The sequence below is a fragment of the Hypomesus transpacificus genome, chromosome 15 (genome assembly GCF_021917145.1).
Source record: "Hypomesus transpacificus isolate Combined female chromosome 15, fHypTra1, whole genome shotgun sequence".
Lineage (NCBI taxonomy): Eukaryota > Metazoa > Chordata > Actinopteri > Osmeriformes > Osmeridae > Hypomesus > Hypomesus transpacificus.
Genome location: NC_061074.1, coordinates 3,424,510 through 3,712,867, shown reverse-complemented (window position 1 = coordinate 3,712,867; position 288,358 = coordinate 3,424,510). Strand labels below are relative to the sequence as shown.

At 41.9% G+C, this 288,358-nt stretch overlaps 2 protein-coding genes, 1 long non-coding RNA gene and 1 pseudogene across 5 annotated transcripts; 2 read left to right on the top strand and 2 right to left on the bottom strand.

Moving 5' to 3' along the window:
* Positions 1-55,096: 55,096 nt before the first annotated feature.
* Positions 55,097-256,801, bottom strand: LOC124477905 (annotated as a pseudogene).
* On the bottom strand, positions 71,090-72,356 carry LOC124477483. Its single transcript, XR_006957152.1, has 3 exons — positions 72,289-72,356; positions 71,571-71,700; positions 71,090-71,418 (listed from the first exon to the last, which is right to left on the bottom strand). It is a non-coding gene; the product is annotated as an uncharacterized LOC124477483 (long non-coding RNA).
* LOC124477473 (sterile alpha motif domain-containing protein 3-like) lies at positions 79,442-88,252 on the top strand. 2 transcript variants are annotated; one of them, XM_047035279.1, is made up of 8 exons: positions 79,442-79,874; positions 81,054-81,076; positions 81,170-81,209; positions 83,716-83,855; positions 84,405-85,361; positions 85,576-85,728; positions 86,067-86,153; positions 86,586-88,252. In XM_047035279.1, exons 5-8 carry the CDS (start codon positions 84,417-84,419, stop codon positions 86,889-86,891), a joined length of 1,491 nt encoding a protein of 496 aa, XP_046891235.1. In that variant the 5' UTR covers positions 79,442-79,874; positions 81,054-81,076; positions 81,170-81,209; positions 83,716-83,855; positions 84,405-84,416; the 3' UTR covers positions 86,892-88,252. The 2 variants fall into 2 exon arrangements, with proteins under 2 accessions (XP_046891235.1, XP_046891234.1); XM_047035278.1 differs by lacking the exon at positions 79,442-79,874 and having other exon boundaries at positions 80,369-81,076.
* Positions 256,802-266,661: 9,860 nt separating the features above from the next.
* ptx3a (pentraxin 3, long a) lies at positions 266,662-272,888 on the top strand. Of its 2 annotated transcripts, XM_047035281.1 has the most exons (5): positions 266,663-266,730; positions 266,865-267,004; positions 268,321-268,489; positions 268,619-269,067; positions 270,906-272,888. In XM_047035281.1, the coding sequence occupies exons 2-5, from the start codon at positions 266,866-266,868 to the stop codon at positions 271,541-271,543; spliced, it is 1,395 nt and encodes a 464-aa protein (XP_046891237.1). In that variant the 5' UTR covers positions 266,663-266,730; position 266,865; the 3' UTR covers positions 271,544-272,888. The 2 variants fall into 2 exon arrangements, with proteins under 2 accessions (XP_046891236.1, XP_046891237.1); XM_047035280.1 differs by having other exon boundaries at positions 266,662-267,004.
* The last annotated feature ends 15,470 nt before the right edge of the window (positions 272,889-288,358 follow it).

The window sequence follows — 288,358 nt, the reverse complement described above, 5'->3', positions numbered from 1 at the left end:
GCTTTGACTACCAGGTTACTAACTTTGGCTACGTAGATGTTATTCAGCAAAATAATTGGTTGTACAGGAGTCTAGGTTGCTCTCCTAACAAGGGATGCTTTTGCGATACATACTGATAAGCGAGAAGGCACATGGATGGTAATACTCCAGGACCTTGAAGTGGAACTGTCCAAAAGGGAAACAATTCTTCTGTTGATTGAGGTAACATGGAACATGCATAGCAAGAATTGGGAGTCAATCTTCGAACCCTACCCTTGAGAGCGCTGTACCATAGATTAAATGCAAAAGGATGATCCTTATTGACTGGCATATCCTCATCTGTATATTTAACCTCATCGTTCTCTTTAAAGGTTCCAGATAGATCATTAGGTGAAATTTCTGGCCATGCGGTGGGAATAGTCACTTTCCCAAATACAGTACTAGGTGGTATCCAATAAGGAGCACATCTACCTCTCCAATAAAGTGGAAGATAAGTGTAAATATTGTTATCGCAAAGCCAGATCATAAGATCAGTAACTATGTCATGCCATGGAAAAAGTGTTCCCATGAAGATCCTCTTATCTGGACAACCCTGAGTAAAACCCACACTATGCATGGTTTTAATACCCTCAGTAGAGCTGAGACAAGTTACAGGTGCCTTTATTTGTGTCGCCTTAATAACTACTGGTTGAACATTATCATATGCGTCTAAATCTCGCTGAACCAGAGGTTTAGGAGTCAATGTTTTCCAGAATGTATTACAGTAATCAACAGTGACTGTGCTGGGCTTGGAAAACATGAGTGTTTGAATCATTATCAACACTTCTTCATCTTCGAGTGATTCGTATTGTGCTTCAATTGATATCATACTTTCCGTCATAGTAACAAAGTTGACTTGCTGAACATAGAATGGTTTCCTCCCTGTTGCCATCAACGGATAATATAAGCAAATCATATCTGATTCATTCACAGGAATATGATTCTGTACTTCCACAAGAATGCTTGCAGGTGTTGGAGCGTTACGACGTACACAAACATGCTGATCAGAATTAGAATGTTCAATCAGTTCTATCCCGGCTTTGCTATCATTCCCTGAAACATTCAAATTAGTAGGGTGTTCGAGCATGACCGCATAATTGACCGTGATCAACGCTAGAAGTGAGATGATGCTCCTCACGACCATGAACTTGATTCGAGTTCTCTGTGGAGTGTCCCCCCTCTTTTTGTCTGGTCTCATGGTGCTCACTGCTCGGTAATATCGCCAATGTCACCACTTCTATATATCATGAAACAGAAAGAGAAAAACAACACCATATCCAAACTCAAGATAATGAAATATTTATGCTGAGGAGAGAAATATTACCCATCCTTTGAGGTTCTGTCTGCTTCACTCCACAAGTCCTATACTGCATCTGCTATAGGGGGTGCTTGTCGTAGTCGAGATGCATGGATCCATTGTGGTTGGCCTTTAACCTTAACAGCTGTTCTGGTCACCAAAAGAACCTGAGTCGGAGGTCCGAACCTCGGTTGATCCTGCTGAGCCAATGTTTTTAAACTGCGTACTAAAACATAATCTCCTGGTTTAAAACTATGAATACTCTGATCACCTGGAGTGGGAAGAGAATCTGTGACTTGTTGATTATTTTCAGACACAAACGACCACAACTGTTTCACATAATTTTGTTGAGTCTCCTGCAACAAGGTTAAATCATTCGCCGGTGTTTTGTCCATCAGCACACCTAGAGGAAAAGGTCTAGCCATCAAAACTTCATGAGGGGCCAAACCCGTACCCGAATTTGCCATCGCCCTGATAGATATAAGTACTTGTGGAAGGGCGTCTATCCAAGTTGTTTGTTTAGTCTGATGTAATTTTACCAATTTGTCTTTAATGGTTCTATTTGTTCTTTCCACTTGTGCTGAGCTTTGAGGGTTGTAGGGAATATGAAATGTCCAATTAATCCCTAATGCAGCGGCCAATTGTTTAGTTACTCTAGACGTGAATGGAGTGCCATTGTCAGAATCTATCCCATTTGGTATCCCAAAGCGAGGAATAACATGACTTGAAACACTTGACTACTGTTTGAGTGTTTTCTTTCCTTGTCGCAAAGGCTTCTGGACATTTTGAAAATCGATCCACTATCACTAGAAGATACGAAAATCCTCTGCACCTGGGCATGTGAGTAAAATCTATCTGTAATTGTTGGAAAGGACCTTCAGGTTTTGGCAAATTATCTCTTTTAGCTGGATTGACGTGTGGATCACAACGAGCACAGATTAAGCATCTCTTTACAAATTCTCTAATTTGTTGTTCTAGTCCTATTGTAAAGAACAGTTGTGAAATATAGTGCATGATGCTCTTATACCCTACATGAGTAACACCATGTACATAGGATATTAAGGATTCATACGCTATTTTTGGTAATCCTATTCTATCATCTACATTTTTCGATAAACCATCATTGTGCTTTACACATCCTTTCTTCTCCCAAAGTAGAACTTCAGATGGTTTCGCCTGATTCTGAAACAATATTAAATCATTAATAGTAAACGGAGGATCAGAAATTTGAATATTCAAAAAAGAATGATTCATCCATGTTGGGAAGGAATCATTTAACGCTGCATCTTTTGCATGTTTGTCTGCTAGATTATTACCTTTAGCAATATCAGAATCTGCCTTTGAATGACCCACACATTTTACAATAGCAAGGTTAGTTGGTAGCATCATAGCATCCAATAGACCTCTTACTAAATCTGCGTGTTGTATGGGTTTTCCTGCAGTAGTTACAAAACCTCTGTTTTCCCAAATTTTACTGAAGTCATGTGCCACTGAAAATGTATATTTGGAGTCTGTATATATGGTAACTGATTTATCGTTGGCATATAGACATGCTCTAGTCAAAGCAACTATCTCGGCAGCTTGAGCAGAAGACACAGGTAATCTATAGGCTTCGATACAATTTCCTAAATTATCCACTATGGAATATCCTGAAAGAATAGTTTTATCATCTGGGCGCATCTTATTTTGCTGAATCACAAAATAAGACAAAATCATTATGTTCCAAAGCTGTTTGTTGCAAGTCTGTCCTTACACTGGATGTGGAGTTAATAATATCCATGCAATCATGAGGAGCTACTTCCTCTGGTTCTGTTCCATGCAATAATGTTTTTAGATGCACAGCTGGATTTGTGTGTGTGGCCGTGGAAATAGATAAATTTTGAGTTCCTGTCAAAATGTGTTCGTAATTACTACGTCTTTGGCTTGTCATATGTTGTGTTGTGATATTTACTAAGATAATGTTTACGGGATTTGAAGTATGTAACACCATGGGATGTCCCAAAACTATAGTTTGTGCCTTCTCCACCATCAAAGCGGCGGATGCAACAGCTCTTAAACAGGGAACCACGCCCTTGACAATTAATGGCAACATTTTACCATAATAGGCTACCGGCCTGATTCCGTTTCCATGTTCCTGTCCCAATACTGCGGATACTATTTCACCATTGTCTGCAACATAGAGATGAAAAGTTAGTTTGTAGTCAGGTAATCCCAGTGCAGGAGCAGTACACAAGAGATATTTGATGTGACGGAAGGCATGTTTCATTTCCTCATTCCATTGAATGACTTCAGGAGAGTCTTTGAGTGTGGCTTTGCGCAATTCTGCATCATGGACGGCATACTCAGCTATCCAGTTCCTACAATAGTTCACCAGTCCTAAGAAAGACAACATCTCAGTCTTGTTCCTCGGTCGTACAATGTCCTTAATGCTGTTCACTCTTTCTTGTGACAAAAATCGACAGCCATCCTTTAAGATGTATCCCAGGTAGTTTACTGATTCTTGGCAGAATTGAAGTTTAGCAAGTGAGGCTCGGTGTCCACCTGCTGCCAAGTGTTTTAGCAGAGCTATCGAATCTGAGACACATTCTGTCTCATTTCTGGCTGCCACCAGAATGTCGTCCACATATTGCAATAAGGTTGAGTTACAAGGAAAGGACAACTGGGCCAGATGTCTATTTACCATGGCATTGTAGACAGCTGCTGAGTCAACATAACCCATTGGAAGGCGTGTCCAAATATACTGTTGTTGTTGAAATGTGAATGCAAATAATGGTTGGATAAACTCAACTTGTTCTAAAACAGACTTAGCTATGTGGTTTGTCTGAACACAACCAGAGAAAAGCTGATAAGCATTATTTGGGGATATGTGTACCTCGATCCCATCCTGTGAACATAAGATGGTTGCATTCAATTTACTTAATAAGTCTCTTCCCAATAATGCCATTGGAGAAGTTGCGCTAACAATGAAAGAATGTTGTAATTTATAATCATCAAAATCAATCTGTAATGGAAGTGAAACAGGGTCTATCTGAGGCTTACCACTGATGCCGACGGACTGGACAGTATTTTTACTCATAGGACAATCAATATCTGTTTTCCTTAAACAGGACATAGTGGCTCCAGTATCAACCAAAAAGGGAATTCTTTTTCCTGCAATACTCAAACTTAATTGTGGTATCTCAGAGGGTTTATCTGAAATATGAAATTGTGGGGCATTAATTATACATTTAACATTGTCCAGATCCATCGATATACAGCGTCACTTATCCCACATCAAGTTAGCAGGTGTATCTGCTGGCTGTGTGGCCTGTGGTACCATGATTGGCCTCTGGGGAGTAGCATGCCATGACTGGGAGGGGCCAATCCCATCTCGCGCAGGAGCATCTCTCTCTTCATCTTGTAGTCTCAAGAGACAATCTTTAAACCAATGACCTTGTCTGCGACAGTAGCGAAACGTGGCTTTATATACTTTAAATGGTCGTTGTCCATTCCTATTGAAGTTGGAACAACCTCCATTTGGGGTGGAATTGTTCATGTTAAAACGTACATTTCTTTGATCTTCAGAATTTTGTTGCACAACTTCAACATTGTTAGTCTCAATGAAAACACTTCTGGTGCAGACAATTTGAGTGTATAGGTCGATCTAGGATCCAATCCATTTAAGAACATACTAACAAAGAAAGTATCTTCAGTGTCGTTAATGTCTAATTTAGCGTCATCCTTACACGTTTTTTGAAAGTGATTAGCATATGCAGAAACAGTTTCGTCAGATTTACGTTTACAATTTAGTACCTGAGTTACATCACGTTCTTGGAATGCGTGTTTCTGTAAGAATTCAGACACCTCAGCAATGTGTTCTTGTTTATGCGCATGCGTCAACCATGGATGGGTACTGTCCTCCTCTTCAGGATTGTCAAATTCAACAGATAAAGTTGGACAAGCTTCTATTAATGTGTCTATCTTCACGTTTGGCATTAATGTAGTCAAAATATAATGGGAATCTTTACCACTTAAACCTGAATGCATCAAAACAGCCGTGTACCAATTTATGAATGCTTTTGGATGTATAAACGGTTTTGGGGCGTCCTGCGCAATGCGAGAAATTTCTGATAAAGACAAAGGTCGATCTAAGATTTTATCCCCGAGGGTCAATAAAGGAGCCATAAATGTACCTCGTCCACTATGCTGATGTTCTCCGGCTCTAGTCCGTAGTATGTCCAAAATCTCATATAGGCATTTCAGCAAAGCAGTATTTGTGATGCATGCCAACACACCATTTATATCTTTGGGGGAAACTGGAGAGTCTGGATCTAATTTGACATTATGCTTATTTTGATACGCCTCTACTGCTTCAACAAAAGTGTCCATCAATACACCAGTAAAACGATCAATATAAACGTCAACAGTTTTCCTCTGTTTCAAAAGGTGAAATATCTTTTTGAATTCTGCCTGTAAACTTTCTTTGGTACATCTTAATTGTTCATCCTCGATCCGTCTCGTCACCTTTAAATTTCCTATTTGCAATATCAAAAGCCCTGTTGCAGTTATCAAGCCACATGTCAATACATTGATCTCGCCATTTTTTAGCCATTTGTCCTGAGATTCCCCTTGGGAAGACATAAGTTGCAGTAGCGCGGGGACAAGTCTGTGTTTTAGGCCGTCCGACGAAGCCGGAATCTAAAAACAACCAGTCGTAAATATTGTTATCCATCTCATCGTCATAAGCAGGAGGGCTGTTGAAGTCGGATGCTTAAGGGTACAGGGAGTTAACAGCGCTTGCGGAGTTTGTGTTTGAACCAGGCTGAACAGAAGTCTCAGTTTGGGAACTATTCTGCTCCATAGCAAAGTTTGTGAATTTCCTTTGCTTCTTTTTTACTTTTCTTTATTTCTTAGCAATATTAGCCGGCCATTGTTCACCCATCAATTCCCATGCAATAAAAACCTCTCTCGCCTGTAATCCGTATCCCAATCCGAATTGCTGACAGCTAGATTATCAACAAGATATTTTCGAGCAATCTGCAACAGGTGTCTATCAAATGTGCCCTCAAGCGGTATTTGTCCGTCTGTCCATTCATACAGATTAGTCAAATAAGGTTCAACGTAAAAGAATCTGACTTCAGTGAGCATCCATTCTCTTGGGGACATTTCGGTTAAACTCTTACTTGGTACTTGCTTTAAATGTGGATTGGTCTTCAAAAGTTTAGACATAACTTTACGTTCTTTACGGGGCAAATCTCTCTCAGTCTTAAATTTAACTACTAATGGCAAATTCCTACTGGTTTGACACCCCATGTTTACATGCACATTTATAAGATAATATTGTTAATATATTAACATCCAAAGTCAAACCTTTTATGTTTCACGTTCATTTGTGTATTTAGCTTTAATCTTTAATCATCTTGTAAGAAGATATTCTCATAGTCATAAATTTAGCACTTGAATGACTGTAATTCATTATAATATGTTTTCAGTCCTTGGGGAACATTGCTCGAGTCTTACACATGAATAACGTGTCTTTCAACGCTTTACCAATCACGGGCGTATCTTCAACCATTAACCGAAGTTTTCATATCGTTCGATCCAGCAACAAGACTTGTTAAATGGACTTTACAGTACCGGGAATCCTGCCCTTAAATTACCGACCTTTCTAACCAAGGATTGGGAAAAGGGTTTTACGGTCCATACGTCACCATGACAACAAACAAACGGCCTTTCACCGCATATAACCTACGCAGATACCAAACTTTAACCAATTTTTAAAGCCAAGCGGATAAACCCTTGCTGACGGTCTATGTCCTGTATCTGTCCCGTAGTCTTTCGCTCACCAAGCAACTATTTAGGCCTTCTCATATTACAAATAATTAGCAGTCATCGAGTGAAATAAGATAGTGTCCAATCTTCTACCAATTCACTAGACTATCTCAAAGTCGTGCTTCCTGCCGTCCTCCCGTACAGAAATCACCATGTCCCCTTTAAAAATTGCCCAGGTTCGTTACTACTGTCAGCCAGTCCTCACAGGTAAGCATAAATTAACGCAACCATATAATAATGATAATCATAATCTGCTCACCTGGTCTCTGGCTAAGGATTTAACTGTTTGTGACGCCAATTGTTATGATGATATTCTGTCGGAGGATGGGCCAAGGAACGCACCACAATGAAAAAGAGTTGACTTTGTTTATTAATCGAGCTGCTCGGATCAGGTCACCACAACAGGCAAAGTGGTTGGCATGACTGACAAACATGTGTCTCAGATAGACATTATACAGTGCCCTCCAAAAGTATTGGAACAGTGAGGCCAATTCCTTTATTTTTGCTGTAGACTGAAAACATTTGGGCTTGACATCAAACGATGAATGTGAAACCAGAGATCAACGTTTCAGCTTTTATTTCCAGGTATTTACATCAGGATCTGATGCACAAATTAGAAAATATCACCTTTTTGTTCGAACCCACCCATTTGTCACGTGAGCAAAAGTATTGGAACATATGACTGACAGGTGTGTTTTGTTGCCCAGGTGTGTCCTATTACATACATTATTCAATCAATAAATACCACTGAATGTCTACACTCAGGTTCAGATTGGGTAAGATAGGTTTTGTCTATGCAGACTGTATTCAGAGGTGAAAACAACATGAAAACCGGAGCGCTGTCTTTGGGTGAAAAACAAGCAATTGTGAGTCTTAGAGAAGATGGAAAATCAATCAGAGCCATTGCAGAAACATTGGCCATAGCCAGTACAACCATTTGGAATGTCCTGAAGAAGAAGAAAACTACTGGTGTACTAAGTAACAGACGTCGAACAGGTAGACCAAGGAAAACATCAGCAGTTGATGACAGAAACATTGTGAGAGCTGTAAAGAAAGACCCTAAAACAACTGTTAGTGAGATCAGCAACAACCTCCAGATGGCAGGAGTGAAGGTATCACTATCTACTGTTCGCAGAAGACTTCATGAACAAAAGTACAAGGGCTACACCAGAAGATGCAAACCACTCATTAGCAAGAAGAATAGGAAGGCCAGGCTGGAATTTGCCAAAAAGTACAGAGATGAACCTCAAAAATTCTGGGACAAAGTTTTATGGACTGATGAGACAAAGATTAACTTTTACCAAAGTGATGGAAAGGCTAAAGTTTGGAGAAAGAAAGGAACTGCTCATGATCCCAAACACACAAGCTCATCTGTGAAACACGGTGAAGGTAATGTCATGGCTTGGGCTTGCATGGCTTCTTCTGGGACGGGCTCATTAATCTTCATTGAGGATGTAACACATGATGGCAGCAGCAAAATGAACTCGGAAGTCTACAGAAACATTTTGTCTGCCAATTTAAGGAAAGATGCAACCAAACTGATTGGCAGAGCCTTCATCATGCAGCAAGATAACGACCCAAAACACACTGCCAAAACAACAAAGGAGTTCATCAGGGGCAAGAAATGGAAGGTATTAGACTGGCCAAGTCAATCTCCAGACTTAAACCCTATAGAGCATGCATTTTACCTGCTTAAGAGGAGACTGAAGGGAGGAACCCCACAAAACAAACAACAACTGAAAGAGGCTGCAGTGAAAGCCTGGGAAAGCATCAAAAAGGAAGAATGCAAAAGTTTGGTGACGTCAATGGGTCACAGACTTGCTGCAGTTATTGAAAGCAAAGGATTTGCAACTAAATATTAAGTCTTATTCACTTAAATATGTTTTAAGTATATCTGTTCCAATACTTTTGATCACATGACAAATGGGTGGATTCAAACAAAATGTGATATTTTCTTAGTTGTGCATCAGATCCTGATGTAAATACCTGGAAATAAAAGCTGAAACGTTGATCTCTGGTCTCACGTTCATTATTTGATGTCAAGCCCAAATGTTTTCAGTCTACAGCAAAAATAAAGGAATTCGCCTCACTGTTCCAATACTTTTGGAGGGCACTGTATATGAGCTGGACCATACAAATATAGTAACCACCACAACATATCCTTAAACGGTAGACATTCCACAACTTAAGGCATAGGAAGAACAACGCACAGGTGGTGCAGCAATCACTCATCGTTTATACTATTTTCTGCATGTTGCTCTGTCCAAAGGTTAAAGTGCACATTCTCCTATCTATATGTGTATTGTCCGAGACCTGCTGCGTGACCTCTTGACCACAGCAAGAGACTCAAGCTTCTCTGTACACAGAAAATCTGCCTATCAGGCGTGGAACGCAAACATGGACATCCAGTACATTCTTGATGAGTATGGTTGCATCATGTACAAGCTCTCCTACATATCCAAGCCAGAGCGTGAGATGAGTGACTATCTCAAAACAATAGTCAAAAACATGTGCCCAGAAAATTAGACGAAACGAGATGAAATGAAAGGTGTTCTTCAGGCTTATTCCAAACACAGAGGTCAGCGCCCAGGAGTCTGTGGCCCGTACGTGCAGCCTGAAAATGATGTCTTGCTCACGCAAGGTTTTATTTCTACAAACGAGTGACAACGCACTGAGAATGAGTCTCCCGCTTAGCGCGTTGCAGAAGAAACCAGAAGGAAGTGAGAATGTGTGGATGACGGTTATACCCGTCAAATACAGAGCCAGGCCTGAAACGCCAGAGTTTGAAAACATGTGTCTTGCAGACTTTGCATCAGATTACAGGATTGTCTACGGAAAGGAAACGGAAGACGGCAAGCGTGTCAGCCTATTAAACAACATGGGAATGATCCAGAAACGCACCAGAGGGAAGCCTGCAGTCATCAGATATGCTCGCTTTTCAGAAAAAAAGGACCCTGAGAACTTCTACGGAAGATTGCTCAAACTCTACCTCCCCCATCGGTCAGAGTCATCGCTGAAAACGGAAATGTTCCCACACACCAGGAGTTTTACAAACATGCCCATGTGAGATTACCAGGAACACGCGAGATATGCGCAGTGACTGCAATTGTTCAAATAAACCAACAGAAGTTTGAACAACACAGTAAGATAGTGGAACAAGTCTTAAATGACTACATGCAGAACAGCCCTGTGGAAGATGCTTGGAACACCTTCGCCCCGGAAGCTGAGTTGGAGAAGTTGGAATGTATAGAAGAACGAAAACAAGCAGAACCACTTCACGAGAATGAACAAGATGATGTTCCGGAGTTTACACGTGAGAAGCAAACTGGGGAGATTGCATTTACTGTAAAGGCCCCACAAATGTGCCCAGATTTTGTTCACAAAATGTATCGAAACCTTAACCGGACACAAGCTGGCACATTCTACTTGGTTCATGAGTGGTGCGTTAACCGTGTGCGTGGCCTAAATCCTGACCCTTTCTTTTACTTTGTCACTGGTGGCGCAGGCACAGGAAAATCTCACCTCATAAAGTGTGTTTATGCTGAGACAACAAAAATACTCAGTAAACTGCCTAGACTATGCGAGGAAACTGACATATCCATGCCATTTACTGACTGCATTTACAGGAACTGCTGCTTTCAACATTTCAGGCAACACTTTGCATTATGTCCTGAAGTTGCCACGATGCTTAAAGCCACCGTACCAAGGACTTAGAAATATCATAGATGAAGTGAGGGCCCAGCTGTCAAACGCCGAGATCATCATTATTGACGAGGTGTCAATGATTTCAAAGCCCTTGTTTGCCTACGTCAACTGGAGATTTCAGCAAATCAAAGGCAGTAAGAAACCGTTTGGTGGCATGTCGGTACTAACTGTAGGAGACTTATCAGCTCCCCCCACTGGGAAGAAGTAAACATCTCTGTGTGTTTGAGGAAGATACAGATGACTTCTGGAAAGACTACTTTCAAATGATCACACTGATTGAGATTATGCGACAGAGAGATGATGTTGCATTCGCTGAGCTTTTGAATAGAATCAGAGTGAAGCAGAAGACGGACGCCTTAAGCAACGATGACAAAGCTCTGCTTCATCAGGCTGTGATTGACCCCGCCCGCTGCCCTAATGACGAACTACACATCTTTTCCACCAACAAAGAAGTTGATAGACATAATGCTGCAACTGTGTCTGTCCTCCATTCCAACGTCATCAACATAGATGCAGAGGACTATAGAAGAGACCCTAAAACTGGAGTGATGAAGAAGCAACACCATCCTTTAAAAGGACAAAAGGACAATCTGCTTGACATGCTACAAGCAGCTGAAGGTGCCCGATTCATGATCACCAGCAACATAGATGTGGAAGACGGGCTTGTTAACTGGACATTTGGCAAGATTGCGAGAATTGTCACCCAGACAGAGAATGGTGTTACAGCTATTAACTCGCTGGGACTTGTGCTGGACAATCCAAATGCAGGACAAAGGTATCGGGACAATTCATCAGGTGAAGCTGGAAACTTGGTGTACATAGAGAGGGTAGAGGAAAACCTGAAACAAAAAGGAGTGGTTCGCAGGCAGTTTCCCGTCAGGTTGGCTTTGCATGTACAATTCAAAGTCCAAGGAATGACAACACAATCTGCAGTGGTTTCGTTAAAACATGTCTTCCAACCCGGAATGGCTTACGTGGCTCTGAGTAGAACAATTTCACTGCAAAGACTGAAAATGACGGACTTTGATGAGAAGAAGATGTTTTGTGATCCTGCAATCACAGCATCACTGGACTCAATGACAAGAGCATCGTTGGACAGCACTATGCCACTTATCAAGTATCGACAGACCACAAACGAGGTGCAAACATTGACGATAATCCATCACAACACGGAAGGATTGCCAGCTCACATTGTCGATATCAAATCTCATCACCAGTTGACACTTGGAGACGTTTTACCGAAACTCATCTATCAGGATCTTTTGTTGCTGAAAGTCTACAGCTGGAGGGCTACAACATGTTCAAACGCAACAGACACCTCTCTTACACCAACCATCCTCATATTGCAAGTAGAAGCGGAGGTGGTGTCGCTATGTATGTCCGAAACCATTACCATGCCTGTGAAAGACAGTACCTTCAAAATGTTACTGACTTGGAGTTTTTGGTCGTCAAACTGGAGTCCCCTGTCAAAGCTTTGATTGCTGTTGTGTATAGACCACCGGATTACAATATTGGCCACTTTCTTTCAAACCTCCAAAGCCTCCTGAAATCTTTAGACGTTATGGATTGCCGGCCTATCGTACTTTGTAAAGATTTCAACAAAGATTTACTGTCCAGTGGAAAAAAGCCAATATCCAACCTTCTTCAGTCAAGAGGATATACACAACTGGTCAGAGAAGCCATCACTGAGAAGAACACACTGTTGGATCATGTTTACATCTCCAGAGCACAAGACTGTCTCCAATCAGGATTATTGCAAACTTACTACAGCTATCATGATCCTGTATATTGTATTCTAACGTCTAACATCTAGGGCAAAGAAATAACATGACTCTCCAAACACAGTCAGCGGCTCCAAAGTCTTCCAACACAGGATCTCATTAACACGACAAGAAGACGTCACGCCACAACAGCCGACCAGCCACTCAACACTCAATTTTCTAATGACATCTTGGTGATATGAGACAGGGGGCACTAATAGAGGGTGACTCCTTGTTAAGCCAAGATGTCACGCCACAAAAACCCACCAGCATCTCCAGCTTTCCAAACCACCGCAGGATCCCATCGGCACAGCAGAACTAAGCATGTCACACCACACACCAGCAAGTCCACACAGCCTTCCAAACCAATGCAGGATACCAACGGTTCAAGCAGAGGATTCACAGGATCTCACGTTCTACCTTGACCGCTGAGCGGGATTTTAAAGCCAACGGTTCAAGCAGAGGATTCACAGGATCTCACGTTCTACCTTGACTGTTGAGCGGGATTTAAAAACGGTTCAAGCCTTCAAAATCAACTCAAGATCACAGCACAGCAGCAATTTGTCACGCCATAAAAAAGGACAACTCACCATCAAATGACAACCAACCAGCACTTGTAAGCATATGGATAGTACGTCTGCAACCCTCCATCTCACGTTGTCTAATCAAGTGGGCCTGTGCGGCACTGACAGACCTAACTCTGGTGTATTTTCTAATGACATCTTGGTGATATGAGACAGGGGTCCCTAATAGAGGGTGACTCCTTGTTAAGCCAAGATGTCACGCCACAAAACCCACCAGCCATTCAACAGCCTTTCAAACCAACACAGTCTCATGGGCACAGCAGCAATATGTCACGGCATGGCAACTGACCACCAAATAACAACCAACCAGCACTTGTCATCATACGGATAATGAGCCTCCAACCCTCCACGTTGTCTGATCAAGTGGGCTTGTGCGGCACTGACAGACCAACCAGCACTTGTCATCATATGGATAGTACCAGCAAAAGCCAACAAACATGTCATTTGATGTTTTTTCTCCCACCTTAAGATTTGAATCTGCATTTGTTTAGGATGACTTTTTAGATGTTAGTCATGTCCTATAAATAAGTCTAGTCTTCACTGTACAGCACTTTGGTCAACATAAGTTGTTTTCAAATGTGCTTTATAAATAAACTTAACTTCTCTATGTTGGTAGTGTTATGATTTTATACAATCTGTTGATGTTAACTGTTATAGTTCATGTTGTTCTACCCCCCCACCCTTCCCCCAACAAAAAAAACAAACAAAAAAAAACATTTTGACAATCTGTTGTTAACTTTGTTATAGTTCATGTTGTTCTATCCTTCCCCCACCCCCCCAAAAAAATATATTTTTTTTTTACAGTTTGTTGATGTTAACTTTGTTATAATTTATGTTGTTCTATCCTCCTCCCACCCCCCACCAAAAAAAAAAGAAAATGTTTACAGTCTGTTGATGTTAACTTTGTTATAGTTCATGTTGTTCTTCTCCCCCTTTAAATAAATACATCTTTAGCTATGCATTGATGTTTGTGTTAAGTTTCATGTTTTAATGTCTGCTGTTGTGTCACCCGTTCTATTCAGTAGGTGTGGCGGGCAGCTGTGGAGCAGTGATCAGGCACCACCTCCAGATGTATAGCTTATATTCATTTAGTTACAGTTTGCTAAATGTCATAAATGTGTATACATTTTGGATCCATCTTGTACACTAGGAACAGTGAGCAGCTGCAGAGCATTGACGGATGACCAACTCCAGATCCATTTCTAATTCTCACCACTGGTCATTCTGGAAAAGTGTGTACAAGTCTCAATTATCCAGATAAATAAAAGTGCACCAGTTATCAATGTTCTTGAGATTCCATCCACATTGAATATGAGATACAGGTGCTACAAGGGCATCAATAATAACCATTTAGGACAGTATTTATAATAAAATCATGTAAATGTACCTGTAGTTGTTACAAAATAAACCTGAACTTTCAAGGATTTCAAGTCTGCTTTTTAAAATACTTGTTATTTGTTTGTTAAAATCTACCTTTTGCAGGAGACACTTAACCCCAAATCTATATGATGCTTGAAATAATTATGAAAATCAAATATCCACTTTAGATAAACTAGTTGCTGGAAATCCTAACCTAGAAAATTGGACATCAATAATGATGACATTTTATTTTTATCAATTTCACACAAATGTAATACGTTAAAACATGTTCTTTGAATAACATTCCCATATCCTTTTGGTTACTCAAGGCTATCTTTTTGTCACTTTGGATGAGTAATTTGTATATATGTTACCTATCAACTGGAAGAAATTTTGGTTATATGGTTTATTTCAAGTTTACAAAATTACATGTCAACTAATGGTTGCTATCCAGGAATTATAATCCTAGGAACCAGATAACGGGACGAGTTGACCAACAACCTACACACATTTTCTTTGCTGTCTAAAACCAATGTAAAAACACACTGAATGGTTGATATCAGTTAACACCAGGGGCCTCATGTTTAAACGTTGCGTACGCTGGTTTTCACGCACACTTTGTGATGTATAAAGATTTACTTGACGTGAGAATGTGCGGGCCGTTACGGAAACTTTTGAGCAGACGTGAGAATGTGCGGACCGTGCGCAAAGTCTTGTCTGGCTCTGCAACATGGCGAATTCTAACTGAAAAGTGCAAAGACTCACCAAACATTACAAAATAAAGTTTTCACTAGTACGTTTATGACGTTGACTATTCAAAAAATATAAAAATAAAATGTTGATCATTAATGTGGATGATCACATCAAAATGCCAAAACCCAAAACGGGAAATGCTATATAGCCTTCTGTTTATACCGCCACCACTTAATAACTTCTGTTAAACTTGAGGCTGTCAAACGAACGACAAACTCATGCTGTTACGATGCGCCACCACTCGTTTCTTCATTTAAAGTTTTATATCGGACCATTTCTTCTTAATTTCTGGGGTCTCATTTATAAAACTGTGCGTAGGATTTTTACTAAAAGTGTACGTACGCCCAAAAGCTTAAAATGGCATACGCACACTAAAATTCTGATTTATAAAACCGTGCGTACGCACACCTGTACGCGATGTTCCCTTTATAAATCACAGATTACCCACAAGTGTGCTTACGTGAATCAGCATTGTACCCCGTCCTGAACACGCCCATTTTTAACCATAAATAGTCAATGCAAAGCACCTCATGAATGCTAATCTAGTATCTCATTATGACCCTGGGATGCGATTGTTCTTTACGGTGAATCATAGCGCATTAAATTTTCTCAGACACTGTTAGCCTATTGGTGGAGCCCGAAAATTTGGTGGCCGGTAGATCACCAATAAAAAGAAACTCTGCGAGTGGCGTCAACTGTGCCAGATACCGCAAGTCGAGATAAAATTTGAAAACAAAAGCATTTTGTTATGAACATTAATCTATTAAAGTCTGGACTGATAACGAGGACGTGGAGTAGTGATTGTGTGGGAGCTTAACGACTGTATTTCCAGTTTTTGACATATGATGATATATGCACAGTATTAAAGAAATATATTTGGTTATACCTACACTGTGTTCTGCAGTTATCTAAAGGTAGGATTTGTGATGTTATCCTGTATTCCGTGCAGTCGGGAATCTCCCCCTTCTGCACTCCCGTAGTGGACAATCTGATGGTGAGACTACATACGGTCATCTGCTTCGCCAATTCCAACTGTTTTCAAAATGTGAGTAGGCCTACAGGAGGGTCAGAGTTTGCGTGGAGGACCGCACATTCTCCCGTCAAGTTTGTTATTTATAAACCACAACCTTTGCGTGGAAAGTGGCGTACGCACAATTTCAGCCCCGTTTTGTGCATACGAAAGCTTTATAAATGAGACCCCAGGAGACCATGGGTAAATTGGGCAGCCACGTCAACACACGTTGGCAACGACGCATGGATACAACGTCATAGAGACGTTCTAGCACACAAATTGGAGCTTGGATTATGAGTGAAAAATACCACCCCAAAAAATCCCAACCATTTGGCTTTGTTGAGAAAGCAATTCGAGTGGAACTGAAATCTCGAATGTTTGATTTAGGTCGTCAAAGTCTTTGAGCGAGTGCGGGTCGCCCGTGAGACCGCCTAGTCTTTTAGGCGGCAGCCATACTAGAAAGCGTCATAGTAGTATTTTCGTAGCAAATTTTAATTTAAAAATGTGTTCAATTTTACACGAAAAAACAGAGAGGGAAATTTTATGACGATATGACTATTGTGAAGTCAGCCAGGTGGTGAGATTTTAATGTAGGTTGCTGTAAAAACGTTGATTTGTTTGCTACGGGAGAGACCCATCAGCCTCCATTGACGATTGCGGCAGCAACGACAGTGTTGTCAACGAGTGTTGACACTCGTCGACAACAGTGTTGTCGATCTGCGTCTGATGAATATTTTATTAATTTCGTACCAGGGTCAATTCTACATCCAAATGGAGAGCAGTGTTTTAAAGATATGGCAATTGTGAAGACAGCCAGCGGGTCAGCATAATTTTGTTATTTGTGTAAAACTTGTAATTTGAGTGAGACCGCGTCTTGTTTTGACGTTAGCCTCTGAGTCACAGACTCGGCTCGCCCACTGGCAGTGTGTAGTAGTAGGCTACAGTACTGTCTTCAATGCCACAGCTATCATAATGGCTAAACGTTATTATGTCTCATTACACGGCTGTTCTTAATACTGTAGAATGCTCCATTCACTTGAATGGGGCTTCCCAACGTTCTGCGGTGAACAACCCAGATAGCGCACATACGTCGGGCCGACGTCGGCTTAAGATCGAAACGTCGTGTTCTATTCATAACGTCGGATAAGCATCTGCAAATGGTTGGATTTTTTCTCATCTCTGTGCTCTATTTCAAACGTCGCAGATACGTCGACTCATCGTCGGCTCATCACTGACTGTTTCAGGAAGAACGTTCCATTATGCTCATTCCGTGTTGTATTGCAAACATATCTAGAACCAGAGACTCGCGAGTCAGAGGCGTTCACTTTTTAAACCGTCATTTATCTTCTCAAAGAAGGAGCAGTCGTCGTTAGGTAAGTAATTGAAAGTAGAAAAATATCAAAACGTTTTGCGATAAGTAGCCTATGCCTACAACAATGTGTAAAGTTACTGTAATGAGATAGGTTTGAGTGAATGTTATGCTACAGAGCTAGCGCAAAGGGGCCCCAACCGGCTAGGCTAGTTCGACACTGGTCAGACATTTTACAAAAATGTACCCACTAAGTAGAGCAAAAAAAAACATACACTATACATGTTATGTCAAAGTGTTGTATTGTAATAAGTAACCTAGGCATACATACACATAGGCTAATACATTCTGGTTTAACAGTGATATGTCGGATTTTTTTTCTTCTAATTTCGGCAGTTAGCTACTGTAACCATGGCAGTCAAGACAGTCAGAGGGCGGCGCAGACCAATGGAAGACGCAGAACTGTAGGCAAAGCTGTAGCCTATATTTATGTTTCTCTGTTCCGTTGATCTCTCTTTTATGTGTTGGAGTTCTTTTAAGAGCTTGATGATATCAACATCCAGTCTGATAATAAAAGATCGTTATATTTGAATCGCAATTCCATCTGAAATACTGCCAGTGACAACGTTGTTACAGTAGCTTGTTTCAAAGGGGGTTTCTTGTTTCAGAGGGTGTTCTTAATGAATTATGCAATAGGCTCTGTGCACAATCGTACTGACGACTTCCGCTGTAGCCAAAATTCGGGGAATCAGTTTCCGGTTTACTGGAGACCATCACCTGAGTTTCCAATATGCTCAGCTTTAGTAGATGTCTCCAAGACCTGCCTAAATAAGCGTCAGTGACGTCCATCGCATCGTAAATGCTTTTCCCCCCTGCTCCAACAAGCAAACGGGACAAGGGATTCAAACTGAACATATCCAGTTATCTGCACAACTATGAGCGTAAGTAGTATAATGTGGTGTTCCGGTCGGCTAGCGTCTAAGCTATAGTTAGCAATGTGTTCATTTTAGTGTAGTATAGAAGCTTGTTTTTCTTTATTTGAAACGCTAACTGTCCGTTTTTATGTATTATCATTTGTATTTCTGCCCCTCTCTATCTATACGTTTTTCTTTGAAACATGAAACTAATATAGCCCAATAGCCCAAATTTTGGCTACAGCGGAAATTCGTCAGTACGATTGTGCATAGAGCCTATATGAGTAGGCCAGAGCCTGTTTAAGCCTCTATATTAGACATTCTCTGAATAGGCTAAATGCTTGAAAATATCACTAGTTGGGAAAACAGACCGACCTGCAACCGACGCAAGAAAGCACACCCTACAATTTCTCCAGAAATTGTACCCTCTCTAGTTTCTTTTGAAATAGTACTATCTGCTGGTGCACATGTCATGCACTAACCTACATGAGAATATCATACGTGTTTGCAGTGGACGTATAGCCCCCTCCCCCCGTTGAAATGAACGAATGACTCGAAAAAAGATTTGTTCATTTTACTGAACGAGATTCAAAGAACCAAATCAGTAAAATGAACCAAACTTCCCATCACTAATGGTGATCAGCAACCTCATAGTTGAATCAAAACTAATACATTTGGCAGACTGGTGTAAAAAACGTCATTGTAAGTTTTTCCCTTCTCGTGATATTTTCAGGCATTTAGCCTACTCATTTTGCATTCATTCATTAATAAAGCACCCCCTTTGGAGCTTATTTTCTACAACGATGTTACCACCAGTAGCTATCTCAGATGGAATCGCGATTCAAATAGTACCATCTGTTATCTGAAAATATGCCCCCAAAAACGTAAATAAGCTTGACATTTATTTAGGGGAAAATCACTCATTCATAAAAAAGTCAGTGGTAGCGATCATTGTCAGTAACCAGGCAAAATGCGACATAGCCCTGTGTGGAGAAGCTGCCCCGGTAAATTGTAGGCTACAACTACTACTAGACTGTCTTGGTAGCGATTGCGTTGGTTGAATTCGATTTAACGTTACTTCCGTTGTACGGTCTAGGCTGAAATGAATTATTTTCATGAACAAATGGAAGTTTAGGCTGTGGCAATAGAGTTCAGGTTAGTAGTCACTAGTCAGATAGGTTCACCTATTGAAAGACTTTTGATTTAACGCTAAGTAAGGGTACAGTAGTGCCGAACATGTGCCGCCGTTAGACTTCCCAGTACGGTAAACAGCTGTGGAGATGTTTTTGTTAGCTACTAGATAGGCTACAGCAATGCAGTGAGCTACACTGGTTTGAAACCACAGGTATAATTTCACCCACAAATCGTTATCTTGTAATCTAATGTCATAATAAATCCTACAACGAAAATGTATTTGTGAGGAATGTTTATTATTTAACGATTGAAAACAGATGCATCATAGACCGCTGTAGTATGTGTTGCCCGGTCAACAGAGGCTAATGTCACGATGCTAATGCTTCAGTGAAATAGTAGACTAATGTTTTCGAAAGTAGATGTAACTACTTCCTTATATCAGCTTATATTGTTTTTCATATCACAAAGTAAAATGAGTAAATGGCTATCACCCTGGCCTATTTGCTTGTGGCGTTTCTGCAGCTCCCTGTCAGTAAAGCAGTTAGCCTAGCTATCTCCCAGAAGTTAACGAGCTGCTAAACTAATGTGTTAGCTACTAGACTAGGCTACAGCAATGCAGTTAGCTACACTGGTTTGAAACCACAGGTATAATTTCACCCACAAATCGTTTACTTGTAATCTAATGTCATAATAAATCCTACAACGAAAATGTATTCGTGAGGAATGTTTATTATTTAACGATTGAAAACAGATGCATCATAGACCGCTGTAGTATGTGTTGCCCGGTCAACAGAGGCTAATGTCACGATGCTAATGCTTCAGTGAAATAGTAGACTAATGTTTTCGAAAGTAGATGTAACTACTTCCTTATATCAGCTTATATTGTTTTTCATATCACAAAGTAAAATGAGTAAATGGTTATCACCCTGGCCTATTTGCTTGTGGCGTTTCTGCAGCTCCCTTGCAGTAAAGCAGTTAGCCTAGCTATCTCCCAGAAGTTAATGAGCTGCTAAACTAATGTTCTGCTAGAGGTAGTCACGCGATATTTCGTGACGTTAGTGACGTCAGTAGCGTCAGTGACTGTGGCTAGCAAGTTAGCCACCGTTAGCTTCACTTTTGCCACAAAAACTTAATTAAAACCTAAACCGTGCAACGGAACATAAATCCCAATAGAACCAACGCAATCGCGACCAAGACGAACCTTTTGACATCGACGTTGTCTATGTAGTCCAAATATTGACTGAGCCTTAGGGGTGCGAAATCAAACAATAATAAATCAATATATATGTGAGATAACAATGGTTTGTGCTCGCCGAAGGCAGGCACACCCCAATAATAATACAAATCGATTAAAAGTCATAACCTTCCACAAAAGTATCAACAAAGATACCAACAGAGCGTTTATTCTATTTGTGTCAACGCAGGCTTCCCCACCCGATATACTGTGGACTATTCCTTCGATTGCAGCAACTGCGCAGCAAAGCACTCATATCAGTTGGTTAGTGTGAGACAGTAGAAAAGTAACGAAACTCACCGAGCGGAGCACAAAAGAGAAAGACAAAAGTGGAGGGTAAACAAGTGATTGCCAAAATGAAACTACAGAAGGAAATGTAATTTTTCTCCAATGGTATCCAATTATGCGGCAGCTAGCACAAATGCTGCTCAGTGAAGTTTGGCTAGCAACAGCAGCTAGGCTAGCTTGCTCGTAGCACAATTTACCGGGGTCAGCTTCTCCACGCAGGGCTCTAGACTGAGACCAGATTTGGCATTGTTACTTACAATGATCGCCTCCAGCAAACTTTTTTTGAATCAGCCATTTCCCCCTAAATAACTGTCAAGCTTATTTACGTTTTGGGGGCATATTTTCAGTTAACAGATGGTACTGTACTGTTTGAATTGCGATTCCATCTGAAATACTGCCGGGAACAATGTTGTTACAATAGCTTGTTTCAAAGGGGGTTCTTAATGAATTAATGCAATAGGCTAAAGGCCTATTTATACTTGACGGAGAGGGCGTTCCCCGTGTGCTTAAAAACGCAGAAGTATAAATCGGCCTTAAATGCTTGAAAATATCACGAGAAGGGAAAAAGGTGACAAAGTCAGAGGTAAGGACCGTTTTCATTGGATTGCCCAATATCTTCATTTGATCCAACTTTTCAACTGAGGCTTCTATAGCTTATCAATATTATATATATATTGATAATTATTATATGGATTGAAAAGAGTAAGAATAGGAGTTAAGGGGGCCCCATGCCTGTCTTCGCCTGGGGCCCTCAAATCACTAAATCCGCCACTGCGCTCGTGACGTCAGTAGCGTCAGTGACTGTGGCTAGCAAGGTAGCCACCGTTAGCTTCACCTTTGCCACAAAAACTTAATTAAAACCTAAACCGTGCAACGGAACATAAATCCCAATAGAACCAACGCAATCGTGACCAAGACAAACCTTTTGACATCGACTTTGTATATATAGTCCAAATATTGACTGACCCTTAGGGGTGCGAAAATAAACATTAATAATAAATAAATATATAAGTGAGATAACAATGGTTGTGCCCTTGCCGAAGACAAAGCACACCCAATTACCTTATGGCTAAAGTATAAAAAATAAAAATATAAATGAAAGTCCAAGACTTCACTTCGTTTGGCATTGGACTTCCTGATGACTAAGTGATGCTCAATGGTTTTGATTATGCAACTTCTATGCACAATAATTCTTTATGCCGTGAAGTCAAATTACTTCACACTTACTCTGGCCTCAAAGTAATACCCCCCAAAACAGGGTTAAGTTGGAGCGGTGTGAAGTTCTCTCATCAGAACACATATATTTCATAAACACACGCACACAAATGCTATCTTCTGTTGTCTTCAGGGGGTTCTTCTCTGGGTTAACTTCATGGACTGCAAGGGCTTTAGATTGAAGGGTTTCCTCAGGACTGGTTTTTGAATGGGTGTAAAATCTTAATGATCTTTTCTGGATTTTTTACGTTACGGTAAGGGGTACATCTCATTACACCTCTGAAATGAGACGCCACTTGGTTACATATATAGATGTCTCCAAAGCAAGTAGTGTTATGCACTGATATCAAACTAAATTCGCTGCTAATGGAGTTTAGTTAAAACTGTAGACATGCATGGAGTCCATTCAAGGCTAATCAGAGAAATGCGGAACTGTTGTGCAAATCAGCAATGTAGCGTTAGCGTAGCAAACTAGCGATTTAAAAAAACGTTTCAATTAAGAACATGGTTGCAAATACATATGTACAGGACTGTGTAAAGCACTAAAACAAAACAATCATAATTTTGTATCAATCATTTAAGCCGAAAATATTACATTTATGGCACTCTGGGTGATCTGTCTGCCATTGTTGCAGGTAGCGCAGTATTCACATACCCCTAGGTTTCAAGTAAGCTCCCAAAAACACTTGGTTTTAAAGGGTGTATACCCCTTCGTCTTAGCCCTACCCCTCAGTCAAAAAGAGTATTGGGACACCACTTACTCTCACAGGAAAGCACAAAACTAAGGGAGGGGTAAGGGATAGGGGTAAGACAGTGTATTGGGATTCGGCCTAAGTCTAGGGGCCCCATATCTCACTTCACCCAATATTACTCCGCACAGAGAGCAATATTTTACACCAAATCTTAATTGATGGTTATTTTTTATTTTTTTTATGTTTGATTGCATAGAAAGCTTAACCAGCTTTTTCTTTAAGTGCATTCACTGCCAAGAATTTGTTGCCTGAGTACATAGACGTAATTATCTCAAATGTCTTTCCTCCAATGCCACGTTGAAGAGGTCTGTAACAAGTCCCTCATGCCAAATGGAATCAAAAGCTTTTTTAAAGTCCTCAAAACAGGTAAAGTTTTAGCTGTTTTTCGTTTGGTGTACATTTTAAAATAGTGGTAAGGTGTAAATGTGGTCCGTGGTGCTATATTTTGGAAGGAAGCCAATTTAGTTTTTGCTCAGTGCACTGTGTTCATTAAGGAAGTTTAGAATTCTATTGTTTAAGATACTACAAAATAACTTCCTCAGATTACTGCTCACTAAAATCCCACCGTAATTGTTAGATTCACGTTTGTCTTGATGAAGAAAGTGTTTAGTCCGTCTCTTCATAAACGGAGTGACTAAGTTCAGTTCTGGATTTTAATAAGTATTATCAATCTGCAGATTGGGAGAGAAAACCAGACCTCTGACAATAAAATGACAACACAACACCAGGCTTGGTCTCAATCATGTCTCTCTCGGCTCTGAAGGCCGGAGGACCATATTTTATAGGGCACAAGAACGTAAACATAGATAGTGACAGTCAGGCAGTAATGACGTTACAACAGTCTCAGAGAAAGAGATTCACAGCTCCCAACACATGACCACTCAGACTAGAGAGTTCATAGTTGGAACTCTCCTTGTAGTCATGACAAGGAACATTTAGCCAGTACTTTTCTCCTGATCCCGAACATCTATTAACCCACACAATCTACTCTTATTAATAGCAAGCTTACGAGAACATACTAACTAGTATCCAATGACTAGTTCTATTGATTAGTGAATAATGTAGGCACACAGGAAATCGCAATTTCTTCCAGTCTCCACTCTTATAAATAAGTGTTATAATCACTTGATTTCAAATCCTAGTGTCCAGATTTTAGTATTAAATTGAATAACTTGAGTTCTCCGGTCTGCATTTCTAGAGAGCTACTTTTAAGCATTTAATTTCTAATGCGGTTGGGACCACAGGGCTGGCTTTAAGGGACTGGATCTTTGTTACCTATCCTTCCTTTCTAATCGGGAAATCAAGTGGGTTTTGGTTGTTCTTAATGGTTGCTTCTAGTTTTCTTAGTTGTTTGATTCAACAGTTGTAACTACGATGGAACGATTTTTACGATGTAAAAACATAATAGGTTTATGAGATTTGTCTGTGCAACACAGTCCTGCAAAAAAACAAAAAACATCTCACAAGCACTTTTGCAGCCACAGTGTATCACATGCAAAACACTGCAAAACATTTCTGATCATCCAGGTGACATGCCAACCATATCCATCCATTGTGCCACTCTGTTGACAAATATCAGCTACCTTATTGGTGTAGAATGATCACGTGTCGAAGTGTGCCACCAAAATCCTATTACGCTCTGAAGAAACTAGTTCTGCATAAAACAGTCGATTGATAATCGACTGGAATTTCGGCAACAAACTTTTTTTTGGTAGCTTAGCACGACTCATTCTTTTTTATGCGCTAAAGATTGTGTAGATGCCAGACTGTGGAGCGGGATGAAACAATAACAGGGTTCACCTTACGGCTTATAAGAATGATTCTGTGTTCAGAATTCCTTGGGTGCAAAGAGGCCTACCCCCAACTCTGAATTCTGGGTAAACATACAATACCCTTATCTTGGGGCTGAGGACTAAGAAGAGGGTTTTTTTGGGTTGTTTCAAAGGTCACATGACATGAAAACTTCACTTTAGGAGGTTATTTAACATTAATATGAGTTCCCCTAGCCTGCCTTTGGTCCCCCAGTGACTCCTGGCTTCTGTTCACCGACTGACTGTGCAATGCAATGCAGCAAATAATTGTTGTTTGAAAAGAGTTGACCTCCAATTCGTTTTTCCCTGGGGGATGGAAGGTGACGAGATTCTGGACTAGTTAGTGGCACGGTTTGCAGGTGGACAAGGTAAGAATTAAATTGTACATATATATAGAGTCGACTTTTGTGTTCCAAATTGAGAAACACTCCCCAGTGTAATCGTTAAAGATGCACTCTGGTCCTATATTCCAATATTAGTTGAACCAGTCAGAGACTGAGGTACGATTAGTTGAACCAGTCCGAGAGACTGAGGTACGAGTTGAACCAGTCAGTCCGAGAGACTGAAGTACGAGGTGGAACGCCCTCTCCGAGCTCTCCGAGAGACAGGCCCCCACCCCTCGCCCCACGGCTTGAAGCGGTGGATATAAGTGGTATTGCATTTCTTGTTGGACTTCAGGCTCTTCCAGTCGTTTTTATTCTATTAATAACTCCAGTCAACATTTACAAAACTATCTCCCCCAATAATTTTTGTTAGATTCTCGAAACTGGCTCATACTACTAGCTTTTTCATATAATTTTTTTTCCTGTTTTTTGCTAAATTTGAAACCAATCCGAAATGGGTAGACTAGCACATAGATATATATAAAGGCTAGATGTCTCGTCCCCGTTGCCGGCCAACAGAGTCGAACGTCCGCACATGGCAGCCATCTTGCTACAGTGAACTTGCTCACCCATAACATTGGGTTGGTGCTACATGTACTTTTTAAATAACCATAACTTGCTCAATTTTCAACCGATTTTTAAATGGTTTGGTTTTTTATCAACGTCAGAGATGTAGTTATGCCATTGCATACTTCTATTCTATATTTTGTTTTTCTTCATAATTATTCATAAGTATGCAGTGGCATAGCAAAATCTCTGATGTTGATAACAAACCAAACCGTTTAAAATTCGGATGAAAATTGCTTTTACTGTCTATTCATTGCGGCCGACAAGCGAAAAACTCATGTTAAGCATTTCAATCCTGTATTCTTTAACACGTACGTCGAAAGGCACAACTCTTCTGTGCCTTTGCACGTAAATGTTATGCAAGTAACCATCTACGTTACGTATCAAACATGGACCAATTAAAATCGAGATATTACTGGACATTTGCGCCGCTAACGTCATTACACTAGCTACGTTGTAAACGTAAATCCCCGCAAAATTCAAGTCAAAATGACGACAGCGGTACGGTGTTCATTTTAGGACATCCTCAGATCTCAGACTCAATTGTCAGACTCAAACGAAAAGGCGTCAGGTCTCAGACCAAAAGTCGTCAGACTCAGGCGAAACGGCTTCAATCTCAGAAAAACCTCTGTCATTCTCAGACAAAACGCCCTCAAACTAAACGCCGTCAGAAAAACCTCTGTCATTCTCAGACAAAAAGCCCTCAAACTAAACGCCGTCAGAAAAACCTATGTCATTCTCAGACAAAACGCTCTCAAACCAAACGCCTTAATTCTCAGACAAAACGCTCTCAAACCAAACGCTGTCAGAAAAACCTCTGTCATTCTCAGACAAAACGCTCTCAAACCAAACGTCGTCATTCTCAAACAAAACGCTCTCAAACCAAACGCCATCATTCTCAGACAAAACGCTCTCAAACCAAACGCCATCATTCTCAGACAAAACGTTTGAGGGCGTTTTGTCTGAGAATGATGGCGTTTGGTTTGAGAGCGTTTTGTCTGAGAATGACAGAGGTTTTTCTGACGGCGTTTAGTTTGAGGGCGTTTTGTCTGAGAATGACAGAGGTTTTTCTGAGATTGAAGCCGTTTCGCCTGAGTCTGACGACTTTTGGTCTGTGACTTGACGCCTTTTCGTCTGAGTCTGACAATTGAGTCTGAGATCTGAGGATGTCCTAAAATGAACACCGTACAGCGGTGTCTGACGATATTCAGAGTTGAGGAATTTCTCCAAGCTCGATTTTACTAATAGCAAGTTAATAGCAAGAAGGAGGTCTATGCCAGACTTAGATTGACTACTGCAGCAAAAGGGACAACGTGTTTTCGATTGTTTCAAACAGACTAGTATGGCAGACTTTTTCTTCTATAAATGTCACAATGTTTTTTGTGTGATGTTTTACCTCACTGTTTTAAGAGATAATATGAAAGAAATGAATACGTAAAAAGAGAGATTGACAACTAGACAAACATAAATGTACAAACATTTTCCCGATCTGACTCAATGTGGACATGCTGGACATTCTAGATTCAGCCGCTATAAAATAAGCTATTACTAATAACAAGCCTCATGTCACCAGTCCTGTTGTTACCAAATGCCGATATAATACAAAATGCCTGATTGGTTATTATTTTGTTATTTTATCTATTACAATGTACTACAATGTACTACAAATACAAATATTGTTTGTTTAACATGCAAATCAGCACGCTATTCACTGCCTGAACAAGTGCACATTAGTTATTTATTGTTTATACAAAATGTATCATTAGTAAAGCATTTGTTCACACGGTTTGGGTTTAGGGCAAGGGTTTAGGGTTTATGTTTTGGTTAGGGTTTAGCTTTACTAATGATACATTTTGTATGAACAACAAATAACTAATGGTGAACAAACCGTTAACTAATAAGTAACAAATTGGTTAATAAATTATGAATTTGGTGAGCTCATCTAAAGTGTTACCACCTTTTCCTTTAAATATTTATTTTTTGAGTTGTCTTAAATGATATAATCTACAATTTCTGTCGAACATTTCTGTAATTCAGCAATGGTGACACAAGCGGGAATCAGATCTCACACTGCCATACGGCAGCTCGACAAAAAAAATCTTGGTTGACCAAGAGCAAATCGACTAGTCGACTGAGTGGGGACAGCCCTCAAAATTATATATATTTAAATAGTCTTACCTTCAAAAACTTTTGTTAAACACACCGATTATTCTTATTTTTTCTGTAAAGTTTGCATCATGTCTCTGATTCTTATCGGACTTGCACCCCATTCTGCCACTGCAATGCCTTAGCTCACACGCTGGCGATCATCATTTTTATTTTTTTCAGATCAAATACAAACAATCCAGGCACTTAAACAGAAGTTTCCAGATCAATGAATATATCTTCTGCCTCAGTTTGAACAAGAATAAAACGTATAGACAGATATATACAATACTCGACAACAAAGATCAAGAGAATATAAATAATATCTACATAACAAACATAAGGACAAATAATATGATCAAAAAACATATACATAATATCTATACATATACACAACATAGGGTCATCTCAGATTAATTTAAAGGTATCTAACAAGGAAACCAATTTAAGAGCTTTCTTGACTTTGATCAGTTTTAGGGATTTACTTAAACTTTTAACTCATTCTTCCAATGATTCAAGATGGGTTTAGTCTTAAAGTATCTACATTTGTGTTAGAATAACTTCCCCAATAAGATCACAACATTGAGAACAAAATCCAAGTTCTTATCCTCCACAAAAACACCAAACTTGAACGTCTGTACTGTCAAGGGTGGCATTATAATATCTTTGGATTGTAGCCAGCTCCACAGATTATTCCAGAAGGACTGAACCGATTCACATTGAAAGAACACATGTTCCAAACTTTCCACTTCCTCACCACAAAATACACAAGCATCTGCTTCCAAACCAAATCTTAATGTTAAGTATTAGTTTGTTGGATCATTTAAAATCTTGAAGCATATCTCTTTTACCTTAGGGGGATGTGGATATGAGATATACCTTGTCCTCGTTTTCTTAATTCCCTCCACAGAGAGATCTTTGAGGATATATTTTCTTCTCACTGAGTCTGGATAATATTTCTTAAGAAGCATACTTCTAACAACCCTGTTATTACATTTATTATCATAAAAGTCAACACCATCAATGGAAAGCTGCTTTAACATAGGAGTAACTTTTGAGCTCCCCCACACATTCCCTGTGGTGTGGGGGGTTGGAGCTGTCAGGACCTGCTTGGTCGTCGGTCTGCCAACGTTGGACCAGGTCGTCACCCGGAATCCATGACGGCCAACAGCGAGTTTCCCGGTCCCATCCATCGTCTATAAAGGCGAACAATGGGTTTTGGTGTTTCAAAACCCATTGACACTGTATGACTATGTTTAGCTTGTGTTCTGCTCCTCTCTCCTACCAACCGTCTCTGGAGGAGGGGATCCCTCTCTGAATTGCTCCTCCCAAGGTTTCTTACATTTTTTCTCCCATTGGGAGTTTTTCTGGGAGTTTTTCCTTGTCTTCCTTGAGGGTTTAAGTTGGTAGAGGGGCAGTTCTATGGGCGTATGTGAAGCCCTCTGTGACATGCATGCGTGTAAAAAGGGCTTTACAAATAAATTTGATTTGATTTGATTCAGAATGTCTTCCCTAATTATTGATCTTAATGCGAGTGGTATGGCTCTTACAAATTTATCATAAATGTTATCAGGACACTGGAAACCAAATCAGTCAAAATTATATTTGATTTATTGATATCGAGGCAATAACATTACATAAATACACCAATTTCAGACATTTTGTATTACATTTCTCATTCCATTTCACCCTATGTAAAAATACACCTGCCCGCACACTATCCGAATCCATGTTGTTTACCTCCCTCCCAGCGCAAGTCACGCCAAAGCATGATTGCTGTAGCGGACGCATGAGGTCGACCAAAAATTGCCTCCCACAATCTAAACACATTAATTGCAACACAGTTTTAATAATTTCTCAAAGATGGCTTGAAGACCGCTTTCCAGAACCACAGTCAACTGACAATCAAGAAGAGCCTCATTGGCAACAGGTCTGTGACACACCCAATGATCATCTCCTTGCCAACCTCTCACTTCCCATTAAATCACACAACATGCTCTCTCCGGGTGACCAACAAGATTATTTTTACTAACAAACAACAATATTACAAACATCTAACTGAACGAACACAACAACTGAAATCCATTGCATCGCTGTTGTAAGCAAACTATTTTCCACAAGTCTTGGCGTTTTTTGACATGCTGCACGGCATGCTGGGTACCCAAGAGCGCTGACGCTGATGATCTAGCTGTGCTCCGACTGCGTGATATGACGAGATGCTAGTGACGCGCTAAGGTCTCGGCGTCTCCTGAAATGGAACGCGTGTTTCTGCCTTGAAGCTGCGTGCTCATTATCATCAAGACTCCATGTAATATGGCAAGATAACATCCAAGCTAACAATTTCTCCAAATCTGACTGCAGCTTTGTATACCATATGTACTGTGTTATGGTTGTTTGAGTTAAACAACTTGCTTAATAAATTCACTGGCTGTTAAATGTCAAATCCAACTATAAATTTATAAAAGAGAGTTCCAATCAAATCTGAATTATTTTTAAACCTAGAGGTTTAAAATACAACCTTTGCCTAAACAGACATGCACCAACTCAGAGAACTGAGTTTCAACATCCATTTACACATTTAGTCTCTATTTTTTACTCTACTCTTAAGGCATTACTATGTTTAACTTAATGTCTGTGCCTTTCTGTCACCAACTGTCTCTGGAGTGGGGGGTGGGGGCTTCACAGGGTGTCTACAGGTGTAAACAAGTTAAATTTAAGACTTTTTAAGACCTTTTAATACCCCTTCCAATTGAAATTAAAGACCAAATTGACGATGGAAATACAGATCAAAAGTGGAAATATACAGTAATCTTCCCAAACACTGATTTTTGTTCAATATGAACAGTATGGTAAAATAACAACAATCGGTTGAGTTTAAGTACATTGACTAAATGTGTGTAATGCGAAAGGATAATACAAAAATGTAATTGCTGTCCTAAATTATATTTTTTATTAAACAATGGTGGAGCAGAAACTAGCAATTCCATGAATCCCATGGAAAGAAAGGCAAATGTGTGAGATGAACTGATGTGGAGCACAAATCATCCAAGAAGCAGTACTTCTCTTGAGTGGTTTTTATTCAAATGACTAATCATTGGATTCAGGTCAAAAGTCTATAACTTGAACTGGTTTCATTACTTAAGACACTAAAAGTCAGCAGCTTGGCATGCTGGGACATGGAAAGGCTTAAACATTTTGACTTTCATCAAAGTAAAGAATGCAGGTTTTTCCTTTTTCATCAATATCCTCAAAAAAGCAGTCTGCAGAGCTACTGTGTCTGTGGGGTGACTGTCTGTCTCTGGAGGGCTGACAGGCAGGGGCAAGCAGGGCCTGCAGGTAGTCAGGGCAGGCCAGCTGGATGAAGCTGTCCTGGGGTCAGGGCTAAAGAGAAGCTGTCCAGCTAGAGCGGGGAAGCGAGGGATCTGTTTTTCACTCAGCATCCTCTGTTGATCTCCAGACCTGTAAAAGTGAAGAAAGGATCCATGTCAGTTGTGAAAAATGAAGCTTTTTACATCTACACTTGACATAAGCTACAGTTTTGACCGTGAAATGCAATGGCATTACTTGAACTTGAATCCAAATGTGTTGAACTGATGGAGACCCGGCCATGCAAAGTCACTCAAAACATTTGGCTCGATTCCAGGCTCTGGCAAGAGTATTTAGCTCTAAACTGGTCAATATACACATCTGACCAAAGACCAACTCGACCTTTGCCTGTAAACAGTGATTCTGACTGTCAGAGACCTTTAAATAAGCTGACCGAGTGAAACTAGCCTGGCTAGGGTAGGTCGCTTTCTCAGGAAAATGACAAACGAAATAGGCTTGTTTTGAAAGATCATATATACTGGCTATCTTCAGCAGACTCTTGTCTACAAAAAGCAGCCCTTTTACGTTTTAGGACTAGAATTTAGTGAATTACGATATCGTTTACACACTGCCAGTGAGTGAGCGAGCCGAGTCTGTCTCTGAGGCTAAGTCAAAACAATGTACCACCGGGACGCAGTCTCACTCCACTTGCAAGTTTTCCACAAATCACAAAAATAATCGGAGCATCTGGCTAAAAGCACAATTCCTACATCTCCTAAAGGCTTCCCTCCTCGAGGTTTGGTAACAAACACATTTTTGGTGTCTACTGAACTGTGAAATGGTGAACTTATGAACATGACGCGACCAAAACATGGCTGAGCCTATGCGGTCTCCCTGGCGCATAGGCTTATTACAAAGACTTTCTCGACCCAAATCAAAATTTTGAGCCGACAGGTCTGTGGGGAATCGCTTGTTCTCATAAAAGCTGCCCTCCTCTACCTTTTTGAGGAATTCGCCGAGATGCTACATGATTCACTAATTACACAGAGAGAAAAGCTAGCTACTTTTCGAGTTCGGTTTTCCGTCACTTCAAACTCACGATCTAAAGGTCTCGAAGTGCTCAAACCTTCACCATAATTCAAGAGTAGTGTACTTTCACGAACCCAATCATTGATTCTAGCTTAAAATGTGTAAAAATAGGACTTACCGAACGTGGCTGCCTCCAGCACGGCTATAAGGCAATTCCAGTTGAAAACAACAATGGCTGGCGAATTTTTTTTAATATTCGTAACGGCGAGCTGCAATTGGAAGCGAAATGAAACAGGAGCCAAAGACCAAGGGTGGGGCTTGGTCAGCACACCATTTCCAGAAAGGATGTGTGTGCGTCTCACCAAGCTCACGCGTGTCAGTAGGTTGACTACCTGTTCCTCTTTGCGCTGTATAGCACAGCATTTTCAATATGTGACGTGCGGAACAAGGGGTGAAAATGCTGTGCTACACAACGCAAAGCGGGACAGGTGGTCACCCTAGTGTCAAGGGGCAGGATGAGTCTGTGAGAATTTGGAGCGAGCGCACTGTGGAGCAAATTAATTGAATTCAATCATATATTGACATACCAAGGTGAAATTGTTTATGGTACTAGAGATTGATGTCGTCTTGAACCCTATTAGGTTTGAAAAACAATCAGTCAAAATTATATTTGATTTATTAACAAAAAAAATATTGAGGCAATTTGGACATTTACATAAATACACTTCTTTCAGCCATTTTGTATTGCATTTCTTATTCCATGTCACCCTATGTAAAGACATGTATTCTACACATCTGGAACTAATTTCAAGTCGATTGGGTCTATGCTTTATGAGTAGAAAGGTTTTGAAGGTTGTACCAAATTTGGACAGTACAGCAAAATCTATCATGGCGGACCTTATGGGTTCTTGAGGCTTTTTTGTTCCCCATGAGAAATAAGGCATGTATACCAATTTTCTGGCATTTTGGAGTAATGGGGCGCTGGGGAAATCACGTAGACTTTGGGCGTGTCTTATAGCGCCACCTATGGGCGCACGTAGGCCACTAGCCGTCTGGGAGTAATGAGTGACTTGTTGTATCATTGGGCCAAATTGGAAAAAATCGGGTCCAGGACTTTTTGAGCTATTGGGCCATTTAGCGGAGAAGTATAATAATAATAATAAGAAGAAGAATACTAACAAAAACAATAGGTTTACTCCTACTGGAGGAACCCTAATAATAAGAATAATAAGAATACTAAGAAAAACAATAGGTTTCCTCCTACCGGAGGAACCCTAATAAGAATACTAACAAAACAATAGGTTTCCTCCTACCGGAGGAACCCTAATTATGGTGAAGGTTTGAGCACTTTGAGAGCTTTAGATCGTGAGTTTGAAGTGACGGAAAACCGAATTTGAAAAGTAGCTAGCTTTTTCCCTCTGTGTAAATACTGAATCATGTAGCATCTCGGCAAATTCATCAAAAAGGTAGAGGAGGGCAGCTTTTAGGAGAACAAGCAATTCCCCACAGACTTGTCGCTCAGAATTTTGATTTGGGTCGAGAAAGTCTTTGTAATAAGCCTATGCGCCAGGGAGACCGCATAGGCTTAGGCGGCATCCATGTTTTGGTCGCGTCATGTTCATTAGTTCACCATTTCACAGTTCGGTCGACACCAAAGATATCGAGGGGGGCAGCCTTTAGGAGATGTGGGAATTGTGCTTTTAGCCAGATGCTCCGATTATTTTTGTGATTTGTGGAAAACTTGCAAGTGGAGTGAAACTGCGTCCCGGAGGTACATTGTTTTGAGTGCCTCAGTGACAGACTCGGCTCGCTCACTCACTGGCAGTGTGTAAACGATATTGTAGTTCACTCAATTTTACTCCTAAAACGTCAGGGAGGGCTGCTTTTTGTAGACAAGAGTCTGCTGAAGATAGCCAGTATATAGGATCTTTCAAAACAAGCCTATTTCATTTGTCATTTTCCTGAGAAAGCGACCTGTTAGCCAGGCTAGTTTCACTCGGTCAGCGTATTTAAAGGTCTCTGACAGTCAGAATCACTGTTTTACAGGCAAAGGTCGAGTTGGTCTTTGGTCAGATGTGTATATTGACCAGTTTAGAGCTAAATACTCTTGCCAGAGCCTGGAATCGAGCCAAATGTTTGAGTGACTTTGCATGGCCGGGTCTCCATCAGTTCAACAGATTTGGATTCAAGTTCAAGTAATGCTATTGCATTTCACGGTCAAAACTGTAGCTTATGTCAAGTGTAGATGTAAAAAGCTTCATTTTTCACAACTGACATGGATCCTTTCTTCACTTTTACAGGTCTGGAGGGTCATGCAGAGGGCTGCTCAACAGAGTTCAACAGAGGATGCTGAGAGAAAAACAGATCCCTTGCTGGACTACCCCCCTCTAGCTGGACAGCTTCTCTTCAGCCCTGACCCCAGGACAGCTTTATCGAGCTGGCTTGCCCTGACTACCTGCCTGCAGGCCCTGCTTGCCCCTGCCTGCCAGCCCTCCAGAGACAGACAGTCACCCCACAGACACAGTAGCTCTGCAGACTACTTTTTTGAGGACATTGATGAAAAAAGACAAACCAGCATTTTTTACTTTGATGAAAGTTTACATTTGTAATCCTTTCCATGTCCCAGCATGCCAAGCTGCTGACTTTTAGTGTCTTAAGTAATGAAACCAGTTCAAGTTATAGACTTTTGACCTGAATCCAATGATTAGTCATTTGAATAAAAACCACTCAAGAGAAGTACTGCTTCTTGGATGATTTGTGCTCCACATCAGTTCATCTCACACATTTGCCTTTCTTTCCATGGGATTAATGGAATTGCTAGTTGCTACATTGTGTAATAAAAAATATAATTTAGGACAGCAGTTCCATTTTTGTGTTATCCTTTCGCATTACACACATTTAGTCAATGTTCTTAAACTCAACTGATAGTTGTCATTTTACCATACTGTTCATATTGAACAGAAATGTTTGGGAAGATGACTTTATATTTCCACTTTTGATTTGTATTTCCATCATAAATGTGGTCTTTAATTTCAATTGGAAGTGGTATTGAAAGGTCTTAAAAAGTCTTAAATTTAACTTGTTTACACCTGTAGACACCCTGTGAAGCCCCCACCCCCCACTCAAGAGACAGTTAGTGACAGAGAGGCGCAGACATTAAGTTAAACATAGTTATGCCTTAAGAGTAGAGTAAAAAATAGAGACTAAATGTGTAAATGGATGTTGAAACTCAGTTCTCTGAGTGGGTGCATGTAAGTTTAGGCAAAAGTTGTCTTTTAAACCTCTAGGTTTAAAAATAATTCAGATTTGAATGGAACTCGCTCTTTTATACATTTATAGTTGGATTTGACATTAAACAGCCATTAAATTCATTAAGCAAGTTGTTTTACCCAAACAACCATAACACAGTACATACAAACAACATAACAAACAAACATAACAAAGCTGCAGTCAGATTTGGCGAAATTGTTAGTTTGGATGTTATCTTGACATATACATGGGGTCTTGATGATGATGCGCACGCAGCTTCAAGGCAGAAAGACGCGTTCCATTTCAGGAGACTCCGAGACCTTAGTGTGTCACTAGCATCTCGTCATATCACGCAGTCGGAGCACAGCTAGATCATCAACGTCAGCGCTCTTGGGTATCCAGCATGCAGTGCGGCATGTCAAAAAAACGCTGAGACTTCTGGAAAATAGTTTGGTTACAATAGCTATGCAAGGGATTTCAGTTGTTGCGTTCGTTCAGTTAGATGTTTGTAATATTGTTGTTGGTTAGTTAAAATAATCTTGTTGGTCACCCTGAGAATGCATGTTGTGTGGTTTAATCGGAAGTGAGAGTCGGCCATAGTAAGGTAATACTTGAAAAGAGATGATCATGGGTTGTGTCACAGAATGATTGCCTATGATGTACAGTTAGGTCCATAAATATTTGGACATTGACACAATTTTCATCATTGTGGCTCTGTATACCACCACAATAAATTTGAAATGAAACAATCAAGATGTGCTTTAAGTGCAGACTTTCAGCTTTAATTTCAGGGTATTTACATCCAAATCAGGTGAACGGTGTAGGAATTACAACACATTTTATATGTGGCCGCCCCCTTTTTAAGGGACCAAAAATAATTGGACAAACTAACATAATCATAAATCTAATTGTCACTTTTAATACTTGGTTGCAAATCCTTTGCAGTCAATGACAGTCTGGAGTCTGGAACCCATAGACATCACCAGACGCTGGGTTTCGTCCCTGGTGATGCTCTGCCAGGCCTCTACTGCAACTGTCTTCAGTTCCTGCTTGTTCTTGGGGCATTTTCCCTTCAGTTTTGTCTTTAGCAAGTGAAATGCATGCTCAATTGGATTTAGGTCCGGTGATTGACTTGGCCATTGCAGAACATTCCATTTCTTTGCCTTAAAAAACTCTTTGGTTGCTTTCGCAGTATGCTTCGGGTCATTGTCCATCTGCACTGTGAAGCGCCGTCCTATGAGTTCTGAAGCATTTGGCTGAATCTGAGCAGATAATATTGCCCGAAACACTTCAGAATTCATCCTACTGATTTTGTCAGCAGTCACATCATCGATAAATACAAGGGAACCAGTTCCATTGGCAGCCATACATGCCCACGCCATAACACTACCTCCACCATGCTTCACTGATGAGGTGGTATGCTTTGGATCATGAGCAGTTCCTTCCCTTCTCCATACTCTTCTCTTCCCATCATTCTGGTACAAGTTGATCTTGGTCTCATCTGTCCATAGGATGTTGTTCCAGAACTGTACAGGCTCTTTTAGATGTTTTTTGGCAAACTCTAATCTGGTCTTCCTGTCTTTGAGACTCACCAATGGTTTACATCTTGTGGTGAACCCTCTGTATTTACTCTGGTGAAGTCTTCTCTTAATTGTTGACTTTGACACAGATACGCCTACCTTCTGGAGAGTGTTCTTGATCTGGCCAACTGTTGTGAAGGGGTTTTTCTTCACCAGGGAAATAATTCTTCTGTCATCCACCACAGTTGTTTTCCGTGGTCTTCCGGGTCTTTTGGTGTTGCTGAGCTCACCAGTGCGTTTTTTCTTTTTAAGAATGTATCAAACAGTTGATTTGGCCACACCTAATGTTTTTGCTATCTCTCTGATAGGTTTGTTTAGATTTTTCAGCCTAACGATGGCTTGCTTCACTGATGGTGACAGCTCTTTGGACTTCATTTTGAGAGTTGACAGCAACAGATTCCAAACACAAATACCATACTTGAAATGAACTCTAGACCTTTTATCTGCTCCTTGTCAATTAAATAACAAACTCCCTTTATGAGGGAATAACATACACCTGGGGCCTGTACTACGAATCAAGATCAACATGCTCTGGATTACTTTCAGTTACCCGGCTATGCGAAGCCTAACAATCGCAGTCACGATAAGCGGTACTACGACGGCAGTTATCAACTCTCTAACTCAACCCAGATCTTTCCAATCTAGAGACGTGCGCGTTCACATAAAGGGGCAGTGTTTGCATCGTATGTCCAATTGCAAACATGGACAAAACAAGAGACGCATATTTCACGCAGGAGGAGCAGACAATAATCTTCAAAACTTTGTCTACTCCTCCTGCGTGAAATATTGTAATACAAGCATATCAGGAATACAGACATAGATAATACAGGCAAAATTAAACTAAGTGCTGCTGCCAAGCTAGCATTAAATTGCAGACGCTGTAAATGCGTAAGCTACATGACTTATTGAAGATGTGACCATAATTACACGTGTGCATTCAATCCACAACGTTAAACTTTTGTTGCTGTATTATTTTAGTTGCAACCCTGCAGTGGCAAACGATCGTGGGAGCAAATTGAATATAAAACCATAATTCAAAACGGTAGTAGCAGTAGCAGTAGTAACTTGCACATATTTTAAGGCCAAGGCTGAATTGCCTGAATTAGTCCCTTTTGTAGGAGGGGGGGGGGGGGGCCTGCCAAGGAGCTGTCCCTCTCCAGCAATCAGGGTCACCCCATGATGGAAGGAGTGGAAGGGGGCATTTCTTCAGACTCTGGTGGCAGCAGTTTGGAAGCCCAGGCATATGTATGTTTCAAGTAATCAAGTAATGTGACCATGTTCATTCAACAATTATTTATGAATATTGTAGGAGTGAAATGTATTGCTGTACCAAAACTTTTCAAACCAAAAAGAACAATGGATATCTGTACAAAGCTCTTCAGAAGTGATACATAAACTTCTTATCATTTCACTACTTTCATTGAATTTTGATGTTTCATTCAATTTTATAGCATTTTCCAAAAATAATAAATAGGATATTGAAAGAGAGAAGTGTTGAAAACCCCCAAAAAAGATTCAAAAGACACAACAAAAAAAGGTATAAAAAGACCAAAACGTAGAACAAAGTTTAACAAATACATCCTCGTGTGTTCTCCCTTCCCTAGGAGCACAGAAAAATATGTCAGTGTAACTAAGTTTAGTGTCATTCATTCAGTCATGTAATATCTCCAGCGTCCTTTTATACAGGGCCCTCAAATTGTCTGCTCCAACCTGAAAAAAATAAAGAACATTGTCCCTTTGCAAGGCACACTTGGAGAAACTTGAAGGTGTCCATTTGACTACTGTGTTTCAAGGTTCATTGGTTATACCTTGTGTCTTGGCCTTGAAGTGGAGGCCCTAGGCTCAGGGGGAGGAAGAAGTTCCTCTTCCTGCTGAGTTTAACACCATAGCAATTCTATAAATTGAGTCATATTTGAAATGAGCACTTTAAGGACTTGTGTCTTATGTTGAGACCACCACCATTAGTAAGTCATTACAGACACTTCAATAACAGCCACACATTCACACACACTCACCATCTGTGTTGCAAGTGGTAAATAAAACTCAAAAGTGTACCCCCAAAATGCTCTCTGAGCAGGCAGACACAGTTTCCTGATCATCTAGGACCTCCACTTGAGAAAGTAAATGGCATATTTGATCAATATTCAGCAATCACATATGGTATACATACTGGCGTGTGACTATTAGTTTCACGGTTACCTCTGTACGACACAGTGGGACGACAGTGGGTGGTGGCAGCAACACCACTGTATTTCCTGTCACTTCAGAGAACAGTTATACATTTCACTCCTACAATATTTATAAATAATTGTTGAATGAACATGGTCACATAGATTACTTGAAACATACATATGCCTGGGCTTCCAACCTGCTGCCACCAGGGTCTGAAGAAATGCCCCCTTCCACTCCTTCCATCATGAGGTGACCCTGATAGCTGGAGAGGGCCAGCTCCTCGGCAGGCGTGAAGTCCTGTGGAGGAGGGCCCCCCGCCCCAATTGCCTAATATTTCTTCCTGTTGGCTGCAAGCAATTCCATTGTTCTAGAGGCCCTTTGTAGCTATACCAATATCCTACAACAGGGACTGATTCAAGCAATTCAGCCTTTTAGATGTCGGCCTTAAAATATGTGCAAGTATTTTCTACTGCTACTTACCGTTGTGAAATATGGTTTTATTTTTTTATGATCGTTTGCCACTGCCAGGGTTGCAAATAAAATAATACAGCAACACAAGTTTAACGTTATGGAATGCACACGTGTAATTATGGGCACATCTTCAATAAGTCATGTAGCTTACGCATTTACAGCGTCTGCTATTTTCTGCCAGCTTGGCAGCAGCGACTTGAATTTTGACTGTATTATATGTTTGTATTCCTGATATGCTTGTATTACAATATTTCACGCAGGAGGAGTGACAAAGTTTGTAAGATTATTGTCTGCTCCTCCTCCATGAAATATGCGGCTCTTGTTTTGTCCATGTTTGCGATTGGACATACGGTGCAAATACTGCCCCTTTATGTGAACGCGCACGTCTCTAGATTGGAAAGATCTGGGTTGAGTTAGAAAATTGATAACCGCCGTCGTAGTCCCGCTTATCGTGATTGCGATTGATAGACTTTGCGTAGCCGGGTAACTGAAAGTAATCCAGAGCATGTTGATCTTGATTCGTAGTACAGGCCCCAGGTCTGCCGGTGAATGCATCAGACGTCAAATGACCACTCTGCTGAGTGATGACAGGTTTTTATCCCAAAACCATGGGTTTTCCCGTTATGTCCAACATTCACATTACTGGACATAATAGTCTATATAAAATACTATAATAGTCTTATTGATAAAACATTTTTGAATTTTTATGAATGATTTATTTTTGATTTTGTTGACTGTGTGTTGGTGTGGTTTTGGAATAGCACATTTCATTCAGGATAAACAGGAGGGATATGTTGGAAAAGTTAAAGATGCAACTGTTATCCTGTATAAGAATGATTCTGTGTTCATTATTCCTTGGGTGCAAAGAGGCCTACCCCCAACTCTGAATTCTGGGTAAACATACAAGACGCTTATCTTGGGGCTACTTTGAGATACTTTGAGACAAAGACTATAGGTGGAGACGCAAGGTCTAGTGACCATTTGTTTGACACTAATGTGAAGGAGATCATCAGGGTTGATGTTGTAAACACCACACACGTAAACACGCATGCACACATGCACGCCAGGTCTATGCAAGGGAGCCAATGAAAGAATAGCCATGGAACATTTGCATGCATTGTTTTACCCAATCACTGTAAAGAGTGGTTCTGTTTAGTCTCCTAATAAAGCTTTCTTAACTTGTTCACCGACTGACTGTGCAATGCTTGATATATGAATATTTCTGACAGATGCCCAGTGTTTGATCTAACAGATATAGGATTTACCCTGTTTCACTGGTTAGATATGATGCAAGACCTTCTTTATACCACATGAAGATCCGCCCCGATGTTCTGTCCTTGCGTATGTTAGTTCACCATGACTTCATTGTATCCTGGGGGACAGTGAGTGAGCAGATTATTTTGACACCATGTTTCTGTCAGCACAATTATATCAACATCTTTGATAGAGTTATTCAATTCAGGGTTTCCACGCTTCAGGTCTAAGGTTGAGGAGTGAAGACCCTGTATATTCCATCAACTTACACGAAATGCATTTCAAAACAATCAAAATGAACCTGGATAGTGAGACAAACATTAAAACACCTACAATTATTTCTATATTAACAACTAAATAGTAACTGTATATGAATTTTATGGAGGCGTACTATTTTCACAAATATTACTGCCGTATGGGTTACTACTATTTCAATTACTACTACAAACAGTATAGTTCCATGTTGTCCGGTTTCTAAAATGGGAAGGTGTACAGTACAACTTAGCTGGACAGAAGCCAGGTGCACAGGGTGTGCAGCATCTCCCTGATGTCTCCCAGCTCAGAGGTAGCAGGGGAAGGGGTTGATGCAGCAGCCTGGGCTACAGTTGCAGCATAGCTCCGCTGCCGTGGGTGTGGAAGGGGACAAGGGGCTGCAGCATAGCTCTGTTGCAGTGGGTGTGGAGGGGGACAAGGGGCTGCAGTTAACATCTGCTGCTGGTGCTGTAAAGGGGGTTGGTGGGCAGAAGTTGGGGAGGAGGAACGTGGCCTCTTCAGGTTGTGCCTAAGGTAAGGTGGTGGGTGTGTGGGGAGTAGGATGTCCAGGCTGAAATGTTGTGTCTCCTCACAGCAGTGGGGATGATCCTAGGGTGGTGGTGGGTAGGAGGAGGTCTGGGGTGGTCTCTGAATCTCATAATAATAGCTCTGAGTACGTAGGCGTGACAGTCCGTCATAAAGGTCCCAGGTGCCAATGGTTGGGTGGAAGGCCAGGTGGACATTAGGCAAAGTGGAACATCCTCTTCTGATATCCATATTAATATCATGGATTACATGAGGGGGGGGGTGTCTGTCCTAGGAAGTAGAGTGGAGACCACAATTTGGGTGTCAGGGAACTCCCTACAGGCCTGCTCCGCCATCCTTATTGCTTCGGCAGTGTCCTTTAGAAAACTGTGCAGGTTGTTTGTTCCTGTGTGAATCACCAGGCACTAAAGCCTAGTTTATACTTATGTCGCCAACACTTTTGAAATGGTCGCCGACGAAAAAAAGTGTCGCTCAGGCTACTGCATTTATACTTCGGCAAACAGTCGCCTGTGCTCAAGGTTCGCGTGACGTAAACAGAATCATTTTACCATTACATTCATAGCTATGGTTACATTGTTAACGCTTTGTAGCCTAGGTGATCAATTGAAGAAAATGGCTGCAGCTAATTTTGAGAGAGAGGGGTGAGGAATAATAGCGACATGTCAGTGGAGGAGGAATTTGATTTATTAGAGGACGAGGAATTACTAAGAATTGCTGTTAGCGAGAGAGCACAGAAGGGAGAGACGATGGTGTGTTCGTCCTCTTAACAGGAATCGAGAGAGCCAGGGAGAGTATCAGCTCGTAAAGCAGATGAGGGAAATTGACCCAGAAATGCACTTCAGATACTTCAGAATGTCAGCCAGTAGGTTTGACGATTTGGTCCATCGCATCCGTCCCTACATCCAGCGTGCCAGCACCCACTCATCACTTGTTACTGTAGCAGAGAGGTTGGCCGTCACACTCCGTATCCTGGCTAGCGGGGGCTCACAAAAGAGTGTGGCTGCTAGCTACCGACTAGGGTCGGCCACAGTCTCAAGCATCGTGTCCGAAGTTTGCCAGGCCATACACACGGCACTGAAAGATGAGTTCATCCCCTACCCATCCAGAGCTGGGTTCCAGGAGATATCAAGGGATTTCTGGCGGATGTGGAACTTCCCCAACTGCATCGGTTGCATTGACGGGAAGCATGTGCAGATCAAAGCCCCTCCATCCGCCGGCAGCGAATATTTCAATTATAAGGGAACACGTGGTGTTGATGGCAGTTTGCGATGCCCAGTACCGTATCACCATGCTGGACGTTGGAGCCTACGGAAGGCAGAGCGATGGGGGGATTTTTCAAGCCAGTCGGTTTGGGCACGGGCTTCTCCAGGGGACACTCGATCTTCCTCCGCCAGCCGATCTTCCTGGAAGTACAGTGCCCATCCCACACACCTTTTTGGGAGATGCTGCTTTCCCACTACACGCAAATCTGATGCGTCCCTATGGTAAGATTCCTGTTGTTACTGGCCTCACGTTGAAAGCACAGCACCTCGTGAGGCTCTACTGATTGTGCACCGGTAAAACTACCCTGACGGCAACAAGTAAATAATTCCCAATAAGTCGCAAGCGGAACGAAAAATTGGTTCCTCCTTTAGGCTAAATAATAGGAAATTTCCTGTCAGGAAATGTATCACTCATTTATTCAAATGATTATGCTGAACATTTACCTATTTATTGACCCTTAAACCCAAATATGGACTGAAATATTCTCTAATACATCTCTAAATACGACAGTTGCCTCTGATACCAATCATTGTGTCTCTTGTCTAATACTTCTATATGCAGGTACCAATCTTGATGAAGGAAAACAAATCTATAACTAAGAGCCAGGAGGGTGATCGAAAACAGCTTTGGAATAATGTCTGCGCAATAGAGGGTCCTAGGTCGGCCCATCGAGTTCCATACAAAGAAGGTGGTTGACGTGGTCAATGCCTGTGCGGCTCTCCACAACTACCTGTGTTACACAGACGCTGCAAACTCCTTGGCCACTAGGTATTATTATAAATTCAGGTGTAATTGCAGCAACAGGAATCAAATAGGAATCAAAGATCTTTAAAAGTCTAGCCTTGTTATACTTATATAATCCAACTCATCACCCTGTATAATGTGTGATTGTACATATTTCATCTGTCGGGTATATCCCACCAAACTTCACTGACACAGTGTCAGCAGCTCAGGAGATGCAGCCAGGGGAGTGGAGACGGGTTGTTGCCGGGGACAATAACCTCATGGATATTGGGCATCTGTCAAACGCGAGGGCATCCCAAGCTGCCGTTGCCACCAGGGATGACCTCAATATGTTTTTTCAATCACCACAGGGTCAGGTCATTTTTCACGTGACCTGCATAGGCTCTGTAGCTGGAGGAAATGAACGATTTGTTCATTTCCCGACTCGGTCTTTCTACGAGTCTTTGGATCATTTTTCACGGGACCTGCATAGGCTCTGTAGCTAGAGGAAATGAACGATTCGTTCATTTTCCGACTCGGTCTTTCTACGAGTCTTTGGATCCTTTTTTCATGTGACTCGCATTGTATTTTTTAGCAGAGGAAACAGTTTCCTTATTCCCTTTTGTGTGGCCGCTGTTTTAGTAAGACGTGAATGAATGATATTCGCTCAAGTCATCATACTGACTGGTTTTGTTATTTTCACTTTACATTTACACTTACAGTTTAGTGCAGTGTAATTGTTTGACGTGATAATTAAATGCTAGTGTGAATACATGACCAAATCATACAAACTCATGATACATTATTTTAATGAGTTTAGGAGCACTTGATGATCTTTATAAAATGGCAGAGAGGCATTATAAAGGTGCGGATATTTTCTTACTTGCTCCGCCAATCTCTCCTCTATTCCTTCCAACATAAACAGTTGTTGGAAAACAGCTGTTAGAAAACAGCTGTTGAGCGCTCGCTGAAAATTCAAAACAATGAAGTCAACGATGCGTGCCGTCTATCTGGCCAATCACACTTGAGCGACACTATGTGACGACATCAGCGCCAGTAGAAATTTCTCCTGTTAGGCGACACTTTCAAGCGAAAAGTGTCGACCGTGACACCATTTCTGTCGGCAACCTTTTCAAAAGTGTCTGCGACCTAAGTATAAATTGGGCTTAAGGGCTCTTGAGGGTCTCTTTTTTCAGCAGCTTCATTGCCAGGCAGGGGTTTGGGACACCGGCAGGGAGAGTCTGTGTCTCTGTACTTGTCATTGTGGTAACTAATGAATTGGTCTGTCAGGAGTTGGACTTGTCTGATGAAGCACCTTTCTCTCTTCTCAGCATCCTCCTTTATTTGGGCTAACGAAGTACACTGTTTTCCTGTCTGAGTGCCTCTATACTTCCTCTGAAGTCAGATGCAGAGGCCTGGTTGTCTCTCTTGAGCTGCTGGATAGTGCTGTATGGGAGATTGGACAGCCTGACCTGGGTCAGTTCTTTGAACTCAACTGGTTGGTGGAGCTGGCAGGTGTGGGAGGGGCCGAGATGGAAAAGGTGATGGGGTTCTCTACCGGGCTTTCATCTTCACTGTTAGAGGCAGGGATGTAGTGGAGGGTAAACGCACGTAAACGCCGTTTACGCACCTCTGAAATTTTGGAATAGCGTTTACGCACCTCTAAGTATTTTATGCGTGTTTACACACCTCTAAATTCCCTGCGCCTTGTATTCTGCCGTTGGAATATTCCGAACTAAATTTGGTGTAATTGTAAATGCTGTAGTCTCAATCATTTCATCTGCGCTGTATTTCTTTCAGGAGAGACCTGGGATTAGTGAAAGATATTTATTACAGAATAATAAATGTCTACAGTGTTTGGAGCTTGGACCCCGCGGGGAATTATATAAATCAACGGGCGCCTGCCCAACGCCCAGACACTGGTCCAGACACTGGTGGCGGGTGGCGACGGGGAGGTGGAGGGTTGCGCACTTGACAGCATGAACGAACTCATAGGGAGAGAATCGTATTTAAAGGCACGGATCATATGACGCCATTAATTGTAGGCAGGAGCGCTAATCAACCTAATCAACGGGGGTAGGGCATTCTTAGCGGGGGTAGTGAGTAGTGTACACTACGATTGAGCCCGAGTGCAGGGATCGGTCTTGCCAGACTGAACTTGCGCAAAGCTTCATATGGTCTGTGACCCTCCAATCAATGGCGTTGACACCAATTAGGATCCAGGAAGTATGTAAAAACATACACGTTGTGGATTAGCCTGCCTGTTTGGAATGGATTAATTAGCCATGGATATCAGGCGATTATTGAATAGACCATCGAGTGCTCCCACTCCCACAGATGCCCGAAAAGGCCAAGTACAAAGTAACGGAGGTCAAAAAAATTCGCTCTTTTATGCGCGCGTTGCATTTATTTTAATATTTGTATCGATTTTTGTCAAAGAATGAAACAGAGAAAAACGGGTGATTCTGCTGACTCATAGCTGATGCACGGGAAAGGGAGATGACAACGAGCCGGTTAAGAAAAAAGGGATTAGGTTTATTATGACTAGTTTTCGATGTATTTTGAGTAGTTTTGGGGAGATTTTGAGTAGTTTAGTTATACATTTGGACTTATTTTGGGGGAAATGAGGCGGACACGCTATCCAACATGCCGTTGACTTGTTTTTTCAACATAAAAGCAAAAAATTAAAATAAATGGACAACCGATTTTTTTGTTTCCAACGAGAGGTGAGAAAAACATTTAATGCTTTATCTTATTATATTATTCTATTCTACTTCACTGTAGTACAAATGAACAGAACATCTTGATTTTTGAATCTTTTACATGTTTTATTGACATACAGAGAATAAAGAGCCATTGCCACGGAGGTCAAAGAGAAAGTTATAAATGAGCCAAGTCTGACATCTAGTGGAGAAAAAAAGTACCTCACCCAAAATTTTGGGGGTATTTTTGGGGGGAAATATTTTGGACTCATATTTTTGGTCCAATAGAAATGAATAACAGTGCATATGGATAGACCTGCTTTCTTTGTAAATAGCTTGACTATATCTCAACTTAACCTTTTTATGTTCACATATACAACTTGTGCGTCAATTTCAAACTTTTGAAATGCTTCGTTGAGCATGTGTGTGTGTATTATAGTCAAAAAACCATCATTTTCCCACACGGAGCTTGTGTTTTTGTGTCTGTTTGGGTCCAGTATGTTGAAAAGTATGCCAAAGTGAAAAACTCAATTAGACAGTTCATGTAGGTGAGATTGTGCTGAAAAAAAAGATACCAAACATTGGTATGATAAACATTTCTTTATGTAGTATATCAAGGCCAAATCAAAGGTACTCAAAAACTGCCAAAACTAGCTCCAGACTCCTAAATGTCATTTTACTCCTAAATGTCATTTTACAACTGATAATTCTGTATATTTTATATACAAATGCATAGCCTACTTATTATTTATAAAGATGACATAGATTTAAAAGCATATTTTTTTCTGCTCATTTACAACTCAAAATACCAAGAGTGAAGAGTAGAATGAAATAGTTGTCTTCTCATTTCCCATGCAAGAGGGAATGGTGATCAGCAACCTCATAGTTGAATCAAAACGAATACATTTGGCAGACCGGTGTAAAAATGTACCTAATCTCTATGACTTAAACATCATTATACGTTTTTTCCTTCTCGTGATATTTTCAGACATTTAGCCTAATCATATTGCATTCACTCATTAATAAAGAACCCCCTTTGAAGCTTATTTTCTACAACAATGTTACCACCAGTAGCTATCTCAGATGGAATCGCGATTCAAATAGTACCATCTGCTAACTGAAAATATGCCCCCAAAAACGTAAATAAGCTTGACATTTATTTAGGGGAAATCCCTCATTCATAAAAATCTCAGAGGTAGCGATCATTGTCAGTACTGTACCAAGGCAAAATGCGATATATCCCTGAGTGGAGAAGCTGCCCCGGTAAATTGTACTACTACAGTACAGTACTGTACTAGACTGTGTTTGTCTTGGTAGCGATTGCGTTGGTTGAATTCGATTTAACGTTACTTCCGTTGTACGGTTTAGGCTTAAATGAATTATTGTCATGAACAGATTGACAAAGTTTAGGCTGTGGCAATGGAGTTCAGGTTAGTAGTCACTAGTCAGATAGTTTCACCTATTGAAAGACTTTTGATTTAAGTAGCACTAAGGGTAGTGCCGATCATGTTCCACCGTTTGACGTCCTAATGTAAACAGCTGTGGAGATGTTTTTGTTAGCTACTGGACTACTCTCTTGCGTTGCAGTGAGCTACACTGGTTTGAAACCACAGGTAATGATAATTTCACCCACAAATCCTACAACGAAAATGTATTTGTGAGGAATGTTTATTTTAACGATTGAAAACAGATGCATCATAGACCGCTGTAGTATGTGTTGCCCGGGCAACAGAGGCTTATGTCATGATGCTAATGCTTCAGTGAAATAGTAGACTATGGTTTCCTAAAGCAGATGTCCTTCCTTAATAATATCAGCTTATATTGTACATTACACATCACAATTGTGTGTCATATCTCAAAGTAAAACTAGAGAGGGTACAATTTCTGGGGAAATTGTAGGGTGTGCTTGCTTGCGTCGGTTGCAAGTGGGTCCGTTTTCCCTTATAGTGATATTTTCAAGCATTTAGCCTACTCTTATTACTTAATTCATTAAGAACACCCTTTGAAACAAGGAACCCCCTTTGAAACAAGCTACTGTAACAACGTTGTCACTGGCAGTATTTCAGATGGAATTGCGATTCAAATAGTACCGTCTGCTAACTGAAAATAAGCCCCCAAAACGTAAATAAGTTCGATATTAATTTAGGGGGACATGGCTAATTCAAAAGCAGTTTGCTAGAGGCAAGCTAGCTGCCGTTGCTATCCACACGTCAATGATTGTTTGAAAGCGCCGTAAATGAAAATGTTTCTTTTGTAAGGGATAATGTATAGAACGCCGGTCATTATCAGAAAAATAAGCCCCGACAGGGTGAAATTGTGTTCGCCCTGAAGGGGCTTATTTTCCCGATAATGACCGGCGTTCTATACATTATCCCACTTATTACACGGCTACTTGCCAACAAAAATAACTTAACACAGTGTGTCTTTGTACAATGTATTTGTTACCATTCATATTGTTGATCAGCAGAGAAATAGTTCGCCAAAGACGTTGAACTTCATAGACTTTGAACATTCTTTAGGCTTCAAATCAGCTGACGTCGCTAAGCAACAGAGTACGCTGGGGTTGAAAAGTTACCGGACTACTTGCGGAGTGCTACGAAAGACGTGAATCCGAGGCAAAAAGGCCACTTCCCTTGACAGCGGTCAAATATGCATAGCAACGGTCAAATATGAGAAAATTGTTCACCGCAGAAAGTAGGGAAGCCCCATTCAAGTGAATGGAGCATTATACAGCATTAAGAACAGCCGTGTAGTAATAAATAATAAAGTTTAGCCATAGCTGTGGCATTGAAGACAGTATTGTAGCCTACTACACACTGCCAGTGGGCGAGCCGAGTCTGTGACTCTGAGGCTAACGTCAAAACAAGACGCGGTCTCACTCAAATTCCAAGTTTTACACAAATAACAAAAATATGCTGACCCGCTGGCTGTCCTCGCAATCGCCATATCTTTAAAACACTGCTCTCCATTTTGATGTAGAATTGACCCTGGTACGAAATTAAGAAAATACTCATCAGACGCAGATCGACAACACTGTTGTCGACGTGTGTCAACACTCGTTGACAACACTGTTGTTGCTGCCGCAAACGTCAATGGAGGCTGACGGGGCTCTCATGTAGCAAACAAATCAAAGTTTCTACAGCAACCTACATTAAAATCTCACCACCTGGCTGTCTTCACAATAGTCATATCGTCATAATATTTCCCTCTCTGTTTTTTTCGTGTAAAATGTAACTATAAAATTAGCTACGAAAATACTACTATGACGCTTTCTAGCATGGCTGCCGCCTAAAAGACTAGGCGGTCTCACGGCTGACCCGCACTCGCTCAAATTACAAAGACTTTCACAACCTAAATCAAAAATCCGAGGTTGCAGTTCCACTCAAAATCGCTTTCTCAACAAAGCCAAATGGTTGGGATTTTTTTGGGGTGGTAATTTTCACTCGTAATCCAAGCTCCAATTTGCGTGCTAGAACGTCTCTATCACGTTGTATCCATGCGTCGTTGCTAACGTGTGTTGACGTGGTGACCTGTGCATGTTTTCGATGTTTCCCTGCTCCAGCACACCTGTTTCAAATGAATGGGTCGTTATCAAGCTCTGTGGTAGCCGGTTAATGACCATTCATTTGAATCAGGTGTGCTGGAGCAGGGAAACATCTAAAACAGGGGTGTCAAACATACGGCCCGCGGGCCAAAACCGGCCCGCCAGATGGTTCAATCCGCGAGACGACGTCCACATTTTTTATAAAGGAACATATATTCAAAATGTGTCCAGCAGAGGTCGCACTGCAGATCCGAACGTAAACAGCACGTGACAGCAACGCACCCAGAATAGGCGATGCAGCGGTGAAAGCTAGCTACCTTATTGCTAACGAGATAGCGTTATGATCCAAGCCATTTTCTGAGGGTGAGTTCGTGAAAACATGCATGCTGAAGGCTGTAGAAATCGTGTGCCTTGAAAAGTGACAGGCCTTTGCCAACATCAGTCTAAGGAATAATATTTTAAGACCATGAACATTGTGCAGTATAATATCAGTCAGCAGCTTCAGGACAAAATAGTTTAGTCTGGTGTAACTCTATTGCTCATGCACTGCTATCACTTTTATGGGTTTTTGAAATGTACAAATGTAATACATTTACAAGGCAGGGTGATAACGTTCTTCATAGCTCCCACTTTAGTTTGTGCATAGTGTGGTGAGTCAGTTCAGGTGGTCAGATGTGAAAATGTATCTACTGTAGGCCTACATTAAAATAAACGGTAACACTTTAGATGAGCTCACCAAATTCATAATTTATTAACCAATTTGTTACTTATTAGTTAAAGTTTTTTTCACCATTAGTTATTTGTTGTTCATACAAAATGTATCATTAGTAAAGCATCCTCATCCTTTCCTAGTTTCCTTTCTAAGTTTCCAATTTTCCTGTCCTAGTTTCCTTTCTAAGTTTCCAATTTTCATTTCCTAGTTTCCTTTCCAAGTTTCAAAGTTTCCTTTCCTAGTTTCCTTTCCTGTCCATTCCAAGTTTCCTTTCCTAGTTTCCTTTCCTGTCCATTCCAAGTTTCCTTTCCACGTTTCTTTTCCTAGTTTCCTTTCCAAGTTTCCAAGTTTCCTTACCTAGTTTCCTTTCCTGTCCATTCCAAGTTTCATTTCCAAGTTTCCTTTCATAGTTTCCTTTCCAAGTTTCCTTTCCAAGTTTCCTTTCCATACCAAGTTTCCTTTCCTTTCCAAGTTTTCTAGTTTCCTTTCCAAGTTTCCTTTCCATACCAAGTTTCCTTTCCTTTCAACGTTTCCTTTCCAAGTTTCCTTTTCAAGTTTCCAAGTTTCCCTTCCAAATGTATTTTCCTTTCCAAGTTTCCTTTCCTAGTTTCCTTTCCCAGTTTCCAAGTTTCCGTTCCAAGTTTCCTTTCCTAGTTTCCAATTTTCCTTTCCAGGTTTCCAATTTTCCTTTCCAGGTTTCCAATTTTCCTTTCCAGGTTTCCAATTTTCCTTTCCACGTTTCCTTTCCACGTTTCCAAGTTTCCTTTCCACGTTTCCAAGTTTCCTTTCCAAGTTTCCAAGGTTCCAATTTTCCTTTCCAAGTTTCCAATTTTCCTTTCCAAGTTTCCTTTCCAAGTTTCCTTTCCTAGTTTCCAAGTTTCCTTTCCTAGTTTCCTTTCCAAGTTTCCAATTTTCCTTTCCTAGTTTCCTTTCCAAGTTTCCTTTCCAAGTAAATTTTCCTTTCCTAGTTTCCTTTCTAAGTTTCCAAGTTTCCTTTCCTAGTTTACTTTTCCCAGTTTCCAAGTTTCCTTTCCAAGTTTCCTTTCCTAGTTTCCTTTCCAAGTTTCCAATTTCCTTTCCAAGTTTCCTTTCCTAGTTTCCTTTCCAAGTTTCCAATTTCCTTTCCAAGTTTCCTTTCCTAGTTTCCTTTCCAAGTTTCCAATTTCCTTTCCAAGTTTCCTTTCCAAGTTTCCTTTCCTAGTTTCCTTTCCTTGCCATTCCAAGTTTCCTTTCCAAGTTCCTTTTCTGTGTACATGTACAGCCTGAATCTCTGTAAGGTCAAGAGGTCATACATCGAGGCCTCCCACTAAGCAGAATATAGCACACAGCCCAGACAGTTAGGAGACAGTAAGGCAAAATATGTACAAACTGGGACTTGAATGTAATTAACGACCACTTCACCTGCTGAACGTTCTAGTGTATCAGTGTACTGACCACTGAAGACCCATTAAGGAAGCGAATCTGTGCATTCTATGTTAGAACATGTCCAGCAACTGTATTTAAGCTCTCTGAAGATGTTTCTCACTCATGCTCGCCAATTTGTTGTGGATTGGTGGCATGATCCGACGTCGAGCTAATACAAACCGAGTCAACCCTTTTTAGAATTGTCGTGACTCTTTCCGGCCTGCCTGCTGACAGATACATCCTTACAGTTTCCTTTCCAAGTTCCCTTCCCCCTCTCTCTCTCTCTGGTGATCTCCCAAATGACCTATTTGTGGAATGATTATTATTTTTACTCATCTTTGCCAGGGCTGCCAATAATTCCGGAGGTGGCTGTATAACTCACAGCGTGAAAGACATTCCAATGATTAAATGGTAGGTAGGAAAGTAACATGATTACTTCAAAACAACATAACAACCACCACCCCCTCACACACACACTATTACCCCCAACCCCCTAACTTCTTGTTCCAACAACATCAGAAAACTGTGAAGCAATTTTTCAGGGGAGGTTGCCGTCAGTGTGTGGCTCAAGGTCTTAACCATTCTGTTTTTGTTTTCATTATGTTCCAGCAGAACACTATGCTGGAACCTCTGTTAATGTATGAGCTGCCAAGAGTAAAGAGGACTTCTTCCAAGGCCAAGTCTCTGGCCAGACCGAGCACAAAGACCAAATACAACACTCCCCCTCAACACACACATTCCTGCCTCACCTTAGCTCCTGTCTTTCTAAGTTAATTTATTCTCTTGTTCTATAAAACCCTTTCTCTACTCTGACTAGATGTGTGTGTTTGTGTAGTGTAGTAGATGCCATTCAGACAGTGATGTGATCACAATTCCTCTTTACAAGGTTTAATGACACTGTTTGCAGCTCAGTCCAGAGGCCTGACTTAGCACACAGTCTCACTATTAATGTTGCTAACTGTGTGTTTACTATATCTTAGCTCGCTACTAGGCATCAAATTAACTGATTCACTCATCCACTTCAGATACGCTCCTCATAGCCAGTCATTCATGCTCTTGTGATTGCACTGGTATGCACTAACCAGTGGTTGGGTTGCTGGCATATATTTGGCTTTGCGTTCTGTATAGTAGCAGTGGTCTGATGTGTGTGTGTCTTGGGAGATATATGCCACGCACAGGGAGCTGGAACAGCATAGCAGAAGCAGTAATAGAGATTAAAGAATGGCAGAAATGTGGTCCTCTTCCTTAATCGTCCTTACTGAACACTATGCTGTCAACATTCATAGCAAGTTTTTACAGTCATCTTTGCATTTCCTATACAGTCATTCCATGCAATTTTTTCGGCTGTTTCCAGGTCTGAAACAAAACTCTAGATCTACCAAGCAAGCAATGGCAAATGATTAGATCAGTTAAAAAGAGATGCTTCATCACAGAGCTGGCTCTAAGTCAAGTCAGGGTCCATGGGTTTGTTGAACACTGTTTTACATTGAATCAAGCTGTTCCAAATCAACTCAGATTCTTATCACTGTTTTATTCAGAACTTGATATAAACACTTAGCCAGTATTTCTGCATTTGGGTGAGTTGACCGGGGTGGTCACCGTGGGGAACATTCTAGGATAGTGTTCTTAAGTGGGTTCTGATACATGGTCAACGCGGTCCAGTGAGAACCTACTCCATCATAGTGAGAGTGTTTGAGTATTAATCATGGTTCTGTCATCAGGAACCAAGACTGAAGCAATGCAGACACAGAGCATGATCATTATCACCATAATACAGAACACATGAGACTGGAGATTGGATTTAATTTGTTTAGGTTCAGATGTATCCACTTTCAGTGCATATTACAACATACAGACTAATACACAAACTAGTTAAAGTCAGGCTCTCATTCAACTGTCCAGGCAGTTTTAATCAGTTAGAGAAAATGAGTATTTTGTTTATAAACTTCTGATATGGAAAGTTTGGAAACTTTTTAAAACCATCTCATTGAGTCAAGACAAGATGGCAGTTGTAATACTAACACCTGGGGAAACCAGTACGGATCCATCTATCAGATGAAGAAGGGAAAAACTGCTGTGTTTGCTTAATTCTGGATTTTTCATATTTAGCTGTGGCCTGTTCCATAGCTTTCTCTCTTCCTCCTGGTGTCTGCCATTGGTAAACAACTTCCTAGGCAAATGAGGACGGATGTAAAATATCTGGTAGCTTCTTGTTACAGCACAAACAATTCTTCTCTGTGTGAGACCCTGCTATTACCATACCACTCTCTCCCCATCCATTCTCTCTCTCCTTGTCCTTTTCTCTCTATCCCCTTTTCTTCTTTTCTTCAATATGTTTGTCCTTATCTCTTCATCTCAATCCTTTCAAAAGAGCTGCACTAAACATATGCTTCAAAATACTTTATGTAAGCAGGCCCACAGGAACCCCACATAAGGACGGAAGTTTTGGGCATAAAACAACCTCCGCCTCCAAAGTTACAACATTCTACTGCTCGTCTTCTTAACTGTGTCTCTACTCAATCTGAATCTGCTCCCCTAATCAGCTTTATACCAGGCCTGTGTTTCTACTGTTCCTCCTCAACTCTACTGTGTGAGATCATGGCTCCTGTCTGTCCTTGTGTAATGATGGAGAGCCCATCTGGTCTTCTCATGCTTCTCTGATGACCATCTATGGCTCACACAGGGCTGGTTGTCCTCCAGATATAGCTCTGAAATCGGAAACTATCCTATTCAAAGGAAGCCAGGTCACTGAAAGAGTCCTAATTCATAGTCTTGGCTGATTAGCGCTGAGTCATGAAACTGGAGTCATGGAAAAGGAGGAATTATGGAGTGGAGGTGAAGTGGACAGGTCAATAGCTTTACAACTGATTACAGTGATTGACAGACCCATTCTTGTCACTTGGTTTCCGTAATGAGTGGCTATATAATGTGAGGCCATTCCTCATCTTAAATCAATTTCCCTTTTCCTGTTCTGAGGGAAGTTTAAACAAATTACATGGGAACTGAGATACCTCAATTACTAATAATCTCTGTGGGTCCCATAAGATAATAGGTTAAACACCTAGGGGCAGACAGCTTTCTGACTTTCTGATCAATGTCACTGATTAGTGATCGGTTGCTGGTAAGTTATAGTTTTTTCAACCTATGGTTGTAATGTGTATGAGTGGGTGTGTGTGTACCTGAAGCCTTGTCTGGGTTGTTGCACATGAAGCAAAGCCAAGCGGCCTCGTCCTCACTATAGCCAAACAGGTCAAAGAAACGCACTTCCTCCAGGTGGATCTGTAGACTGTCCAGGTCCTGGAGAGAGGAGAGAGGGATAAAGTGGAGAGAGATGGCGCCATTTTTCATTCCAAGATGGCGCCGGTTAGGGCAGCCGTGGTTGCTAGGTGCGCTCTGTTTTGTCTTGTTTTGCCTCTCCAACGTACGTTCACTGTGCAACAAAATGGACGAACTTCAGCTACTGATGGTGAAAAACAGAGACTTTCTTTCATCTTCGGTTTTGTGCTTCACGGAGACATGGCTGTGCGATTTGATCCCGGACACCGCCTTACATCTGGCAGGCTTTCAACTCGTGAGAGCTGATCGGGACACTGCACTCTCTGGCAAAACCAAAGGCGGTGGTATTTGTTTCTACATCAACAGTGGCTGGTGTGTAGATGTGACAGTGATTCTGCAACATTGTTCTCCGGATCTGGAATCATTTTTTATAATCTGTTAACCTTTTTACTCGCCACGAGAATTCGCGTTGCTCATTTTGGTCGGAGTTTACATGGTGCCGGGTCCACAGGTTAAAGAGGCCCAACGCACGCTCGCCGACCAGATTCTGAGTGTGGAGCGAGCAAACCCGGATTCCCTTGTTATTGTACTCGGCGACTTTAACAAAGGTAATCTCAGCCACGAACTCCCTAAATACAGACAATTCATCAAATGCCCAACCAGAGAAGAGAACACTCTGGATCACTGCTACACTACAGTCAGTAGAGCCTACCACGCCGTCCCTCGTGCAGCACTGGGCCACTCTGACCATACCATGGTCCATCTGATTCCTGCATACAGGCAGAAATTAAAGCTCTGTAAACCTGTGGGTTTACAAGGACTCCAAGGACTCTCTCCATTCAGGAGGGTGAAGTTAACAGACTTTTCAAGAGGCAGAACCCCCGCAAAGCAGCTGGGCCGGACTCTGTCTCTCCTGCCACCCTCAAGCACTGCGCTGACCAGCTGTCTCCTGTGTTTACAAACATCTTTAACACCTCCCTGGAGACATGCCATGTGCCAGCCTGTCTCAAGTCCTCCACCATCATCCCTGTGCCCAAAAAGCCAAGGCCCACAGGACTTAATGACTACAGACCCGTCGCCCTGACCTCTGTGGTAATAAAGTCTTTTGAGCGCCTTGTGCTGGCACACCTCAAATCCATCACAGACCCCTTCCTGGACCCACTGCAGTTTGCCTACAGAACCAACAGGTCGGTGGATGATGCCGTTAACATGGCCCTCCACTTCACCCTACAGCATCTGGACTCCCCAGCATCCTACGCTAGGATCCTGTTTGTGGACTTCAGCTCTGCCTTCAACACCATCATCCCCGCCCTGCTCCAGGACAAACTCTCCCAGCTGAACGTGCCCGACTCCACCTGCAGGTGGATCACAGACTTCCTGTCTGACAGGAAGCAGTGCGTTAAGTTGGGAACACAAGTCTCTGACTCCCGGTCTATCAGCACCGGATCTCCTCAGGGCTGCGTCCTTTCTCCTCTGCTCTTCTCCTTGTACACCAACAGCTGCACCTCGAGTCATCCGTCTGTCAAACTCTTAAAGTTTGCGGACGACACCACCCTTATTGGGCTCATCTCTGACGGGGACGAGTCTGACTACAGGTGGGAAGCTGACAACCTGGTGACCTGGTGTAGCCAGAACAACTTAGAGCTCAATGCTCTTAAGACAGTGGAGATGGTTGTGGACTTCAGGAAGAACACAGCCCCACTCACCCCCATTACCCTGAGTGACTCCCCAGTCAGCACTGTGGAGTCCTTCCGCTTCCTGGGCACCATCCTCTCCAAGGACCTCAAGTGGGAACTTAACATCACAGCTCCCTCACCAAAAAAGCACAACAGAGGATGTAGTTCCTACGGCAGGTGAAGAAATTCAACCTGCCAAAAGACACTGATGGTGCACTTCCACACAGCCATCATTGAGTCCATCCTCACTTCTTCTATCACCATCTGGTACGCTGCTGCCACTGCCAAGGACAAGAAAAGACTGCAGCGGACCATCCGCACTGCTGAGAAGGTGATTGGCTGCAATCTGCCTTCCCTCGAGGATCTGCACACCTCGAGGTCCCTGAGGCGAGCGAGGAAGATTGTGGCCGACCCCTCCCACCCTGGACACTCCCTGTTCCAGCTACTCCCCTTCGGCAGAAGGCTGTGGTCCATCAAGACCAAAACCTCACGCCACAAGAACAGTTTCTTCCCATCCGCTGTTGGCCTCTTTAACAAGGCCAAGGACTCACACTGACTTTAAATCACAATCTGCACAATGACACCCTGCACATTCCAATTTGAACTATTGTATCGTATTAGCTAAACTTTGCTCCTTTTGTATAGTTAGTCCACATATTTAAGTTCCAATATTCCTATATGTTTAATGTATGCACCTCCCTGCCAAAGTAAATTCCTTGTTTGTGCAAACATTCATGGCAAATAAAATCCCTTCTGATTCTGATTCTGAGAGAGTGAGAGAAAAGGTGGAGACAGAAGGAGATACGGTAGAGAGGGGAAAAGAGAGAGTGGAGAAATGGAGTGGTTGGAGAGGGAGAGCCATATAATTATTGATGAAGATGATGATAAAGAATGATGAACACTCACCAGCCGCTTCTAGACTACCAACTGCCAAACAATATCCCGGCAACCTTTCAACAACCACAACCACAGCAGAGCTGTACACTCCTCATTCCTATCCCAGCTTCCTGGTTACATTTGGCTGGGAAGAGATGTGCACATGTAACCCCAGCTATGCATGTCTGTCCATCCAGATGGATGGAAATATATGCCTCATCATACACATGTATGGACCCTCCATTACAAAAAACGCAACAGATTCTTTTAACGGCTGACATGTAAAGTCTAGATCACTCTCGGCCTGCTCCAAATAGTGTATAACACAATTCGTCATGTTACATTTACATTTAGTCATTTAGCAGACACTCTTATCCAGAGCAACTTACAGTAAGTACAGGGACATTCCCCCGAGGTAAGTAGGGTGAAGTGCCTTGCCCAAGGACACAACGTCATTTGGCACGGCCTGGAATCAAACCGGCAACCTTCTGATTCATAGCCTGATTCCCTAACTGCTCAGCCATCTGACTCCCGTTAGGACCAGGACCTACATAGGCCAGCACACTCCACTCAAAACGTAATTTTATCCTGTAGAGACACTACCTCTATTGTGACTGTACACTCAATAGATCTCACACCCTATGAACTGCACTTTGTTTCTGTGACTAACCAAACCCTGGTTAGAGGAGCTGACTTATTGCATTTTAGATTTCTTTTAATCATGCCTCACTTACAACCACAAATATTAAGTTGTTTTATTGGTGTAGTGGTAAAAATGGAGGTGGGTAAACTATGAATGGGTAAACTATGAATTGTATAATTTATTTATTTACAGGGTCGTCAAGCCCCCCCCCCCCCCTCCCCTCCGTAGACTACGGTCGCCGAAAAACTACATGCATTGACATTTCAGCTCCTTCACAGAGGCTTGAGAACCCTGTTTATTTATTCATCATTAAGTTTCATTAGGCCTATTTGGATGGAACCAGTAAAGTCAGCTTGTATCTGCATCATCGTATTTAAAAGAACGTTAATAATAGTAGGCTATAGCCGTTTGTCCCATGTCTTAATGCGATTGTGCAAACCAAAACGTTTACAAACGTGAATTGATCTTACTCTGTACTTGAGGCCTTTTGTGGGCATCTGTGGGAGTGGGAGCACTCGATGGTCTCTTAAAAAAACGCCTGATATCCATGGCTAATCAATCCATTCCGAACAGGTAGACTAAACCACAACGTGTATGTGTGTGGACATACTTCGTGGATCCTGATTGGTGTTGCCGCCGCAGACGCAACGCATTGATTGGAGGGTCACAGACCATACAGCGCAGATGAAATGATTCAGACTACAGCGTTGATATGTTAAACAATATGAAATACATTTATTTCGGATTATTCCGAACGACAGAATACGAGGCGCAGGGAACTAAGATGTGCGTAAAGGCGCATAAACGCAATTTTGAGGTGGATAAACGCAATTTCCGCAATTTTGAGGTGGATTAAACGCTATTTCCGAAATTTGGGAGGTGCGTAAACGGCGTTTACGTGCGTTTAGCCCCCACTACATCCCTGGTTATATTTCATATCAGATAGGCAGTGTTGAGAATAATGCGTTAAGTTACTGTAACGCCACTACTTTTGGCGGTAACTAGTAAAGTAACTCATTACTTTTTTCAATTAAATAACGCAGTTACATTACTGAAATTTCAATGGGCTTGTTACTCGTTACTTTTTTCTTGCATGAATTCCCCAATTTCCTGTTTTTAATCTAACTTAAACAAGTTTACGGTGACGCAGTGTATGAATTAATCACTCCGCATTTTAGAACAGCCCACACAATGGCCGACAACGGACCGTGCAAGCTTTGTGTCATGGAAATATCAACATTATTTTCCCCTTGTCCAGATCAAGGATAAAAATAGTTAGTTGTAGTTTGTGTGCAGGTGCGAGAACTTTATCCACTGCGAAGAATAGTAATTATAATCTTCACAAGCACCTAGTAAAACAACACGCTTCTACAAAGCTAATCGTGAAAAAACCCAGTGCTAGCTCCGCTGATCAAGCAGTCGGAGGCACTTCATCAAAACAGCCCAGGCTTGATTTTAAACAGAGGTATTTCCAGTCTCTAAGCCAGGCAGAACTAAACAGACTGATTGCCAGGTAGGCTATGTTGTCAAGACATGCGACCTATGTCCACAGTTGAGTCTGTTGCCTTCAGGCAACTAATGAGCAACATACAATGATATAACATTTGACAGTTGTCGTGTCCTACACTGTGCCACTGCAACACTAAAATAGTATATATCTGTCTACTATATCTATACATAACTATCTGTGTGCGTTTATTTGATAATAGAAGCGGGGAATTAAAAGTAACGCAAACGTTACTTTTCCTTGTAACTAATTACTTTTCTATGCAGTAACTAGTAAAGTAATGCAGTTACTTCTGAAATAAGTAACTAGTAACTGTAACTAATTACACATTTTCAGTAACGTTCCCAACACTGCATATAGGTAGAAAATGTAATGTTGTGAATGGAATTCAACTGTGTTTCCAGCTACATTTTGCCCACCATAACAATTATATCAATAATAGAACTCTAATCATAATGGTTGTGGATGGAATGTTTATAGTTACAATGCAAACTGGTCACATTATGCTGTCTAGAGGTGAAATTATCATTATTGTTGTTTTGGAAGCTTCCAAGCCCTCCAAGCCACGGAGCCTCCCAGAGCCCGCACAGAGGAGGAGATCTTCGGAGACCAGTGGGTGCTGGAACCTTGCCTGCCTCTGGCTGTAACCAGAGGAGACAACACTGAGGCTGCAAGGTCCAAACGTTTCCAGGTGATGAGGGCCTTGATCAGCCTGTGGGACCAGCCTATCTGGCTCTACCCCTGATTTTGGCTCTGGCCATGCCCCTGATCTTGCCTTGCATATTATCCTGTATCTGGCCGAGTCTCCAGAATGACGGCGGCCTGTCTTGTGGAGCAGTCTTTCCTCCTGGCTGCGCTGGACTCCAACTCCACACCTCTGACCCAGGACATTAAGCACCTTGCCCTGACCTCTGACCTCATGGCGTTCCTCTCCCCACCTGAAGGTCCGAGGCGAGGCCAATGGAGATCAGCGCCAAAACTCCCGCTGGGAAATCACAGACAACTGAAGAGGGTACAATTTCTGGGGAAATTGCAGGGTGTGCTTGCTTGCGTCGGATGCAGAGGGGTCCGTTTTTTATGACATTTTTACAACTGATATTTCTGTATATTTTATATAAAAAATGCCTACTTATTATTTATAAAGATTACATAGATTTAAAACAGTGGCTGCAAGGGAAGCTCAGCTTCCCCTAACATAAAAAAAAATTAATGGTCAAATATTTACTATTGTGTTAACATTTTCAAATGCGTTAGGACACATTCATATCGAAGACAAGTTTGTTCAGGATGATCTACATATATTAGCAGCTCGACTGACTTATTTCCTTCTCATACATTCCCGTAGCACCACAATGCATTTCCCTGTTGAAGCTCATCTTCCATGAAGTTTTGTTCAGTGCTTCAACTATACGGTCATTGGATAAATGCTGCGATTATGTCCCGCCCTGGATGCTCGCCGTCTATGGGGGTGAATGGAGGAGTGGGCTGGCCTGGACGCTGGGCTTCCGCATGATGATTGGAGGGTCTGTCGAAAGACTGCATCTCTGCAGTGATTTTGTACAATAAAAAGGCGAGCCCAGTCCCTTCGCGGATTTTGCAAGTGTAGTCGAAAGACAAATTGCTGCAACCTATTTCTTGGTATTTGCTTGGCGAAATTGCTAACCAATTTTCGTTTCATTCACCACATTCCTTGTTTCAGTTGAACCTAATTCACACATTTTCTCCTTCGAGCTTAATATTGTTTCGTTCGATCGTTTGTTCCTATATTCATATAGTAGGCTATGCTAGTGTGGAAGGGGTGAACTACATTTACATTTAGCAGACGCTCTTATCCAGAGCGACTTACAGTAAGTACAGGGACATTCCCCCTGAGGCAAGTAGGGTGAAGTGCCTTGCCCAAGGACACAACGTCATTTTGCATGGCAGGGAATCGATCCGGCAACCTTCTGATTACTAGCCCGACTCCCTCACCGCTCAGCCGTCTGACTCCGAAACCAGTGAACTAGCCAAATAAATTGAAACATTTTATGATGTAGGCCGAAAATGAGCTTCCCCTCTTTGAAAGACCAGCAGATTTAAAAGCATTTTTTTCTGCTCAGTTACCACTCAAAATACTAATAGTGGAGAGTAGAATGAAATAGTTGTCTTCTCATTTCCCCTGCAAGAGGGAATGGTGATCAGCAGCCTCATAGTTGAATTAAAATAAATACATTTGGCAGACCGGTGTAAAAATGGACCTAATCTCTATGACTTAAACGTTTTTTTACGTTTTTAGCCTATTGATATTGCATTCATTCATTAATAAAGAACCCCCTTTGAAGCTTATTCTAACAACGACGTTACTGGCAGTACAGTAGCTATTCAAATAGTATCATCTGCTAACTGAAAATATGCCCCCAAAAACATAAATAAGATTGACATTCGTTTAGGGGGAAATCCCTCATTCATAAAAAGCTCAGTGGTAGTGATCATTCTCAGTAACAATGCAAAATGCGATATGGTCCTGTGTGGAGAAGCTGCCTTGGTAAATTGTACTACTACCAGTACAGTACAGTACGAGACTGTGTTTGGCTTGGTAGCGATTGCAGTGGTTGAATTCGATTTAACGTTCCGTTGTAGTAAGGTAGGCTGAAATTAATTATTTTCATGAACAGATAGACAAGGTTTAGGCTGTGGCAATGGAGTTCAGGTTAGTAGTCACTAGTCAGATAGTTTCACCTATCACCAATCAACAGTGGCGGAACCAGACTTTTATATATGGGGTGGCCAAGGTTACTTCAGGGGGTCCACAGACCAAGACTGAACATGTGTGTGTAACCTCAGCCTGGCATCTAAGCAGTGTAAATTATTCATATGATTGCTGATGAGAAATATAAATTCACTTAAGCCTGAGTTCTTCAGAGTGGCCTAGTATGGTCCACTAGGGTTACTTTAATCAAATTATACATTTACTATGAATAGACTGTGTCTCTACATCTGAAATGCAACTCATTTCTTTCTTACACACACTAGTGTAGGCTACTCACAAACTGGAGAGACTTTGGTCACTCTGTTTTCATGAATACACTGTATAATCTGGGTCTAACCAGGTTAGATCCTTCTTTTACATTAAAACATTACACTTTTAGTGTAAACTCACACCTAAAATGCCACAGCCTTCAAAACAAGAACACTCATGAATCAACAACCAACATTTTAAAGTGAGGCTTAATCTGGGAAAAAACGTTTGGGAAGGCTTACATGTGTGGCCTACAAACACAGGCTAAACTTGTGACAAACATGTGACTGACTGACTTGTATGCTCCTCTGAGGTCTTGGGGTGGTGCAAGGACTGGGGTCTATTTCCACCTGATCCTGTTTGCTCAGCTTTTTGAACATCTTTTAATGTTTGAAGTGAATACTAAGCAAAAATAACATGTCGGTTTTCACATCCAATTACCCACATTTGAGCCCAATCTCAATCTTAAACATATTCCCATTATTATCTTCAATCAACTACTAGATCATGGCTAGCCCTACTCTGAAATACGTATTTCGAACAGGCATCATACAATAGCAAACAGGGTAGCTATCTGACTGCAGTGTTAATATTTTGTAACGTTAATAAATTGATAAGGCATCTCATCAAGGAATCTTAGCAGTTAAAGTACAAAAATAGTGTAGCGACCCACATCGAAAGACTTGTGTTATGTTAGGCTGTTAGTTGGTTGTTTAGCAGTATTCTTCGCGGGGTCCGACATGCCAATCAACCTGCTGTCTGCTAATCACGGGAATACCCAGAATGTTCGGATGCCTATGGAAGCAAATCGTGACCAAAATTCAAATGAAAATGCATTTCCAGAAATGCATTTTCATTTTAAGAATGTGGCTGCATTATTTGACTCATAAATCAAATTAGTATTCAATCATCCTATTTGCATTTTCATTTTCTTCTTTAAGACTGCTCATTCTTTCCCTTAATTAAAATGAAAACGAAAAAGACATTTGAAATTTAATTTTCAAAATATGCCCCAGCAAATAGATACCAAAATTCAATTTGAAATGTAAAATTTGAAAATGAAAATGCATTTCCAGAAATGCATTTTCATTTTAAGAACGTGGCTGCAAAATCGTGACCACAATTCAAATTCAAATGCATTTCCAGAATTGCATTTTCATTTTCAAGAACGTGGCTGCAAAATCGTGACCACAATTCAAATTCAAATGCATTTCCAGAAATGCATTTTCATTTTAAGAACGTGGCTGCAAAATCGTGACCACAATTCAAATTCAAATGTATTTCCAGAAATGCATTTTCATTTTAAGAATGTGGCTGCATTATTTGACTCATAAATCAAATTAGTACTGATTAGTACTGAGCGGACATTGCATTTTCATTTTCATGTTCTGCCCGCAAAGTACTGCCCATAATTCGAAAACGAAAATGCATTCTGAGCGGCGCAGTAGAGTGACGTCAGTAGCCGCTCTTCTTCAGCTCCCTGCTGACCGAGCTACCCATCTTGTTCGGTAGGGGGCGGTGTGCACATACGCATTGCATTACATGACAAATGTGCCGGGAAATTGATTGAATTGCCGGGTCTTTAGAGGACGCATCACAGATCATGGCGCTCCCTCAAATTGTGCAGACACTGATAGAATTAGCTGAGCTGGTAGAAACTAATAATATATCTGAGTCTGATGCCCGTGACCGAGTAGAACAAGTCACAGAGAGCTTGGCTGCATACTCTGCCATCACAGACGTACACATTAATGAGGTTGCCATAGTAAACCTCTCTTCAGTCCTGGAACGGCTGGATGCTGTGGAGCCTCAAATGGGACGGGGACGACCAACCATCTACATCCCGTTCGAGTCCATCGAAAACTATTTATTAAATGGTTTAAAAATAAAGGACATAGCGGAGCTGTTGTCGGCCACCAGACCATCCGTCGGAGGATGCAAAGCAACGGATTTACGGAGCTAGAAAGCTGACCAAAGTCTCTGAATTTGAATATGAAAGATCTGAAATATTTGTGTCTCGAATTTCATAAAACTGAAATATATTGCTGTTGAATATATAATATCTGAATTATTTGTATGCCAAATTTAATACAACTGAATTATTTTGATCCAAAAATAAAACATTCTAAAATTCAGATTGCAGGAATTCAGATTCTTGAAATTCAGATTGCGGAAATTCAAATTCAGATTGCGGAAATTCAGATTTTGTCTGAACCAGGCCAAAGGTGAAACAGCTTGCTTTCACAGGAAAAAGTAGACCATTTAATAAATAGTTTTCGATGGACTCGAACGGGATGTGGATGGTTGGTCGTCCCCGTCCCATTTGAGGCTCCACAGCATCCAGCCGTTCCAGGACTGCAGAGAGGTTTACTATGGCAACCTCATTAATGTGTACGTCTGTGACGGCAGAGTATGCAGCCAAGCTCTCTGTGACTTGTTCTACTCGGTCACGGGCATCAGACTCAGATATATTATTAGTTTCTACCAGCTCAGCTAATTCTATCAGTGTCTGCACAATTTGAGGGAGCGCCATGATCTGTGATGCGTCCTCTAAAGACCCGGCAATTCAATCAATTTCCCGGCACATTTGTCATGTAATGCAATGCGTATGTGCACACCGCCCCCTACCGAACAAGATGGGTAGCTCGGTCAGCAGGGAGCTGAAGAAGAGCGGCTACTGACGTCACTCTACTGCGCCGCTCAGAATGCATTTTCGTTTTCGAATTATGGGCAGTACTTTGCGGGCAGAACATGAAAATGAAAATGCAATGTCCGCTCAGTACTAATCAGTACTAATTTGATTTATGAGTCAAATAATGCAGCCACATTCTTAAAATGAAAATGCATTTCTGGAAATACATTTGAATTTGAATTGTGGTCACGATTTTGCAGCCACGTTCTTAAAATGAAAATGCATTTCTGGAAATGCATTTGAATTTGAATTGTGGTCACGATTTTGCAGCCACGTTCTTGAAAATGAAAATGCAATTCTGGAAATGCATTTGAATTTGAATTGTGGTCACGATTTTGCAGCCACGTTCTTAAAATGAAAATGCATTTCTGGAAATGCATTTTCATTTTCAAATTTTACATTTCAAATTGAATTTTGGTATCTATTTGCTGGGGCATATTTTGAAAATTAAATTTCAAATGTCTTTTTCGTTTTCATTTTAATTAAGGGAAAGAATGAGCAGTCTTAAAGAAGAAAATGAAAATGCAAATAGGATGATTGAATACTAATTTGATTTATGAGTCAAATAATGCAGCCACATTCTTAAAATGAAAATGCATTTCTGGAAATGCATTTTCATTTGAATTTTGGTCACGATTTGCTTCCATAGATGCCGGGCATCCTGGTGGTTGGAGCATCCTGGTGGTTGGAGACGGGGAATGGAGGGGGGTTGGCATTCGAAGTTAAGACCAGGGGCCTGTACTACGAATCAAGATTTGGCGTTAGCGAGGTAACTTCAGATTCAACCCAGGGGTTTTTTGTACTACGACGGTGGATCACTTGTTACCGGGGTAGATCGCCGTGGTAACACATGCTGAACGTCTAACGTGGTCGGGAGCAGGTGAAGTTGGAGATTAGAGATCAACCGGTATAAAAACCCCGCCCACTAACTCATTCTTGACGATAATGTCGTCACCGTTCATAGAAGATCTTGTGGAGCTTGGTGCGCGGATAGTCAGAGGTGCGCTCAGAAGAAACAGAACATTTAGAGACTGACAAAACCCTTTCGCATTCCCTCATGGGTATCTTTCTGAAATATATAGGTTCTTAGCAGAGGGAATTACGTATATTGCCAGGTTCTTGAGCCGTATGTTGCCAATGCACATTGACGCTGTGCACTCACAGTCCCACAGACTGTACGCATAGCGTTTCGTTTTTTCGCTATGTGTACTTTTATAGAGTGGGTGATGCAGAGAACGTGAGCAAGAACTCGGTCTGCCATGCAATTTGCAATGGATTTACTTTAATGGCTGTTGCCACCATATTCTGATTAATGAAGTGATGAAAAAGAGATATCCAAAGTGCCCTTTGTAAAAACTTTGGACTCTAATATGTTGACAAAATGAACCAAGGTTTTTCACTCAATGTTCTGATTTCCGTTCTGGAAATGTATGCAAATGATATCATATTTTACAACTTAATCATTTGCTCATTTAAACATACATTTACAGGAAACTAGTAATGAAAACAATATTTGACCTACTATTTGTTATCAACTGGAGGTTTCATGTTGATATATTATTCCTATTCACTGGGGTGTCTTCCCTCAACCCATTCTGTTGTCCTTGGGTTGCGTAATTTCTATATCAGAAATGTGTTTTGTTTTTTCCAACCAAAACCTTTCAAACCAAAAAGAACAATGGGTATCTGTACAAAGCTCTTCACAAGTGATACATAAATGATAATTTCACTACTTTCATAGAATTTTTATGTTTCATTCACTTTTATAGCATTTTTCAAAATTAGTAAATAGGAGATTGAAAGAGAGAAGTGATGAAAACCCCCAGAAAAGATTTAAAAGGCACAACAGGAAAGCCACAAAAAGGTATGAAAAGACCAACACGTAGAAAAAAGTTTAACAAATACACCCTCGTGTTCTCCCTTCCCTAGGAACACAGAAAATATGTCAGTGTAACTAAGTTTAGTGTCATTCATTCAGTAATGTACTATCTCTTCTCATATTCCAGTTTTTCTGTCTCCAGCCATGTTTTCTTTATTTATTAAAAGCCTCTTGTAATCGAGCTCCAGGGGATTTTTTTGCCTCACATTGTCTCCTCCAACCTGAAACGGATAAAGAATATTGTCCCTTTCCAAGGCACACTTGGACAAAGTTGAAGGTGTCCATTTGACTACTACAAGGTTCATTGCTAGGAGGCTCAGGGGGAGGAAGAAGTTCCTCTTCCTGCTGAGTTTTACACCATAGCAATTTAATCAATTGAGTCATATTTGAAATGAGCACTTTAAGGACTTGTGTCTTATGTTGAGATCACCACCATTAGTAAGTCATTACAGACACTTCAATAACAGCCACACATTCACACACTCTCACCATCTGTGTTGCAAGAAATGCTCTCTGAGCAGGCAGACACAGTTTCCTGATCATCTAGGACCTCCACTTGAGAAAGTAAATAGTATATTTGATCAATATTCAGCAACCACATATGGCATACATACTGGCATATGACTATTAGTTTCACTGTTACCTCTGTATGGCACAGTGGGACGACAGTGGGTGGTGGCAGCAACACCACTGTATTTCCTGTCACTGCAGAGAACAGTAATAGGCTACATTTCACTCCTACAGTATTCATAAATAATTGTTGAATGAACATAGATTACTTGAAACATACATATGCCTGGGCTTCCAACCTGCTGCCACCAGGGTCTGAAGAAATGCCCCCTTCCACTCCTTCCATCATGGGGTGACCCTGATAGCTGGAGAGGGCCAGCTCCTCAGCAGGAATGAAGTCCTGAAGGAATGAAGTCCATGAAGTCCGCCCCCCCCCCCCCCAGTTGCGTAATTTTTCTTTCTGTTGGCTGCAGGCAATTTCATTGTTCTATAGGCCTTTTGTAGCTATACAATATCCTACAAAAAGGACTAATTCAGGCATATCAGCCTTGTACTTGTTGGCCTTAAAATATGTGCAAGTATTGCCTACTGCTACTTACCGTTTTGAATTATGATTTTATATTATATATATATATTAGTAATTATATATCTTATATTGTATTTGCTCCCACGATCGTTTGCCACTGCAGGGTTGCAACTAAAATAATACAGCAACAAAAGTTTAACGTTGTGGAATGCACACAGTGTAATTATGGCCACATCTTCAATAAATCATGTAGCTTACGCATTTACAGCGTGTGCAATTTTCTGCCAGTTTGGCAGCAGCGACTTTGTTGAATTTTGCCTGTTTTATATGGCTGTATTCCTGATATGCTTGAATTACAATATTTCACGCAGGAGGAGTAGACAAAGTTTGTAAGATTATTGTCTGCTCTTCCTGCGTGAAATATGCGGCTCTTGTTTTGTCCATGTTTGCGATTGGACATACGATGCAAACACCGCCCCCGGGTAACTGAAAGTAATCCAGAGCATGTTGATCTTGATTCGTGGTACAGGGGGGTATTCCAGGTAGCGGGTTAAACAAACTCTAAGATTAACCCTAAACTCAGAGTTGAGTTAGTCTAACATGGGAAACTCCGAAAATTCGGTTCCAGAAAAGCTGATATGAGTTTGTTAACTCAACTCGGAGTACGTCAACTCAGAGTTAAGCGCGGGCATGAGAACTATTGAAAGCCAACATCAATGGAGCTCCGATTCTAGGATCCACCATGGCACACGGCGAAAAAAACGTTGCATACTCCACCAAACTTCAGATAAAAGTTGTATTTCGTGTTTATGGTTGAGCACATATTCCAGGAAAAAAGCAACACGGCTGTAGCAGTATATACAAGTGGCGTGGGAGACAATTGCTGCCGAGTCAATGCATACATTTGAAGGCAATAGCCAGTCCATAAATTGAACATTTAACCCCACTGTTTGTTAATATTACAGGAGAAAAAGTGTTCAATGTTTTATTAAATGTAAAAACATACTACGAACCGGTAACGCATTTTGCTTAGGTTATCCGCTTGTGATTGTAGCCTCGACGTCACCTTAGTTTTAATCATATTCGACATGATACTAAGTAAATATCAATTGGTGCCTATTTGGGTGTGTTTTGCCTTTGTCAAGGGCACAACCATTGTTATCTCACATATATATTATTATTATTTATTTATTTTCCCACCCCTAAAACTTTGTCAATATTTGGACTACATAGGCAACCTAGGTGTCAAAAGTTTCGTCTTGGTAGCGATTGAGTTGCTTGTATTGGGATTTACGTTCCGTTGCACAGTTTAGTAGAAATTACGTTTTTGTGGCAAAAAGTGAAGCTAACGGTGGCTACCTTGCTAGCCACAGTCACTAACGTCAGTAACGTCACGAAAAGTCGCGTGACCATCTCAAAACTCGCATGACCATCTCTAGCAGAACATTAGTTTAGCAGCTCGTTAACTTCTGGGAGATGGCTAAGCTAACTTCTTTACAGCAAGGCAGCTGCAGAAACGCCACAAGCAAACAGGCCTGGGTGATAACTATTTGCTCATTTTACTTTGTGATATGACACACAATTGTGATGGGTAATGTACAATATAAGGTAATATTATTAAGGAAGTACATCTACTTTCGGAAACGGTAGTCTACAATTTCACTGAAGCATTAGCATCATGACATTAGCCTCTGTTGCCCGGGCCACACATACTACTGCGGTCTATGATGCATCTATTTTCAATTGTTAAAATAAACATTCCTCACAAAAACTTTTTCGTTGTAGGAATTATTATGACATTAGATTACAACTAAACGATTTGTTGGTGAAATTATCATTACCTGTGATTTCAAACCACCCAGATAGCACACATACGTCGGGCCGACGTCGGGCCGATGTATACAATATACGTCGGCCCGACATCGTATGGACATCGTTTGCACATTGGCAAGACGTCGCCGAGACCTCCAGACAATGTCTGGCCGATGGATCAAAACTGCACCAACCGAACGTTCTACAGATATTTCCTCTTAGCCTACTACATTTATTTATTTAGTTCGGATCTCTCAGACAGCAAATATTTCATCCATAACCAATCTGAAATTTCACTATAGCCTATAGGATGAACATCAACTTTGATAGGAATATAACGAGACAATGGAAAACGCTTTACCAGCGAAAATGTGTGTGGGTAGCCTATTATAATGAAGAGACAGAATTCAAGTTAATAATTTAATATCAGGCCGGATTTTGATATGCCATCAAGCTCTTAAAAGAACTCCATCATAAAGAACAACGGAACAACATACAAACAAAATTAACAAGAGTGATGGGCTGCACCTCAATTCTCCCTATATATACAATGCCTCTTAGTTTTTTTCATATAGCCTAGCCTATCATAACAATATAAATATTATAATAACATAGCCTAACAAGAATAATTATATAAATAATAACAACAATAGGCCTATACCATGCTAGCTAAAAATAAGAAGCAAACGTAGCAAACGTAATTCTGCTGTGTCTGCTGCTGCTGTGTAGGCTATCCCTCCGTGGTGCCCTGGCAGTCTGGCTCACCTGCAGACAGCATATCGTGCAATATAAGAAAATATGGTTTTAATCTTAATGTGTTACCAGGTCATACAAGTTTCAATCGGCTCCTAAAGTGCGCTGCATTTGGCACCGGTCTAAATTTTAGGTCTTGATTCATCAATCGTTTTACAGCTTACAGTTCTGCGTTTTCCATCCACCTCTGCCGCCCTCCGACTCTGTCTTGACTCAACCTGAGCCAATTTTGTATGGCTTTCTCCACTTCCGCTTCGGTCATGTTTGGCAGGACTCCATTTCTAAGAACTGACACTAGAACAGAAAATATTAATCAAAAACGATCTATTCAATTTAAATAAAGTTAGGCTTTCAACAGACCCTCCAATCATCACGCGGAAGCCCAGCGTCCAGGCCAGCCCACTCCTCCATTCACCCCCAGAGACGCTGAGCGTCCAGGGCAGGACATAATCGCAGGATTTATCCAATGACCTTATAGTTTCGAAGCACTGAAAAAAACTGTTCAAAGTAGCCCCATTGAAGTTCATGGAAGCTGAGTTTCAACAGGGAAATGCACTGTGGCATTACGGGAATGTATGAGAAGGAAATCAGTCAGTCGACCTGCTAATATAGCTGATTCTGAACGAGCTCGTCTTCGATATGAACGTGTTCTAACGCATTTAAAAAGATAACACAATCGTAAATATTTGACCATGAATTTTTTTTAAATGTTAGGGGGAGCTGAGCTTCCCTTGCAGTCTTCAAGAAATGGCCACTGATAAAGCCTATGTAAGGGATTATCCGCGTATACCATTGTCACTTATGGCCAACTTTTATTTCACCCAGACCATAATAAAATAATACAAATGTGGTGCTCAGCAGCTAGTAAAGGTTTGAACTTACACGTAAAAATTTCCTTGACTGGTCTTGACTTGATGCCAGTCTTTTGTCCTCTCCCACACCAATTTAATTGGGTGGCTAGTTCAGGTGTGAAGACCCTCCCGCACACCCGCCACACTGTTCTTTTAACAGAGTTTCCCCCAGTTATGGACAGTTTTGCAATCTGTAATGAAAATAGAGCATTCAAGCTTTAAGAGTGTTACAGACCATACAAATCCTATAGTCTTCCCCGGGGCCTTCCAGCCATTTCATATATTTCATGTATTCCAACACTGGAATAACTGGTGGGCCCTGAGGACTGAGTTGAGAAAAAGGCTGAGCTACAACACATGAAGGTTGTTAAGAATGATACTGCAACACAATAAAGCTGTTATAGACCCCTTTGTATACCCCCTCAAATCATTAGAGAACATACCACACGTTTCTTAAAGTCTCTGTCATGGCCAAGTCTTTCCTCAAAGTTGTTAAGCTCCTCTAATGTGGAGATGGGCAGTGTTGGGTCGTGTACGTTGCTCTGGGGTTGTTGGTCTGGAGCTCTGTTGGCACTGAGGGACTGCACAACGGCTGTTAAATGGTCCACCTTGAGTTGAAGTTCTTTAAAAAAATTATAGGTGAACAACCCCCAGACCCCCCGCATAATGTGTCCCCCCCACTCTCAAAATGCTGCTGACGCCCATGGCTACAGTACTGTCTTCAATGCCACACATTGCCACAGCTATGGCTTTATTTTGTCTATGGCTGTTCTTTAATGCTGCAGAATGCTCCATTTACTTGAATGCTCATTTCACCGCATCCAACGGTCTGCGGTGAACAATTTTCTCATATTTGACCGTTGCTATGCACATTTGACCGCTGTCAAGGGAAGTGGCCTTTTTGCCTCGGATGGCGAACAATTTCTCTGCTGATCAACAAAACGAATGGTAACAAATACATTGTAAAAAGACAAACTGTGTTAAGTTATTTTTATTGGCAAGTAGCCGTGTAATAAGCGGGATAATGCATAGAACGCCGGTCATTATTGGGAAAATAAGCCCCTTCAGGGCGAAACAAAACCCCTCCGCTTCTCGTCGAGGTGCTGTTCGCCCTGTCGTGGCTTATTTTCCCGATAATGACCGGCGTTCTATACATTATCCCTTGCAAAAGAAACTTTCTCATTTCCGGCGCTTTCAAACAATCAGTGAAGTGTGGATAGCAACAGCAGCTAGCTTGCCTCTAGCAAACTGCTTTTGAATTAGCCATGTACCCCTAAATTAATATCAAACTTATTTACGTTTTGGGGGGCTTATTTTCAGTTAGCAGACGGTACTATTTGAATCGCAATTCCATCTGAAATACTGCCAGTAGCTTATTGTTACAGTAGCTTGTTTCAAAGGGGGTTCCTTGTTTCAAAGGGTGTTCTTAATGAATTATGCAATATGAGTAGGCTAAATGCTTGAAAATATCACTAAAAGGGAAAACGGACCCACCTGCAACCGACGCAAGTAAGCACACCCTACAATTTCCCCAGAAATTGTACCCTCTCTAGTTCAATTTGTAGTAGCAGTTTCCCCCAACAGAATGTTTTTCATCAAAAGATGATGATGATTAAGATGACGAAGAGACATTGACTGCTGCCGCAGAAATGGATGCAGAGAATTATTTATGTAGCTACTGGTAGTTCTCTCAACATCTACTTTTATTTACAGGCTTGTACAGAATTGTCAGTTACACTGACATTGTGAGAATAATTAATATTAAAAAAACGATGTGCACATTCTGATCCTGTTGAACAGAGCATGGATGCTGTACAGGGCCGTAACTACCATTGAGGACACCGAGGTCGTGTCCTCGGTATTTTTTTTCGTATTTCTGTTTATTTTTTTGCTTAAATCGTGGTATATAAACTCAAAACAAATTACACGTGAAACTGACTGCAGGACGATGATCTTGGTCTCCCACAAACCGTAACGTGATTTTATACTTGAAGAGCCGAGTAGCTCAAGAGTTTGGACATACGTGCTGCGCGTCATCAACAAAACGTACTGTCGTTATGGTAACCACCAAACACAAGTCGGACGCTGATGTTACCGCCATAGACATACCGCTACTGTTAGTGAATAGCCTATGTTAGTTACAGTCACTGGAAGAGGAGCGCAGCAAACTAAACATGTAGCTAGGTTAAGAGAAGTTTAAGTGGCAGATGACTGTGAGAAGAAAGATTCATTTTCATGTGGAAATATTTGTATTGCAGCAGCGTACTACTCAGATAAGGAAACATCAAATCAAAGTTTGGTTAACTCCGTCAGTACCGGTTGTCAATCAATTTCCACCGGTTGAATCAACATTCATTTTGCGATTGATATGTGATTGATGTGACTGATTGAAAATGAAATTCAGTGGCAATTGGGAAATATCAAACTGACTCGCTATCGCTCGGTCGATACGTTCCAGCCTCAGTTTGATACAGTATTTCCCGGCATGACCGAACGGTCGAGGTTAGTAAGTAGTTTATTATATGGCAATTTTAGATTCTTTTCATTTTGTAAACGAAAATAAATGGTACCTTTAGGCTAATTGTAGCTAGCTCTCAAGTCTTCTCACGGTGTGTTTCATGTGTTGCCAAGCAACTCATTACTTTTGATAGAAAGCGGACAACATGGTTCTGCTAAAATTGCTTTAATTTCATCACAAAATAACGACACAAGTGATTCAAAGAGTCTGGTCTTCATCATCACTTTCGATGACAAAGCTTTTCAGCATCATCTGGATAGTAAAACTCAGCAGCTGACTCTCGATATCGCTCATTTTTAAGCTGACGTCAGAGGGCAATACGGATCCGTATTGACCGGCGAGGAGGGCAATACGCGGCTGGGGTGACTACCCATTATCCAATCAGAACGCTTGTACCGTCGTTGCCATATAATAATAATTTTTAAAAAATTGTGGTAACTTGCCCTTACTTCATGAGTCCCATAAAGGTCCTTCAAAAAGCCTCAGAATGCCCCATGTTTACCTCAAAATTTCAAAAGCTCCACACCGCCCCATACTCAAAAGTCATAATGATGATGTTTTTGCTCCTTAAGACTCAATAAGAGAAAATGGCCATATTTAAATAATGTAATTAAAAAAAATTCCGGGGGAGCATGCCCCACGAGCCCGCCTAGAAGTCCTGACTCATGACCTCAGTATTTTTTGGGCCCTGCGTACGGCCCTGATGCTGTATACAGTGAGATGTTCATTTAAGCATTGGCAAGTGAATTTTTTCATGTGGAACTGTGAAATGTAGCTAATGTAATCTCATGTATACCCAGTTACAAGTAAATGAGTTGTACAAATTGCACCTCGTGAAGAAAGTGCCAAAAACTGACCAAGAGATGGTGTAGGCCTACTTAAGGTAGAAGAATAAAGGCTAATCTGCAAAAAGATTTACTGGAACACCAGTTACGGGAGGATGCATGGTCACAGGTGATGTTAATTGTAGGAACTATAACCTACATTAATATTAATTGTTGAATTTGCTGAATTTTCTATTTTGACCAAGAGATGTTGTACATGGGGCAGAAGAATAAAGGCTGATCTTGTAAGGCTATCCACCTGCCCCACCTCTCATATGGTAAAATATGGAGTTACTGGCTGGAGTCTCAACTTGATGGCTCTCACATCTTTGTAACTTACTGTAGCATTGCTAGACATGTTGATAAGTAAGATGCTGGTGTGATTGTAGTTGTTCTTGAATTGTGAAGCATTGTTCTGTGGATTCTTGATCTCCTGAGACCTTCTCCTCACCTCATGCTTTCTATCTCTGGTTTACAATAATCATGGTAGAGTAGGCATAAGAGTTAACTTAATTGATTGCATTCATTTGCAATATGATCAAATGATTATATTATTTAACCTTCATTTGACCATTCTTGCTCTGATTTAACCCAAAGAGTCAAATAACCGTAATTCCATTGGTATTGGCATTATTTGTTTAATGTTAATACACTGTTCAGTTTCCCATCTTCCTTCAAACCATAGGGGAATTAGTTTCGGTTGTTTGGCCAATATATCGACCCCCAACAATGTTGAAATAGATTTGCTGAAATAACAGTTACAGGACGGTAGCCTACATCATGTAAATTGTAGGAATCATATGAATAATGTAAATTGTAGGAACAATAGCCGATAGAAATAGGCTACTCATTGTTGGATTTCTATTTGTAGGCAATAAAGAAGACCAAATATAATTTCAATTATTTTTCTTTATTTCAGTGGCAAAAGGTATTTGGTCAATTCTGAGTGCAAATCCACGGCGATTAACACTATCGATGAAGACCCAAGGGCTGAGAATGTTGCTAAAATAAATTACAGATTGTGACAGGAAAGGGTGACGTTAACTTAGGTATTTATCAGGGAATTAAAGTACATCAAACCGCAGTCTTAAAATCGTCTCCCGGCGTATAACTAAGCGAATTAATTTTTGTTCGAGATTGCTCGGCTGAACCAGGAAATGATATGCCGTGTCTGCCAACGCTATCAGGCTAAGAAAGTGGGGGCGGATCGGTTAAAACCAGAGTTTGGCATGGATAACCTGCAATCGAGCAGGGGTGCGTTTCCCGAAAGCATCGTAAGCCTAAATTGATCGTAGAGTCCATCGTACGATGGATCTTAGTTGTACGGGCCGTTTCCCGAAACCATCGTAGCTAAAGAGGCACTTGAAAATCGTCGTAGATCAACGAGAGCTCCAGACCAGTCGTAGATCGCTAAGTGCATCGTAGCACAGAGACTCAGTGGAGACACGCGTAGGCCGACCATGAAAACTACATTAAACTCATGCTGAAAGTTACTTCCGATGGAAAATAAGATTATTTTGGTCCTCTTTTTACACCAGTTATGCTGGAACTGGGATATTTCTTAGTGAACCATACAAGTTTAACTGCCGAAAAAATATCAGAATCCGGTTTATCCTCAAGTAAATTTAGGTTACACAAAATAATTTGATTTAGTGGGTTTGGCGCATGCAATGAAGGTATTTAAAAAACAAATGTCAGTCTTATTCAAAATACTATAACATTGAAATATGGCTGTTGTAATGTGCAATAGAAACTAGAAATGCATTAACGTAACGCTTTTACGAGTACAATAACACAACAACAATTGGAATTATAGGGCTGGTAGCACGCCAAGCCCGGTGGATGAAGAGGCTGGTGGCAGAGCCGAGCCTGATGTTGGGAGATGGTGGCGCCCAGGAAATGGAAAGACTCCACAGGGTTGACTAGGAAGTCACACAGGGTGAAGGGGCTGGGAGGGAGTGAAAACTCGTACGAAAATCATAAAAGCCATTGAAGATAGCCTAAGTCCTGCACTGCAGACTTGTCCCCTCTGATATGGGGAATTGGATGTGGTCTGGGATGTGGCAAAGTAATGCAGTTGTGACAGCCTGCACAGATCTTGACACTGAGGCCTTGGCGAGCCCATGTCCATCTCCAATAACCTCCAGAAAACTGCCAATGGCATAGAACCTTAACACTGCCAGTAGTTGGGTTACAGGGGTCAGTGCAAAGGACCTCCTTGTTAGCCTATGCAGGTCTGCTTCTATGTGGTTCAGGAGCATCATGATATCATCTGACATATCTTACACTCATAATGAGTATAATTGATCAACCATCAATTAAAGTAGAGTTGATTATTCATGTCAGAAACAATGATTCCATGTTGAAGACATGGGGTATTCATTACTTATGTGTTTGTCATTTGTCACAATGTCATTTGTGGCCAATATGTGATAATTATGAGATTGCAAACATGGTCTTGGGAAGCTGTTGGCCTATGCAAGATTGTAGATATAGTCAGCACTAGGAAATAAGACAGTAAATATGTTGGATTGAGATGCTTGTATTTGTACATTGAATTGTTTAGGATGCTAGCTGGGACATGCCATGTGTGATACCATTCATATGCATTGTTTTTAACCTTGTAGTTCAATCAAGTAGTAAATATAGGACTCATATATATATGCCTATGGAAAGTGGAGTACCAAGAAGAGTTAAAAACCAAGGCACAAGTAATTTGAGATATAGTTGTTTTATGTGAGTTTGTTCTCCCTGCTCCTGCTCCTCACATGGATCTATAAGGTAAACATGTAAGGATTGGACAGGCAACACTGAATATATGATACAATACACAATTCAGCCTTTACTTAATTTAAATAAACATTGTATGCTTTAGGCTATAAGGTAACCTAAAAGTGACACTACCTTGTTGATTGGGCAGAAGAATAGGCACAGAAATGGAGGGCCTTGTGAACTTCATCTCTTCAAACAAAAGCTTCCTCACCTCAATTTGGAGACAAGCCCACTTAATTTCCAAGACCTCCTATTGGTATTTAGCATCCTGTGTCGCTGATTGCAAGGTCCTAACACCGGTGTAAAACTCAGATGCAGCATAGTTTGCACGTTCACCTTATTGTCTTTACCTTCATGTAGCATCACATTGAAAAGTACTCAAATAAGTAGCCTATAATAAATGTAAAGTTTTCTGTAACTACAGAAAATATTGTTTGTGTACCGTAATTTGTCAAATATTTTGGTTAACGTTTTAATTTTAAAGTCTTCAAGTTGCGTCAGAAGAATCACATTTCAGTACAATGGACAGCGTCTTGTTAAGTGCAACTTAAGAGATACGTACGATGGTTCTCCTTACGAGCATGTTCGGGAAACGCACGTAAGAAATAACGATGGATCGTTATTTTCATCGTAGAGAACCCTCGTAACAGCTACGATCCATCGTTATCGGGAAACGCACCCCAGGTTAGTTTCAAGGAGTAAGTTACCATGGAAACTTACCAAAAGGTTTCGTTACCTCTCTTTCTGGAACGCGGAACTCGGAGTATGCCTCTTTTCAGGGTTAAACAACTCAAAGTTTTCATTAAACCCGCTACTTGGAATACCCCCCAGGCCCCTGGTTTAGCGTCATGGTTTCACAAGAGACGTTTACTATTTACATTTAGTCATTTAGTCATTTGGCAGACGCTCTTATCCAGAGCGACTTACAGTAAGTACAGGGACATTCCCCCCGAGGCAAGTAAGGTGAAGTGCCTTGCCCAAGGACACAACATCATGTGGCGCGGCGAGGAATCGATCCGGCAACCTTCTGATTACTAGCCCGACTCCCTCACCGCTCAGCCATCTGACTCCCAGCAGTTACTATGTACTAAGTACTATTGTTTTGTGGGCTACTTTTCTTTTAATTAGCGTGGGCTAGGGCCAAACAGCTGTTTGGCTTATTGTGCCTGCACTGTAAACCCGGATTTCGCTTTTTTGTTAATCTTAACAAATATTTTCTTGTCAATATGACATGGGTGTGTGTAGAAAGTTGATATAACTTCAAATAATCAATTAACAGCGCCTCAACTACATGGAAGTTAACCAAATTGAAAATCAATGTTATGTTAGCTAGAAAGTCCTAGTTGAGTTAAAAAACCAGGCTAAAATTGGTCGTTTATGCGTCATCACGTTGTACGCTGAGAGTCACGTGGTACGACTTCACGCGTGCCTCCATGACTTTGAATCCACCTGGAACGGGAAGGCACTGCCGCCATCTTTTTGGACTCTTTTACTCGACAGAAGGTGAGTGCAAATTCTTATAAACATACATGTAATACTTCTGAAACATTTAATGTGTTTGGTATTCCGTGATACTCGTTAATTGTAAACTTAACTGAAAAAAATGCAAGCTTTACACTGAGCAGTTTTTCTTAACCACTTAACTAGCCTACTAGCTAGCCTACTTAAACATATATGTTCGACAGCACAGTAAATATCGAGTGTAATGACATTAAATTACATCGAAAGTTGTACTTTTCATTGTCACTGGTGGCAAAAAAACGAATTAAAAAATGTCAACAAGTAGGCCTAACGCTAGCGTTTTACACGAGGCGGCACCGTTAAAATGGCTGCCGGATTGTGGCCTACACACAGCGCCCTCGTCGCCTGTTAGTTCAAACACCAGAAACGACGTCTCCGCTCCAGTCAGCGATGCCAGAGCTGGGCATCGCAGACTCATGGGTTAGTAACAACCGCATCGTATTTTAATTTTTTTAATAGTCCATTTCCTAGTGGCATTTGTGAACTAAACGACGTCGGCTCTACAACTGTTTATAGCGTCGGGAGTTATTTCTCATTTTAGTGTCTGCCTACTTGCTGTGCTTGTGTGAGGAGAAGGGAGGGGAAAGAGTGGAGTGCTCTAATGCCACCTCCACTTCGCTTTCTTTAACTGTTTTAGTTAACCTACATTTAAGACAGGGGAAGAACGCTGATAGGAAGTGCGGGCAGTAGAGCACAATACATCCGACCGGTGTTGTTTATTTTTCTCTGTCTCTCCGTGTTGTATTTATTCTTGGCTGGCCGCGGACCTGTGCGCGCGCACACACGCATGACAAGGTTGAATTGGACCATAGCGTTATTCAGCGGTCTTCAATAGCTCCCAATAGATTTAAAGTATTGTAAATGGAACTTTGCCATTTACAAGACCGGTGCACGTGGCATGCTTTAAGATGCCCCTTTGAATAGAAATGAGAAAGTGCTATATTTGTTATGAATTGCCCTGGCATTTTAAGAATCATTAACAAATAAATCAATACAAATAAATCAATATCAGCTTAACTGTCTTTTACACTGAACTTTTAGACTTATTATGGAGATATGTGTACTGTTGTATGTAAATAGGAAATGGTTATTTAACTACCAAGTCACATATCTGTCCTAATTCTAATCCTAATTCTCCTTTTTTCTCCCTTCTGTTTCCAGTTTTACATGCTGAAAATGCAAATGTAGGTTTTTTATTTTGTAAATTTATTTGAGAAATATAAAATGCTTATTAAAGTAAAATATCTTTCCTAATTATCTTTTCTTTCTTTTTCCAGGTCTACATGTTTTGAATGCAAACGTAAATGCGGTGGATTTGTAAGTATTGTACTTACTTCTCAGAAAATCGTAGAAGAATAATTGAACATTATAGAGCTGTCCATGGACATTTTGGAAGAAACTGTCCATTGCCCTGTATCTACAGTGACTGTCATCTAGTTTTCCGATCACAACAATCTCTGAAAAACCACTTGAGACAACATGGAGTTTCACAGCATGGACCTATTGGACATTTAAACTTTAAAATTAACTGTCAGTTATGCAATTTCAATGATCCAGTGACTATAAAACAGTATTTCTCTCATCTTGGGAAACATCTTAAAAGCAAAGAGACTGTTACCTGCCCCTTAAATCGTTGTTCTTTCAAATCAAGTGTTTACTCTACCTTTACTTCACACAAAAGTCGTTTTCATAACAATGTCACACTGCAAGACTTGAAATCTGAGCTTGTTATTCAAACAAATGTAAATGAGGAGCACCTGGTTGATCAAGTGCAGTCAGATATCAGTGATGCTGAATTTTCTGGGGGTGAGAATATAACTGAGCAGGAGGTTAACACTGATACAGTTCAGGCAAGACTTGCATCTTTATTTCTGCGATTGCAAACAGTTTTGCATGTCTCAAAGACAGCGGTTCAGCAAATAGTTACAGAATTGAGGGATATTGGTGTTTTAGTTGGTGAGCTAAACAAAAACACTCTTGATAAAGCATTGAGGCAGCATGGTTGTACCATTGATGAAAACACTTTAAATATAGTTAAAGATACTTTGTGCCAGGCTAATCATTTTAGCTGTCTTTCTGAAGGTGGGTCTTTGGGAACTGACAAAAGAAGGCTATCATTTTTCAAAGAGAACTTCAGTGTTATTAACCCAGTTGAATTCGTTTTAGATTTGTCATCAAAACGAACATTTGTTTATGTGTCAATCTTGGGTGTTCTTCAAGTATTGTTAAATAGGGGTGATGTACTTGACAGAGTTTTAGAAGAAAGCCAAAAATCACAATCTGGCCATTATACATCATTTTCTGATGCATCATACTGTAAAGAAAATCCACTTATTTCTGGTGAAGATCTGAGTATTTCTCTGGGCTTGTATATTGATGATTTCGAAGTCTGTAATCCTTTAGGGACATCCAGAAAAAAACATAAATTGTGTGCCATCTATTGGATAATTGCTAATTTACCTGTAAGAGACAGATCATCATTATCTACTATATATCTGGCTGCCCTATGCAAAAGTCAAGATGTTAAAACATTTGGTTACAGTCCAATTGTTCAACCATTACTAAGAGATCTAAAATTGCTTGAAAATCAAGGAATTTACATCAACAGATTGGGAACTAGTGTCAGAGGCACAGTACTCTACATTTCATCAGATAATTTGGGGGCACATTCTTTTGCTGGCTTTCAAGAATCATTTAATGTTGACAAGTTTTGCAGATTTTGCCTTGCAAGTCGTAAAGATATTCAAACTTGTTCTGTAAGAAGTGGTGCATTTGTATTGAGAACAAGAGAGTCGCATAACCTAGACCTCTCTGAGCTTAAAGAAAATGTGACTTTGAAAAGTGTGAATGGGGTAAAAAGGGACTGTGTTCTAAATGAGCTACAGTACTTTCATTGCATCACAGGGTTTCCACCTGACTTTTTGCACGACCTGTTGGAAGGCATTGTACCCTTTGAGCTGTGTTTGTGTTTGAAAAAATTAATTGATAAGAAATATTTCACTGTAGATTATTTAAATACTGCCATACAGCACTTCCCTTATAAGTTCTCAGACAAAACCAATTGCCCTCAGAAGATTCCAGTAAATTTTCATTTGGTTGGAACAATAGGAGGGAATGGCCATGAGAATTGGACTCTGTTAAGGTTGTTGCCATTAATTATTGGTGATGTTGTTCCTGAAAATGATAACGCTTGGTCTGTGATTCTCGAACTGAAAGACATTGTTGAAATCTTGGTATCGTCCACTTTCACAGAAGAAAGCCTCTCTTACTTGGAAGCAAAGATCTTTGAACATAGGACACTTTTAATAGAAGTATTTCCTGATGTAAAACTCAAACCCAAACATCATTTCCTTGAACATTATCCCTGTCTAATTCGATGCTTTGGACCTGTGGTTGACTTCTGGACATTTCGCTTTGAAGCTAAACATAGCTTTTTCAAGAAAGCGGTCCGTGATCTAAATAACTTCAAGAACATTGTTTTATCCTTGGCCAACAGACACCAACTTATGTTGTCATACTTTTTTGACATGCCGTGCCTGTTCAAGCCAGCAGTGGAAGTAGAAAGAGCAACATACAGTTCCCTTGAAAATCTGTCAACCTCAGTCAGACAAGCTATTCAGCACAAATTCAGTCATCTGACCAGTGCATCACTTGCAACAACAGCCTTTATACATGGGACAAAATATGTAAAGGGAATGTATGTATCATTTGGAAGCACAAGCGGACTTCCTGATTTCTGTCAAATTCTGTACATTGTGGTAGTGGACAACAAGGCATTCTTTATTCTTCAACCTTTCTCTGCTTGGTACCTGGACCACTTCAGATGTTTTGAAGTTTGCAGCGCTGATGATCTCCAACTGGTTGTGGTCGAACCTGCAGAGCTGAACCACTACGCTCCTCTGTCAGCCTACACTGTGCAAGGAAGACACCTGATTTCTCCGAAGGCATCCCTACTGCACTGAGGTGATAATTTTGCTGATTGTCTTGTGAATACTTGTAATTGTACACTAACCCTGACCCTTGTTGTTTTTTTGTCAGTGAATATCTACTACTATCATGATCTACTACATGTCCGTACTTTGTGAGCAATAGTAAAATCCAATGGTAATACACAGCCTAGGTTCTGTAAACTGTAATGTAAACAAAGGGGCCACCATAGCTAGCAACATGCCACTTTATAGAGCCTAGGCTTTGTATTCCCACTGCATTTTTTTGCAGCAAAGAGTACGGACAGGTAGCAGATCGTGAGGAGAAATTCACTGATTATGATAAGCATTCTCCCCCGAATCGCTGACTCTACCTTAAGCTTTACTGCCAAAATATACAAAATTTGAAAACCAATTTTCAGGTATTTCATTGGGTTTAATTAAGGCATTCAATTTATAGTCTGGCAGAACAAAAATTTAACATTTTATTTCACCTTGAAGTTACTCGTATGATATCCATAGGCCAATTTATGATATCTGATCATGACACAACCATTTTTGTAACATAATTTCTATTTTTTATTAGTTGGGATTCACCATGTTGCTGCGCGTCATCCTTAGCCAAGACGACATCCGGAGGATAACAATTGACAGCATGCCAGAGACTGTTGATGGCCTTCACTTGATGCTGAAGAACAAGCTTGGATTGGAAGGTGACTTGGTGGTGCAGTTCCAAGATCCGGAGTTTGATAATGAGCTTTGCAACTTGAGTAGCATGTCAGAGCTGCCTAAGGACAAAGTGACTTTGAAAGTATACAGCAAGAATCTTGAATCTTATCATACAGACTCAACCTTAGACACGGCAAGCCTATCCACATCCTCTGAGGGAAGCCCCATCCCCTCTACCAGTCATACCCGTCAGCTGCCACAGCCATTTGACATCCCTACTTTTTCGTATGATGTGGAACTTAAGTTGAAGAAAGGAAATGAAGCCTTCCATGAAGATGGAACCCTTCTTGATGTGTCCAAAGACACAAAATCAGACATTTTGGATAAAATAGCGGAAGCCATCTATGTCCACAACGCATACCCAACACGTGAAGATTATGACTTGGTGTCACAAGCTCTCGTCGACAAACATCCCTGTCTGAGGGAACCAGGATCTGTCAGCGGTTGGTACTGTTGGAAATTTAGCTTGAAGTTCAAAATGGGAAACTTCAGACAGAAGCTACGATTGGCTGGATGCCCAGAGCTCAAGATCAACTCACGCTCTTCAGGTACACCTGGGAAAGGAAAACTTAAGAGGGCCAGAAAATCTGAAGTCAATTTCCTGCCAGACATTCCAGTGGGAAAAACACAACCTTCCCTCGAAGAGGAAAGAACCGAGATGGTCACCGAAATGAAGAAAAGGAAAATTGATTGGCAGAAAATAAAAGGATTGATGACCAGCACTTTTTCTTTACGGAGAAAAGAAATTGTGGAGGATGAGCCACCTGTGGCGGATGTCAGAGAAAGATGGCCGGCACTGTTCTCTGAACGTCAGGTAAAAGTATTTTTCTATTTCAGATGCGGTTAGGTGGATCAGATTTGAAATTGCTTAAGATTTGCTAAATAATTTATTTAAGAATGGTTAATCAGTCATGAATAATTTGGTATAAAGAATGCATCGATTTAAAACATGTTTTTCTGCAACAACAGTAAAGTAATTGAATTTACAGCCAACCGCTTGTGTTCCTTTGCTTTTTTCTGCCTACCAGATTGAAGCAGAGTTTGCTCGCCTTACGTCTGTTGACCTGAAAGACTCCCTCTTCGCTGGCCTTGACAAGTATCTACTGAGGTTCCTTGGGGTGTACAGGGCCAGGATGGGTCTGGTGGAGCTGAACAGCCTTTTGAGGACTCTGGACATTGACGTCCGTGGATAAGTCTGTTTACACAAAGCCAATTAAATCTACCTAATCCATTTTTTGTCTATCTATCTAGTCCATAACCTTCCCATGTGTTACAGATCATAGAGCAATAGTTTCAAAACCTCTTGTAGACTCACATTTTGAGCTAGAACTTTTGGCATACTTCTATAATGAAAAGTTATTTATTTCATTTTAGTCCAATAGCCATCTTTTCCGAACATATTGACTATTTCTGAACTGAAACAAGTATGAAGACTTAAGTAGAATATATAACATCACTTAGAATTATATTCTGATTTCTGGTCTAAGACATCCCATCTGTATGTTTATTATTTTTACAGGGTTCCAACCAAAGGCAAAGGGCAGTTGTTTTGATGGGGCTCCCCCACTACTTAAAAGATGGGTCCACACTGTACAAGAAAGTACAGGTATGTTTTTCAATAATAATTTACCGGACCACACCAGATAAACCAGCACCACACATTCTAGAGCGGCAGAAGTGATCATTGAGAGGGATTATTAGTGTGACTCTACTTTGTTTTATCGTAAATGTTCCATACTCTGCCTTTAATCTGTTTAAAAATGTCCCACGTGATTTTATTTGTAATGCTTCTCCCAATTCATATTACAATTAAAGAAAAGTTCCAATATATCTTGTCACAAGTGTTTGAACCATACTTAATGGATCACAAAATAAATTATCTACATTTTTTGGGAATTTATTTAAATTGGCCAATATGGCAGAATTGTGCACTCCCTAATATTGGTATCTGTTACTGCTGTTGTTATGAAACCTGAAATTCCCCATGGGTATCAGTAAAGTTTTATATTTTTTTTACATATTTGTCCACTTTGTGTAGGTCACAGATGCAGAGGAGGACTGGACAAAGGGAATGGCAGTCGGCATCCTCATGGTGGCACAGATTGATGAGCTGGTCCGTTTCGCAGTGGTCCTCGAGGAAGAGATCATCTTTCCAAGCATAAGTGATTTCCCAACTGCTGTGGCACTGCTGATGGGTCTGCTCTTTGCCCTTAACATCGACTACCCCAGGGGCCTTAGGTACACTTTTGAAGTTATTCAGAAGGTGCTTATGGACATTGGTGGAGGGCAATGCTCTGCCTTGGTTCATGGCTTAAAAAACCGACTCTTGAGGAAGAAAATGTAAGCTTAAAAAGCACAGTTTACGCAAAAGTGAACATTGTTGAGTGTTAAATGGACTCATTTAAGGTTAGGTGTTTGCGATCTGAACAAAGCAAGGTTCTGCATTGGTTCATGGTGTAAGAACTTAAGTTGTTGAAACCGTGCATGTTTAAGAGTTCAAGCAGAGTTTACTGTGTTTTGGTAACAACCAAATGTCACCGCTGTAGAAGATTTAGACACTGTCTAGATGTGGGGGACAGCAATACAGACAATTCTGGGTTGTTTACTTGCTGATAATTTTTTATGCACTTTTTGTAAATCCACATAGTTGCATGGCAACAAATTATTATTTTTTCAAGTTGACACCACCTATATATAATGTGTATTTTTGGTAGTCATTTACAACTTGAAATGCATATTTTCAGACTAGTTTTCCCCCTGCATCCCTTTTTTATGTTTTGTTGCACTATTTGTAAAAGCTAATTGTTGAATGCCAACTAATGTTATCACAATACAAATCTGTAGGAGAAATTTGGGGGAGGAAATAATTTTAGGATTGATACCTAAATTAAATTCATTAAAATAACAAGTATTTGGTGAATATGTGTGCATAATACAATTGGTAACAAAATAATATATGCAGAAAAGGGCTGTAAAAATCCTCAGCAGTACAGATTTGTTATTTTGATGAAATGTCGGTACAGTTGTAACTTGTTACTGTTTTGTATTTTTTTATATGTGAAGATTTCATCTTCAGTAAAAAAAAAAGAAAAAGGTAGGCCTACAATAAAACTGTTGGTCTGTGACTGCCAGAATCTCTGGTGTAAAGGCTCGTCATTTACTCTTGAAAAAAAATCCTTAGACGTAATGAAATGTGATGTATGCAGATAATATGTATTGAGCAATGTTTTTACAGGTTAAAAAGAAATATTATCCACTTAGAAATGTAAGTAGATCTTAATAAGAGTATTTAAGATATTGGTAAGTGCAAATAACTAGTACATCAGTTAAATTAACTTGTAAATTTATGTAAACTTGATTGAGGTTTATATTCAATAAGTTCATAAATTTAAGTACAACTCACTAGTATTGCAGTTAAATCAACTTTTAAATTTATGTCATCTTGATTGGGGTTTGTCTTCAATCAGTTCATAAATGTAAGTACATCTCACTAGTTTTGTAGTTACATCAACAAGAAAATGTATGTTACTTATACTGCTATTTAAGTTTAATCAACTAATACATTTAAGTAGTTTTGACTCAAGATGAAGTTATGTCAACTAAAGGTTTCAAGTAATATAGACTGAAGATGGAGTTGAGTCAACTAGAAATATCTATTTAAGTTAACTTATTGTCTTAGTTATCTTGACATAAAATTTCAAGGCAGCATGGACACTTGAATTTTTGAGTTGAAACAACAAGTTCGGGTTTACAGTGTGTGTACCGTGTGGTTAATAAACGTCAATTGGGGAACGTCATCTTATGCCTGGACGATTGTTACTTTCTGACCTAGTCAAGTCATTACAATAGATTTCAAATTGCTAAATGATCCTGTTGTTGTTTTAAAAGTGTGCTATATAAATGAAAATGAAAAAAACGAAATTTAATCAACTACACCACAGTAGGAACTGCGCTGTTAGCTAGGCCTAGTAAGGTAGTGCTTAGTGCCATACAAAAACAGAGACATTTCTCTTATCTGAATCTGTTATGGAACCAAATTGCCAATATGCATATTTTTCTATGGCTCTGCGGCCCAGTAACTCAACTTTCATAACGTTTTGTTCAGGAAGCCTCGACCCCAATGCTAAACCTTAAAACGATAACTGTAATATGATGCTCTTGTTTTCCGTCGCTGGCGCTGTATTCTGATACATTCTCACACATTCTGATACATTCTGTATTCTGATACATTCTCAATCTACGCTGGCGTAGTGATTTGTGATTGACTGGTGAACTGTGGAAATATCCTCAGTTGAAAAAATGCACTGCCAGCTGTCAAAAGAAACGCTTCTTTTAACAAGATAAATTAAATGTCAATCACCATCCAATTGCCAGGGATAGCGAATGACATTTTGGGGTGGCACCTGGGGTGGCCAGTCCGATATCAGGGGGGTCCAGTGCCACCCCGGCCACCCTTTTGGCTCCGCGACTCTTTTAAATATGTAATGATAATTTCACCCACAAATCGTTAACTTGCTATCTGATGTAATAATGAATCTTAGAACGAAAATGTATTTGTGAGGAAAGATTATTTGAACGATTGAAAACAGATGCTGACTGCTGCTAGTATGTGTAGCCTGGGCAACACAGGCTAATGTCATGATTCTAATGCTTCAGTGAAATAGTAGACTACTGTTTACGAAAGTATATGTACTTCCTTAATAATATCAGCTCATATTGTACATTACACATCACAATTGTGTGTCATATCACAAAGTAAAATGAGTGTAACACTGTTGAATTGTATTAATTGCTATATAAATATAAGTTAGAATAAATGAGTTTATTATATACTAAATAGCATTTAAGGTTTAAAAAGTGAATTGATTAAAATGTTAATTATTTGTTGTGTAATGTATTTGTGAAAATGTTTTGTGAATGTATTTTATTGCTGTACTGTTTAGTTACATCTGAGGTCAGCGGACAGGGAAGTGGGTGGAGTTAGATTGACGTGGGGAGAACGAGGGAGTGATGAGAAGAACGTGGTAACGGTATAGTTAAAAAACAAGAGTTTAATTAAAGTATTCACGAGTGTAGTTAACTGAGTTCGACTAGGACTCTTATTACTTTTGGATTGGGCGTAATGCTAGGACAGTTGAGTGGATAACTCAACCGTTGGAGAAGTGAAGTCTAGCTACTGGACAAGTGGCTAGTTTTCCAGCTTAGACTAAGCTACCAAGCTAGCGGCGAGCTAACGTGTCAGTAGCGAAGTTTGTGTAACCGTGTCATCCTTCATCTGTCATCTGCATCGGGTGACGCTACCATTCAACTCTTCTCGTCATCCGGATCGTCGGGTTGGTCTTCACCTGCTGCCGCCCTCCCTCCACTATGTGTGTGGCTACACACATACTCATTGAATCGCGGTACCATTTCTTTTTTCTTTCTGCCCTCCTGGTGAAGTAGCCATTTTGTTTCGGTTGCTACGAACCCAAGCGATGTTCAAGCCTGCACCGTTGATCTGGCGGTAACTGTGTTTCATACTATTCATGTTGCCGGCTATTTTATTTTCGTTTGGGCCCATGGGTTGTACAGTGTTGAAATTATATGTCGTTTGAACCTTCATAACTGCATCACGGAATTGGTTTTATAAGTAAATGATTAGTTTCTTTCAAACAGTTGTGTATTGATTTTACATATCTTGAGTTAACTAAAAAGCCCTGCTAGATTAGTTTAAGAATTCAGGTTAGCTACCTCTCAAGATAGCTTAACCTGGCTAGAGAGGCGCTACATGAGCATATAGTTATCACGCAGGCCTCTTTGCTTGTGGCGTTTCTGCAGTTGCCTTGCAGTAAAGCAGTTAGCCTAGCCATCTCCCAGAAGTTAAAGAGCTGCTAAACCAATGTGCTGCTACAGTTTTTAGTCACGCGAGTTTTAGTGACGTTAGCAGTGTCAGTGACTATAGCTAGCAAGTTAGCCACCGTTAGGCCGCGTTCACACTTGACTTATTTTTTCTGAAAAAAGCGCTGCCTTCAGTGCCTTTTGAACGCCTTTTCAGAAAAGCGCTGGGTGACGTCAAGCGCCTTTCTAACGTGAATTTTGTAACCTGAATGGGAATCATATAGTCTAGCGATACATCATTATCTGTTATTTTCCGTTGGTTACTTATCGACAGCTAGCTATTATGGCCAATAAAATGCAATTACTTGTTTTACCTTTGGCGTTTGAGGAGCCATAGCCCTAGCCATAGCCTGGTAACTAAGGTAGGTTACTAGGGAAGGTACACGCGTACCCTACTCTCCTCGTCCTTATTGGTCAGCTGTCAAAATGGCGCTTGACGTCACCCAGCGCTTTTCTGAAAAGTTGAGAAAATTGAACTCTAAAAGGCGTTGGGCAAAACGCTTTTTTATAATTTTTTTTACCTCTTTTTCCTCCACTGCCCTCTCCTCACCCAGTTGCTACGCACTAAGTATTAACACATTTATTTTTTTGACTGCTACACGTTATACATCATTAGAAAGCTACGATTCTTGTGCTTCCATTGAAATAAACCAATTCAAGATCAACTCGCAATTCAAGATCAACTCGCAACAGCAAGTACCGTCAACATCTTTGTCCGGTGACCGTTCCTTCAGCAAAGTCAAAGCAAAGAGAAAAAAGATGCTACTTTTCTACGATTACTTGGGAATGTTCCAGGTATGCAACCCATCAATACCTCATCTGTGTATAAGGTCCAAAGTATCTATAACCATGTCGAGAAGTTGTCCAAACAATGAATTATATCCACACATAGCCACGATCTTGTTGCTTCATTCTTCCTTCGCCAATTATTTTTATTTCAGTCTCTCACGCACTATCGCTCATAGGAGAAGATATGGGTCGAGTACAAACGCGGGGAAAGTCTTAAAATGGCCGCTACACTCTGCCCTTTGGATTGACATCTTGTTTCACCCAATAGGAGCTTCCATGCCCCGTTGACAGCCTTCTAAAGCCAACTAGGTCTGTGCGTCCTGCCCCCCCCCACACACACACTCGTTCTAAACCAATATCTCAAACTGCCTTCGACTGGCTCTGATATAAGCTTGTTAGCCTTGTAGTTTAGCGCTAGCTGTAGATGGCGATACCCCATTTGTTACGTTTTGGTGGAGCCTTCAAAATAAAAGTCAATTGCACAATATGGTTGACAGAATCAGTGTTCTTTGTGCGCCAATCCTGGGAATCAGATAAAGCAGTCCAATGTGTTCATGCTTCAGTTTTTGTGTTTTAGTAATACTAATATGGGATTTAGCTATTATATATGATAGTTCTAAGTACCACCTTTCATTAGAGATAACAATTATACCTTTTTATCCTAAGAATATGACCTTGTTTACAAGGGTCATTTCTGGAGTCTCCAAAAGGCCCTTTTAGAAAACGCCTGGATGTACTCTTATAAAAACGTGACAAATATGAATATATTGTGGTATTATGTTTGACTTTTGATTTGAATTAGGTAAGGCTTCAACCTGTGGTCTAATTCTGTCTTCCAGCTAATACCTTCCATCTCTAGGCCTCTTCAGGTTTTCAAAACAAAATCTAGTCGGAAATAGAAACTTTCACTTTCCTTGTGTTCAAGCTTCTATTACTGAACACCAGTAGGACTGACCGGGGTCCTGATAACAGGGGGAATAACTTCAGAGTGTCAGCTTTTTAAAGAGACCATTTACATGCATGTACTCCAAATGGTTCAAGAACAGCTTTCAATTTACTTTGGGCATGCTGTTTAGGCATTTTAGGCACATTTAACAGGTTCACAGAAAAGGTTAAAAGGCGGCCGCTTAAAAAAAAAGGTGTCATGCTTTTTCCTTTTCCTATAGGGTTGCATGTAAAAAAAATCTGAAAAAAGAAGTCAAGTGTGAACACGGCCTTAGCTTCACTTTTCGCCACAAAAACACTTAATTTCGACTTAAACCGTGCAACGGAACGTAAATACAAATACAAGCAACTCGATCACTACCAAGACTAAACTTTTGACACTTAGGTTGTCTATGTAGTCCAAATATTGACTCAGTTTTAGGGGTGGGAAAATAAATAAAAATTATAATAAATATATATGAGAGAGAACAATGGTTTGTGCTTAATTATGGAACCCATCTGGAAGAGGGTGCATGGCTGGCTGACCAGGACGACTGGTGATCCCACCAGCAGTGGTTCTTGTTAGGGTGTGAACCCAGGACGCTTCAACCTCCTCCTGGGTGAACCCCCCAGAGACTTTAACAGCTTTCTTTGATTGGAATAAAATAAAGGCTTGTGAGACCTAAACAAAGTACCTTGATTTCAATAATTCTAAGATAAAATCAGCCAAAAACAATCTTATACACATACAATATAGTAGCCCATAATAGTTTGTATATAGAACTGAAGATGTTCATAGATCTACATATATTACACATTTATTTTTTATTATCCTATTTTAGTGTGTGTGTGTCTGAGTCAAAACTCAGTATCATTATGCTCTGGGTGAGACCACCCTATAAAGGTGCCGTGTAGGGGCCTCACATACAAACCATTGAAGACCTTTTGCCTGTCACAAACACTACTGAAATACAGTTCAAGTTCAAGTCTTTTATTGTCAGATGCACAGAACAACACACAGGGTCAGACTGGGCACTGAAATTCTTAGGACAAGACAACGCAAATGTAATGCAGGGTAACTAATGGGTTAATTTTGGACATATGTTGGTCTGAACTGATTGTGGAGTTGACCTATCAGATTGAGATGGTTCGGTGGTTTGGGACAATTATATTGAGGGTCGTCCTTAGAAAAGAGCGGGGAAAACCCCACCTGCTCAAAGTAGATGCTAGTTCTTATTTTTTTCCATATCTCATGGAAACATGGCTTTGGCACATTGCTCATTGCCGATATAATGTTGGTTAGCTTAGCATAGGCATTGTGTTAAAGGTTTTAACTGGCTAAAATGGTTACGTTTAATGGGCGTCATACTCGAACGCAGTTAAGAAGAATTTAAGAAGGAATTTCTTCTGAATTGGATTTAGGAAAATATTTCTCATTCAAGAAAGTTCTCATTTAGGATTTGTTCTGAACTTCAGAACACTTTCCGACTAGAAATAGCAGTCGTAATCGGCCAGAGTTGTCTCAAATGCGATTCCTTAAAAAACCACAAGGATCAAAGGAATCGCATTTAAGAAAACTCTCCGTGTTTGAAGTGTTAATGAAGTTATGAGAAATCGTTGGTGATTGCGTTCAACTCTACAGACTATGGCAAGCCGTTTTATCATCTAACCAATGAATTCTTGATATCCAAAATTCGAATTCATGATATCCAGAATAGCATTTTGGATATCAAGAATTCATTGGTTAAATGATAAAATGGCTAGTCGTAAATACAAAAAAAAGCTTTGAATTGTATTTTTGATATGAAGAATTCGAATTTTTGATATCAAGAATTCATTGGTTAAATGATAAAACGGCTTGCCATAACAGACATCCTCTGATTAAAATAATTATAATAATTAACATTGCTTAGTGTGCACACTGTTGGATAAAGTGGAGAACAATTCCACGGGTTGCGTGCCCTTAGGAGCCCTTAAGATTTGGAACCTTCATCTTGAGGACAAACTATTTCCTTGTTTCATTTCGGACTGGTAACAGACTGATTCTAGCATCACAATTGGTGGTGATTTATTTTCTTTTGTATAACCGAATTTAGCTGGAACCAACATTTATGAATATTGTTTTTTATGTTTCTGTGTGATCCAATTTGTAATTACGGATGCTATTAGAGTCAAAGGGTGCACCCAGAAAGTAATTGCTTGCAGTTATATCTGTGGGAGATTGTTCTATCAATGCGTGTAAGACCGTAGCTTTGCATTCAAGTACAAAATAATAATACATGTTGCAACTCAGTACTACTGTTACCACTTGTTCCCATCTAATTTCTTCTGATCAATTGGCCTATTTATTAGGGTTCCTCCGGTAGGAGGAAACCTATTGTTTTTGTTAGTATTATTATTATTATTATGGTTCCTCCGGTAGGAGGGAACCTATTGTTTTTGTTAGTATTGCTATTATTAGGGTTCCTCAGGTAGGAGGAAACCTATTTAGGGTTCCTCCGGTATTGTTTTTGTTAGTATTCTTGTTATTATATTTCTACGCTCAATGGCCCAATAGCTCAAAAAGTCCTGGACCCGATTTTTTCCAATTTGACCCAATGATTCAACAGGTCACTCATTACTCCCAGACGGCTAGTGGCCCATGTACGCCTATAGGTGAAGCTATAAAACACGCCCAAAGTCTACATGATTTCCCCAGCGCCCCATTACTCCAAAATGCCTGAAAATTGGTATGCATGCCTTATTTCTCATGGGGAACAAAAAAGCCTCAAGGACCCATAAGGTCCGCCATGATAAATTTTGCTGTACAGTCCAAATTTGGTACAACCTTCAAAACCCTTCTACTCATAAACCATGGACCCAATCGATTTTAAATTAGTTACAGATGTGTAGAATACATGTCTTTACATAGGGTGACGTGGAATAAGAAATGCAATACAAAATGGCTGAAAGAAGTATTTATGTAAATATCCACATTGCCTCAATATCTTTGTGTTAATAAATCAAATATAATTTTGACTAATCGTTTTTCAAACCTAATAGGGTTCAAGACGACATCAATCTCTAGTACCATAAACAATTTCACCTTGGTATGTCAATAAATGATTGAATTCAATTGAATTGCTCCACAGTGCGCGCGCTCCAAATTCTCACTGACTCATCCTGCCCCTTGACACTAGGGTGACCACCTGTCCCGCTTTGCGTTGTGTCGCACAGCATTTTCACCCCTTGTTCCGCACGTCGCATATTGAAAATGCTGTGCTATACAGCGCAAAGAGGAACATGTGGTCAACCTACTGACACACGCGCGAGCTTGGCGAGACGCACACACATCCTTTCTGGAAATGGTGTGCTGACCAAGCCCCACCCTCACCCTCATTTCGCTTCCAATCGCAGCTCGCTGTTACGAATATAAATTATTTTTTGGCGGCCATTGTTGTTTTCAACTCAAATCACCTGAAAGCCGTGTTGGAGGCAGCCACGTTCGGTAAGTCCTATTTTTACACATTTTAAGCTAGAATCAATGATTGGGTTCGTGAAAGTACACTACTCTTGAATGATGGTGAAGGTTTGAGCACTTTGAGACCTTTAAATTGTGAGTTTGAAGTGACGGAAAACCAAACTCGAAAAGTAGCTAGCTTTTTCCCTCTGTGTAATTACTGAATCATGTAGCATCTCGGCGAATTCATCAAAAAGGTAGAGGAGGCACAAAGAGGAACAGGTGGTCAACCTACTGACACACGCTTGAGCTTGACGAGACGCACACACATCCTTTCTGGAAATGGTGTGCTGACCAAGCCCCACCCTTGGTCTTTAACTCATGTTTCATTTCGCTTCCAATCGAGCTCGCCGTTACGAATATATATATTTTTGTTGTTGTTGTTTTCAACTGGAATTGCCTGATAGACGTGTTGGAGGCAGCCACGTTCGGTAAGTCCTATTTTTACACATATTAAGCTAGAATCATTGATTGGGTTCGTGAAAGTACACTACTCTTGAACTAAAAAAGGCATTTCCTGCGGAAAATGCGTTGGAATGCTGAAATCTGAAATAATTGTTTTTAAATGGCTAAAAATACAGCTGAAAAGCTGAAATTAATTTTTAAAATGTGTGACTCACTCTAAAGAGGCAGTGTGGTAGCTGAACTGCATCATCTAACAAAGCTAAGTGCTCAATACAATGCGGGAGAATAAGTTTGAACGTTGTGCAACGTTTGTGCAATCAAAGAAAAAGTTGCATTTCAAGAGGCAGTGTGGAAGCTGAACTGCATCATCTAACAAAGCTAAGAGCTTAAATAGCCTACAATGCGGGAGAAGCTGAAAGTTGAACTGTTAAACAGAAGAAAAAGTAGGCTCGCTAGTTGTAACAAGAATATTATAGTTTTAACAGCTGAAATTAGTTCGGATAGTATTATCAGTAGCAGATGTAGCCTATCATTGAGTGCGTTTACTCGGCTTTCTTAGTAGGATTCAATGTATTGATTGAATGAAACATACAACATACAGGAAGACACGGCGACACTTTGTTGCAGAAGGATGATGGTGCAAGTTTTGTCCGTGGAGCATACAACGATTAATAAAAATAATCATGTAGACGTGTTTGACTAATCACATAACTAATTACACATGTAAACAGAGTAATCATATTATTGGCATAAACCAACATTGCTATCGGGTTTCTAATGGTCAGGTGAACGCACTAAGTGGCGTAGTAGAACAAAACAGTTCTATTAGCATGGTAGTTGATAAAAGAGATATTAGCAGCATTAGCAGAATTAGTAGTGGTAGTAGTGCCATAAGATATAGCAGTATTAGTAGTGGTAGTAGTTGTATTGTGGTGCTCTTAGTCTTTTAATGAGACGAGTTGGCTGAATAGCTTGTCTTGTGTCTCCACTAATCAGCTAATACCAATCACCTGTGCAGGGGCGTAGCAAGGACATTATTTCTGGGGGGGGGGCAGCTCTGGCCAGTCTTTTTTTGGGGTGGCTCATGATTGTCATTGAGTAATTTTTCTAAAATGATTTTTGCTCAATTTGAGACCCATCCCAAATGGGTAAACTAGCACCCCAATTATTTGCTTACGTCAAGAAAAGTTGCCTGGAAACGTGCTCGCGGATACGAAAAGGGGACGAGCACAAAAGGGAACATTAGCAAATCGCTGATTTAGCCTACCTGAGCTGAATGAAAACTTTTCCACTGAGCACTTGAATGGGGACACCATCTTGGAAGACTAAAGTAGCTGTGTATACTAATGGGCCTATGCACGCTAAACTGTTACGTCATGTCCGTCTTTCGAAAAGCCAAATAATAAGGTTCATTCATTTCCAAGCGATGAATCTCTGAGGAGACTGTGGCTGGTTAAAGTTCGTAGCGAACGTTATCAAGTGACTTCACACAGTAAGGTATGCAGCCTGCACTTTACTCCTCATGATCTATCAGAGGCAAAGTCAGAAGGTGGGAAGAGATGGCTCACGAAAGGAGCTGTTCCATTATTATTTAAATGGTACAACTTTGAAGTCCCCCCATCGAGACCCAGTGTGTGGGACCGGGTGGAAAGACAGCCGCAGCTGGAGCCCACTGTGCCGTCTCCAGAACCCATGGAGTGCGCTGTTGTCGCAGACCACGAATACTGCTCTGTCCCTGAACCTGCAAGCCTGGACATGGCAAATGTTAAAAACGAGGAACTCCAAAAAGAGATCGAGCTGTTACACAGAGAGTTGAAGGAACTGAAAATTCAGGCCACCTTCGGGTTACAGAGGGTTGCGGGATCCGACGACGACATTCGTTTCTACACAAGGTAAGTGGTATGTTTTATGACAGCAGTTAGTTGCAGTACTGTAGTTGAAACTAAACCTACAAAAAATGTTATGCTATAGTCAAAGCAACCCCTCTTTAGTAGTTATGGCAACATTTCTTGGCTGACGACTGTGATGTTTGTTGTTGCTTGTAGATAGGGCTATGAGAGCGAGTATGGTGGGGAGATAACATACACGCACACATGAAGTTAGTGAAAAAGACAAAGAGAAGGACAAGAAGTGAGAGTAGGCTATAGGAAGGCTAGAGAAAAAGGAGATGTGGATGTAGGGTAATCTCTGTAAATCTGTTTGGTATCTATTCTCTGTAAAGTCTGTACGCTTTGTCTGTGTTTTCTTCTCATAGATTTGCCAGTTACTGGCATTTTTTGATATTTTGGGGACTGATTGAGCCATCAGTGCACAAAAAGATCAGAACGTCAAGGGCCAGAGCTGATCAGCGGAGAAATGAACCAGTCTCAGTGGTCCGTCCTGCACACACGGTTTGTATTTGCATGATTAGTCGGTGCATGTAGTTCTTTAACCCTGGTAACATTCTAAATTGCCTTAACAAACATATTGTTTTATCTCAACAGTCATTACAACCCATAAACGAGCTGTTCCTCTTCCTGATGTACCTAGCGGTTGGCCTTAAAGAGAGGGACTTGGCCAACAGATTCGCAGTACACCAGTCCACCGTAAGCCGCATCTTGTCCTCATGGAAAAACTACCTCTACACACTCCTGGGCTCGGTGTGTATCTGGATGGAAAAGCTCACCTCCCTGAGGAGTTCAAAGAATTCCCGGTTACACAAGTAATTGTGGACTGCACAGAGCTCAAATACCAGACACCATCTTCTCCTCTCCTCCAGAGTGAGATGTACTCGTCGTACAAATCTCACTGCACCAAATAGCTTTTTTGACGTTCAGGCTTAGCTGATCTCCTTACTGATGACATGGTTGACAAAGGCTTTCTGATATCAGATGTGGTCAAGTGCAAGGTCTACTGCCCCCCTTTTCTGACAGAACATAGATTACATCTATGATAAGCAAAAATATAGGGAACATCCTAAATAAACAATATGTGAATGTAAACATACTAACACCATATGTGAACATCAGTTATTGAGGTAGCATCCATATGCTAAACTATTGAGTGGAGTCTGTGGGGTGCATGGGTTTGTCAACAATGCATGTGGCTTTGTGGATGCAGCGTTAGGTATGTTTGTGAGGGAGGGAAGAGACACCCCGACTATATTCTTGGGTGTCCCGACTATCCTCTGCAGAGTTGCGGTTCGAAGCGGTGTAGTTCCCAAACCAGGCCGTGATGCAGTTCCTTGGGATGCTATCTATAGTCCCTCTATGTAATGTGGTGAAGATGTGGGATGGCAACGGTTTAGTTGATGTTCAGCAGAGATGGGTTGCTTTGTGCTGACCTTACTTACTCTGCACACCTGAGAGAAGGCAATGTAGTACTATACATGGACAATTTGTACAGCAGTGAAACCCTCTTTCAACATTTTCTGTCTCTTGGAACGGGGCCTGTGCGGGCCAACATTCACATTCACCTGTAAAATTAGAAAGGGAGATGTTCAATATATAGAAAATGGTCAACAGCAGGCAGTCAAGTGGTATGACAAGAGGTGTGTTCATAACCCTATGAAACATTACAGTCATACATTACTGTCATCATTTCAATAGGTTGTTATATTGAATAAGCATAGTCTGGTTTATTCTATGTCGTCCATCAAGTACCTCTAACCTAGATTTTCCAAACGAATTACATTTGCCTAATTTTTGCAATACTTGAACTGTGGCCTGAGGAATAATAAATGTTCCATCAACAAGGAAATGAATGGCAGTAGATGGTAGCAAGAGAACACAAAACATAGCCAACAATTTAGAATGGATGTCTGCATTATTGTGTTTGCTCTAATTAGACTATAGCAAGTTACTACGAGCTAGCTAGCAAAAACATCAGATTGTGGAAATCAACAACAGGTCATGCTTTCATCTCAATATCATGCCACAGGTACGTGTATAACTTGTATAAATAATCTACTCACCAGAAAGGTTTTCCTAGAAAAGTAGAAGCCAACCATAAAGGTTTGGAAGTATCCAAACAGCATGAGCTTGCTTGATCACCTTTGGTCGAGGGGTTTAGGAGTCATTTTCCAGCCTCGCCTGTATGGCTCAACTTGGTTGACATTGTTGATACATTACAATGCTATGTTATGTTGTTTGTGTGGTCAGTTTAAAACGAGTACAAAATAATGCAGGTGCATCCAGACAGACTAACTTGCTAGGATTGTAATGCATCGTTTTATTTTCCTTACTTATTTTGTGAACATGGGATGTGCTGCCAACTCAGTAGTTTTACGAGATGGAAGCCAGCTAGAGAAAACAAAACGATGCATAGCAATCAAGTTAGACTGACTGGATGTATCTGAATTATTGTGTGTTCGTTATAATCCGACCACACAAACAACGTAACAGCCTAGTAAATTAGCGACAGCTAACTTGTTGATTTGACTCTTTACTGCAGTACGAGTTAGCTAGTTTGGCAAAAATATCACCTTGTGAAATACATCTTCCATCTCAGTATTGTGCAATATACATATGGGTGGTATAATTTGAGTCATACAAATACTTCAGTCAACAGAATCATAGCCAAAATATCTACTTTGAAGGTTTCCGCCAGTTCCCTGAAGCGGAAGAAATACGTAACGAGAAGGCGGGATAAACAAAACAACCAATGAATGGAGCAGTCGTCACTAGTACGGGGTGCAAACTAGGTCAATGGAAAATGCAAACCGAGAAATGCGGAAATTGTATAGCAATTCTTTTTTAATATGTCATAATCAATTTCTGGAACGTTGAGATTGATCCAAACTCAAGCGCGAAAAGAACTCACGCTGGGGGGACAGTCAAGAAATTTCGAACTTACGTTTTGAAAGGGTTAATTGTCAGTTTTGGCAGCTCCGTCAGGCATCTGGTATAAAATTGCGCCATTGTTTCAAAGTAGTTGGAGCGCCGGAAGTGAACCGTATTATTTGGCATTGTCGTGAACATTCTACTTACGTGCATAGAGCCTATACGGCCCCCACTGGCCCCCACGTGGCCACGCCCCTGCACCTATGTAAGAGACTGTCGCGTGTTTGTGTGGTTCCCACGGTGATGGTGCAGCTATGGCTGCTAACGCACTGAGGGCAGAGAATAGAAATAGAACAGAAATTGAGCTAAAATCCACACCTCAAACAAGTTAACCTAGACGCAAAACTATACGTCCAATCCAAAAACTAAGGATATATTCCGAGACCCAAGATGCTGCCAAAACCAGAGATGTCATTTATATGTCTGTGCGGTCAGAAATACGACTCTACCGGTAGTTTCTAAATCTTGTTCTTTTTGCCTTCTCTGACGAATTTGTCACCATATTTGCGTTGGACTTTGTCTCGCTTTCGTGGGGCTCTGAACAAATGTGTAAGTCTGTTGGATTCCACAGACAACTGTCTACGACCAGCACTATCTATTGATCCAAAAAACGAAGCATGAAGAGCGAAAATTGTGGCAATGCTGGCAAACTACAAATATTTTTTCAACAACATCCGAAGCTCCCCTCCACTCTAAGCGTTTCAGTCTGCACTCTAGGCATTCACGTACACACCCATGTAAATCTCAGAAACGGTTTGAAAAAGTCATGAAACATAATCAGTGATATTGAAAAAAGTTGAATAGATATCAAAAAGCTGAATTATAAAAAAAGTTTTGGCAACATTTAAATGTTTAAATGGTGGCTCTAGCTGAAAGATAGAGGAAGAAGAAGGATTTGGAAGTAGAAGAAGTTTGAAAGGATTTGAAAGAAAAGTCCATTGGAAACCCATGTAAAAAAATATTATTAATATTGATTTATATTAATTTAAGCATAAGAGGTACAAAGCTGAAAAGTCATAGCAGGAATGGCCTGAAACTGCTGAATTTTTTGATAACTGGACGGTTTTAATAGCTGAAGATTTGAAGGCGCTGAAAAGTGTCGCAGAAGAAATAGAAGAAGAAGAATATGAACTAGAAAAGGCATTTCCTGCTGAAAATGCGTTGGAATGCTGAAATCTGAAATGATTTTTTTAAATGGCTGAAAATACAAAAATTAGAAAATACCTGCAACCTGAAATCAATTTTAAAAATGTGTGACTCACTCTAAAGAGGCAGTGTGGTAGCTGAACTGCATCGTCTCACAAAGCTAAGTGCTTAAATACAATGCGGGAGAATAAGTTTGAACTTTGTGAAGCAATCGAAGAAAAAGTTGAATTTCAAGAGGCAGTGTGGAAGCTGAACTGCATCATCTAACAAAGCTAAGAGCTTAAATAGCCTACAATGCGGGAGAAGCTGAAAGTTGAACTGTTAAACAGAAGAAGAAGTAGGCTAGCTAGTTGTAACAAGAATATTATAGTTCTAACAGCTTAAATTAGTTGGGATAGTAATATCAGTAGCAGATGTAGCCTATAATGGAGTGCGTTTACTTGGCTTTCTTAGTAGGATTCAATGTGTTGATTGAATGAAACATACAGGAAGACACGGCAACACTTTTTGCAGAAGGATGATGGTGTAAGTTTTGTCCGTGGAGCATACAACGATTAATAAAAATAATCATGTAGACGTGTTTAAGTAATCGCATAACTAATTACTAGGGATGGGACGTATGGCACTGACGCATCGATGCTTGTGTCGCAAAACTAATACGCACAGTTTCGAGAAAGTGGTTTGGATCAAGTGTGAAATGACGATGCCATGTGATCGATGACGTTCAATGCTTCAGACGTCACAAACTGGTTCAAAGTTGTGGCGCACTTCTAAACCTTAGAAGAGGGAAAGAAACCAGTGCTTGTCGTCTTAATAGGAGGCGAACACTACATTGGCAGAAGCGCAAACAGTTATTAATAGAGTACATAGTTATTATTAGAGGACGATTAGAGAATTATCATTAGCAGACGAGAAGTAGGTTATATTAGCATAAGAGTATAGTTCAGCAGCAGAAGATAAGTAGGTTATATTAGCAGAAGAGTAGTACAGTTGAGAATTATTAGCAGAAGAGCAGAAAGTAAAAGACGATTGAGTATGGATGCTACCGGAGTAAGAGAGCGATTCCCCTGAACCCTGTTATGGTACACTGCCTTTTTATATTGCACAAGCACACCCCCACTGTCCCCACAAGTATTCCCCCGATTCACAATACATATCACAAATGTAAGGAATATGACAGCTATATCAGCAGAGTGGTTTTGTAAGCTACAACTCTGTATCAGCAGTCATTTAATACTTCCATACACTTAAGCATTCTACCGCCCTTATACTGTTTGCAGAACATTACAAAGTGTAGTGTAGACCAGTACATCACAGTAAAACATATTTATTGTATGAAAATTACACAGTTCTCAAATACACATGTATGGTTTTAATGAATGAACACAAATTAGACCATCACGTAGCCTTACAAAAATGAACGACATTGAATGATTAACGAGGCTAAGGACCGCAAGAAACTACTGGTACATCGCATTCAGTTGGTTTAAACGGCTGCTATAATTTTAGCTGATCTTTGGTTCGGAGAAATCCGGAAGAAACCACCAAAGCTTCACAAGGCATCGTTCGCCCATCCCTACTAATTACACATGTAAACGGAGCAATAATATTATTGGCATAAACCGACAATGGCTATCGGGTTTCTCATAGTCAAGTGAACGCACTCGGTGGCGTAGTAGAACAAAACAGTAGCCTACCATTAGCATAGTAGTTAGTAAAAGAGATATTAGCAGCATCGGCAGAATTAGTAGTTGTAGTGTGGCATAAGATATAGCAGTATCGGTAGTGGTAGTAGCTGGGTTGTGGTGCTCTTAGTCTTTTAATGAGACGAGTTGACTGAATAGCTTGTCTTGTCTCCACTAATCAGCTAATACCAATCACCTGTGTAAGAGACTGACGCGTGTTTGTGTGGTTGCCACGGTGATGGTGCAGCTATGACTGCTAATGTGCTGAGGGCAGAGAATAACAGAAATGTAGCTAGAATCCACACCTCAAACAAGTTAACCTAGATGCCTAACTATACGTCCAATCCAAAAAAGAAATATATTTTCCGAGACCCAAGACTCTGCCGAAACCAGAGATGTCCTTTATATGTCTGTGTGGTCAGAAATACGACTCTACCGGCAGTTTCTAAATCTGGTTGTTTTTGCCTTTTCTGACAAATTTGTCACAATATTTGCATTGGACTCTATGGGGCGAGAGTTGGACTTTGTCTCGCTTTCGTGGGGCTCTGAATAAATGTGCAAGTCTGTTGGATTCCACAGACAACTGTCTACGACCAGCATAAAATTAGCTATCTATTGATCCAAAAACGAAGCATGAAGAGCGAAAATTGTGGCAATACTGGCAAACTATAAATATTTTTTCAACGACATCTGAGGCTCCCCTCCACTCTAAGCGATTCAGTCTGCACTCTAGGCTTCCTCGTACACACCCATGTAAATCTCAGAAACGGGTTGAAAAAGTCATGAAACATAATCAGTGATATTGAAAAAAGTTGAATAGATATCAAAAAGCTGAATTATTTAAAAATAGTTTATGGTTTTGTCAACGTTTTAAAGTTTAAATGGTGGCTCTAGCTGAAAGATTGAGGAAGAAGAAGGATTTTGGAAGTTGAAGAAGTTTTAAGAAGTTTGAGAGGATTTGAAAGAACTCCATTGGAAACCCATGTTAAAAATATTATGAATAATGATTTATATTAATTCAAGCATAAGAGGTACAACGCTGAAAAGTCACAGCGCCTATGGCCTGAAACTGCTGAATTTTTTGATAGTTAAATGGTTTAATAGCAGGCTGAAGCAGCCTTCCAACAATAATTTGAATAAAGATTCAAAGAACAATACTTGGAATGCTGAAGCAGCATTCCAACAATTATGGTGAAGGTTTGAGCACTTTGAGACCTTTAGATCGTGAGTTTGAAGTGACGGAAAACCGGAAACCGGAGCTTTTTCCCTCTGTGTAATTAGTGAATCATGTAGCATCTCGGCGAATTCATCAAAAAGGTAGAGGAGAGCAGCTTTTAGGAGAACAAGTGATTCCCCACAGACCTGTTGGCTCAGAATTTTGATTTGGGTTGTGAAAGTCTTTGTAATAAGCCTATGCGCCAGGGGGCCGCACAGGCTCAGGCGGCAGCCAGGTTTTGGTCGCGTCATGTTCATAAGTTCACCATTTTACAGTTCGGTCGACACCAAAAATTTCAAGGAGGGCAGCCTTTAGGAGATGTTGGAATTGTGCTTTTAGCCAGATACTCCAATTATCTTTGTGATTTGTGGAAAACTTGCAAGTGGAGTGAGACTGCGTCCCGGGGGTACATTGTTTTGACTTAGGCCGAATCCCAATACTCGCCCTTACCCCTTCCCCTTAACTTACCCCTTCCCCTTGGCCCTCGAAAGTAAGGGGTAAGGGCTACATAGCCCTAGGAAATGGGACGCCACTTGGTTACAGATACGTCATCTAGCACGTATCGATATCTCCAAAGCAAGTAGCGTTATGCACTGATATTAAACGAAATTCGCTGCTAATGGAGTTTACTTACAACTGTAGACATGCTAGTCAAATAAATGCGGGACTGTTGTGCAATTCAGAACCGTAACATTAACGTACCAAACTAGCGATTTTTAGAAACGTTTCAATTAGGAAAATGGTTGGAAATATATATGTTCATGACTGTATATAACACAAAATAAGACTGTCATAATTTTTTTATCAATTAATTAAGCCGATAATATAACATTTATCAGACTCTCTGGATGATTTGGTCGCCATTGTTGCCGGTCGCGCAGTTTTCACATAGCCCTAGGTTTCAAGTAGGCTCCCGATCTTACTTGGTTTTAAGGGGTGTATACCCCTTAGTCTTAGCCCTTCCCCTAGCTCCAAAAGAGTATTGGGACACCACTAGCTCTCACGGGAACGCGCAAAACTAAGGGGAAGGGGTAAGGGGGAGTATTGGGATTCGGCCTTAGTCTCAGGGACAGACTCGGCTTGCTCACTGGCAGTGTGTAAACAATATTGTAGTTCACTCAATTCTACTCCTAAAACGTCAGAGAGGGCTGCTTTTTGTTGACAAGAGCCTGCTGAAGATAGCCAGTATATAGGATATTACAAAACAAGCCTATTTCATTTGTCATTTGCCTGATAAAGCGACCTACGTTATCCAGGCTAGTTTCACTCGGTCAGCCTATTTAAAGGTCTTTGACAGTCAGAATCACTGTCAAAGGTCGAGCTGGGGCCTGTTCCATAAAGGCCGCTCAAATAAGTTGGACTAAAAGTCCCAAACCAGACTTGAATTAGCTAAACATGTCAAGCGGGGCTAAAGCGGTTCCATAAAGGCCAATTTGAGCTCACGCAGTCCTACTAATTCAAGTCAGATTTAAGTAGTCAAGCTAATTGCGCGTGCACCCTAATCTTAAGCAGCCCAAGAGGTAAAACATGGATCATACAATCCACCACGGCAAAAGCGATGCACACGACCACGTGACTTCTTCCAGAAAGAACATTCCCTTTAAGCCTTGTACCATGACTGCTCCCTCTTCCACTGCTTCATCAGAATGAAACGACACGCCATGATTGACGTGTAGGCTATCAAATCATTGTTCATCGCTTAATGCATTAGGCTAAATGTTGTAGAGGTGTGAATCGACACTGATCTCCCTATTCGATTCGATTACGATAATCATGTCAGCATCACGATGCGTCAAATACATTTTTCTATTAAAGCCATATAAGATATTTGACTTGACAGATTGCATTAGGATAGTGTATATTTTAATATAGTACAGTTTTCTATATGACTTATTTCTATATTCATTATTGACAAAATGCTGTGATGACATGCCACGCTTAAAGACCGACTAACATGCACAATTCATAACGATTTCATAAAGGCAAAAGGTTAACATTGAAATCATAATAATCATAGTTTTGGATCCAACAATTATGTTTTCATCCAAAATTACAAGTAGTAAGATATAAACAATCTTCATTATTTAACAAAGTTAAATAATGTCTAACATGCTGTCTAACACAACAGACAACATTATTAGCAGTATTGAAAACAGAGTTGCATTGTACTCAATCCTCTGAGTTGCTGGCCCAGAGTTTGCAGGTGTTGTTGCTAGCAACTCAGGATAGAAACGGCTAACGTGATTCCTTAAGTTGGTAGTGTTCCCAACGTATTTAATTTTGGTTTGACAGGCTTTGGATATTGCATGCGATTTATCCAGTTCGTGCTTCCCAGCCTGCTGGTAAAATCTGAAATTAAGTTCCATATCTCCGCTTTTAAAATGCTTGGAGCGTTTGTAAGGACGATCTCACAACCACCCTCAGCCATTTAGCTGTGGCACGTATGCTAATAGCGACAAATGGCGTCAGGTAAATGAAACCCAGATGAGACTAGTAGACATAGATCTAGATGAAACGGGTTAGGCTACTAAGAATGTTATTTTTCATTTGAATGTTTATGCCGCGGCCGGAAAATTAACGAGCGACATCATTCCGTTATAATTGATTATGGTCGGCCACTGCATCGATGCAGCATCGTCGATGTCCGCATCGTGATGCATTGATTATTCGATTAATTTCAACACCTCTGCTATGTAGGCTATTTAAGTTGATTTTCTATCAATGTTGAACGTGAACTACTACGGTTACTATGGCAGCCTAAGTTGCCATAGTAACCGAGTTCGACCTACGTTGAGCAAGCTTTATGGAACCGAATGACCTAGAAATGAGTCCGATTAACTGACATAAGTCTGGCTTTTTCGGTAAACTCGCTTTATGGAACAGGCCTCAGGTCTTTTGTCAGATGAGTATATATTGACCAGTTTAGAGCTAAATACTCTCGTTAGAGCCTGTGTTTTGAGTGACTTTGCATGGGTTTCCAACACATTTGGATTCAAGTTCAAGTATTGCCACTGCATTTCACAGTCAAAACTGAAGTCTGTATCAAGTGTAGATGGAAAAAGCTTCATTTTTCACCACTGACATGGACCCTTTCTTCACTTTTACAGGTCATGCAGAGGCCTGCTCAACAGAGTGCAACAGACCATTCTGAAAGCAACAGAGAGGATGCTGAGTGTAACAGAGGATGCATCAGAGGATGCTGGAGCAACACAGACCCCTTGCTGGACTACCCCCCTCTACCTGGACAGCTTCTCTCCAGCCCTGCCCCCAAGACAGCTTCATCCAGCTGGCCTGGCCTGCCTGCCCCTGCCTTGATATCTCAAAAGATCACTGAATTACAGCTGTTTAAACTTCAGACAAATCATATAATGCTTGCCACAGGACAAATAGCTTACTTTTCTATCCAGTAACTGACCACAATGGTTCTCAACACAGAGAATAGCTCAGTAGGCTAAGACAGTGCACTGCAAGGAGCAAGGTCACAGGTTCATATCCAGCCACAGTCTTTTGGCCTGTCATAATTTTGATTATCTGTTTAGTTACATTTACATTTATTCTTTTAGCAGACGCTTTTATCCAAAGCGACTTCAAAGAGAGAGCTTACAAAAGAGCATAGGTCACTGATCACAACAACGAGATAGTCCCAAACATTGCAAGTAGCCAAAACATGAAGCATACATTGTGAAAAGCTAAACAAGTGCCAAAGGGAAGACCCATAAGAGCATGCAGTTATACAAGTTACAAATTAAACAACATGAACCACAGAAGTGCAGGACTGTACCTGTAGAAGAACAATCAACAGTAAAATATTTCACAGCAAGTATAAGACTTAACTTCGTTATATCTAACCTAAAAGGGCAACAAGTCACTCAATAAGAGTCATTGTGATCCTGGAGGAAACTAACAAGTCCAGCCAAGCATTCTTAAGTGCCGTTGTACTCCCGGAACAAGTGCGTCTTGAGCCTTTTCTTGAAGGTGGGGAGACAGTCAGTGTCCCTGATGGAGGTGGGGAGCTGGTTCCACCATTGGGGGGCCAGGCAGGAGAAGAGCTTGTGTTGGGACCGGGCAGTCTTGAGCGGTGGGACCACCAGGCCGTTGTCTGAAGAAGACCGTAGGTGACGGGTGGGGGTGTAAGGTTGCAGGAGAGACTTGATGTAGACGGGTGCAGTCCCGTTCACTGCTCGGAAGGTCAGTACCAGGGTCTTGAATCTGATACGGGCGTTGATGGGTAGCCAGTGGAGAGAGATGAGGAGCGGGGTAACATGGGAGCGTCTGGGTAGATTGTAGACCAGACGGGCCGCTGCGTTCTGAATCCTCTGAAGAGGGCGGGTTGCACATGCTGGGAGACCAGCGAGCAGCGAGTTGCAGTAGTCCAACTTGGAGAGGACCAGTGCTTGGACTAGCAGCTGGGTGGAGTGCTCAGACAGGTATCTCCTGATCTTCCGGATGTTGTAGAGGGTGAATCTACAAGACCGGGAGACTGCGGCGATGTGGGCCGTGAGGGAGAGCTCGTCATCCATGGTAACCCCAAGGTTCCTGGCAGAGGATGAGGGGGTCACCGTCGCAGATCCCAGGGTGATTGACAGATCATGGGAGATGGAGGGTTTAACCGAATGAGAAGTTCTGTTTTGGCGAGGTTCAGCTGGAGGTGGTGCTCGGTCATCCAGGCGGAGATGTCTGCGAGGCAGGCCTCAATCCTAGCTGAGATCCCCAGATCGGTCGGGGGGAACGACAGGTACAGCTGGGTGTCGTCGGCGTAGCAGTGGTAGGAGAAGCCATGGGAAGTGATGATTGGTCCAAGTGAGGTGGTGTACAGAGAGAAGAGGAGGGGTCCAAGGACGGAGCCCTGTGGGACACCGGTGGAGAGCTGGTGGGGGTCTGACAGTTTGCCTCCCCAGGAGACCTGGTAGGATCTTCCCGAGAGGTAGGATGAGATCCACTGGAGTGCAGTGGCAGTGATGCCCATCTCAGAAAGTCTGTAGAGCAGGATCTGGTGGTTAACCGTGTCAAACGCTGCAGAAAGATCCATCAGAATGATGACGGATGACCTCGAAGCCGCTCTGGCAGACTGTTGGGCAGTGGTGACTGAAAGGAGGGCAGTCTCTGTGGAGTGGCCGGTCTTGAAGCCCGATTGGTTGGGGTCAAGCAGGTTGTTCTGGGAGAGAAAGTTAGACAGTTGGTTAGATACAGCACGTTCAATTGTTTTAGAAAAGAAGGGAAGCAGTTAAACAGGATAACATCATTCTGATATACCATGTGCAATTTCACCTTGAAATGTCAACCGTTTCTTAACCTTTGTCCCAAAGCTGACCAAAGCTAATACTCAAATCACAGTCGGAGCACAGCTAGATAATCAGCGTCAGCGCCCCTTGGGTACCCAGCATGCAGTGCGGTATGTCAAATGGGCAAAGACTTGTGGAAAATAGTGTGGTTACGACAGTCGTGCGAGGGATTTCAGTTGTTGTTTGTTCAGTTAGATGTTTGTAATGTTATTGTTTATCAGTTAATATAATCTTGTTGGTCACCCTGATTGTGCATGTTGTGTATTTTAATAGGACCAGAGAGTCGGCTGCTATACAGATGTAGGCTATTTTCGGAAGGAGCTGAACATCAGCTTTGTGTTGTCGATGCCTTGAGAGAAAAAAGTAAGTGACCAGAGCTTGCCGTAAAGCAGTAGCTCTGGTCGTACGATGTGTATGACGTCAATGACATTTTCAAAGGCTTTTTAGAACTGAAAGGCGACTTTAAAACAATTTAACAGCCAGCAGTGTGTATATTATTTTGCCTCCCCTTTCGAATTCAGAATTCAAACGACTAGACAAAAAATTATATCCTGAGAAAAGTGGATTTTGAGGGGTACCGCTCCATAGACCTCCATTCATTCTACACTCGCTCGTTAGCGCCCTCACATGGAACTGCAACCAGTTCAGAACCCGGAAGTTTCCCGAGAGTGGCAGTTCTCTCTATATTAGACATTGGCTGTTTATCAATCCACGTTTTTTTCCGTTCTTGTGTTCTTGCAAACTCGTTTGACGTCATCTTTTATTGCCCAAGTACGGTTCCAATCCAAAGAACACAAGTCACCAAGAACGCCAAAAATAACCGGAAATGTTCCTGATACGCCCCTTTTATCGAGGATGCATCGGATGGTGACTTGACCACCGAGAACGCTTCTGATTTCCCAGAAGTCATTGCAAGATGTCAAGCGAGGCGGACAAACCTCACAACTGTATTTTTTTACTTTTCATATTTCAGCTAAACGGTACGTGTAAATCAGCATCTGAATTCAAATGTGACGAGAAATAGGCAGTTCAGTCGCTGAAAATGTTCTTATTTTATTGATGAAACGGCTAATTTGTAAATTTGCTCCGACTTGTCGAGAACCTAGCTCAGTGCAGTGCAGACACTAGTTAACAGGTACTGTAATTTAGCAAGGGCTACAGAAAACGTAAAATTACAGGTGGACGGACAATTTTTTAGCTTTGTTATCTAGTTTTTGTAGTTAGTCAGTGTTATCATAATGCTCCGAGACCAGGAAAACCCTAACCATCTCAATTCATTCTCCGTCCTTGCGTCCTTGCAAGACCATTGCCGCAAGGAGGCTTGCCAGAACGTTCTTCAAAAGAATGTACTTACGTTCTCAGCGTTCTTCGGATTGATAAACAGCCATTCTCTGGTATTGTCTCAAGAACACTCAGGGCCTCATGTACGTACATTCGCAAACGTAGCGTTATAAGCGCCATGGCCAACCCGCAGATTGCGCACGCCGTGAAACTTCAGTTTACGTCGTATTTACGAAACTTGCAAGTCATCAGGTAATCAGCGCCTTTCTCCGCCCACTTTACCGTACATTGCGAGCATTTAAAAGCACAATTGAATGGGCCTCCTTCTTTCTTTCTATCATGGATCAGATACCAAAACAGCGATGACTGTTAGAAATGATCCTGATGCCAATATTTGTAATGTAGCGCAGAGTTTAAAAACTACTGGATGGAATGTGAACGCTGACTCGGAAATTCAATGTAACTCTTCCAGTATCTGTACTATTGCATGGCTGCTTAATCTGTAACGTGTAATGATTTCGTGTTCACTCAACTCAAAAAGTGTGATCCTTGTGGCAAAAATCCTTTGCCCTATGTCTTCCTCTTGCTCGGGGTACGACTGCCATTTCACCAGGAGGCATATGCGCATCCTCTTTCTTCATCAACCTTGGGCACATAGTGTCGACAAAGGTGTAGAAACCAACCCAGAAAAGATCCAGACCATGGAAGTCAATGGCGGCCCCTAGAACCATATGGTAACTTGGTAAAAGTTACCATATTGTAAAAGTATAAAAAAATGGTCTGTCTACCTGTAATTTTACGTCTGTAGCCCTTGCTAACTTACAGTACCTGTTAACTAGTGTCTGCACTGCACTGAGATGCTACTAGCTAGGTTATCGACAAGTCGGAGCAAATTTACAAATTAGCCGTTTCATAAATGAAATAAGAACATTTTCAGCAACAGTACTGCCTATTTCTTGTCACATTTGAATTCAGATGCTGATTTACACGTACCGTTTAGCTGAAATATGAAAAGTAAAAAATTACAGTTGTGAGGTTTGTCCGCCTCGCTTGACATCTTGCAATGACTTCTGGGAAATCAGAAGCGTTCTCGCTGGTCAAGTCACCATCCGATGCATCCTCGATAAAAGGGGCGGATCAGGAACATTTCCGGGTATTTTTGGTGTTCTTGGTGACTTGTGTTCTTTGGATTGGAACCGTACTTGGGCAATAAAAGATGACGTCACAAGAACGGAAAAAAACGTGAATTGATAAACAGCCCATGTCTGACACATGTTAACTTGTGATACCAGCCAAATTGATGCCGCCATTTTGAATTAATGAATATAAACGTTTTTGTCCTACTCCTGATACAAAATGTATCAAATATTCACCAACTTTAACACAGATTATCTTCAGACCACTATCACATTGACATATTAAAATAGGACTGAATTACAGCTGTTTAAATTATTTGGGACAAATATGACAACCGCTTGCCACAGGAAAAATTCCTTATATTTTTACGCAGTCACTGAAATCTGATTTCCAGCACTGAGAATAGCTCACTAGGATAAATTGGTGTCCTGGCAACGTCAACATCAGAGGTTCAAATCCAGCCAAAGCTGACAAGCTTGTCATGTCTCTGATTCTCTGTTTAGCGAGACGATAAGCCACTGCAAAGAAAGCCAGGTAAACCGCAGTCACTAGATGTCGAAAGTTTCTTCTGGGTCATCTGACCTGCTTGGCCACCACATTGCTGTTTGCAGCTATATTTACAGATGTTATTCAAAGGGTCAGAGTCAAAGGGTGCACCCAGAAAGTAATTGATTGTAGTAATATCTGTGGGAGATTGTTCTATCAATGCATGTAAGACCGTTGCTTTGAATTCAAGTACAAAATAATAATACATGTTGCAACTCAGTACTACTGCTACCTTTTCTTCCCATCTCATGTCTTCTGATCAATTGGCCTATTTCTCCATTTAGTATAGTTGACAACTTTGTTACACAAAGCACCCTGGCATAACATATAAGTACACAGACCATAGATTACATATATAATAAGCTAAAATACAGTAAACCTCATAATATACAAATAATATACAATATTTATTACAGTATACAAACCTCTAATACACATGATAACCTATACTAACCTTATAAACATATACTTACCTAAGAGAAGTACAATAGTGCAACCAGTAGCTGAAAGTGACAGTGTGTAAAGGGACTAGTGAGATGTGTATCAGTGTCCATTCAGAAGCCTGATGGCCCTTGGAAAGAACCTGTTGTTCAGTCTGTGTGTGCGAGACCGAATGCTTTGGTATCGCCTGCCAGAAGGGAACGGGCTAAAACGACTGAAAGATGGGTGGTTACAGTCTCTTAGGGTTCTGCCATCTTTCCTGAGGCACAGGAAACAGGACCACACTACGTAGGGCCTTGCGGTCCCTGTCTGTGCAGCTGCCATACCACACTGTGATGCACCCAGTCAGTATGCTCTCTATAGTGCATCTGTTAAAGTGAGTGAGGATAACTGAGTCCATGCCAAACTTCTTCAGTCTCCTCAAGAAAAGAGTATCAGATTCAAGACCCTGGTACTGACCTTCCGAGCAGTGACAGGGGACTGCACCTGACTACATCAAGTCTCTCCTGCAACCTTACACCCCCACCCGCCACCTACGGTCTTCTTCAGACAACCGCCTGGTGGTCCCACCGCTCAAGACCGCCCATTCCCAACACAAGCTCTTCTCCTGTCTGGCCCCCCAGTGATGGAATCAACTCCCCACCTCCATCAGAGACACTGACTGTCTCTCCACCTACAAGAAAAGGCTTAAAACGCACTTGTTCCGGGAGTACAACGGTACTTAGGAATGGTTTGCTCAAGCCGATGTTAGTTTCCTCAAGGATCACAATGACTCTTGCTTAGAGACTTGTTGCTCTTGTGGTTAGTGGTAACTGATTTAAATTGTTGTACTCGCTTTGATATATTGTTTTTATTGTTGCTTGTTTTCTACAGGTACACTTGCACTTATAGTGGTTCATGTTGTTTAATTGTAACTTGTTTAACTACATGCTCTTATTGTTCTTCCCTTTGGTACTTACTTTGGTTGTTCACAATATGTGCTTCATGTTTTGGCTTCTCGCAATGTTTTTGGAGCGATCTTATTGTTATTATCGGTGACCTATGCACTTTGTAAAACTCTCTCTTGGAGGTCGCTTTGGATAAAACCGTCTGCTAAATGAATAAATGTAAATGTAAGAGGCGTTTCCGGGCCGCTTTGACCACCTTGTCTGTGTGAGCAGACCATGTGAGATCATTGCTGATGTTCACCCCCAGGAACCTGAAGCAGCTGACCTTCTCCACCTCAGATCCATTGATGTGTAGGGCTGCATGCTCCTTTTCCTGCCGCCTCCTATAGTCCACAATACCCTCCTTTGTCTTGCTGATGTTGAGAGAGAGGTCATTGTCCTGACACCATGATGTCGGGGTATCAACCTCTTTTCTGTAGGCTGACTCAGAGATGAGGCCCACAATGGTTGTGTCTTCAGCAAACTTAACAAGGAGGTTTGAGCTGTGCGTAGCCGCACAGTCATGAGTGAACAAGGAGAACAGGAGAGGGCTGAGCACACAGCCCTGGGGGGTGCCTGTGTTGGTGATCAGTGTGGATGAGGTGCGGTCACCGATTCTCTCCACCTGTGGCCTTCCCGTCAGGAAGTGGAAGATCCACCTGCAGAGGGAGATGTTAACTGTTGAATGCTGAGCTGTGGTCAATGAACAGCATCCTCACATACGTATTCCCTTTGTCCAGGTGGGAGAGAGCGGTGTGCATAGTCAGGGCGATGACATTGTCTGTAGACCTGACGGACCGGTATGCAAACTGCATAGGGTCCAGGGTGGGAGGCAGCGAGGAGCGGATGAATGATTTGACTAGCCGCTCGAAGCACTTCATGATGACAGAGGCCAGTGCTATCAGGCGATAGTCGTTCATGCAGGTGACCTTGGTGTTCTTGGGCACAGGGACAATGGTGGTCCTTTTGAAGCAGGTGGGGAGTACTCCCCTCTCTGAGGGAGAGGTTGAAGCAATGCCTCACCTCAGCTACAGTTAGTGTAGGCACACCACTGGCTAAGCCTTCAGGTAGCTTCACTGCAGGGGGGTCACTATCCTTCTCAAAGCGAGCGTAGAAGGCATTCAACTCATCTGGCAGTAGGACAGAGGACTGGGTCTCACGGTATCCTTTCTTTTTGTAGTCTGTAATGGCTTTAAGTCCACTCCACATGCGCTTGGGGTCAGAGCCATGGTAGCTGGACTCCACCTTGGTCCTGTAGGCCCATTTCGCTGCTTTGATGGCCTTCAGAAGGGCGTATGTGGCCTTCCTGTACTGATCAGGGTCCCCAGAGTTAAAGGCGATAGACCGGGCTCAGGGTGGCCTGGACCGCGGCATCAACCCAGGGCTTCTAATTGGGAAAAGACCGGACAACCTTCTTGGGGACGATGTCATCAATGCAGTGTTGAATGTAGCTGGAAACAGTGTCTGTGTATTCATTAATGTCCCCATCTGCTGCCTCCTTAAACATTAGCCAGTCAGTGGTATCAAAGCAGTCCTGGAGGGTCGCCACACTCTCGTCACTCCATAGGTGAAGTGACCTTGCAACCGGTCTGACCTATTTTAGCTTTTTTCTATATGCGGGGAGGAGAAGAATGGAGGTGTGATCAGCCTTTCCAAAAGAAGGGCAAGGAGGGGTTTATAGCTGCCCTTGAATGCTGGATAACAATGGTCGAGGATCTGGTCTCCGCGTGTGAAGAAGTCAATGTGCTGATAGTATTTGGGCAGGACCTTCTTCATGTTGGCTATGATTACCCTGTTAATCTGGCTCTGGCTCTGTTTATCACCAACAACTATGAAGGCTGCCTCTTAGTGCACATTTTCCAGACCATTGATAATCCCATACAGTTCATCCAAAGCAGTGGCTTTATATGCCTGGGGGGGCTGTAGACTCCACTCATGACAACCGCAGTGAACTCCCAAGGCAGATAAAAGGGTCTGATTTTTACAGTTAGCAACTCAAGGACCGGATAGCAGTGAAATGCTAGTACCACTCCATCCGTGGCTCATAGAAAGTTGATCACAACACAGACCCCTCCGCTTGCCTGAATAAACTGTCCTGTCCTGGCGGTATGTGTTGAATCCAGATGGTGTAACCGCTGTGTCGGAGATCTCCGGAGACAGCCAAGTCTCGACGAACACCAGTATACAGCAGTTCCTAATGTCCCATTGGAATTTGACACAAGCATTAAGTTCATCAATTTTGTTGTCGATGGACTGAACGTTAGCAAGTAGGATGGTTGGAAAAGGAGGTTTGAAGCACCGTTTCCGAGTTTGGACAAGAACTCTAGCACGTTAGCCTTGTTTCATCTTCCTTCGTCTTGCACGTAAACACAATGGCGGAAGAGCCCGCTGCAGTCCAAGCTCGTACATCGGAAAGTGGAATTAAAGTTCCTAAAATAATGCTTGCCAAGTGACAACCTAATATCCAGAAGTGTATGCCGGTTGTACTGAATGAGCGACAATGAAACATGGACAAAACAAATTTACGAACACTAACATAACAAACAAAATGCTCTGTACTAGATGGCCGAGCTCTCGTCAGTTCGGCCATCCTGCAGGCGCACCATACACATTCACTACTGAACACCTCTCGTATACTAGTGAAAATGGAAGCTCACACAATGACAACTGAAAATGTAACCTCTCACACACACAACTGAAAATGTAACCTTTCACACTCATAACTGAAAATGTAGCCTCTTACACACCCCACTGAGAGTGAAACCTCTCACATATAAGTGAAAATGAGACCTCTCACATTTACACACTTTCACAAAGTACAACTACTTTTTAAACAGGAAAGACATGTGCCCCCTAGTGAATTCAGGGAGTTATCAAAAACAAGTGCACAAACTATCAGGCAGTTCATGACTTCAAAAAACATGCTTTTTACAAAAATACTTTTCTATTTATTGTAAACGGTAACAATGAAGACATTAACAACCTTTTGAGAAATACTTTAAACTACATTAATTGCATTCAAAGAGAAAGACAGGGAGATTATTTTGAACAGGAGACACTTTACCGTGAGCTTGATCACCACACAAGGACATTATTAGAACTTCTTACAGAATCCCGAGCTGGTAATAACTACATTTTGCCCATGGATTGGGTTATGTTGAAGACTTTATATGGATGTTTGTACTCCATTGTTACGGGATATGAGGCAACACAGAGGAGAAATAGTGTTATTGCTAACAATGGAATGATGCCACCAACAATTTTGAATAATTTGCCTGGTCGTCCATGTTACAACGGCAAATTTCACACTGCTTATCAATGGGAATGAATTTTTCAAGGCAATTGCAAAATTGCTTTGGGATCAGCCGCCACACCCAGCACAGGCACAGGCAATACCTTGGAGTCCAGGGTTTACAGTACACCATGATGACCACCATACAATGTACAATGTGATAATCGGTTTAATAAGATTAACAAGCAACATCTCACCTACATGCTACTAGACGACATACAGATCGTGATCTCAAGGAGACAATGTTCGCTATTATGGCAGGTTTAACAAGCTTGAGTTAAAATACATTATGTAGCTGTAGTAATGTCACATTATTTAATGTCACATTACTTTCTGTACATGCAAGTCTTAAATTGCTTAAATGTATGACGCACTTGATACTTGCTGAGCAACAGCCCAAACACAGGAATACAGTAGCTAACAACGCCAGTGCTAAATAAGTATTTAGCTGCTCGGCTCCATGACGCCAGGTAAGTAGGGCTTGTGAGACTGCTCACCAAAATAATGAAGGGGAACCCTCTTGTCTAGCAGATTAAGACATGTTCGTAGGTACCTAACGAAAAATAGCCTCAACTTTCAGCTAGGGTTCTAGGTACGTAAAAGTAGCCTCAACTTTCCTAGACTTTTAGCTACAGTACTAATGGTGAGGGCCCACTAATATCACTGTCTGTCTTACTAGCACGTCGTATCTATGGGTCATTGCTAACGTGTGCTGACGTTGTGATGTTAGGCTAGCACTGAAGTGGCTATCAAACTAACTAGCATTCAAGGCAATTTTTGCCACAAACACGTTGTATTGTCCTAAACCGTGCAACGGAATGTAAATCCCTATACAAGCAATGCATCCTGACCAAGACAAACATTTTGACACCAACATTGTCTATGTAGTGCAAACATTGACGGAGTGGGAAAATAATAATAATAATAAATAAATATGATAACAATAGGTTGTGCTCTTGCCAAAGGTAAACACACCTAATAAATATATATGTGAGATAACAATAGGTTGTGCTCTTTCAAAAGGCAATCACACCCAAATAGCACAGGCTACGAGTTGAAATGGTAATTTTCCAATATTCATCAAGAAACCTCTTTACTTCTCTTTCCCTCCCTCTCTCTTTTTCTATGTCCACTGCTCTATCTATCACTGCAAAGGGAACATAGCTCTAATGTGAACAAGATGCAAGGATTCCACCCAGACCTCCTGCAACTTCTGTTCTGTAAACAGAGGGAGAGGAAAGGATGAGAGAGTTAGGAAGAGGAGGAGGGCAAGGGAGTAGACAGAAGGAGTATTTTTGGAAAATTGCTGTAACTCACACCACAGGACAAAATCACTCAAAATCCAGGTGGAAATGATTGACTCTCTCCCGCTTTGTCTCTCCTGCCTCTCTGTCTCTCCCTATTCTCCCTATCTGTTTCTCTCCTTCTCCTCCCTCTCTGTCTCCCTCTCTGTCTCTCTCTCCTCCCTCTCTATCTTTCTCCATCTGAGTGAGGCCTCTCTGTCTCTCTCCTTCTCCCAGTCTGTCTCACTCACACACAATTCACTCACCCAGTGTCTCAGTTTCTCTCAATCTTACCCTCTCTATCTTTGTCTTCCCCTCTTTGCTTCTCCCGCTATAAATCTATCTTTTCCGTGTCCTCAGTGGTACCCTCTCCCAGAGTTGGGAGTGCTCCACACAAAACACGGGAGGGAAACAAAGAGTTCCATGGATCGTTCTGAAGACTCGCTCCAGTGGCAACCACCCCCAGCAGAACGCCTGACTGAGTTGCACACACACATACACACACAGACCATTTTTTCCATTGCACTGGGAAAGCAGTACTGCTACTTGAGATGGTTGTAAGAGTAATTTAAGAGAGCAGCTTCGCTGGGCACCAAGGCCTGACTTGGCCAGACACACAGACACGTTAGGAAATAAATAATTGTCCTTCAGACACACACACTCACTTATAGAGTTGTGGGGTAGTAAACTGGTAGCATTCCATCTCAAACGCATCACAGGTGAAAGAGGTAGGGGTCTTGACATTTAAAAAATTTACAACAGGCACTGCTAGAGACAACCGCTCTCTTATGTCAGCCCATTACCACAGTTTGAGTGGTTTTACTACCGTTACCCCCTCTACCCGCTCTACTCCCTCCCCATTCTTTCCTCACCTCTTTCTCTGCTCATTTCACACCATCCTAGTCCTCTCCTTTTCTCCCCGTTTCACCCCTATTCCTGGCTTCCCCCCTCCTCTCTCTATACCTCTCCTATACCTCCTTCGCTACCCCCCCCCCCCTTACTCTCTCTTCCATTGTCTCTTTTTCTGCTACATGGCCGGATGTTGTCATTAAAAAGCAAATTCCTTATGTCCTGGACAGATGTATTTTACTTCCTTGTCAAGCTTGCCAGTCTCTGGGTCTATAAAATCCAGGCTCCCTTTCAACCCCTCCTCTCCTATCAGCAGGAACGCTATTAGCTTCCTTTCATTGCCCTATATGTGTTTTTGATTGGAGAAGAGGGGATGGAAGGAAGCTTTTTAATTGAGAGAGAGAGAGAGATGTTTATTAGTGTGCCGTGATGGGTTTGTGTCATTCGGGCTAATGTTAAAGCCTCTCAGTAAAAAGTATGCGTGCTTTAAAAATTAAGAAACACCAAAACTAACTTTTTCTACTCGCTGTGAATAAGAGTGTGTGTGTGCCTTCCTCTACAGTCACAATACTTTTTTTAGAGAGGGAATTTACCACTTTCCTTGTCCAATGTTGAGGGTGAAACATTAAGAATAACAAAGACACACCCACACACACAAATATATATGGAAATACAATCATAAATACAGATACATGAACTAATGATAAGTGTGTGAGAATACAGTTTGCTTACAGAGGTGTCCACTTAACGAACCGTGTGAAACCATCTCTTTAACAGTGTTAAACACCATTACTTTAGCTTCAACCTCAAAGGATGAAGCTGTGTCTCTTGCTTGGTGATGCAATCACAACCATCCCAAGCCTTTTCTCACACACACACGCAAGCAGGCATGCATCTCCTCCCCCCAAAAAACTAGTGTAATTAGTGTGAACCTTCTTGTCTGGGGTGGGGTGCTGCATCATGGCCATCTAGAAACTTTGAGCCCCCTTCAGCTGGGTCCTCTCCCACAGGGAGGCAAGCCTCTGCACACTCTGCTCCCTGGAAGACAGGGGAGAGCTGGACTTACTCTGGAGGACGGGGAGAGAGGGAGAGAGAAAAATAGAGAGAGAGCAAAGAGAGTTGTGAAAGTATGGTTATGGCAAATCTGAATCTATTATTCTTTTGGCTGCAAACTTGGCTTTACCATCAAAAATAACGATGTGGTATAGAGAAAGAGGGAGAGAGAGAAAGGCAGGTATGCAGATGTATTACAAATATTTATACATCTACAAATCTACTAAATACTATCCCAGCCATTCTGTGCTTAGTCAGTTCTTTCAGCCCCCTGGTTCTCCTTCAGCCCCCTGGTTCTCCTTCTATGCTATGTCAGGTCTTTTAGGCCTCTGGTTCTCCTTCTCCTCCTGGTTTCCTCCCGGTCTCTCCTTCTACTTGTCTTTACTAGCCCCTAGTCTTAGTAAGTTCCCGAAAACACTTTTTTTTGGGCTTAGCCCTACCCCTCGATCAAAAAGAGTATTGGGACACCACTTACTCACATGTGAATGTGCAAAACTAAGGGCTAGGGGTAAGGGGTAGGGGTAAGACAGAGTATTGGGATTCAGCCTTACTTCCACCTCCCCCTCTCTAAACTGCTCTCTCCTCCAGTTCTTCATAGTCTACCCCCCTGCGCTCTCTGCCTGGTCACTCCCCCTGCTCTCCCTCTGTTCTGCTTCTGGTCTCTCCCTCTGCTCTCTCCCTTTGGTGTCTCCTGCTGCTCTCTCCCCCAGCCTACCTGCAGGTGAAGCAGCTGATGTTGATCCACAGTTGAGGCTGGCGGCTGGTCAGATTAAAGCAGGACTTGCCATATAGACAGTAGTGGCCCTTCAGGGGGCAGGAGAATGACAGTTTGGCCACACAACCGCGGTTTGAGTCTACAGCACGCACGCACACACAGAAACACACAACATTTGCGTAAACATACAGTCAACAGTGAGGAACACAACATTCACATGTACATTTAGCTCAGGCAAGCTTTACTTTGAGCCTGGTTTCTATCCCCCAGCTGTATAAGTAAGCAGGTTTTAGGTAGCGCTGCTACCTTTGACACACATTACACTGTGTTCTTCCCACAGTTCAGCCAAAACTCCGGACTCCAGGATTAATGGGTCCCGAATGCCTTATGAACCCAGAATCGCAGCAACACCAATATATGTGTGTGTGCACAGTTTGTGTCTGTGGTTTAACATTTATGTGACGGTAGTGAGTGTGTATGATTTCTTTGTGTGTCTGAAAGTGTTGACCATGTCATCTTGTTTGACACTTGTCACCAAGTGCCTTTGCTGTCTTACAGTGTTAAATGTTGTTTTAGTTACTGTTGTCAAACACACACACACATACACTCTCTCACTCCATGGGTCGGAGTGGACCCGTTTGGGGACAGAGCGACACATCTGGTTGTGTGCCATCACGTGTTAGCCTGGCATGGTGTTGTCACATGCAGCGAGGGTCACCGAGTTTCAACAGACAGCATGACATCAAGCTGGGATGGCCGCCTTTCTGCCTCAGTGTCATAGCGCCTGGGGGGGTGACATCCTCCTTTGGTGGCTTTGATGAGATCATGAATGAAAGTACGGAGATTTGGAAAGTTGTGTGTGTGTGTCTGTTGACTATTGATTGTCCCAATCTCGTTGAGACCAAAGGTGGGACTCATAACATGTTCTCCTGTTGAAGCGTGTGTGTGTGTGCATTTGGCGTGATGCAGGGCTTTTCCCTATTTACCTTAGTGTCAGTGAAGCCAAAGGAGAAACTAATAACTTCCTATGCTGTCAATCTATCAACTATCTCTTCACCACATCTCCACCCCATGGCTTTCTGACCTAGCTTACTCTATATGTGTGTGTGTAAATGGACGGTGTGTATGCATCCTGTAAATGCGTGTGTGTACACAAGTGTTTGTAGCCCGGTGACTGTGTGTGTGTGTGTGTACGCCTGTCTAGTGTGTACACCTCTCTGAGGGCTTCATTTACTAACAGGATTGCGCACATTTCAGGCGTTAAATTAAGGGTAAAGACATAAAACCGTATTTACAAAGGCAGCGCACTTGAGTAAAAATGCAGATTACCGCTGGTGGGAGGGTATAAGGGTAAGTGTGTGTGGTTCACCCCTGGTCCACCGGTTCACACAGGGTCAGTGTGAACCGGTGGCTTAAGGGAGTGGTTCCCAACCCTGGTCCTCAGGGCACTACTGGCCTGCATGTTTTACAGTTTTTCTCGATTGCTTTGGCTCAATTCTTGAAACAGAAATGACATTCTCAAAGCTCCACGTGCATTTAGCAAAATAGCCTATATGGTTCAGCACAACTACATAGATCACCTTCAAAAGGTCATATCTCACCCAAAACAGTTAACTCATGCTTCGAAACCAAATCATTTTCTCATATAAATAGTCAGTGCCCTCAAAATGAAAAGTTCCTTCTCGATTGCTTTGGCTCATCTCTCGAAAAAAAATAGAACATTCTCAAACCTTTAAATACATTTGCCAAAATAACCCAGATGGTTCAGCAAAACACCATGGAACACCTGCAAAGGGTCATCTCTTTCCTAAAACAGACAACTTATCAGTCAAAACTAAATCCTTCTCTCATACAAATAGTCAGTGCCCCCAAAATGAAAAGTCCCTTTGGCATTGTGTAAACACTGCAGGTCAAAATGTTTAGATGTTTTGTCAGTATGGCAGTGGACCTTAGAAATATCCCTACATTTACATTTACATTTAGTCATTTAGCAGACGCTCTTATCCAGAGCGACTTACAGTAAGTACAGGGACATTCCCCCCGAGGCAAGTAGGGTGAAGTGCCTTGCCCAAGGACACAACATCATTTGGCATGGCGGGGAATCGATCCGGCAACCTTCTGATTACTAGCCCGACTCCCTCACCGCTCAGCCATCTGACTCCTCAAAAACTAACTTCCAATTTACATTTACATTTAGTCATTTAGCAGACGCTCTTATCCAGAGCGACTTACATTAAGTACAGGGACATTCCCCCCGAGGCAAGTAGGGTGAAGTGCCTTGCCCAAGGACACAGCGTCATTTGGCACGGCGGGGAATCGATCCGGCAACCTTCTGATTACTAGCCCGACTCCCTCACCGCTCAGCCATCTGACTCCCTCATGTGCACTGTGCTACAGTTACTGTAGTAGATGTTTTCTTTCCAGAATGCAATGTGTCTCAATCTACATCTAAATTTATTCATATAGCAGATGCTTTCATCCAAAGCGACTTCCAAGAGAGCTTTACAAGAGTGCATAGGTCACTGATCATACAGTAACAACGCGATAGCCCCAAACATTTCGGGTAGCCAAAACATGAAGCATACATTGTGAAAAACCCAAATACAGAAAGTGCCAAAGAGAAGAACCATAAGAGCATGTAGCCAAACAAGTTACAACTAAACAAAATGAACCTCAAAAGTGCAAGAGTGCACCCGTAGAAAAGCAAGCAACAATACTGTAATGTATGCTTCATGTTTTGGCTAACCACAATGTTTTTGTGGCTATCTCATTGTTTAGGATCATTGACCTATGCACTTTTGTAAAGCAGACAGCTTGGAAGTCGCTTTGGATAAAAGCGTCTGCTAAATGAATACATGTAAAATGTAAATGTGTATCAAACAGAAAAAAAGATTACAGTAATTCAAGAGTAACCTACAAGGTTTCACATCACATATTGCACTTACACTGCCATGGAAATTGTTACTGTAATTGCCATACATCATGGTTACTGTTACAGGAAATGTGTACAGCACAATATACTTTCATACAATAAGCACATCAAAACTAACATTATGTATAACCTACACTAGTAGTATGAGTAACCACAGTAAGTTTCAGGCAAGCGACCCCCTCCTAGTCAGAGTTGCAGAGGGTGCATTTCATGGCAAGAAGGAAACACATACAGTAAGAAAGTAAAGCAAAGCTGGAGTTTCACTAGTTGTCGTCCTCACTGTCTGTCTGGCCACAGATTTCATTGACATCACATCTGATGTTCTCCCTTACGATGCAACAGGGGAAGAATTGTTGTTCATGCCGCAACAATCCCCTACACTGATCTGCTGTGACATCATCACAAGCAGCATCCATTGCCTGGAGCAGGGACCTCTGGTTTTGAGCCCAATGCTCATAAACCCTCCACTTCCATGCAGAAAAAACCTCCTGGATAGGTTTAAGGAATGGGGAGTTAGGTGATATGAGCACCATTAGCATTCTTTGATGGGCAGTGAATCCTGATGAGCGGGTGACGGTGGAAGCTTACATTGTCCCACACAATGACAAATGTAAGAAAGTGGTCTCATGTAGAGGGATAAGATCAGAGTGCAGGCAGTCCAAGGACACCAAGAGTGTCTGGGTATTGTATGGGCCAAGACTGGGAATGTGGGTGACTACACCATTCTCTGAAATGGCAGCACAAACAGTGATGTTTCCCCCGAGCTGGCCTGGGACAAGCTCTAAATATTTGATGGAAGGATTTATACTCCTGGATAGCTCCTGTCAGCTAACTAAACTTACTGTGTGATTGGTGATCGGATGTGTCCCCTTGTTTAGTAAAGTTCTAGTTGCACCTGACAATGACTGTAAGCAGATGATCCAAGAGATCCATATTACAGTATATACCATTATGTTTTTCATGGTATTATGTGCCTGAAAGATTTTGACAGTGGAGTGAACTATTGTGCAGGTGATGATGTACACAAGGAAATTATGCCAATATGTTTTGCAGAGAACAACCACTTGACTGAGAAATAACAGTCAGTTTAGACCAGCAAGATATTTTCAATTGATAGTTGGCCTAATTGAAGGCAATTATACCTAACCATTTCAAAGATGTGCAAAATCATTTGAAATGTGTGCAAACTGTAGGCAATTGCACTTGTCATTTACAAGGATGTGCTAATACAATTGCAATTTGATTAAAGGAATGAACAATTCCAATCTGTTGTGAACAAGTGCCCAGCGGTTTGGAGGTTTGCACGTGTTGTTTTGAGAATGTCATTTCTGTTTCGTGAAATGAGCCAAAAACTGTAAATGTTCCCTGTTCCAACACACCTGATTCAAATAAATGGGTCGTTATCCAGCTCTGCAGAAGCCTGCTTATGACCATTCATTTGAATCAGGCGTGTTGGAGCAGGGAAACATCTAAAACATGCAAGACCATGGTCTTCACCCAAACGACCAGGGTTGGAAACCATTGGCTTAAGGCACATGAAAGAGCATGTGTGTGTGTGTGTATGTGTGTGTGAAGTCATTGGGTTGGGTTATGTTTGATGTGTATTTGTGAGTGTAAACGGTTTCTTCATATATATATTTCTTATATTATGCATTTCACCAATAACATCTTTTCTATTTCTATCAACTTTTGGGTTTTTTTCATGGGAATATCCGATTTAATAAATAAACCCCACAAGATCTTGCGGTTTGAACTACATTTTCTTCTGAGTGTGTGTGAACCGCTTTACCCGGTATTAGCACCACGTGTAAAAGTGAAAGTCCCAGCTGTTTCCATTTACAGTCAGCCCTGTAAAATTAAAAATTAAATACCAACCCAGCCTGCCACAACACACAGCATCGTCCTCTTCTTTATTAATGTGGTTAGAGATACAACACATCGTCTGACGTGGTCTATTTTCTATTACATTGTGGCCTGAAGACCAGGATGTATGTAGCGCGGGGAAGATCCTCTTTAACATGAATGGAATTTCAGTAAAGCTCTTAGCTGTCTGACCTCAGCGGGGGAGTGTGTGTGTCTGTGTTTTTGGATCAGCATTAATCATTGCCTTCTCACTGCATTGCTCATGTCAAAACATAGACCCCCTCGAAGAGCTACTAATCACACCTTAAAGCCTCAAGAAGCCCCCTACAGACTCATGTGTAAGTGTGTGTCTGTGTGTGTGCGTGTGTGTGTAAGGATGACTAGTAACACTATACTATTAATCAGACTCAGTCCACACATCTGACTGTAATCTTACTGTTGAGGTTCAACAAGATGTATTGTGCAAATACGCACATACACTAACGCATGCTGTTTAGTGCAGCTTCGCCCAGGCAGAGCATCAGTTGAATGTTGATGGGTGTGTATGTGTTAGTGACAAGAAAGGATTGGAGAGAAGAAGCTATCATTTTGTATCTTCACAACAGTATTCTGGTATGTGCATGTGTGAATGTGTGTTTGTGTGAGTGTGTGTCCGTGTGTGTCAGTGTATGTGAGTGCATGTGTGTGTCAAGTGTGTGCGTCAGTGTGTGTATGTGCATGTGTATGGTACCTTCTATGACACACTGTTCTGGGATGGGGATCTGCCGGAGCATGGGTGAGCAGAACTCCTTGATTTTCTCCATGTTATCTCTCAGGTGGACATACAGCCTGTCCACCTCCCACTTCTCCTCCTCCTTCTCCAGATCTCTCTCTTCTCCCTTCTCCTTTATTCCTCCATCCATGGGGAGAAGCATGGAGACGGGTAGAAAAATCTCATTGACTAGTTCCTCTTCAGGGGTTATGGCCTCAAGCGCTTCTGTTTGCTGATTGGCTGGGCTGTCGGATAGGAGGGCTTCTGACACCAGCTCCACTCCTTCTTCATCGTGACCGCTGTCAGAGTTAACTGAATGTGACCGCATCGCGTGCGCAGCCAGGCTTTTTGACCTAGAGTAGACCATAACAGAATCATGTAATTCACTTTCAAGTCAAGTTTAGTTAAAGAGTTTCTAAATAATCATACTAAACCAAATAAGGAAAGTTGGGGTTAATATGATGGGAACATGGCATTAACCAAATACTAATTTGCAGCTTTTAATGCAATAATCGTAATACGTCAGGGATTTGTTACGTTTGCAGAAAGGTGAAAATCTCCAGCTTTAAATTTTGTAATAACTTCCCTTAAATGTAATAAATCACTTATTTTATCAAAATGTTCAACGAGTGTATAGATGTCTTTTCCAATAATTTCACATTTTCACCCACATATTATTGTCCTTTCAATTAGCCTATTTACCTTGCCTAAATACCTACCTTGCTACCTATTTAGACTGATCAAGTGCATATACAAATGAGCAACACATCACATCCTATTCATTCCGGGGGGGGGTATTCCAGGTAGCGGGTTTAACAAACTCTGAGCCTAACCCTGAACTCTGAGTTGAGTTACTCTAAAATTGGAATTTCCGAAAACTCGGTTACAGAAAGGCTGATTTAATTTGTTAACTCAACTCAAGAGTACGTCAACTCTGAGTTAAGCGCGGGCATGAGAACTATTAAAAGCCAACATCAATGGAGCTCCGATACTAGGATCCACCATGGCACCCGGCGACAAAAAATGTTGTCTTACTTCACCACACTTCAGATATAAGTTTTATTTTGTGTTTATGGTCAATCTGAGCATATTCCGGAAAAAAAGCAACACGGCTGAAGCAGCGTATACAATTGGCGTGGGAGACCAACTGCTCGATGCATACATTTGAATGTAATAGCCAGTCCATACAATGAACATTTAACCCGAAAAAGTGGTGGACTTACAGTAATAAAATAGCATGTTCAATGTTATATTAATAATTAATATTAATATAAAAACATACTATGAACAGGTAAGACATTTTGCCTAGGCTGTATGCTTGTGATAGTAGCCTCAACGTCTTCTTGGTTCTAATCATATTTGACATGATACAAAGTAAATATCAATTAGTGCGTACATCAACTTGTAGTAGCAGTTACCCCCAACAGAATGCTTTCATCAGAGGATGATGATGATTAAGATGAGGAAGAGACATTGACTGCTATCACAGAAATGGATGCAGAGAATTATGTATGATAGCTACTGGTAGTTCTCTCCCCATGTACTTTTATTTACAGGCTTGTGCGGAATTGACTGTTACACTGACATTATGAGAATAATGAATATAAAAAACGATTTGTACATTCTGATCCTGTTGATCAGAGCATGGATGCAGTATACAGTGAGATGTTCATTTAATGGCAGGTGAATTCTGCATGTGGAACTGTGAAATGTAATGCAATCTCATGTATTCCCAGTTACAAGTAAATTAGTTGTACAAACTGCACCTCATGAAGAAAGTGTCAAAAACTGACCAAGAGATGGTGTAGGCTTACTTAGGGTAGAGGCTAATCTTGAAAAAGATTTACTGGAACACCAGTTACAGGAGGACGCATGGTCACATGTGATGTTAATTGTAGGAACAATAGCCTAGATTAATATTAATTGTTGAACTTGCTGAATTTCTATTTTGACCAAGAGATGGTATACTTAGGGCAGAAGAATAAAGGTTGATCTTGTAAGGCTATCAATCTGCCCATCTCTCATTTGGGAAAATATTGAGTTATTGGATGGAGTCTCAACTTGATGGCTCTCACACATCACTGTGTAACTTATTGTAGCATTGCTAGTCATGTTGATAAGTAAGGGTCAAGATTGTGGTGCGATTAGTTGTTCTTGGGTATAAAAGGAATTGTGAAGCATCTGTGGATTCTTGATCTCCTGAGATCTTCTCCTCAGCTCTAGATTGTCCTACTCCTCCTTCCTCAACTCTTGCTTTCTATCTCTGGTTTACAATAATCATGGTAGGGTAGGTAAGAGTTAACCTTCATTGATTTCATTCATTTGCAATATGAATAAATTATTATATTATTTAACCTTACTTTGACCATTCTTGTTCTGATTTAACCCATAGTCAAATAACGGTAATTCCATTGGTAGGTATTGGCGTTATTTGCTTAATGTTAATACACAATTCAGTTTCCCATCTTCCTTCAAACCATAGGGGAATTAGTTTTGGTTGTTTGGCCCTACAATCTGGAAATAGATTAGCTGAAACACCAGTTACACGCTACATGGTCACAGGTGAATCATTTCAATTGTAGGAACAATAGCCGATAAACATACTCATAATCGTTGTTAGATTTATATTTGTAGGCAATGAAGAAGACCAAATACAATTTCAATTATTTGTCTTTATTTTTTGTGCCAAAAAGCAGGTCAGTTTTGAGTGCACGTCCACGGCGAGTAACATTAGCGATGTAGGCCTAAGGGCTGAGAATGTTAGGCTACTACAATAAATGACAAATTGTGACGGGAAACGGTACCGTTAACCTAGGTATTCATCAGGGAATTAAAGCACATTGAATTGCAGTCTTAAAATTCTCTCCCGGTGTATAACTAAGCAAATTAAATTTTGTTCGAGATCGGTCGGCTGAACCAGGAAAGGATATCCCATGTCTGCCAACGCTATCTGGCTCAGAAAGTGGGAGGGGATAGGTAGAAACGCAAAGTTTGGCATGGAAAACCTGCTAGCGAGCAGGTTAGTTTCACGTAAGTTACCATGGAAAATTACCAAAAGGTTTCATTACCTCTCTTTCTGGAACAAAACGCTTGGAGTATGCTTCTTTTCTATGGAGCTAGAAAGCTGACAAAAGTATCTGAATTTTAATGTGAAAGATCTGAAATATTTGTATGTCGAATTTCATTAGACTGAAATATTTTACTGTTGAATATATAATATTTTTATTATTTGTATGCCGAATTTAACAAAACGGAATTATTTTGATCCAGAAATACATATTTCTAAAATTCAGATTGCGTGAATTCAGATTCTTGAAATTCAGATTGCGTGAATTCAGATTCTTGAAATTCAGATTCTTGAAATTCAGATTGCTGAAATCCCTTGTGGATCTTGGTGTTATTTCATTTCCGATTTTGTATGCAATGGTAAAACGTTCTGAAACATTAAAGGTATAGGCCATGAGTAACTACCACACCATAAATGGCCCATCATTGCCCGTAGGTGGCGCTAAAGGCCACGTCCCAATTGTCAATTTTTAAAGTGATGGCATTTCCACCTCATCAGTCTAAAATGTCAAAAACTTGCTATATATGCCTTATTTCTAAAGAACAGAACAGTCCACCATGTACGGCCAACATTTGGAAAATCTTACAAATATCTCTAATGAACCATGACTCCAATTTACTTAAAATTATATATGTATGTGTAGGACAGATGTGTAGTGATGCTAGTTTCCATTAATATGATACTTAGTCTGTACAGACAGTATGTAAATGATGTCATTGCCTACATATTTTTTACGTTGTGTTACCTTGTTTCAGTTGACGCAGCTTCGAAGTCAGAGCTGTTCAGCCTTGTTGTTCATGTCAGCCGTATGGCCCCTCCTTTAATTTAGGAATGCCCAGGACACAGAAGTACCACGAGAGAGATATAAAAAAAATACTATTTTTAATTTGTTCAAGATAATTTATGTTAAAAAACAAATTAATTAAACATCCACAGGGAAAGTCCAGTCACGAGCTGTCAGAGAACTGGGGTCCATTTGCAGCAATTCAAGAGCATGATCTTGAGAGCTAGGTGAGTGACGTTGTGGGTAACGCCCACCTCAGGAAGATGGAATTCCCTGGTAATTCCCAATGACCTCGGTCACGGCCTCCCGGAACCGGCAGCCACATATTTTATATGTCCGTCCGTCCTCTGCCGCTTGTCCGGGGACGGGTCGCGGGGGCAGGGACCTAAGCAGGGAGGCCCAGACTTCCCTCTCCCCGGCCACTTCCACCAGCTCTTCCTGGGGGACCCCGAGGCGTTCCCAGGCCAGCCGAGAGACATAGTCCCTCCAGCGTGTCCTGGGTCTTCCCCGGGGCCTCTTCCCAGTGGGACGTGCCCGGAACACCTCACCAGGGAGGCGTCCAGGAGGCATCCTAATCAGATGCCCGAGCCACTTCAGCTGGCTCCTCTCGACGCGGAGGAGCAGCGGTTCTACTCTGAGCCCCTCCTGCATGACCGAGCTTCTCACCCTATCCCTAAGGGAGAGCCCAGACACCCTGCGGAGAAAGCTCATTTTGGCCGCTTGTATTCGCGATCTTGTTCTGTCGGTCACTACCCACAGTTTGTGACCATAGGTGAGGGTAGGAACGTAGATCGACTGGTAAATAGAGAGCTTCGCCTTTCGACTCAGCTCCTTCTTCACCACGACGGACCGATGCAGAGCCCGCATCACTGCGGACGCCGCACCGATCCGCCTGTTGACCTCGCGCTCCATTCTTCCCTCACTCGTGAACAAGACCCCGAGATACTTGCACTCCTCCGCTTGGTTCAGGATCTCCTCCCCGACCCGGAGATGGCACTCCACCCTTTTCCGGTCAATTACCATGGCCTCAGATTTGGAGGTGCTGATTCGCATCCCAGCCGCTTCACATTCGGTTGCAAACCGCTCCAGTGAGAGCTGAAGGTCACGGCCCGATGAAGCCAACAGGACCACATCATCCGCAAAAAGCAGCGACCCGATCCTGAGGTCACCAAACCGGACCCCCTCAACACCCTGGCTGCGCCTAGAAATTCTGTCCATATAGGTAATGAACAGAATCGGTGATATAGGGCAGCCCTGGCGGAGTCCAACCCTCACCGGAAACAAGTTCGACTTACTACCGGCAATGCGGACCAAACTCTCGCACCGGTCGTACAGGAACCGGACAGCCCCGATCAGGGAATCCGGTACCCCGTACTCTCGGAGCACCGCCCACATGAGCCCCGAGGGACACGGTTGAACGCCTTTTCCAAATCCACAAAACATGTGTAGACTGGTTGGGCGAACTCCCATGTACCCTCCAGGACTCCGCAGAGGGTATAAAGCTGGTCCACTGTTCCACGGCCAGGACGAAAACCACATTGCTCCTCCTGAATCCAAAGTTCGACAATCCGAAGGACCCTCCTCTCCAGGACCCCTGAATAGACTTTCCCAGGGAGGCTGAGGAGTGTGATCCCCCCAAAGGTGGAGCACACCCTCCGGTCCCCCTTTTTAAAGAGGGGAACCACCACCCCGGTCTGCCAGTCCAGAGGCACTGTCCCCGATGTCCACGCGATGTTGCAGAGTCGTGTCAACCAAGACAGCCCTACAACATCCAGAGCCTTAAGGAACTCTGGGCGGACCTCATCCACCCCAGGGGCCCTGCCACCGCGGAGCTTTTCAACCACCTCGGCGACCTCACCCCCAGAGATAGAAGGGCCCCCCCCGATGTCACCAGACTCTGCCTCCACTTCGGAAAGCGTGTTGGTGGAATTAAGGAGGTCTTTGAAGTATTCCTTCCACCGATCCAGGACTTCCCCCGTCGAGGTCAGCAGCGCACCATCCCCACCGTATACAGTGTTGACAGAGCACTGCTTCCCCTTCCTGAGCCGCCGGATGGTGGTCCAGAACCTTTTTGAAGCCGTTCGGAAGTCATTCTCCATGGCCTTGCCGAACTCCTCCCATGCCCGGGTTTTTGCCTCCGCGACCGCTAAAGCCGCGTTCCGCTTGGCCTGCCGGTACACATCAGCTGCCTCTGGAGTCCTACCAGCCAATAAAGTCGATAGGCCTCCTTCGTCAGCTTAACGGCATCCCCCACCATCGAAGCCAACTCACCACCAGGTGGTGATCAGTTGACAGCTTCGCCCCTCTCCTCACCCGAGTGTCCAAGACATGCGGCCCCAAGTCCGACGACACGACAACAAAGTCGATCATCGAACTGAGACCTTGGGTGTCCTGGTGCCAGGTGCACATATGGACACCCTTATGCTTGAACATGGTGTTTCGTTATGGACAAGCCGTGTCTAGCACAGAAGTCAAACAACAAAACACCACTCGGGTTCAGTTCGGGGGGGACGTTCCTCCCAATCACGCCCCTCCAGGTCTCGCTGTCATTGCCCACATGAGCATTGAAGTCCCCCAGGAGGACGAGGGAATCCCCGGGAGGAGCGCTTTCCAGCACCCCCCCCCCAGAGACTCCAAAAAGGGTGGGTACTCTGAGCTGCCGTTTGGTGCATAAGCACAAACGACAGTGAGGACCCGTCCCCCCACCCGAAGGCGGAGGGAGGCTACCCTCTCGTCCACCAGTGTGAACCCCAATGTACAGGCGCCGAACCGAGGAGAAACAAGTATTCCCACCCCAGCTCGACGCCTCTCACCAAGGCAACTCCAGAGTGGAAGAGAGTCCAGCCCCTCTCAAGGAGACTGGTTCCGTAGCCTATGCTGTGCGTCGAGGCGAGGTCGACTATATCTAGCCGGAAACTCTCTACCTCGCGCACCAGCTCAGGCTCCTTTCCCGCCAGCGAGGTGACGTTCCACGTCCCTAAAGCTAGCTTTTGCAGCCGAGGATCGGACCATCAAGGCCCCCGCCTTTGGCCGCCGCCCGTCTCACACTGCACCCGACCCCCATGACCCCTCCTGCGGATGGTGAGCCCACTGGAAGAGGGTCCCACGTTGTCTCTTCGGGCTGTGCCCAACCGGGCCCCGTGGGAAAAGGCCCGGCCACTAGGCGCTCGCCATCGAGCCCCACCCCCAGGCCTGGCTCCAGGGGGGGGGGGCCCAGTGACCCGCTTCCGGGCAGGGGCAACTGAGAACCATTGTTGTTTTTCTTCATGGTTGTTTTTTTGAGCCACGCTTTGTCTGGTCTTTCACCTGGAACCTGTTTGCCTTGGGTGACCCTACCAGGGGCATAAGGCCTTTTGGAGACTCCAGAATGACCCTTCTCACCAAGGTCAAATTCTTAGGATAAAAAGGTATAATTGTTATCTCTAATGAAAGGTGGTACTTAGAACTATCATATATAACAGCTAAATACCTCATTTGTATTACTGAAACACAAAAACTGAAGCATGAACACATTGGACTGCTTTATCTGATTCCCAGGATTGGCACACAAAGAACACTGACATATTGCGCAATCGACTTTTATTTTGAAGGCTCCACAAAACTTGGCATATGGGGTATCGCCATTTACAGCTAGCGCTAAGCTACAAGGATAACTAGCTCATTTCAGAGCCAGTAGAAACCAGTTAGAAAAAATCGTGTAGAGGGGGCGGGATGCACAGACCTGGTTGGCTTTAGAGGGCTGTCACCGGGGCATTGAAGCTCCTATTGGTTCATAGAGGGAGTCGATCGAAAGCTCTGAGTGTAGCGGCCATTTTAAGATTATCCACGGGTTTCTACTCCACCCACATCATGTCCTAAGAGCGATTGTTTGTGGAAGACTGAAAAAAATAATATTGGCAAAGGAAGAATGAAGCAACAAGATCGTGGCTATGTGTGGATATAATTCACTGTTTGGACAATTACTCAACATGGTTAGATACTTTGGACCCTGGGAATTATGCAGAAGAGATTTTGATGGGTCGTGTGCATACCTGGAACATTCCGAAGTAATGGTAGGTAAGTAAGGCATTGTTGAAGGAAATGTTACCGGACAAAGACCTTGACGGTACTTACGGTTGAGAGTTGAGCTCTTTAAAATTGGTTTATTTCCATGGAAGCACAAGAATCGTAGCTTTCCAATGATGTATCATTTGTGTAGGCGTCAAAAAAAATATTTTTGGGAAATGAGTGCGTTCTCACTGAGGGAGGGGGGCACAGCGTTTCTGGCTCGCCGGTGAGCCAAGGATCCAGAACAGTACCAGTTGAGAGGTCAGTTCACCTATGGAGTGACGAGAGTGTGGCGACCCTCCAGGACTGCTTTGACACCACTGACTGGCTGATGTTCAAGGAGGCAGCAGATGGGGACATTAACGAATACACGACACCGTTTCCAGCTACATCCAACACTGCATTGATGACGTCGTCCCCAAGAAGGTTGTCCGGTCTTTCCCAAATCAGAAGCCCTGGGTTGACGCCGCGGTCCGGGCCAAGCTGAGAGCCCGCACTCTCGCCTTTAACTCTGGGGACCCTGATGAGTACAGGAAGGCCAGATACGACCTTCTGAAGGCCATCAAAGCAGCGAAAAGGGCTTACAGGACCAACCCAGGCGCATGTGGAGCGGACTTAAAGCCATTACAGACTACAAAGGGAGAGGCTCCAGTGAGACCCAGTCCTCCGGCCAGATGAGCTGAATTCCTTCTACGCTCGCTGTGAGAGGGACAGTGACCCTCCTGCAGTGGAGTTACCTGAAGGCCAAGCCAGTGGTGTGCCTACACTAACTGTAGCCGAGGTGAGGCTGTGCTTTAAGAAGATCAATCCTCGCACCTTCCTCTGCAAGTGGATCTTCCACTTCTTGACGGAGAGGCCACAGGTGGTGAGAATCGGTGACCGCACCTCATCTGTACTGATCACCAACACAGGCACCCCCCAGGGCTGTGTGCTTAGCCCTCCACTGTACTCCTCATTCACTCATGACTGTGCGGCAACGCACAGCTCCAACCTCCTTGTTAAGTTGCTGACGACGCAACCATCGTGGGCCTCATCTCTGACAGTGACGAGTCAGCCTACAGAGAGGAGGTTGACACCCTGACATAAAGGTGTTAGGATAATAACCTCTCTCTCAACATCAGCAAGACCAAGGAGATGATTGTGGACTATAGGAGGCGGCAGGAGGAGGAGCATGCACCCCTACTCATCAACAGATCTGAAGTGGAGAAGGTCAGCTGTTTCATGTTCCTCGGGGTGAACATCAGCAATGACCTCACCTGGTCTGTTCATATGGACAAGGTGGTCAAAGCAGCCCGTAAACGCCTCTACTTCCTGAGGAGAGTGAAGACGTTTGGTATGGACTCAGTCATCCTCACTAACTTTTACAGATGCACTATAGAGAGCATTCTGACTGGTTGCATTACAGTGTGGTATGGGAGCTGCACAGACAGGGAACGCAAGGCCCTACGAAGTGTGGTCCGTTCTGCTGAGTTCATCATCAGCAGGAAGCTCCCAGCCCTACAGGACACCTACCACACACGTTGCCTCAGGAAAGCTGCCAGGATTCTAAGAGACTGTTATCACCCATCCTTCAGTCTCTTTAACCCGTTGCCTTCTGGCAGGCTTTACCGTAGCATCCGGTCGCGCACACGCAGACTGGACAACAGTTTTTACCAAAGGGCCATCAGGCTTCTGAATGGACACTGATATGGACATTGATTCACTGCACACTAGTCACTTAAACACTATCACTTTCAGCTACTGGTTGCACTATCAGTAACTATGCACTACTGTACCTCACTGTACCCCGCCATCAGGCTCCTGTATGGTCATTGACATAGTCACTGATCTGCCATTTTGCACTATTGTACAGTACTCCACCTAGGTTAGAATAGGTTATAGGGTTATAATAGGTTTTATATGCATTTAGGGTTAGTATAGTCAATTAATTATTGCTATCTGTATATTTAGGAAGTTTCACTTATTTAAGCTCAGCATAGATGTAAAGTATGGTCCGTGTACTTATGTGTTATGTTATGCCAGGTGCTTGCGTTGTCTTGTCTTAAGAATTTCAGTGCCCAGTCTGACCTTGGGTTGTTCTGTGTACCTGACAAATAAAAGACTTGAACTTGACTTGAACAAGCAATTGCTACCTGCAGCTGTATTTAGGGTTCCTCGGGTAGGAGGGAACCTATTGTTTTGGTTAGTATTCCTATTATTATTATTATTATTATTATATTTTACCACAAAATGAAATGGCTCAATAGTTCAAAAAGTCCATGGACACATTTTTTCAAATGTGGCCCACAGCCATCAAGCCTGTCATGATACTGATTATCTATTTAGCTAAACAGGAATCCAGGTACACCACAGTAGCTGTCTAGCTGCACAGCATTCATTCTGAGGGGATGACTACACCTGGGGCCTGTACTACAAATCAAGATTTGGCGTTAAGCGAGGTAACTTCAGGTTAAACCCAGGGGTTTCTGTATCACGACGGTTAAATGATTAAATGTAAATGTAGTTAGTTTGATACTAAAGCTGAGACAATGTTTGGTTGCACCACGGATACATATGTTTCATCTTAGCTACACTGGCGTAAAGTCGACACTAACCAAAATAATGTCACGGAAAATGTTTTATTTTTGAGAAAAGCAATATTCGTGATGCAGTGTTTAGTGTTTAAGAAACTTATATTTAGGATTCCCCCGAACCTATTGTTGGTGGCCAAGCCTTCTACCTTTTCTTATTAGGGGCCAAGCAGCGAAGCTGCTGTGGCACCTATTGTTTTTGTTAGTTTTATTGGGGTGTGCAATAATAAATAATATTTATTATTATTGTTTATTTTCGCGCCCCTAAGGCTCAGTCAATATTTTGACTACATAGACAAGGTCGATGTTAAAAGGTTTGTCTTGGTCTCGATTGCGTTGCTTCTATTCGGATTTACGTTCCGTTGCACAGTTTAGGAGGTTACAACGTTTTTGTGGGGACAAAGTGCCTTTTGTCGACGAAGGGTAACCTGTGCTGACTACGTCACCACGTCAACACACGTTAGCATCGACGCATGGATACAATGTGATAGAGACTTTTGCAAATTGGAGCTTGGATTACGAGTGAAAAATACCAGCCCAAAAAAATCACAACCATTTGACTTTGGAGAGAAAGCGATTTCGAGTGGAACTGCAATCTCGCATTTTTTATTTAGGTTGTGACAGTCTTTGAAATTTGAGCGAGTGCAGGTCGCCTGTGAGACCGCCTCGACTTTTAGGCGTCAGCCATGCTAGAAAGCGTCATAGTAGTATTTTTTGTAGCTCATTTAATACAATTTAAAACGAAAAAACTGAAAGAGGGAAATGTTATGACGATATTACTATTGTGAAAACAGCCGGGTGGTGAGATTTTAATATAGATTGCTGTAAAAACGTTGATTTGTTTGCTACGTGAGAGCCTGTCAGCCTCCATTGACGATTGCAGCAGCAACAACAGTGTTGACACTCAGTCAACTGTCGATCTGCGTCTGGTGAGTATTTTCTTAATTTCGTACCAGGGTCAATTCTACATCTAAATGGAGAGCAGTGTTTTCAAGATATGGCGATTGCGAAGACAGCGGGTCAGCATAGTTTGTTATTTGAGTAAAACTTGGAATTTGAGTGAGACTGCGTCTTGTTTTGACGTTAGCCTCAAAGTCACAGACTCGGCACTGTGTTAAGTTATTTTTGTTGGCAAGTAGCCGTGTAATAAGCAGGATAACGTATAGAACGCCGGTCATTATCGGGGAAATAAGCCCCTTCATGGCGAAACAACTGGCGAAAACTCCGCTTTGCGTCGTTCCTAACAACTCCCCTTACCTGTTCTAAAATCAGCGCAAACCACGGCCTATTGTGGCTTATTGCTTAATTATCCCTTACAAAAGAAATAATTTCCTGCGCCTTCAAACAATCAGTGGAGTGTGGATAGCAACGGCAGCTAGCTTGCCTCTAGCAAACTCTTTTTGAATTAGCCATGTTCCCCTAAATAAATATTGAACTTATTTACGTTTTGGGGGGCTTATTTTTTGTTAGCAGACGGTACTATTTGAATCGCAATTCCATCTGAAATACTGCCAGTGACAACGTTGTTACAGTAGCTTGTTTCAAAGGGGGTTCCTTGTTTCAAAGGGTGTTCTTAATGAATTATGCAATATGAGTAGGCAAAATTTTTTAAAATATCACTAGAAGGGAAAACGAACCCACCTGCATCTGAAGCAAGCAAGCACACCCTACAATTTCCCCAGAAATTGTACCATCTCTAGTTATTATTATTATACTTAGGACTAGGAGAACTTTTGAACCGTAAGACCGTTTTTCTTAATTGAGGTATCATTGGATTCCTTGGATGCAGACAATTTGACTGAACCCTGTGACGTCATTGTCGTCATGATGGTTTTTCCGTCATTTGTATTGTACAAAAAGCTAACTTTTTCAAACTCCTCCTAGGCGGTTGCTCCGATTTTCATGAAAATCGCAACAGATCATCTTCGGACCATGCCCACAAAAAGTTATCAAAATGGTATCGATAAGTCAAACCGTTTACGAGTAACGCGCCAACGATTTTGACAAGGAGCACAAACGCCAACTCGGACGAGAGGCCTGTCTCTGCGACAGTTTACCGTATGGAGGCAATACTTTGATAATGTCATCACGAGCAAGTCATCTAATCATCTTTCTACCACAATCACCTTGCTATGTCAAAATATTACTGAATTACAGCTGTTTATACTTGGGTCAAATCTGACAAAGCGCGCCACGGGTGAAACGGCTTCCTTTTTTAAAATAAAGTAACCGACACAGCATTTCCCAGCAGCGAGAATAGCTCACTGGGATAAGACGGGCTCCTTTGAAATGTAAGGTCCTAGCATCGAATCCAGCCACAGTAATCAAGCAAGTCTTGAGACCGAATCATCTGTTTAGTGAAGCCAAGTATGCCACAGTAGCTGTCTAGCTGTATAATCACAATGGTAACGATAACATTTAATTGTCAGGATGTATAGTCAAGAAGAAGCGGATTTATTGTGCTTTGTAGATACAACGCTGCTACATCAAGCCAGCACATTGTCTCAAAATTACATATTTACCAAACGCATCGGCTCATCGTTACAAAACTCGGTATACGTGTTTTGCCGTGAAGGTAATCAAAAGTTTTGGGGTAGCGCCACCAAGTTGCCGAAAAGTATAATGCGATTTTTAAAAAGGTTTGCTTTGTTTCTTTAGCTACTGAATTTCCATATCGAATGCTGCTGGCCCCTTCATTGCTGCTTGCAGCTATATTTAGGGTTCCTCTGGTAGGAGGGAACCTATTGTTTTTGTTAGTATTGCTATTATTATTATATTTCTCCGCTAAATGGCCCAATAGCTCAAAAAGTCCTGGACCCGATTTTTTTCAATCTGGCCCAATGATACAACAGGTCACTCATTACTCCCAGACGGCAAGTGGCCCATGTGCGCCCAGAGGTGGCTCTATAAAACACGCCCAAAGTTTACGTGATTTCCCCAGCGTTCCATTACACCAAAATGCCTGGAAATTGGTATACATGCCTTATTTATCATGGGGAACAAAAAAGGCTCAAGGACCCATATTGTCAGACTTATGAAGTTTCTTGTTCTGACCAAATTTGGTACAACCTTCAAAAACCTTCTCCTCATGAACCGTTGATCCAATCAACTTGAAATTTGTTCCAGATGTGTAAAATACATGTTTTTATAAAGGGTCAAATTGAATAAGAAATGTAATACAAAATGGCTGAAAGGGGTATATTTAAGTAAATGTCCACATTGCCTTAAATATCTTTGTATCAATGAATCAAATATCATTTTGACTGATTTTCAAACCTAATAGGGTTCAAGACGACATCACTCTGAAGTACCATAAACAATTTCACCTTGGTATGTCAATATATGTTTGAATTCAAGTGAATTGCTCCACAGCGCGCGCGCTCTAAATTCTCACAGACTCATCCTGCCCCTTGACACTAGGGTGACCACATGTCACACTTTGCGTTGTGTCGCACCGCATTTTTACCCCTTGTCCCGCACATCGCATATTGAAAATGCTGTGTGATACAGCGTAAAGAGGGACAGGTGGTCAACCTACTTAACACCCAGCGCGAGCTTGGCGAGACGCACACACATCCTTTCTGCAAATGGTGTCCTGACCAAGCCCCCACCCTTGGTCTTTAGTTCCTGTTTCATTTAGCTTCCAATCGCAGCTCGCCATTACGAATATAAATAATTTTTCGGCGGCCATTGTTGTTTTCAACTGGAATCGTCTATAGCCGTGTTGGAGGCAGCCACGTTCGGTAAGTCTTATTTGTACACATTTTAAGCTAGAATCAATGATTGGGTTCGTGAAAGTACACTACTCTTGACTAATGGTGAAGGTTTGAGCACTTTGAGACCTTTAGACCGTGAGTTTGAAGTGACAGAAAACCAAACTCGAAAAGTAACGTCACTGTGTCCAATGCCGACCGGTTTTAAGCTAACATTTTGATAAAATGCCACTTCAAATATTGAAAAACTCACAATACAAAAATGGTATCACGTTTTCACTTGATTTACTGTTTTCACGTTAAGCTTTAACTTCTTACCTTTCGAGCTAAATATTGTAAAAAAAAAAATTGAGTTAGCTTATCCTGTACAAGAGCCGGTTAAAAGACGCTGGCGCCGGTAAATTTGTTGTGCGCTACCCTTGTCCGAACCCGACCGCACTTCAGAATCAGAAGGATTTTATTTGCCACGAATGTTTGCACAAACAAGGAATTTACTTTGGCAGGGAGGTGCATACATTCAACATATAGGAATATTGAAACTTAAATATGTGGACTAACTATACAAAAGGAGCAAAGTCTAGCTAATACTAAGGGGAATAAAAAATAAATTATAAGTAGCCTAATTTACAATCTAACCTAAAAAATACAGATAGTGCAAACGATACAATAGTGCAAATTGAAATGTGCAGGGTGTCATTGTGCAGATTGTGATTTAAAGTCAGTGTGAGTTCTTGGCCTTGTTAAAGAGGCCAACAGCGGATGGGAAGAAACTGTTTGTGTGGTGTGAGGTTTAATCAGGTCAAATAAAAGTAATACATATTGTTTTCCAGTCAACTCTGAAAGAAGCTCCCAGCCAGGTTAAAGAGACGAGCTAGCCAAGAGGAAGCTAGTTATAGCAGAGTTGACACTGAGAAAGCGCATGTTCTGCATTACTCTGAGGACATTCTGCTCTTTACCTGTAACTGTGGCAGGAGGAAAAAAGGTCCTTCAGTAAACTCAATCATCAAAATGACTAGCGCTCCACAATGAGCCAGGACAGACTCAATAGCAAGACTTGCCATTGAGTGTGAAATGGCTAAACAAATTGACTTCAAATACATTATAAAAGACTGCATCCAGAAAGACAAGGAAGATGGCTGTATAATAGGCAAAGACGAAGGCAGGTAAATTGTATTTTATACTTGAAAATGTGGTGTGAGTGTAGCAGATCTCAGTGTGTCAAATTGTTATTTTATGTGTGTGTGTGGCCCCGCGCCACACAAGTTGTTAAGGCTTCTCAGTTATATTTATTCAACTTTATGTTTAAGTTTTATGTATAAACTATGTATCACGGTACTATGTACTGCTAACCTAGTACGTCTTGTACGTCTACAAGACGTACGAACCTTGTACGTCTACAGCCACTGAAACAAACGAATGCGACAAGTCTTCCGTCTATTTACATTTAGCAGACGCTCTTATCCAGAGCGACTTACAGTAAGTACAGGGACATTCCCCCGAGGCAAGTAGGGTGAAGTGCCTTGCCCAAGGACACAACGTCATTTGGCAAGGCGGGGAATCGATCCGGCGACCTTCTGATTACTAGCCCGACTCCTACACCGCTCAGCCATCTGACTCCCCATTTACATGTGCAAAGCTCTCTGATCAACAAATTGGACGAGTTTGAACTCACAATTCACCAGCACAAGGCTGACATAGCCATTGTGACAGAGACCTGGTTCTCCACAGCAATGCCCAGTGAATTTCTGAACGTCGATAACTACACACTCTTCTCTACAAGCAGAGTAGATCGACGAGGAGGAGGAGTGGCTATGTACATCCAGGAAGACGTACAGGCAAGAGCGATCTCTCACATTGTGGTACCCCCTGAACTGGAGTGTGTGGGTCCGTTCTAAGCAACACCCAAGACAGGTGCCAGCTATTGCAGTGTGTGTTACCTAAATTCCACCCAACTCTAAACACCAACAACTCCTCCTTGACCATCTTATCAACACAGCCGGAATCGATCTGGTAACCTTCAGATTACTTCAGGTTACTAGCCCGGTGCCTTAACCGCTCAGCCATCCGACTCCATGACTACATCATGTGGACTATAAGTCCCTTGTCTTGTCACACCGACTGGAGCAGGTGGTTGATACCCCAACTCGTGCGAACGCCACGTTAGACGTCATAGTCACAAACCTCAAGTCCTTCTACCTAACCCCTGAGGTCACTAACCCAATAGGAACTAGTGACCACAGGGCTGTCTGGTGGCAGCCACAACCCCGGCTACGGATGCCAAACAAGACTAAGCAAGTAGTCGTTCGTCCTCTACCAGACTCTAGCATACGGGCGTTCGGCCAGTGGATCACCTCACACAACTGGAGGGAGGTGCTGCAGTGTGACAACGTCGAGATAAAACCGTTGCTTTATATAGCAACTTGAACTCTGCCATGGACAAATATTTCCCACAAAAAAGATGCTCACTACATTACAAGGACAAGCCATGGATGGCGGCCTTTTTGTAAGACCTCATCCTCAGAAGACAACAGGCACACAGCTTTACCGTTTCCTGAGGAATAAGGTGAGCCGTGAAAGTAAACGAGCAAAGAAGGACTACGACAGAGATCATGTAGAGAGGTTGAATAGATCTGATCCATTTGAGTGGCACAAACAAGTACGGTGCCTAGCAAATCTCTCTAACCGTACCTCAGCGATACATGTGCCATGTATCGACCAGACAGACATGAGTGCCATCGCCGGAGCTATTAACAAACACCTGGCTACCATCTGCCAGGCTCTGCCTCCCCTTGACCGGGACATGCTCCCAGCATTCTTACCGGCTATGCCATCACCCCAGATTGAGCCATGGCAAATGTACCAGCGCCTAACAAGAGCTAAGGTGACCAAGACTCCAGGTCCTTATGCTATGCCGCCCACCCTTATTAAAGAGTTTGCTTGCGAACTTGCCATCCCACTTACTGACATCACAAATGCATCTTTACGACAGGGCAGAGTACCACCTGAGTGGCAGGAAGCGATTGTTATCCCTGTCCCAAAAGAACAACCAGCAGACCTGGACAAAATCAGACCAGTGTCACTAACATCACAATTTGCTAAAGTAGTGGAGGGTTTCGTCTTCTCTTGACTTCTCCGTAACATCAGGCCAGCTGTTGACACCAAGCAGTTAAGAAACCTTAAAGGCATCTCCACATCCCACTGTCTGATATAGATCCTTGACTTTTTCTACCAAGGGGCAGAGAACAAGCAAACTATCAGTAGCCTGGTCCTTACAGATTTTAGCAAGGCATTTGATAGTGTGCCACACAACAGCTGTTACAAAACTCATACACATGTACGGTGTTCATTTTAGGACATCCTCAGATCTCAGACTCAATTGTCAGACTCAAACGAAAAGGCGTCAAGTCTCAGACCAAAAGTCGTCAGACTCAGGCGAAACGGCCTCAAACTAAACGCCGTCAGAAAAACCTGTCATTCTCAGACAAATTGCTCTCAAACCAAACGCCATAATTTTCAGACAAAACGCTCTCAAACCAAACGCCATCATTCTCAGACAAATCGCTCTCAAACCAAACTCTGTCATTCTCCGACAAAACGCTCTCAAACCAAACGCCGTCATTCTCAAACAAAACGCTCTCAAACCAAACGCCATCATTCTCAGACAAAACGCTCTCAAACCAAACGCCATCATTCTCAGACAAAACGCCCTCAAACTAAACGCCATCATTGTCAGACAAAACGCCCTCAAACCAAACGCCATCATTCTCAGACAAAACGCCCTCAAACTAAAAGCCATCATTTTCAGACAAAACACCCTCAAACTAAACTTTGTCAGAATTTTTTTGTCGAAGTTAGCTAGATGGGGGAGCTGCTGACTAGCTTTCTGAATTAGTTAAAGTAGCAGCTTTTTTTTCAAGAACTTACTTTTGATATAGAGCTAGCTAATACAAAATAGTTGCAGTAAACCCATGCGTAGTCCTCCGGTTGTAGTGATGTGTCGTTCGTGAACGATTCGTTCATTTTGAATGAATCCTTACAAGGACTCGGGAGTAACGAGTCCCCTCAAGTGATTCGTTCATTTTCTCGTGGCCGCGGATCGGGACTATTGCATAGGCTCGTCCAAGTAAACAGAAATGATTTGTTCATTTCCCAAATCGGTCTTCGGGTACGAGTCTTTGGATAATTTTTCACGTGACCCGCATTGTATTTTTTTGTAGAGGAAACAGTTTCCTCATTCCCTTTCGCGTGGCCGCTGTTTTAGTAGGACGTGAATGATATTCGCTCAAGTCATCATACTGACTGGTTTTGTTATTTTCACTTTATATTTACACTTACAGTTTAGTGCAGTGTAATTGTTTGCCTTGATAATTAAATGCTAGTGTGATAATAAATGACCAAATCATACAAACTGTCATGATACATTATTTTAATGCAGGAATTTCTTTTGAAATAGTATCTACTGGTGCACATGTCATGCACTAACCTACATGAGAATATGATACGTGTTTGCAGTGGACGTATAGCCCCCCCCCCTCCCCGTTGAAATGAACGAATTACTCGAAAAAAGATTCGTTCATTTTACTGAACAAGATTCAAAGAACCGAATCAGTAAAATGATCCGAACTTCCCATCACTAGTTTGAGGGCGTTTTGTCTGAGAATGATGGCATATAATTTCAGGGCGTTTTGTCTGAGAATGATGGCGTTTGGTTTGAGAGGGTTTTGTCTGAGAATGACAGCATTTGGTTTGAGAGCGTTTTGTCTGAGAATGACAGAGGTTTTTCTGAGACTGAAGCCGTTTCGCCTGAGTCTGACGACTTTTGGTCTGAGACTTGACGCCTTTTCGTTTGAGTCTGACAATTGAGTCTGAGATCTGAGGATGTCCTAAAATGAACACCGTACACATGGGTGTAAGGCCCTCACTTCTTCCTTGGGTGTGCAGTTTTGTCTCGAGCCGTAGACAGAGGGTCCGCCACCAACATGCCCTGTCAGACTGGGAATCACTCACCTGTGGGGTGGCTCAGGGAACTTTGTTTGGCCCCCTGATTTTCTAGGCCATGATCAACGACGCGGGAACATCATACAATGAATATTGGAAGTACGTTGATGACTTCAACTTGGGGGAAACCCGACCGGCTAGCTCACCTTCAACCCTTCACAACGACTTGGACGATCTAGACCAGGGGTTTTCAAAGTGTAAGACAGTGAGCCTCCCTTGAGAGAACATCAAGTCACTCCCCCATTTTAACGGGGTCAAAGAATGATTTTTTGGGGGGTATTTCACACTGTTCCTTAAGGTCTCCGAATAGGGTATGTAACATTGGTTGGGCTGAAAATGTCCCGGGTGCTGTTCTATGCGCCCTAATGCACCCTGTGAAATAGCCCTGGAATAAAACGAGAGGGTTTCTTCTTTCTATGGTATGCTCATGAATATATAGATGAGCTGCGCGTTGATTGGTTGGTTTACAACGAGTGAAGCTGCAGAGCAAAACGCAACATGGCCGACTTTACTCACTGAAACATTGAAGGCGGCGACTTGAAATAAAAACTTACAAATAAATCTATTGCGTCTGCACAACACTGTTTTCAACAGATTGACCAGACATCATTTGAAATGATAACGTTAGTTGTTTCCACTTCTGTTGTCGAGCAAACGGGATCAACATAGGCAGTGCCGCCACTCCCACCACACGGATAGTAGGGCAGCAAGTGCTGAGGGGGCACCAAAAATTGCCTAATGAAAAATCATCATAGTTATAATAATTATAATGCAGATATTATTTTAGTATAGAAATAGTATGCTCTTTTTAGGCATGCATATCACAAAACAGCCAGAACAAGAGATATATTTAATTGCTCAAGAAAGTAACGATGGTGCCCCCCCCCCCCCCCCCAAAAAAAAACACTCCCCTTTATCATGTACCAAAAATACATGGCACTCCTTTCCCTGCACATGTGTTGAGCACATTTATCTTTTCAAAGATATCACACAAATAGGCTAACCTTGCCACCCAGTTCATGTCCTCCATGTCCATCAACGGAGAGTTGATTTAGGCGAGAAACAGGAGGACTTCCTCACACAGGCGGGTGAGGACCTTGCCCCGGGACAACCAGCGGACTTTAGAGTGCAGGAGCAGAGGCGATGAGAAGGGCACACCCGAACCTAAGACCTAGTCAAGGTTTTGATGTGAGGTGAAATCGGAACTTCACATTAATGCGAGCAAGCATGGCGCGCGAATGATTTTTTTTTCCATAAATTTCAGTGCAAAATAGTTTTTTTTTGCTTTATGTAGCCTAGCCTAATATGAACATTAAGTTGGACTCATTATTATATTTTCCGGAAATTACAACCCACATGTTTATCTGAAAGATTCAGGGCTTTTGAGAAAACATATTTTTCCCACCCTTGCAGGAACCTAGAACCTTTTCCTTTCTATTTTATTCTTCTCTTATCAGTTTAATCTAGCTAACTCCCTCCACAACAATAAATTATGGTTTATTGTCTCCATGGCAAACACTTGGTAGGCTACAGGCACTTGTGTTTGAGAAAGAGAGCATGCGCGACAACTGTAAACGGCACTTTTTAATGCACGGTGTAATAATGTGCTTATATAGATTAAAACCTAGTGTAGCCCATTAGCTTACTTATCAGTCACACAGCACCTGCTAGCCCCTCCCTAGCGCTGCCCGTTTCTCCGATGCTGTGGGGTTTACCCGCCTTTGCAATAGGCCTACGTAATGCAACGAGTTATGATGCCTTAGTTAGGGTTAGCCTCTTTGCAGACCACACATTGTGGCTTTTGAACATCGGATGGCCCTATCCAAGAAAATCCCAACTTTATATACTGTATACCTAGTCATATTTTCTGCGCTTTCTGCTGGGTTCAGACATTTTCTATCTGCAAAGTTGCTGTCACTGCTAGCTAAAGATGTTGAGTGTCAAGTATACTTCACATGCTGTCCGGACTGAGAGAGTGATTAAATTACATTAAAATATGTATATTCCTTACATCTACCAAATTATAATTTTCCAGAAAGCATATTTTTTATTATTTTTTTCAATAATATAAAATATATATATTTGCCGCCTCCCCTAAAACTCTTTGCCGCGCCTCCCCTAAAACCCCCCCAGGGGCGCTACGCGACCCACACTTTGAAAACCCCTGCTCTAAGCAAAAAAAAAAAAAAGGCTTAGTCTGGCTCTCAAATGAGCCTGTTAGCCTTGTAGCCAGACCCCCACCCCTCGCCCCTCGGCTTGAAGCAACTGCCCAGGTGGATGTAGTTGGTATTGCATTTACGGTTAGGTTCCCGTGTCTTCCGGTCATTTTTATTCTATTAGCTCCAGTCAACATTTACAAAATTATCTCCCCCCCCCAAAAAAAAGAAAATTCTTGAACCTGGCTCATACTACTATCTTTTTCACATAATAATTTTTCCTGATTTTAGCTAAGTTTGAAACCAATCCGAAATGGGTAAACTAGCACCCCGTTTATTTGCCTACGTCAATAAAAGTTGCCTGCAAATGTGTTCGCGGATACTAACAGGGCACGAGCACAAACGTTCACATTGGTCGATATCCGATTTACCGATGAGCTGAATGAGCCATAGACTTATATTGAATGAGCACAGGGAGAAATGGCTTGAGTTGCCTGCCTTGTTGTAGCAAGTTTAGCAAATCGTTGTCACACATACATGAAATGTTGTTAATATAGCATAGATTGTTGACATGTCTATCTGGAGCAAAGACGAAGATTAATACTTTAACTGTTAACCACAATAGGAAATTATATATATTTAAACTAGACAGGGTACAATTTCTGGGGAAATTGTAGGGTGTGCTTACTTGCGTCGGTTGCAGGTGGGTCCGTTTTCCCTTCTAGTGATATTTTCAAGCATGTAGCCTACTCATATTGCATAATTCATTAAGAACACCCTTTGAAACAAGGAACCCCCTTTGAAACAAGCTACTGTAACAACGTTGTCACTGGCAGTATTTCAGATGGAATTGCGATTCAAATAGTACCGTCTGCTAACTGAAAATAAGCCCCCCAAAACGTAAATAAGTTCGATATTAATTTAGGGGTACATGGCTAATTCAAAAGCAGTTTGCTAGAGGCAAGCTAGCTGCTGTTGCTATCCACACTTCACTGATTGTTTGAAAGCGCCGGAAATAAGAAAGTTTCTTTTGCAAGGGATAATGTATAGAACGCCGGTCATTATCGGGAAAATAAGCCCCGACAGGGCGAACAGCACCTCGACGAGAAGCGGAGGGGTTTTGTTTTGCCCTGAAGGGGCTTATTTTCCCAATAATGACCGGCGTTCTATGCATTATCCCGCTTATTACACGGCTACTTTCCAATAAAAATAACTTAACACAGTTTGTCTTTTTACAATGTATTTGTTACCATTCGTATTGTTGATCAGCAGAGAAATTGTTCGCCATCCGAGGCAAAAAGGCCACTTCCCTTGACAGCGGTCAAATGTGCATAGCAACGGTCAAATATGAGAAAATTGTTCACCGCAGAACCTTGGGATGCCCCATTCAAGTAAATGGAGCATTCTGCAGCATTAAAGAACAGCCATAGACATAATAAAGCCATAGCTGTGGCAATGTGTAGCATTGAAGACAGTACTGTAGCCATGGGCGTCAGCAGCATTTTGAGAGTGGGGGGGACACATTATGCGGGGGGTCTGGGGGTTGTTCACCTATAATTTTTTTAAAGATGTAGATGCAATTTCCTGCATTCTGGTGCATTTACCACAACAATTTACCATAGTTGTAATACATATAGGGGCTGGACAAATATTTTGAAAACTAAACTTCCCAATAAGCAATGGGACATCTTCAACTACCTGTCACCTTTCAGCACTCACCTCAGCAACAGAGCTGTCTCCACTGCCCCTGCATGCTGCCCCTGCCTCTGACTCACTCTCAATCTCTACCACCTATATCAGGAGACATGGAGATGCATTGAGCATTCTTTCATATTGATAATAATAAGCTTAATGTAGATTTTTCATATGAAGATTTCTGAGATGTAAATCATGTTATCAGCATATAAAATTCAGAATTGGTATAGGTTTAGTAGCCTAATAATTATGTAGGCTACATAAAAAAAGCATCTCCTTAAAGCATGACTGGACAGTTCGGAAATGATCAAATTTGTGTTCAAACCTGTAGTCTTTTTCACAGATCACATCCTTAGGATGTAAGCTTTCAGAAAATACATGGTTTAGGTGGTTGAATCAGTTTCCCTAAATGGCACAGCCCAAAAAAGTATCAGCCATATAGCCTACTCCATTTACCACTACCGAATTTATTATGCATGGGCAGCATACTAATATGGAGAGATGGACATGTCTCTTGTCTCATTAGATAACATCCTACAGGGTATAAGCTTTCAGAGGATATATGGCAGGGGTCGGCAACAGGCGGCCCGCGGGCCAATTGTGGCCCGCCAGCGATTTTATTTGGCCCGTCAAAATATTTCCAATGATATATTTTTTATAACGTTTTTTTCCCGTCAACTTTTATTTTGAAACCGGAAACTGGGTATGGTGTCATTAGATGTTGTCGACTTCATGCAGCGCCGGCGTCGCCTGCAGCCCGGTTGACTTGAAGTAACCAATGGCATTCTCAGCTTCAAGGCAGCCGGCTGTCGGCGCTGCCGTCGCTGCATGAAGTCGAATACACTTATTGATTTTTCTGAAGTATTTTTTCGCCATGTCATCGCTACCATATGATCGCTACACCTCACGGCTGACAGATCGCCTGAGGTGAAAGCACAGTTATGGTTAGTAATCATGGGCAGCGCTCTCTATGGCAGCGCTAGGAAGGGGCTAGCAGGTGCTTCAGCACCCCCAAGAAAGACCAAAGCACCCCAATAGCACCCCCCACGACATTGCTTATTAATTTATAGTTTCAGGCCCGGAATGGCCATCGGGAGAATAGGGAGAATTCACGGTGGGCCGCTTTGCCCGCTTATAAATTGGGCCAGAAGATCGCCTGCTTTCTCTTTGTTTTTTTTCACACACCGAATAACAGGATATGCCTTAAGTTTGTTAAGTTACTGTGTGACTGAAAAGTAAGCTAATAGGCTACATTATGTTTTAATCTAATTAAGCGCATGATCAGACCGTGCATTAAAAAGTGCAGTTCAGTTGTCGCGCATGTTTCTCAAACACAAACCATAATTTATTGTTGTGGAGGGAGTTAGCTAGATTAAGCTGAAGCGAAAAAAATAAAATGGAAGGGATAAGATCCCAGGAGGAACTGAAAAAGCCAGGTAAAAAATTAAATTTTTGCTCGCATTAATGTGAAGTTCCGATTTCACCTCATATTAAAACCTTGACTAGGTCCTAGTAATCCTATTCTCACTTGATGACAGTATTTATGTGCACCAACGATGACGACCCACCACGTTGGGATGACAGTGACGATCATGTTGATACAGTTCGTTAACAGACCACCAATGGGCTCATGCACATGGTTTATTATCGTTAGCTATTTGTAGTAGACCTACCCATTCTCCATATAGGCCTAGTTGTTGCGAGTGCACGTATCGCAAGGGCACCTATCGCAGCGTCTAAATAGGCAGTAACCCAGACTCTGGCCCGCCGTCTAGTGGCGAGGAAAAATACTGGCCCGTGGCCCAAGTTACTTGCCGACCCCTGATATATGGTTTTAATGGTTGAATCAGTTTTGCCTTCATGTTACAGACTAACATGTAACAATAAAATTCTGCAAATTGCCAACATTACAAGTTGAGCAACCTTATTTAAATTGGAAGACAATGTTAGACAAACTAGACAAACTAGCATGTTAGCTAAGGTTAACTCCAGATTAGCTCCCGGTTGTTGTGGCAATAAAAAAAACACCAGCAATTTATTTTGTATCTACTTGGAAAAAACATCTTTGTCATCTCTTTCTGCCTGAAACAGACGCCTAAGTCTGAACACGGCCAAAAGCACAACATATTTCAGACCCAGATTAAGAAATCAACAAATACTGTTCCACTTGTAATGGGTAAATAAAGTATGGTATAGCCTAGTGCTAGATGTAGGTAAAAAGCTTGTTTATCTAGCTAGCAATAATCATAATGTTTGCAGAAGGATCTTTGTGACTTAACTAACGCTATTATAGTCAGAGAATGTCTCATAAGGGTGCTTTGGCCACTGAAGGGAAAACTGGGCAACTTTCACTTACTTTCCTCTTCGTCGAAAAAACCCTCCTTATGTCCATCTCGTCTGTGGAACAGTCATGTCTGAAGTGCTAGCTACAAGCGCGATGCGTCGATCAAAGAATATGGGAGTTGAATCTGCGTGCGTGATGCTGTTTTTCTAGAAAACGTGGAGTGGAATTCTATATGGGTATTCTCCCTACTGATAAAGTGGAACGGATTTGATTGTGAAGCAATGGAAAGATCGCTGGACTAGTAGACCAGTCATGCACTAATATTTTGATCGCAAATGAGGAGGGGTCCAAACGGACTGTAGCCTACTACTACAAACTGCCAGAGGGCGAGCCGAGTATGTAACGTCAAAACAAGACGCGGTCTCACTCAAATTCCAAGTTTTACACAAATAACAAAAATATGCTGCCGCTGGCTGTCTTCACAATCGCCATATCTTTAAATCACTGCTCTCCATTTTGGATGTAGAATTGACCCTGGTACAAAATTAAGAAAATACTCATCAGACGCAGATCGACAACACTCGTCGACAACACTGTTGTTGCTGCCGGAAATTGGAAATGGAGGCTGACTGGAGGCTCTCCCGTAGCAAACAAATCAACGTTTTTACAGCAACCTACATTAAAATCTCATCAGCTGGCTGTCTTCCGGTAGTCATATCGTCATAAAATTTCCCTCTTTCAGTTTTTTCGTGTAAAATTGAACTATAAATTACGAAAATACTACCTACTATGACGCTTTCTAGCAAGGCTGCCGCCTAAAATAGTAGGCGGTCTCACGGGCGACCCGCACTCGTTCAAATTACAAAGACTTTCTCGACCTAAATCAAAAATCAGAGATGGCAGTTCCACTCGAAATCGCTTTCTCAACAAAGCCAAATGGTTGGGATTTTATGGGGGTGGTATTTTTCACTCGTAATCCAATCTAATAATATCAGTTTAGTAGCTATAGAGCTATCATATTTAGCTGTGGCAATGAGTTCAGGTTAGTAGTCACTAGTCAGATAGGTTCACCTATTGAAAGACTTTTGACTAAAGAAAAGGGTAGTGTCGAACATGTGCCGCCGTTTGACATCCTACGAACTGTTAACAGCTGTGGAAATGTATTTTTATTAGTCTTCTAGACTAGGCTACAGTACAGTTGCAGTGAGCTACACTGGTTTGAAATCACAGGTAATGATAATTTCACCAACAAATCGTTTAGTTGTAATCTAATGTCATAATAAATCCTACAACGAAAAAGTTTTTGTGAGGAATGTTTATTTTAACAATTGAAAATAGATGCATCATAGACCGCAGTAGTATGTGTGGCACGGGCAACAGAGGCTAATGTCAGTGAAGTTGTAGACTACCGTTTCCGAAAGTAGATGTACTTCCTTAATAATATTACCTTATATTGTACATTACACATCACAATTGTGTGTCATATCACAAAGTAAAATGAGCAAATAGTTATCACCCAGGCCTGTTTGCTTGTGGCGTTTCTGCAGCTGCCTTGCTGTAAAGAAGTTAGCTTAGCCATCTCCCAGAAGTTAACGAGCTGCTAAACTAATGTTCTGCTAGAGATGGTCACGCGAGTTTTCGTGACGTTAGTGACTGTGGCTAGCAAGTTAGCCACCGTTAGCTTCACTTTTCGCCACAAAAACGTAATTTCTACTAAACTGTGCAACGGAACGTAAATCCCAATACAAGCAACTCAATCGCTACCAAGACGAAACTTTTGACACCTAGGTTGCCTATGTAGTCCAAATATTGACAAAGTTTTAGGGGTGGGAAAATAAATAAACTAGAAAAGGCTGTTCCTGCGAAACAGCAGTGAGAATGCTGAAAACCTGAATGGGGATAGCTGACCATGCTAAAAAAGTTGAACATTTTGTAGAAAGTTATAAGCTGAAGCTTCCAAGCGCCCGAAAGGTATTTTAAATAGGGGCTGGAGCTGGACGAAGGCTTAAAACTACAGAAAAGAGAAGAAAAATGCAAAACAAAAAGTGAAAAAAATCAGAAAGAAGAGGAACAATGCATAAAAATTATTTATAATATAATATATAATAATTAATAAGATTATTTGCTGGAGTTTCAAAAGGCCTGAAATGTATGTTATAAAGGACCTGCAGCAAGATGAAGGCAGAAAAGTACAGAAAAGAGAAGAAAAATGCAAAACAAAAAGGGGAACATTTCAGAAAGATGAGCTGTAGGAAAATGTGAAAATTGAGCAGAAAACCTGGAGCCGAGTGCACCAGCTGGGCGTAAAAAAGTTGGTCTTAACTCTTACGTCGGTCTTCGCTATGTCCGACTTTGTGATGCGAAAGCGTCGATCGTTGCCAAGCAACACATTTAAGAGCCTATCAGAGCCAGTCCACGGGCTTATTAGACATTCTCTTAATCTATCCGAAACACACTTTATAGCTAGCCTATCTCATTTAGTCATTTAGCAGACGCTCTTATCCAGAGCAACTTCAACTTACTCCAGATCTCCCTTCAAAACAAGCCATGGATAAAGAAAAACAAAATGTTGGGGTCTCGAAAGTGGTTCTTAGTGAAGCAAGAATTAACAGGCTTGGAGTCAGGAGATTGATTGCAAAGGCTTCGTCTTTATTGCCAGGTATTTTGGAATCACACGCAGAGCTTCTCTAGCCAGAGAAGTCTGACATGTATTCAATAGACAAGAACTTTTATACAGTCTTTCTACGTCACACAAATATGTTTGGCAACTATCAGACAACACACAGTTTGTTCAAGATAAACAGATGTCCTCCCTCACTTGGCTATTCTTGCACAACCCGTGGTCCTAATCGAGCAACATTTCCCTATCAGGTCATCCTGACCTGACTTCCTCTCTGGAAAGAACATTCTAACGGGAGGGGGAGAGTGACTCTCCCAGCTCACTCTTCTCCCCATTATTGAGCATGGGACCCAACCAGCCTCCTCTTTCACCTAATTCCTTACATGGGGATAAACAAGTCTTCTTCTCTAGCCTAATTCCCTACGTTGGCTATTTCCTCATCTGACCCCTCGTCCTAGTTGACTCCTTTCTTGAGGTCACAAGGTCACAAAAATCCCCCACATACCCCCCTTTGTGGGCTTCTCTGCCCACACTACTCCGCCAATAATCTATCTTTTTGTGTAGCCTGTAAAACATTTAAACATTGAAAAAAACAAACCTCTCAGAACCAATTTTCCTTAATTTTTTGACTAATAGGCGAGTATATGGTAGAATAGTAAGCTAGTGTTTGTCTGTAATGAAGCTGTCCAGATTCATGTTGTGCAAACAAAGTCCCCAGTCTGAAGGAAACCTTGGCTCAGTCCACTCATATGGTTGTAAGCCTGCAATATGTGTGAGTATATAACCTTCCTTTGGCTAGGTAAGTACCCCCTGAACCTTAAACACAGTTTCACAAAAACACGATGGTATATGATCAAACATCAAGTCCACACATAAAGTTTACAACAACATATGCAGTACTCAAATATCTGTTCAGAATTGCCTTTGTTCCTCTGTATCATCAGATCCTGGAGTAAAACTCCCCCCGGCTTGTTAGGCCTCGTTCTTTTAAGGGGGGAGAAACCATGGATGATTCAACAGAAATGGGTTTGGGAGGGCAGTCCTCCACAAACCTACACTGATTAATGCACAAATCACTGAGTTACATATACATCACTCAATTATACATAATAAAACAAAAATTAAACTCATAAAACAAACAAAATTATGTGCTTGGTATACTCATTGAGCGATGTTCCACGGCCCTGAAGCGGCTCGATTGATTTGGCATCGCCCGGTGTGGCCTGGTTTGGGACATCATTCAGCCACTTTGACCCTCCGCTCCCTGACCTGCCTTGCTCCCCGCCGGGACAGGGTACAAGTCCGGGGCAGAAGGCCTGTTCTTAAACAGAGAAAAAGCATGTGAGTCATCCGACTCCTGCATCTTAGCTACAATGGGGCAGGCATAGTGGGTTTTGACATGAGACCGGAAAATGGGTATGCAACAGCAGAGAATCAATACAATGGCCAATAAGGTCAGCAGCACTGCTATCCCTATTCTTACCCAGCTAAACCCCCAATCTCCCAAGCTCTCTCTCATCATTTCAACCCATTCAGTTTTGTGTCCAGCATTATCCTTCACCTCCTGTCTCAGTGCCTTTAAGTCAGTCATAGCTTGTGCAAATCTTCCTGTAGGGGCAGTGTTGTTCGGTATGAATGTGCAACATACCTGACCAATCAGAGTGCAAACCCCCCCACGCTCCGCCAGCAGCCAGTCCAATACCTGTCGATTCTGCCAGGTCATTGCTGATGTTGCCGACAGCTGCTGGCCCAGGGCGGTGAGAGCCTCGTCTGTATAGTTAATGAAGCGCTGCTGGTTATAGTACAGGTAATTAATCCATTCAGTGTTCTTATTTACCGTAATCCAGGGTAAGATGGACTCAAACCCTGACGCCACCTCATTTCTTGCTTTAAAATCATTTGGCACCCCCCTTGGCTGACCTATGGCATCGATTGTTACATCAGACTTGAAAGCCCGCCTCTTGCGAGGAGCCTCCTCGAGGTTTTCTGTGGTTTGGTTTAGTTTGAAGTGTATCACCTGGGTGACGGCATGTGCTATTCATATTGCAATGAACTCTGCTTTGCTCCCCCCTTCTCCTAAAACATCTTGTGTCAGCCCACTTACCTCTCCCTCACCGAGCAGTTTGCTCGGGAAGGGGATTCTGCAGTGTGGGTGTGGGGTCTATGGGGTCTGCCAGGATCGTCCCCTGCTCGCTCAGCTGCACGTCTTTTAGCGGCTGCACGAGTGGGGCTGTTGGAGGTCGATGGTCTCTGGTGCTGGCCCTCTTTGGTGAACCTTCCCTGGCTCATACCCTGGATCTGGATCTGGTTTTACCTTCTCCTGGAATTAGATACAGTCCAGGAACAGGATACTTCTGTGTTCAGGGGAGAGTCTTATTGACTCTGTCATCATAATGGAGGTGAGTTTTATAGAAACCGGGACGGAGAGATGGATATACAGTCATAACAGCTTCAAGCTTAGGATGTTTAGTTTAGTCATAGCTTTTGTGAAACTCCATCAGAAACAATGTGGATGTAGGCATACATCACCAAACCCTATTTTCCTCTGCTACTCGCCAGTTGTTCTCCATGCACGGGCAGTGGACTCTGGTAGGTGTTAACTCAGAGCCAACAAACATCGTTAATGTCATCAATAAACCCTGGTTCTATCAACCTAAACCACCTAGGCATTTATCAACAACTACTTTAGTTTCACATTTCAAATGACAATACTGCTGTTGCATCCACCTCATGTGTCCCCGTTTCACTCACCCCCCTTCTTCCCAGTTGGAACGCAACCAGGAAGGGATTGTTGTTATTCGGCGGCTGAGTTTCATTTTCTGATCCCTCAACAGGGAGCAGGGGTTGAGTGACTGTTCGCCGATGTCCAGGGTGGCTTGGTAACTTCGAGCCCTGGATTTGGTCCTTGGTCTTAGGCACAACCTTGACTTCTGAGGCACGAGCAGGAAGCTCTCAATCCTCAGTCTCAGGCCCAGTCGGAGGCTGAGAGTTAACCAACGTCATTCGTGTGCTTTGCCTTTAGGACAGCACTGTCCTGTACTGTATCAGGGAAATCAGAGTCAATAGTTGTTATAGGTGTGACCAAGTTTGATGTGGGATTTATAACGGTGCTTCCAGATGGACCACATGGTTGACCCTTCAAACTGTGTTGTGGTCATCGTTGCTCGTGACCCTGTGTTCAGGCATTGTCTCTACACGGGGGTGTTGACTTTTCCCCCGGTCGCCTTTACTGGAGACTCGACCACCAGGCTGGATACTGATTGGTTTCTCCGAGGCTCGTTCTCTCCTCCTTCTCCTCCCCTTAACTTCCTACAAAACATCTTTAACAAAACTTCACCATAGTCTAAAGTTAGACTATCAAAATTATAAATGTTACTACTTAGGGTGTGCTTTACTTGTTTATCAACTAAATTATCAATTTAAAATTGCCTCTGTCTCTGAGACCATAGTCCAAATTTTTCCTATCCCCCCTTCCCCCCATCGCATAGTTCATATCTATGCGATTCCTAAGGGATAGAAAAAATATGTTAGTCAGTGACAACCCAAATTCTTCATACTCCTTCACATATTTCATAATATTTTTACCTCTTCTTTAAATCTCCTAACCCCGTGCCTCTGTCAACCGAAATTTACCCTGTTCAACAAGATTCGCAATTATGGTGTGTGTAAATTATGATTGGATACATACAGGAAGATGGGTTTCTCGTAGTTCGGTAGGGCCAGAGCTGGTGCCTGTTGTAGACTCAGTTTGATATCCGTGAATGCTTTCTCCCCCCCCTTAGTCCCTTTCAGTTTGGCCTGTAGAGAGGTGACTCCTGCTTCTTACGTCATCTCTCGAAGGGCCACGGCTACTGGGAAACTAGGCCCAGCGCCAGCCCTTCTGGCTCGCTCCCCCACTGTCTGTTTTGACTGTAGGCAGCAGGGGGAGCGACGAGTACTGCTTGTAGGCCGGACCTGAGTTTGAGTTTGTTCAGCTTCCGCGCATCCTCTCGGTCACTCTGCAGCCTTTTGTTTTCATTGTTCCTTTCTTTTAAACGGGATGGGTGATGTGTTCGCAAAACTGGGCAAAAGGCATGGAATAGAGACCCACTACATCTGCCAACCGCCCCTGAACAGTCTCTGTCAGGCCTCGGACGACCCCTTGTCGAAACATTGCTTGTTGCAGGACCTCGTCTTCTGGATTTCTTCCCAGTTCAGCTCTCCATTTTCCCAAGGTTTTGTGGATGAACGCCATTGGTGGCTCAGATGACTCAATTGTCTCCCCAGTGAGCATGTCCAGCCTCACCCGATCCGGAAAGAGGGTTCTCAGGCTTTCCCAGACTTCTGTGCGGATTGCATTGAAAAGGTCTCCGTCTCCCGCATGTGTCTCTAGGATGTCGGCCAGATGCTGAGAATGCATGACGTCACTCAAGCCTCCAGCCCCCAGGGTGCGCCCCAGGATCATTTTGATGTCTCCGATAGCTATGTTGTGGCCTAGTGTCTCTTGCTCGAACGCCTTAATCCACCTACTCGCTCCCTCATATGGATTGAGCAATTAAACCAGTCATGTCCATTGTTGTCCAGGGCACATAATACATCTGAGTTCCCCTGACCAGGATGGGTGCTTGATAGTATAAAGGAGGCTCCTTGATACGGACTAGCCTTCCCTGACTCATTACAGGGCTTGGGAGGGGTCCAACAGGGTTCTGGGCCATGATGGATGATGAATATCTTGGGTTCTCTGCCTCACCCGTATACACAGTCTTTCTGGGTGGGGCAGAGCCGCTCTTCTCTTGAGCGTATGGGGGAGGGGAGGCCCTCTCTAGAGTCTCATGATCGGTTTTGGCTGCGAGCAAGCAAGCCTTAGCCGTATCACAATAGTTCTGTCCTGTTCTTCATACAGCTTCAGAAACTCAGCTTCCTCATTGCGTTTTTTGAGTCTTTTCTGGACCGAACCAGAATGGCTGTGGTTGGCGATCAGGACCCTCATGTCGTCGCAGAGGCTAAGATCGAAAGTCCCGTGCTCTGGCCAGACTGTTGTCATCTTGGCAGTGCGCTTGGCCCATTTCCTGTTCATCTCGACGAGGCGTTCTCGGAGAAGAGGGAATTTGAGGCTGAGCACCTCCTGGGCGGTCACGAGCAGAGGAGCAGCTGGCACGGTCTGGTCAGGCGACAGGACAGCTCTGGCTCCTCCCTCTACCGGTCTTTTTGGCACACTCATGATGCGTTTGGGATGGAACAGGCAGATCTAAACTTAAGAATATGAGTGTTACTGGCCAGTTTTTATACATATGCCATTTGCATACATTCATTCCTGTATCTATCTTTTCATTATGTAAATGTAAATGTAAATGAGTTGTTTGTTGAACGAGGCAAACACACAGCTGACAGTAATGGAGACACACTCATTGTTTCTCCTCTTTATTTTTACACATGGCAACAGTTTTTATTTTGGCTACTCCTCCCTGAGGAGGGTTTTTTCACACAACCGGGGTCCACCTACCCTGATCAGCGTCTGTAATGTTCAGAGAACAGCATGTAAGACACTTTCACCACACTTGATCTTGCCTGTTTTTTTTTTTCATTACCTTAATTTTATCGTTCTTTACCATTTCTTGTGCGTGATCAGCCATGTTCTTAGTTTAGGCTTGTCTGTTAATTTTATACGGGTAATTAGGCCGTTTTTTCTTAACCAGACTGAAAATCAGTGTGCCCACATATTCTCAGCCGCACACGCACATTCATAGTCCACAATTCTACCAGGTCCAGTACTTGTTAGTTATCTCCAAATAACTTAAGTCAGTTCACTGGCTTCCTTTCATCTTTATTCATCTCAACAGTTCTTATTTCTCCTTCTATTGCTGATTTACGATATTCACACATTGCTCAGGGCAACGCCCTTTTTTTGAACAGCCCTGCTCACCCCCTCCCTTACAACTCGCCTTCCTGAAGCGAGTCTGAAACGATTGGCAAACAGCCGTACTCTCTCATTTTTTCAGACTCGTCTCACTGATTTTTGAGGGTTCTACATGTCAATATCAAAAACAGTCAATAGATTTATCACTTCGTTTTTACCTGACTCCATCTTCCATATGTTTTTTTAGCATTTTAACAGAGATTTTTGTCTTTTTGGTTCCTCTTGCTCCCTCAACAGCCTTATTGACCACAGCTGTTTTAGGAACTTTTCAGAACTTTTTAAGACTGCCATCTCTCGGAATGTCATCAAAAACATACATCTATTCATACATTATATACATTATCTACGGATATCCGTCTAACCCAAGTTTTTTCAGCACGTCTTAAGATGAATCTTTTCGGATAGCTAGTCCTGACTCACTTTCGACTGAAGTAATAGCTGCAGCTATACTTTGCTGTCACTTGTTGTTAATAGTGCAACTTTTTAGCCAGGACGGATATTACAATAATAATTTGTTTGAGGTCTGTTGAAAACGCTAGTCACGCAGATGCCCTCCCCGAATTGTTAACACCTTTGGCTAACCTGATCTTTTTCAACAGCCTTGTTTTGAAGTGTAACCATATTACTGTGATTCCACACGCTTTAACCATTTGTTGGTTAATTGACGATTTGTCCAGACTTTTTGAATTTTACCTTTTGCTAGATTCAAAAAGCCCTAAAAAGTTATGTCCTCAGTTTACTCGAATTTCGTTTTAAAGAGGTCCATAGCAAGTTTGTACCTAAGCTAACAGGTTATAAATAGAGGCCGCCGGAGACCCCCTTGCCTGAGCTTAATAGTACGACAGTAGAGAAGCTTTTAGCAAGAAACATTTAACATTCAATCTTTTCTTACATTCAGGGAAACATACATCCTAGCAATTAAAACATTTGCAACCAGTCCCCTTCTCCAAAGCCTTTTCACCTTCTCTTAGTTCAAGATTCGAATCTAGGCATTCATTAGGTTCTTTACAGGTTTTTTCATTGCCTACCTTCTCAAATGTAGATGTAGCGAATCACGTCGGGGTCACCAATTGTTGGGGTCTCGAAAGTGGTTCTTAGTGAAGCAAGAATTAACAGGCTTGGAGTCAGGAGATTGATTGAGGAGATTGAGCAAGTTAGCCACCGTTAGCTTCACTTTTCGCCACAAAAACGTAATATCTACTAAACTGTGCAACGGAACGTAAATCCCAATACAAGCAACTCAATCGCTACCAAGACGAAACTTTTGACACCTAGGTTGCCTATGTAGTCCAAATATTGACAAAGTTTTAGGGGTGGGAAAATAAATAAACTAGAAAAGGCTGTTCCTGCGAAACAGCAGTGAGAATGCTGAAAACCTGAATGGGGATAGCTGACCATGCTAAAAAAGCTGAACATTTTGTAGAAAGTTATAAGCTGAAGCTTCCAAGCGCCCGAAAGGTATTTTAAATAGGGGCTGGAGCTGGACGAAGACTTAAAACTACAGAAAAGAGAAGAAAAATGCAAAACAAAAAGTGAAAAAAATCAGAAAGAAGAGGAACAATGCATAAAAATTATTTATAATATAATATATAATAATTAATAAGATTATTTGCTGGAGTTTCAAAAGGCCTGAAATGTATGTTATAAAGGACCTGCAGCAAGATGAAGGCAGAAAAGTACAGAAAAGAGAAGAAAAATGCAAAACAAAAAGGGGAACATTTCAGAAAGATGAGCTGTAGGAAAATGTGAAAATTGAGCAGAAAACCTGGAGCCGAGTGCACCAGCTGGGCGTAAAAAAGTTGGTCTTAACTCTTACGTCGGTCTTAGCTATGTCCGACTTTGTGATGCGAAAGCGTCGATCGTTGCCAAGCAACACATTTAAGAGCCTATCAGAGCCCGTCCACGGGCTTATTAGACATTCTCTTAATCTATCCGAAACACACTTTATAGCTAGCCTATCTCCCTTCAAAACAAGCCATGGATAAAGAAAAACAAAATGTTGGGGTCTCGAAAGTGGTTCTTAGTGAAGCAGGAATTAACAGGCTTGGAGTCAGGAGATTGATTGCAAAGGCTTCGTCTTTATTGCCAGGTATTTTGGAATCACATGCAGAGCTTCTCTAGCCAGAGAAGTCTGACATGTATTCAATAGACAAGAACTTTTATACAGTCTTTCTACGTCACACAAATATGTTTGGCAACTATCAGACAACACACAGTTTGTTCAAGATAAACAGATGTCCTCCCTCACTTGGCTATTCTTGCACAACCCGTGGTCCTAATCGAGCAACATTTCCCTATCAGGTCATCCTGACCTGACTTCCTCTCTGGAAAGAACATTCTAACGGGAGGGGGAGAGTGACTCTCCCAGCTCACTCTTCTCCCCATTATAGAGCATGGGACCCAACCAGCCTCCACTTTCACCTAATTCCTTACATGGGGATAAACAAGTCTTCTTCTCTAGCCTAATTCCCTACGTGGGCTATTTCCTCTCCTCATCTGACCCCTCGTCCTAGTTGACTCCTTTCTTGAGGTCACAAGGTCACAAAAATCCCCCACAGAAAGAAAAGGAAAATACATTTTACTGATAGAGAAATTAGAAAACATATAGTTTGTATACTGAGAATAGAAGCGTGTTCACGGGGAAATGTATAATAATATCAACACAAACAAACAGAAACAATCAGCTGGAAATCGATCAACAACAAAATTAACAGTGGATTTCTGCTACCACGGACGACTTTCTCGCCTTAAAGCCCTTTCCATGTTGTCTATTAACAAGATGCGCTGCATGTGCGATCAAACTAGTGTAAGTCCTAATTAGGCTACCATGGATAGGATATTGGTCCAATTTTCCAACTTACGCCTGCTCCCCACTAGGCGTAAAATGTACACCAGGTGCAGCACATAAAGGGCTCAAGTCTAACTGGTGCACTAGTCGTAACTTTAAGTTAGTCGTAACTTTCAATTCTACGTCGGACGTAGCGTACGTCCAGGCGTACACCCAGCTGGTGCACTCGGCTCCAGTTGCTGAAGTCTGGGTTGAACGAATTTGAAGGTAAAAGGACAACACTGGAATGACTTGAACTTGCTGGAAAAAGGTAGCAACCGTTAATCATTGGCAACAGACTGGCAACATTTCTAACCTAGAATCTAGGTTTCAGGTTCAAGACGGAGGAGAAACTAATCATGCGTATCTGCACACCGAGTCCTGTTCAGACACTTTAAGATGACATCAAAATAATAATTCATAGTGCAGGGTTGCCGATGTTGTCGTTGTCCCTGGTGAGTTTTTTATACGTAAATAACAAGATCATGATACATCTAAGCAGCGGATCATTTCTTGCAAGTGTGTCAAAGTGGTATGTATTAACACCGTAGCTACGGCTTGAATAATAACCGAAGGCGTGAAGCTAGAGAGGATGCAATGGAAGATTTCCTACATAAGCTAGATGTACAACTTCAAATTGAAAACGGAGAAGATATTTAGAGTAAAGACAAGTTACTTTACATATGTGTTCAATATCATCAAATAACAGTAAAAGTGTTCCAGTTACTTAGCGTTTGTTTGTAGGATTAACGCCAGCAGTGCAAACACTTACCCAAGGCCTGGTTTGGCTGTTCGTGACGGTCAGCTATGACAGTGAGCCTCGATTTTTGCAGATTTCTGTAAAAATTGCTAAAATAAAAACGATCTAGCTAGATTATGTACACTTTAAGCTCAATGTACATATCTTGTTTGGTCGATTGTGGAAAAAAAATCGAACCGTTTTTAGTTATGGAGGGCCATCGCGCTAGCTCGATTATGAGAAATGTAGCTAGAATCCACACCTCAAACAAGTTAACCGAGACGCAAAACTGTACATCCAATCCCAAAAATAAGGATATTTTCCGAGACCCAAGACTCTGCCAAAACCAGAGATGTCCTTTAAATGTCTGTGCGGTCAGAAATGCGAGTCTACCGGCAGTTTAAAAACACGTCTACTTTTTACCCACCTCTCCATTGAAGTTAGTGAGAGAATTTGAAAGGCTGCTCTCGCTTCAAGGCTCAAACCCCAAAATCTATAAATGTCAGCTCTTTAGTAGTTAAATTGGCTAAAAGAGGACAAGTTTTCCTACATTTTAAGGTCAAACTTGTTTCTGTAAGTTAAACTATATGAACGTCAGAGGAATTTGTTTGACAATTTAGTTGAATATCAGAAAAAGAGCAGCCAGCAGTGTGCCACTCTGCTGGCTGCTCAATCATAAAAATCAAGGAGCTCAATTTTTCATGTATTTCAAACTGTCACAATTCAAAATTGGCTGAATATATTTGAAAGAGCTGAATCATTTGGGAATAGCTGAATGTCTTGTGAACATTTTAAAGGCTGAATGGTGTCTCTAGCTGAAAGTATGCTGAAGTAGTGGGGAAGCTTTTTAATGATTTGAAAGGATTTACCATTACTTTCAATGGGAGAATAATTTGCACAAAAACCTTAATTCTTTAAAAAGTATAAAAGTGAGAATTACCAGAAGTCATAGCCATCCTCTCCTGAAGGAGCTGAACGTTTTGATACAAGAATGCTTAACAGCATTCTCACAATAATAAAAATAATATATATGTGAGATAACAATGGTTGTGCCCTTGCCAAAGGCAAAGCACACCCAATAATATTAGTCTTGCCTTCAGAAACTTTCTTAAACACACCCATTATTCATTTTTTGATCGTGTCATCAAGCCAGACTGCTTTTGTGGGACAATGAAGGTCCTCAGTGACTATGTTTCACCCCCACTTACATCTGATGGAAACTTCTTGAAGCCTATATGGTTCTATGAATATGCCCCTTTCAAAGGCAAATGTTCAATAAAGTATATTTTAGACACACTTCTCGAGCTTTTATTTATTACATTATTAACACGTCTTGTTAGATAACGTTATATCCATTAATAGACGTTTGATTTTCTAGGTTGAACATATAAAACACAGGTCACATTTCGACACTGATGTGAAATTGAATGCAGTGTGAATTTCGTGGCATTTCGTTTGAATATAAAGTTGACAGTAAGCTATGATAAGTCTGCATTACGGAAGATTTCGGTTACCAAAATAACTATTAAGCTTTCTTTGCCTGGCGAGAACAACGACGGAGCTGTCCATGTTAACAATTAATTTCATCCGATACAATGCGTTGGAAATCATACTCATATCACAAAGAAAAAAAGCAACTTATGTGATGAGTTCCATCTAGAATAGCCCTATATTAAGCCCTATATCCTATTTCTAAAAAATAAGTGAAAGGAATACTGTCAGTGACAGAATACGTTTGCGTTAAGTTTAAATCGTGTCTGATTCTTATCGGACTTTACCCCATTCTGCCCATAGATTCTGCAACTGCAATGCCTTAGCTCACACGCTCGTAACCATATAAATCTATGCTCGCGACTGGTTGTCGCAAAGTATGACGTGTACAGCTAGTTGCAAGCGTGCACAAGGTCTCGGAGCTAGGGAAAAAAAGAGCCACTATTTAAAGCTAGACCGGAAGACACGGAAGTGGAAAGATGGCCGCGTCCAGTCTCGCGCTCTCGCTTGCCTCACTGCGCCACTGTGCACTTTTCATAGAAATGAATGGGGACGCCATCTTGGAAGACAAAAGTAGCTTACTCTAGTTATATTACCTCTATGCTTGTAGCTAATGAAATGCTGCAAATGCTAATAGCCAACATGATAGGGCTGAGCTGCCGTATGGCAGTGTGAGATCTGATTGCCGCTTGTGTCAACATTGCTGAATTAACTAAATGTTCTACAGAAATTGTATATTATATTATTTAAGACACATAAAGCAACTCTAAAAATATATAATTTAAAAGAAAAGGTGTTACTGTTTTCCTTTTCGTTAATCTGCGCTTTGTTTTGGTTTGGTATTTTGCACACAGCACGAGCTAGCCTGACGTTGTCATACTCATAATTCGAGTCAGAATATGAGTCTGAAAACTCTCCGTTGGGCTGTGACTACGGGGCGTGTTTCAACCGAACTCGTAAAACAAATGCCTTTTCGCTCAATTGGATAGACCTACAACCAATCAGAGCAACGTAATATGTTGTTTGTTGAAAACGAATTCAACCCAAGCGCTCTTTCGTGACGTTGTTGATTACGTTACTGTTGATCATCTGTCCATAATCGTATAAAGCCCGCCCTGATCATTTCGTTGCTCCGTCCCGATTCTGGTTTTCTGTAGTTGTCCCCAATACGAGACCCTCCAGACCCAACTTCCCGAACACATTTTTTTGTGGGCGGGGAGAAGTTGGGCTGGCAGACAGGCTAAGCACGAGCACAATTGGCTGCAGAACTACAAACTCTGCCATAGCCTACTTTGTCGGTGTTATTTAGTCAAAATAGCAAAGAAATATGTGGTATGGCAGCATTTCATTAATTTACATTTACAAAGTACTGGGTGACTCGAAAAACGTTGAATGCAAACTCTGCCAACAACGGTTTATTTTTCATAGTTCAACGTCGAATATGATGTAGCCTACCACCTGAAAAACGTAAGTTGGCCTAGCCCTACTTCGCTCATGCTAACGCGCTGGGTTGAAAAATGGATATGCCTATTATAAAAATCACATCCAAATCGAATGACATTATCTTCTCCGGCCAAGACAACATCTTTCTTTGTTGCACCGTTCCCCACTCAGCTTCTACGTAAGTTCGCATGCTGCAAGTTCAGGCAGTGATAAGCGCGCTCTGATGATTTGCATGTTGAACAAACAATATTTTTAATTTGTAGTACATTGTAAGAGATACTAAATATCATCGGCATTCGGTTACAACAGGACTGGTGATAAGAGTCTTATTATTAGTAGGCTATTAGCGGCTGAATCTGCAATGTCCAGCAGCCATTTAGTCAGATGGCAAAACGTTTTTTGTGAGAAAAAAAAAAGCGTTTCAAATTTTGATTAGTCGATTTTCAGACGTTTTAGTCGAGTCTTGGTCAACCAAAGAAATACAGTAAATTTTGCCCTAATAGTTCTAAGTACCACCTTTCATTAAAGATAACAATTATGATTGAATTTGATCATTCCTTTAATCAAATTGCAATTGTATTAGCACATCCTTGCAAATGACAAGTATTATTGCCTAAAGTTGGCACACATTTCAAATGATTTAGCACATCTTTGCAAATGTCTAAGTACTATTGCCTTCAGCTAGGCCAATTACCAATTGAACATATCTTGCTGGTCTAAACTGACTGTTGCTTCTCAGTCAAGTGGTTATTCTCTGCAAAACATATTGGTATAATTTCCTTGTGTACATCATCACCTGCACAATAGTTCACTCCACTGTCCAAAATCTTTCAGGCACATGATACCATGAAAAACATCATGGTATATACTGTAATATGGATCATCTGCTTACAGTCCTTGTCAGGTGCAAGTAGAACTTTCAGCAATCACACAGTAAGTTTAGTTAGCTAATTCAAATGAATAGGTCGTTATCCAGCACTGCAGAAGCCTGCTTAGGACCATTCATTTGAATCAGGTGTGTTGGAGCAGGGAAACATCTAAAACAGGCAGGACAGGGTGCCCTGAGGACCAGTGTTGGGAACCACTGGTGTAGGGGATGGTTGCAGCATGCACAACGATTCTTCCTTTGTTGCATCGCGAGGGAGAACATCAGATGTGATGTCAATTAAATCTGTGGCCAGACAGACAGGAGCGCGAGGATGAGCAGGAGAGTGAGGGTGACAACTAATGAAACTCCAGCTTTGCTTTACTTTCTTAGTGTATGTGTTGTTAGTAAGTAAGTAAGTAAGACTTTATTTATATAGCACATTTCATACAAGAATTGTAGCTCAAGGTGCTTTACATAAAATCAATAAAAACAATAAAAACAATAATACAAGTGATAAAAGTAATAATTAAAATAGCAACAATAATTGACCCTTAATAATTTATTATAATGAATAATAAACCCTTCTGAGATAAAATTAGTTTAGGTAGGCTAGTGCAGACTATACATAATTGGTGGCCAAGCCGCAAAGCGGCAAAGCCACCTAGAGGGTTTCTACTTATTCTTATTATGTATGTGGCATAATATGTGGCACCTATTGTTTTTGTTAGTTTTATTATTATTATTATTATTATTAGGGGCCAAGCAAGTGGCACCTTTTGTTTTTGTTAGTTTTATTATTATTATACTTAGGACTAGGAGTCTATGGCAGCCCATAGAACCGATTGGTGCGAAGTTTTGAAATTTGGCACACTGATTTGGAACGGTCTCCTGATTATCGTCACCAAGTTTCATGTCGTTCCCCGAAGCACTATAGCGCCACCAAGGCGTCAAATTTGGAGTAAAGTTTATAACTTTTGAACCATGACTGTTTTTCTTAAGTGAGGTTTCATTGGATTCCGTAGATGCAGACGATTCGAATGAACCCTATGGCGTCATTGTCGTCCCGAAGGTGTTTCCGTCATTTTTATTTTAAGAAATTGCTACTTTTTTGAACTCGACAAAAACGTATACCATTTTTATCGATGAGTCAAACCGTTCACGAGTAACGCGCAAACAATTTTGAAAAGAGTACGCCAAAGCGGACGTGAGGCCTTGTCTCTGCGACGGTTTACCTTATGGAGACGAAACTTTGATAGTGTCATCACGAGCATGTCATCTAATCATCTTCCTACCACAATCACCTTGATTTGTCAAAATATGACTGAATTACAGCTGTTTATTCTTGGGTCAAATCTGACAAAGCTCGCCACGGGAGAAACGGCTTCCTTTTTTTTATAATGTAACCGAACACAGTATTTTCCAGCAGCAAGAATAGCTCACTGGGATAAGACGAGCTGCTTTGGAACGCAAGGTCGTAGGATCGAATCCAGCCACAGTCGTTGAGCATGTTGTGACACTGGATTATCTGTTTAGCGAAACCAGGTATACCACAGTAGCTGTCTAGCAGTATAATCATAATGGGAACAATAACGTTTCATTGTCAGGGGATTTATATTTATACTTAGGACTAGGAGTCTATGGCAGCCCATAGAACAGATTGGTGCGAAGTTTTGAAATTTGGCACACTGATTTGGAACAGTCTCCTGATAATCGTCAGCAAAGTTTCATGTCGATCCCTGAAGCTCTATAGCGCCACCAAGGCGTCAAAGTTGTAGGTGCGATTATGCCCACAACTTTTGAACTGTGAGACCGTTTTTCTTAATTGAGGTATCATTGGACTCCTTGGAGGCCAACGATTCGAATGAACCCTGTGACGTCATTGTCGTCATGATGTTTTTTTTTCGTCATATGTATTTTAAGAAATGCCAACTTTTTCAAACTAGTCCTACGCCGTTGCTCCGATTTTCATGAAAATTGCAACAGATCATCTTCAGACCATGCCGACAAAAATATATCAAAATGTTATCGATGAGTCAAACCGTTCACGAGTAACGCGCAAACGATTTTGACAAAGAGGACGCCAAAGTGGACGTGAGGCCTTGTCTCTGCGACGGTTTACCGTATGGAGACGAAACTTTGATAATGTCATCACGAGCATGTCATCTAATCATCTTCCTACCACAATCACCTTGATATGTCAAAATATGACTGAATTACAGCTGTTTATACTTGGGTCGTCAAGCATGTCATGACACTGAATTATCTGTTTAGCGAAACCAGGTATGCCGCAGTAGCTGTCTAGCAGTTTAATCATAATGGTAACGATAACGTATCATTGTCAGGGGATTTATAGTCAAGAAGAAGTGGATTTATTGTGCTTTGTAGATATAACGCTGCTACATGTAGCCAGCGCATTTTGTCTCAAAATGACGTGAATGTTTTTTATGAAAAGTTTTGCTTTGCTGCTTTAGCTACTGAATTTCCATATAGAATGATGCTTGGCCCCTTTGATTGCTGCTTGCAGCTATATTTATTAGGGTTCCTCCGGTAGGAGGAAACCTATTGTTTTTGTTAGTATTGTTATTATTATTATTATATTTCTCCGCTAAATGGCCCAATAGCTCAAAAGGTCCTGGACCCAATTTGGCCCAATGATACAACAGGTCACTAATTACTCCCAGACGGCTAGTGGCCCATGTGCGCCCATAGGTGGCGCTATAAAACACGCCCAAAGTCTACGTAATTTCCCCAGCGCCCCGTTACTCCAAAATGCCTGCAAATTGGTATACATGCCTTATTTCTCATGGGGAACAAAAAAGCCTCAAGGACCCATATTGTCAGACTTTTTTGTACAGTTGGACAGTTTGGACAGTTTCTTGTACTGTCCAAATTTGGTACAAATTTCAAAGGAGGGTTCAAAACCCTTCTTCTCATGAACCATAGATCCAATCGACTTGAAATTAGTTACAGATGTGTAGAATACATGTCTTTAGGGTGACATGGAATAAGAAATGCTATACAAAATAGCTGAAAGAAGTGTATTTATGTAAATGTCCACATTGCCTCAATATCTTTGTGTTAATAAATCAAACATAATTTTGACTGATTGTTTTTCAAACCTAATAGGGTTCAAGACGACATCACTCTGAAGTACCATAAACAATTTCACCTTGGTATGTCAATATATAATTGAATTCAAGTGAAATGCTCCACAGTGCGCGCGCTCCAAATTCTCAGACTCATCCTGCCCCTTGACATTAGGGTGACCACCTGTCCCGCTTTGCGTTTTGTCGCACATCATTTGCACCCCTTGTCCCGCACGTCGCATATTGAAAATGCTGTGCGATACAGCGCAAAGGGGGACAGGTGGTCAACCTACTTGACACACGCGCGAGCTTGGCGAGACGCACACACATCCTTTCTGGAAATGGTGTGCTGACCAAGCCCCCACCCTTGGTCTTTAGCGCGTGTTTCATTTCGCTTCCAGTCGCAGCTCGCCGTTACGAATATAAATTATTTTTCGGCGGCCATTGTTGTTTTCAACTGGAATTGCCTGATAGCCGTGTTGGAGGCAGCCACGTTCGGTAAGTCCTATTTTTACACACTTTAAGCTAGAATCAATGATTGGGTTCGTGAAAGTACACTACTCTTGAATTATGGTGAAGGTTTGAGCACTTTGAGACCTTTAAATCGTGAGTTTGAAGTGATGGAAAACCGAACTCGAACAGTAGCTAGCTTTTCCCTCTGTGTAATTAGTGAATCATGTAGCATCTTGGCGAATTCATCAAAAAGGTAGAGGAGGGCAGCTTTTAGGAGAACAAGCGATTCCCCACAGACCTGTCGGTTCAGAATTTTGATTTAGCTTGTGAGACTCTTTGTAATAAGCCTATCCGCCAAGGAGACCGCATAGGCTTAGGCGGCAGCCATGTTTTGGTAGCGTCATGTTCATAAGTTCACCATTTCACAGTTCCGTCGACACCCAAAATGTCGAGGAGGGCAGCCTTCAGGAGATGTGGAAATTGTGCTTTTAGCCAGATGCTCCGATTATTTTCTGTGATTTGTGGAAAGTGAGACTGCGTCCCGGGGGTACTTTGTTTTGACTCGGCCTCAGAGACAGACTCGGCTCGCTCACTGGCCGTGTATAAACAATATTGTCTGTCACTCAATTTTACTCCTAAAACGTCAGGGAAGGCTGCTTTTTGTAGACAAGAGTCTACTGAAGATAGCCGGTATATAGGATCTTTCAAAACAAGCCTATTTCATTTGTCATTTTCCTGAGAAAGCGACCTACGTTAGCCTGGCTAGTTTCACTCGGTCAGCCTATTTAAAGGTCTCTGACAGTCAGAATCACTGTTTACAGGCAAAGGTCAAGCTGGTCTTTGGTCAGATGTGTATATTGACCAGTTTAGAGCTAAATACTCTTGCCAGAGCCTGGAATCGAGCCAAATGTTTTGAGTGACTTTGCATGGCCGGGTCTCCATCAGTTAAACACATTTGGATTCAAGTTCAAGTAATGCCACTGCATTTCACAGTCAAAACTGTAGTTTATGTCAAGTGTAGATGTTAAAAGCTTCATTTTTCACAACTGACATGGATCCTTTCTTCACTTTTACAGGTCTGGAGGATCATGCAGAGGCCTGCTCAACAGAGTTCAACAGAGGATGCTGAGAGAAAAACTGATCCCTTGCTGGACTACCCCCCTCTAGCAGGACAGAATCTGAATCAGGACAGCTTCTCTTCAGCCCTGACCCCAGGACAGCTTCATCCAGCTGGCCTGCCCCGACTGCCCGCCTGTTTGCCCCTGCCTGCAGGCTTTGCTTGCCCCTGCCTGCAGGCCCTGCTTGCCCCTGCCTGCAGGCCCTGCTTGCCCCTGCCTGCAGGCCCTGCTTGCCCCTGCCTGCAGGCCCTGCTTGCCCCTGCCTGCCCCTCCAGAGACAGACAGTCACCCCACAGACACAGTAGCTCTGCAGACTGCATTTTTGAGGACATTGATGAAAAAGGACAAACCAGCATTTTTTACTTTGATGAAAGTCTAAATGTTTAATCCTTTCCATGTCCCAGCATGCCAAGCTGCTTACTTTTAGTGTATTAAGTAATGAAACCAGTTCAAGTTATAGACTTTTGACCTGAATCCAATGATTTCATCTGAATAAAAACCACTCAAGAGAAGTACTGCTTCTTGGATGATTTGTGCTCCACATCAGTACATCTCACACATTTGCCTACATTACATGTACATTACATTTTTGTGTTATCCTTTCCTATTACACACATTTAGTCAATGTTCTTAAACTCAACTGATTGTTGTCATTTTACTATACTGTTCATATTGAACAGACATCAGTGTTTGGGAAGATTACTGTATATTTCCACTTTTGATTTGTATTTCCATCGTAAATTTGGTCTTTAATTTCAATTGGAAGTGGTATTAAAAGGTCTTAAAAAGTCTTACATTTAACTTGTTTACACCTGTAGACACCCTGTGAAGCCCCCCCCCCACTCCAGAGACAGTTGGTTACAGAGAGGTGCAGACATTAAGTTAAACATAGTCAGGCCATAAGAGTAGAGTAAGAAATTGAGACTAAATGTGTAAATGGATGTTGAAACTCAGTTCTCTGAGTTGGTGCATGTCTGTTTAGGCAAAGGTTGTCTTTTAAACCTCTAGGTTTACAAATAATTCTGATTTGATTGGAACTCTCTCTTTTATAAATTTATAGTTGGATTTGACATTTAACGGCCATTTAATTCATTAAGCAAGTTGTTTACCTCAAACAACCATAACACAGTACATATGGTACACAAAGCTGCAGTCAGATTTGGAGAAATTGTTAGCTTGGATGTTATCTTGCCATATACATGGGGTCTTGATGATGATGAGCACGCAGCTTCAAGGCAGAAAGACGCGTTCCATTTCAGGAGACTCTGAGACCTTAGCGCGTCACTAGCATCTCGTATCACGCAGTCGGCGCACAGCTAGATCATCAGCGTCAGCGCTCTTGGGTACCCAGCATGCAGTGTAGCATGTCAAAAAATGTCAAAACTTGTGGAAAATAGTTTGGTTGCAACTGCTATGCAAGGGATTTCAGTTCTTGCGTTTTTGTAATATTATTGTTTGTTAGTTAAAATAATCTTGTTGGTCACCCTGAGAATGCATGTTGTGTGGTTTAATGGGAAGTGAGAGTCGGCTATTGTACATCAATGTCCGCAAAGGGTTGATCGTGGGCTGTGCCATAAACCTTTTGCCAATGAGGCTATTCTTGATAGTAAGTTTACTGTGGTTCTGGAAAGCGGTCTTCAAGCCATCTTTGAGAAACTCTGGAAACAGTGTTGTGACAAATGTGTTTTGACTGTAAGAGGCAACTTTTGGTCGTCATCTAAACCTTATGTGTCCGCTACTGAATTTATGCTTTGGCGTGACTTGCGCTGGGAGGGAGGTAAACGGCATGGTTGGGACAGTGTGCGGGCTGGTGTATTTTTATATAGGGTGAAATGGAATATGAAATGCAATACAAAGTGTCTGAAAGGGTTGTATTTATGTAAATGTCCTCATTGCCTCAATATCTTTGTTTAAATAAATACAATATCATTTTGACTGATGGTTTTCAAACCTTATTGGGTTCAAGATGACATCCCTCTGAAGTACCATCAACAATTTCACCTTGGCATGTCAAAATATGATTGAATTTCAGTAGTTCAAACTTTGGCTGAATCTAACAACTCTTACCACAGAAGAAACAGCTTTCTTTTTTATACAGTTACTGAACATGAGAATATTCAAAACTGAGAAAAGCTCAGTGGACTGGGACAGTGACCTGCAATGTATAAGGTTGTAGGTTTGAATTCAGCCACAGTCTTTTAGCTGTCTTAAATTTGAATTAAGCAATAAGCCCCAAGAGGCCGTGGTTTCCGCTGATTCTAGAACAGGTAAGGGGAGTTGTTAGGCACGACGCGAAGCAGAGTGCCGAAAACCCCCTTACCCGTTCTAAAATCAGCGTAAACCACGGCCTCTTGGGGCTTATTGCTTTTCTAAAACTGTTATTACAAATATTTGATATGGTTTAATCAATAAAAACAATTAGAAACAAAATAGTTTAATAATAAACCGTCATTCTTCCGCTAATACAAAGTATAGTTCCTACATAAATTGTTGCCACGCAACAGCCAGACGGACTTCTTTGCCGTCTTTTTCAATTTGAAATATTCGATGCGCAGTAATATGGAATGTTATGAGGACAACCTTTGAGGTTATGCTGGGTTTTACAACGGCATGGAATGCGATGTAGCCAATCACAATCAAGGATGGGAACAACCAGTTTTAGAATATCTGTTTAGTTAAACAGGATGACATCATTATGAAAAACAATAGTATTGTTGGATTTCCTGGATCAAGACGAGTTCAACGCACTCTATGACATCATACCCAGTTCTAAAGATTCTCCGTCATTCTGAATGTAAAGGAAAATCATTTTTTCGCTACTCCTCCTACAATTCTTGTCGAATCTTCTTCAAAATTGCCACAGATGATCTTCAGACCAAGCCTCACAAAAGACATCACATGTTTTTTTGATTATCTAAACCTTTTGACTGGAACAGCCAAACAAAGTCGTCAACCAAGCCACCATAAAAGAAGTGAGGTCATATCTCAGCACCTCTTTACTGCATTGACACCAAATTTGGTATAGGGACTAGGGACCCTGTTTTAAAGAAGTCCAAAATAGGTCATGCCATTTCACCTTTAGGTGGCGCTGCAATCAGCAAAAACATGGTTTCACATGGTTTTTGATTTTCAAAACTGTTTTTCTGGTAAAGCTGATCAAAGTCGGCGATGAAGGCGCCAAAACAGGAAGCGACATCATATCTCAGGAAATATTTGCTGAATTGACATCAAACTTGGTACAGGTGTTCGGGACCCGGTTCCAAAGAGGTCCACAAAAGGTTGTGTCCTCTAACCACTAGGGGGCGATCCCGTGTCTGACACATGTTAAATAGTGATACCAGCTGAATTGATGTGGCCGCCATTCTGAATGAATGAATAAAACGTTTTTGGTGAATATAAAAAATTCACCTAATTTGGCACAGATTATCTTCAGACCACAATCACTGTGACATGTCAAAATAGAACTGAATTACAGCTGTTTAAACTTGGGCTAAATCTGACCACGCTTGCCACAGGAAAAACTGCTAATATTTTTACCCAGTAACTGAAATCCGTCAACGTCAGAGGTTCGAATCCAGCCAAAGCTGACAAGCTTGTCATGTCTCTGATTATCTGTAGCGAGACTGTAAGCCACTGCAAAGGAAGCCAGGTACACCGCAGTCACTAGATGTCGAAAGTTTCTTCTGGGTCATCTGACCTGCTTGGCCACCACATTGCTGCTTGCAGCTATATTGTTAATTTTGATGTGTTTATTGTATGATAATATATTGTGCTGTACACATTTCTTGTTACAGTAACCACGATGCACGGCAATTACAGTAACAATATCCATGGCAGTGTGAGTGCAATATATGATGTGAAACCTTGTAGGGTACTCTTGAATCAATCTTTTTTCGGGCATTGTAAAAGTCCTTTGCTAACCTGTCCAGTTACATTTGCAGAAGTGCCAGTGGTCCAGTTGGTTAGAGAGTAGTATTTGTAACTGAAGGGTTTGTTGTTTAAATCTTGATGACTGCTTCTGGGTGAAACTTGTTTTTACATTTCCTCTGTCAAGAGTTAACTCTGATCCTCTACTATGTAAATTATTTAAATATTTTGCCATTTTCCGTTCTGGGTTTCATTTAGGGATGCACCGATCCAATTTCAGTTCCGATACCGATGCCTGGGCTTTGTGTATCTGCCGATACCCGATACCAATCTGATACCGTTGTTGAATTAATAATAAACTGTATACTTTCAACCTTATACCTTCCTTTCACCATGTGGAAGAGACTAAAGGCACCAGACTTTCCTCACTAAACATTACCAAAGAACGAAGGGAAACCCACTGGTTTCGCAGATTAAGACATATTCGTAGAAACCTAGCGAAAAATTGCTTACATTTTCCTAGACTTTTAGCTAGGTTTATAGGTACCTAGTGAAAAATAGCCTCAACTTTCCAAGACTTTTAGTTACGGTACTAATGCTGAGGGCTCGCTGATATCGCTGTACTATGTGGAAGAAATTTTGATTTCCTGTGTGCGTACATTTTTCACTAATCAATAGAACTAGTCATTGGATACTAGTTAGTATGTTCTCATGTAAGCTTGCTTTTAATAAGAGCGTATTGTGTAAATGTGTCAGGGTTAGTAGATATTCGAGGTCAGGAGAAATTACTGGGTAAACGTCCCTTGTCATGATTACAAGGAGAGCGCCAACTATGACCTCTCTAGTCTGAGAGTGGTCATGTGTTGGGAGCTGTGAATCTCTTTCTCTGAGACTGTTGTAACGTCATTGCTGCCTGACTGTGGGTGCATCACAGTGTGGTATGGGAGCTGCACAGACAGCGACCGCAAGACCCTACGTAGTCTTAGGTTAGTATAGGTTTATAAATTCATTATGAATTTAAAAAACGCAGCCCCTGGTCTAGACAAAATAAGCGCCCTTCTCCTAAAACAGATTGTTCTCGAAATTTTAGAGCCAATAACACATGTTTTTAAGACTTCCCTGAGAAACGGAATAGTGCCAGCAGACCTAAAGATAGCTAAAGTTATACCACTGTACAAAACTGGATATCCCTGTGTTTTTACTAATTATCGTCCAATATCAATCTTACCGGCCTTTTCTAAAATCATGGAAAAGGTAGTTTATAAACGGATTGTGAATCCTAGAAGTTAATAATATATTATACACACATCAATAAGGATTTTGAAAGAAGTACTCGACATACATGGCGCTCTGACAACTTGTTGATAAAATCAGCACATCTCTAGAAAATAACAAATATACTAAAGGAATATTTCTTGACCTTTCAAAAGCATTTGATACAGTAGATCAAAATATACTTCTCAAGAAACTATTCAAATATGGATTTACCAACTTCACCCTACATTGGCTAAAAGGCTATTTGACTTACAGAAAGCAGTTAGTCTCTAATCAAAATAATATTTCTTACGAAAATGTATTAACATGTACCACAAAGATCCATTCTTGGCCCCCTCTAATTCTTAATTTATGTTAATGATTTGGCGTCCATATCAACAACAAAAAAATTGCTGTTATTTGCAGACAATATCAATTTAATTATTGATATTGTCAGATGGGAGTCAGATGGCTGAGCGGTGAGGGAGTCGGGCTAGTAATCAGAAGGTTGCCGGATCGATGTTGTTTACATGATTCATATGATTCCTACAATTTACATGATGTAGCCTACCATCCTGAAACTGGTGTTTCAGCAAATCTATTTTAACATTGTAGGGGGTCAATATTTAGCCTGGCTGCCAGCCCAACTTCTCCCCGCCCCCAAAAAAATGTGGTCGGGAAGTTGGGTCTGGAGGGTCTCGTATTGGGGACCAACTACAAAAAAACAGAATCTGGGCGAACCAATTAAATTGCCAGGGCGGGCTTTATACGATGATGGACAGATGATCAACAGTAACGCAATCACCCACGTCACAAAAGAGCGCTTAAGTTGAATTCGTTTTGAACAAACATGGCTACCGCTGGAGATCTGGGATGTTATGATACTGCCATCGAGTCTGTTTTAGAAGACATCGACAGCGCATTCATTTTGAAAGAGGAACAGAGAGACGCAATCAAGGCATTTGTCGATGGAAAATATGTTTTTGCCGTCCTTCCTACGGGATTCGGTAAAAGTTTAATTTATCAGCTGGCCCCGATGGAGTTGTAATCTTAAACGGAGAACTTCATATATGCATTGCCCTATATTGTTTCGCTCAAAAAGGTTGACCGTGTGAACAAGTACTCTCCCTACCCTTAAATTAATTTTACAACACTGGCAAAAATCGTTTGTATTCATTCTTCAAGCATCCTTCAAGTCTGCTTGTAGTTTAGTTCTGTTGACAACAACTATGCGGTGCTTAACATACGTCACATACTCTGTTGCTCTGATTGGTTGTAGATCTATCCAATTGAGCGAAGAGGCATTTGTTTTTTCCAGGCTCGTTTGAAACACGCCCTGTAGTCAAAGCCCAACGGAGAGTTCTCAGACTCATATTCTGACTAGAATTATGAGTATGACAACGTCAGGCTAGTCAATATTGGCCAAACAACCGAAACTAATTCCCCTATGGTTTGAAGGAAGATGGGAAACTGAACAGTGTATTAACATTAACCAAATAATGCCAATACCAATGGAATTAAAGTTATTTGACTATTTTGATTTTTGGGTTAAATCAGAGCAAGAATGGTCAAATTAAGGTTAAAAAATTTGTATCATATTGCAAATGAACGATATCAATGAAGGTTAACTCTTATGCCTACTCTACCATGATTATTGTAAACCAGAGATAGAAAGCAAGAGTGAGGAAGAAGGAGTAGGACAAGCTAGAGCTGAGGAGAAGGTCTAAGGAGATCAATAATCCACAGAAAAATGCTTCGCAATTCCTTAAGAACAACTACAACCACACCAGAATCTTGACCCTTACTTATCAACATGTCTAGCAATGCTACAGTAAGTTATACAATGAGATGTGAGAGCCATTAAGTTGAGATTACATCCAGTAACTCCATATTTTACCATATGAGAGGTGGGGGCAGGTTTATAGCCTTACAAGATCAGCCTTTATTCTTCTGCCCTAAGTACACCATCTCTTTGTCAAGATAGAAATTTAGAAAATTCAACTTTTAATATTCATATAAGTTATTGTTCCTACAATTAACATCACCTGTGACCATGAATCCTCTCGTAACTGGTGTTGCAGTGAATCTTTTTCGAGATTAGCCTTTATTCTTCTACCCTAAGTAGGCCTACACCATCTCTTGGTCAGTTTTTGGCACTTTCTTCACAAGGTGCAGTTTGTGCAGGTGCAACTAATTTACTTGTAACTGGGTATACATGAGATTACATTAGCTACATTTCACTGTTCCACATGCAAAATTCACCTGCCATTAAATGAACATGTGCAAATCGTTTTTACATTCATTATTCTCATATTGTCAGTGTAACTAACAATTACAAAAAAAGCCTGTAAATAAATGTTCATGGAGAGAGAAATACCAGTAGCTACCACAAATAATTATCTGCATCCATTTCTGCGGCAGCAGTCATTAATGTCTCTTTGTCATCTTACGAACTCATCATCATCATCCTTTGATAAAAAGCATTCTGTTGAGGGAAACTGCTACTACAAGTTGAAATAGGCACCAACTGATATTTAAACTTTGTATCATGTTGAATATGATTAAAACCATGGTCACGTCGAGGCTACAATCACAAGCGTAGCCTATAAGCAAAATATGCATTATCTGTTCGTAGTATGTTTTTATATGTAATATAACATTGAACATGCTATTTTATTAAGTCCACCACTTTTTCTCCTGTAATATTAACGGACAGTGGGGTTAAATGTTCAATGTATGGACTAGCTATTGCATTCAAATAGTAAATGCATTGACTCGGCAGCAATTGTCTCCCACGCCAATTGTAGCTATAGGCTACGCTGCTACAGCCGTGTTCCGTACTCCGAGTTGAGTTAACAAATTCATATCAGCATTTCTGGAACCGAATTTTCAGAGTTTCCCATGTTAGAGTAACTTAACTCAGAGTTCAGGGTTAATCTCAGAGTTTGTTAAACCCGCTACCTGGAATACCCCCCTGATATACATGTAAACACTTCTATGCATCATTTGGACTCATTTCTTTTGCAAATTCATGTCTTTTGCAAATTGTTAAATATATTTAGGATCGATCACGTATTTATTATGTTCAATGATATAAAATGAGTTTCAGTTTGTATTTTCTGGTCAAATTGATTCTCTTTTGTTTTCACTTTTGTTTTACACGTTAGGGTTAGGGTTAGGACTTATTTCATTTGTTTATCTTGGAAAATGTTGTTTAGTTTGATTAATGTATAATATTGACTATCAAGTTTCTGGGGTGGAGCCCACAAAAAAACAAATAGGTTTCTGGCCTCAGCTGCATGTTTTTTTTTTCTCTTCTTTTGTATCTTTATATTGTTTAAATCATTGTATAAATGCAAATAATCAAACAAACAAACAAGGTTAGTATAGGTTATTATGTGCATTATAGGTTTAGTATACTGTATTGAATATTGTATATAATTTGTATACTAGGAGGTTTACTATGGGACAGCTAGGCAAGCAAGGGGTTAGGCAGGTTTAGGTAGGGTTACACCAGGTCAGATTGGTGGGCCTAAGATGGCTGACTACTTCGCAGTTTATAAACTCCACTCTTAAACTGGCCAGAACAATAGATGGGTAGGGGTGGGATAGGTTGCAGCTGGTGGGATCAGATCATCTTTGAATTTAGTGATAAGGGGTTGTCATCATGGAATCAAAGGGTATGGGATCCTCGGAATCCAGGCCAGAATGAGGAGTGATGGAGTAGAAGGATAGTTCAGTTGTATGGGAGGTTATTGACCGTCAAGGACATTAGCCCAGGACATCGGAAGGTGGAGTTGGTGGAAGATGGGTTTTTCAGCTGTGGAGAAGTTCATCAACAACCTTACCAGCCAAAACAATGCACGCAGGAGGGGGTGTGAGGAAGCCAGGGTTAGGGGACAGACTAGATTTTTCGGATATGATGCCGTCATTGTATTTTACAGGGCAGGGGATTATTCTCATTTAGTCTATAAAACGTGAATGTTGGGGCATTGAGTGTTGCCTTTTGAACCTGCCGTGTATGTATGCTGCATCTGCGTTGCTGAATAAACCACTAAGCCACGTTGCTTTGAAAGATATTCTGTCTCAGTCTATTTTTGAGAATCCTTCTGAAGAGAGCCGTCTCGATTCCACAACATGGTTTTCACCTCTCTGTCACTAACTGTCTCTGGAGGGGGCATCCCTCACCAAATTGCTTTGGGAAGGCCCATGTTTTCTTAAAGTCTAAGACTACTCTTTGGTTTAATTGTGCTAAAGAAGAAGATAAAATGACCAAGCTGTGTTTGGTTAATTCAACTTTATAGTTCTGAAGAAAACCTTCGGTTTCTTTTAACCAAACTAGCGTGTGAGGGTGTGCTTGCGGCTGCCCCAGCTACCCATAGTCTCCTGGTGTTTACATATTTTAAAAAGCATTTAAGTGTATGACTGCAGTTCTGACCATTGTGTTCCCTTGATATTAATTTTGTAAAAATTACATGTGTCACTCAGATAGTATCGCTCAGTAGGTAACTTAGTAAATTGTATTCAGATATAAACAACTTGTTGGTTGTCCAACAAGAGGAAGACACAGCATCTGCTTCTTCAACTCCTTAATCCTCTTGAGACATCTGTTGCACCTGGTTATGAGGTTGTAGGCTATGGGACGTCTAATATTGCGTTTGTCTAATTATGTGTAGGACAGTGTTTCTCAAGTGGTAGGACATATTGATTCATAAAAGCATCTTAATGTATCAACGTAAATATAATAATGTTTTCTGTTATTTTAAAGCAAGCAATGACATGGCTACATGTCATTATATACGACATGCTATTAAACCCCTGAACTTTTAAAACCGATCTATTGGTCTACTACAATTGTAAATATCCTATGGCTTATTCTCCAATTGGGACTTGATACAATGCCATGTAATATTTTCTGCCCATTCTGCACAGTTTTTGGGGACTTTCCACACCAGCACCCTTTGCCCCGTGCCCTACTAGATGTGTTTTCCAACACCAGTTACAATCAACAATGGGTTATAGCCCTTCACCATTGCATGGTGCCATTCATTCTTCACAGATCACACCCATCAAGTCAAAGTGAATAGTAACTGGTCCAGCTCTATGTCCAAGCCCATAGTATCTGTGGAGGAATACAGTCATCACACTTGTCAAACCCTCCCCACACAAGTCCGATGATTTTTATTTTTTGTGAAGGCCAATACTATAGCAGTTTGCAGACATACAACACAGATGAGACTCAGGAGAGTGAATTAGAGATAATGGTAGTGGGAGGGTGTTGCACATTTCTGCTCCTCTTTTTCGCCACTCCTATGTAATATCTCTGGGGTGCCACTGATTTTGCCTGTTGGTGCCTGAAATGCTGGGAAGAAAACTATATGACAACAATAATGTTTAATGGCCTTTCTAACAGCACAACTGGCCCCAGCTTGGCCCCCATGGTCTACAACCTCCCCTAGCTGCCTTGCAAATCAAGACAAGCCTTTTCATAAGGCCCAGTGGCAGACTCATGCTGTTTGAGGCCGTCAAATGTCAGCAATAGGAATGCCTATTGTCCAATCAAGGTATGCCTATTTGGTTGGAACTAACTGTTGTGTACGCATTTATATTCAAATTATAAAGAAACAACAAGAAAAATCGTCAACAAAGCCGCCCTCTAAATTGCATTTCCATACCTATTATGGTCTCAAACTAGCATAACTGCAATTTACATAAAATTGTATGTATTCTTTTAACAGTAGCATTAGCTGTGTTGCATTAACTAGCCACAGAATGGCTAGTAGGCCAATTAGTGAGGGTGGGGGCTTGGTCAGCCCACCCTTTTCAGAAAGCCTTGAATGTGTTTGCGTCTCTCCTAGCTTGCATATGTGTCAGGGGGGCCAGGATGTGTCTGTGAGAATTTGTATTGTGTGTGCTGTGGAGCAAGGGAGACAATTCATTGGTAGAAGCCCTAGCAATTAGCCAACCATGCATATTTCAAATATTCACAATAAATCTAATCTTCATCTTACATTCAACTATTTCTCAGATTTGTGTACAAAAAGAGTTTTCATATGAACTTGTGATTGAATCATTTTTGGAGATATGAAGTTGCCTTCGCACATGGTAACATTTTGTCCTCCTACTAGAGGAACCCTAAATATATAAGGGTGCAAAAATTGCAAAGCTGCAAATTTGTATTACATTTGTGGTTTATTACATTTGTAGGATGTTGTTACGTTTGTAGATCTGAGAGGCTTGACGACCACAAACCGAATAAGAAAAGAAGACAGAAATGAAACAATATCCTAACACAAAAAAATGAAAAGAACTAAACATCAAAGGTCCCATGACATGCTGTTTTTGGATGCTTTGATATAGGCGTTAGTGGTCCCCTAATACTGTACCTGAAGTCTCTTTCCCGAAATTCAGCCTTGGTGCATGATTACAGCAACTACGAGCAGTCCCACAATGAGCTTTCCTCAGGACATGCCGTTTCTGTGTCTGTAGATTTAAATGCTTATGAGGAGGAGAGAGGCGGCACCATGCGCTAATGTTTACAGTGGATGTATCGCAATGGCTCGTAGCCCCGTTCCTGTAAGATGCCTCGAATTTGCCCATTCTCATCCGATCACCCTGGTTTGCAGAGGTGCACACTCAGTCATTTCAATGAGGGGAAAGGCGGATATCGAACGCGCCATAACACCAACAGCAGAATGGTTATCCAACTAACAAAGAAGTGTACAACACTTGCGTTTCAGTGTGTGTATTCACACACACAGCCTACTTGATGCTATCTACCTTTACATTAGCTGCAGTAACTGAGCTGTTAGCTGCAGATCTAATGTTACAGCCACATTCTAAGGGTAGCAAGCTAGTTAACCATATACAGTAAAGCAACAAAATGATACAGCGTTAGTTGACTTATTTGTCTGAGGTTTGTAACTGGACCAAGAAGAGTTGGTACTGTTCCATATTTAATTTCAGACGGTCAGCAAAGCCATCTTTGTTTTGGCCCAAGTTGAGGAAACAGTCGTGGATGAAATGTTTGGTGCAGACATACAAAACTTTGGGAAGTTGTGTCGGTGCATTTCCAGAGAAAATAAAATTAAGACACTGGGTCTTCGGAGGCTCAGATGAAGGAACTAAAAAACGATTTTGGTTTTTGTTTGTACATCCAAACACTGAGCAACTTTTCGTGTACTTGTTTGTTTGCAAGCCATGACGTCTCTCGAGGAAAAAACGATATTGCACGGTCGTAGTAGCTCAGTTTCTCATGGGCGTGCCAGATTCACTGGGCGGGCAAAGCAGAAAAAGGGGAGGTAACCTTCGCTCTTTTTAAGTCATAAAACCAGCATGTTCAAAACCGAGCATTTCAGCTTTCATTTTCTCAAAGGTGGAGAATAATACCCAGGGCTTGGTTTACACCTATCAACCACTGGGGGACCAAAGGCAGTCTAGGGAAACTCATATTAATGTTAAATAACCTCCTAAAGTGACATTTTCATGTCATGGGTCCTTTAAGGGAATTAAGCTTGATGCAAAAAACAAGTGTGGTGAGCGCTGAGCTAACCTGTTGAACCTCATCTCCCTGTGCTCCTCTCTGGCCGCTTGTCCCAGACTGAACCTTGCTTGGGAGCCGGGGTTGGCCCCCTCTGCACCCTCCTCAACCATTTTCTCCTCAAAAGCTTGGATCTTCACCTGCAGACGCAGCTCCGGTCCCCCCACACCCATGCCAGCCCCCGCGCCCTCAGAGGCAGAAGGGGGGCACTGGGGATCCTCTTCGACCCTGAGATAGGCAAAGATAGAGAGGAGAGAGAAAGAGAGCGAGAAACAAAGTGAAAGAGAGAGACAGAACCAGCCAACACATGTAGTAAGGTAGATAGTTACACAGCAGCAGAAACATAGTTCACCTCTAAAGTCCCTGTGAAGTGAATTTTGAGTTTTTACACTTCTAAACACATCATTTTGGGTATAATGTATTGCTTAAACACATTACAAAGACTGTGAACTATGTAGTACTGAACTGTGGAGTTCGCTCGTAATTTTTTAAAATTTTTATGTTGAGTTTAGGATTTTATGGGCGGGGCTGAACTCATGTCTTGATGACGCATTGGAGGCAGTGAGCAACACTCTAGTAACTACAGTGCATAAGCTGTTAATAAAATGAAAAAAAAACAGTTAGTTACATATTGATAACATGCTGCTCTGGTTTGCTAACTTTACCATTTGAAAAATTAACATTCGGTTGCAAACAGAGAAGGATGAGATTGATTGTAGCCGGTCAATGTCCTCTGAATTTGATTCTGGCGCTTGAGGTTTAAACTTATACGCTTGTGTAAAGCCAATCCTGATAGGAGCATCCATTTTAGTTGTACAGTTTTTGTTGTAAAGTCTAACCCTTTTGTTGTAGCGGTCAGTGCCGCTGCTAGCCATTTTGGTGCCCTAAGCATAATTCTTTTATGATGCGCCCCCCCCCCCCCCCCCGATTGTTTTTGCCCGTTTAACTTTTTATTACCAAACATACAACTCAATACCAATAACACAACAGCAGCATCACAATGAAACAACTATTTAGAGGTGGTGGTTCTCTGCTGTGTATCTGTCCCTAAACAGCTGGTTGAGGGTGGTTGATCAGGGCTTGGCAGGGACGGACTGGGTGTAAAAATAGGCCCTGGCCCACCAGAAACGGCTCCCCAGAACCAGCCCCCGTATACGCCACCACAGCTGCCCTGCCAATGCATCCACATTCTGTGTTTGATGTGATGCTAGTTACAGAGTACCCGACTTAACGTGAGTAATATTTTACTCACGTTAAGTAAAAAAAATAAAGGTTTTGAGCTTCATGTAAAATAAACTGCAGTTTTTCGATTGGTAAAACCTTGTCTAGTGAAGGTGATATATTTTTGTCTCTTAATTTTTCAGCCCCACCCTTACATTTCTTAGCCTGGTTTTTGAAATTATAAACATTTAAAACTGAAAGCATGAAGGAGCTCTCCACCTTTATACTCATTTAAAAACTATTTGATAAATCAAATATAAAAGCATCATAGAATTTAAAGCAACAGCTAGCTGGCGTCAGTTACTTGTAAAATGCATAGATAATGTTTAACAGTAAAATCTCAATTTAGCTTGCACCTAAAATATTTGAGTGTGCTAACATTAGCAATAACGTCAGCTAGTTCGAGGTGTATGCATAGGCTAACCATTAAATTAGCAGCACATTTCTTTTATTTACTAATGATTCAACGTTAGCCACTGGAGCTGAAACCGACTGAGTCTGAGACAAACGTGAGTAACTAGGGTGTGTGTGTTTGTTTGTGAGAGAGCAGAGGTGTCAAAAGTATTCACATTCATTACTCAAGTAGAAGTATAGATACTAGGGTTTAAAAATGCTTATGTAGAAGTTGAAGTATCAACTCAAGGTTTTTACTCAAGTAAAAGTATAAAAGTACTGGTTTCAAAACTACTTTAAGTATAAAAGTAAAAGTAGGAATGTAAGGGAAAAAAAATGCCATTAAGGATAAAAGCTTAGGCTGCACCACAGGGGCCTATAATGCACGACCCCACCTCCCCCAAAACATTTTTTCTAAAGGCCCTAATCAGAATCAGAATCAGTGTTTATTCGCCATGAAAGTTAGCCTGGTCCTAAACAGACCCTCGTACATTTCATTTGTACAGAGGGTCTGAGATGTCTCGATTGACAAATGTTAACTTCCTTGAAGGCGGGTCCTCTGTTGAAGTTTAAAACTATTGGATCCACCCAGAGCCACTCTGATTTGCCATAACCAATCGCAAGCGTTCGCCTTAGCCAACTCCTTCACCACTACTGTAACGGAGCTAGCTGCCGTAGCTGGAAAATCAAACTTTTCCCGAACCCCGTGGGGAGGAGGGCCACAACATAATGGCCACCAACAAAACTCAGCAAGGAATGTTCTTGCTCCGGCTTTAACCTATATTCGGCAGCGTTGCCACAACGGCAGAATAGTTTCGCTCGCATCTTTCTCCGCCGCCATTACTGAACTACTCAAACAAGTGCACGACATTAACGTCATCGTTCTCAGCCACTCCCTCTGTTCGCTCATTGGACCTACAAAAAATTTGTTTCTGGAAACCGACTTCAGAACCGACATCCCAGACCTAGTACAGAAGCAAAATCCAAATTGAGCGGAAGTACATAGGAGGGCAGAGCCAGGCTACATGAAAGTATGCACAGACAAGGAATTTACTTTGGCAGGAGAGCCTACCCAGGCAGCCATTTACGGCGCCAACTGACTATAATGTTATATTGAAATGTTAATTTTGACAAATTTTGGCTGCACCTGTTTATGACAGTTGAAAATGAACGCATTTTAGTACAATGCAAATACATTAAAGAACCATATATGTGTACTACTTAGCATTAACATGTGTTTCATGGAGCGGAAGATATGATGCCTATAAGTATTGTAATGGTGCAAAAAGTCAAACTTCAGAGGCATGTTATCAATAGCCTTTATTCAAATTGTGCATAGAGCTTGCAGCGCATTCGGAAGTTGTTTTACATCCAACCATTTTTTTTAATTCTTCCAGGTACGGCCAGGGATGTAGAAGGGTTGGCTGGTCTTCCTAGCTACCAACATCCTTCCTGGTGCTTGGTTAGGACATTTTGCGCGAGTCCCTTGAATCTCTGCCACGGACATCTTAGGCTACTTACGTCTATTATTTCCTTGCTAGAGTGTGACATGATTTGCATCATGTGCCGGTGCGACTGATCGCATACAAACCAATAGGGTGTCGGAATGGTATATGTTTATACTTCTCATCCAACCACAATCAAATTCACTCTCTCCGGATGGCGCGATTTATCTGGATAGGTTATTTTTTGGTGAGTGTTTTTTTGAACGATGACAAGCCGGAATGAAAACAAGCCTAACTGAAATTGGAATAATGAGGCTATTTTTAAAATGTAAGGAGTAGAAAGTACAGATAATTGCGTGAACATGTAAGGAGTAGCTTTCTAGAAGTAGAAAGTCATCTGAAAAATGATTACTTCAGTTAAGTATCGATACCCGAAATTTCTACTTAAGTAAGGTAACAAAGTATTTGTACTTCGTTACTTGACACCTCTGTGAGAGAGTGTAAAGTGGGTTACCATGTGTGACTAGTGTGTGTAGCTACTGGGTGTATGAGTGTGTATTTCAATCAGGAGAGACCTGGGATGAGTGAAAGATGTTTATTACAGAATGATAAATGTACTACAATGTTTGGAGCTTAGACCCTGGGGAATTATAGATCAACGGGCGCCTGCCCAACATCCGAAGAAGAATCCCCCACGGAGTCCAGACACTGGTGGCTTTGGCGGCAGCCGACGACCAACGAGTCGAAGAGCAGACGAGGAAACGGGTGGCGACAGGGAGGTGGAGGGTCGCGCACTTGATAGCATGGACAAACTACACAGGGAGAGACTCGTATTTAAAAGGCACGGGATCATGTGACAGCGTTAATTGATAGACGGGAGCGCAACTCGAACTGAACCCAAATGAAAGCCCGACATAGGAACAGAGGAAGTAGAGTGCTCTTAGCGGGAGGAGTGAGTAGTGGACATTATCGAGTATGCCCGAGTGCAGGGATCGGTCTTGCCTGACTGAACTTGCGCTATGCTTCATTTGTTTGTATGAGAGAGTGTAAAGTGGGTTATTAGTTCCTACCTGACTGACTGCATGTGTACTAAGCACCCCTTGTTGGCCAAATACTGTAGCTAGTTTTGTCATTCATCCTACTTTCTCCACAGATTGAACAGAGCACATTCCAAAATCTGTGTCTTGCCAGGGGCCTGCTGCGCGACCTCTTGACCCCAGCTAGGGACAACCTCACATAGAAAATCTGCACATCAGTAGGCTATCCAAGATCGATCAGACGGGAACACAGAGGGTTGTAAGCTTGGTCAAAAAACCTCAACACCTCATGAGAATGCAGGGGACCAGGAAGCTGTGGCTCAGCACTTGGAGACTGGGAGAGCACAAAAGGTGAAACAATTAAGTGCAGAGTAGCTGACGGTAGCAGAGTAGCGGAGGGTTATGTAGCAAGATCTGGAGCTGCAGCCTACCTCTGCACAGCTGCTGAAGCATTTGCTCATGTCTGGCAACTACTTCCTGTTGCCTGGTGAGGGCTTGCCCGTGTGTCCAAAGTAGCACCATAGCTGTGGAGAGTAGCTATGATACGCTCAGAATCAGAACTAGAAGTTGCAGATGGGATCTTTGCTGAGTCATCCATGGCCTACTCTTTTGGTATCAAACCAAGAACACACAAACCACACAAATACCCATACAAAGTCTGATATTAACCAAAAAAGACCACCAGTGGTCAACAAAGTCAAAACCATGACACCCGACAACTTTCCACTAAATTGTTTTTCCTCTCCTCTCTTACATTTACATTTATTCATTTAGCAGACGCTTTTATCCAAAGCGACTTCCAAGAGAGAGCTTTACAAAGTGCATAGGTCACTGATAATAACAACAAGATAGCCCCACAGCATTGCGGGTAGTCAAAAACAAGAAGTACATATTGTGAACAACCAAAAAAATAGTGCTAAAGGGAAGAAACCATAAGAGCATGTAGTTAAACAAGTTAAATTACACAACATTAATCTCTAAATGCAGGTGTACCTGTAGGAAAGCAATACAAATAGGATTAACTAAAATAGAATACAACAGTTTAAACCAGCTACCACTAACCAACAAGAGCAACAGTCTAAGCAAGAGTCATTGTGATCCTTGAGGAAACTAGCGTTGGGTTCAGCAAACCATTCCTAAGTACCATTGTACTCCCGGAACAAGTGCGTCTTGAGCCTTCTCTTGAAGGTGGAGAGACAGTCCGTGTCTCTGATGGAGGTGGGGAGTTGATTCCACCACTGGGGTGCCAGGCAGGAGAAGAGCTTGTGCTGGGACCGGGCGGTCTTGAGAGGTGGGACCACCAGGCGGTTGTCTGAAGAAGACCGTAGGTGGCGGGTGGGGGTGTAAGGCTGCAGGAGAGACTTGATGTAGACGGGCGCAGTCCCGTTCACTGCTCGGAAGGTCAGTACCAGGGTCTCTTTCAGTTTTTTTTCCAAACCTCCCTCGTTCCTCTGTGTCTTCGGTTTCCACCGCGACCCCAAGCGAAGCTCAGGAGAGCAACTGGCACACAATGTTCTGTGTGTCTAGAAAGCAAGCCCGAGAGCTGGTCTGAGCCTGCATGCCTTTAACACAGACAGTCAACTTCCAGCTAGATACATAGACTCTCAAACACACACTTGTCAACAGACACAGACAGACACACTGGTTCACTCTCAGGGGGTCTCTGTCTATTTTAAGGGGTATTTTTATGAGGCGAAGGTATTGATTCGAACGACTTATTGAAAAGGATATAATGATTTTGAAAGTTTGCTTTGGTTAAGCTTGTCTTGATTGGTTAGGATGATGTTTTATAAACCTATACAACGGTTACATTGTTCAAATAAACCTCATCTGGTTGGAATGAATAGTCTACAAGTATTTGGAACAGATTCTCGTCTCTTTTGTGTGCAGGCCTGTGGGTCTGTTTATGTGTGTGTAAATTAGTGTATGAACATTGATTTGTGACTAGACCGTAACACTATGCATACCTGTACCTGATAATGCAAGTACATGTATGTGTGTATGTAAGAATGTCTGATTGTGTTTGTGTGTGTGTGTGTCAGTGTTGAGTGTGTATTCATGTATGTTTGTGGGTCTGTGTGCTCATGCATGTGTTTGTGCTTTGTGTCTGTTCATGCATGTAGTGTGTGTTGTGTATGTGTAAACCGTATATGCATACGTGTGCTATGTATTCATGAATGTGTGTGTTCATGAAAGTGTGGTGGTATTCATGAATGTGTGTGTGTGTGTGTGTGTACAACCCCCCCCCCCCCACACACCTGCTGCTGGCATCCTCCTCCTGTTCCAGCCTCCTCCCCAGCAGACGTGCGATGGCGGTGAAGCTGTTGCTCATCCTGTAGATGTCTCTGCTGCAACCCCCCAGGATGCAACTGTGTCGCTCTGTCAGGCCCCTCACCTCCAGCAGCAGGCCGTGGTGCAGGCTGTGCTGCTGCCCAGCAGGGACACCAGGTAGGCTAGGGAGCTGCGTGCCTGGGCCTGGGGGGAGGCGGGGGTGTGGAGACAGGTTAAGATTACTGTAAGAACTGGGGGGGGGGGGGGGGGGGGGGAGAGAGACTGTGACACATTGGCACCCAAGCACACACACACACATACTCAACACCAGCTCACTTGTAGTTCCACTAATCCACCCTATCAGGAACGAAGTGAAGGCCTTATAACAAATTGTCAGTTATTAGGACTTATATCTTAAGATCTGTGTGTCCAATCTCTGTCAGACTGTCAAGTGTATTTATTTGACAGGTCCTGGGCCAGCGGACATGTATGTACTGGTAACAAGCCCTCATTAACACTCTGGCCTTCATAAATATGTTTGAGGCTAACAGCAGCATTTCTTCTCTCCATATGGTTTCACTCAGCCTCTTATTACAGTCTTGAAGGTGAAATTGGACGTGGGGTTCAAACTTGGGAAAAATTATTCCGGGACTGATAAGATGATGATACATAATGAGATAATTATAGGAAGGAGTGCAGCGAGACAACTCGTCCCTCCACTCGTCAGTTCTGCCTCTGCACCTCAATTTTGCTGACAGGCTGAAAGGCAGCCAGATGACCAAGGAGCACCTAATGGTTATGTGCCTTTCCGAGCCCTTGGGAATGACAAGGAAGAATGCCTCTATCTACATACTGTAGCTGGGGCAACTCCTGTCAGGTTCAACCTGGCTAGGCTGTTGATGGTCTGTTGCTAGGCTGTTGCTAGGTCATGAGTGGAGAAGCTGGGGGGGGGGGGTATTTATCAAACAAGATCCTCGTCGGGCAGTCAGCGCCTTACTCCGCCCTTTAGTGTTAATTAGCGCGCCGTTAAAAGACGGGAGAAATCGCCTGCATGTTACTGCCACCATGGTTGATTTGAGGAAAAGAAATAGAAGCTTCAGAGAACAGGAGATAGAAATATTGGTTCACGAAGTTACAGCTAACATTAACATGTTACAAGGAAGAAATACACCTCTCCTGTTAGACAGTATAAACCTCAAATCGACACCAGGATTCAGTCCTCTGGACTGAACACAAATTTCCTGCGAGACACCAAACGATTTAGTCCATTGCCTCCAATCACTCCACAGAAAACCTCCAAACCGATCTGGTTCATCAGTGTTAGTGTGTCTAACCTCCTTTTTGTGTTAGCATGTCAATTGTTTCCTAGCAGAAGAAGCATAGTGTTGCACCAGTGGTAGGCCAAAGCCTTTTAAAATAACGTAACCATTTTTTTTTGTTATGGTTCTCTCTCTTTTTTTCAGCCTTGTGTTTGTTCTGCTCCTCTTGGCTGCTCTAATTACAGTCCAGCACATTGATCTGGCTGCCCCCTCCACGGACCTGGCACGCGGGCTCCAGGACTCTGCTAACAAGACCCATGGTAGAGGAACAGAACACTGTGTGTGTGTCATTCTCCATATTCTGTTCTCTTACCGAATCTGTGGAAATCTAGGCAATGTTTGGAAGCATAAAAGGCTAATGTGGTCACCTTGTCTTGTCTTTGCAGCCCATTCTGCAAGTTTGGACACTGTGGGGGGCAGGTGGATGGCAGGAGGCACATTCTGTTGTCAATGGCATGAGATTTGGAAAGGAATTATTGGCTAACACCTAAAACAGGACAGTGTGTGTGCATGTGTGTCTTTGAGTGTGTGTGCATGCATGCATGTTTCTGTAAAGGGGATCCTCGGATCGTCCGAATCCCAATACTCTGTCTTACCCCTTACCCGTAGCCCTTAGTTTACCCCTAGCCCTTGTCCCTCGAAACTGAGGGGTAAAGTCTAGGGGTGAAAACATACCCCTATAAAATGAGACACCATTTTGTTACAGTTACGCATATAGATGTCTCCAAAGCAAGTAGTGTTATGCACTGATATCAAACAAAATTTGCTGCTTAGGGAGTTTAGTTAAAACTGTAGACTGTGTTAAAACTGTGTGTGGAGTGGTTAGGGAATCGGGCTAGTAATCAGAAGGTTGCCGAATCGATTCCCGGCCATGCCAATGACGTTGTGTTCTTGGGCAAGGCACTTCACCCTACTTGGATAAGAAAGGGGTTTTCCCCCTTTCTTATCAGGACAAGCTTCAAAGCTTATGGCCCAGCATGGGGTCAGAAAGGTAGGCCACATGGCCCACAGTATCAGACAAAGGATTCTGAGGAAGAACTAACTTTCCTTATAAAACATTCCCCAAGTACTACATGGCTCATGAACAATGACAGTAGTTGATGTGTTATAATGTGTGCTTTTCTATTTGTTTAGAATGTTGTTTCTGATTTTTGATTATAACTTAAAATCCAAATAATTGTATCATACTAACAGAACCATTTATGAATGTTGTATTGTTATATTTTGAAGTGTAGGCAATACATGGACATTTGAAATAACTGAACTCAGAGTTACCAACCATTTCACACATAGACATAATAAAGAATAGACGCCGCATTGGCTGCTATGCGCGAGAAATGTGTCCGCCATCTTGGACAGGGCAAATTCCTTGTTTCGTAGCATCAGAATAAACAAGATGCCAGCACTGTGCAGCATATTCCTGCTCAAAGTGGCGAACAATCGCAAACAGGGCTCTGGCGATTACTTTTCCCAAGTAATATTTAACATTACCGTACTATTGGTTGTATTTTGTGAAAATAATAACCATGTCCTGTATCATAGCTACATTTCAGTCAAGACAATCACGTATTAGATTTGAGCATTTATTGTTACATGTCATGGACATGTAGATTTACTTTGGCGGAGTGGATGATCTAAGGGAAGCACTTCCTGCCTCCTCAATGCAACACATCCATACATGACATGAGGCAGGGAGCAATAGAGATATAATCCCCCTGTTGGATAGATACAGACAGCATGGGGGAGAGGGGGACGGTGGAGGGTGGCAGCAGCACTGATCATACAACGACCAGGGTGAGTGTGTGCATATCCGCGCGTCTTTTAAAGACGCCATATCGGACGTGGCCCAATGGATATGCGCTGCTACATGGGTGTGGTAGTGGGAGGAGTAAGGAAGGTGGAGTAAGACGCCTTACGTCCCCGATCACTGACTGACGCGCGCTGCCCGATTGCCCTGCCAGAACTAGCTGCGCTTATGTATGACCTTTGCAGCAAAGCAAACCGCGTGAAAATCAGTTTGGTATTCAGTTCGGTATAATTAATTAAATGCGCTAACAGCTCATTGCCACAGCCAAACAGATTACACTGAGTGGAGCGGTTGCCCGTTCCAAGATGTCGCCCCACGGCTCGTCAGCGCCAGTAGGCAGTAGCGGTCAATGCGTCGTTTACTCTTTATTATGTCTATGATTTCACACCTATACACTAATCTCAGGACGACACCCAGTTGGAGTAACTGACCAATCAAAGAGTTTACCTCCAAAAAGATACCCCCCTTTCGCTTGGATTATAAAAACCCACGACGAACAATCATCCCCGCTTTTTCGTAGGAGTTAAACGGGAATGAACGCGTCATTCCTAACCTATTCCTCAAATTAAGAAAATTTTCTTGCTCTATCCGTTGGACATTGACATCGGAACTATTGACTCTTCTTCTTCAAACCGAAAAAGGTAACCGTGATTGCTACATTTCTACATACTTGTGACATTGGCATGTTGTGTTTTAATTTGTCTTTTTGATTTATTTACAAATGATTTAACCTAACTTTCGTTAAGATTAGTTTCCAGAGACTGTCCACCATTGTTCAAAAGAAGCCTATCTCTCTCTCTCCCTTCCCCCTCCCCATGCGCTCTCCACAAGCCATTGTGTATTCTGCTGTCATTATAGTATAGGCTAGGCTCTACTGTATACTATTCAACTCAAGATGAACCCATAACTTCTCTGGTATTTGCTCATTAGAATTACATTTTCTTAAATATATCATTGTGTATAATACTTGCGTTATCCCTCACGTTATCTGATCTGCTCTACTTTCATAGAATTCATTACTTTAAGATTAGACTGACTATTACGAAGGCTATAATTAATGGTTGCAAATATATATGTACAGGACTGTGTAGAGCACAAAACAGGACTCTCGTAATCTTTAAATCAATTATTAAAGACAAAAATATTACATTTATGGGACTCTCTGGATGATATGGCTGCCATTGTTGACGGTTGTGCAGTATTCCCTTACGGAAGGAAAATATATTGCAGTATATTGGAAAATATTGTGTGATATATTAGGCAATATATGTCCATATATGGGATTCAATATTTATATTGTACAATACATTGCAACATATTCAACATGAATATATAATATATCAGCTCAGCTCATCAAGTTCAACTTCTGGGAAGAATCTCCTCAGCTCTTCAGGCTTGACAGCTTGGTGAACTTTGGCAATGTCCTTCAGCCCATAACAGATTAGTTCATGGGCCCTCTCAGTTCCCTTGGAGCTTTTGATATGAACCCTGATCTGCTTGTGACTACTTTGGTAGTCATTCCACCCACTCCATGCACAACAAGTGTGATCTTCTCACTCCTAAGATTCAATCTGTTGGCTGCTTTATGAGTGATATAATTGGTGTCTGAAGCCAGATCCATAAGGGCTCCGATTTTTTGATCTGCATTAGCGATCACCTCCATCAACATCATAATGACGGGAAGTTCTCTCCATCCACTTTCTTTGAGGAGGCTCATCTGGTTCTTAGCTGGACAGCTGACATTTGACAAGTTATAGGTGAAGGCTTTCCTGCACTACTCAGCCAACTCAGGGGTAAGTTCACCCAAGAATCTCTTCTGTTCCTCAGTTAAGCCAATTGTGTCCCTGGCTGAAGCCTTGAAGGACAAGGCTGAAGGACATTGCCCCTGTCATCTGTCTGAGGTTTCTCAAATTCACGCCTCTTGCTGTTCCCTTTTGGACAGAGAAAGAAAGTGGTGATCTGAGGGGTCTCTCTTTTTGTAGTCTACATTACTGCACAGGTAAGTGTCTCTACAGCCGCCATCATACTTATGACACCCTAAGCACTCCCTGCACGCACCAATCCTTTCCACAGCAGCTTCCTTTTCTAACAACTCCAGACCCCTGAACTTTTTGCAGAAGAAAATCCTGTCCTTATGTTTCTAATCTCCACAGATAATGCATCCCTCCTCAGCATACTCTTTCTCTGTGGCTTGAGTTGCGGCATATTTCTTGTTAAATGTCCATTCTGCTTTGTCTGAACCCTCTGGCTTGTCTGTGATTTGTAGGTGCTCTAGCCTCTCGAAGATCTCCTCTTGCTTCTTCAGAAAAGCTAATAGCATGTCAAAGTGCTTATATTCAGTGACATCATTGCTAGGATCCACCATGAACATCAGCAAGTCCTTCTTCAAACCCTCAGGAAGCTTGCTCTCTAAAGACCTCACCACCAGTAGGTTTTGGATGGCGCCGGTACTTCCTAGGTCTGTGAGGTCAGCGAGAGCTTTTCCAATGGTCTGAATAAGGTCTACTACTTTCCTCGGCTGATTTCCTCTGACTGGCTGAATCTTCTCAAGTTCATCAAGAATTTCTAGAGCAGGGCTGGGGAACCTTTTTTCTGCCAAGGGCCATTTGGATATTTATAAAATCGGGGGCCATACAGAATTATCAACTTAAAAACGTGCCTGCTATGTTTTTTCAAACATTTAATTAACTCACGCCTAATGTGATGGTTGGAACTGCTTCTCTTTGGTGAGGTTTGTGATGTTAGCTGGCACGGATGCAGCCTGTTTTGACTAGGGGGGCATCAAACATTTCATGATTACTGAAAGGGATCGTATAATTTTTTATACTGCTACCATTTTTTAGACTGCTTATCGATCTGTGTTAATCAGGCTCGGAGCCATACATTGTAAACATTCGGGTCTTAACCTAAACCAACAACGTATTCTGGGTTTGATTTGCTAGAAAGGAATTCCACATTTAATGCGAGTGTGCACAGCACGCGAGAGAATTTTATTTGTACATTGGTACGCAACGCTGCGCGCCTCGACGGTCCTCTTCCACATATTAAAATAGTGCTCAGTGTTTCCCACACATAGACTAATTTGTGGCGGTGCGCCACAGAGTCAACACCGGCCGCCACACATTGCGTTTCGTGAAACAATTTTTTATTATCGCTATTTAGGTTAAAACACGCAGCGTATTCGTTCAGCTGCATTTCCTTTCCCCTGCTCTCCCTCCGTCTCTCTGTCACTCATCTTTCCCACATATGCACACAGTCACAACGTCAGCACACGTTAGCAACAATGCATACATATGCCGTTCTAGTAAGACCGACAGCGAGCCTTCAGCATTAGTGCCGTAGCTAAAAGTCGAGGAAAGTTGAGGCTACTTTTCGCTAGGTACCTTACTCACATTTACATTTAGTCATTTAGCAGACGCTCTTATCCAGAGCGAGTTACAGTACTCGAAGTTTCCCCTTCGTTCTTTTGGTGAGAAGTCTCAGGAGCTAGCTACTTACTCGGCGTCATGGAGCCGACCAGTTAAATAGTCGTTTAGCACTAGCGTTGCTACATGCATAATGCAGAAATGATATGTTAGTTGTTGTTAATTTGTGAAGGTGTGAATCATTTTGGATTAATATTTAATGTAACAAATTATTAACAAATTAACTGTGTAACGAATTATTAACGAAGGAATTATTACGACCCCCCCCCCCCCCCCCCCCCCCCCCGTCTGACAACCCCCACCCCTCCCCGCCACAATTAGATTTCTAATCTGTGGGAAACACTGGTGCTGCTGCCAACCAATGATGCACCAAATAATATGGTTCCTGCAGTGCCATGGCATGCCGGACCAAATGATTTTGCGGGCCGCATACGGCCCGCGGGCCGGACGTTCCCACCCCTGTTCTAGAGCAATGGTACATTTGTTACCATACCTATTTGCCAGCACTCTGAAGACATCATCAGCTGTGCTGTAAGTCGACAAGCGGAGATCTTTCACAATCTTTTCTTCCACACTATCAAGAAGCTGAATCTTTTTTACCTCTGGCGAACCGGTTGGCTCCCTGTTTCTGAAGGCTTTCCCACTCTGTCCTCCAGCAGTGAAAGTCTTTTTTGCAGCCGCTAAACGTGGGCAGTTTGGTTGGTTTAATTCTCACTACTGGTATTGTCAGTCTAGTGTGTTCTTGTTTCACGCCAGTACCTTGCTTCTCCACAGCTATTCTCTGTGCTCAGGCAAACTCACCTTTCCTCATTGTAAGTTACTCTCAGCTCCCTGCTTCGCTTTTGAAAGTTTCTTCCCTCTGCTGCAGAAATCCATGACTCCCAGGCTGCGAATGCGTCAGATGTTTCTTTAATCAACTTTCCCACTACAGTATGATGGATTTCAAATCCTTCAGAGTTGCTGCTTTCCACAGGTAGTCCATATGTATGCTTACAGGCTTTTTATGCTTCTTCAAAAGCAGCTTCTAGCATCTCTGATCCATATCTGCTCCAGAGGTTGGTTTTAACAATCTGCTTTACGCCATTGAACTTTTGCTCACATTCACTGGCGTATTTACCTGTGTCTGCATCTTGTTTCAGACTTAGCACATCATCTTAACTATCTTCTTTGGCTGCTAGCTCTGCTTCAAACCCAGTCCTTTAGTCATCGTTGGCCTCAATAACTTTCCTTGAATCGGCAGGGAGCTTTGCAAATTCTTGTCTGAGTTCTAACTCAGTTAAATAGGGATATGCTTTCCGACTGAGATAGTTAGCTTGCTTGGTGAAGGAGGTCTTTGCAGTCAACCTGTATTTCTTAAGCTGATCCAGTGTTTTGCCGAGAGCTAAGGCTGCCATCTTGAACGCGATGATTTCTTTTCTCTCACTTATTTATTTAGGTTAACTGTTTAGGTTCATAAACAGCTCTGAGGAGTCAGGTGGCTGAGCGGGTAGAGCATTGGGCTAGTAATCTGAAGGTTGCCAGTTCGATTCCTGGCCAGTGCACATGACGTTGTGTCCTTGGGCAAGGCACTTCACCCTACTTGCCTCGGGGAGAATGTCCCTGAATGTCCCTTTATATATCCCTAGATATATGCAACTTTATATCCATAAATACCACCATAATGTATTCCGATTTATATGGGAAAATGTAGTGGTAATATATGTAAAGATATAGTGTCACATGTATGTTTAATATATGGTAGAATATATTTTAATATATGTAAAAAAATATAGCTGCTAGCAGCAATGGCGGATTCCTCCTTCAAAATGGCAAAATATTGTGAAATTGACATAATAGTTTTACCGGAATAACCCAGAAAACTAGAAACTGTTGCCTATGTCTGGAATTGAACCTGGAACCCTTCGTTTACCAGCAAAACCTCTCTTCCAATTGAGCCAATTTCTCCTATGGCAATCATAGTCACATTTGGTCCAAGCTCAAACAGCTCTAATTCAGTCATCTTTTCACATATTAAGGCGAAGCTTTGCAGGGTACTTCAGGGGGAAGTCACCTTAAAGCCTATTCCTGATGGGGGAATCCTAATCACATGGAAAGATATACATGAAATATATGTACACGTGTTCAATATACTGTGGAATATATTTTAAATATTGATAAAATTATATGGAAAAATATTTGAAATATATATTGACAATTGGAAAGATTGCTTCCAGCAAACTTTTTTTGAATTAGCCAGTTCCCCCTAAATAAATATAAATCTTACGGTATTTACGTTTTTGGGGGCACATTTTCAGTTAGCATGTGGTACTCTTTGAATCGGGATTCCATTTGAAATACTGCCGTTGACAACCTTATTAGAATACCTTCTTGATGGCTGAGCGGTTATGGAATCAGGCTATTAATCATAAGGTTGCCGGTTTGATTCCTGGTAGTGCCAAAAATTAAGGTGTGTCCTTGGGCAAGGCAAGTTACCCTACTTGCCTCGGGGTATGTCCCTGTACTTACTGTAACTTACTGTAAGTCACTCTGGATAAGATTGTCTGCTAAATGACTAAATGTAAATATCACCATATATGTCTGTACATTGTATGGGCATGTTTTCATATAAGTACACATGCATTGTACAATATGTTTACATATCATTTTACATATATTAAATATATTCTACCATATATGAAGCACACATGTGACACTATATCTTTACATCTATTACCCATACATTCTCCCATATAAAGCGGCATATATCATGGTAGTTATTTATGATTAAATAATTGCATATATTTTGGGATATATAACCACATATTATATATTCATGTTCCATATATTGCAATATATGGAATACGGCAATCATTGCTGTATTCTGCAATATATTGCAATATATGACATGAATATATATTATAGTTTATAATATATTAGTAAAATATTTATCATCAATATATTATCCCATGTATTTCCATATATAATATATTGGTCAATGTAATGGAAAATAATATATTACAATATATTAAAATGTATTTCAAATCATATATTGGTAAATATGTTTTCCTTCCGTAAGGGTTCACATACCCCTTAGTTTCCAGAAAACACTAGTAAGTAAGCTCCGGCCCTTAAAACACTAGGTTTAAAGGGGTTGGTACCCCTACCACTTAGCCCTACCCCTCGATCAAAACGAGTATTGGGATAGCCATTACTCTCACATGAACGCGCAGAACTAAGGGGAAGGGGTAAGACAGAGAATTCAGATTTGGCCTTTGTCTCTGGCACTCAAAGTCAGAACATAATTTTTTTCTCTCCCAAATTTCCCTAAATTGTCGTTAACCATACTTAAATGGCCACTTTCAGGGAGAGAGACTGGGACCCTTCATACTGTCCTGCTGTTCTCCACTCTCACTCTCCATCATCCTCAGTGACAAGACCCAGGTTATGAAAGAGAGGAGAGGAAAAGCTGAGAAGAGAAGAGGTTTTCAGCATTGAACTGGAGATGGCTGTTCTCTCTTTCTTGATTAACCTGTGTGTGCCATGGTTGCCTAGTGCCCCAGCTCTACATGGTCAAGGCCTCGTAAACACGCAGCTCACCATGAACTGAGGGGAGAGAACCATGGATCAACGCCAATGTGTGTGTGTGTGTGTGTGCACAAATTCATTAATGTCTGTTCAAACCTGTCTGTGTAATTTTGTCTGTATGAGTGAGTCTGTGCAAGGTTGTGTGTGTGTCTGTGTGTGTATACACAAGTGAGTGTGTGCAAGTGTGTGTGTTGTGGTAACCAGGGAGCTCACTCAGGCTTTGACCTCATATACAGACTCACCAGGGTGAGTGAATGAGACAACCCTAAAAAACTGTCTGTCGGCAAACAGTGTTCACACCCAACAGCACGCTCCAGTTACTTTACTAATTACTCTCTAGCAGCGAGTATTTTGGTGGGGTAGGGGAAAGAACGCAGCCCTGAGGAGATCTGGTGCTGATGGACCGGGAGTCAGAGACCTGTCAGACAGGAAATCTGTGATCCACCTGCAGAAGGAGTCGGGCACGTTCAGCTGGGAGAGCTTGTCCTGAAGCAGGGCGGGGATGATAGGGTTGAAGGCAGAGTTGAAATTCACAAACAGGATCATGGCGTAGGATGCTGGGGAGTCCAGGTGCCGTAGGGTGAAGTGGAGGGCCATGTTAACTGCGTCATCCACAGACCTGTTGGCTTTGTAGGCAAACTGCAGGGGGTCCAGGAAAGGGTCTGTGATGGATTTGAGGTGTGCCCGCAGCAGGCGCTCAAAAGACTTCATTACCACAGAGGTCAGGGTGACGGGTCTGTAGTCATTATGTCCTGTTGGCCTTGGCTTTTTGGGCACAGGGATTATGGTGGAGGACTGTAGACAGGCTGGTACATGGCATGTCTCCAGGGAGGTGTTAAAGATGTTGGTAAACACTGGAGACAGCTGGTCAGCGCAGTGCTTGAGGGTGGCAGGACACAGTCCGGCCCAGCTGCTCTACCTTTCTGCCTCCTGAAAAGTCTGTTAACTTCACCCTCCTGAATGGAGAGAGTCATCACTGTAGAGGGGAGGAGGCCTCATGGGTGGGAAGGGGTAGTTCAGAACGGTCCAATTGTCTTTCAAATCTGCAGTAGAACTCATTCAGGTCGTTGGCCAGGCAGGAGTCGTTTGTGTAGTGGGGGGCTCTGGGCTTGTAGTTGGTGATCTATCAGAGCCCTCTCCAGATTATGTTCAGCTGGATGAATGGACCATTAAGTCATCCAAGTAAGCGCAACAATCAGGAACATCAGCTAACACCAGGTTGACTAGGCGTTGGAATGTGGCTGGAGCGTTACGCATACCGAAGGCCATCACTGTGTATTGCATCACTGTGTATTGTCAGGTGTCACGAAAGCAGATATCTCCGCAGCACGCGGACACAGCGGGACCGCCAGTAGCCCTTTAACAAGTCCAGCTTGGTAATGAAGTTACCAGAACCGATTGTGTAAACGCAATCGTCAACGAGTGGCAACGGAAAGGAGTCAGGGACTGTAACAGTGTTTACCTTTCTGTACGCCGTACAGAACCTATGAGTGCCGTCAGGTTTCGGTACCAGCAAACACGGTGTACTCCAAGAACTGGAACTGTGAGTGGCTAACCCATTCTCCAGCAGGGAAGCAACCTCCCGCTTCATTATTGGCCTTTTTGCTGCGTTCACCCGATGAGGATGCTGCTTGCGGCATCACCCACGTCAACATCATGTACTAGCACGGTAGTGCGGCTTGGGATGTCACCAAATATGGAATGGAAAGTGTCTACCAGAGTCACGATAACGGCCTGTTGCTCCCCACACAGATGCACTAACAGCGCCGGTATGTTGGGCAGTAGTTCGGAGTCCGTCAAACGCGCACAGAGCTGAGAAGCAATACGAAGACTAAACCCGTCCCCGACGACCACAGGTGCATTGACAGCGCTATGAGACAGCACCACTGCAGCCGGCGAGGAGACCGCAGGTACAGCAGTCACATCTGGGGAGTCATCTCTGGAGTGGTACAACTTCAGCATGTTTACGTGACAGACACGGCTCTGACGTTTACGATCAGGCGTCTTGATTACCCTTACGGAAAGAAAATATATTCACCAATATATGACTTGAAATATATTGTAATTTATTATTTCCTATTACATATTCCAATATATTATATATGGATATACATGGGATCATATATTGATGATAAATATATTATACACTAACATATTTATGTAATATATTGCAGAATATACAAATGATTGCTTTTCCATATATAGCAATATATTGACAATTAATACATAATACATGTGGTTATATATCCCAAAATATATTCAATTATGTATTCATAAATAACCACCATAATGTATGCCGCTGTATATGGGAAAATGTATGGGTAACATATGTAAGCTATATATGGAGGATTATAGGGGCCAAAACGAAATAAATAAATACTTGGATAAATAAATAATTATATAACACAAAGCTTAAATAAATGACTAATTATATAATGAAATGCCTAATTGACATACAAAATATATAAATTACAAATTAAATAAGACACTAAATATATAAATGTTATATGTATTTGTGTGTATATATATTTACGTTTTAATGTGTTCACATTTATTTATCCTTACATTTATTTATTTATACCTACATTTATGTATGGTGAAACTTGCTGCAGCAAAATAAATCTGTCGTCCCCCGTCACCAAGTCAGGGGGCGGGGTTAAAGCCTCTGATTGGTGGTTCAACTTGAATCGACTCCTTTTGACTCATTCAAGATGGCAGCAGTGAGGATTCAATGAATGAAATATTGCATGCTACATGCAATATTCGGTAGAAATTTTGTCGGTAGCTGAAGAGATGGTTGCAACTGCCAATTCACTTTTTTTACATCACATTGAGAGCTTCGCTGAAATTATAGCATCGGCCCTGACTGACAGAGACATCAATGAAAATGTGTTCACGTTCCTTCGCAAGCAGGTACAGTATAGGGGTGGCCGAATCGATCTCAAGAACGATAGTATCAAAAATAACGTTGTTATAAGTAGCCTATTGATTGATACTGGCGTGATAAGATCGATACTTAAGTTCCAATTTCTGTGTTCTACATTTAGTACACAATTCCCTTTACATCATAGTGATTGTAACTTGTGCAAACACCATCTAACTTCGCTCAAGCTCACTTCACTAAATATATATATGTATATATATATGCAATACATATTTTGTATGTCAATTAGGCATTTCATTATATAATTAGTCATTTATTTAAGCTTTGTGTTATGTAGTTATTTATTTATTTAGTTTTGGCCCCTATAATCCTTCATACATATATGGTAGAATATTTTTTACATATTTGTACAATTATATGGAAAGATATACATAAACTATATGTACATATATATTGTACAATGCATGTGTACGTATATGAGAACATGCCAATACAATGTACGGACATATATGGTGATATTTACATTTAGTCATTTAGCAGACGATCTTATCCAGTGCGACTTACAGTAAGTTACAGTAAGTACAGGGACATACCCCGAGGCAAGTAGGGTGAACTGCCTTGCACAAGGACACAGCTTAATTTTTGCGCTGCGGCAGTATTTCAAATGGCCAAACTTCTGTGGGCAACTTCCAGTTGGTAGCGATGCGTTTAAAGAGGCCGAAATACGAGTATACTTCTGTCTCTCTGAAAGTAGTCTGTGGAGTAGGGCTAGGTAAGATACCCTGGGGGTTTACATACACCTGTAGGTAACTCTCTGTTAAATACACCAGGTTAAAAGCTAGCGGCTGTCACCCAGTGTATTGTAGCAGTGAGGTAAGTTGTCGTTTAGTTGGTGTCAGGAAGGAGTAGAGGGGTAGGGAAGCTCAGGGTCCTTTTGTATAATTTCTTTGATCTGACAGACCGCTGCCACTGCCCTATTCGTAACTCTTTGCCTGTTGTCATCCCTCTCCATTGTTGTTTGAGTTTATCTATTAAGTTATACTTATTAAGTACAGGGTGTTTAAGTGGCTTTCCCAGGTGGATGAATGGACCATATAGCTGTTCTGTGTGCTATTGTGTAGTTGAATAACTTGCCTTTCCTGATTAAATCTCTGTTCTTGGATTTTATGAAATACATTTAGAAATAAATGCGACTTATAGTTCAGTGCGATTTATATTTCTTTTTCCTCTTCATGACGCATTTTTTTACTGATGCGACTTATACTCTGGAGCGACTGATAGTCCAGAAAATACGGTAAGTCAAACTGACACAGGGAGTTCCGACGTCTGAGTCAACACCACAGCCCTGCCCACAAGAGGATGGGTACATAGAGAGGAAAGGAACACAGCAAAGGGATAGAGGGAATGGGGAGAGGAAGAATGGAGAGCAACAGCCCAAGGAGAAAGGGGACAGGAAGGAAAAAGAAAATAGAAAATATGACTGTAACAGTATGTATCTGTGTGTGTGTATCTTACTTCATTAATAATGCCGATTGCTCCATGGATCTTGGCCACATGACTGACGAAGCTGGGGGACTGTCGTCCCAAAATCCTCAGGGTGGGCAGGAAGCTGACCAAGGAGGAGGGGCTGGCCTGTGACACATCTATGAGCATGCCCAGCACGGCCTCGTTAAGAGATGGGTCGCCTAAGTAACCAACCAGGACAGGAACATGGGGGCTTAGTATCTGGAATATGAAAGAACAAAATATTACTAGAAAGTGCATTTCCTGCAGAAAATACGTTGGAATGCTGAAAGCTGAAATGAATGTAAAAAAAGCTTTGATCCATCCCCCATCTCCGCTGACCCCGCTCAGCAACTGCAGGGATGCGGGGGCCTGATAACCAATAGAGGAGGTGATATTCCCTTGAAATTAGAGGATTGGGTGAGGGAGAGAGGGGGTGAGGAGACAGATTCCAAATGTTTGGTTTATAAACTCAAACTTTATTAATTATGCACCTCATCACAAGAATTACATATAGAAATATAGCTGCGAGCAGCAATGAAGGGGCCGAGCAGCATTTGATATGGAAATTCAGTAGCTAAAGAAACAAAGCAAACCTTGTAATAAGATATTAGCTTTTTGAAAATCGCATTATAATTTTCTGCAACTTGGTGGCGCTACCCCAAAACTTTTGATTACCTTTACGGCGTTGCGCAAAACACGTATACCGAGTTTTGTAACGATGAGCCGATGCATTTGGTAAATATGTCATTTTGAGGCAAAATGCGCTGGCTACATGTAGCAGCGTTGTATCTACAAAGCACAATAAATCCACTGCTTCTTGACTATACATCCTGACAATTAAATGTTATCGTTACCATTGTGATTATACAGCTAGACAGCTACTGTGGCATACTTGGCTTCACTAAACAGATAATCCGGTATCAAGACTTGCTTGACGACTGTAGCTGGATTCGATCCTAGGACCTATCGTTTCAAAGGAGCCCGTCTTATCCCAGTGAGCTATTCTCGCTGCTGGCAAATACTGTGTCGGTTACTTTATTAAAAAAAAGGAAGCTGTTTCTCCCTTGACGAGCGTTGTCAGATTTGACCCAAGAATAAACAGCTGTAATTCAGTCATATTTTGACGTATCAAGGTGATTGTGGTAGAAAGATACAAGGCCTCACGTCCGCTTTGGCGTGCTCCTTGTCAAAATCGTTGGCGTGTTGCTTGTGAACGGTTTGACTTATCAATACAATTTTGATATCTTTTAGTGGGCATGGTCTGAAGATGATCTGTTACGATTTTCATGAAAATCGGAGCAACCGCCTAGGAGGAGTTCGAAAAAGTTAGCTTTTCCTAAAATACAGACGGAAAAACCATCATGACGACAATGACGTCACAGGGTTCAGTCGAATCGTCTGCATCCAAGGAATTCAATGATAACTCAATTCAGAAAAACGGTCTCACGGTTGAAAAGTTGTGGACATAAACACACCTTCAACTTTGACCCCTTGGTTGCGCTATAGTGCTTCAGGGAACGACATGAAACTTGGTGACGATAATCAGGAGACCGTTCCAAATCAGTGTGCCAAATTTCAAAACTTCGCACCAATCGGTTCTATGGGCTGCCATAGACTCCTAGTCCTAAATATTATAATAATAATAATTGTAGCCCGGGTGGTAAACATTTCTGTTTAAACAATCCTATTACATAAATATAAAAGTTTGAATACATAATACTTAAGTTCATAGTTTAATAAATAGACTAAGGGTTAAAAGTTTAATAAATAGACTTTAAGGTTTGAGAGTATGATTTTGATTTGATGAGAAATGCATATTGTTCATGTTTTACTGAATACAGCATTTGGAAATGTATATCTGTTGTTTAAAAAACACATGTTAAATGTACCGGTTACAAATATGAAGAGAGTAAGATGAATGTTTTGTGAATCTATGTTGTTGCTTTAATTTTGATTATGATGTTGAGCCAATCCGGTTTGAGGTCAAAGGGCAGGGTAACGCGGGAAGTTGGGGTAGATGAAGTGGGAGTAGTGAAAGACAGAGCGAGCGGAGGAGTTGGAGGGAGAAGAGAATTGTAGCGTACGGTAAAATACCAAGAGTGAAGATTTTATATTATCGTTAGTGGTGTTATGTTTATATGGTTGGGTAAATATCTCAACAAACAACAATAACCAAGAAAGAGGAGTTTGGCTGTTGGCGGTTTTGGATTAAGCACGGGCTTTGCCGCCAGGCTAGCGACAGCGAGTGCCAGGTTGGAGCCGGTGGAGGTCGGGATTGTCGTCGTCCTCAGTCTTCTTCCTGAGTTGGTTTGTCTCGTAAATCCACGAGAGTATTTGGTCGGTCTCTCCTTCACCTGCTGTGCCGCCCTTCTGCCGCAGTGCGTGTGGCTACCGCACTGCTGATCCGAGGTACCAGCTCATTGTTATTTCGTGCCATCCTGGCGAAACAGCCATTTTGTTTACGGCTACAACGCACACAAGCTACACTCAGGCCTGCACCGTAGAACTGTACTGAATTAAGGTATTCGTGTAGTTAGCATTGCCGGCTAGTTTGTATTGTGTGTCAATGTGCATTACGATGTCATGTAAATGTTGAACCAATAACTGAAGAACTGATTTTTTTGTCTGAAGTAAATCTTTCCTGTTTTTGTTTAACAGTTGGTTGTTTTTTTCATATGTTAAATTGGTTTAAGTTAGTAACAATTACTAACGAACTCAGGTTAGCCACCTCTCATTACAAATCCACCAAACTAGAGAGGCGCTACATAATAAATATAGCTGCAAGCAGCAATGGAGGGGCCAATCAGTCCAGAGCAGGACATGGCCTCCATAGCACTTGCGCAACAATTAAGTCACAACAACCTGTTGCACTCATGCAACACGCCAAGTTTGGTTGAAATATCTGTTTGCGTTCCAAAGTAGTGAGTGTTCAAAGTGTTTTTTTTTCTGGTATAACACCGCAGGCCTCTTCTGCTCCACGTGGGAACGATGGAACCCAAGTTTGGTGACAATCGCACAAATGGTTGCTGAGTTACGCTCTCACGTGTCTTTTGCGGCTTCGCCGCCGCCTTTGATCGTCTCTACCGAACAAACGGTTTTGAAAATGGAAAATCCATCTGACACCTTTGTGAAGCTTGGTCTGAAGATCATCTGTGCCAAATTTAGTAAACATTGGACAACATTTGGGGCGTGTAAAAGGTTTTTACACTTTTCCATAAAATCCAAAATGGCGGCCGCGTCAATTTGGTTGTTATGAAACATTATCGATGGTCAAGCTTGATATCTCACAAGACATCAACAGACAAAGAAATTACTTTATTAAGGTAAACACTTCAACAGTTATTAGCCAAAACACGTTTATGCTTCCGGCCACGCCCCCTTTTACTCACATGACACAATTTTTGGAGGACATACTCAAAATAAGGTTCCGAGTAGGCATATCAAATTTGGTGTCACTGCCTCAAAGAACTGCTGAGATATGACTTCATTTCCTGTTTGGTGGCTATTCTGCTGATTTTGATTGGCTGTCACGGACAAACGGTTGTGGGGATCAAAATGCTCTACCATTACTTTTGTGTGGCTTGGTCTGAAGAGCATATCTGGTTATTTTGAAGAAGATTTGACAAAAATTGTAGGAGGAGATGGCTTTCAAAGGTTTTTGATAAAACCAGAAATAGCGGAAAATCTATATAACCGGAAATTGACGCCATGGTGTGCATTGAACTCGGCTTGATCCAGGGAATCCAATGGTACCTCATTTTTGAAAATGGGTCTTACGGTTCAAAAGTTGCGTGTGTAAACACAACTCCAACTTTGACCCGTTGGTGGCACGAAAGTGCCACAGAATGGGACATGAAACTTTGTGAATTGGACCAAGGGACTGTCCCTAATAAGTGTGCCAAATTTCACAACTTTCGACCAAGCGCTTCTAGGGCCTGCCATAGACACCCAGTCCTAAGAATAATAATAATACTACTAATTACAATAGGTGCCTCGCAGCTTCGCTGCTTGGCCCCTAATAAAACTAACAAGAACAATAGCTTTGCTGCTGCTTGGCCCCTAATAATAAAACTATCAAAAACAATAGGTGCCACATGCTTAGCCCCTAATAATAATAATTATAATAAAACTAACAAAAACAATAGGTGCCACAGCAGCTTCGCTGCTTGGCCCCTAATAATAAAAAAAAAGTAGAAACCCTCTAGGTGGCTTCGCGGCTTGGCCACCAATAATAATAAATATAGCTGACATTTCAAAGTGGAATTGCATGAAATTGCGCATGGTATTTCATAATGATGTCATCCTCTTTGTCTAAACAAACAAATTACAAACAAACAAACAAACTTAACAAATTTAAGACAGGCTAAAAGACTACAGCTGGATTCAAACCTACAACCTTATACCTTGCAGGTCATTGTCCCAGTCCATTGAGTTATTCTAAGTGTTGAATATTGTCATGTTCAGTTACTGTATAAAACAGTAAGCTGTTTCTTCTGTGGTAAGAGTTGTTAGATTCAGCCAAAGTTTAAACTACTCACATTCAATCGTATTTTGACAAACCAAGGTGAAATTGTTGATGGTACTTCGGAGTGATGTCATTTTGAACCCAATTAGGTTTGAAAACCATTCGTCAAAATCATATTTGATTTATTGACACAAATGTATTGAGGCAATGTGGACATTTACATAAATATACACCTTTCAGACATTTTGTATTACATTCCTCATTCCATTTCACCCTATATAAAAACACGCCTGCCCACACACTATCCCAATCCATGCCGTTTACCTCCCTCCCAGTGTAAGTCACGCCGAAGCAGAAATGCTGTTGTGGACGCATGATGTTTAGATGTCGACCAAATATTGCCTCCCTCAATCAAAACACATTGATCGCAACACTGTTTCCAGAATTTATCAAAGATGGCTTGAAGACCGCTTTCCAGAACCACATTCGATTTACAATCAAGAATAGCCTCATGGGCAAAGGTGTATGACACAGCCCATGATCAACTCATTGTAAATATTAATGTACAATGGCCGACTCTCACTTTAAACCACACAACATGCACTCTCAGGGTGACCAACACGATTATTTTAACTAACAAACAACAATATTACAAACATCTAACTGAACAAACGCAACAACTGAAATCCCTTGCATAGCTGTTGTAACCAAACTATTTTCCACAAGTCTTGGCGTTTTTTGACATGCCGCTCTGCATGCTGGGTACCCAAGAGCGCTGACGCTGATTATCTAGCTGTGTTCCGACTGCGTGATATGACATGATGCTAGTGACGTGCTATGGTCCTGGAGTGTCCTGAAATGGAACGCGTCTTTCTGCCTTGAAGCTGCGTGCGCATCATCATCAAGACCCCATGTATATGTCAAGATAACATCCAAGCTAACAATTTCACAAAATCTGACTGCAGCTTTGTATACCGTATGTACTACGTTATGGTTGTTTGAGTTAAACAACTTGCTTAATAAATTAAATGGCTGTTAAATGTCCAATCCAACTATAAATGTATAAAAGAGAGAGTTCCAATCAAATCTGTATTATTTTTAAACCTAGAGGTTTAAAAGACAACCTTTGCCTAAACTGACATGCACCAACACAGAGAACTGAGTTTCAACATCCATTTACACATTTAGTCTAAATGTTTTACTCTACTCTTATGGCCTGACTATGTTTAACTTAATGTCTGCACCTCTCCACTTAGATTAGAATAGGTTATAGGGTTGAAACAGGTTTTATGTGCATTTAGGGTTAGTATAGTGTACTTTTTAATGTTATCTGTAATTTAGGAAGTTTCAGTATTAGGGTTAGTATAGCCGATTATTTATTGCTATCTGTATATTTAGGAAGTTTCACTTATTTAAGCTCAGCATAGATGTAAATTATGTTCCGTGTACTTATATGTTATGTTTTCCAGGTGCTTGCGTCGTCTTGTCTTAAGAATTTCAGTGCTCAGTCTAACCTTGTGTTGTTGTGTGTACCTGACAAATAAAAGACTTGAACTCTCTGTCACTAACTGTCTCTGGAGTGGGGGATGGGGGCTTCACAGGGTGTCTACATGTGTAAACAAGTTAAATGTAAGACCTTTTAATACCACTTCCAATTTAAATTAAAGACCGAATTTACAATGGAAATACAAACAAAAGTGGAAATATACAGTAATCTTCCCAAACACTGATGTCTGTTCAATATGAACAGTATGGTAAAATGACAACAATCGGTTGAGTTTAAGAACAGTCAGCAGCTTGGCATGTTGGGACATGGAAAGGATTAAACATTTAAGGAGTCAGATGGCTGAGCGGTGAGGGAGTCGGGCTAGTAATCAGAAGGTTGCCAGATCGATTCCCCGCCGCGCCACATGATGTTGTGTCCTTGGGCAAGGCACTTCACCCTACTTGCCTCGGGGGAATGTCTCTGTACTTACTGTAAGTCGCTCTGGATAAGAGCGTCTGCCAAATGACTAAATGTAAATGTAAATTTAGACTTTCATCAAAGTAAAAAAAGCTGGTTTGTCCTTTTTCAATTATGTCCTCAAAAAAGCAGTCTGCAGAGCTACTGTGTCTGTCTGTCTCTGGAGGGCTGGCAGGCAGGGGCAAGCAGGGCCTGCAGGCAGGCAGTCCGGGCAGGCCAGCTGGTTGAAGCTGTCCTGGGGTCAGGGCTGAAGAGAAGCTGTCCAGCTAGAGGGGGGTAGTCCAGCAAGGGATCAGTGTTTCTCTCAGCATCCTCTGTTGAACTCTGTTGAGCAGGCCTCTGCATGACCCTCCAGACCTGTAAAAGTGAAGAAAGGCCCAATGTCAGTTGTGAAAAATGAAGCTTTTTACATCTATACTTGACATAAACTACAGTTTTGACTGTGAAATGCAGTGGCATTACTTGAACTTGAATCCAAATGTGTTAACACGATGGACACCCGGCCATGCAAAGTCACTCCAAACATTTGGCTTGATTCCAGGCTCTGGCAAGAGTATTTAGCTCTAAACTGGTCAATATACACATCTGACCAAAGACCAGCTCGACCTTTGCCTGTAAACAGTGATTCTGACTGTCAGAGACCTTTAAGTAGGCTGACCGAGTGAAAGTAGCCTGGCTAATGTAGGTCGCTTTCTCAGGAAAATGACAAATGAAATAGGCTTGTTTTGAAAGATCCTATATACTGGCTAACTTCAGCAGACTCCTGTCTACAAAAAGCATCCCTCCCTGACGTTTTAGGACTAGAATTTTGTGAATTACGATATCGTTTACACACTGCCAGTGAGTGAGCGAGCCGAGTCTGTCTCTGAGGCTAAGTCAAAACAATGTACCACCGGGACGCAGTCTCACTCCACTTGGAAGTTTTCCACAAATCACAAAAATAATCGGAGCATCTGGCTAAAAGCACAATTCCCACATCTCCTAAAGGCTGCCCTCCTCGACATTTTAGGTGTCGACCGAACTGTGAAATGGTGAACTTATGAACATAACACGACCAAAACATGGCTGCCGCCTAAGACCAGCGGTCTCCCTGGCGCATAGGCTTATTACAAAGACTTTCACGACCCAAATCTAAATTCTGAGCCAACAGGTCTTTGGGGAATCGCTGGTTCTCCTAAAAGCTGCTCTCCTCTACCTTTTTGATGAATTCGCCGAGATGCTACATGATTCACTAATTACACAGAGGGAAAGAGCTAGCTACTTTTCGAGTTCGGTTTTCCGTCACTTCAAACTCAAGATATAAAGTTCTCAAAGTGCTCAAACCTTCACCATAATTCAACAGTAGCGTACTTTCATGAACCCAATCATTGATTCTAGCTTAAAATGTGTAAACATGGGACTTACCGAACATGGCTGCCTCCAACACGGCTATCAGGCGATTCCAGTTGAAAACAACAATGGCCACCGAAAAATTATTTATAACGGCGAGCTGCGATCGGAAATGTCCATCTCTCTGTTTTTTCGTGTAAAATTGAACTATAAAATTACGGAAATACTACTATGACGCTTTCTAGCATGGCTGCCGCCTAAAAGACTAGGAGGTCTCACTGGCGACCCACACTCATTCAAATTACAAAGACTTCCACGACCTAAATCAAAAATCCGAGATGGCAGTTCCAATTGAAATCGCTTTCTTAACAAAGTCCAATGGTTTGGAATTTTTGTGAGTGGTATTTTTCACTCAAAATCCAAGTACCAACTTGCGTGCTAGAACGTTTCTATCACGTTGTATCCATGCGTTGTTGCTAACGTGTGCTGACGTAGTGACGTATGCTAGCAGAGTACCCTTCGTTGACAGAAGACACTTTTTGCCACAAAAACTTTGTAATCTCCTAAACTGTGCAACGGAACGTAAACAAAAATACAAGCAACTCCATCGGGACCAAGACGAACATTTTGACACCGACGTTGTCTATGGAGCGGTGTAGTTTTTTAGGGGTGGGAAAAGAAGAAAAATTATAATGTATGTGTGAGAGAACAAAGGTTGTGTCCTTGCCGAAGGCAAACACACCCCAATAATAAATATAGCTGCAAGCAGCAATGTAGGGGCCAAGCAGTCCAGAGCAGGACATGGCCTCCATAGTAGTTGTGCAACAATTAAGTCACAACAACCTGTTGCACTCATGCAACACACCAAGTTTGGTTGAAAGATATGTTTGCTTTCAAGAGTACTGAGAGTTCAAAGTTATTTTTCTGGTATAACACTGCAGGCCTCCTCTGCTCCTCATGGGAACAATGGAATCCAAGTTTGGTGACAATCGAACAAATGGTTGCTGAGATATGCCCTTGCGTCTTGTTTGGCAGCTTCGCCACCGCTTTTGATCGGCTCTACCGAAGAAACAGTTTTGAAATGTGAAAATCCATCTGATACCTTTTGTGAAGCTTGGTCTGAAGATCATCTGTGCCAAATTTGGTAAACCTTGGACAGAAATTGAGGCGTGCAAAAGGTTTTTACCCTTTTTTCATGAAATCCAATATGGCGGCCATGGCAATTCGGTTATTATGAAAAGTTTTGAACTCATGAACTAAATTTTAAAGCAGGCAGTGCAAATAGTTTTGAATGCACGCCTGTTTTCCTTGCTCTGTCAGGAAATGGGAGCCGAACATGAGCAGCTCCTATATCACACGTAGGTTCGCTGGCTCTCCAGAGGCCGGGTTTTACATCGCCTCTACGAATTGCGTTCCGGGGTGAAGACGTTTCTTGTGGATGCAAAGTCCGATTTTGCGCGGTACCTGGACGACCCCCTTTGGTTGGCGCAGTTGTCTTACCTTGTAGACATTTTTGATGGGTTGAATTTGTTGAACACATCAATGCAAGGAAGAGAATAGTACTTTTGTCAGACAAAGTTAATGCATTCGTTGGCAAATTGGATATTTGGCGTGATCGGCTGATTAATAAAATTTTTGACATGTTTCCCAACTTCGTTGACTGTGTTCAAGAGACAAGGATACATATCTCTCCTTTGATTGATAAGGTCGCTTAACATGTTGAAAGGCTGAAACAACAATTCAGTTGTTATTTCATTGAGGATTTTACCTTATTTGCTTGGGTCAGGGATCCCTTCAGTTGTCCAGGAAAAGACCTTTCAGTTGCCATGGAGGAGCAGTTAGTCAAATTAAAGAGCGACACCAGACTGCGACACCTCTTTAGCTCTGGCTCTCTGCCTTCTTTTTGGTTAAGTATGGTGACTGAATATCCTCAATTGACTGATGCCACCGTAAAATTGTTTCTTCCATTTGCCTCAACTTATCTGTGTGAGGCCGGGTTTTCAAAATTGACTGCCTTGAAAACCAAGTACAGAAACCTTCTCCAGGTGGAGTATGACATCAGGCTGGCGCTGTCTGACATTGAACCGCGAATCGCGCTTCTTTGTAAAAAGAAGCAAGCGCAGGTGTCCCACTGATAGGCCTACCATGATGTCTTGGCCAACGAGACAGACCACTCTCCTATGACTTTTCATTTCATTTTTATTAGGATCCCCATTAGCGGCCCATTTACATTTACATTTAGTCATTGTAAGTCCAGTTCACCCTACTGGCCAGTCAGGCCAGTAGGGTGAAGTGCCTTGCCCAAGGACACAGCGTCATTTTTGGTACGGCGGGGAATCGATCCGGCAAGTACAAAAACACAATAAAAAATATCCTTCTATCTATCCATCCACCCAGTCACCCGTCTACCCAAGTAATTAAAAAAGTACAAAAACACACAAAAAACATATCCTTCTATATCCACCCACCCATCTACCCATTCAAGTAATTAAAAAAGTAGAAAAATGTAATAAAACATATCCTTCTATCTACCCAACCACCCAAAATTTAAACAGTACAAAAACATGTAGGCCTACATGTAAAAACAAAAAATATCCTTCTATATCCACCCATCTACCCATGCACCCATCTACCCATCTACCCATACACCTACCCACCCATCCACCCATCTACCCATACACCCACCCATCTATCTATTATCAATATAGGGTGTGTGTGTATGGGGGGATGGGGGCGTGACATATGGTGTGGAAGGCGGGGGGGGGGGGGGGGGCGTGACACATGATGTGGAAGGCTTGGGGGGGCTTTAGTTCCAAAACGTTGAGTACCCCTGCGCTAGAGTGCCCAAGTATGGGACATGAAACTTTGTGAATTGGACCAGGGGACTGTCCCCAATGGTCTAAATTTCATTTTGGACAGACGGGGTTAAAATGGCACCCTTTTCAAAGTGACAACTTTGAAGCGTGTTCTGTCAGGCGTGGTCAGGCCAATCATGCAGAGATCCATTCTTTAAAAGCTTTGATTACAACAATAACTTTATGAAAGTGAGGATACACTTTATTAAAGAATGTGTGTAGGTTATGTCCTACTACTGCTTGCTCTGCACACACACTTTCCCCATTCATGCTGTTTCCCTCTTTCCCAGGTCACGCCAAGGCATAAATGTGGCGGCCGCATGAGGATTAGAAGTAGCCCAAAAAACATACCCCACACAGTGACACTGTTTTCAAAATTCCCCGAAACTGGTTAGAAATCCATGGTTATAGGAACTCTCCAAGAATAGACCTCTTTGTAGAGTCTCGGTCATACAAAACTGACAAGAGACATTCAGGGAACTGGACCAAGGTAGAGCTAATGTCCAGCTGTTTGCAAGTGTACCTTGTGATGGTACAGCAGTCATTAACTATTTTCCACAACTATTTGCGTTTAAAGTGTGCACTGCATACTGGGTACCGAAGGGCGCTGACGCTACAATATTTATCTAGCTGTCCTCCAACTGCGCAATATGACGAGATGCTAGCGATGCAAACATGACAGCTTGTCTCAGGGGGTCATGCATCTCACTACAAGCTTTTGATTAAACGTGAGGACCCTGTTAGCAAGGTATTTCTAATCATGTTTTGTTTGTGATTGAATGGTAATGTCAGCTAGCTAAAAACTTTAGCTTAGCTAAAATGGTTTTCATAGCAACAGATATCAACAAATCAGATCAATGGAAGCTTATTCAAAAAGGGGGGGTGGTGGGAACATATACAGTAAAGGTGAAATGGTTTGTTCTGCCTTGAAGCTGCATGTGCATCCTCATTGTTTGTAACCACCAACCCATCTAAATGTATAGATAACATCTAATAGACCAATTATCACCCTACGTCACACAACTGTCAAGCAGGCTCAACTGCGCATGTGGGTTGCAAAAGACGAACTTATCCCCGTTCTATTACTCTTGGAGTGTCGTTAAGGTCATCATATATCTCTGGCCACTGGATTGCAGGGCTTGATATTAAGTTTTTGAGGCTCTTGGCCTTTGGACAAATACATTTACGTTCACTTGTCTATGCACAAAAGTCACTTGACCCCGATACCCTTAAATAAATAGCCTGTCCAAGTGATCGGGCAAAACTAGCCTGGCTAACGGAGGTCGCTTTCTCAGGCAAATGACGAATGAAACAGACAGGTTAAAGAAATCCGAGATTCTGGTCATCTTGACCAGACTCGTATCTACATTAGGCAGTCCTCCCTGACGTTTCTGGTGTAGAATGGAGTGAAATACAACATTGTGCACACTGCCAGTGAGCGAGTCTGACTGAGGCTAACGTCAAAACAGTGTAACTGGGATGTAGTCTCACTCAGATTGCCAGTTTAAACAAATCTGAAAAATAATTGGATCAGCTGACTAAAAGCAAAATTCCCATATCTCTTGAAAGCTGCCCTGCTCGACTTTTTAAATGTAGAATTGACTGTAAAAGTGTAAAATTATGAACTTTGTGACATGACGTGAAGACATGGTTGCCGCTCGACTATGCGGTGTGTACCGGGCGACATTCTCACTCAAATTTCAAGACTTTCGTGACCCAAATCAAAATTCGGATGCGACAGATCATTGGGTTATCGCTTTCTCTCCTAAAGGCATGTCCTACTCAACGCTTTTGGTCTTTTTAAATCTAACTATTTGTATTATCCGTGTGGTCCTTTTGCCATTTAAAATGCTATCCTTTCCCAGTTTTCTGCAGCCACAGTGCACGCGCATCCCGATTTGTTTACAAACAAATAATTGGTCTATAGCAATTTTGCCAAATTTGACTTCAACTTTTTTATACCATGTACTGTTATGGTTTTTGAGTCAAACAACTTGCTAAATGATTAAATAGGTCTGTTAAATGTCAAATCCAACTTTAAAGTTAAACTTTAAAGAGAATTAAACCTAAAGGTTTAAAGGGCTACGTTTGTCTAAACTGACATGCACAAACTCAGAGCACTGAGTTTCAACATCCATGTACACATTTTTCTCTATTTTTTACTCTACTCTTAACACATGACTATGTTAAACTTAATGTCAGGACCTCTCTGTCATCAATTTGCCACTCCTATAAAACATTTCTGGGGCACCACTGCTTTTGCCTGTTAATGTTTGCAATGCTGGGATGACAACTATCGTATTTCTTTGATTAAACGCCGCCCTTAAATAAACGCTGCCCTGGAATAAACGCTGCATCAAAAATGAACATTGTGTAATAAACGGCACCCTCAATTAAACGCTGCACCAAAGAAATCTGAAAAGGGTTATTTAATTGGTTAAATTGAAACACAGTATTTATTACACAAGTAAATCACAAGTGTAGCTTACTATAATTCCCATGAAGCACTGGCAGACACAAGTTGCTTTCTTGCTACAGGTTTATTTGAAGCTTCTTTTACAAATGTACCTTAAACTCACAACCAGAAAATAAAGCTTAAACATTAGCTTAATATGAACATACTATCACTAAACGATTAGCAGGAGCAGAACATGATTTGCAGGAGCAGAAATAGTTTTGCATTCGTAAAAAGCTCCGGCTAATCGTTTTCTGCTCCTGCAAATCTCGTTCTGCTCCTGCAAATCTCATTCTGCTCCTGCAAATCTTGTTCTGCTCCTGCTAATCGTTTTCTGCTCCTGCAAATTATTATTGACCCTAATTTGACTCCATACTTGTGTCTGAGAATTTGGAGCATGGCAGACATTTCATTGAATATTTCCCTAGAAATTAGCCAAGCAAGCTTGTTTCAAATATTCACCAAAAATCGACTTTTCATCTTACAGTCAACTTTTTCTCAGATTTGTGTACTAAACATTCTCAATAATCTTCATATAAACTTGTGATTGAATCAGAATATCAGTTTTTGACCGGCGGACGTGTAAAGCATTATTTTAGCGTCAGCAATAAATTTGATTTGCTTTATATCAATCATTTTTGGAGATATGAAGTTGCCTTTGCACATGGTAACATGTTGTAGTGTCTTCCTTGTGACATACCAAGTTTGGTGTTGATATCTCAATCATTTGCTGAGATATGACCCAACTTCCTGTTCTGTTGCTTTGTTGCCGATTTTGATTGGCTGTACCGGACAAAGGGTTTGAAAATCAGAAATCCCTATGATAACTTTTGTTTTCCAAAGATCATCTCTGGCAATTTTGAAGAAAATTTGACCAGAAATGTAGGAGGAGTAGCGAAAAAACGTGTTTCCTCAATCTTTATTGTACATAAAATCCAATATGGCGGCCGTTATAGGTTCTAGAGGCTTTTTTGTTCCTCATAGGAAGTAAGGCTATGTAATGAATTTCAGAATTTTGGGACTTATGGCCTGCAAATGGCATCACTTTGAAAATTGACATATTGGGGCGTGGCCTGTAGCGCCACATATTGTCTTACATGGCCCAAATTTCTCAACTTTTTACCATTGTGGTCTAGGGGCTGCCATTGACTCCCATGGGTAAAACATAATAATAAATATAGCTGCAAGCAGCAATGGAGGGGCCAAGCAGTCCAGAGAAGGACATGGCCTCCATAGCACTTGCGCAACAATTAAGTCACAACAACCTGTTGCACTCATGCAACACACCAAGTTTGGTTGAAATATCTGTTTGCGTTCAAGAGTACTGAGTGTTCAAAGTGTTTTGTTTTCTGGTATAACACCACAGGTCTCCTCTGCTCCTCGTGGTAACGAAGGAACCGAAGTTTGGTGACAATCGGACAAATGGTTGCCGAGTTACGCTCTCACGTGTCTTCGCCGCCGTTTTTGATCAGCTCTACCGAACTAACAGTTTTGAAAATGGAAAATCCATCTCATACCTTTTGTGAAGCTGGGTCTGAAGATCAATACATTTTCAAAATTTGGTAAACAGTGGACAATATTTGGGCGTGCAAAAGGTTTTTACACTTTTGCATTAAATCCAAAATGGCGGCAGTGTAAATTTGGTTATTATGATATATTATCAATAGTCAGGATTGATATCTCACAATACATCAACAGACAGAGAAATTACTTTAATAATATAAGCACTTCAACAGTTGTTAGCCAAAACATGTTTATGCTTCCTGCCACGCCTCCTTTGTCACATGACACAATCTTTGGAGGACATCCTCAGAATAAGGTTCCGAGGCGGAACCTTAGCTGCAAGCAGCAAAGTTGGTGGCCAAGCAGGTCAGATGACCCAGAAGAAACTTTCGACATCTAGTGACTGCGGTGTACCTGGCTTCCTTTGCAGTGGCTTATAGTCTCGCTACAGATAATCAGAGACATGACAAGCTTGTCAGCTTTGGCTGGATTCGAACCTCTGACGTTGACATTTCCAGAACACCAATTAATACTAGTGAGCTATTCTCAGTGCTGGAAATCACAGATTTCAGTTACTGGGTAAAAATATTAGCAGTTTTTCCTGTGGCAAGCGTGGTCAGATTTGGCCCAAGTTTAAAAAGCTGTAATTCAGTTCTATTTTGACATGTCACAGTGATTATGGTCTGAAGATAATCTGTGCCAAATTAGGTGAATTTTTTATATTCACCAAAAACGTTTTATTCATTCATTCAGTATGGCGGCCACATCAATTCAACTGGTATCACTATTTAACATGTCAGACACGGGATCGCCCCCTAGCGGTTAGATGACACAACCTTTTGAGGACCTCTTTGGAACAGGGTCCCGAACACCTGTACCAAGTTTGATGTAAATTCAGCAAATATTTCCTGAGATATGATGTCACTTCCTGTTTTGGCGGCTTCATCGCCGACTTTGATCAGCTTTACCGGAAAAACAGTTTTGAAAATCAAAAACCATGTGAAACCATGTTTTTGCTGATTGCAGCGCCACCTAGAGGTGAAATGGCATGACCTATTTTGGACTTCTTTAGAACAGGATCCCTAGTCCCTATACCAAATTTGGTGTCAATGCAGTAAAGAGGTGCTGAGATATGACCTCACTTCTTTTATGGTGGCTTGGTTGACGACTTTGTTTGGCTGTTCCAGTCAAAAGGTTTGGATAGTCAAAAAAACATGTGATATCTTTTGTGTGGCTTGGTCTGAAGATGATCTGTGCCAAATTTGGTGAAGATTGGACAAACCTAATAGGAGAGGTAGCAAAAAACGGTTATATTCAAAATGGCGGCCACATCAATTCAGCCACATACATTTGATGTGGCTGTAACTAACAAACGGTTGTAAAAATCAAAGCTCCAGGGGATGATTTTTGTGAGGCTTGGTCTGAAGATCATCTGTGGCAATTTTGAAGAAGATTCGACAAGAATTGTAGGAGGAGTAGCGAAAAAACTCTTTTCCTTTACATTCAGAATGACGAAGAATCTATAGAACTGGGTATGATGTCATAGAGTGCGTTGAACTCGTCTTGATCCAGGGAATCCAACAATACCTCATTTTGGACAATGGGGCATATGGTTCAAAAGTTACATGTGTAAACAGACCTTCAACTTTGACCCATTGGTGGCGCTAGATGGTTGTAATGGGAGACATGAAACTTGGTAAAATTGATGAGGGAACTGGACCCAAAGAGTGTGCCAAATTGTACAACTTCTGACCATGTGGTTGGGGCCGCCATAGACTCCCATGACAGATGTGTAATAATAATAATAAATGTAGATGCAAGCAGCGATGCGGGTTCCTCCGCAAAATGGCAAAATATTATAAAAATGTACATTGTAGAAGGTCAAGGGTTGGACAACAAGTGAGCAAAATTACTTCATGTTGGGCCGATTACAATAGGCTGAATGGGGATTTGAACTCATGAGCATAAGGTTGCAAGTCAGCCTCTCTATCCTCTCTGCTACACACCAACTGTTGAAAATGTATGAGTAGAAAGGAAATAGTATTAGCTTTGGTCAGCTTTGGGACAAATGTTAAGAAACGGTTGACATTTTAAAGTGGAATTGCATGAAATTGTGCATGGTATTTCATAATGTTGTCATCCTGTTTAACTAAACAGATATTCAAATTTAAGACAGGCTAAAAGACTGGCTGGATTCTAACCTACAACCTTATACATTGCAGGTCACTGTCCCAGTCCACTGAGCTATTCTCAGTTTTGAATATTCTAATGTTCAGTAACTGTATAAAAAAGTAAGCTGTTTCTTCTGTGGTAAGAGTTGTTAGATTCAGCCAAAGTTTAAACTACTCAAATTCAATGATATTTTGACATACCAAGGTGAAATTGTTGTTGGTACTTCAGAGGGATGTCATCTTGAACCCAATAAGGTTTGAAAACCATCAATCAAAATTATATTGTATTTATTGACACAAAGATATTGAGGCAATGAGGACATTTACATAAATACAACCCTTTTAGCCACTTTGTATTGCATTTAATATTCCATTTCACCCTATACGAAGACACATCTGCCCACACACAACTTCCATCCATGCTGTTTCCCTCTCTCACAGCACAGGTCATGCCAAGGGAGAAATGCTGCGGCAGCCACATGAGGTTTAGAGGTAGTCCAAAAGCATGCTTCCCACAATCCCAACATTTTTCCCAAGAAGGCTGAAAAACGGCAGACATTGTAACTCTTCTTGAGTTTATCTCTTTCCAGAATGTCAGTCAATGCACAATTAACAATAGTCATGTGGGCAACCGGGCTAAGGCAGAGCTCATGCTCAGCTCCTTGTGAGAATAGCCTATGGCAGTACGGCAGCCAACTCTCTGGTCCTATTAAAATACACAACATGCACAATTGGTCAATCAGGGTGACCAACAAGATTATATTAACTGATAAACAATAATATTACAAACATCTAACTGAACAAACACAACTGAAATCCCTTGCACGGCTGTTGTAACCGCACTATTTTCTTTGCCTATTTGACATACTGCACTGCATGCTGGGTACCCAAGGGGTGCTGACGCTGATTATCAGCTGTGCTCCAACTGTGATTTGAGTATTAGCTTTGGTCAGCTCTGTTACACTCAGCATCCTCTCTTGTTGCTCTCATTCTGCTCTGTTGCACTCTGTTGAGCAGGCCTCTGCATGACCTGTAAAAGTGAAAAAGGGTCCATGTCAGAAGTGAAAAATAAAGCTTTTCCCATTTACACTTGACACAGACTTCAGTTTTGACTGTGAAATGCAGTGGCAATACTTGAACTTCCAAATGTGTTGGAAACCCATGCAAAGTCTCTCAAAACACAGGCTCTAACAAGAGTATTTAGCTCTAAACTAGTCAATATATACACATCTGACAAAAGACCAGCTCGACCTTTGCTTGTCCCTTACGGAAAGACAATATATTTACCAAATTATGATTTGAAATACATTTTAATATATTGTAATACATTATTTTCCATGACATTGACCAATGTATTATATATGGAAAAACATGGGATAATATATTGATGATAAATATATTACTAATTTATTATAAACTATAATATATATATATTCATGTAATATATGGCAATATATTGCAGAATACAGCAATGATTGCCGTTTTCCATATATTGCAATATATGTAACATGAATATATAATATGTGGTTATTTATCCCAAAATATATGCAATTTTGTATTCATAAATAACCACCATAATCTATGCCGCTTTATATGGGAAAATGTATGGGTAATATGTGTAAAGATATAGTGTCACATGTATGCTTCATATATGGTAGAATATATTTTAAATATATGTCAAATTCTATGAAAAGATATATTGTACAATGCATGTGTACAAATGAGAGCATGCCCATACAATGAACAGACATATATGGAGATATTTACATTTAGTCATTTAGCAGACTATCTTATCCAGTGACTTACAGTAGGTACAGTAAGTACAGGGACATACCCCGAGGCAAGGAGGGTGAATTGCCTTGCCTTCCGGTAATTGAACCGGGAATTGAACCGGCAACCTTCTGATTATTAGCCTGATTCCCTAACTGCTCAGCCATCTAGAAGGTATTCTAATAGGGTTGTCAACGGCAGTATTTCAAACAGTACCACCTGCTAACTGAAAATGTGCCCCCAAAAACGTAAATACCATAAGATAGACATGTATTTAGGGGGAAATGGCTAATTCAAAAGAGGAATGATTCAAAAGGATCGCTGGAAGCGATCATTGTCATATATTTAAAATATTTTCTACAATATATTGAACACGTATCTGTACATTTATTTCATGTATATCTTTCCATATAATTAGGATTCCCCCGTCAGGAATAGGCTTTAAGGTGACTTCCAACCGAAGTACCCTGCAAAGTTTCACCTTAATATGTGGAAATATGACTGAATTAGAGCTGTTTGAGCTTGGACCAAATGTGACTATGATTGCCATAGGAGAAACGTCTTATCTTATTATTCAGTAACTGAACACTGCAAAGTCTAGATCTTGGAATGGCTCAATTGGATGAGAGGTTGCACTGGTAACCGAAGGGTGTAACTATCTATTATGTCAATTTTACAATATTTTGCCATTTTGAAGGAGGAATTCGCCATTGCTGCTTGCAGCTATATTTTTTTTACATATAATTCAAATATATTCTACCATATATTAAACATACATGTGACACTATATCTTTACATATATTACCAATACATTTTCCCATATGAATAGGAATACATTATGGTGGTATTTATAGATGTAAAATTGCATATATTTTGGGATATATAAACACATATATTATATATTCATGTTGAATATGTTGCAATATATGGAAAACGGCAATCATTGCTGTGTTTTGCAATATACTACATGAATATATATTAGAGTTTATAATATATTAGTAATATATTTATCATCAATATATTATCCCATGTATTTCCATACAATATAATTATTAAATTCCATATATGGACATATATTGCCTAATATATCACATCACATTTTCCAATATACTGCAATATATTTTCCTTCCGTAAGGGGTGACAGTGATTCTGACTGTCAGAGACCTTTAAATAGGCTGACCGAGTAGCCTGTCTAACGTAGGTCGCTTTCTCAGGAAAATGACATTTTGAAATAGGCTTGTTTGGAAAGATCCTATACACTGGCTATCTTCAGCAGGCTCTTGTCTACAAAAAGCAGCCCTCCCTGACGTTTTAGGAGTAGAATTGAGTGAACTACAATATTGTTTACACTGCCGGTGAGCGAGCCGAGTCTGTCTCTGAGGTTAAGTCAAAACAATGTACCACCGGGACGCAGTCTCACTCCACTTGCAAGTTTTCCACAAATCACAAAAATAATCGGAGCATCTGGCTACAAGCACAATTCCTACATCTCCTAAAGGCTTCCCTCCTCCAGGTTTGGTAACAAACACATTTTTGGTGTCGACCGAACTGTAAAATGGTGAACTTATGAACATGACGCGACCAAAACATGGCTTCCGCCTAAACCCATGCGGTCTCCCTGGCGCATAGGATTATTACAAAGACTTTCACGAGCCAAATCACAATTTTGAGCCTACATTTCTGTGGGGAACCGCTTGTTCTCTTAAAAGCTGCCCTCTTCTACCTTTTTGATGAATTCCCCGAGATGCTAAATGATTCACTAAATACACAGCTAGCTACTTTTCGAGTTCAGTTTTCCGTCACTTCAAACTCACGATCTTAAGGTCTCAAAGTGCTCAAACCTTCACCATATTTCAAGAGTAATGTACTTTCACGAACCTAATCATTGCTTCTAGCTTAAAATGTGTAAAAATAGGACTTACCGAACGTGGCTGCCTCCAACACGGCTATCAGGCGATTCCAGTTGAAAACAACAATGGCCGGCAATTTTTTTTAATATTCGTAACGGCGAGCTGCAATTGGAAGCGAAATGAAACAGGAGCTAAAGACCAAGGGTGGGGCTTGGTCAGCACACCATTTCCAGAAAGGATGTGTGTGCGTCTCACCAAGCTCGCGCGTGTGTCAAGTAGGTTGACCACCTGTGCGGTGTTCATTTTAGGATATCGTCAGATCTCAGACTCAAGTGTCAGACTCAAACGAAAAGGTGTCAAGTCTCAGACCAAACGCTGTCATTCTCAGTCAAAACGCTCTCAAACTAAACGGTGTCATTCTCAGACAAAACTCTCTCAAACCAAACAACATCATTCTCAGACAAAACGGCCTCAAACCAAACTTTGTCAGAATTTTTTTGTCAAAGCTAGCTAGATGAAGGAGCTGTTGACTAGCTTTTTGAATTAGCTAAAGTAGCAGCTTATAAAGTGAATACCATGGTGGTGTTTATGTTAACTGGTACAGCAAGAAAATTGACTTTTGATATCATACGAAATAGTTAGTCACAAAGCAAGTTTGAGGGCGTTTTGTCTGTGAATGATGGCGTTTAGTTTGAGAGAATTTTTTCTGAGAATGACGCCTTTTAGTTTGACAGCGTTTTGTCTGAGAATAATGGCGTTTGGTTTGAGAGCGTTTAGTTTGAGAATGACGCCGTTTAGTTTGAGAGCGTTTTGTCTAAAAATGATGGCGTTTGGTTTGAGAACGTTTTGGCTGAGAATGACAGAGGTTTTTCTGAGACTGAAGCCGTTTCGCTTGAGTCTGACGACTTTTGGTCTGACACTTGACGCCTTTTCGTTTGTGTCTGACACTTGAGTCTGAGATCTGAGGATGTCCTAAAATGAACACCGTACACCTGTCCCTCTTTGCACTGCATCATACAGCATTTTCAATATGCTACATGCGGGACAAGGGGTGAAAATGCTGTGCGTCTAGTGTTAAGGGGCAGGATGAGTCTGTGAGAATTTGGAGCATGCACGCTGTGGAGCAATTTAACCCCAGCAGTTATTAGCAGTCAAATGACCCAGAAAACATTTTAGACATCCTCAAAAGAGGGTAATGAGTACACCAAGCAAGTTTGGTGTGAATCCATCAAAGATTTGCTGAGATTTGCCAACTTCCTGTTTGCTAGCTTAACAGCACATTTTGATTGCCTGTAGCGGGCAAACGGTTTCGAAAATCAAAAAACCATGTGATAGCTGTTGTGAGGCTTGGTCTGAAGATGATATTTGCCAAATTTGGTGAAGATTGGACAACATGTGTAGGAGGAGTAGAGAAAAAAGTTTTTAAATTAATTCAAAATGGCGACGCATCAATTCGGCTATTATCACAAATTCTAATGAGTCACACACGGGACGTCCAGGGAATCCAATGGTACCTCATTTTTGAAAATCAGTCATACGGTTCAAAAGTTACGTGTGTAAACACAAGTCCAACTTTAACCCATGGTCTAATGGGAGACATGAAACTTGGTCTAGGTATAGACGTGACTGTCCTTAATGAGTGTGCCAAATTTCACAAAAAGTTACCATATGGTTCTAGGGGCTGCCATTGACTTCCATGGTACAAGAATAAAAACTAGAGAGCATACAATTTCTGGGTAAATTGTGAGGGTGTGCTTGCGGCTGCCCCAGCTGCCCATAGTCTCCTGGTGTTTGCATATTTCAAAAAGCATTTAAGTGTATGACTGCAGTTCTGACCATTATGTTCCCTTGATAATATTTTTTTTTTAAATTACATGTATCACTCAGATGAAGGAGTGGTGTTACTAGTTGGTTGGAAGAGAAGGAGGCCAAATGTAGCTCATGAAGAAGCAGCGCCATAGGAAACTTAGATAGTATATTGTAATAAGATATGAACAACTTGTTGGTTGCCCAACAAGAGGAAGACACAGCATCTGCTGCTTCAACTCCTTAATCCTCTCGAGGCACCTGTTGCACCTGGTTATGAGGTTGTAGGCTATGGGACGTCTAATATTGGGACGTCTAATATATATCTAATATTACATTTCTGTAATTATGTGTAGGACCGTGTTTCTGAAGTGGTAGGACATATTAATTCATAAAAGCATCTAAATGTATCAACATCAATATATTATTGTTTTCTGTTATTTTAAAGCAAGCTCAGAGAAGTATGAATGTAGAGTTGCTCGCTATATAGAGTAGCCTACCGGCAGGGCCGGTGTTGTGCCCAAGAACACATTGTTGTCGAGGTGGACACCGTCGGGTCGGTACATACACACAAAGCCGTGTCGTATTTGGGGGTGTTGAATGCTCCCCATCCCACGGTCGGCCAGGAAGCTAGACACTGCTGCGTTGACTCGACGTCTTGTCCTGTCGATACCAGAAGCGCTGGCGCTCCTCTGATACCTCCAGACGCAGCGCTCCAGGATATCCGAAAACACCAGCAGAGTGTTTGGGAACGTCTCCATGATGGCCCCCAGGTGTCGCTTCATCCGCCTCGTCAGGTCTAGCCCGGTCACTTGGCTGAGGTTGTTTCCCCCGACGTGGAGCACCATTATGTCCGGGCTGGGAAGCATGCCACTCTTCTCAGGGAGCTTAGGCACAAGGTCTGCCCACCTCATGCCCCTCACCCCTACCCATTCAATATGGCACTCCAGTGCAAGGTCTGGGTACAATCTGACCTCCTCCACGTGCCACGCAAGCCAGTAACCAACGAGCTGCCAACGATCCAGACGTGGGGACGACTTTGGTTTTCCATGGTGTGATATGATCCAACATCCAACAACTGCCTCTTATATACTAAATGGCTTCCCGCTTCTTCTTTTTCAAACAATGCAAGGCTAACATCTGCCTGTTTATTGGCCGCCTGTGTCTGTGCTATTTTTATTCACAATATTCTCATTGGTTGGCCTTGACGACAAATAGTTCTATATTATTTCTGAGATCCTCGCGTCCTATTTTGTAATTTTACTGCCCTGATCGGCATCGTTTGAGTAATGAGGAAAAGCGCAGGCTTATTGATTACTTAAAAAACGTTATGTTTTAAGGTTTTAGCGGTTTTATTATTACATTAGCCTATTTTATTAGTAATTTTCAGAGTAACCTCAAACCTTTCTTTTGTTTCTTTGACCATACATTTTCTTTGAGGGCTTAGTGGTCTCGGTTTAACATCATTATTTAGAGCGACATTATTTCAAATAAAATCAAATTTATTTGTATAGCCCTTTTTACACGCAAGCATGTCACAGAGGGCTTCACATGCGCCCATTGAACTGCCCCTCAACCAACCTAAACCCTCAAGGAAGACAAGGAAAAACTCCCAACGGGAGAAAAAATTGAAGAAACCTTGGGAGGAGCAATTCAGAGAGGGATCCCCTCCTCCAGAGACGGTTGGTTATTTATAGCGAAGAAGCCTACCGGACACTGTTAGCTCGCAATGTACAAAGAATGCTCCTGCAACAAAGTTGTTACTTAGTAACAATTAGCCAGCTAGACCATATGGTAGATGCCCAGCAGAAGTTTGTAGCTAACAAAGAATGCTCGTGCAACAAAGTTGTTACTTCCCCTGCAAGAGGGAATGGTGATCAGCAACCTCATAGTTGAATCAAAACGAATACACTTGGCAGACCGGTGTAAAAATTGACCTAATCTCTATGGCTTAAACGTCATTGTAAGTTTTTCCCTTCTCGTGATATTATCAGGCATTTAGCCTACTCATATTGCATTCATTCATAAATAAAGAACCCCCTTTGAAGCTTATTTTAACAACAACGTTACCAGGAGTAGCTATCTCAGATGAAATCGCGATTCAAATAGTACCATCTGCTAACAACAACAAATATGCCCCCAAAAACATATATAGAGGGTTTTCACGGACGTCACATTCTGTGCAGTAACCCGGATGCGCGGCCATCTTGGAGGCACTCGATGTAAACAACTCAACGGAGTACAACGAAAATAACATAAATTCTACACTCTTTAGGTACAACTGTAGCCATGTCTAAACGACCGAAAAGGTCACCAAAACGTGTCCAAGATCCAAAGGCATACAGGGAAGGCCTTGGACCGCAAGAAAACCATCGATATGTTGAGAAAATTGGATTTATTGGCGGTGCAGATCCCTACCAGTTAGCTCCCTCTTCTTGGATCTGTGACGACCCTGTGATTCTGCCTTAAGTCGGATATCCAGATATTGTGAACTACCTGGTTTTCTCGCCGAGCCCATATACAGCGGAAGACCTTAAAGCTTACAAAGGTTTGGAGGCCTACAATCAGATGGTGTGTGGATGGGTAAGGGAGATGCAGTACCAAGTCCTCAACGACCGTTGTGTTGGGAAGGCCAAAGTAAGTAATGCAATAGCGTCTTAAATCAACCTAACCATAACTGTATGATATCATTGCAATACTCAAGGTGTAGCCAAGTGACACTCAATCGTGTTTTTCTTTTCATTTCAAAGACCCCCAGTTTGCTATGTACACTGTACACTATCTGAGTTAGTTTCATAAGATAAGATAAGCCTACATGTTTTTCTTATCTTGGACACGTTTTGGAGACCTTTTTGGTCGTTTAGACATGGCTACAGTTGTACCAAAGAGTGTAGAATTTACGTTATTTTCGTTGTACTCCGTTGAGTTGTTTACATTGAGTGCCTCCAAGATGGCCGCGCATCCTGGTTACTGCCCAGAATGTGACGTCCGTGAAAACCCTCTATAAGCTTGACATTTATTTAGGGGAAAATCACTCATTCATAAAAATGTCAGTGGTTGCAATCATGTCATTAACAAGGCAAAATGCGATATAGCCCTACTGTGTAGAGAAGCTGCCCCGGTAAATTGTAGGCTTCCACTACTACTAGACTGTCTTGGTAGCGATTGCGTTGGTTGAATTCGATTTAACGTTACTCATATTGTACGGTCTAGGCTGAAATGAATTATTTTCTTGAACAGATTGACAAAGTTTAGGCTGTGGCAATGGAGTTCAGATTAGTAGTCACTAGTCAGATAGTTTCACCCATTGAAAGACTTTTGATTTAAGTAAGGGAAGTGCCAAACATGTGCCGCCGTTTGACTTCCTACAGTACTGTAAACAGCTGTGGAGATGTTTTTGTTAGCTACAGTAGGCTACTAGGCTACAGCAAGTTACACTCGTTTGAAACCACAGGTAATGATAATTTCACCCACAAATCGTTTATTAATAATCTAATGTCATAATAAATCCTACAACGAAAATGTATTTGTGAGGAATGTTTATTTTAACGATTGAAAACAGATGCATCATAGACCGCTGTAGTATGTGTTGCCCGGGCAACAGAGGCTAATGTCATGATGCTAATGCTTCAGTGAAATAGTAGACTACTGTTTCCGAAAGTAGATGTACTTCCTTAATGATATTAGCTTATATTGTACAATACACATTATAATTGTGTGTCATATCACAAAGTAAAATGAGCAAATAGTTATCACCCAGGCCTCTTTGCTTGTGGCGTTTCTGCAGCTGCCTTGCAGTAAAGCTGTTAGCCTAGCCATCTCCCAGAAGTTTATGAGCTACTAAACTTATGTTCTGCTAGTCACGCGAGTTTTCGTGACGTTGGTGACGTTAGTGGCGTCAGTGACTGGCTAGCAAGTTAGCCACCGTTAGCTTCACCTTTCGTCACAAAAACGTAATTTCTACTTAAACCGTGCTACAGAACGTAAATCCCAATACAAGCAACTCAATGGCTACCTAGACGAAACGTTTGACACCTAGGTTGTCTATGTAGTCCAAATATTAACAAAGTTTTAGGGGGGCAAAAAGAAATAATAATATATGTGAGATAACAATGGTTGTGCCCTTGCCGAAGGCAAACACAACCAATAAATAAAAAAAGAATAAAACTAACAATAACAATAGGTTTCCTCCTTATAGAGGAATCGTAATAAAACTAACAATAACAATACACAAAAACACATACATTCATATCTTAAAGAAACAAGTAAGTATAAGTACATTGTGATTTGCAAAATAATTATGTACTTATTCTAATGATCACACTATTTTTCTTGCATTGTTGTGCTGCATTAGCCTGACGTTGTCATACTCATAATTCTAGTCAGAATATGAGTTTGAAAACTCTCCGTTGGGCTTTGACTACGGGGCGTGTTTCAACCGAACTCATAAAACAAATGCCTCTTCGCTAAATTGGATAGACCTACAACCAATCAGAGCAACGTAATATGTTGTTTGTTGAAAACGAATTCAACCCAAGCGCTCTTTCGTGACGTTGTTGATTACGTTACTGTTGATCATCTGTCCATCATCGTATAAAGCCCGCCCTGGCAATTTCATTGGTCCGTCCCGATTCTGGTTTTCTGTAGTTGTCCCCAATACGAGACCCTCCAGACCCAACTTCCCGACCAAATTTTTTTGTGGGCGGGGAGAAGTTGGGCTGGCAGCCAGGCTAGTGCTGCATTGGATCATAAAAAATTGAATAGCTCTGTCTTGTGACTCAACTAATCAGCTAATACCAATCATAGATATATATATATAATATCTATGATAACAATCACCTGTGTAAGAGACTGGGTGGGGTGTCTGTGTGGTTGCCACGGTGATGGTGCAGCCATGATTGCTAAAGCGCTGAGGGCGAGAGAATAACAAAAAATTACCTAGAATCCACACCTCAAACTATTTAACTTAGACTCAAAACTATGCATCCAATCCCAAAAATAATGATATTTTCCGAGACCCAAACTTTGCCGAAACCATAGATATTCTTTAAATGTCTGTGTGGTCAGAAATACGACTCTACCAGCAGTTTCAAAAACGTGTTTGTTTGGTTGCCACGGTGATGGTGCAGCTATGATTGCTAAGAGAGAGAGAACTAGAGAGAGTACAATTTCTGGGGAAATTGTAGGGTGTGCTTGTTTGCGTCGGTTGCAGGTGGGTCCGTTTTCCCTTCTAGTGATATTTTCAAGCATTTAGCCTACTCATATTGCATATTTATTAAGAACACCCTTGGAAACAATCGAACACTCTTTGAAACAAGCTACTTTAACAACGTTGTCACTAGCAGTATTTCAGATTGAATTGCGATTCAAACAGTACCGTCTGCTAACTGAAAATACATTTACATTTAGTCATTTAGCAGACGCTCTTATCCAGAGCGACTTACAGTAAGTACAGGGATATTCTCCCCGAGGCAAGTAGGGTAAAGTGCCTTGCCCAAGGACACAACGTCATGTGCACCGGCCGGGAATCGAACTGGCAACCTTCAGATTACTAGCCCGATGCTCTACCCGCTCAGCCGCAACGCAAATAAGTTTGATATTAATTTAGGGGGACATGGCTAATTCAAAAGCAGTTTGCTAGAGGCAAGCTAGCTGCTGTTGCTAGCCACACTTCACTGATTGTTTAAAAGCGCCGGAAATTAGAATGTTTCTTTTGACATAATAATAGCTGTGGCATTGAAGACAGTACTGTAGCCTACTACCAGAGCCTGTTTAAGGAGAGCCTGCTCACTCCCTATTAAGCCCCATTGTACCGAATTTTGTTGCAGTTCCACCAGAGGTCCACTGGGAGTGATCGCGGTCGAGTGCAAAATGAATGGGAGTCTATGGAGCTAAACGGCTAAATTTGTCTCTTTCGCCAGATTGTCGTTGATAAATCTCAGATTTGATTGTAGTTTTTGCATGTTCAACATGGATTACAGGTCAAGGATGAATGAACGAGTACTTATGTCCTTTCGATTTCTTACAGGGTAAGTCGTTGTTGCCCATAACACGCTAGCATTCTGCTAACGAATGCTGATTGGTTAGTGAAAGACTGACTACGACCAGAGATACCACTTGATGGCATCTGAAGCAGAACCAGAATGTCAGAGGATTAACAACATTAGCAACAACATTAGCAAGCCAAAATTCTTTCTAGCATGTGTATTGACAGGGAGAGCCCAACCTGTCAGCTGTATTGTCGATGCCTCGAGAGAAAAGTGGAAGTAACCAGAGCTTGCCGTCAAGCAGTAGCTCTGGTCGTACGATGTGTATGACGTCAATGACATTTTCAAAGGCTTTTTAGAACGGAAAGGCGACTTAAAAAAAATATAACACCCAGCGGTGTGTATTTTTTTGGCCTCTCCTTTAGAATTCAGAATTCAAATTACAAGACAAAAAATTATATCCTGAGAAAAGTGGATTTTGAGGGGTATAGCTCCATAGACCTCCATTCATTCTGCACTCGACCATTAGCGCCCTCATATGAAACTTGAGTGGAACTGCAACCAGTTCAGAACCCGGAAGTTTCCCGAGAGTGGGAGTTCTCCCTTTATTAGACATTCTTATTTTTTTTTTTTACACACTGCCAGTGGGCGAGCCGAGTCTGTGACTCTGAGGTTAACGTCAAAACAAGACGCGGTCTCACTCAAATTCCAAGTTTTACACAAATCACAAAAATATGCTGACCCGCTAGCTGTTTTCACAATCGCCATATCTTTAAAACACTGTTCTCCATTTGGATGTAGAATTGACACTGGTACGAAATTAAGAAAATACTCATCAGACGCAGATCGACAACAGCTGCCGCAATCGTCCATGGAGGCTGACGGGGCTCTCACGTAGCAAACAAATAAAAGTTTTTACAGCAACCTACATTAAAATCTCACCACCTGGCTGTCTTCACAATAGTCATATCATCATAACATTTCCTCTTTCTGGTTCTTCGTGTAAAATGGAACTATAAAATAGGAAAATACTACTACGAACAGAAATACGACTCTACTGGCAGTTTAGAAATCGTCTTCCATGGGCTTTCTCTGAGAAATGTGTCACAGCCAGAAAACCATGTTAAAAATATTATGAATATAGATATTTTCCATGAAATCCAAAATGGCGGCCGCGTCAATTCGGTTATTGTGAAAAGTTATCAATGGCTGGGCTTGATATCTCACAAGACATCAAGAGACAAAGAAATTACTTTTTAAGGTAAACACTTCAACAGTTATTAGCCAAAACACGTTTATGCTTCCATCCACGCCCCCTATTAGTCACATGACACAATTTTTGGAGGACATCCTTAGAATAAAGTTCAGAGTTGGCGTACCAACTTTGGTGTTACTGCCTCAAAGAACTGCTGAGATCCCTTCCTGTTTGGCGGCTTTTCTGCAGAATTTTATTGGCTGTACCGGACAAACGGTTGTTAGGATAAAAAATCCAATATGGCGGCCTTTATAGGTTCCTGAGTTTTTTTTGTTCCTCATGAGAAATAAGGCATATCTAATGATTTTCAGAATTTTGGGGCAAATGGGATCCAAATGGCATCACTTTGAAAATTGACAATTGGGGCATAGCCGTAGCACCACCTATGGGTAATGGTGGGCCATTTGTGGTGTGGTAGTTACTCATGGCCTATACTCTCAATGTTTCAGGATTTTGAGACTTTTTTACCATTGCATAGAAAATCGGAAATGCAATACCATCAAGATCCACATGGGCCTTTGCTGAAGACCAAGGAATGAGTGGGGGCTTGACCAGTCCACACTCCTGAAATGATGCGTGCATCTTGCCAAGACCGCTCGTGTGTCAAGGGAAGGCTGAGTGTGTGAGAATGTGGAGCGCGCGCGCGCTGAGGAGGAGAGGGAGAGAGGATTTCGCAAAAAAGCTCTAGAAACTAGCCAAGCGTGTATATTTAAAATATTCACTAAAAATCTACTTTTCATCTTACAGTCAACTTTTTCTCAGATTTGAGTACTAAACATTCTCAAGAGTCTTCATATGAACTTGTGATTAAATCAGAGTATCACTTTTTGACCGGTGGATGTGTACAGAATTATTTTAGCATTAGCGATAAATTAGAGTGGCTGTATATCAATCATTTTTTGAGATATTAAGTTGCCTTTGCACATGGTAACATGATGTAGTGTCTTCCACCGATATACCAACTTTGGTGTTGATATCTCAAAGATTTCCTCCTCACGGACGAATCCTAATGAGAATATGTAGAAACCCTTAAGGTGGTTTCGCCGCTTCGCAGCTTGGCCACCAACTAGAGAAGGTACAATTTCTGGGGAAATTGTAGGGTGTGGTTGTTTGCGTTGGTTACAGGTGGGTCCGTTTTCCCTTCTAGTGATATTTTTAAGCATTTAACCTACTCATATTGCATAATTCATTAAAGGGGCAATTGATTGCAAATCCGATTTTTCCTTGTCATAGTTGAATAACGACAGTTCGGTGGGTAAAATGAATATACAGTGAATATCAAAGTCCATTGACACCTCTTTCCTATTCAAATCTCAAAAAGAAAAAATCTGGCTGTAAAACGCCAGCTTTTCAACAAAGCCACCCGTGTGACGTACGACCAGGGAAATGTACATCCAGACCAGCCCGAGGTAGCGTCTATCTCCGATACTAGTTTAGCTGCGCGCTGCTCTGTGTAGGGTACTTATAAGGAATTACAAAGAAGAACGTTTTTAATTTTAACAAGGATATTGAAATAGACCACGGTCGTAAATGCTGTGTTCCAGGCAGTACAGGGAAGGCTAACACTCACAGTCTTCCCAAGGAGCCAAACATTCGACAGGCATGGCTGCTGTTGAGAAGATCTCGGCGAAGTTCGACACTCAGTCATTCATTTGTTCTGAACATTTCACCCAAGACAGTTTTGACAACCTAGGACAATTTCAAGCAGGATTTGCTAGGAAGCTGAACCTGGAAAGAGGTGCTGTTCCGACCGGATGCTTATTGCAACCGCAAGCTATAAAGGTAGTATGATGTGGTGCTAACAGTTATTAGCAATGCTAACGTGTCCTGTATATAGCATACCAGGTAGAATGCTAAATACATTTCTACACACATCAAATGACTCTAGCTAGACTAGCTGTAGTCGGCATTAGAAGGGAAGCTTCCGAAAAAATTGCCAGAAAACGAACAGCAGTCCGGCTTATTGCTAACGCCTGTCTAGATAATCTATTTGAAAGAACTGGAGAAAGGCAAGTGCTAGATACAGGATACGTTAGCATTGCTAACTGTTACTTACACCTAGACTGTAGGCATGTAAACTAGTTTAGCTTGCTAACGCAAGAGCATAGGTAGAATGTGTGATAATTTAGCCTAGTTTATTGACAATGGGGCTAACGTTGTTTCATGTTCGTGACTGTGTTTCATTCAAATAAATAACCTGTGTTATTTAAATCAACAATTCACGATGCATGTTTGTCGAGATATTTGTCATGTTATTTTTCAGCAAGATATCTAGAGCTAGCTAACTGAAGCCAAGTAGAATCACGATGTGGTTTGGTTGATTAACTGTAGCCTAACGTTCTACCCACCTAAGTCAATCCAGTTTGCTTCAACAACAGAAGTGGAAACAAGTAATGCTATCATTTCAAATGATATGTAGTCAATTTGTTGAAAACAGTGTTGTGTAGACACAATAGATTTATTTGCGCGTTTTTATTTCAAGTCTTCAGCTTCGGTGTTTCAGTGAGTGCTGCTGTTGGCCCTGTTGCGTTTTTGCTCCCCAGCTTCACTCGTTGAAAACCAACCAATCAGCGCGCAGCTAATCTAAACATTAATGAGCATACCATAAAAGGAGAAAAGCAAGTGTTTTTTCCCGGGAACATTTCAGAGGATCTATCAGGGGGCATAGAACAGCACCCGGGCCATTTTCAACCCAACCAATGTTACATGCCCTATTCGGAGACCTTATGGAACAGTGTGAAATACCCCAAGAACCCAGTCAATCGCCCCTTTAAGAACACCCTTTAAAAAAAACGAACCGCCTTTGAAACGAGCGAACACCCATTGGAACAAGCTACTGTAACAACGTTGTCACTGGCAGTATTTCAGATGGAATTGCGATTCAAACAGTACCATCTGTTAACTGAAAATATGCCCCCAAAAACGTAAATACGCTTGACATTAATTTAGGGGGACATGGCTAATTCAAAAGAAGTTTGCTAGAGGCAAGATGGCTGCTGTTGCTAGCCACACTTTACCGATTGTTTGAAAGCGCCGGAAATGAGAATGTTTCTTTTGATATAATAAAAGTTTGCCATAGCTGTGGCATTGAAGGCAGTACAGTAGTACTGCCAGTGGACGAGCCGAGTCTGACGGTTAACGTCAAAACTCAAATTCCAAGCTTTACCCAAATCACAAAAATATGCTGACCCGCTGACTGTCTTCGCAATCGCCATATCTTTAAAACACTGCTCTCCATTTTGATGTAGAATTGACCTTGGTACGAAATTAAGAAAATACTCATCAGACGCAGATTGAGAGTGTCAACACTGTTGTTGCTGCCGCAATCGTCAATGGACAGGGCTCTCACATAGTAAACAAATCTACAAAAGTTTTTACAGCAACTTACATTCAAATCTCACCACCTGGCTGTTACCTGTAACCTTGAGCGCTAAACAGTTTATGACATGAAACTCTGACGTAGGTAAAACTCGTCTGCTTGATCAGAGCACCCTAAAGTATGCGTGTTCACTAATCAGTTGTTTTCTCTACTATAATATGGATTTAACCATAGTAGACCTAGTAGGATATGTAATCGATCACTCAGAGGCTCCGGTAAATTCCTTCGGAGCGTGGAGATCCACTGTAAGTGACTCAGAGGCCTTAAGTTAAAACCTATTCCAAAAGTCTATGTTTATAATCAGTTAGCCGCATCCAACCAGACTAGATCAAAGTTTTCACCGCCGTAGCTTGATAGATACGTTTCAAGGAGAACGCCCATATTTTAACATATTGAGGTGAAATTGTGTATGGTACTTCAGAATTATGTCATCTTGTTTAACTACACAGATAATAAAATTATGACAGGCCCAGAGACTGTGACTTGATTTGAACGTATGACCTTGCACTTTGGAGTACACTGTCTTAACCCATTGAGCTCATCTCAGTGTAGGCAAGTCCTTAGGTAAGTTATTGTATGAAGAAAGTAAGCTGTTTCTCCTATGGCAAGCATTGCTAGATTCGGCCATATGTCAAAATATGATTGAATTACAGCTGTTTTACCTTTATATTACTTTACATTATATTGCATATGGTACTTCAGAATTATGTCATCCTGTTTAACTAACTGTTTTCCTCCGCAAAATGGCAAAATATTATAGACATGTACACTGTAGAAGATCGAGAGTTGGATAATAAGAGAGCAAAACTACTTCATGTTTGGCAAACAACAATAGGCTGAATGGGGATTTGAACTCATAAGCATAAGGTTACAAGTCAGTATCTCTATATTCTCTGCAACACACCAACTGTTGAGTTTTTTTGAATAGAAAGGGCAGAGTATAAGTCCCAAAGAGAAGAACCATAAGAGCATGTAGTTGAAGAAGTTACAAGTAAACAATTTAACAACATGAACCTCAAAAAGTGCAAGGGTGTACCTGTGGAAAAAAGCAAGCAACAAAGATATTACACAGCAAGTACAGTAGTTTTAAGTCAGTTAAAATTAACCAACAAGAGCAACAAGTCTCTCAAAAAGAGTCATTGTGATCCTGGAGGAAACATCAGGTCCAGGTCAGGTACATCAGGTACTCCCGGAACAAGTGCGTCTTGAGCCTTTTCTTGAAGGTGGGGAGACAGTCAGGGCCTCATGTACTAATGCTTTTGCGCCCACTTCAGGCATATTTGTTTTGCAATTTGCGTGCAAAAGCATGGTGAGGTATGTGCAAACATGCCGCACTAAGGGAAAAGCGCAGACTGCCTGTCGCGGGAACTGAAAATGGCAAATTGCGCTTTTCCGAGTCATGTAAATTCACGGAAGGGTCAAGGGGAAAGTGGGAGTAATTATGTATTCCACGGCATGTACAGAAACCTCCCGTGAAAGCGTGCTTCCATTTTGCGGTGAAAATTCTCCGCTTTTTAAAAGCAGGTATAAACCAGGATGCGCATATGCTTCCTGGTGAAATGGCAGCCGTAACCCGAGCAAGACGAAGACATAGGCCAAAGGATTTTTGCCACAAGGATCACAGTGTTTGAGTTGAGTGAACACAAAATCATTACGCGTTACAGATCAAGCAGTCATGCAATACAGTTACTAGAAGAAATCAAAGATTACATTGAATCTCCGACTCAGCGTTCACATTCCATTCCAGCAGTTGTTAAACTCTGTGGAAGAATTTGCGATTTCCTGTGTGCTTACATTATTCACTAATCAATAGAACTAGTCATTACATACTAGTTAGTATGTTCTCATGTAAGCTTGCTATTAATAATAGTAGATTGTGTCTATGTGTCAGGATTAATAGATGTTCGGGATCAGGAGAAAGTACTGCTGAACTCTGAGAGTTGTCATGTGTTGGGAGCAGTGAATCTCTTTCTCTGAGACTGTTGTAACGTCATTACTACCTGACTGTCACTATCTATGTTTACATTCTTGTGCCCTATAAAAGATGGTCCTCCGGCTTTCAGAGCTGAGAGAGACATCATTGAGACCTAAGCCTGGTGGTGTGGTGTCATTTATTGTCAGAGGTCTGGTTTTCTCTCCCAATCTGCAGATTGATAAATACTTCTGTCACTACTACACTACTGACACTAGTGACACTACTGTCACTATCTATGTTTACATTCTTGTGCCCTATAAAAGATGGTCCTCCGGCTTTCAGAGCTGAGAGAGACATCATTGAGACCTAAGCCTGGTGGTGTGGTGTCATTTATTGTCAGAGGTCTGGTTTTCTCTCCCAATCTGCAGATTGATAAATACTTATTAAAATCCAGAACTCAACTGAACTTAGTCACTCCGTTTATGAAGAGACGGACAAAACACTTTCTTCATCAACTCCTAACTACATTACGAATATTGGCATCAGGATCATTTCAAACAGTAATCGCTATTTTGGCTTTGGTGGCTGATCCATGATAGAAAGAGAGAAGGAGGCCCATTTAATTGCGCATTTAAATGCTGTTTACCTGATGACCTGCAGGTTTCGAAAATACGACGTAGACTGAAGTATCGCAGCGTGCACAATGTTGGCCATGGTGCAAATAACGCTACGTTTGCGAATGTATGTACGAGGCCCTCAGTGTTTCTGATGGAGGTGGGGAGTTTTTAGACCTAGAGGTTTAAAAGGCTACCTTTGCCTAAACTGACATGCACCAACTCAGAGTTTCAACATCCATTTACACATTTAGTCTCTACCTTTTACTCTACTCTTAAGGCATTACTATGTTTAACTTAATATCTGCACCTCTCTGTCACCAACTGTCTCTGGAGTGGGGGGTGGGGGCTTCACAGGGTGTCTACAGGTATAAAGAAGTTACATTTAAGACCTTTAAATACCACTTCCAAATTAAATTAAAGACCAAACTTACGATGGAAATACAAATCAAAAGTGGAACTATACAGTAACCTTTCCAAGTAAACGCTGATGTCTGTTCAATATGAACAGTATGGTAAAATGACAATAATCGGTTGAGTCTAAGAACATTGACTAAATGTGTGTAATGGGAAAGGATGACAAAAAAAAGGAAATTGCTGTCCTAAATTATATTTATTATTACACTAAGGTGGAGCAGAAATGAGCAATTCCATGAATCCCATGGAATCCCATGGAAACACATCACCCAAATGTGTGAGATGTACTGATGTGGAGCACAAATCGTCCAAGAAGCAGTAATTCCATTGAGTGTTTTTTTTTTTCAAATGAATAATCATTGGATTCAGGTCAAAAGTCTATCACTTGAACTTGTTTCATCACTTAAGATACTCAAAGTCAACAGCTTGGCATGCTGGGACATGGAAAGGATTAAACATTTAGACTTTTATCAAGGATTTTTTGGGGGGTTTGTCCCTTTTCATCAATGTCCTCAAAAAAGAGCCTGTAAACACAGTAGTCTGTGGGGTGACTGTCTCTTGAGGGCGTGTAGGCAGGGCCTGGCCTGCAGGCAGGGCAGGCCAGCTGGATGAAGCGGTCTTGGGGCTGAAGAGAAGCTGTCCAGCTAAAGAGGGGTAAGTCCAGCAAGGGGTCTGTGTTGCTCTCGGCATCTTCTGTTGCATCCTCTGTTAAACTCAGCATCCTCTGTTGTACTCTGTTTAGCAGTGAAGAAAGGGTCCATGTCAGTTGTGAAAAATGAAGCTTTTTCCATCTACACTTGAAACAGACTTTTTACAGAGCTTTTACTGTGAAAATGCAGTGGCAATACTTGAACTTGAATCCAAATGTGTTGGAGACCCATGCAAAGTTACTCAAAACACTGGTTCGATTCCAGGCTCTGGCAAGAGTATTTAGCTAGAAACTGGTCAATGTGCACATCTGACCAAAGACGAGCTCGACCTTTGCCTGTAAACAGTGATTCTGACTGTCAGAGCAGTGTGACCGTCAAAGGCCATATTGCAGGTTTATTTTTCCAACCAATTTACGCAATTTGCTTGTTGGTAATAAACATTTAAACTGTTATCCATTGTATTTGAGGTTGTTGGGTGTGTAGCGTCACGAGAAGAGCTGACTAGGGCAGGCAAGAGTGAGGCAGTGCAATGGGGTGGGAAGGACCACGCAAAACAGGTTCCACAAAAAGAGGGCACTTTATTTTCCGGGAGCTGACAACAAAAATCAACTCAGGCAGGGTTGTTTCTTCCTACTTCCACCAGCCAACAAAAATCCACAAAAGTTTAAACAAAAATGTTTCTCCCTTTCAATAGGCCGTCCATCACTCACCCAACTTCTCCCTGGTGCAAACTAGCCAGCCATGTGCCTTTTGTCTCTCTGGTCTCTTCCCCTGCTCTTTTCCCTGCCCCCTTTTCTCCTGGGTTGAATTCTCTCGGTTGAGGGGTTCGGTCATAAGCTGCCCTCTGGTCCCTCTGAGCTTTTTCCATGTGTTCTTTCACCATGGGGATTACTGCGGCCATCCGTTCCCGCATCGCCCCTACATGTTCAATCATGGTACGATGCGGACAGGGTTGCTCCTCCCAGGTCTCCTTGGCGATGTCCAGGAGACCCCTGGGTTTGTGTGAATACAACAAGTCAAAGGGTGAGAAACTTGTAGAAGAGTGCGGAACTTCTCTTACCGCAAATAGGAGGTAGGGGAGAAGCTGGTCCCAGTTTCTTCCGTCTTTGTTGATGGCCTTTCTCAACATGGCTTTGAGGGTCTTGTTAAATCTCTCCACCAAACCGTCCGTCTGGGGGTGGTACACCGAGGTCCTCACCTGTTTTACTTGCAAAAGAGTACAAATCTCCCTGGTTACTCTAGACATAAAGGGGGTCCCTTGATCAGTGAGAATCTCTTTTGGAATCCCTACCCTACTGGCGAAGAGGAATAGCTCCTTTGCCATCTGTTTCACATTTGCCTTTCTTAAGGGCACAGCTTCCGGATATCGGGTAGCGTAGTCCACGATGACCAAGATGTATTGGTGTCCCCGAGCACTCTTGGGTAGGGGCCCCACGATATCCATCCCCACCCTTTCGAAGGGTGTTTCTATAATTGGTAACGGGACCAGGGAGTTCCTGTAAGTTTCCTTTGGCGCCTTGACCTGGCACTCCGGGCAACTGCGACAGTAGTTTTCTACTTCCTTGTGAATGCCCGGCCAGAAGAACCTCTGTAATACTCTTTCCTTAGTCTTCTCCATGCCTAAGTGGGCCCCAAGCACGTGAGTATGGGCTAATTGAAGGACTGTGGGACGATGAGGTTGTGGCACCAGGAGCTTTTCAATAACTTTCTCATTACTTTTTATGGCCTGGTACAAGAGGCAATTTTTTATGACAAAGTGAGGGTAGGAAGGAGTCAACCTGTTTCCCGCTAGAGTTCCTTTTAGGACCTGAACATTTCTTAAGGCATTGCTAAGGGTAGGATCCTGTAGCTGAGTGGTTCCGTACTGACCTTGGAGCAGTGGCATGGTTCTAGAGCCCCCACAGTCCTCTTCCATTGGCCCCGATTCTGGTTCCGAGTTACCCAGTCATCCCTTGCCGATTCTGCGTCACTTGAGTTCACCGCAAAGGCTTCAGCTAAAGCAGGGGCAGCAGAGCGGGGTTTAGCAAGATTAACCCAGGTTGTATTCCCTTTACTTTTTTTCCTTACGTTTTTGAGGTTCCCGACTGTGCTTCCTTTGGGATTCCTCCCATAGCAGTGAGAAGGCCGGGCAGTCTCGTCCAATTAGGACTGAAATTGGCAGGTTCTTGACAACCTCCACCGTAAACGTTCCCTGGGTGGTGGTTAGTTTCAACACGGTACTCGGGCACTCGTGGGTGTCTCCATGGACACAAACTACTGGAATTGGTTCCCCCCGAGCCAGGGAAGAGGCCTCCAACACCGACTCATGGATCAGGGTCCTGGCACTTCCCGAGTCCAGCAATGCTTCTAGGTTCTGTTTATTTACTGTTACTGGGTACGTCAGTCGGCGGTCTTTACTTTCCCCCTGGAGGCCCGCAAAGTGTACATGGGGGCTGCTGGTGGCCTCGGCGGAGGGCATGGGCTCATCTGGCTTTCCACACTGCCAGGAAATATGGCCAAACTCACCACATCGAAAGCACTGGCGAGGCTCAGGGTTGGAGAACCCCCGTGGCTGTGTTGGATAACCAGCTCTGTTCAGGGGGCTGGACTGAGGGCTGACCGGTTTGGCTCGTTTTGGTCGCGTCCCACTGGCCTGATAAGGGACCGGAGATATCCGCTCTTTAGGGGTTGGGCGGAGCAATTCCGAGGCAGCCTGGTACTGCTCTACTGCTTCCACTAGCTCCATGGTGGTTGTTAACCGTTGGGAGCTAACTATCCTTTTGGCTTCATACGGCAGAGCTCTCAGATACAGATCCATAACCAGCGTCTCTATAATGGCCGCCGGGTCTCTTGTCGGTTCCAGCCACTTTTTGGTTGTTCAAATCAAGTCATGCATTTGTGCACGAGGGGTTATCCCAGTCCGGAAGGTCCAGGTATGGAAACGTTGGGCCAGGCTAAATCTGGTAATGCCATGTCGACTCAGGATCTCTGCCTTTAGCTGGTCATAGTCTTGAGCCACACTGGTCTCTAAATCCTGGAAGGCCTTAAGTGACTCCCCGGAGAGAAAAGGGGCCAAAAGTCCAACCCACTGCGTCTTCGGCCACCCCTCCCAAGTGGTTGTAGCCTCAAAGGCATACAGGTATGCTTCCACATCATCCTTTGCTCCCAGTTTTGGGATAAACTCCCAAGCCTTTGGCTTTGCCCTGGCCAATTGTTGAATCTCCAGCTCTTTTAGGCGATTAGCCGTTGTGTGCTGTTGTACCAAGGCTGCATTGGTTTCTTGCTGAGCCCTCAAGTTTTCCACAAGTATCTGTAGCAGCTGCTCCATGTTTGTGTGGGGTTTGCTTGCCTGGAGTTTTGAAAAACGTTTGGTCAAGTCGTCTATATCCTCCCCACTACTCATCTACACTCCGCCTCACTGCCCGCATTCTCCACCATCTGTAGCGTCACGAGAAGAGCTGACTAGGGCAGGCAAGAGTGAGCCAGTGCAATGGGGTGGGAAGGACCACGCTACAAAGAGGGCACTTTATTTTCTGGGAGCCGACAACAAAAATCAACTCAGGCAGGGTTGTTTCTTCCAACTTCCACCAGCCAACAAAAATCCACAAAAGTTTAAACAAAAATGACTTTCCCCTTCAAAAAGTAGTTCGTCACTCACCCAACTTCTCCCTGGTGCAAACTAGCCAGCCATGTGCCATTTGTCTCTCTGGTCTCTCCCCCTGCTCTTTTCCCTCCCCCCTTTTCTAGTTCTAACTTAATTAGGTGGCTCACACACCTACACCTGTCCACTTGGTGAGGGATTCTGGGAGATGGAGTGTGGGCCATTGCCACCATTTTGTGGTGTATAGTCCTTCGTCGACAAAAGGCACTTTGTCCCCACAAAAACGTTGCAACCTCCTAAACTTTGCAACGGAACGTAAATCCAAATACAAGCAACTCAATCGCTACCAAGACGAAACGTTTGACACCTAGGTTGTCTATGTAGTCCAAATATTGACAAAGTTTAAGGGGGGCAAAAAGAATTATAATAATGTATATGTGAGATAACAATGGTTTGTGCTCGCCGAAGGCAAGCACACCCCAAATATAAAAAAGTTTTCATATTGCATGCATGACATTGCATGACGTCACATTGGGGAGACGACAGACCAAAGCCAGGGTTTTTTTCTACATGGAGAAAATTTGGGCGCACGCCAAAGCTGTTTTCCCGAGCGCCAATGACAAATCCCGAGCGCCAAAGGCAAAAAAAAGTCAGCGATGAAGAAAAGAAAAAAACCTGTGTCCATTACGCGTGCAATGCATGTCAGCGAATATGTTCTCAATAGTATGTTTCAAGTAGGCTACAGCCGAACCCTCGTTCTGTTTTGATCAATAATAATCAAGTTGACAAGCGTGTCTTTGTGTCTGATCAATACGCAACTGTGAGGTGCGCGAATGGACAGAGCGGCCACTAAACTGTCGTTCCGCTGCGAGGGCGAGCCCGACGTGCACGAATAGTACACCTGTAGCCTACAAATGCTAATTACATTTCCACTCAAAATGCTGACAAAAGTTTGATTTACGATTTCAAATGCAGCCTCCATTGGTATTCTTAACCTGGAATGATAACATAAAGTGCAGTGTTTCCTCTATGGCTACATTTCTGCCGACACGGTATTAGAAATCAGGCTGTACAAAAGTTTAGTCCGTATAGCCTATCAGCAGTGACTGTTCGAGTGCATGTCGGAGAATAACACGGACACGTGCTTCACACCGCAGTTGAGATTGCGTGTGCGTCCTTGAGAACTGTAAATCGTATAACTTATGTTGTCAGTTCTTAAGCCCGTTATTGTATTAGTCTATAGTTCTTGCAAATTTAAATCAAGTTAACTGGTGATTTTCGTTGTTTATATTCTTCCCCTGCTAGCTAAATTGCACATGTCTGTTGATTTGATAGAGATTGCTGCCCTTTCTCAGGTTTGTATTTTAGGTGCATTATCATGCTGAAGTAGTTTTAATGAATAAAAAGTGGGTTTATTGTTAATATTTGCTACAGAATGCTTAGCCTTTCAATATCAAATGAAGCAGGCAGTGTACATGCTTCAGAGTGGCCTACCTTAATCGATAGGCTAGGCTACTGACCATTTACAATAAATTATTAATAGGCAGCATTTATGCCATTTAGAACATACTTTATAACTTTATTGCTTTCGGGGAAATAGGACAAAAATATGTGTGTGTGGGGGGGGAGGGATGCAAAACACTTGGGAATAAATACATTGATTAGAATAAAGAAAAGAATATATATATACACATATTTTTGGGGGAGCACCGAAGACCCATTTTGACCCAGGAAAAACCCTGAAAGCCTGCTTTGAGACCCTTGAAATCGATTAGAAATAAGCACTTGCAGTACCAGTGTCTTATATGGGCTCTGCTAGTACCATCAAAACATGGGACATCTAATCGGAAATGTGTTTACAATGTCGGGGAAAATATGCAATTCAGGATGAACTTGGGGGGATTTTACATGTGTGACTGACAAGTTGGCCCATAGCTTACCCATAGCCATGATGTCTTCTATTTCTATATCTAAATAAGTTTACCGGTAGTACTAGTCTGAACTAGAGCTACCAACATCATATCAACCTTCGGTTTTCCGTCACTTCAAACTCACAATCTAAAGGTCTAAAAGTTCTCAAACCTTCACCATAATTCAAGAGTGTACTTTCACAAACCCAATCATTGATTTTAGCTTAAAATGTGTAAAAATAGGTGAAAACACTTACCAAACGTGGCTGCCTCCAACACGGCTATCAGGTGATAACAGTTGAAAACAACAATGGCCGTTAAAAAATTATTTATATTTGTAACGGCGAACTGCGATGAGAGCAAAATGAAACAGGAGCAAGGATTTAGGGTGGGGTCTTGGTCAGCCCACAATTTCCAGAAAGGATGTGTGTGTTAAGGGGCAGGATGAGTCTTTGCGTGCTGTGGAGCAATTCTATTTAATTCAAACATATTTTTACATATCAAGGATGAAATTGCGTATGGTACTTCAGAATGATGTCACCTTGAAGCCAACAAGGTTTGTAAAACCATTGGTCAAAATTATATTTGATTTATTGACACAAAGATATTGTGGCCATGTGGACATTCACATAAATACACCTCTTTCTGACATATTTCATTGCATTTTGTATTCCTGATCACCCTATAGACAGACATGTATTCTACAAATATGTAACACATTTCAAGTTGATTGGATCTATGGTTCATGAGGAGAATTGTTTTGGAGGTTGTACCAAATTTGGACAGTACAGCAAAATATATCATGGCGGAACTTATGGGTCCTTGAGGCTTTTTTGTTCCCCATGAGAAATAAGAGATGAATACACATTTTCAGGCATTTTGGAGGAATGGGGCGCTGGGGACTTTGGGCGTGGCTTATAGCGCCACCTATGGGTGTACATAGGCCATTAGCGGTCTGGGAGTAGTGAAAGAAGTGAGTAGAAAAATCATTTTTTGACGAGGTTGTATTGACTTGGAACAACCACAGAGTCCGTCAAGTCCACAACTCACGATCACCCAATGGAATTCCTTCCATATTACATGCAGTCCCTCACCTTTCCGGCGGCAGAGTGTTTACACCACGTAGACCCAGAGGGCCTCATGTACTAACGCTTTTGCGCCCACTTCAGGCGTAGGCAATTTGTTTCGCAATTTGTGCGTATAAGCATGGGGAGGTATGTACAAACATGCCGCAATGAGGTAAAAGCTTTCATTCAATCATTTCAAACAGTCATCACTGTTTTGACTTTGGTGGCTGATCCATGATAGAAAGAGAGAAGGAGGCCCATTCTATTGCGCTTTTAAATGCTCGCAATGTACGGTAAAGTGGGCGGAGAAAGGTGCTGATACCTGATGACCTGCAAGTTTCGTAAATACGACGTAAACTGAAGTTTCACAGCGTGCGCAATCTGCGGGTTGGCCATGGCGCTAATAACGCTACGTTTGCGAATGTACGTACATGAGGCCCAGAGAAGGTTCAAGTATGCCTCGAAGAGTGTGTGTTCAAGGACTTCCCGTGTGATGAAGATGTGTTCAATGTCTGTGTGGACCAAATGTCAGAGTATAATCTGAAATTAACAAATGACTTTCCTGAGTCTGCATTACATGTTTTAATCTGTGGTGAAATCCAATATAATTGTACCTCATTTATACATTTCAAAGATGTACAAAATAATTTCAGTTCTTTCTTACAAAATATTTTTTCAAACTTAAGTTTTTTCTCGTCCTGTCTATTTGTGTGAACTGAGTGCGAATTCTAACTCCACAAATGTAATAAATTCTTTATTCAATTATTTAAACATGATTAAAAACAGCATGTAATTCCATTTGAACAGCAAATTAATCAAACTTTCTACTGAAAAAAGTGTTTAATAGTAATCCATATGCTAATGGTATGGTTGACAATGCCATGCTGTTTTTTTTACGGTAATAACAATGACTACCCCTGAATAGAAAAATAGTGTTTGTAATGTGAAATTAAAACATAAAAGTACATTGTAACAACATTGGACTATAATGTGACATGTACTTATTTTGGTTATAATCCTTTGCTTAGGTCATGTTTTCCCCAAAAAATGAAGATTTGGAGCAGCAGCAGTTATGTAAACATCCGGTAATGAAAAACCTCTGGTATTACAAATATAAAAGTAAGCAGCTTTAATATTTACAACAGTCAAACACCATTTACTTTTGATGCATTTCTGTGCAGCTCACTAATGGCCACACATTAGACTAGACTTGACGTGGTGTTTTCAAAAAGAACAGTGGAGCTGGTTATTATCTGTGTTAAGGAGGTTGGATGAACAGCTAAAGCTTTCAAGTTTCAGCAAACACTAATGTTAAAATATAAGTTAGGTTCCTCCATTTTTCAAATATGCCAAATTACCCTGAGACTTATTTTGACTTTGGTTCAACAAAAGAAAGGTAGTAAAAAGCAGCATTAAGAAAGTGGACAGCATGTTTAAGCTGTGACATTCTGGAAGGTTCACCAAAGTGGCTGTAGTACTTCCTTCATTAGACAAATCTGTAAAACCTACAATGTATAAACACTAAACTCTGATGGCAGTCCAATTCCTGTTTGCGGAAATCTTTATATCTTAGACAATGTCCATTACCCACACGTTGTTTTCTAAGACTTTGTTCATTTCATGTCGAAAATCGGGGTAGTTATCATAGCTTACTGGAAACTCCAAGTAACAGCCACAAGTATGAGCAACAGGTCTTCTCTGAAAACCCTGAACCTATGTGAAGCTGACAGTGATGCTCATTCCTGTGAACAAATCTGACCCAGTGCAAAATCTGAGGAGAGAGGAGAGGTGCGGTGTGTCTGACTCTCTTAAGGTATGTGTTTACTTACTTGACTATTTGTTTCTCCTGTGCATTCTGGGTACTAGGGTAAGTAATTGATCTCATAATCTTTCGTGATGTGGGTTGAAGCTCTTCATAGACTGCTGCAATCCCTCTCAGCTCTGATTTAACAGGTGTGAGCATGTTGCTCCACTGTTCAATCACAAAAGCAGGCTCTTGATTAATTTTAATTTTTGCAAGCTCCCTCAAGATTTACTTAATGTTATCTGCTGTTGGAAGCCTGCGGCAGTTGGGAATGTCCATGACTTCCAACAATTCTTCTACAATGCTTCACCTTCAAAATCTGAACAACAAGATTCAAAGAGCACCCGCTCAGACTCTGAGACATACTGGAAGAAGCTGTTCGTGAGGTCACTCTCCACAAAGGCCAAAACAGCTTGCTCCAGAAGTACTGGTGCCAGTTTCACAGGAAGGTACCTCTCTTTTTGCCAGCCAAATGTGATTATTCTGCCTATTCTTTCCCAGCAGGATGGTTTCCTGCATGTTTTAGATGTTTCCCTGCTCCAACACACCTGATTCAAATGCATGTTCGTTACCAAGCTTCTACAGAGCTAGATAACGACCCATTCATTTGAATCAGGTGTGTTGGGGCAGGGAAACATCTAAAACATGCAGGACAGGTGGTCCCTGAGGACAGGTTTGAGAACCACTGCTCTAAGCCGCTCAAAAATCTTTGACTTGCGACTGCTGGGTTGATTTTCCAGGGTTTCCCGCAGCACTTTGCAGTTAAGGCGGTCGCCTTGACAACACACGCCTTCCGCCTTGACTACGTTGTCCAAAAAATATATATTCGCTGTGTTTCCGCCAGTTTTCTCCCTTTCATTCTAACGGCAGTCTCCCTTCTCTAGAGAACTTCGTCCATCAGCAAATCTCAACCTACCACCTTGACTAACACATTTTCTGCGGGAAACACTGTTTTCGTTACGTCTGCAGTATCCAAAAACAGCCAGTCGATCACCATAGGATGGCAGATACTCTTTAAGCTGGTCATCTGTCATGGCCATTTATTCCTGTATTTATTTATTTATTTTAGTATTTATTTATTTCTGTGTACATTTATTTATGTATTTATTTATTTCTGTGTACATTTATTTATGTATTTCCTTGTCCTTAAGCTAATGAGGTAAGCTGTCAATCAATGTATGTCACGGTGTCACCTTAACCCCATTGGTTGATCGGTATTAGAGTCAACACACAGCACGTGCCCCAGAATAGCTAGCTAAACTGGAAGCGACAGAGGGCAACCCAGGGCACATGTACAATATTATTTTGACTTTTCAATACAGGGTGTTCTTCACGTCACTATGTTACATGTATAATTTGTAGGAAATTATAGCTGTAATAACAGTTGCCAGATATTGATTAAATAGCTTTGTGGAGGCAGATTGTAAACGCATTTGAGTATTTGACTAAATAGCAACTCACCGAAATCAATCAACGCTAGCGTTATGTACATCTTATGCATTATGTAGATTTTTACTATAAAACTGCATTAACAGCAAAGTTTGTTTACCTGCAACAACGAATTGATTAAAATATATCAAATCTGACATGTAACTTCACAAAAGTCACCTGCAATACGTACCTTTTTAGCATTACATACGCCCCACCTCTTGGATGGTTAGCGAGGTGAAGGGATCTTTCACTTTCAGTGCCAAACGGGAGCACATGCGCACTTGGTGTCTCATCATTTCGACTTAGTATCTCATAATTATGACTTAGTATCTCATAATTATGACTTACGTATCTCATAATTATGATTTAGTATCTCATAATTATGACTTACGTATCTCGTAATTATGACTTAGTATCTCATAATTTCGACTTGGTATCTCATAATTATGACTTACGTATCTCATAATTATGACTTAAATTGTCCCCTTTTTTTACTAGCGGAAATGGGCTTCCATAGGAGTTGGACAACAAGAGAGAGAAATTAATTCATGCTTGGCAGACAACAATCGGCTAAATGGAGATTCAAACTCAAGAGCATGTGGTTGCAAGTCAGCCTCTCTATTCTCTCTGCTACACATGAACTGTTGAGTTTACATGCATAGAAAAGGGCAGGTAATAGTTTTGGTCTGCTTTGGGACGTTTGAGCAGCTGTAATTGTCATGTTTTGACATATCAAGGTGAAATTGCTCATGGTACTTCAGAATTATGTCATCCTGTTTAACGAAACAGATAATCTGAATTATGACAGGCCCAACGGCTGTGGCTGGGTTTGAACCTATGACCTTGCAGAAACAAAGTCTGGGAAGAACAAAGGATTGGAGAGAAAAAGAGGGAAAGTCTACATGAAAACAAGATGTGTCCCTGACAGACACCTCAAACTGTCCCCTACCCTGTGTGAGACAGACAGTCCGGCACTGTAACTGGTTCTCTTCGCAAACGACTCCGATAACACATGACAACCAAAAACACCATAGCAACCGGGCAGCCTGGTGACGCTTCTCGGTGTGTCACGGGTTCTCCAGACAGATGTAGCCTGAGGTCGGGAGTTCAGTCAGATGGGACTGAAAGTGCAAGCTGTGAGACTGACTGGCTAAACTCAATCCCTGTTACTTCCAGTTCATTATGTGTGCTGGGAAGACCTGCCCGGACAAGAACCAGTCACAATAACCTCCGTTGTTGTCTCTCTCTTTGAGACAGGCTGAGTGCTGTCTCTGTAATGCTTTTCCTAGCACCAAAAACACACACATCTGTACTTCCCGTTTCTGGCTTTTTTCTTCGTATCTCTTTTATTGCTGTCTTTATTTGTTTCATGTTACACTGAAACACCATGGAAAAGAGGCAAACACACAAACGCTTTGGACGTAGAAGTGTATGACTGTATCTGTGAGTGTGTGTAAGGAGAAGTGAGAATGTTAATAAGTATGTGCTGATTCATTTAACTGTGTGTGCATTGCTAGGGTGTATGAGTAAAGGGTGATAGACTCAGGGTTGCCCAATCTGTCAGACAGTTTCCTGTGTTTGAGTATAAGAGTGTGTGTGTGTACGATTGTGTGTGTGTGACCTGATGTCTCATTGACTGCTCTACCATCATCAAAGCAGCCATTTCTGATGACTTGTCTTGTGTTCTCTTTATGTGAGTGAGAGCGTAGAACATAGGTTGAACAAATGTACACGTTGTGCTCTCTTTTCCACACTCTCCAAGTCTCTGGAGTGCCATATAGCATTACCACATGGAGGAATTTGGAAATTTATTGTGAGTAATGTATTTTCAGAATGTTTCCTGACAACGCGCAATGTTCCTGGGTTTTTACGCTGTTCCTGACACATCAGTTACACACACACTCACGAGAGGATGTTGCTCAGCAACCATCTGGATCAGTCTCAACAGGTGTTTTTGCTCAGGGGACTTCAGCTGTGACATCATGGCGGTCAGGTTTCCTAGGTGACGGTGGATGGCGTCTGGCTGTTTGGGGTAGACAGACGGCAGCACACGTAAAAGCATGTGGTTACCTAGGCAAAAGAGGAGAAGTAATTAGGTAATGTAGGTTTGCTTGTGAGTTTGTGCATTTAGGTCCTCCAAAGATACAACTTTGGAATTGATGACTTTATTTAAAGTTGTTTTAAAAATAATTCAAGTGGAAAAGTAATTGAATTCAAGTTGAAAAGTAATTTTTGCTGCATGACTTGGTAACAACCACATGCTCACCAGAATCCAAACGACCAAAATCCCCAACATTGCCCAACACACATCTAAACCAGCTTGCGGATGTTGTGATTGTAAAACAATGGCTGTTTCATCTTAAACTAGAAGCTTCATGTCCAATGTTAAAACAAAGCATTTGAATGCTTCTTTTGTTCGTTTTTTTGTGTGTGGGTAGCTAAGGAACCAGAGAAATCTGCCAGCTCATTTGCTTGGCAGATGGGTCTGGCCCCCCTCCCATTCAAACAGATTTCCCTCCGACCAGAATCTGGTAGGGATAATCACAACCGTTTATCTGAGATGAAGCGGGTTTAGTACAATGACTGTACAGAGGAGTGCAATTTAGGGATTTTTGTAAACAACCAAGATGCAATTTTGCTGCCGTGAAAGTGATTTTTGCAAACAACCAAAATTAAAATGTCGGTGCTGTGATTGGTTGCATCTATCCAAATCTATCCAATTATATCCAGATACATTTTAGTCTGTGTCTTTTAATAACGGCCCTTGGAAATCGCAAAGAACTGAGAAGTTCCAGACTGATATGCATTTGTGAATTGGTTGGGCGATTCCAGGCTAGCATGTGTTGGCATCCTTTCAAAATCGAGAGTGATGGAGCTTTAACGCAGCAAAGGTTTATGGGTAGAAATGACTGAAATATGGTGGTGATAAATGATGGTGAAGAAGTGCGCCTGATTCCATGTGCCAGCTAAACCACTATGATTCAACAGCCTATGTTTTCATGTTGTTTTTGCTCCTTTTATGTCCCTGATTGTGTAATGTTGGGTTGAATCAGGCTGCTATCTGGTTCAAACAGTCAATCAGCTGAGACATCTGTAAGATAGATGGCCTTGCTCCTCTGGAGAGGGAAAAGGATGGAGGATAGAGGGAGAGAGAGAAGGAGGCATGGAGAAAGAGAGAATCATGGAGGACAGGGAAGAGAGTTTGGATGGGGAGCAAGTGGGATGGAGAGAGAGATGAAAGGAGGGATAGAGAGATAAGTGTAGATATATGAGGGTGAACAGATTAAGACAGATAATGCAGTTAAATGTTCCAGTTTGTGATGAAATGGAAACCAATCGGTCCATCATCACATTCACTAACTACCATAGTTACAAGACCTGATCTGCCAATAAAGTCGATTAAATAGAGTTGACTTGATAGGAACAAGACAGGAAGCAAGGAAACCTAAAGAGGGAGAGAGAAAAGAGTGTGTGTGTGTGTGTATGGGAGGCAGAGGAAAATGTTCCCATACAAAGTGGTCTATTCTGCCTCATATGGAAACAATTCCATTGTTCCTGTAAAGGTGATTATGAATGAAACCCAATCGACACACACACACACATAGAACCATCCCAAAACAGACACAGTCACACTACTTTTTATAAAATGTTATGGAATGCACTATTTCGCCATGCCTTCTCATTGGCCAGAAGGCGGATGGTGCCACAGCGATGAGAAATAATAAACACGTTTGAAAACAGGAAGTGTTGGTGGCCACGCCAGCCACACAGCTGTGGCGGAGCAACAAGGTGAGAAGGTGAAGGAGGACTAGAGGGGCGGAGTCTTGACAAGAAACCAGGAACCTCTCATGGGACCTTACAGTTCATACAGTTCTATGGTGGGAGTGGGTGGATTGTACAGCATCTGTATTAAATGCTGAAAAAAGACCCCTGGAACTCCAGTAACCCACCTAACATGCATTTACATCCCATACCCATGGTAGACACTGCTTAGCAGAAACTGATCTTTGTGTGGATTTATCACTAGTTTTGTTTTTGGCAGCCTGTTTTAGTTTTAGTCTTTGTGTCAAGCTCTCATTTTAGTTTGTATTCGTTTTAGTCACGTTCATACTCTTTTTAGTCTAGTCAAGTTTCAATCAACTAAAACAGGGATGGAAATAATTTTTTTTGTCCACCGGCCGCACAGTGGCTGGTGGATTTCAAAATCTACCGGCCACTCAATGTTTTTACCAGCCACTTTCTTGTTTTTAACCGACAATGTGTAACTGCATGTGAAAATTAATACTACAAGATCTACAATACTTAAGCAGTTTATTTAATCTCAAGTCTCAATGAAACACTGACACTTTCTCTATTATACATTCACAAACCACGAACTGATATACATTTCATTAAATGAGTAGGGCAGATTAAACAACCAACTAACATTTCTCCACCCATCTTCCCCACTCCCAGTACAATTTACTCCTGCTCATCAGAATCAGATTCTGAAGTTTCAGATGTGCTTTCCTGAGCATTCTTCTTCCAAGATGGGTCGAACAGCACCCACGAAGCGAAGGGGTGTAGCTTCGCTCTGAAGGGGCTCATTTTCCCGATAATGACAATGGCGTTCTATACATTATCCCGCTTATTACACGGCTACTTGCCAAAAAAATACCTTAACACAGTGTGTCTTTTTAGAATTTATATGTTACCATTCGTAGCGTTGATCAGCAGAGAAATTGTTCGCCAAAGACGTTGAACATTCTTTAGGCTTCAAATCAGCTGACGTCGCTAAGCAACGGAGTACGGGGTTGAAAAGTTACCGGACTACTTGCGGAGTGCTACGAAAGACGTGAATCCGAGGCATAAAGGCCACTTCTCTTGACAGCGTTCAGTTATACATAGCAACGTTCTGTTATGGCAAAATAATTGACCGCAGAACGTTGGGAAGCTCCATTCAAGTGAATGGGGCATTCTACAGCATTAAGAACAGCCGTGTAATAATTTACTTTACCCGCCACAGTGGCCGGTAGGTGAAGCGAGTTTACCCGCCATAACACAAAATCACCCACATTTGGCTGGTGGCGGGTGCTAATTTCCATCCCTGAACTATAAGTCAGAGCATTTTAGTCTTATTTTAGTTAGACTTATCCATGACTATTTTCATTTAGTTTTAGTCGACGAAAACTGATGAAATTTTTGTTTAGTTTAAGTAAATGAAAATTATATTTTAGTCTCTTTTTAATCAAACAGAAGTAGTCTAAACCAGTGGTTTTAAAAAAAAATTTTAGCGACCCACATTTTCAAAATGACAAACCATCGCAACCCAAATGATAATACATGCACAGTCTGTGTTTGATGTGATGCTAGTTCTAAAAGAAAGATAGGTACTTCCACACAAAATGCACGCAGCACGCAAGCTAAAACTTTTGGGCTTTATTTGAGCACAAAATAGTTTTTAGAGCTTTATGTAAAATAAACATTGCCTTGATTTCATTGGTAAAACCTTGTCTAGTGAAGTTGATGTCTTTTTGTCTCAATTTTTTCAGCCCCACCTTTACATTTCTTAGCCTGGTTTTCCATCGTTATTCTTCTCCTGGTGCTCCCGATGGCCAGTCCGGTACTGCGGGGCTGTGCCGCGGTGGTGGATTTTCAAGTCATATTATTTTAAATTCTCGTGCTGTCAGGGGGTGCTGCAGCACCCTTAACACCCCTAGTTCCAACGGCCATGCATATGTATGTATTTATTTTATTTTTTTATTATAAGTTTGAAGCTCATGATTCGTACCCCATGTTTCTGGTTGGACTTGGACCTCTGTTGACGTGTCTGGCTCTGGCACAAGCGTTCTTTTAGTACGTGATTCGTCAAGATCTGAGGTAAGTCACGTAGTGATAGGGTCATTACCAATCTCTCTGACGCTTTCTCTGTCAGTGGTAGAGTACCGGGCCGGCTATATGCGACAAGTAGCAGCACGCAAAAGGGACTGGTACGCTTAGGAGTAAAATGTAGAAGTGCCAGTACTGCGTACCAGTGAGTACCGGCCAACTTCGAGCACTGCCTATGACAAAATAATTATGAAAACTAGTGCTGTCAAACGATTAAAATATTTAATCCCGATTAATCGCATTAATATCATAGTTAACTCGCGATAAATCGCAATTAATGGCGCATTTTTATCTATTCTAAATGTCCATTGATTTCTTTTTGTCCCATAATTTTTTTTCTCATTTTAATGCTCTCATCAACATGGAAAAGTGGATTGTATTGCTTACTCCAAATGTTTTATTGGAAACAATATTGCAAACGCCTGGCTTTGACAAGGGGGCGGAGAATTGGCATCAGCTGTGTGTATTTCAGACTGGACGTGCTGCGATGATTGCTCAGTTCACAACGACAAAACACACAGATCACTTTGGTCTTGTCAATGGAACCAATTCCTGCCAAATTGTCAATTTGGCAACTTTCTAAAAGTATATTTTCCATTCAGAATCTTATTGGCATCCATTTCTGCATCTCGCCATCGACTCAAAACGTAACGTTAGCCTGCTACTCTTTAGCCAGCTCGCAAGCCCAAACAAGTGTGTGCGGCGTGCCGGTTGTTTTGTTTCCGGTCTAGCTAGATCCGGTGTGGTGTTGTAGTTTTTCTAACGTCAGTAGTTGCTGCAACGGCATGTGAAAAAAACTACAAAGTTTGCTTGGCCAAAAAGAACGTTAATCGCGTGATTAAAAATGTCCCCCGTTAAAATGGGTTTGCGTTTACACCGTTAATAACGCGTTAAACTGACAGCACTAATGAAAACATATTTGCTGACCCAATTTTCATCCTCCCAACACCCAGACTTTGAAAAACACTGGTCTAAGCATTAGTCTCGGGAGGCATTTTAATGCCAAAACCATTTGTTTAATGTATTGGTCTAGAATAAGTCATGTTGTTGATGCCAAATTCAGTTCAGTGTGATTGCTATGTGAATGACAAAACTAGCTACAGTATTTGGCCTACAAGGGATGCTTAGTAGCCTACACATGCAGTCAGTCAGGTAGGAAGTAAGAACCCACTTTACTCTCTCTTACAAACAAATACACACGCACACACACAGTACACACACTAGTGACACATGGTAACCCACTTTACACTCTCTCAAGAACAAACACACACACACACGTTTGTCTCAGACTCTCAGTCGGTTTCAGTTCCAGTGGCTAACATTTAAAGCTAACGTCTAAGGCTAACGTTAAAATTACACACTTTAACAGCCTCATGAGTTAGCAAATAATAATAACGCGACTAAATGTATAATGAAATATAGTTGACGAATAAAAACGAGACAAAATGTTAAAGTTATTTTGTTTTGTTTTTATTCGTCAACAATATTGCATTATACATTTAATTATAGTCATTGTCACATGACCAGCATTTACGTTGCGTCTTGTTTTCGTCACTTACATTTAGTCATTTAGCAGACGCTCTTATCCAGAGTGACTTACAGTAAGTACAGGGACATTCCCCCCGAGGCAAGCAGGGTGAAGTGCCTTGCCCAAGGACACAACATTATTTGGCACGGCCAGGAATCGAACTGGTAACCTTCTGATTACTAGCCCGATTCCCTAACCACTCAGCCATCTGACTCCCTACTTGATAAAGCTTCGTTGACGACGATATTTAGTCATAATTTTCGTTGACGAAACCAACACTATTTAGCAGTAAGCATTGGTCCAATGTCAGATGTATGATGTGGAAGAGATAAAAAAAAAGTCTTCTCATCTGGCCCTGTTCTTCAGATACCTGAGGCCTTTGACACATACACAAACAGATCATAAACAGACCCCAAAAGCAAATAAGCCCTGGAAACAGTCGCCAAGGAGCAGGTTATCCCTGAAAACATTATTACAGGGCCTTTGATGTTCAAACTTGCCCTCAGTGCACACACTCACGCACACACATACAGAGCGGGAGGAATGAAGATTGCTGTGAGGAAAGCACCAATTCTGAAAAGGCAAATGATGAGTGAAAGAAGAGAGAGATAGAACAAAGAGATAAAGGCGAGAAATTACAGAGTTAGTGAAGGTGAAGAATTCATTAATTTTTTGCAGTGGAATGCCAAGAGTCAAGAGTCATTTGTATGTCGAGGGTAAATCTCATTGCAAGATGATTTATGGTGCACTAGTTTTGTCCTGTTGCACATATTTGCATGCTCACTCTATTTAAAGATGTGTAGGCCTGAAATACAGTAGTACTGTACTGAAATATAGTAGTCTCATGCATTTCTGTGTCGTCTTATGTTGCTCATCTACATCATAGCCCTGGAGGAATGCTGTTTTCTTTTCATTGTGTACTGATTGTTCATATTCATGATTGATGAATGGTCACAAATAAAACACACTTGACTTGATCTGTGTTCACCCCTGGATGCTCACTCTCTACTGCCATGTCCCGAGGCACACACACACTGTAGCCATTTAGCGGCAGCTTCAACAGATAGGGAGTCAGGTGGCTGAGCGGTTAGGGAATCGGGCTAGTAATCTGAAGGTTGCCAGTTTGATTCCCGGCCGTGACAAATTACGTTGTGTCCTTGGGCAAGGCACATCACCCTACTTGCCTCGGGGGAATGTCCCTGTACTTACTATAAGTCGCTCTGGATAAGAGAGTCTGATAAATGACTAAATGTAAATGTAAAGGCATAAAATAATTACATGCATATTCTCACACAATCAAACGCGCTATGACCTGTAAGTCTGTTAAAGCCATTTAGCAGTCCAGTACAGACTCTTACTACACAGACCCGAAGTCCATGCAAACACACCCACACACCCCCATACACTTGAGAATTTGTTTTTGGTTTTAAGCTGCAGTTACTCTCTGTATGTCCATCTCATACACTTTTACTGTGTTCACGTCACGTCACTTACAGTCCATCAGGAAGTGAGCATTTCCTCCAAAACATCTCTGCAAGCAAAGGGATAACTTTTTTTAAAATGTTGCTTTTTCAGGTATGGATTTTGGGCTTTCGAGGTGACTTCAAAGCAACTTATTTGCATTGAGCTAGTCTGCACTGAAGTGTAAAGTGTGATTCTAAATGGGACTTTGTGTTCTGAAGGGTCTGGCCGTGGCACAGCAGAGCGCCAGCACGGCTGAGGGCGTCTGACCTTCATGCCACCGTGGGGCTGCCGAGGCCCTCCTCCTCGCTGACAGCACGTCTAAACACCCCCCACGCTGACCTTCTGTTCTTCGCTCAACAAAGACTACCTAAGAAATGACTCCGGGAGGTGACACCCTGTTTTTCTCAACGTCAAGCATGCAGACCCACGCTCGTGCAGTTCTGATGTAATCGCAGTCAATACCTTAGTCATTGTTGTAAAAATGTAAATTGCTGAGCTCAGAAAGAACCCATGCCACGCTTTCTATGTCAAACATTTGATAAAATAGAGTAGTCTATAGATTATAACATGCTTCAATAAGCTGCATCTGTATGTCCTACAATGCCATATATCAGATCTTTTCCTGCTACACAAATCCCCAATGCCACTCTTGGGGGAAAGCAGTAAAACCAGAGTTCTGGAGAAGGGTCAAGATCCTTGCAAAAGAGCTCAGGGCTCGACAATAACGATGGCCCGATGGCTTTTTAAAAGTCAACATCCTTCATATGTTTTGCTATCTGCTAAATGCATAAATAACTTTGCAGCCCGTAGGGCACACAGTTGGTTGTCAAATTGTAATTATATAATGTCAATACATTTTTTACAAATGGCGCAAGAGTGGCGCGAGATAATAAAGTGAAGATGGCAGCAAAGTAAAGCTACGAGCTGAAACGGAACTAACGGGTTAGTAATTCAAGTTAGAAATTCCAATGTTCAAAAATGAGTAGGAAGAAGTTCATAACAAACTTTTCAAGTCCTACCCCCTTTCTCTATTTTCATCCTTTAGTTCAATATGAAATAATTTAATGCTTCTCTTATACATACATCTTTACATACACAGTAAATCTACCTACCTACTGTTCACATAAACCCATGGATTCACATAGATACAGATGCATACATACATGCATACACATTCACATTATTTATTTATTTGTGTGACAGCTAAGCGGATGGTTGACAATCCATCTTCCAGGCCGTTGACCATGCTGATCAAGAATTATTGCACGACTTATAACAACGGCATATAAAAATGTATAAAACGGCTTATAACAACGGCATATCACGTAATTAAGATGGGCCAGCCGTTCCCCAGGGCAGCATAAGAATGGTGTCGACTTGGGTACTTTGTATCATACTGATGAAATGCTATGGAAGCTTTTCTATATTAGTATTGAGGCTCACAGGTTTCAGTTTCAGCCAGACAGAGTTTTGCAGAGATGGCTGTCAGCAGGGAAGCGAGCACGTCACGTTGGAGATTTAAAAGTCAATTGTTTTGCTGACTACTACATTTTTATTTTTTATCACTAGAAAATGTGATTTCATTTTTGTTCTTTTTATATCCAGTATGTGTTTAATAAATGGTTATTGGTAACACAATAACATAACTTATAAGTCTTTGGTTTTGTTGTAACAATGATAAATTACAACCTTTGGAGGGGGGGCCAGTAAAAATGGTCTAGGGGCCAGTAAGTTTCAAACCCACTGGCCCCGTTAATGTTGAGCCCTGGAGTTGCTTGGGTTTTCTGCCATTTACGCGAGTACCTTTAAATATCTTTAAGTATGGATGTCATAAAAATATTTCTGGTGATGGCAGTGAGAGTTGATGAAGTTTAAGGAGGAAAAAACATGAATTGTAACATAAGTTACATCTCCGTCTGGATGACCGAGCACCACCTTCAGCTGAACCTCGCCAAAACAGAACTTCTCATCATCCCGGCTAAACCCTCCATCTCCCATGATCTGTCAATCACCCTGGGATCTGCGACGGTGACCTCTTCATCCTCTGCCAGGAACCTTGGGGTTACCATGGATGACGAGCTCTCCCTCACGGCCCACATTGCCGCAGTCTTCCGGTCTTGTAGATTCACCCTCTACAACATCCGGAAGATCAGGAGATACCTGTCTGAGCACTCCACCCAGCTGCTAGTCCAAGCACTGGTCCTCTCAAAGTTGGACTACTGCAACTCGCTGCTCGCTGGTCTCCCAGCATGTGCAACCCGCCCTCTTCAGAGGATTCAGAACGCAGCGGCCCGTCTGGTCTACAATCTACCCAGACGCTCCCATGTTACCCTGCTCCTCATCTCTCTCCACTGGCTACCCATCATCCCCGTATCAGATTCAAGACCCTGGTACTGACCTTCTGTGAGGACCGCCCAGCAAAGCACAAGGAATCGTGGGTAGATTTCATCTTTCTTTTATTGTTCCCAGCAGAGACAACGACACATGTCTGAGCACACCAAGCAAGCCCCGTTATCTCCCAACAGACATGGAGTATATATCCCAACAGGTCATACCAATACAGACATGTGGGGGGTGGAAAAAGCCATATCAACAACTAACCAAACACTTGCTTTAACACATCCCCCTGCTTTTCTTAGGGACCTGGTATCTTCCAATTACTTTACTTCCTGTAAGCGTCCTGTTTATAGTAATAGGTACATTCGACTTCATGCAGCGCCGGCGTCGCCTGCAGCCCGGCTGACTTGAAGCGGCCAATGGCTTTCTCAGCTTCAACGCAGCGGGCTGTCGGTACCGCCAGTGGTGCATGAAGTCGAACACAACTAGGATAATGGAGTCATTTATTTGTGAATTGCGTTACATTTCTGAATCACGAAATACGTTTGCATCGCATCACATTCAAACAAATGAACCTCGCGCCTGAAAGGTAAAGGAAGTCGGTCGTGTTTGTTGATTTTGAAAATTCTGATTGGTTTGCATGGCTTTATCCTTCACATTACACTGCCGCCTACAGGTTTGGCATAGTTATGATGGCGCTCGGGGGCGTATATGTGAGTTCATGTAAACAGAAACATTTTTGAAAACTTACTTTTGTGTACAACGTTATTTTTGAAAACGGAGAGGCAGAAATATTTGTTTCTGTAACTACCCGGCTATGTGTAAACGTGGCCCAAGTCTCTCCTGCAACCTTACACCCCCACCCGTCACCTACGGTCTTCCTCAGACAACCGCCTGGTGGTCCCACCGCTTAAGACTGCCAGTTCCCACCACGAGCTCTTCTCCTGCCTGGCCCCCCAATGGTGGAACCAGCTCCCCACCTCCATCAGGGACACTGACTGTCTTCCCACCTTCAAGAAAAGGCTCAAGACGCACTTGTTCCGGGAGTACAACGGCACTTAGGAATGCTGTGCTGGACCTGTTGTTAGTTTCCTCCAGGATCACAATGACTCTTATTGAGTGACTTGTTGCTCTTGTAGGTTAGTTATAACGAAGTTAAGTCTTGTACTCGCTGTGAAATATTTTACTATTGATTGTTCTTCTACAGGTACAGTCCTGCACTTGTTTGTGGTTCATGTTGTTTTAATTTGTAACTTGTATAACTGCATGCTCTTATGGGTCTTCCCTTTTGGCACTTGTTTAGTTTTTTCACAATGTATGCTTCATGTTTTGGCTGCCTGCAATGTTTGGGACTACCTCGTTGTTATGATCAGTGACCTATGCTCTTTTGTAAAGCTCTCTCTTGGAAGTCGCTTTGGATAAAAGCGTCTGCTAAATGCATAAATGCATAAATGTAAATGTAAATAAGTGAAGCCATGAGCTCAAAAGAGACGACAGGGCAAACCCTAAAAAGGAGCTGGCCTGGGTTTATTTAGTAAGAAATAAACTCTTTCTTAGTTCTCCCTCACACAGTGTGCCGTGACTGAAACTACCAGACCCTGGTTTCCAGTCTCTCCAGGTCACTCAGTAAGGGTATACAACACAGTCAGGGAATTGTGACCCTTGAACTTCATCCTCCCCTACTCCAATAGATCCTGTGAATGTCAGACTGGGAACAGGTAGATTAAACTATTTTCATTTTTTGTCAGAATTGACCCTTAACCTATGCAGGTGTGAGAGTGACTGGAGGGATAACCTGTTCAGGAGAATATTTTTTCTTTCTGCCCTGCCTCTCTTTCTCTCTGCCTCTTTCTTTCTGGCACCCTGTGTCTTTCACTCTGTCTCTCACTCTATTTTTTCTCTCTTTCCCCATCCAACATTTTGTTCATGTTTCTGGAACATATAGTGTACCTTCCCTTGGGCACTTTTAAGATACCTTCTGTGTCTAAACCTAAACTACGCATTCCTGAAATGTTCCCCCAAAAGTGACCAGTCACTGTCTGTTTAACTGGTAAATCAAAAAACATAGCAAGAGTGAAATAGAACAATTTCCCTATTCAGAAACCCCCCAAAAGTCTGGTTTCCATACAAAACACAAAAACTCACCCACACACTTCGTTCCAATCCTTAAACCCAGATGAATAGATTAAGGTTCACTCTCCTTCCCATCCTCCATCCTCTTACTTCATCCTCCCCTTCCTAGCCACTTTCTTCATCTCATTCCCTTCCTCTGTCCCCCGTTGCAGGAGCAGCAGATAGATTTGGTTACGACACACAAATTATTCACTGCCTTGCTCCCCTGGTTAGATTGGAGTTGCTGGCTAAGATGTATCTGGATGTACATGCTGTTATACATAGTAAGACTTTGTATGGATGTGTGTGAGAGAGACAGTGTGTGTGTGTGTGTTTAGCCCAAGCAGACGCTCTTGGCCCACTCCACCTCCCCTCCGACAGAGAACAAAACACTGTCAGGCTCACTGCCAAGGGATTGCTCAGCATTTAACGAGAGAGGGGGGGGGGGGGGGGGAGAGGGAGAGAGAGTTGGAGAGACAGGGGAGGAGGGACACAGAGAGAGCCAAGGATTGAAAAATGTGGCATTCTCTCTTTCACTTTAGTTCATGTAGAGAGAAGAAAGGGAGAAGAAAAGAAAAAGAGAGGAGAGACAAGCTAGGTCTGAAATCCCAAACACTCACAGACACATACACCACAGCAAGCTCCTCAGACACACAAATATAAATATACACTGAATCCGATACAAACACACTCACACCATCTCCCTCATATACACTTGTATACGGGCGGCAGTATGTTTTTAAGGACCCTGCTCCAGGCTCTCTGGCTGCTGCTGGTGTGTGTGTCTGGGACACAGGGCTATGAGGATGAAATTGAGGTGAACTACGCAGATACCTTCTACAATGAAATCTCTGAAGGAGAGTCGCTGGAACGTAAGTCAAATGTGTGTATGTGTGTCTACTACATAGCATAACAGAAACTTAATTGAACTGCACAGACAATTACTACAATGGATGATGTGTATGTGTGTCTACTTGTATATTAAACTTGATCGGCTGACCTGAACGCTGTTTAACTTACAGAATATGCACATTGCACATTACTGTTATCTGTTGGGAAATTGACTAATTTTTGTGTACATTCTATCTGTACTCAGTGACGTGAATGTAGAAACTAGTAACCAGTGAAAAAAAAACAAATCTTCTACAAAACATGAATAGATGTAGTTATTGTGCGTACAGTAGACATCTGTAAAAATTGATCAGGTTTGAGTCACAAGTCTGTTTTTGTGGGGTTTTGTCCTCTGCATGTGTTGCCAGTCAAGGGAACAAGACTTGACTGAGGCATCTGTCCTGCGCTCCAAGTTTGCCAGGTCTGGTTACAGTGGGCAGCCGGGCTGTGCTCTGGAACTTGGATGGGTCTCCTCACAGCAGTAGAGTGAGCTGGAGAGATGTTCACTTCCAGAGAAGACTGTCAAACGTTTGTGTATTCTAGTCTGTTCCGTAGACACATTCTACTGTGTATAGGGGGTTGGTTGTGAGGCTGGGAGGATCCTCTGGACAACATTTAGCTGGCTAGTAAAGTGTGTGTGGACATGTTTGGTGCCAGAGAGCAAGTTGAGCGAGAGAGATTGGAGCTGTCACCCTCCTGTTGGGAGGAGTGCATCACGACTGACTGACTAGTCATAGATCAAACAAATACTCTTTAATTGGAGAATTATTTCCTCTATTGCCTGGAAGGAGTCTCTGTGTCTGTGTTTCTCTGTGTCACAATCAATGCCTGTGATGGCATATATATGTAATGTGTGTGTCTGATTGATACACAAACAATAAACTACTAGAATAACTGATTCTCGGCTGAGATTGTGATGTGATTAAACATCATTAAAAGCCATAATGGGGAATTGTGCACAGTGCAGAGTACAGCTTTACACAAACAAACACACAACCCTCAGAGCCAGTATGGGAGAATGCCAGCAACTCAGCTTGCCAGAACCAAGAACATAAAGAGAAAAAGCAAGAGAAAGCGAGAGAGGGTGGGAGAAAGAGAGACAGACAAAAGGAAAGATGTAAGGAGGTAAGAAGAGAGAAAAAGGTAGACAGATCTCTCAAATGCCTGCTCTTGTTCTTTTTCTCTACTTTTACTTGTTTTCCCCCTATTTCTTCATCCCTCCTTTACTTCACAATATAAATCTTTTGCAACAGACCTCTTTCTTCTATTTATCCACACCCTTCACTCCTCCCCACAGCCACGCCCACACCCATCCCGACGGTCCCCTGCAAATTTCCAGACCTGACCAAGTGGGACAAGCTGTTCTCCATGCTGGAGAACTCCCAGATGAGGGAGAACATGCTCCTGCAGTACGCTGATGACATCATCAAGGTGGAGATGGGTGCGCTTCGCGGGGAGATGCTCAGGTAGGCGGAGGGATGGATAGAAGGGAGGGCAGTAGAGAAGGACAAACTTTCACTTTCAGTATAAACTGCTCTAGGGTTTAGTGACCCCATTGTGGACATTATGTTGCTTAATTGATGTCTCATTTCTAGCTTTGTAGCACAGTACGGGGGGGGCTGCAGGGTTGCCGTGGAGACAGCAGGGCAGAGGATGTCCCTTCAGATGGAGTCTCGTCTCCGGGACACCTTGGAGCGCCTGAACCTGAGGGAGGTCCGCAAGGAGGACCACCAGGGGCTGCTGCAGCAACTCCTCTCGGCAGCGCGGATGCAGGCCACCCGCCTCTCGAAGCTGGAGATCAGCTGCCTGGGTCACCACACAGGGGCGGGAATGTCCCCAGGGTTGGGAACACCCCTGGAGACCAAGGGGTTCCATCCCCATGCTCAAGCAGCAGCAGCGGGGCTCCAGCAACAGGAAGTGACATCAGAGGAAGGGGTAGCGCCACTAGAAAGGGCACTGGCGGCCGTGGTGATGGAGCTGAAGCAGACGAGGGCAGAGCTCGCGCTGGTGCAGAGGGTGAACCAGCGGAGTTATCTCCCTGCTGGTAAGAACACCTTTCCTTGGTAAATACTCTGCCCCCCGGGCCCCAGACAGACTACAGTACATATCCAGAGCAAAGGAGACAAACACAAAAAAGAAAGAAAAGAGAGAAAGAGAGAGAGAGAGAACACAACAGTATTGTTGAGCTCAGCACAGGGGAACATTTTACTCCAAATCAAGTGTGGTCTCCCAGAGTCGCCAGCCCTGTCAGAGCGCCACTCCAGTTCCCAGTATTAATCAGAAAAACATAATAATAACGTATGCTGTTTATACTACGTAATTATGTACACATTCATAGACACAAACACACACATTGTCCACTATACAGCACCCCCACCCCCCTTGCCCCTCTCTGTAAATCTTGCTTAAACCCTGAGAAGAGAGGCATAATCATTAGCAGGTCGGCACGCCAACCACACCAAAGCACTCTGGGAAAGCAGGACCAGATGGGTGCCTGTTTTCTATGCAAGCCTTTTTTTTTTTACAATTTCTACAGAAGAGGTTGAAACCAGAGACAAATGTAATGTCAATATTTAGGCTCTGGTAGGAAGAGGAAAATCTGTTTGTGTGTGTGTGCGTATGTGTCTGTATGTCTATTAGTGTGTGCGTGCATGTCTGTGTGTGTGTGTGTGTGTGTGTCGTATAAGAACTGTCATAGCATGGTGGACAGTGGAGGTAGGCTGGGGATGTAGACAATCGAAGAAAAGGGAGCTCTCCAAACTGATTATCCCCTCTGCGCCCCCCCCCCCCCCCCTACACACACACACACACACCCCTGCCAACACCCCCACCCCACACCTAAGCCCCTGGACTGAACACTGATTCCAACCAACTTGGGGATTTCTAAGCCTTAAGTCACTACTTTCCGTCTCTGACTTCTTCAGGTTGATGCATTATCTCATGACAACTTGATCCATGTTCAGATCCACAAAGAGGAACCACACACCAACACGCACGATCAATCAGTCAAACTCTCAGAGAAACAGGGAGGGGGAGAGGAAGGTGTTTTGTTAAATTAAGCTGAATTAAAAATGTTAACTAGTGGGAGAGAAAGTGAGCAAGATAGTGTGTGTGTGTGTGTGTGTGTGAGAGAGAGAGAGAGAGAGAGTGGGGGACAGAGTGAGAGAGCAAGAGAGGGGGGGGGAAAGGGAGGAAGAACAAGAGAGTAGAAGAGAGAGGGAGAGAGGATTGAAATAGAGGGGGAGAGAAAGTGAGAGAGGGGGGAGAGAGTGAGCGAAAAAAGAAGAGAAATAGAGAAGGAGAAGGAGAGAAACGGATCTAAGCACCTCCCTCTCCCTGACCGTTCGTTGACTGTTGCATCGCCGTGACCAACAGTAAAACCTGTCCGGACATTTAATCGCATTTCAACACATACTGCACTTTCATATGAACCTTCCTCAGATATCACGAAGGAGAAGCTGAAGAGTAAATGTTTTGGATATCAACTGACTGGTGAGTCACTATGAAAGACAAACACATTATGTTGTGAAGTAGTTGCACAGGAGTGGAGAGAAGCAATAATATCTGGTGGTAGATGTCTTACCTTTAATGGAGGAGAGACAACATCATAATAACCCAGACACCTCGGAAAGCAGACAGAGCAGCAAGTCTCTGGGAGACGCATCGTCCAGAGGGGCTGTGCGGGATCGCTCAATCTCTCTCTTTTCCTCTATCTTGTTTAAACAGATGAAGTAAGAAATGAGGCCAAATGAGAGCTCAGTGCTTTCTCTTTTCTTTTTTTGCTCTCTCTCTTTCACTTGTCTTTTTTTTTGTTTCTTGCTAAAAGTGCTGTTAAAATTTGTTATAACTACCTCTCACCTTCCCTTACTCCATCTATCCCAGGATGTGAGACGGCCCTTCTCTTCCCCATGCGTTCCAGTCGGATCCACACCTCCGTCACCCCCGACCTCCCTCTCTCCCTGTCCTCCTTCACCATCTGCCTGTGGGCTAAGCCCATCAGCCTGTCCAACAGAACCGTGCTGTTCTCTTACGGAACCCGCAAAAACCCCTACCAGATCCAGCTCCTGCTCAGCAGAAGTTCCGCCCTCTTCACTGTAGCAGGGGAGGCACACCTGGTGGAGGGGCAGGCTGTGGTGAAGGAGGGTGGGGCCCCGGGCTGGACCCACCTGTGCGGGGCGTGGAGTTCTGAGCAGGGCTTGGCATCCCTGTGGTCCGACGGGAGGAAGGTGGCCTCCACCCCTGGGGTGGCCGAGGGGCAGGTGCTGTCCGACGGAGGCTGTCTGCTGCTTGGGCAAGAAAAGAGTGCTCGAGTCCAGGGCTGGGTCGAGAACGTCTCGGACGCCAAGCTGGCGTTCGCCGGAAAAATGACAGGAGTGAACGTGTGGGACAGAGTGCTGGCGGAGGAGGAGATCTCCCATCAGGCCTTGCAGGAGGGCAAGGGCTGCCAGCAGAGGGGGAACGTGGTGGCTTGGGGAACCACAGAGATGGTGCCACACGGCGGTGCTCAATTTATCGACTAAACTGTATTCTTCATCCTCATCCTCGTCATCATTATCCTCGTCATTATTATACAAACGTTATCATTGCCACAGCACCTGAAACGTTGCCATGGTACCAACAACTGAGTCTTCATCTTTATCATCTTCATCCTTATTTTCATCCTCGTCATAATCATCCTCATCTTCATCATTGTAAAGACTGATGGCAAGCAACCAGCCATACTGGTAGCCTCAAATGAAGAAAGGACCAAGCTAAGACTGTGACATACAGCTGAAACCTCCCTGCAATGCTCAGAGGGGTTGGAGGCAGTTCTGGAGTAATGCACACACACACAATATCACACAAACAAAGTGAGAAGCATTAGGATCCATAGCCTTAGGAGACAAACAGCGTTCAGCAAAGATTTTCAAAGGAGAGAGACAGAGAGACACACACAGACCATTGTGTGGAAGAAGAACTCTCTGGGAGAGCTGTGGTTGAGCAAGTGAAAGAGTAACCGCTGCTCAGACCTGCTGGAGTGGAATATGGAGGCCAAAGGATCTGATCTTTGGTTTGGGTTCCAGGTCACAATAAGAGTTAGGGTTAATGTAAGGGTTAAGTTATGGTTTACTTTTATAAAAAAATCTACATACTTAAAGAGTAACTTTAGAAGCCTGGCTAGACTGGCATGGCTATTTAAATGCTTTGTATTTCTATTGTTCAATTATTTTCCCCCCAAAAAAGTGAATTTGTTCATTTCTATCATACTTCTAACTTTCTACTTTGAGGGTTTACATGTGTAGGTTTGTTTTTAAATGTGCCTTTTTATGTTTTATTCCAAATATGTGTGATGTTTTGTGATTGTTTGCGTGACCCATTCGTTTTGCGGTGGAACGATTTGAAAGGTGAAACTGTGGACAATGTTTACATAGTCTTTTGCATTCATCTTCTGCTCATGTTGTGGAACATGTATCATAATGTACAGTACATTGGGAATCCTGTGGAGAGGTTAAAAATGAATGTATATTGTACATACATCTTGTATGCATATTCTTTTCTTTTGCATAATGTAATAATGATTTGAAAAGAAGTGGCAAATAAAACAACCAGTTACAGTAAATAGCTTTAGCGGATGATATGCTCCTAATCCTGACTGGATTACCATTTTTTTCTGAAAGCAGAGGATGGTAGCTGGACGAAGGGCGATGTTTGACGTACCTTCCTCAGCCTCTGTCTGTGAGTTAAAATGAAGTCTCTGTGTTTGGAAACAGATTCCTGCTGTTTTACAGTACTGAATCTCAGTCCATGGTTAGTCCATGTGTATGTGTGTCTGATAATGAGTTGTGGGGGGTTTACTGTAGCCGACTATAAAACTTAAACATTTCATCCTGCTGTTCATTTCCTGTACTCCCACCAGGCTAAACACACTTAGTCACAAACACAGAGCAGCCGCCCTACCTCTCCGACATTGAAGTAAGTTGCTCTAAAGTTCAGATCCATTGTGTAAAACACAGTTGACACACACATGCAAGGTTTTCATGTAAAACTTCCCATTTGGCCACCTCAAGGCATGCACACAAACAACTTGACTACCAGCGCCCCGCACCCCCCTACCTCACCCGAACCCCATTACGTCACCCCCTTCCTGGACCGGAGGATGCTGGGAGTAGAGAGGTCATCTGTTATTGGTTCTCTGGGGTGGGGGTGGGGGGGGGGGGGAGGGAGAGAGTGAGGAGTTTAACAGGGCAAAGGGGGAGGCTCGAAGGACTTGGGGAGTAAGGGAGAGAGGGGGTTACAACGTGAATCGCTTACGCAGCTCAATGTTGTAAAGTTGCTTCTGGCCCTGCTAACTAGAACATGATGTGGGCAGGCGGTGGTTGGTGTTTGCTCACTGCTCCACATAAGAGGCCACATCATCCTCATCTTCGGTCACCCTGACCCAACACACACTAAAAGACCCTATTCAATATCATGTCCTGCTCTATCTGGAAAGGATCTCTTTGAATGTCATGCAATACTTTTCTTTGTAACATTGAACTCTTCCTCTTTCTTTCAATTTTGTTGTATTCAGTGTCCAATTGCTCTCTCCCCTTCTCTCTTTCTCAGTCTCACTCTCTCGCTATCTCTCTCCCCCTCTCCCAATGTGTCTCTACATAACTGAGAGTAGAGTGTCTAGTATCTAAAACAATGGCATCTCTCTGTCTGCAGGCTGGACAGGAGCCAGTGGGGGTACTCATACATGAAGCCCTCATTCTCTCTCGCTGCTACTCTCTCTCGCTGCTCCCCTCTCTCGCTGCTCCCCCTCTCTCGCTGCTCCCCCTCTCTCGCTGCTCCCCCTCTCTCGCTGCTCCTCACTCTCTCTGCTCCTCACTCTCTCTGCTCCTCACACTCTGTTACTCATTCTGTTACTCACCCTCTGCTCTTCATTATCTGCTCCTCACTTTCTCTGCTCCTCACTCTCTCTGCTCCTCACTCTGTTACTCACTCTCTGTCACTCACCCTCTGCTCTTCATTATCTGCTCCTCTCTTTCTCTCTGCTCCTTCTCTTTCTTTTTTGTTCTTTCTTTCTCTGATCTTTCTCTGTGTTTTTTTTATTTTTTTTTATCTCTTATCTGCTCCTTCTCTCCTTTTCACAATCACAATTTACAGATGTAGCACACAGGAGAGTGCTGTGTTAAAATGTTAATATCACTCTAGAAATATACAGTAAGATATTAGCACTGTAGCAGCCAGTCCAAAACCAATCAAATGTGAGGCCTCTCTACCACACTAGTGTTAACTGCAGGATGACATTTCCAGTTGTGACTGTGAAACAGTGCATGTGTGCATGTGTGTGTGAGTATGTGTATGTGTGTGTTTACATCTAGTTCAGGTCATCTATGCTGCTACTATACACTGTAGGTCATACTTTATGTGGGGGTGAGGAGGGACCTGCTTGGTCTGGCACCAACATGGCTGAAAAATCTAACTTCGAAATTGGTCTGCACTAGAATCAGGGCACCATGCATCACAAAACAGGACAAGGTGAGAGGAGTTTCACAAACATACAGCAATGTTGCATGGTGTGTGTATGTGTATTAATGCTCGTGAAATGTTAGCTGGATGTGCTCGTCAAGAGTTGAGGGATCAAGGCCCTCACACACGTTTGCACGAGTCAGGGTTGTTTGGTGGTAAAACAAATGGTTAACCTTCATTATACCATGGTCTGGGTGAATACTCAATTCTGATTGGCTGCAGGGGTGTACATTACAGGGTGATAACGGACACCTACTGCGTCATTGCAGAAAAACTGTCTTTTCACCGTTCTAAATTATTCCGCTGGCTACACAAGAGCCTGTACAAAATATCTTAAATAAGTAACCATAACAACAGTGACGTAGTCAAAGCCTCCATTTACAATTGTGAAAGACTTTAACAAGTTAACTTGTATTTACAATGTGTGACTTCAATATTTATTTTAACCTATTTGAAAAATGTTTATTTTCTGAATGTAGTGTGTCAGTGTCACGTAACCGCTCATCTCACATACCATTCGCTATTCACCTCGCTAGTCAATCTACTTCAGACAGGCTGCGGCCAACACGACAGTAGCAGCAACTCTACACATGGCCGATTATTTTCTGCTTAAAAATCTTGATTTTATTTGGGGACAATGATATGGCTTGATAGCTGGCTAGTCTTGTTGTTAAACATACTGTCAAATTATAATCACTGTTTGGAGAAAATGTCAACTTTCATGCGATCATTTCACATCCATTTGCTATTCAATTCCCTCCACAGGCTGCGGCCATACTTCAGTACTAGTGTGTGGCCGATATTGTTCGTGAAAATCTTGATATTGATTTTGGGACAGTGACATGGCTGGTTAGCTAGCAAATCTTATTGTCAAACATACTGTTTGTCAACCGTACACAATGTTATTGCCTTTGAATCCTGCTAACATAACGTTAGCTTTTGGGCTAATAGCTCAGCCAAGGGAAAGCCGGTGTTGGTTCTATGAGCTGAGCGGACTATAAATATCAGAGTTGGCTAAAGTTGAAAAACGTTAGATTTCTATTGCAAAACGCCTTAAAACACATATTAATGTTTGTAAAAAAAAATCGTTGGCAAGTGACCATGGTATAAGCGGGATAATGCCCTTCGAGGTGTCCAATATCATCTGATAATGGACTCCGCGGAAGCAACCGTCCGGTTCACGCCTCCGCATCGTCCATTATCAGATGATATTGGACACCTCGTCGGGCATTATCCCTTACTTAACTGTTAACTGTAAGTCGCTCTGGATAAGAGCGTCTGCTAAATGACTAAATGTGAATGTAAACTGGCTTGTTTTCAGAAGACGGGTGACTTACATTTACATTTATTCATTTTGCAGACGCTTTTATCCAAAGCGACTTCCAAGAGAGAGCTTTACAAAGTGTATAGGTCACTGATAATAACAACAAGATAGCCACAAAGCATTGCGGGTAGCCAAAACAAGAAGCACACATTGTGAACAACCAAAAACCTTACAGTTTGGGAGGGTGGAGGGGAGGCTATGAACATGGGGAGCACATATGTTCCTGTTCAGCACGTCCGAACACACACACACCCCATAGTGGAATAATCTCACTTAGTCCCATAACAAACAAGCCCGTACCCTTCCTGGACCCCAAGCACATTAACCCCCCACCCTGATATCCCACCATGCAAACTATGTATATTAATCAACCAGAGAGGGGGGGGGGGTTGATCCCTAACGAGCAGCAGTAAATACCACCTCAAGGGATGCCACTAATGATCCCCTGCAACTAATGGCTAAGCTGCAGGAAGTTCACTATGCTAGCTACATCATAAGCTTCCTGTAAAAGTGTTTTCCGACCATGCTGCCCATTCTGGTCGTAAAAGTATTCACCCCTTTCTTTCTTTCTCATCACTCATCAATTTAAGATCTGAATGATTGAAATCTGAATTGAATAATGTGTGATTCCTCCTGTAACAGACGTTCATAGTGTTTGATTCACTTCCAGTTCACTCTGAAGCACAAAAGGGTCGGTATCCTAGCTTACTTTTAACAGTAACTCCAAAAGAACAGGCCACTGTAGTCCTTATGGAAACCTCTCCTGGCCCTCTCTCTCACACACACACACACGCACACAAGAGTGAGTAATGTATACACAGATCAATATCTAACCAGGGCGGTTGAAGTAGAGGAGTGAGTGCAGCTGTACTCAGAGGTGGGTCTGGAGAGCGTGTAGTCTGACAACCTCTGAGAACAAATCCATCGCTAGAACACACACACGTTTGTTCTTCTATACTAGTGGGGCCTGACCTTTCACTCCCATTCAAAATTGTGTTATCTCTAACCACTAACCCCTAACACTAACCTTAACCCTTAGTGTAAATAAAATACTGACACTAACTCTTACCTTTCTCTAAAATCACTCAAATCCCCTGATAAAAGCATTTGAAGTTATGGGGCCCAGGAAAAGGGCCTCAGAAGATTACCATTTTCCTGTTTCACTATACTTGTGAGGATATGGTCCCCACTAGGGTAGTTAAAAAGACCACACACACACACTCCCTTTTGTACACAAACACACACACATTGAAAGAACGGGTGACCTACAGTCCAGAGAGAAGGAATGGAGGTAGTGGACTGAATTACACAGACATGAATGCAATACAGCTGAGTTAACAGTTACACACAGTGTTGGTTCACTGAATGGAACTTAAATGCAGTGAGCTCTGGTGTGAGGTTGGACCTCCATGGATCTGTGTGCATGGTGTGTGTGTGTGTCTGTGTGCTTTTATACTGTGTGCCAGAATTTGTCCACCAACTGTTGTTCGATATGACCTCAGACTTCCTCTGCGGTCACTATAACAACAATGAGTCTTTCTCGTACAAGAAATATAGATTATAAAGCAAGTTTCCTACATTAAACATATTTGGCCAGTTTGTGTACGTGTGTCTGTGCATGCATGGCCATGCCAATGTGTATGTGCACACGTATGTGCATGTGTGAGTGTATGCGTATGTGTACTGTGGGGCGTATTCCATGCATTTGGTTAATATGCAAAGGACTCATTAGAGCCTGCGCAATGATATCAAACCTCTCCACGTACACGAGCAATTTACATACACTTACAAAATACACACAGGCATTACACACTTCACGTAGGTGTTGCGCTGGCAATGTGCACACATATTTAGAAGATGCGTGCACAGCGCGTGAGTGTACTGTACACTACACCTGACATACGCTAATTTACGTGACACCTACGCCACATGAGCTCTACATCTAACTGTTTGATAGATATCTAGGCGTGCATATAGTCAGGTGTTATTTGTGCTATACATACTATGCTTCAGCACAGCACAGTAAAACCTACCCGCCTAGACCAGTCATTCTTTGGGCTACATCAAGAGATTGCGGTTTCAAAATGTGTTGTGCCATTAGTTTCCAGTCACTAACAGGCTTAAACCAACAATCCATGGCTGGACTTGCATCAACCATACAATTATTGTCTTGCATCTGTAATGGCATTTTTTGACATAGTTACAATATGTATGTTTCTTTAAGCGGTAAAAAGTAAGTTCCTTTGTTATAGACAGTCAAATGTAAGAAACTGAGGCTCTGTGGTGTGGTTTGCTCTGTAGAAGGGACACTCAGATTGTCTTAAGGTATTTATGGTGTTGTTTGATGATACCTAACTAAGAGCCAGAGGGTCTTAGTTGGGTCTGGGGGTTGGGGAGATGGTTATCAGTTGAGTGAGCTGACCTAACCTTTTGGCCAAGGAGATGGCTAAGTCTCCAGAACCGTGGTACACTTGGTATGTCAAACTGTCACTGAGCAGTGCTGACCAATCACAGAGACCGATATTTTGATGCATTGACCATCCGAAGAACCATTTCTTCTAAGTTTATATAAGGCAGGGTTTTAGGGTAATTCTTCATCACTCTTACGAATGATCTGTGTGGATGGCACCTCCCGGACCAATGGCAGTTTAGCTGCACTCGGACATCTTCAGTTTACAACTCCATAGAGTAGCATTAAGCAAAGGGATTCTTCTCTTGTTTTATCAGGTTTGTTGTAATCTAGGTGTAAAACAATGGTCAAACGATGTGCATGGGCTAGATGCAACACTGATACGAGGTATCATCAGAGGATAGGCAATCGGGTATATTTCATCCCATTTCCCAAACCAAAACAGGGCCAAATGTCTCCGGTTGATAAAGCTGTGTGGCAGACCAGACAGTCAACTCAACGTAACGAATATAGACAAGAATGTCATCACATTGTTGTCATTGACAGTACCGGCTTACTTTCACCACTGATGTTATCTAGGCTTAGGCAAGTAATCACTGGTTAAAACTAGCGTTAAAACGTTAACGTTATTAGCTACGTATAACGTTTGGCTAGCTATTCACTAGCTAGAAAGTTAGGACACTGCCCTGTCAAGGACAGGGTAATGCTAGTAAATAAACTAATAAACGTAGGTTTACATCTCAGTGCCTTTCCAAATGAGTTAAATGAACTGAAGGTAAATTAATGTAGCTAATCTAACCCTGCGGTGCATCAACAATGCTGGTTTTGCCAAGCATTGGATATCCACGATTCAGGATACGATTCTTGAATCGTGAATGACCGCCGTGAGATGAAGCTTCTCCCTCTTGCATTGAGATCTGTAAATTCTCGCCTCCAATTTAAGTTTTTCATCCACCATATCTACTGTAAAATTCTGAATGTATCCCTCCATTCATTGCATAATGAAGTCCCTTTTGATGGATAAAACTTTAGTCAGCTGCGATAGCTTGTCCGAGTTAGCAACAGTACCTAAGGGGGACAGGGCTTAGGATACATGTAATAGCACAAAACAAATTTCGGACCAGCGATCCGTTGATGTAGCCTAAAGAGCTCATGTGTCTCGTCGTGCAGGTGTTTGCAGGGGTTTCTGTGCTGCGCTGGTATGGCAGCTATGCACATCAATAAATAAGGCCTGCCTATACACGCCATGCTATCTATCAAAGTGTAAGGTGTAGTGTTCAAGTGGCATTTGCCACAACTCGCCAAAGTACACATACTTCATCCGTAGGAGGTACGCGGTGAATACACTGTGCCTGGCACGGAATATGCCCCCCATAGTGTACATGTATGTGTGTGCGTATGTATGTGTGTGTGTGAGTATGTATGAGGTGTAATATTTGAGGTGTAATACGTGTCACCGGTTAATATGCAAAGTGCACAGTAGCGCCGGCATACGCCAGCGCAACGATATCAAACCTCTGAACGCATGAGAGCACTTTAACATACATTGTATCAAGCTTCTTCCTGAAACACATTCATTGTACATATAGGCCCAAAACTTCTTTCACATTTCCACAGTTTTTCTTTTTGTACAATTAATGTCATCCAACAGTAAACAGTTTTTCAAAAACAAAACAAAAATCCAGCTTCAATACAATTCCTAATCAGGATACAAAATGTCATTGTGTAGTTGTCGTCTCTGGTTGTGTGTGCGCATGTGTTAGGCAATTACCCTTCCGTAGTATCAATTTTGAAACTGCAATTCCTTCCTTTGCCACCATCGCTGTTGATTCTGTCTGTAAACTGTGACAAATGCCGTTGCCATTTTTCCCTGTCTCTCTGGACACTCACGAAACCACAGCCTTGATCTTTCCGATCCAAGCGCTGTCTTTCTGGCAATTTTTAGCAGACATTGTTCAACAGACGGCGGACTAGCACATTCGTAAGAAAAAATTGTGTATTTTATGGATTAGTTCTTTTCTTATACTCCTTGTTGTTTCAAACAAACATTTAACACAAAAGACAAACTTATACAATTTCCTCACTTTTTCTTTAACTTCTCCTTCCTCACGTAAAAGAGAAGTCGGGATTCAAATTCAACATGGAAACCACCACATCAGATTAGCCGTTTACACATCCATCTCAGTTCTGGTCGACAATCTGCAACTTGTCAATTTGGTTAGGATTTATTAACCAATGTTTGCCACGCATTGGTCCACCACCAAACTAAGAATTAATCATTACAATAAACTCATGCAGAAATCGTAACCCCTAATGGGACTCAAAGTCCTTTGTACGACTTCAACGCAACGGGTCTCGAACCCTTTAACATGTATTAGTATACTTTAGTAATGACATGACTTCAATAGAACTAGATAGCTCATACAATTCCCTAAAATATCGCAATAACATGTATTTGTGAGAAAAAAAAAAAAATGGTAACTAGATATGACAATTTCAACCAATCCATTCACAGATCATCCACTGTGAATTTCAAGAACATTCCATATTACCCAAACACTCATCCACACACCCATGGATGGACAACCATATGCACAATGCATATGACAACTGGCGCAGCAAAATAAACTGGCCACGTCTGCAGCTCTGAACAACATCAAAGACTTAACACAGACCACAACTGCATCTTTGAACTACTCAAAGACTAAACACAGAGGATTTACAGTAAGAATGTAGCAATATCACAATTTGGACCCGAATTAAGATGAAGTATAGAGTTAATGTTTATTTGACGTAGGTTTAAGCATAATAACGTTACCAACATAACATCATCAGCACACAAACATAAGACAATAACACAAAGACAATTCCATACAGCTCCATCTAGCATTCTAGAATGGAACCGGGAGAATCCAGCCCACCAGCACTACCCAGCTGATGGCCCTGAACCCCCCAGAACATTTTGCAACAGGCCATTTTATAGATACAACAGTTCTCAAAAGCTATTGGTCCATCCTACAGACCTGAAGCTATACCAATTCTCTTCTGTCATTGGTTAAATCCTTAAAACAATACAGTTGAATCCACATTTTCTTCAGACCAACTGTCTCTTCCCCCCCAGGTGACAAGAACCCTTTCAGGTCACCCAGACTTCATGTCTCTTAGACTTCATGTCTCCTAGTTAGGTGTTTATAAAACTACAGGTGGCATCTCTACCAAATGGAGTTGAATTAACATACATTGTATCAAGCTTCTTCCTGAAACACATTCATTGTACATATAGGCCCAAAACTTCTTTCACAGCCTACAGTATACTGTGTGTGAGAGATTCTAATGAATGCTGAATGCGAGCCTACTGGCTTACATTTTGTTCGCACATTATGGGCTATGATCAGGGTTGGACTGGGACTGAAAAACAGCCCGGGACTTTGAAACACAGACTGGCCCGACTACCAACACGAACATGAATGACATATTGACCCAAGGCAAGTAAAAAGTCTGGAAAATTGTTCTGCGCTTCTTTGTGATGTGGATGTTCATCTCAAGTATTCAAAGCACATATAGCACGTGCCTATACGGACACCTTATCAAATGTAATATGCACAAATTAAACTGAAAAAATATTTCCAGAAAATAATTGATGATAGTGGTACAGATAGTAAGAGAATGTGGAATGTACTCAATGAAATTATGGGGAAAAAATCCTCTTGCGCTTCTTTTGTTGAATTGAATGGGGTCTATTTGACTAAGCCAATAGAGATTGCAAACTATTTTAATGATTATTTTGTTAATAAGGTTTCCAACTTTAGAGAGACAATGAAATGCACTGTTGGTTCCAACTCAAATGAGCTAATTGAAAGGTGTATTATGAAGGATAAAATGTGTAGTTTCGAATTTTATCAGGTTGATGTTGAGCAGGTGGAAATGTTGTTGAGATCTTTAACTGTGGGAAGGTCTGTTGGTACAGACAACTTGGATAGTCGGCTGTTGAAGTTATCAGCGGGACATATTTCTAAACCAATCTGTCACATTTTTATCAGATGTCTGATTGGTGGGGTGTGTCCAAAACTTTGGAAAGAGGGCAAGATAATCCCTTTACCCAAAGATAAAAAATCTACCTTCTGTGGTCAAAACAGTAGGCCTATTAGCATTCTGCCTATTTTAAGTAAATTACTGGAAAAGATTGTATTTGAGCAAGTACAAGATTACTTTTTTAACAACGATTTGACTACTAAGTTTCAGCATGCTTACAGGCATGGTCATTCCACCTGCACTGCAATGACGCAAATGTCGGATAGCTGGCTAACAGGAATTGATAACTCAATGCTTGTGGGTACAATTTTACTGGACTTCAGTGCAGCCTTTGATGTGATTGACCATGACACTTTGATTTCCAAACTTACTAGTTATGGTTTTACTTCATCAGCAATCAGATGGTTTAAGAGCTATTTGTCGGAGAGATCGCAAAGAGTTTATTGTAATGGGGCATTATCGTGTAGTAAGTCCCTGGATTGTGGTGTTCAAGGGAGTTGCCTCGGACCTTTGCTATTTTCGATTTTTACAAATGATATGCCGTATATACTCAGTAAGGCTACATTGACTATGTTTGCTGATGATTCCACTCTTTATTTTGCAGCTCCTACATGTTCAGAGCTTAATCAGGTTCTGTCGTTCGAGATGAGGAAATTGTATAATTGGACCAAAACAAATAAACTTGTTCTAAATATTTCAAAAACTAGGAGTATAATATTTGCTTCTAAGTATAGATTATCTGATAATACAAAAATTAATATACAAGTAAATGGTCAAAATATACAGCAAGTAAAACATGTGAAGCTTCTTGGACTTTGGCTGGATTCAACATTGTCATGGTCTGATCACGTCAACAAAGTTGTTGCTAAAATGGGTAGAGCTGTTGCAGTAACGCGTAAATGTGCACAATTTCTAAATTCACGGTTGTTCAGTCGTGTTGTTTGTACATTGGCTTTGTGTCATTTGGATTACTATTCTGTCATATGGTCTGCTGCATCAAGTAAAGCCCAAAATAAGGCTGCAAGACTGGTTCTTGGTTGTTCTTTGCGGACTATGTTGTGTGTCTATGTGTTGCAGAAATGCATGACCGTCTTGCTTGGCTGGGGGTCAAGCATAGACTATCTGCTAACATGTTAGTATATTTTCTTAAAATTATTAACACCCGCACTCCTAAATTTCTTTATGACAATATAATTTACTATTCAGATATGCATTCACATTACACAAGAGGGGCGAATAGTCATCAGATTTCTTTACCCCTACCAAAATCCGACTCTTTGAAGAAGACAGTGTTTTATAGGTCAATTGTGCTTTGGAACAATCTTCCAGGTGGGGTTCGTGAAATCAATGGAAAAACTGGTTCTAAACTCCTAATTTTGAGTTTTCAAACATTGTTGCCCGTTGGAAAGTTGCAACCCATGATTCAAGGATTTTTTTTAACTCTTCATTGTGTGCACAATTTGAGAGAGGACAACATAGAGGACTACTACTAGGGGAGTCAGATGGCATGATGTTGTGTCCTTGGGCAAGGCACTTCACCCTACTTGCCTCGGGGGAATGTCTCTGTACTTACTGTAAGTCGCTCTGGATAAGAGCGTCTGCCAAATGACTAAATGTAAATGTACTACTTGGTGATAGTGGATATGGTCAGAGTAACTATTTATTCACACCACATCTAAATCCCACAACAGCTGAGCAGCAAAGGTACAACAGAGCTCATATCCGTACTAGAGGGATGATCAAGCGTATGTTTGGAGTATGGAAAACTCGATTCCAGTGCTTACGAAATACACTTCGTTTCAAGCCAAGAAGATGCTGCAAAGTGATCATTGCTACAGCTGTGCTGCACAACTACCTGAAGCAGCATGGCTGTCCTGATCTGCCAATGGAAGATCAGGATGATGCAGATGTGCCCATGGTGGCAGAGGCAGCCAATGACCAGCGAGGACTTGCACACAGAGCTGCTTTCACAGTGCAGCACTTCAGCATTTAAATATGGAATTTATTTATTATGGTATAGTTTTGCTTGCATACTATTTCTGTACAAAATTACAATAATGTAGCATAATTAAACGAGTGAACCAAAGCTGGTTAAAATGTAGTTTGTGATGATTAATACTCACTCACACGCCAAATGACAATGCATTGATTTTTATTTTTCACAATTACTCATATTCACCATGGCTACTGGTATGCAGAATTCTTTTTTGGAGCATAGCCCTCTCTCCCAATTTCATATCCAGTTCAACCTCTAGAATTCTCATTTTCATTTCATGTTCTTCTTTTAAATATTCAATTTTACGCTCATGAAATTCTCTGGCTAACTTTTCATGCATAGTTATCTTTTTTGGTCTCTGTTGGATGGTAGCAGCTTCATCTCCCAGGGGTGCCATAGCAGATGTGGGAGGTTCAGGCTCGTTGTGAACTGGCTCTTGATTGGTTTCCTCTGGAAAAAAAGACCACTGTTCCAAACTCAAATCAACTAATATGGTCCTGTAACCAATTTACTTCCTAAGGTATATTTACCATTTGTGCTCAGTTCTCCATGTTCACTGTCCAAATGGTCATTGTCTGGTATAACATCCAGAGGTTGCTGGTGCTCTATTATACCAGACAGCAAGTCACCCAATTCATCACGTGTCCTTTATTGGTGGTCCACCACCTGTAATAAATCGCTCTCTTCTGCTTGCTGCATTCTCTTTTTTTTAAATCCCAGTTTAATGTTCTTCCATAGAACCTATGAAGGCAGATATCATTCATTAGTTTTCTTTTTTGATGTCACAAAAATAGTAATATGGGAAATCTGAAATACTGGTACTGATAAGGCATAATAAAAATTAGTTTGTCTCCTGATAATTTAGGTCATGGTGGAGAAATTATTTTATTTTATATTTCTTTCCCCCTCACATATAGGTATGGATTTTCCTTTGTGCAACATATCTTACTCTACCACCATGTTTAACATGCATATGCCCCTTTAAAATAGGTTAGTATCTTTTTAAACAGGATATTCATTCAATGTGAATGCTACAAGTAGCAGGAGTATTGTATTTGGGTAGGCCATAAATAAGCAGGGTATAGGCAACAGGAAAAAAACACATATTTTTGTGCCTAATAATTAAGATTAACTCAACTGCAGTTGTTGTACTGTTCTTGTGGTGACATCTTCATTTGCATTGAATTCATTGCCAACTGCAGTCCAAGCACTTCTTTTCTTCTGTTCAATAGCAGCAGTATGGATTTTGCTTTCAATGACTGGATGGTTCGATACAATTAGTTTTAGTAGTGTTTTTTCATGCTCACTAAAATTTTTGGAGCGAATTCTCTTTGCCTCTGCCATTGTGTTGTCTCTGTAGCTGATAGCTGCAAGATAGCTGTGGGGCTATCTTGTTGTTATTATCAGTGACCTATGCACTTTGTGAAGCTCTCTCTTGGAAGTCGCTATGGATAAAAGCGTCTGCTAAATGAATAAATGTAATGTAAATGTAATGTAATGTCTCAAAATTCACTGCAACAATGGTGTTTCATACTCCATTTCAGGTTTTCATGAGCACAATTGGACCAACAGTCTGTGCATCCACTTAGTCTAATGAGGCTAGAACCAGGTGTTCTCATTAAGCTTACTCCAGGACTCCATAGTCTCAGACTAACTTAGCCAAATTTATGCCATGTTCATGCAAGCCACTTAAATAGCCACGATTAACTAGTCTTATTTAGGCCTACTCCAGTCTTGATTTAAGCCCTGTCTCCGAAACCGGCCCATAGTTTCTTAATACACATGACAGAGCCATGTGCAGGCTAGGGCATGGAAAGATTCTTACCATTCAGAACCATAAAACCAGAATCACTGTGGTGCTGAAGATGTTGTTCTGGTAGAAACCATAAAGCAGTTTGAGGTGTCACACCTGGTTTTGCTCAACCCTGGCCGGTGGGCCTTTGTGTGCTAATACTGACAGGATCAGACCCAACTTCCCCCTCAGGACAGTACCAGGATAGCTGCATGATAACAGTGCAATCGGAACCAGGCCCAACCCCAAACAACCCCAAAGCACAGGAATAACAGAACCAGCTCCAAACCCATCTGGTCCTCTCTAGTTCTCTCAATGGGACCCGAGTGACGCACAGCGGTAATTGAGAATAGGGCCAGGATAAACCTCAGGAGGCTGTGGTTAACATCCAGCTCTGCTGGGTTTGCTCCACGGAGGGATCACACAGGAACAGAAAACACACTAGCGCCCTCAAGGGGGCAGACTGAAGGAACTTCAAGAAGAGGGTATTTAATCGCACTCAAGTTAAATCCAGTGATGCAGTACCTGGTCTGTCAGAGTAACTGGAGGTCATGACATTAAGTTTTTATTTTCCGTAGGGCTTGGGGTCACGGCTGAGAGCCGTTACGGTACGTGTCCACTAAAGCATTTTTTTATGCTTTGCACCGATTGGCCTCCCACAGTACACCATGCTCGGAGGCGTGTTAGACAAGTTAATACAGAGTTGTAGTTCTCTAAGGTCACTTGTAGTCATGGCCAAGCGTGCAGAGTTGGGTTCATATACTCACAATATCGATCAAAATTGCACTTTCACACAACATTTGTGTAAAAATACACAATATTTTACTAGTGAAAGATTACAGTAGACTACATGTTACGCCACTCAACCAGTCGTGTGTCGGCTGGGATAGCAAACTAACAGTGGCACAGAACAGTCACGTAATATGATGAGACTGAATTTAAAAGTATAAAAACACACCAGGGACACTGACAACATCGGCAACCCTGCACCATGCATTATAATCTTTATGTAATATTTAAATTCAGTCTCACATTACATGACTTCATTCTGAACAGGACTGGGTGTGCAGCCACACACCATACATTTCTCCTTCATCTTGAAACTGTGAAACCTGACCAACGGTTGCTACGTTACAAGAAACCAATCCCATTGCCCAAAGCTAGCGTTTAACGCTCCTGATTTACATAAAGTTGAGAAATTTCAACTCGTAACGCTCCGCTCCGGCTTCCCACAATGCCCTACACGAGCGTTAACGACCGGCTTCATTGAAAATGAATTGGAAGCCGACGTGCCGCCTGCTCCGCTGTAATGGACACGCATTGTTAGTGGTATGCTGATCATGTAATACTTCCTTATCTCCAGAGTGAGGCAGTGCAGACCTATGGTTCAGGTGAGTCCACCTTCTGATTCCAGTTAGGTGCTATGAAAGCATTACTGACTTGCCAACTAATCCTAGAACAAACCAACAACACTTCCATACACACACACACACACAAACCTCATCCACACGTCTACATACACACACATGCATGCATTCCCATTAGAGTCACTTGAAAGTCCCTGTTCCAGCTTTCCCACACTGTCAAATACTGCTACAACAAAAATGAATGCTACTAGCAGGATTGGCTTTACACAGCCGTATAAGTTTGATTCTCCAGACCCAGAATCAGATTCAGAGGACATTGACCGGCTACCCAGCAATCAATCTCGTTCTTCTCAGTCTGCAACCGAATGGTAATTTTTCTCCCTTTTATGCAAGTTAGCAAGCTTGATTAGTATGTTATCGACATGTAACCAGCATGACTTAGCCAAATAACGTAAGGCTATCAATAAATAACAGTTTATTCGTTTAATTAACTAGAAACTAGTGGTTACTAGAGTGTTAGGGGAGGGGCTATGCTCAGTACCTCCATTGCGTCATCAAGGCATGATTTCCGCCCAGACCCAAAAATCTTTAATACAAACATTTTGAGAAACTGTTTAAACGATCCAACTCCACAATTCAGTAATGCATAGTTCACAGTCTTGGTGATGTGTTTATAAGCAATACATTAAAAAAAAAATGTGTTAAGACAAAACTTGAAGTTCACTTTACAGGGACTTTAATAACAGGCTCCTGTTAATCAAAGGAGCTCATACAGATGACTGAAAAAAAACATCAGTGCGTGTGTGTCCATGTGTCTATGTGTGTGTATATGTGTGTCTCTCCCAGACGTGTTTCTTACATACTGAAGCGGTGAGTGCAATTCAGAGATACAGAGATTGAGAGAGATACTGAGAGTGATA

Bases quoted from the DNA above. Each gene is read 5' to 3' on its own strand.
- LOC124477473 (XM_047035279.1), top strand. From the start codon at position 84,417: ATGTTGCTGCGCGTCATCCTTAGCCAAGACGACATCCGGAGGATAACA. The intron at 85,362-85,575 runs GTAAAAGTATTT...TCTGCCTACCAG, and splicing joins CACTGTTCTCTGAACGTCAG to ATTGAAGCAGAGTTTGCTCG. The intron at 86,154-86,585 runs GTATGTTTTTCA...CACTTTGTGTAG, and splicing joins CACTGTACAAGAAAGTACAG to GTCACAGATGCAGAGGAGGA.
- ptx3a (XM_047035280.1), top strand. From the start codon at position 266,866: ATGTTTTTAAGGACCCTGCTCCAGGCTCTCTGGCTGCTGCTGGTGTGT. The intron at 267,005-268,320 runs GTAAGTCAAATG...TCCTCCCCACAG, and splicing joins TGAAGGAGAGTCGCTGGAAC to CCACGCCCACACCCATCCCG. The intron at 268,490-268,618 runs GTAGGCGGAGGG...TCTCATTTCTAG, and splicing joins CTTCGCGGGGAGATGCTCAG to CTTTGTAGCACAGTACGGGG.